Source organism: Panthera onca, chromosome A2 (assembly GCF_046562875.1).
Source record: "Panthera onca isolate mPanOnc1 chromosome A2, mPanOnc1 haplotype 2, whole genome shotgun sequence".
NCBI classification, from domain to species: domain Eukaryota; kingdom Metazoa; phylum Chordata; class Mammalia; order Carnivora; family Felidae; genus Panthera; species Panthera onca.
This window is the reverse complement of record NC_138340.1, coordinates 36138995-36395178: the sequence shown is the minus strand read 5'-3', so window position 1 is coordinate 36395178 and position 256184 is coordinate 36138995. Positions and strand designations below refer to the sequence as shown.

The following is a 256184-nucleotide window of genomic DNA, read 5'->3' as shown; positions in this document are numbered from 1 at the left end:
GAAACCTAAAAGAAGACCTAGTCATCTGTGCTTTTTCAGATATATCTGTCTCTTCTGTTAAGAATAAGAAATATTTCATGGATACTAATGTTTTCTCACCAGTGCCACATTCTCCGTGGCCACAGAGAAAGCTTCCTCGTGTACATTCCTCCAAACAAAATTCAGGCACTCAAAGTGGGAAACGAGACCCAGAGTGAAATTCATTCGCTTAATCCACGTACATACATATTGATCGTCTATCATTGTGTTTTATTTCAGGAAGCCAAAGGGGATTATACCAGGTAATGTTTCCTTTTCTGATATTACTGTGCAAAATAACCCTAGCTGAACCGTAGCTGAATGCTGTTGCTTTAAATAACAATGGATGCAAACTCAAAAGAAAGTCGATCTCAGAGCGGGAGACTGAGATCTCTTCCCTCTTCAAATAGGGACCTATTCTTTCTGTGAATGAATCCAGCAATGAAGCTTTCTTACCATTTTTCAAGCCAGAGTGACAGTGAATTGTAAACAGAAGCCCTCCAAAGTTCTAGTTTCTGTTATCTGTTAGCAAGATGAAGAAATCCGCAAAAAGCTTTGGTAGGCTGTGCTTTATTAAACTTATAATAATCCTGTGTTGGACAAAAAAAAAAAAAAAATCCTGTGTTGGAAGAGTTATAACACATGCACAAAAAGATAAACTCTATCAGCTGCTTAGTTAAGGGATTAATAGGGGCTTTCTTTTTGCAGCTGCCCTGAAGGGGCCTCACCCTTCATACACTTGACCTAACAGTTGTATTGTCGCCACGGGGACACTTACTGGTTCTAACTGCCTAGCTGGCCACCTCATCAGAGTATTTGTATTTGAATTCATGCTCTACCTGCTCCTTTCTGTCCTTTTCACGCAGTAGCTGTAGTTGGAGAAGCAGAAACGGTTAAAGGCGAAAGCAGGGCCTCCAATTAGGAACAGACCACAGGCCAATGACCCATCGAAAGCCTCACCTCTTCCACGTTAATGTTCCACTCCTGGTAAACTTTACCCGTAGATTATTTACAGATCACCTAGTACTCGTTCCCAGCCAAGGCTTTGAATAGTATGCTCCTTAAGGGACTGCTTACGGAACAATGCCTTCCAAGCTTGAAAACCTCCAGTCACAGAGTACTCCTTCACCTCAGAACCTCCAAGTCTGCCTGTTCAGTTTGGGAAAATGACTGAGGAGTCCACTTAACAGGCCATGATCTGTTCACCACATTCGTTAACTTTGTTTTGCACCATGTTACTTTTTTCAATTTGTGTTCAAGTTAGGAAAAACGCTTTGAAAAAAAACAGGAAGACCTATAAATGCTAATTTTGTTTTTAATTAAAAGGAAATGTTGGGATACGAGGAGGATAAATTAGTTTCTAGATCCTTGACATGATGCTGCTGGGTTCTCCGCGCTTGGCTTTCTTGGAGAAGCCCTATTCCCTAGGAGGATCAGACATGTGAGGAATGTCAGTCATCATGTTAGGGGGTGAGTCTGAAGTTGATTGATAAATGAGGGCTTTAGGGCCAGAAGCTCACTCTGCAGTCTGTGAACTGCTAACCCTTCCTTCCCCATTTTCTGCCTGCCTGGCATGTGATGGACACTCTCTGAGCCTCATTTCCTCATCAGGAAGATGCTACCTGCCCCCTAGATTAGCAGCTGTAGATTGGGAGATCAAATGTATGTAAACATTGCCCGGGGCAGTTTCTGGCATGGAGTAAGCTCTCTGTACACTTTGGCTATTATTATCAATTATTCTAGTGTCATCATTGCCTTCCTCATTATCATCATCCTGTCCTGTCTCTTGGCAACCTGGGAAGAGACTTTTGGGACCAAGGTGGTTTTGAACAAGCTGAATCGCGTATTAAGGGGAAGAACAGAAGAGACAGGCTGATGTCACAAACTTCCTTAGGGAAGATCTCTTGCCTAGGACTGAAAGTCCTTTGGTAGTAAGTCTAGACCTTTTAGCCCTAAGACTTCAAGGTTGATGAGTTAGTTGCTCCAAGCCCGAACCAATCCTCCTTTTTAACTTTGCTCTGTGCCTGCTGGTTTCCTGAGTGATTACTAGGCTGATGAACTGGAGGACACTGTTCTGAACTTGTCTGACCCACACTGAGGAGTAGAAGGAATGGGAGACCGGCCACCAAGGAACTAGCAACATGACCCTAAGTGAGCCGCTTGTCCTTTCGGGGCCTCGGCTTCCTCATCTGTAAATTGGGATTAATGAAAGTAGTGACTTGGCAGGATGGTTTTTGAGGAGATGAATGGTGTGAAACAACTTTGGAAGTACAGATTGTTTTGCAAGCAAGCATTAGTGATTGCTGACCAGGGTAAAGGAAAGAATGAGGTACTGTGAACTGTTGACATTGGGTTTATAATGAGGCAGAATTGTGATTCCTTGCTACCACCCACCCCCTCCCTGTGATGTGATTGTTCCTCCTCTGAGTGGAGAGAATATATTTTTCCTCCAAAGTTTTGTTATAAAACTAATTTAAGACAATCAGGCAAAATTAAGTACCTCAAGGCAATGTTGTATATTGGTTAAAGCAAAGACATAGAATCAGACAGACTTAGATGCCAACGTCTGCTACTTACTCCCTGTGTAACTTTGAGCAGGTTATTTAAAGTGCCCAGGCCTCAACTTCCTTATCTGCAAAATGGAACTTATATTAATAGTATACACCCTGTAGCATTGCTATGAGAATGAAATGAATATTTGCAAAATGCTTCGAATAGTTCCTTCCGTCCCCCCTGTTGCTTCAAATATGAATTTTTTGGTATATAAATTATGCTGTGGTGAACATCTTGGCGTAGTTGGGAGGTGGTTATCTGTGATTATTTTCTTACAGGATATTTCTCAGGTCGAAACAGGCAGAGGGATGTTCCTTAAAAAGGCAGAGTACGACGTGCTAAAATGGAGTTTTCACATTCTTGATCACTAAATTAAAATTATACAGGGGCGCCTGGGTGGCGCAGTCGGTTAAGCGTCCGACTTCAGCCAGGTCACGATCTCGCGGTCCGTGAGTTCGAGCCCCGCGTCAGGCTCTGTGCTGACAGCTCGGAGCCTGGAGCCTGTTTCCGATTCTGTGTCTCCCTCTCTCTCTGCCCCTCCCCCGTTCATGCTCTGTCTCTCTCTGTCCCAAAAATAAATAAAAAAACGTTGAAAAAAAAAAATTTAAAAAAAAAAATAAATTAAATAAAATTATACAAAGTTTATAGCTTTGTCCAGTAACATCGACTGAATGCCTAAAATGCGTCAGCCCCAGTCTAGGCACTGAGGACACAATGACACATAGGTGCGGGCATCTCATTCCAGGGAACTTGGCCTTCTGTCAAGGGCTACCTCGAGGGCCATTCTGAATCCCGCGTTTCTGTTGGTTTACATGTGGGTGGCTGTAGCTCTTGGCTTTTAGAACTAAACTGAGTTTACTCACTGAGGTTTGAACCTCCAAAAATGTCACTGAGTAAGTTCCAAGACCAGAGCGATGTGGCTTTCTCAATTTAAAAAGTGATTGAACACCTACTTCTTTTTTTAACTTTATTTATGTATTTTGAGACAGACAGAGAGAGAGGGAGGGAGAGGGAGAGAGAGAGAGAGAGAGAGAAAGAATCCCAAGCAGGCTCCACACTGTCAGCACAGAGCCCCACATGGGCCTGGATCCCGTGAACCGTGAGATCATGACCTGAGAGAAACCGAGAGTCAGACACTTAGCCAACTGAGCCACCCACGTGCCTGGAAACTCCTATTTAATGCTGCTCTGGCCCACCCACTCCTTGTGAATTATCTCCGGCTGTCTCAAATTCAGCATTTCCGAAGCTGAACCCACCAGGATCCCAGCCCCCCAAAGCAGCGCCTCTTCCCTGTCTCCCTATGTGTGACATCACCTTTCTCTCTTGAATCATCGCTGAGGATTTCCCCTTCTCCCTCCCACCTATTTCCTCCGGTCTGTCAGTCAACTCCTTTCTCTTCCTCTATCAGAGTGCTTGCTTTCTCAGCCCTCATTCCCCTCCGCTCAACCCGACTGGAGAGCTCTGTGTGTATAGTTTGAGTGCTTTCGATGACATTATTTTCAAAGTCCACGCGTGATTTTATTCAGTCCCCACCACAAATGTTATTGCCATTTAACAAATTAATAGATGGAAAATCAGGCCCAAGGGAACAATGTCCCAGAGCCAGTGATCTCCTGGGTCTTTTCTGATTCCATCACCCACAACCACCCACAACAGACCCTAGTTATCTTCCCCAGACATTAATGGGATCATCATTTTCACCTTCTAAGAATCTCTCGGGTTCCCATTGCAGAGACCCTCCAACACCCTAACCTGGCCTCGAGGCTCTACTTAGTCTATATGATGTACTTAAATTTCCTATACTCTGCTGTTCATATCTGTTCATGCCTCTCTTCTCCTTCCTCCACATACTCTGTACTATCGCCCCTGCGTGGCTTTGCTCAAACTCTTCTTCTGGAATGCCTTTAAAAAACAAAAATCCTCCCCTTCTTATTTAGCTTCCTGCCATGCTTCCTTAAGAGTATTTTAAGTGAACATTATCATAACCAGTAGGAAACCTTGCTCCCTGAAAGTTAATTAAAATAGTAGAGGGGAGGGTGGACTTTCATTCTCTTTAAATAGGTGACAGTCTGAATTCCCAAGTCAGCCTTTAAGCTGCAAAGATAACAAGCTGCTTGGGTAACAGAACACAGACAAACGCAGAGAATTCCTGAAAGCTGACAAGGCTCAAGGCTTTATCACTGAGCCAGCCACAAATGAGTTTATAAAAGCAAAGCCTTTTTTTCCCCCCTTTTTTCTTAAGATCCTGAAAGGTGGAAGTTACCGAATAACCATGTGATTAGGGCACTTCTGCTTGTAAGAAAAAGTGAGTGACTACAATTTGCAATTCAGTGCTGGGTCAGAATGAGAGTACATTGTCACCCAGCTTCAAATGGGAAGGAATAATTCACAACTTACAGCTGTGCTCAAAAAAAAAAAAAAAAAAAAAAAAAAAAAAAATGCAGCTATTTCCCATGGGAAAGGAGCTTTTGTGGAGTCCCTAAGAGTAGTTAATGAGGGAGGGGAGAAAAAATCAAAGACTTTAAAGTACTTTCCGGCCTCGGTCCTATATCTCTAGAGCACTTAAAAGCTCTAAAATTTTCTTCCGTTTCCAGAACCTGTAACATCAGTTACAATAATAAAAATAGCAGCTCCCGTGGGCTTGGTGCTGTGCCCAATGCTTACATCAATGGGGAGGCAGTCGTGAAAACAGGAGCTCTGGAATTTAACTGCTTGGGTTCAAATCCAGGCCCAGACCCTTGCTGTAGAACTGTGGCTAGCTAACCTCTCTGGAATCCGGTTTCTGGGTTCAGGGTCTCTGTAAATGTTACATGGCATTGTTATTGTTCCTAATATACATCACATCAACCCTGTGATGATAGGCAGCTGTTAGTATCCCCATTTTACAGATGGGAAAGCTGAGACTTGGAGCAAGCAAGTGGCTTACTGTCTAGGTCTCATAGCTAGAGAGTGACAGAATTAGGACTCCAGGGCTCCTGCTCTTTACCGCCGTCAGGAGTCTCCCGTTTTGGATTCCAACACAAACTGTAAGAATCATTACCTTTCTTGCTGGCAGAATGAAGAAGACTGACTGGACAGAAATTGAACATTTCTGTCTTGTTTTGGGCAAGGGCTGTCCTGAATCAGCAAAAGGCTTTTGTGAAGAAAAACTGTCAAGAAGCAGCTTTTCTCTCTCCCTGTGAAATGACTGTCTTTTCAAGTTTGACCTAAAGATATAGACAAGTCCTTCTGAATATCAGTTCAGTGCTTTAATGCTTCATTTTTAATGATTTGTAAATACATCTAAGTGTTTGGTGGTTTTACATGTTTTACAAACATTAATTCATTAATCATCTTCACCCTGTGAACTTGGTATAATATTATCCCCATACTACAAACGAGATTAAGAAATTCTGTGCAGCATTATATTTATATTACCATATTATGGTTTCATGTTTCCCAATGACTTGGCCAGATGTTAAGAGTTATGATGACTAAACAAACAAGGTAACAACACGTAGGGAATCATGGACAAATGATTGGGAAATACCTGGTCAAGAGTTAAACAAAATTCAAGTTCTTTTTGGTAAGTTTCCAATCTGCTCATGTCTATAGCGAATCTCCTAGAAGAAAACATGTAAACAGTGTTTCCTACACTTGTTTGTCCCTGACGTATGAGCCTCTTGTTCAATGTTCTCTGGACCTCACCTTGTTAAGTGTGGGTTCATTTATTTGCTGAAAACTCAGTATTAAAATGCCTTTAAAAGATAAGCAATTTGGGGAAGTCTGTTCTTTGTACTTCCTGCCAGATTCATTACTACCCTAGATTTTAATTCCATTAACTCTTAGGCAGGATAAACATTCAGCAAGTTCTGAACTTGCTTTTTCCGAAGAGCTCTGAATTTGGAAAAAATCAGCCATCCCACACAATGGGCACTTTTTCATCTCTTCTAAGCACAGGATGTTAGAGCTGCCCAATACCAGGCATTTGAACGCTCATCTTATAGCTGATGAACTAAGGAGTGACATATCCATGACAATTCAGGTAGACAAGACCAGACCTGCAGTCCCAACTGTCTCAGATTTACCGTTTTCACTTCCATCTATATAAGCAGACCTATGTGCATCCCTGCTGTCCCTGCTGGAAGGCAGTGAGGGACGGCAGGCAGTGGACTCTACCCTGGTAAGTGGTGTTATCAGCGCAGTAGCCCCGAGTCTAATATTAGTCACTCGAGGAGACAGTTTAAGAGTGAGAAGGCAGGAAGTGAGCTCTCGATCATCGGGCCCTTGGATGCCTTGCCTTTTTCTCATCGTTCCACTCCATTCATTTGTGTAGATTAAATACCTAACATATATGAGGAGTTGGACCAACCAAGGGCTGTGATGGAAGCAGACTGTATTTCCTGTCTCCTTTGTAGGAGACGCTGGGGAAAGGCATGAACTCTGGAGTCAGAGAGGCCGGTGTGAGTGTGAGGCAAGCCCTCCCAATCTGCAGGTGGCATGACCTCCTGAATCTAAGGTGCTTTTTCTTTAAGAGGTTTGTTTTGTGGAGTAAATGAGATAATGTAGCTTTCAGGGTGCCTGGTACAGAATGGAGATGTTGTAGTACTTGGGAGCTGGCTTCCACTTTCCCCTGAGTCCCATCAATTATAGTGAGGTGTAGGTGGTTTTTGTGGCCTTTTTTTTTTTTAAAAAAAAACCATCTTAGCAGTTATTAAGTGCACAGTTTAGTGGTGCACATTGTTGTGCAGCCATCCCCACCATCTGCCTCCAGAATTTTTCTTCCTGCAAAACTAAAACTCTGTACCCATTAAATAGTAACACATGTGCCCCCCTCCACCAGCCCTGGGCACCCACCATTCCACTTTCTGCCTCTGTGAATTTGCCTGTTCTGGGCACCTCATGCAGTATTTGTCTTCTAGTGACTGGCTTATTTTACTTACCATCATGTCCTTATGGATCTCATCTATGTTGTACCGTGAGCCCGAATTTCTTCTATTTTAAGGCTGAATAATATCCCATTGGGTGTATAGACCACATTTTATCTGCTCATCCATGGATGGACACTCAGTTTACTTCCAATTTTTTATTCTTATGAATAATTCTGGATGGACACACGTATGCAAATACCTTTTTGAGACCCCGATTCCAATTATTCTGGGAAGAGAGATGCATTTTTTTAAGAAGAGTCCCTGGCTTCTAGGTACTTGATTATATTCCACCATTCATTGGGGTAGGATGAGATGAGCTAAGAATAGGAATTTAGGACAGAGCTCAGATTCTTATTGTAAATCATCAGGTCTTACTTAGCAAAATTTATGCTTAAGGAGTCTAGCATTTATATTAAAAATATTGTTGTAGATGAACGTCTATTGACATGGAAAGATCATTACAATATACAAAGTGGAAAATAAAACAGAAGTATATATATTATCCCTTTAAAAAAACACAAAAAATGTGTGCCAGGATATTCAAACACGCAATACATGCTTGAAAACCAGTGTGTAAGTTACAGTATAGTGCAGTATCCTCTGAATTTTTTTTTGTTCATACAGCACATTCATTCCCAATGTAAGTATATGTTTTATTTATTTATCTATTTGTAACAGTTACATGCATGTGGAACCATACCAACATCCTATTCAGAATAAAATATTTACAAAAGAAAAATGTGTGGCAAGGCATGAGCCAGCTTAACGAGTTCAAAGAAATAGATACAAATAAATACCATTAGAAGTCTTACTATTTTCTTTTTGTACAGCCACATACCTCTCCACCATAGAGACTACAAGAGAGTGTATTCTTTTTTTATTATTATTAAAAACATTTTTTAAGTTTATTTATTTATTTTGAGAGGGAAGGATAGGTGGGGGAGGGGCAGAGAGAGAGAGAGGGAGGGAGAGAGAGAGAGGATCCCAAGCAGGCTCCGCAATGTCAACACAGAGCCCGATGGCAGGGCTCGAACCTACAAGCCACGAGATCATGACCTGAGCTAAAGCCAAGAGTCAGATGTTTAACTGGCTGAGCCACCCAGGCGCCCTGAGAGTGGATTCTGAAGTTAGGCAGAGCTGAGTTCTAGATTCCACCTCTCACTGGTGGACAGTCTTAACTAAGGTACTGAACATCTCTAAAACTCAGTTTCCTTATCTGTAAAGGGATAATTACGGTTCTTTAAAAAAAAAATTTATTAAGGTATGATTGACATGTAACATTAGTTTCAGGTGCAGCAATCTACATGATGATTAGACATTGTATATAGTGTGCAGGGATCACCACAATAAATCTCCTTAACACCCATCGCCAGATGTAGTTGTGACTTTTTTTTTTTTTTCTGGTTATGAGGACATTTAAGATCTCTCTTAGCAACGTTCAAATATGCAGTACAGTATGACCGTGTTTTTTTGCACGCTGCCTGGATAAAGGTAGGGGCAGAAAAAAATTAAGCTATTGTTATGTTTGTCATGACTTAACAATTGTCTCAGGACGGTGGGAGGAAAAATGTTGCTAATTTTCCTTCTTTGCATGTCAGTGTGTTTTCATCGATCAGCCTCCAACACTTTTGGAGCCTCAACAGCTTTTGTCAGAGTTGTTTTAGACGCCATTTTGTATTTTAAAAACGTCGAAGTTCCACACAGTCACGTCCACCTCTCGGGCACCGCGTCCTCTTTCAGAATGAATGTAAGATCGGTGGCTTACCGATCTTTGCCTAACGCAAACTTCCCAAACCAAGGCTTCAGCTTCTCCCTGCCACCCAGAGCCGGGAGCCCATGACTCTCTGCAGCAGCGTGTGGGAGGCCCTGTCCAAAACCCGCTGGCACCCAGAGGCTCTGTCAACAAGCTCATTCAGTTTGGGCACAGGCGTCCGAGGCTGGGCAGGCGGAAAGGAAGCAATTAAGACAATGGAAACCTACCGGGGGGGAAAAAGCTGTTGGCAGGGTGGACTTCATGGGTGTGTGACCTGTGCAGTCACATGGGGCCCCTGGCTCAGCGGGGCCCCAAGCTTGGTTGATGCTCTTCTGTCCCCATTTTGAAATTGGTAATGATTTTTTTAACAAGGGGCTCCACGTTTTCATTTGTCACAGGGTCTTGCAAACTGTGTGGCTGGTGCCAGTGGTGAGGCCTGGATGTTGAATAGATTATTGAAAGAAGGTGCCTCTTCTGGTGTCTAAACACGTCCTCCAATGAGAAAGGTGGAACCACACAGAATTCTACAAATCGGCTTTTTTTTTTTTTTTTTTTTTTTTTTTGCGTATGTGTGGAAGGTCTTAGCCCTTTTTTTTCTTTTTTTAATGTTTTTTAATGTTTGTTTATTTTTTGAGAGAGAGACAGAGACAGATGGCGAGTGGGGGGAGGAGCAGAGAGAGAGGGAGACACAGAATCCAAAGCCAGATCCAGGCTGTGAGCTGTCAACACAGAGCCGGACGCGGGGCTTGACTTCACCAACCACGAGATCTTGACCTGAGCCGAAGTGGGACGCTTAACTGACTGAGCCACCCAGGCGCCCCTTGCCTTGCCCATTCTGATTCCATTTTGCATGATCTCCCAGGTCTGAAGCACGAGGTGTAACATAACCTCTACCTCATGGGGCTCCTGTGAAAATGAACAGACGTAATGCACGAAAAGGGGTTTAGAGCAGTGCTTGGTGCCTGGAATACTCATTTCTAAAAGCTTCCTGAATACTCATGCCCTTAATCTTTGTATCAATTGCAAGAGCTGGCTATGATTATTATCCGCATTTTACAGCTGAGGCCCAGAGAAGTTGAGTTAACTTGCCCAAGTCACACAGCTGGTAAGATGTGGAGCTGAGATTAGAACTGAGGCCATCGGATGGCAGAGCTCATGCCCTCACTTCACCGTCATGCACATTGCTTTTACCATCATCTATCTACTAGGTCCCAGGCACTCTTACGTTCTTTGTATCATTTTGTCCTCAAATGGTAGCTACTGAGATGCTCATTCTGCAGATTTGCAGGCTGAGGCTGGCAACCAAGGTCCCATATCTTGCACACCTGGAATTTGGATCTGAAACCTCTTTCTCTGAATTTCCACTCTGCCTTTCCTCTGGATAACTCCTCAAAAGTGAATCGAAAGGATGTTTGATGAGATGTTTGATGTTTGATGAGATGCATTTAGGCCGCGGGGCAACTCCTAGAGCCAGAGGCGAGACGACTTTGCATGGCCTGTTTCTGGCAGCAATGTCCCGTCCTCTACGCTGGCGTAGGCCCTGGGGTCTTGCTGGGTCCCCTTCCCAGTTCCACCCTGAGGAGCTAGGTGTGCTCCTGGACGTCTCACCTCTTTATTTCTCAGTTTTTCCATCTGTAAATGGGGGTGGTAATCCTATTTGTAGAAGAGGATTCTTGAGTGGATTATGGTTATATGCTGAGTTGAGTGCCTAGCGTGTTTTAAGTATATTTCAGACTGTAAAAGCTGTTTTGCTGTAGCTTTTAGAAAAGAAAGGTATTGCCATTGTTTGAATAGAAGCAAATATTTTTGTCTGTTTTGACAGTTCTTAGCAGTTCACAGAACTCATTCTCAGACTATTATCTCGTTTGGACTTTTAAAAAAGTTTTTCTAAATGCCTGTACAGTCTTGTTCGGACTTTAAAATGACCCTGTGAGGGGCACCTGGGTGGCTCAGTCAGTTAAGCGTCCGACTTTGGCTCAGGTCATGATCTCATGGTTCGTGAGTTCAAGCCCTGCATACAGCTCAGTGCCTGGAGCCTGCTTCCGATTCTGTGTCTCCCTCTCTCTCTGCACCTCCCCCCACCCCACCACTCACATTCTATCTCCCTCCCTCTCTCTCAAAAAATAAATAAGCATTAAAATTTTTTTCTTAAATGACCCTGTGAGGAAAGGGCTTTCATGTCTGTTTTACAGAAAACTAAGCCCTGATTCACCAGCTACGGGCAGAATCAGGCTAGGAATCCAGGCATTTGTATTTCACAGCTTCAGTATTTTGCATTTCAGAACAGTTTGCTTTGGACAGTTTTAAGACTTGATGCAAGTAAACGAAAATAAAAGACCCGAAGTTCCACCTTTATATAACTTAGACGGCTGCTAACACCACAGTGAGGATCAACCCCGTGCCAGGAGGGATCCAGGCCTTTGCACCATCTCTGCTACTTGGTACTAATATGAAACCCAGTCTTGCCTGGGCCTTTCAGATAGCAGCTAAGACATCTGCGTATTTGGGGTTCAGTAGGAATAGAAAGTAGCATGACAGGTGCTTCTCTCCCCGAAGGGCAAGCCATTCAGAGTCGGCCTGAACTAAGGGATGGCATTTTGAGGAATGACTTCTACATCCCCTCACTGATACACATTTCAGTGCCTTTGCATTTGGCTCAAGAAGCACTGAGTAAAAACACAACACATACTCAGTCTTATTATCTATTCAAATGGCTGATGTGGTTAAGTCCACTTTTGGCGTGATCAGGAAGGACACACTGAGTCACACATCTAGGACGAAGGGATAAATTTGTGGGGCTTCAAGCTCACCGTAAATAATTTTCACTTGCCTCGTAGGCAGTTTCCCAGGAGAGGAACAGATTTGTCTTCACCGTCTTTACAGAAAACATGATTTGTATTGATTATTTTTCTTCCACATGTCCTTTTTTCTAACTCAAGATTTGTATGAGAGATCGTTTTGAAAACTTACAGCAAAATATACTGACATAAAATTTACCATTCTTAACCACTTTTAAGTGTGTAATTCAGAAGTGTACAATATATTCTCATTGTTACGCAACCGATCTCCAGAACTCTTCATCTTAGCAAAACTGAAAGCCTATGGCCATTAAATACCCTGCCCCATCACCCCAACCCCAGCTCCTGACAACCACCATTCTACCTTCTGTCCCTATGAATTTGTGAAATATTTTTATTTTGCTATGTTTACAGATTTTCACCTTAACCTGCTTCTCTGCCTGAGTCCTTCTTACGAATTTTCTTTCTTCTGAAAGAGTAGAAGTTTCAAAGTAGACATGATTAGAATCCTCAGTGAGCTGGCTAATGTTTAGAAAAATCTCTCATCACATTTTCATTATTATCAGAAATTCTTTTGACTTAAAAAAATAGTTTGATAGTTGATCACTATCAAGCATGCAGATGGACGGAGTTAATTTGCCCTGTGTTACAAGTTAGGCCATGGACAAAAATCTAATGGCGAAAGAATTCAAGCTGAAAGGATACTGTGTTTCTCACCAAGCAGATTCCTTGCATCTTGGGTACAGCACTGAGATAAGGAAGGTCCGATACAAATTCTGTGGACTGGTCATGATGTGGGAAGAGCAAGATTCAAAGCTGAACTTGAACCAGTTATAGTGGACACTGCTGAACCAATCCTAAAACTACTTACAACTTGGGACTTGGCAAGGTGCTTCCATAGTTTTCTCCCCGTGTTGTTTATTACCAACCCTTAAGGGTTGGCAGTTTTAGCAAATAAAAATAGAGGATGCCTGCTTAAATTTGAATTTTAGATCATGAATATTATTTTTATTCCATTATAGTTAACATACAGTGTTATATTAGTTTCAGGTGTACCTTATAGAATAATTTTTTTTTAGTAGAAGTGTGTCCTAAGTATTTAATCTGGCAACTCTAACCTAGACCACCCACTGGGGATTCTTCTTGGTGGTAATAATCCACCCCTAGCCTGGTCTGAGCACGGGGGAATAAAGAGTTCAGTAAGCTCTCTGGTCACCGTCAGAAACGAAAGAACACAAGAACACGTTTACTGAACGTAGGCAGGTGCTGTCACAGCATTCTGCTGACAGACAGGACACCGTCCCTATTTTTATAATAAGGAAGCCAAGGCTTACAAAGTTAGTTTATCTGAGACCACAGAAGGCCTACAGAGCACAGAGACCTGGGACTGAATTCAGTTCTCAGACCAAACCTTATTATTGCACATCACAGGTGGAGACCCAGGGGCTTGGTTGGTTGGTCTGTTGATGTTTCTAAGCAGAAGCTTTGCAGTCGCCTGCATCCAAGTCCTGGCTGCCTCTGTGCAAGTTCTGGCGGTGGGAGCAGCCAGGTGATTTTTTTTGAAGATTTTTTATTTATTTTCAGAAGGCAGGGGGGGGGGGGGTTGGGCGTGGGGAGAGAATCTCAAGCAGGCTCTGAGCTCTCAGCATGGAGCCTCATGTTGGGCTCAAACTCCCAAACTGTGAGATCACAACCTGAGCCAAACCCAGTGAGCCAGGCACCCCACTAGGTGACTTTTCTAAACCTCAATTCCCTTATCTATGATTTGGAAATAGTGCCTATGTCTAGGTTTGCTAAGAGGCTTCAGTGAGTTCCTCTAAGTAAAATGCCAAGCCCTTGTCTGCCACACTGAACCACCCAGGACAGTACCCTTTAAAGCCAGTTTCTTTTATTGTCCTGCTAAGGAGCTGAGAGGTCCGAGGGAGCTGGAGATCAGAGGCGGCCTGGAAATGCTTGTTCACACCTGAACCCCAGTGAAAGGGCTTCATTTGCTCAATGACGAAGGGGGGGGGGGCACCCCTTTTCCCGGAAGCAGTGGGGACTCGGGAGCTTCAGCGGGAGGCCTGGAAGATGACTTCTGTAAGGCTCTCAGTGATTTGGCTGGAGGTGTGATCCAGAAACATTTAGAGGGAGTGGGGGTGGGGGGAAATTCCAAGAATGGAAAGACCCTGTGACCTGGGAGGGGAGCGGTCGAGGTCTGGACCAGCCTGCCTGGCTTTTCCGGCCCCTCCCCGCTTCCACTACAGCTTTCCAGTCCCCTCCTGCGCCTCCTCCCCTCCTTCCCCGTCCGCGTCCCGGACCTGGAGTCCCCGGGGCCAGCTCCCCCGCTGCGGGCGCTCGAGACGTAGCGCCACCTCCCTGCGGGGCCCTTGGTTAAGTCTTCAGACCTCCGTGCGCCGGTTTCCCGTCTGGGATCTCAGCGTTTGGACCCAAGGAGCTGAGCTCGCCCCGCCGGCCGGCTGCGGTTTGGTCTGGAGGGGTGGAAGGCAAGGAGGGCGTTTCGTCGTAGCTACTGGGAAATCACCTCGGTCTGTAAGCAGTTTTTCTGTCCTAATTATTTGCAGTGGTGACATTAGACAATTGAGGGAGTTGCAGCCTAGCTTTCTGCCCTTGCAGACAATTGACTATGAATGAACGCGTCTAGGTGTTTCCTACTTTCTCCATCCCGTCCCAGGACTTGGACTCCTGTAACAGAGATAACTGGTCAGGAGCAGAGAGCTTACTATGAAATTTTGAGGCAGTAGCAAAAAAAAAAAAAAATGGGGCATCAGGAATACTTTGTGGGGTTGAAGGAGCCTTTGTTGAGGTGGAGAGCTGCTTTTCTGAAGTGAGGTTCAGGTGAGTTTGGATGTAAAATTCTGCTGAAGATGACTGGGGTCTGATTCTGTAGCTTTTTAAGAAAAAGAAAAATTTTTAATGAAATTTGCTATCTTTGCTGTTAGGGGACAACTGTGGACTGAGGGTTGTTTTGGTTTGGTTCAAGAAACACGAATATGTGTTTTGTTATCTGTGTTCAGATCTCTCGTGCAGTTTAATTCAGCCTTTGGCTGATCCAGATTAATCTAACTTTAAAAAGCCACCTGTCCTCCCCCAAGAAACTGTCATAGAACCAGTCAGTGGCCACCATGTTTATAAATTGCAAAGCCCTAAGTTAAGCTGATGAGTCTTTCCTTCCTCAACTACCCTTTCCCCATTTTCTGACCCTTCTCTTTAGAATCTGGAGGAGTTAGGCAAAGAGGGTAAAGCACAGGTTTGGAGTCACATCTGCTACTTTCTTACTGTGCCAGTTTATTTTATCTTTTTATTTTTTTTAATGTTTTTATTTTTATTTTTGAGACAGAGAGAGACAGAGCATGAATGGGGGAGAGGCAGAGAGAGAGGGAGACACAGAATCAGAAGCAGGCTCCAGGCTCTGAGCCATCAGCCCAGAGCCCAACTCAGGGCTCGAACTCACAGACCGTGAGATCATGACCTGAGCTGAAGTCGGACGCTTAACTGACTGAGCCACCCAGGCGCCCCCTTACTGTGCCAGTTGAAATTAATCTGTCTAAAATCTCAGTTTTCACATCTGTGAAATGGGGGAGCTGGTGATAACAGCATAATACACTTGTAGGGAAAGGCTTTCACCCAGACTCTGCCATCTAATAATGCTCAGTCAGTGCGAAACTGTTATTCGAAACATTTCTTTTGGGGACTAAATGACACGCTCACCTGGCATCAGTGCTGGGTCAGCCACCCAGAGTCTCCAAACTAAGGTCCTAGACTGTCCTCATACTCCTGAACCTTCTTTTCTGTTTTAAATGGTTGATTACTGTCTCTTTTTTGAAAATCTCTTTGTGTTTTATGATGTGTGTATTCTATTATTCTATTGCTAGGTTCCCCTTGAGCCCTTCTGATTCAGCAGGTCTGGGGCAGGACTCAAAAATTTGCATTTCTAACAAGTTCTGAGATAATACTGATTCTGCTGGTCTGGGGACTGTGATGTGATAACTTCTGTGTTTCTTATGCTTGCGATTTTAATGTCCCCTTACTAGGAACTGGCAGAAAGAAATTTGCCATTAGAACTCCCTCGTTATTAAGTCAAGGAGCTAATAAACCAGACTCTTCATAGAAGACCAAGTTCAGAGATAACTGAAAGAAATGCGATTTTTTTTTTTTTTTTTTTTTTTTTTTTTTTTTAATTAAAACAGGGTGGTTTGAAGGCGTTCTGGCCGGTGAAAAACCACTCGAAGTAAACTGATAACATACCTTAAATTGCTGATCACCGTGTGTTAATCAGTCCAGTAGACTGCTCAAGGAAGTTCCTGTTTATACACAGTAACCGATACCTTTTAATAATGACATGGCTAAACAAGCTATCATCCTTAAATCCTGGATCCAGCAAGTAGTTGAGTCGGCACATACTCCACCATGTGACCGCCATTGTGTGCACTTTTTCTACCTAGTATGATCATGACCATGTCCTGGTCGGTCAGTGAAGTGCCTGGGTTTCAAGCAAGCGTAGATAAGGAAGTAGCTTATCATCAGGGTCTCTACAGGGCAATGCCAGGAGACTAGCAAATGTTTTTAATTAGCACAATTCCTAATGACTGCAAATCTTTAGTTTGCATGGAACATAGCATTAGAACTCCCACCTGTGACAGCTTGCCCAAGTCCCTGGATGTCCCTTTTCACACCCTTTTACTTACTTTCTTTTTTCCCCCTTATTTAATTTCTGATGATATTTAGACTACATGGTAGACTTAATCTTGAGTGTTTGAACAGGCATTAGCTACAGTGTTTTTACGTTTACATGTACATTTTTTAGCAACATATTGTATCGACCCAGGAGTGTTTTTTTAATTATTTATTTTATTAAATGTTTTAAAGTAATCTCTATGCCCAATGAGGGGCTTAAGCTCACAGCCCTGAGATCAGGAGTCTCACGCTCTACCAACTGAGCCAGTCAGGTGCCCTGCATATACATTTTTATGAAATACGGGTTTTGAGTTATATATGGAGAAAAAGACTCCAGCCCTAAGTTACTTTTTAAATAGCTTAGTTTATTTTTTTGTGTAGTAAAGTTGCTACAGTCATTTCCATTGGGTCCTTGTATTTAACATGTGCTCTCTAGGCACTTTTGCTTTGGGTTTCAGCTAAGGAAGAGCTTTAGCATCAAAAAAAAAAAAAAAAAAAAAAAAAAAAAAAAAGGAAGGTTGGGGCTGGGGCTTGTTTTTTCGAAGTGTCCTAGAAACCTAGGGATGCCCCTACACCAAGCACAGACAGCCGCCATCTTCAAGGGAACTCAGTGATTGGCCTGCTCTGGAAAGCAGTAGCACAGTTTGCTAACTGCCTGCACTTCAGCCTCAGAATGGCAGGTGGCTGGTTTTCTCTGTGAGCATGTGCCCAATTAGCCACAAACAGGTGCACACATTTGCTGGGGGTGGCTGTTGCCACACAAGTGCTCCCACGGACACAAAGGGTGGCCTCAGTTTTGCCAGCCACGTGGCTTTCTCAAAAATGAGTGAGGTTGGCACATTCCTACAGGGTTTTTGAGGTCAGCGAAGAAAAACAAGAGCCCAAGACAGGGGGCTTGAGAATGCCAAAGGGAATCATCGCCTGAAAAAATAGTCACATTGGCGAAATGGTGGGTCATGAGCTGCTTCCTCCTAGAGAGCTGTCAGAATTGGAATCTGGAATACCTAAATGGAGGGGTTCTACCTAGGTCATCAGATGAAGCACACTCATGTTTTTCAATGTGACATCTACATTCCTGCCAACATGATGAAGAAAAGCAATTTCTGGTTTAGTTACTGAGAAGTAACAAGTCCTATAGATTTATGAGTATTCTCTCTGGCCAGGACCTTGAGAAACCAGTCCCTGTTGGCAATTCTGGTCAAGTGCATCTTTAAAATAACATTTCCATTGCCATTAAGGTCAAGAATGCCCCGTCAGGGTGAGTTCATTCAGTGCTGGAGAAAGGCAGAGACATCTCCATCCAGGGCTGCTCACCTCCCAGCTGCTCTCAGACCCTCCCTCTGGATTCTCAGGTTGATCCTGATTCATATAAACTGAACCTCCTTGCCCTGCCCTGCGCTGCCTGCCTGCCTGCTTGCCAGCCGGCTGGGAGGGGCCTTCAAGCTCAGTGGATCCACGTGGCCTCAGGCTCCCAGGCAAATTCCTCGGCTGAGGCTGAGTTCTTCCGAGGGTGAACAAAGAAGCTCTCAGCTATTGTCAGTCCACTCAAACGTGAAATCTTTCTTGGTCCTAAACTCTGAAAATGATCAAGATTAACCTTAGAATAATGTGCCCTGGTTTCTAACACCCTGGTTGGGTTCCCTTTTTGGTTAGTAAGTTACAGCCTCTTGCTTTTGTTGGCCACTGGCGCTCTTGGCCTCTACACGGCACTGAGCTTGCTCTTCAGTTCCTCGCTTCCACCCGCTCGCCACGTCTGATTTAGTTTTTGATGTGAATTATATCACACAGAAGAATGCATAAAACAAGTAGGTTTGGTTTAAAGAGCAAATTCGAAAATGCACAGCCACATGGCCACACCTAGGGAGGAACATTGCCAGGATCCTCTAACCCCTCTCTCCCCACCACCCCCCCTTGTGTACTGTGCCCCTTCCCCTTCAGCAGAATCCTCTTTCCCTAGAGGTACGTATTTTCTTGTTTGGCTTTATACTTTTACCACCTACATAAGAATCCCTAGTTTCACGTGGCTTATTTTACAACATGGGATTGTGAATTATTTTGGGTCTGGCTTCTTTTTTTACTGTTTGTGAGTTTCATCATGTTTGGTGAAGCTATATATGTTTGCTGTATGGTATTCCATTGTATGAATACACTACAATTCTATCATTTCTACTGTTAGGAGATATTCAGGTTGTTTGTTTGTCTTCTTGTGAACTGTGCTGCTATGAAGCTTATTCTTTGGCATGAGTTTCTCTAGGGATATACCTAAGAAAGGATCTCTGGGTATAGGGCATGCAAATTTCCAAAATGATCGGACCAGTTAACATTCCCACTAGCAAAGGATGCGAGTTTCTATTGCCCTACATCTTTGTGTAAACTAGGCATTGTCGTTGTTGTAAGTTTGGCAGTCTGGTGCTTAGTGATGATTCACTGAGGGTTTAGTTTGTGTTTCCCTGAGTACTTATGAAGCTGAATACTTGATTCTGGCTGCTGGCCGTTTGGATTTCTACTTCTGTGCACTGTTTGCTGAAAGGTTTAACCCATTCTTCTGGGAGGCTGCCTGCCTCAGCCATCTTTGGGTCCTTCTGGTACTCTCTTTTAATGCTTATAGCTGATGTCCACAGCTCAATCATCTCAGTATTGGTGGTGGCTTATTAGAAATGGACTATTAAATGGGTTCTTACAAGAAAACGATGTTATGTATTCACAAGGAAACAATGTTTTACAACAGTACAAATGACTAAATTTGAAGGGACAATAGGAACCTTTTTTAATACAATTAAAAAAAAAAAAAAGCTTTGTTTTTTCCTGAGAATATAATCATTTGGGATGGTCCAGATTCCACATTTGTCAAAATCATTTATGTATCTCTTTTATTTTTGTACTACTGACAATTTGCACTGTTAATACATTTTCTAAAACTGGAAACCAAATTGAATTGCTGAGAAGGCATCTCCCTGTTCATTCTGTACTAATCGTGTATGTCACAAATTGCAAAGCAACAGTGATGGTCTCCAGTATATTTTATATGACCTGCACAGCATTTTAGCTCTTATTTTCATTTTTTGGTGGAGGCAGTACTTTAAAATTCAGATATCTTACATAAAACTCTGAGATTTTTGCCTTAATTTTCGGAAAAAAGAATGTAACCGTCAGGCAATAGTGGATCCACATTCCCACATGGCAAAAATCACCTGGATCTAAGCGATGGCTCTCGATCAGCAGTAGAGTCTGATGGTTTTCCCCCCATATGCAATCTCCTTTTTCCTCCACGGTACTAGAGTTTTTAACTAGACATGTGGCTGCCCCAAGTGAAGATTAGCTGTTGCAGTGTCTTTTCAATTAGGGATAGCTGTATGATTGTTCCAGCCAATAGTCTTAGGAAAGGTGGGCAGATTTCATGTTCGGCCCCTAAAGTAATAGGTTTGTAGAGTTATGTTGTTCCTCTACCTGATGGCTGAACTGTGGACATGGTAATGGGCTATCTTGGACCCTGTGAAGGATAGCAATACCCCAGGAGTGGTGAAGCAACAGTAGACGAGTTTGGGCCCCTGAACACTGCATGCCCTTCTAGGACTGACTTTTACATAAAGGGAAATTAATTAAAACGTTGATCTCTGTCATACACAGTCAAGTCTCCACGCTAAGTAATATATCAAATGGGCAATGTTTTCTTCTTTTCTTCATAGTCACCACCATCCCCCATTGTGTTTCTGTTTCTCATGCTAAGTTTGACCTGCCTTTTTTCAGCTAGCTTAAACAGTTGGATTTCTTTTTTTTTTTTAATTTTTCTTTTTTTTTTCATTTTTAAGTATATTTATTTTGAGAGTGAGAGAGACAAGTGTGAGTAGGGGAGGGGCAGAGAGAGGGAGAGAGAGAATTCCAAGCAGGCTCTTCACTGTCAGCACAGAGTCAAATGTGGGACTCCAACTCAGGAAACCCTGAGATCATGACCTGCGCTGAAACAAGGAGTCATACACTTAACCAACAGAGCCACGCAGGCCCTCCTGACAGTCGAATTTCTAATGCCTCTCTCACTTGACTCCTGATAGGCATTTGTATCTAAGATGTACTTGTATTCTGATATTTATAGTCTGAGAGTGACACAGGAGAGTAATTCTTTAAGTCTAAAAGATACAATTTAGAAGTTTTAGGGTTGAGGGGCACCTGGGTTGGTTGGTTAAGCCTCCAACTCTTCATTTTGGCTCAGCTCATGATCTTGCAGTTCAGGGCTTTGGCCCCCTCGTCAGGCTCTGTGCTGACAGTGTGGAGCCTGCTTGGGATTCTCTCTCTCTCTCTCTCTCTGCCCCACCTAAGTTGAGCTTTCTCTCCAAATAAGGTTAAAAAGAATAAATAAGCTTAAGAAGAAGAAGTTTAAGGGTTGAATTATCAGGAGTTTTATAATAATTCAAGTCAGGGTTTCTCATACTCAACATTGCTAACATTTGGGACAGGGTAATTCTTTGTTGTTAGGGCTCTATCCTGTGTAATAGATGTTCGGTAGCATCCTGGCCTCTACTCAGCAGATGCCAGTAAGGCCTCCTTTCAACTGTGACTATAAAAAATGTCTTAAGGGGTGCCTGGCTGGCCCAGTTGGTGGAACAGGAGACTGTTGGTCTCAGGGTTTAAGTTCGAGCCCTGTGTTGGGTGTGAAGATTACTTAAGATTAAAAAATACGGGGAGGCACCTGGGTGGTTAGGTCAATTAAGCCTCCGATTTTTGATTTTGGCTCTGGTCATAATCTGACGGTGGTGAGATTGAGTCCCGCATCAGGCTCCACACCAGGCATGGAACCCACTTAACATTCTCTCTCCCTCTCTCCCCCTCTCCCCCTCTCCCTCCCCATCTCCCTCTCCCTCTCTCCCTTTCCGCCTCCCCTCTCCCTCTCCCTCTCCCTCTCCCTCCCCCTCCCTCTCCCCCTCCCTCTGCCCTGCTCACAGGTGCACAAGCCCGCTCATTTGTGCACTCTCTCTCTCTCTCAAAAAAAAAAAAAAAAAACTTTAAAAACAATGTCGTAAGACATTCCTGAATGTCCCCCAAGGGGCAAAATTGCATAAGTTAAGAACCACTAATCTAAAGTGAATTTCTTTCTTTTTCTTTCTTTCTTTTCTACATTAATATACCTTATTATTTTAGAGCAGTTTAAGGTTTCAGAAACTTGGGGCAGGAAGTCCAGGGAGTTCCCATATACCCCCTCTTTCTTGCCCCTCCTGACCTCCCAGCCGTTTCCCTTATTATTAACATCTTACTTGAGTGTGGTTTGCTTGTTACAACTGAATCAATATTATTACATTATTGTTAACCAACGTCCATAGTCCAATTGGGATTCAGTCTGTATATTGTACAGGTTTACAAATGTTAACAAATGCATAATGTCATGTGTGTCATTACAATATTCAGAATAGTTTCACTGCCCGCACATCCCTGTGCTCCACCTGTTCAGGTATATACCTTTTAAACTCTCCTTGAAATGATCCCTAAGCTGCCTCCCTATTAATGCACATTTTAGTTGCTTCCTGGTGATTGATTAGTACCCTAGCCGTCTTAGTGAATGAATACTCATTGTTATTTAGGATACTGGCCTCTGGTTAATCTTTGGTTGTATGTTGATTACTCAGCCCCCATGTCCAGATGAATAACGTCTTATCACATCTGATAACCAGGGCGATTCTGATTGTCTATAGTAGTCCCCACTTACCTGCGGTTTCACTTTCCACGGTGTCAATTCCCCGAGGTCTGGAAGTAGATGATCCTCTTCCTGACGAATCATCAGAAGGTCAATAGTAGCCTAACACTAGGTCATAATGCCTGTCATTCACCTCCCTGCATCTCCGCATGTAGGCATTTTGTCATCTCACGTCCCATATGAAGAATGGTGAGTATAGCACAGTAAGATACGTTTAGAGAGAGACCACATTCACATAACTGTTACAATGGTACATTGTTACCCTTGTTCTAGTTTATAATTATTTTTAACCTTTTACTATGACTGATTTACAAATTAAACTTTATCATGGGTATGTGTGTATAGGAAAAAACGTGTTATGTGTAGGGTTTGGGACTATCTGCAGTCTCAGACACCCATTTGGGTTCTGGGAACGTGTCCCCCGTGGATAAGAGGAACCATTGTATAGTTAAAATTACTCTTGAAAATTCCTTGAAAAGATGACATATTAAAGACCAGAGTTTATCTTCAATAAATTCAACACAGGTAGTATTTTTCCCATGTTGAATCACATAGCTGTTTCTTTAGGTAGGCTCTAAACATGTAAGTTGCTTGTGTTTAGCAGACACGTATTAAATGCTTAATACATGTTTACAAAATGCTAGAAAAACCTCGGTGTTGTGAGATGCTGGTACTTTGAGGACACAGGAACTAACACCTTCTTGAAGGGCATCAACTTCAAACCTCCGGTTCTGCATTTATTCTCAACCATGAGCTTATTGAAAAGAATGATGGATAAAATCTCTCCCTTCTGTCCCCTCTCTCCTCTCTCTTTTGTCTGACTACTCACATAAGTTAAAAGCAACTCCATCAAATGACGCTTGTTTCTACATGCTAGGTATGCAGTATATACTCTATACATATTTGCTGAAAGAATAAATGAGTCTATACTGAATAGCAGCCTTCACTCTGGTGAGTCTTAATTGCTACAAAATTAACTATAATCCAAAGAAGTAAATGAACGCTAGGCTGAGTTCTTGGAACATAGCATATAGTTCACATAGACCCAGAAGGTAACAAAACACATGTAATTGGTGGTGATGATTAATAACAAAAAGTTATTTGTCCTTAGCTTCTCATTTTAGAATATGTACATGTATTTGCTCTTCATAAAAAACTCACAAGCCAACTTCTTTGAAAAGGAAATTGAATTTGAAGGACAGAGCATAAAAGAAATTATTAAGAAAAATAAATATTATTACTGGGAGTTAACAGATGACCTTTAATATGAATAAATCGGATTGTGGTCTATTTTGGTTTTCAGGAAGCCCAAACCTGTTTTCCGAGATTGTCAATGTCGTTAAGCCGTACTGCTTAGATTTCAAATGAATAGAGAGATTTATCCTTACGTAAGAACAACCGAGTGACTTCTTGCTTCCTGTAGTCATTTGTAAAGCCGGATCTTTCACCTCTAAGATGAACCTTAAGGCCACAACCTTCGTTTTGAATGTAATGTTGACAGGTGCAAATCATGGTGTCTCCAAGCGAGGGGATTCTCCACTCTATCTGTTCTTAGTGAAAGAGAGTAAGTGTATGTATAGGTTGCTCAGTGGCATGGTCAGGAAATGAGATGGTAAAACCAAAACACAACATTTCTGTGGACATTGACGGAGAGCCATGTACACCAAGCCTGATGTGGTGACAGGATGAGCAATTTCTAATACGGCACATACACTGTGCCTCAAACAGACCCTGGCCGCAGCCCGTGCTCGGTTTCCTGGGTTAATCTGTGACACTTGATCTGCAAGTGTTGAATGAATGCTTCTGGAGGAGATTCACTTGAAGTTCAGTGTTCCATCATCCAGCCGAGACATTCATCTCTTTGAATGTGAATCACTGAGGCGAACCCCCAGGAAGCTGGTGTGAAAATGCATAAATGATGGATCTTGAAAATAATTGGTTCCGTGTTTTCCTTTGTAACCAGGGGGTGAGGGTGAAGGGGAGCTATGCCTTGCCCAAGATGAGAATGTGCTCTCTGGAATGCCACTCCGAGGGTCTGTCAGGGAATCAGGTTATGGTCTTGTCATTTTTTGTGAATGTTTATTTATTTTTGAGAGAACAGGAGTGGGGGGAGGGACAGAGGATCCAGAAGCGGACTCTGAGCTGTCAGCACAGAGCCCGATGTGGGGCTCACACTCATGAATCACGAGACTGTGACCCGAGCCGAAGTGGGATGCTCAGCCTTCTGAGCCACCCAGGCACCGCCTGATCTTGTGTTTTAAAGCCAAGCAGACTGGGTTTGCCTCTGGCTTCTCTACATAGTGGCTGTGAGACACTGAGTGAGGGGCTTACTTCTGGAAGCCTCTCCCTCTTACCTGTAAAGCATGGGTAATAACAGTACCTACCACCTGGAAGGAGTCATGGTGAGACTTAGGTCAGGTATATAATGCCTAAAAAGTGTCTTGCGTGGTGCTTGACTCTCCACAAACGATAGGTTCTGGGAAAGAGATGAAGCAGTGGACAGTTGAAGAGCTACCAATGGGCTGATTGATGGATGCCAGTTTGGTCAGGATTTTTAATAGCTGTTCATGTACTTATCCCAGGCTCTGATAGACCCCAGAGAGTCATGTCTGTTTTTTCATAGACTACACTTAAATACTTGGGGCAGTTTTTGAGAGGACCAGCTGTGACTGCATCGTATTACCTGTTCTTCCTTCTGTTAAGTTCCATGAAGACCACACCCCTCTTTTTTTTATTTATTTATTTTTAAGTAAGCTGTATACACCCAACATGGGGCTCGAACTCACAACCCCGAGATCAAGAGTTGCATGTTCTCTCGACTGAGCCAGCTGGGCGCCCCCCAAAATTGTCTCTTTTGACAACTAGAATGTTGCCATGTTACAGTGAGATAATAGCTGACCTTAACGAAGTACATTTTTAATTCACTTGATGCAATTTGAACGATATCTGGGGTTTCATTAGACACACGTTTTCAAGTCCTCTTCTTTCAAGTGTTTTTCACAAATGGCCAACTTGATCCATTTTATTTCAGAGCATGGTAAGGAAACAACAGACAAGTAATAGTAAAGTCTATACAAACCTTTTTATTGAATTGATACCTTTTATGAGAAAATGATGATACTATATGAGTGGTTTTATGATAATCAATATTCCAGCATGGTGAATATTATGTGCCACTGAAGATCACTATGAGAGTGCTATAGGCACACAGAGAAGGTGTGTAATAAAATTTGAAGAATGCTGTGTGAAAATGGAATATGGAATATCCACAGTTATAATAATAATTAGGTGGGTCCTGAGTTCAGTCTCATAATAATTAGGTAACAGAATAGCTATACATAGAAATATACAATAAAAATAGCTGCAGGTTTATCAGGAGGGTAAGGAAAATGGGATTATGGCACCTGAATACCGTTATTTTAATTTTTGTGTGTGTCTTTTTAAAAACTTCAAAATGTCACATGGTTCGGCGGGTTGTCCTTTGGGGGAATTGAATCCGTAGCCTTATATGTGCTGACCGCATTTTGCTAGAACCCGGTGTAGTGTCGTTACTTATCAGATTTCATCTGGTGACTAGCTTGGATGATAGTTTAGGTAACAGTGACTGACATTACTGCATTACTCTTCTTTTCAGTGATGAAAATGCCCGGAAAGACTTAAAGACATTGCCAGCCTTTCCAACCAAAACCCTTCAGGAACATCCATCCCTGGCTTACTGGTAAGCCAAAGCAGGACAACAGGTGACCCCGTTGTCATAGCCTCCATTGAGAACTGCGTGCTTTTCAGGAAACTAAAAGAGATATGAGTGCAGAAAGTATCAAATCACATGTGTTAGGGTGACCATAAGTAGACCTGATCCTTTCCATGAAAGGGTCTTGTCAGAACTTACTGGCGATCGTTGTATCACGATTGTAGCCATTAGTGAAGAGTGGCTGCATGCTTTCTCATTTGCACACACAAAAAGTCTGTATAGAATATGCTTTTAAGGGAACATAATGCTCAGTACGTGTGCAGTCACTGTGTGATGTGGCCTTAATCTAGCAGCGTGTAATATACGTGTTATAAAATACAAATTTCCCTGGATAGAGGTTTTCTCACTACCCAGAAATTACCTGAGTGAACAGAGGTTTCTCCCATGGCCAAAAATTGTTGTGTATTTTGAGTAATTCCGTTTGTTGAGATTATTTTAATTCCATTAAATGCATTAATTCATTAAATTCATTAATTATTTTAATGAAGCCATAGTACCCATTTTCCGTTCAACATTTTTCCTGGTAGGATATGTTTTTCCCCCTTGAGTTAGTTACAGCCCCTTTAAATATAGTTTCCTTGATTTAGGGCTTTGAATCTTGAAAATAGTTTTACTTTCCATAAAAAAAATGGATTACAAAATAAATATTCAACATGAAGAGTGGTTTTTTTTAAGTTCATTTATTTTGAGTGGAGACGTGGGGGACCAGCAGAGAAAGAGAGAGAGAGAATCCCAAGCAGGCTCCACACTGACAGCACAGAGCCCAACACAGGACTCAAACTCATGAACCATGAAATCATGACCTGAGCCAAAATCAAGAGTCAGACGCTTAAGTGACTGAGCCACCCAGGCTCCCCCATGAATAGCTTTAATAATGGAAGTTGGACTGCAGTTCCCAAATAAAGAGTGAAAGTGTGTACTGAGGCTACATTCCTTCCTCAGTCTGGAATCTTCCAAACAAATCATGTTAAGTGATAGTTTCTTAAGAAAAGAAAAGAAAAAAAAAAAAAGGCCTTTTACCACTGATTACTGGTTGTGTAGAGATAAAAACATTTATCTTTCTAGGTTATATTTGAGATATGATAGGTATCTGAAAGAAAAGAACAGTAGCTCAGTGACAGCAAAGGTGACAGACTTCAGGGGTGCCTGGGTGGCTCAGTCGGTTAAGCGTCCGACTTCGGGTCAGGTCATGATCTTGTGGTTCATGAGTTCAAGCCCCTCATCTGAGTCTGTGCTGAGAGATCAGAGCCTGGAGCCTGCTTCCGGTTTTGTGTCTCCCTCTCTCTCTGCCCTGCCCCACTTATGGTCTGTCTCTCTCAAAAATATATAAAATAAACATTTAAAAAAAATTGTTTTCTGAAGGTGACAGACTGCAGCCTAGTTCTGCCTTTCTCGCCAACAAGTTGTTTTTTTTTTTAACTTTTTTTTTTTATTAAGTAATCTCTGCCTCCAATGTGAGGCTCAAACCCATGACCCCAAGATCAAGAGTCTCATGTTCTACTGACTAAGCCAGCCAGGTGCCCTTCCAGTCAACAAGTTTTATGCTGGGACAATAATGAAGGGTTTTCTCTGAAAACATTGTGTCCCCAGGTAGTGAGTGACAAGAGAGTGTTTTGGATTGTACAAGACTCAGAACAGTTTTAATCCTTTCTAAATCTTCATGGATAATTTTTAAAAAATGTATTTAATACTTGCTGATCTCTTTTTTTAAGCCTTTTAATTTCCCTAGCAAGGCTCACTACTTAGCATTTAGTGACATTATTTTGTATTTGTTTTGTCCCATTCAATTATGGCAAAAAATACTAGTTTTTCATTTGATAAATTGAAATCCTGTTCTTTTCCAATAGATTAAGTTTTAAAACATATTAATATATTATATAGCATATAAAATTTAAATCAGAAATCATGATGAGGTAGTCCTGTCTGAGGTTCAGAAATCCATGTTCTACAAAAACAAAAGTCATCCAGCTTCTGTATCCCAAACAGGTTACTGAAGGCATTTTTCTTGTTTCTCAATAAGCCACCTGAGAATCTTGAAAATGAGTCTGTACCTCATATAATCATACATTGCCATATTTCTCATTTGCTTGTTTCACAGTGAGGACAGGGTGATTGAGCATTATTTGAAAATCAAAGGTCTGACCCGGGGTCAAGCTGTGGTTCAGTAAGTATCTGTCTTTCCTTTTGCTTAGATATAATTTTAATATCTCCTATTTGAAGAAATCATCTGAAATGATTTCTGTTGTATATTTTGTTTGTATATAGTCCCCATCTGGTTAGAAATACCTTCATATGAATTATAAAGTGCCTTGGGTCATTCCATAGTTGATGTCATCAATTCAGAGGCCTACCAGTGTCAGGCAGGTAGCAAAAATGAGACATGTAGGCCAGGTGTAGGGTAATAGGGAATGGTGGGGATTGAGGTGATCTGGAGAGCTATTACCCTGGGTAGAGGCAAGGTGATTCAGCTCCGGAAATCAGGCCTAATGTCAGACCTGATACTGTCTAAGAAGTACTGGAAATTCTGATTTTTAAATCCCAATTTAAACATTGCAAAGCAATTTTAAGAAAATTTTATTACAATCTGAGCCAAAGAAAACCTATCTGGAGGCCATGTGTGGTTGCCCGGCTTGTGACTCTATTTTGGGTGGAGCATACAGTGTTGGTGTTGGCTTGTCTATATCTTCGTGCTACCAATAACGGACCATAGTGATATATTTCTGCATTTTATTCTATTTTTTTTTTTAGTCTTTATTTTTAAGTAATCTCTATACCTAATGTGGGGCTTGAACTCACAACCCAGAGATCAAGAGTCACATGCTCTACCGACTAAGCCAGCCAGGTGCCCCTATTTCTGCATTTTAGACTTATAGAGTAACCATTCATTTATTAACAATAGTTCACAAGCTACGTTAAAGTTTTAAAATTATAAAAAACTAAATTTATAAATTTAAATTTTAAAAATTATAAAAATGAATATAGCATTATTGCTCTAGTAATTGTAGAATAACTTTTATGGCCATAGACGTTCTTGTAAAAACCTGCGGGAATGTCGCTCCGAGCACGTAAGAACCAAAATAAGAACTTGGAGATTGCTATTCCTCTGGCCAGTGTGTAGATTTCCCTCACACCTCCACCACTGGCACTAATCTCCTTTTCATCACAAAACACCCTGTGATCTCCAAGGCAGAAATCAAAAATTAGCAGTCCTGAAATTGAACCCTTGACATTTGAACTCATTGTTCCTGTTTTCTGGGAGGGACAAAAGAGGTGTAAAAATTTTCCCTGAAGGATTTTAGGTTAGGCCAATGAGCATGTTATGAAGTGCCGTTGCTTAAATGCAGAGTCCTTTTACTTCCCCTGATCATTATCGTTGTGGCTCCAAATACTAGACTAACTTGGTGGTTAAAGCTCTAGATGGTGGAATCCAACTCTCTGTTAGGATCTTGGCTGTGCAGTGTACTTGTTGAATATTGTTGGCACATTTACCATTAACCTCTCTCTCTTTTCTTTAATGTTTGTTTATTTTTGAGAGAGAGAGAGAGAGAGCACAAGCAGGGGAGAGGCAGAGGGGGTCAGAGGATCCTAAGCTGGCTTTCTGCTGACAGCAGAGGGCCCAAGGCAGGGCTTGAACTCACAAACCGTGAAATAATGACCTGAGCTGAAATCGAATGCTTACCGACCGAGCCACCCAGGAGCCCCCATTTACCTAACCTCTTACATTCATTTACATATAGGTCATTTACTTTTTAAAAAGTATCGAAGTATTGATTACAAAATCCAGAGCAATTGATATTCAAAATGGCATTAAAAAGTCCACTTGAGGGGCGCCTGGGTGGCTCATTCGGTTAAGTGGCTGACTTCAGCCATGATCATGATCATGATCTCATGGTTGGTGAGTTGGTGCCCCGTGTTGGGCTCTGTGCTGAGCTCTGTGCTGACAGCTCACAGCCTGGAGCCTGTCAGATTCTGTGTCTCCCTCTGTTTCTGTCCCTCCCCCACTTGTACTTTGTCTCTCTAGCTCTCAAAAATAAAGAAACATTTTTTAAAAAGTTAAAAAAAAAAAAAAAGTCCACTTGTACTAAACAGGAACCTCAAGTCTTTGTGAACAGAGAGGAAGTCTTACACAATATAATTCACTCCATAAAACCTTAGAAGTACACAATAAATATTTGTTGAATTAAAACTAGTAAATAGTAGCATCATTAATTTTTATTTTGGGGAACACATTTTTTAAATACAACAAAATTGTATATACAGTATATAATAAAATTCACCCTTTTTAGGTACATATTTCTTATTAGAGTTTAGACCTAAGAGTAAAGCATATATTCCTGAGAGTTTAGTAGTCAGTAAATGGGATCAGTTTATTTTTTTAACTGTTTATGTACTTATGCATGTATGGACGTATGTATGTAATCTCTATGCCCAACACGGGGCTCTAGCTCACAACCCCAAGATCAACCCCATGTGCTCTACCGACTAAGCCAGCCAGGTGCCCCAGAATTGTTTTATTTTTTACTTACTACAAGCATGACCGAGAAGCTGATTCTCATTGCTTTGCATCATTAAGTGCTTAGTTTAAAAAATACTTGCAATTTGGGGTTACAATACAGTACAGTATGTTCTAAGCCATAGAAATCTTAATATGCAGAAATTAACATTTCCTGTAGCTTTTGGAAATTGAAGTTTTGTTAGCAACTTCCTAACATTTGGGTAAGGTAAAATATATTACTCCCTAGAATGGCTTATTCTATTTCTACCGTAGTCAAAGACATTAGTCATGGTTGTAATGAGGAAAGTACATACAAATTGTGCTTCTGTACATCATTTTTCCCGAAAGGATCCTCTAATTTATGAAGAGATTATAATATATACTATTCATTTTTCATAGGTATATGAAAATAGTAGAAGCTCTACCAACCTATGGAGTCCATTATTATGCAGTAAAGGTAAATACTTTTACATGACAAAGCTTTCATAATACCCATGTGACTTTGGGAATTAGTGAATAGCACCAACTTCTAAAATCACATAAATTAATATGCATATTTGTGCAAATTATCTCTGTAAATTTCAGCATAAAAAACAAAATTACTTATTTAAAAAATAATAAAATAAAATACGATTGATTTTTTTTTTTTTTTTTTACAAAAACCTGATTATGCCTTGTCATTGATAGCCAATTATAAAGCACGCTCTTTTTGCAAAATACTTGCTGTGTTCAGATGTTTTCCACAAATCCCTATTAATCCTAACATACTCAGATTATTCTCTTTTGGCACATCTATTCCTTTTATCTATTTTAACTGCTATTTCTCTTCCCCAGTTGTTCACCTGCCTAATGCTACCAGATATTCTCTTTGTTTTTAATTAAAATTTTTTTATGTTTATGTGTTTTTGAGACAGAGAGAGACAGAGCATGATTGGGGGGAGGGGCAGAGAGAGAGACACACACACAGAATTTGAAGCAGGTTAAAGACTCTGAGCTGTCAGCACAGAGCCTGATGTGGGGCTCAAACCCTTGATCTGTGAGTTCATGACCTTAGCCAAAGTCGGACACTTAACTGACTGAGCCACCCAAGCGCCCCTCTCTTTTTAAAAAAAAAATTTTTTAATATTTATTTATTTTTGAGAGAGAGATAGAGTGCGAGCTGGGGAGGGGCAGAGAGAGAGAGAGGGAGACACAGAATCCAAAGCAGGCTCCAGACTCAGCTGTCAGCACAGAGCCCAATGGAGGGCTCAGACTCACAAACCGCTAGATCATGACCTGAGCTGAAGTCAGATGGTTAACCAACTGAACCCCCTAGGCACCCCCCAGATATTCTCTTGATAGCCCCTTTATCTGGGAATCATAAACTTTCTTTTTTTTTAAAGATTTTATTTTTAAGTAATCTTTAACCCCAACGTGGGGCTCGAACTCACAACCCCAAGATCGATAGTTACATGCTTCACCAACTGAGCCAGCTGGGTGTCCCAAGAATCATAAACTCTACATTGTCATTTCAATACTTCATAAAGTTCTCAAATTTTTGCAGGATTTGCAATACCAATTTTCAATTGGTATAGTTTGTATTTGTGTATTGTTTTCAGGTGTTTTCAAGCAGGGAGAGACTAAGAAATATTTTGAGATGGTAAGGGATAAAGCAGTGTTAAGGAGGGAATCTTGTTTGAAGGGAATAATTTTATCGTTGATCAATCATGAGTGACTTTTCCAGTTACAACAGTGTTTGCAGTTCAAAATAGTAGGGGATTGAACAATAAATACTTGCATAATGAGGGCACCTTGTACTAAAAATAAGTACCATTTCAACTTTAATTTCTACAGATTATTGTTTTGTTTTTTTTTAAGTTTATTCATTTTGAGAGAGAGAGAGAGAGAGTGTGTGTGTGTGTGTGTGTGTGTGTGTGTGTGTGTGAGCAGGAGAGGGGCAGAGAGAGAATCCCAAACAGACTCCTCACTGTCAGTGAGTAGCCCAATGTGGGGCTCGAACTCATAGACCATGAGATCATGACCTGAGCCGAAATCAGGTTGGACATTCAACCGACTGAGCCACCCAAGTGCCTCTAATTTCTTCTGATTCTTAATTTGTTTGTATACAGGTATATGTTTAAGCCTAAATTTTTCTTTCCTTGTGTCAATGCGTCCTTTACTTTGGCAAGACCTAAAAGATTTTGGAAAAAAAAAAAGATTATGAAAAAAAAAATTCCTCCCCTCCCCATATGTACCTCAAAGTGATTATTCAAACATCCTGCCATTGAATCATACAGTTCTCCAAAAGAACTTTTCAGTATTCCCATGCTCACTGTTAACTAGATTATAAACATCAGGTTTGGGACCTCTTTTCTCATCTTTATAATTCTTTGGAAACTTCCCTGACCTTTATAGTTGGTTTCTAATCAAGAGAGCAGAGAGCTTTTTTTTTTTTTCTTTCTCTTTTTTCTTTCTTTTCTTTTTTAAATGGATAACTGGCTTTATACTCTGGATTAGTTTTTACATTTTATTTCTTCTCTCCAGATGTTCAGTCAAGACAGTAATGTTTCATCCTTTTTGGTGGTATTGATAGTATTAATCTGTTTTAACTTAAAGATCTTATTTGAAGGCATTTTAAAAACAAGTTAGGTGTGTAAGTAATGTTTTGTTTACCAAGCCAGCTTTATTTTGACTAGTTGATACTTGGTAAATTATGAAATTGGTAGATCTTCAGCTCTAGAAGATTGAACAATTAAGGGCTCGGTTCTCATCCTTTTCCATTTTCCAGGATAAACAAGGACTTCCTTGGTGGCTTGGAATCAGCTACAAAGGAATCGGCCAGTATGATCTGCAAGATAAAGTGAAACCTCGGAAAGTAAGTATGAATCATTTTAGACACTTAGGAGAACCTGAGCTGCTCTGGATTTGGCAACGTTGCTTTAAGGGGCACCGAACAGTCTCAGACAAAGAACTTTGGTTAGTGAAGCTGTGGGTTCAGAGGAGGCTCAGGTTAAGGGAAAAATACTTTTTATAACTAATTTATGTACCTTTATACAGTGATTCTGATCTGATCATTTACTCTAAGGAAATAAAGTTATGTACTAAGATTTAAGGATGTTGATCACAGTTTCATTTATAAAGGCATACAACTAGATTACTCTCTTTTTAATGTGTATTATTTATTTTCAGAGAGAGCGTGAGCAGGGGAGAGGGGCAGAGAATCCCAAGCAGGCTCAGCACGTAGCCCCATGCAGGGCTCGATCCCCCAACTCTGAGATCCTGACCCAAGCTGAAATCAAGAGTCAGACGCTTAACCTACTGAGCCACTCAGGCACCCCTAGATTTCTATTTTAAGGCCATTTGAACATGATGATGGCATTTTGTTTCCTAAATTTTATATATCGATCTGTTATGTAGATACGATATATTTATTTATACACATAATTATATGTAATGTTAGTATAAGTTTATATGTAAATTATATAGGTATGTACATACACATACATACATATGCTTGTTTGCACTGGATGGATAAACAGATGGATGAATTGTGAAGAGAGAAGCCAGATTCTTTGGTGCTGGTTCCCTCTCCGTAATACAGTTACAACTAATCTTTTTACTACCGCTGCTATTTTCACTTATCTTTGTTTCACAGTTTTCTACGCTAAACCTGCCTGCTATTTGTAAAGAAAATTATGTCACATGCTGTATATGGAAGGGAACTCTATCAGGTTTGGGTTTTCCAGAGCTAATAAATTGCATTATTTTCGTTTTGGACTTTGGCTGTGTAGCTCTCCTGATCCGAGCACAGACGTACCATACTTTTTTGCCCACGTGAGAATGGATGAGTCCATATAGATCGCCACCCGCCTGCCCTGGCCCCCTGTGTATTATAATGACATAAAGGCTTACTCATACAGCTCTGGCTGCTTTTGCTGCCCTCGCTATGCTCTCCTGCCATCACTGGGAGTCACTGCAGTGGAACAATGGTCTATAATAGCAGACCATGTGTTATCACACTCCGACATCGCAGCCTTAAATAACTCCTACCATTTCCATCTGTCTCATGCTTTAATGTCTATTAGAAAAACAGCCATATTGTTCCTAAAGCGACCCTTGTAATCATACCACGGTGTTCTTCATTCTCTGTGCGTTTTCAGCTTCTATCAATGTGCACCATCTTTCTTTAAGAAAATAAGAAAGCTCCTCTTTTCTCCCCACTTTATGGTTGTGAATCTCACACAAACAACACAAAAGGGTGGCCAAGGGGAGCAGACTATTGGGCATTGAGGCTCTTTATCAGAAATCATCGCTAAAAATAATAACACATCACCTCACAGCCGATATCCATCTGTGTGAGGGACAGTAAGAGAGCATGTATGCAGTCATATAATTACAATTGTGTCTCTGTGAGCCCTGTGACCAAGATCAATTGAAGTAAGATATACTCAGTTTCCAGAAGGGATATGAATAATGTTGTTCCTAGTTGAAAATTTGCCTTGAAGACCAAATCTGTAATAAATAATGTTAGAAATGACAGGCATACACTTTTGTTCAAAATCATTTCTATTTATAGTTATTTATTTTAACTGTTTACCAAAAGCTATACATATCCATTGTGAAAACAAATGAAAAAAAGCAAACCACAGAAACATGTGAATTAGGGTAGTCCCCATTCCTTTCCCATGATAACCGCTGTCAAGAGAAGGATACTGGCTCAGTGAGACTTTTCAGCGTATATCCTAAGCTTTCCAGAAAGAGAAAGCTTTCTATGCACACTATTTCATACTATGTCTTACTTCTTCAGGTCGCTTTATAAACACATCTCTTTTCATTCTTTTTAAAGCTGCCTAGCATCCATTATGTGAAATACAGTATTCATTTAACTGATTCTCTTTTGATGGACATTATGGTTGGTAACTGTGGGAGTCCATGGCTGGTGGGGGGGGTTGGGGGGGGACAGAGAGGGAGAATAATGAATCCCAGCCAAGGCATGTACCTAACCCTTAGTTGATCTATTTAATAAAACCAAATTATTGCTTATCATGTTTCCTTAAGGTAGACCTCAACCTATATTAACATTTTTTGTTTTGGTAATTTATTTCTCCTCTGAATTTTGCTTTAAGAAATAACATGTAGGAGTCTCACTGGTTTTGCTGAATCCTGCGTGTAATATATTAACTTAAATTGACTCACAAGTCATTTCTTAGCTAATGTTTCTTCATGAAATTAAGAAGCCCACGGAATGTAAATGCATTGACTAAAAACAACCAGGCTTTCTCCCAAAATAATGGTGAATCAGAGTCTGCACAGTAAATACTGCAGCTAATTTCCTCTCAGTTGCTCATGACTCACATCCCTTTCTTTACATTCACAGTTTCATAGAAATCGGTAAATATTGTTTGACACTGATCACAATCAGGCTTGCTTGTTCATTCCAGAGTTTAGACAAGGATCAGAAGACATTTGCTTTTTTCAATTTGCAGGGCTTTCCTATTTCATTTTCAAGACATGCCATTCAATTCAAAAAGGACCATTAACAGGGCATCTTGTGCTGTCACTGCCTCATCCTCTCTTTTCTGGTCATTTTTGCAGGTGTCCACTCCATACCACTGTTTACTTTCTCCTCCTTCTGTTAAAATCCAATGATGGATTTTTGCTTCCATATGTTTATTTTTCCATGTCCAAGCAACTTATGGTTTAATTGGAGGGAGGATGTTCCATATGTCACTGCCCTGGCCCAGTTGGTACAAATGAAAGAATCCATGATTTCAAGGGTCATGAGCATTGATTTATAAGAAGAAGGATCATGCTTCAGCTGTTTGCATGACCTGTACATGCAGCAAGTTACCTGTAGCCGAGCAGGAATGAAGGTCAGATGGGCAGATTCTGAAACAGAGGCTGGAATGGGGGACCCTGGAGATCCTTAGCCTCTTGAGCCCTTTGTTATGCATGCCCGCTGGCTTGTAATTATGTAGCTTAATGGGGCGCCTGGGTGGCTCAGTCGGTTAAGCTACCAATTTCAACTCAGGTCATGATCTCGCAGTTCATGGGTTCCAGCGCCCCATCGGGCTCTGTGCTGACAGCTGAGATCCTGGAGCCTGCTTCCGATTCTGTGTCTCCCTCTCTCTCTGCCCCTTTCCTGCTCATGCTCTGTCTCTGTCTCTCAAAAATGAATAAATGTTAAAAAAAATTATAATTATGTAGCTTAAGCACAGGCCAGGAGGGAGAATGTTTGCCAATAATAAGAGACTACTAACTGATGCCGAAGGCTATTTTGAAAAAAGGTTGGTCCAAGACCCACAAGCTGAAGCTTTCTGTCCTTTGCACATAACGTGTATTAGTGATAGCCTATGAATATTAAGGACAATGTTTGTTGTATCTCCCAGTGGTATTCTTCTTGTATTTTGCCTGTAAGCCTTTCTCTAGTCAAAGGGCAGCGTTGTTTTCAGTCTGTGTAGTATAAAGATGCAGATCAAGAAGTTGGGAAGCAACCCAAAGCCTGTCTTTGATGTTCCATTCGCTGCATAACCTTGGCCATGTTGTTTAATCTCTCTTTAAACTCAGTTTCTTCATCTGCAAGATGGTAATGCCACCAACTGCATAGGGTGTTTGTAAGAATTACAAGAGATTATGTTCAGCACTGTGCCTGATACACATTCATCACTCCATAACTGGTTGTTGTTCATTGGTAGTGACAGAGAAAGACAATTTTTAAAGGTATGAGATCCTGCAACCCATATAACTCTATATGTTAACTAACTAGAATTTAAATAAAAACTTGAAAAAAAAAAGGTATGAGAAATATTCTTGGATCACTGTTGGTTAGAGAAGGACCCAGCATTGCTACAAACTCATAGTCCTAGTGTTCCATCTAAGAGTCCACACGCAGATGTTCTATTTTCAGAGATTCTTAAGCACTCTGCGTGAATTTATTAACCACAGTGCCCTAGGGCGTGATGCAAATTAAGAGAAATTTAAGATTCTGAGTTACAAACCACAAAAATTCAGAGTATTAAAAATTCAGTTCATAAGCAGTTTTTTTTTTCTTTTTAATCCTCCCTTTATGCATGAAATGTGTCATTGCAAACTCTTATGGAATGTGAAAATGTACCAGAACTCAACTTAATTTCAGATCGTAGGACCTTTGAACTTAAAAATTGTGAAGATTTACAATAAAAAAAAAAAAAATGCAGACTGTGTTCCTACTAGGTTTTTATTGTTCGCTCAGTATTTCACGGAGAAATATAATTTCTTCACAAAGAAGTAGAGTGGCTCAGTGGCTAAGTGAAGCCTTGATATATGTCATGACTGATTTGTACCCCTCCAGCAAGTTCTTTGACCTGAAAAAACCACAACCTGTCAGAGATGGGAGAAATAAAAAAGGCATGCCAGGCAAGGTGTCATAGGCAGACCTTAGTGGGGTAAAATGCCTTTCACGATTTGTATCTTTGTGCATTATAACTGCTAACAAAGTCTTCTGATGTGCATCATTACCCCAGGGCATTTTGGGGTGGGGAAAAGGTTCCTAGCCTTCAGTTAACTGATTTCTTTTTTCAACTATTGGAATTCCCAAATGCCTAGAGCCAGATGTATTAAGTAACAAGCACAAAAGTCTTCCTGTTTCCTGGTCATAAAACTACAGGGTTCATTTCATTTAAACCCAGTGACTTGCTTACTTTTCTTAGCACAGCCATCTCAATCATTTCTCCCCGCTCCTCGTTTTTCCACTATTGCCACGTGGCCAGGGAGCTCGATCTGGAAGCTCCTTCCGACGCTGCTTAAATTTTAGATGAGGTTAACTGCGGGAGAAAAAGGAAAATGTGCTGCCCGGTCATACTTTATACTTCAATACCAAATAAAGTATGGTGTGGAAAAAAAAGAATGCAATTACAGAATGTCAACTGGAGACCGGTCCGTCCTGTTTGTAAAGTGTATAATTACCTCCGGCCACACCAATAATCAATCTGATTGTTAAAACCTTCTGCAGAGTCACCGGGAGGAGAACTCAAAGCCTACAGCATGGGTTTCAAATAAGAACCAGTTGGCTGGTTCTGGAGCTGTGTCTCAGCCTTTCTGGGTCTTTGTTTTCTCAACTATCAAATTCTAATAAGTCTGTCTGCTCCCTCCACTTCAAAGATCATTGGAAGGACCCAGTGGGTTAGTGAGTTCCTTAACCAAGTAGATAATTTTTCCCTCACACCACATTCTGGTTTATAGAAGGGTTACTGAATACCACAGGTGTTTTTCTTCCCCTCCTGTAAGCTCATCACAGTTAGGATTTTAAGCGGTTCTTCTGACAAGGAACTCTCAGAGAATTGGTTCAGCATTGGGCAGTCTCCATTTCCATTTTACAACCGGAAGCAGGTGGAAAGAATTCAAGGCAAGCAGTCTGATTAGTCATAAAGTCTAATTGCAAGGGAGGCTGGGAAGGGTAGTCTTTAGGTGGGTGGCCATGGGCAAAGCCATAAGTCAAGGTGTTCTTTTACTAAAAGGAAGGAGGAAAAAAAGATCCTGAGAGTGATAAGTAGTTTCTGTCACACTGTGTTTGTTTTCTCTGAAGTCTTTTAGGGGGATGGTTTGTGAGAAACTAATCAGTGAGTAAAGAAATAAAACATGGTGATAGATTTTGAATGGTGGAAACAAATGAGATGGAGGGTCGGTAGCGGGATGGGTGGGGGACACTTAGTGGGGTCAGGGATGGCCTCTAAGGAAGGTGACATTTCAGCTAGGTCCTGAAGGGGTGAAGGAGTCAGGCTATGAAGAATGGGATGGCGTGTTCTGGTCAGAGAACAGTGTGTGCTGATGGGAAGGAGGTAGGGACACTATAAAACTGAGAGCTTCAAGGCTTAGAGATTTCTCTGTAAAAACAGAAGATGATGTGTGAAGAAGAGGAAGTGGCTGGTGGACCAGCAAAACCATTAGATTTCATTACTTAATCTATTAGTTTGTATTTCTAGGCATTTACCAAGTGGCTGAGTTGTTGGTGCATGTAGAGAAATGAAACATAGCTCTTTAATAGAATTGACTCGTCCAAATGCCGAGAAAACAAATTAGTACCTAAAGCATAGAGAAAAACAAAGTTCTCTGAAAGGGGATAAACAGGAAAGGCTTCTTGGCTTTGTACTTGTGACTAAACATTGGTTTGGTTTTAATTTCATCCTTAGGGAACAAATTTCATCCTTAGGGAACAAATTTCTAATGAGAGAGTGCAGTGTACCCAGTTTTACATTTTAACAACAACAACAACAAAAAGAAATAAGCCCATGCTGTTTAGAAGGACCTTGAGCTAGTACTTTATATTCTTTATTCCTTTTAAGGAAAAAGCCAAGTCCCTGTCATTAAGGACACGATGGTCCATCTGGAAAAAGAAGTATATTCAAAGTTGGGGATTTTACTGAAGTATTTAATACAGTTTACAACTGTATGCCAGGTGTGAACCTCCAAAAGGTGCCCGTGAACAGCAGGTCAGCCCTGGTTGTATCATACACGTGCCGTGAGCACTCTATTGCATGTATTAACAGGAAGTCATTAGGTCAGTCCTGGGAGGTTAGAGATTCAGCTGCAAAGGAAATCTGGGGAGATGACATCCTCTTGGATGGTCAGAGTTTTATATTATGCATTTCCTGATGCCCAGAACTTCTTCATCTGAACTTTTCTAAAATACTCAGAATGTTGTACTCTTTGCATTTAAGATGTGATGTTTTATGTATGGAAAGTTATGATATCACATCTTAAAAGGTAATTTTTGTTGCCTGAGTGTGTCCCATTTGGGTGTGTTGCATAATTTTTGTTCAGCACATGTGACACGGTTAGCATGGCCTCTTCTAGTCTGATCCGTTGTTTCCAGTCCTTCTGGTGGGTAACACTTCCATTTAGAAAATCTGAACAACCATTTGTCTCTAAAGGGATTACCCAACGGAGAAAAACAGAACCCCGATGTTCATTATCTTGGAGGAACATTTCATCTTCTTGAACACACTCTACCTGCCAAATCATAGGTATATCACCAAAAATTCTCCTCTGAGTCAGGCTTTCTCAGTTTTTGCACTGTTAACATTTTGGGCCAGATCATTTTGTCCTGAGCATAGTACGATATTCAGCAGAATCCCTGGCTTCTATCACAAGATGCTCGTAGCACCTACCCCTGCCGTGCGATAACCATAAACGTCTCCAGATATCACCAAGTGGTCTTTGTGTTGTGGATGAGAGTAGGGAGTGATGTAAACCGTTGTTGGCTTGAGAACCACTAGTCCAATAAAATGTGAGGTCCCTAGAGTCCTTTCCTGCAAATGGCTGTCGTAATTGCTGGGTTCCCCCCACCCCACCCCACCCCATGAGGTAGATCTGAGAATTACTCCATATTTTTATAAACTCCATCAAGTCGTCTTCCCAGATGAGAGAGTCATGATGATGTGCTCTGATTGGGCACTGTGGTTTTTGAAGCTGGTTGTGCCATATCTGCTCCCATTTAGCTTTGTGACCTTGGCCAATTTATGTAAACCTCTCTGAGCATCAGTTTTCTGTCTTGAAAAATGGGGCTAAAAGTAGTAACTCCCCATAGGGTTGTTGGGCAGACTCACTCTGGGTCACAAAAGCACTTGATGGATGGAAGGTTGGCCGGATAAAAGGTGGTCATTTGGCTTTCTTCTTTCTTTTTTTTTTCCATTTGATTTATTTTAGAGAGAGAAAGGATGGGGGAGAGAGGAAGGGGGGGAGGGGGAGAGAATCTTAAGCAGGCTCCATACTTAGCGCAGAGCTGGACACGGAGCTCGATTCCACAATCCTGGGATCACGACCTGAGCTGAAACCAAGAGTCAGACACTCAACCAACTGAACCACCCAGGTGTCCCAGTGGTCAGTTTGCCTTTCTAAAAGCCCATGATCCTGCAAAATTCTGTTTTTTGTGGGACTCCAGAAGGCAAAACATATCCACTAGCTTGATCGTGGGTACTAAGAGTATATTCATCAAGTATAACTTTTTTAAAATGAAAAAAGAATATATCACTAATACAGTGATTTGGTTTTGCTTCACGTTACAGCAAGGGATCGCCCGATGTGAGTCATTGTTTGACATACAGTCATACACTACAGCTGTGACTATCCCAAATTTAGTCATTTCCAGGTGAACCTGCAGTTAAATGATTAACCTATATTATAAGTGCTATTAAAAAAAACTTCTGATCATGTCTTTCCTATTCTTTCTTGGTGGTATACCTTTGGGTGACATCTAATTTTGATTTGGTAAGATTCAGAAAGGTAGTTTGTTCCTTTCTGTCCAAAGCTTTCCCGGAGTCTTTTATTACCCCGGGAGCTCCCCGTCGCCTGTGGCAGGTGCATACTCCTCAGCATTTTTGCACTTGCCAAGGCACGTTCCTTTTCTGGGTACCCCAGACAGGAGGGAGCTTGCTGCCGTGCGTCTTTCTGTGGGCGTGCCCCTGACCCGCCCCTCCCTCCTCCTCTGTGACCTCCGTGGTACAGGAGCAGTGAACAGATTTCCTACCTAGAGGGTGTATCAGGAAACCACCGATGAAATCAACAGAAATAACAGCAGTTTTGACAGAGGTTGAAACTCGCAGAATTGGAACCTGAGTGACACAAATGTGTCAACAGAAAAACTGGATTGTTTCTCATCAGTGGAAAGACAGATGGGGATCCACACGGCTGTTTCTGCGTCTGTTTCTGCTATTAAATGGCTGTCCTCCACCTTCACAAAGACATGATAAAATTAGGGAATCGGGCTGAGAGTCCTTCATAGCAGTTATAACTAGCTTTGTCACTCTGAATGTTTACTCTAAACCAGGCCCTGGGCTAAGTGCTTCATGAACATCTACTCACCCAATCCTTCCAACAGCCCCCTGAAGCAGGCGTTGCTCCCATTTTACAGATGAGAAAACGGACACAGTAAAGTTAAGCAATTTACCACCATCCCCCCTCCAAATAAGTGATGGAACCGGAATGCAACCCGTCCATACACTCTACCGTCCTCACCCTAGTGGCCATCACGAATTAAGTCTGCGTCATTCCAGCTCACCTATGCTGTTACAGGCACATATATGGAATCACATTTTCCGTGAACTTTTTAAGATTTCAGGTGGGGAAACGGCTTTGCCTTTTAGACTTGAAAATTCAGTCTCGGTCCCATAACTTCTTTTGCAAACCCAGTTGCCATTTAATTATTTCAAATTCTTTAAATAAACTGAAGCCCTTCACCTTTTATGTACGGTTTTTGCTTGCAGGCGGCACGTTTGCTCTCAGTGCAGGGACATGCTGAGTGAAGGCAAAAGCACTAGTGTTTCACATTTGTAAGTGATAAGAGGGGGAGGTGGTGGCTTTCAGAGATCATGTTTCAAGTCCAGCCCTGGTTTTTTTATGTGTGTGGGAATGGACGCAAAGAAAAACACAGCTGAGCTGCATTGTGGCTCTTCCTGTAGAACCTGTTCATGCCCAGGGTGAGTAAACCCTGGTAGAAATGTCTCCCTCAGACAGCCTCCAGTGAAATCCAGTGCCTGGATTTAAAGCAACTTACTTCCCAGCAAGTAGCATCTGGATACGCGCTACACCCCCTTTAAAAACGTGTGTCTCTCTTCTGGGAAGATCTGCCAGGGAAAACTTTGCTCTGTATCTCGCTGATCAGAGGAAGGAGTAGAAGTGGGGAGGTGTCACTGGGTAGGCTTGCTGATGTCAGCCGTGGGAGGCTCTGTTTGTGAAATTGAGTTACACCTAGGTGTCTTATGAAACTCCGTTCACAACTCACCGGAGCTGCTGTCTGGGAGAGGGGAGGTAGAGCCTTGGGGCTTTCCCTCAGATTTCTGTCCCATTTTTGGAATCTCTGGATTAAAAGAAATGAAAACGTCTTGCCTATGGACATTTTAGGAAAGTGGTATGTAGCCTTAAACTTTCACTAATAACTCTCCCAGCCTCAGTGATTGTAGTTACGCTGTCTGTATGTCGGGCAAGAAAGGGCTGTGTTTTTAGTGCGTGCTGATTTATGTTACTGTGTTTGGGATTGGGGGTTCCAATTTGCATGCTTTTGTATCCTAGTTACCTGTGCATAGGGACTTGAGGTTCACACATTCATGAAAAGTCTTGGCTCAAATGGTGGTGCTGAGGGTGTGTTACAGAGAACTTACTATTATTTAGAAAATTGAAATGCTCCTCTGAGATTCTTTGAACATAATTTCAAACTCCAGCCAAAGTGTAATAATCATCAATGGTGGGACAAACGCAACGATGAAGTCCGAGTGGAGACGAAAAGCTGAGGCTCGGGCTAGTACAAGAGGGTTGGGAATGATCCCAGAAAATACAGCCGGGCGTTCAATCTTGTTTGAGACATTATTGGGTTTTCAATCATTTGCACATTGCTAGTTAATTCTGTTTCTCCCAACCAATTGGCAAATGATACGGAGCGCAGCATTAGCATGTCAGCAGTGGGAATATACAAGTGGGTTCTATTTACAAAAACTGGAGGCTCCAGTTCAGAAACCAAGAGGGCAATCCCGCATTTACCCCCACCCGACCTTTGTTCCAGTTCCTGGAGCTAAGTTTCCGTCACATTTAGGGGAACTCTTGCAGGCAGGAAACTGGTATCACAGAGAATCACCCCTGCTTGGGGTTCCGTTTTACTTTCACTTTGCCTCCTTTTGAAATTTAATCTGTGGTTCTACTAAAACACCCCTTTGAATATCTTTCCATTTAAATATGAAGTCAGCGTCTTTGATCAGAAGGCATGTGCTTACTGGAATGTGTGAGGATTTCCTTACTAATTCTCTTTATTTAGTTGAGTCAGGGGGAAAAAATAGTATGCATGTTCCCTATACTTGCCTGGTTTTATAGTTCAAGGAAGATTTATTAGTGAGCTGCAGATTAGTCAGAGAAAGGAATAAAATGGTTTCAGGTTATTGATTTGTAAAAAGACTGTGTCACATATTCGTGCTTTGTCTTAGTGTACCTTCTTGATTATTTGGTGATTAAGATGGGTTTTAGGGGCGCCTGGGTGGCTCATTCAGTTAAGCATCCGACTTCAGCTCAGGTCATCATCTCACAGTTTGTGGGTTCCAGCCCCGCATCGGGCTCTCTGACAGCTCAGAGCCTGGAGCCTGCTTGGGATTCTGGGTCTCCCACTCTATCTGCCCCTCCCCGACTCACACTCTGTCTCTTTCTCTCTCTCTCTCAAAAATAAATAAACATTAAAAATTTTTTAAAAAAACAGATGGTCCTAGCTTTGGTAAAAATTAGTGTTCATTAAAGCTCTATGTTTTTGTTTTGTTTTTTTCTTAATTGCTTAGTTATTCCAATGGAAACAGCTCGAGAACTTGTATTTCCGTGAGAAAAAATTTGCCGTTGAAGTTCACGATCCACGGAGGTGAGGATGACAGCCTTTTCTTTGTTTGGTCCCAGTGACTATCTGAATAACACTACTGGGAACATTCATGTGCAGTTTTTTGTGTGTGGACGTATGTTTTCATTTCTCCTGGATATACTGGGAGGGGAATTGCTGGGTCAAATGGTAATTCTTCCTTTAACCTTTTAAGAAACTGCCACACTGTTTTCCAAAGCAGCTACACCATTTTGCATTCCCACCAGCAATATGTATGGTTCCATTTTCTCCACATCTTCCCTGACACTTGTTATTTTTAGTTGTGTTTTGGTTGCTTTTTTAATAGCCATCCTGGTGATATATAGCGATAGCCCTTCTGGTTTGGATTTGCATTTCCCTCAATTCAAAATGGTGGCCGAGCATCTTTTCATGTACGTCTTGGCCACTGGTGTGTCTTCTCTAGAGAAATCCCTTGTTCGTATCCCTTGCTCACTTTTTAACTGGGTCTTCCTGGGCACTTTAAAACAACGGTTGCCAGGTTATCAACATGGATAGAAGTCAGGATTGGAGGTGCTCCAAGCTCCTCAGAGGAATTCATTTTCAGTCCTCAGTGTTTGCCTTTCAGACATGTTGGTGGATGCTCAGAGGTTAGAGGGATGGGGGCAAACAGCTGTGACAAAAAGATGACCCCAAGAGACAAGTCAGATTCCTGCACAGAACACTGTACCCTTGTCCCTTCTTCCCCGCAGCATCTGCCTGCCCTCCCCCACCTTCCTTCTCCTTTCACTCTCTCCTCCTCTCACCCTTTCTCCTCTTTTTATCTGGTGCATAAGCCCTAAGCTGGACCAGTTTCAGACTTGCATATCTTCAGACAACATTATCATGTTCATCCTCTGATAATGTCATAGCTGGACAAGTCAACCTAGATCTGAGCTGTTCTTTTACCTTAAGGAAGGCGCTGACCCTCCCCTCTTGGCGGTTTTGTCTTTGAAGTATTACCACATTTATTCCCAGACTCTTCTGATGGCCACACATCCTGTGGTTTTTAACCAAACATTTCTGGTACAGCCTCTAATTTGCCTAGTTCTTATCTGCTTTTGAGTATGCGTGTACGCATTTTTGAACATGCTAGTTTTCTAAAAAAAAAGAGACTATCCAGGTGCAACTGGTTTTGTCATAAAAGGAGAAAATCAGAAGCGTGGCCCTTGTTGGCATCAGTAGAGCAGCAGAAAAACAATTAGGTAGATGCTTCGTGATAACATGACTCACTAGTTACATTTTGTGTTGTGCTGGGCCAGAGGTGAATAATTCGAATGCTTTCCTTCATCTTTCAGGATTTCTGGGTCAAGAAGAACCTTTGGGCAAAGTGGCCTCTTTGTGCAAACGTGGTATGCAAACCCTTCTCTCATCAAGTCCATCTGGGTAATGGCAATTAGTCAGCATCAGTTTTATTTGGACCGGAAGCAAAGCAAAGTAAGTAACAAGAGTGCTTCTTATGGGAGCCGACTTCCCTCCCTCGTTTGCTTTCTGTTCGGAAGATAAGCTTTCTCAGAAAAGATGCGAGCACGTGGGTTTTTGGTCTTTGAGTTTTAATAAACTTTTTGACCACCTGTTTTAATTTTTCTTACGTTTAAAAGACGGGCGGGGCGCTGGGTGGCTCAGTCGGTTAAGCATCCAACCTCAGCTCAGGTCATGATCTCGCAACTTGTGAGTTCGAGCCCCGCGTCGGGCTCTGTGCTGACAGCTAGGAGCCTGGAGCCTGCTTTGGATTCTGTGTCTCCTTCTCTCTCTGTCCCTCCCCTGCTTGTACTCTGTCTCTCTCTGTCTATCAAAAAAAAAAAAAAAAAAAAAATTAAAAGACGGGCAATATATACCTGATTTAAAAGTTCTAAGACTCGCCAACTTTTTGGCATGTGGGCACGTGTCCACAGGTGACGTGTTCAGGTTAATGGTTGAACTATACTGTGAGAGGGATTCATGCATAATTATTTGAACATTTGAGCTGTAAGCTTAAGTCTCCTATGTTTTTCTTCTGAAGTGTCACGTTGGATATAAAAATTCTGAGTTGTCCTTCGTGACATACTTATCCCATAGCAACTTAATCATTGTATCAGTTTGAAATAGGTTCAGTTGAGTGAATTCTGTTTCAACGTTGTATACCTCTTAGGCAAAAATTCCTTCAGCCAGGAGTTTGGATGATATCGCGATGGATTTGACAGAGACAGGAACACCAAGGGTCTCCAAAATGGTGACACTGGAGGCAAAAAGTCAGTTCATCATGGCGAGTAATGGCAGCTTAATATCTTCAGGTAATGTTTTGGGAAAGTATGAACAATCTTTATTTCGCTATTTTGTAGGGGTCAGCAGCCACTGTTAAATGCATTTTAAACCCATTATTTGGGGAATAAATAAGCATAGCAAAACCTGCAGCATTGCAGCATAAACCAATTTTTTTTAAGTATAAGGAAAGTTAAATTATAAAAAGCTTGTATAAATAACACTAGATACAACGATACTGAGTGCTCAGGGTAACTTGAAAGGACATTTTCTCCCCATACATTCTATCAGCTTCTTCTGCCAATAATTAGTTTCTGTTCAGACACTCAGCTAATTCTCTACTTAATATATAGCCAAACGTGACTACAAGCTTCAAACTTGACCCCAGCCCTAGCCCCACCCCCCCAGTGTGATTGCTGCTGGAAGCCCTTCCTCTGTAGAAATTCTGGAATCTCTTATCACCAAGTATATGTAACTTAACTCAAATGAATTTTCCCATCTAAATCCTATTGTCAGCTCTTAATCTGAAGCACACAACATTCCTTTGCCTTGCTTGCTTGCTTTCTAAAAGGACATTCTAAACAATTATCTCCAGGAACATCTTACCTTCTCTCCTGCTCAGAAAACTGAAATTCTTCCTTGGGTGTGTCTGAAACATTAAGTATTTTATCATCGCTTCTAAAATGACTGAGCCAAAATACAGAAGGTATATATAATACCAGGCTCTGTTGGATGCCCAGAAGCCTGAGAAAATGTTCTCCAGTTTCCTTTTATTATGTTCAGAAACAAGGAGAAAAGAAATAAATTATGATTTAATAGCAGGTTTCACTTAGAAATCCTTTGTCCTTTAAAAAGGAAGGAAACATGCCTCGGATAAACCTTCCCTGCCCTCCCTCCCAATCCCTCCAGGTTCTCAAGACTCAGAAGTTAGTGAGGAGCAGAAGAGGGAGAAAATCCTCGAGCTCAGGAAGAAGGAGAAGCTCTTGCAAGAAAAACTCCTGAAGAAAGTCGAGGAGCTTAAGAAGATCTGTTTGCGGGAGGCTGTGAGTGTCTTCTCTCGTCTGGGGGACGCTTCACTTTGTGTTTGCAACCCCGGCCTGTGTCAGTTATCCCCCTCTCGATTCGGTCCTGTTTTACAGGAGCTCACGGGCAAAATGCCAAAGGAATATCCGCTAAACGTCGGTGAGAAACCGCCTCAGGTCAGAAGGCGTGTGGGCGCCGCGTTCAAACTGGATGACAACCTGCTGCCCAGCGAGGAGGTATGAGCATCAGCGCGAGCATTTCTACTCGCCACAGGACAGAAGAGCTGTCAGCTGAATGTGGTTGACCTGTCCCTTTGGTGCTTGAGTCACCGCTGTACATTTTTATCTCGCGCTCGCCACTTGAACGTGACACGGTAGACCACACGATTCTTTCTTTTGTGCACCGTCTCCGTATCTTTGAGTTGTTTTTCGCTTTTTTACTCCTCCGCACACAGGGAGCTTGAAACAAACCCCAACTGTGGGTAAACTGAGGAACGTTGTTATGAGAATTAAGAACTCTAGCGTTAGACTCTTCTGAGCAAAACAGAGAAACCTTTGACAAATAAGTTTGCCCATTCTGAAGTCTCATTTCCCAGACCTCAGTTTCTTCATCCATAAAGTGGGAGTAATCTTTGTTCTTCCCACTGAGGGATGCAAGGAGTTTCAATGAGATAATACGTGTGCAGCATTCGGGTATAATAAAGTTCCAGTATACAGTGTTTTCTCTCATCTGAGTCATCGGACAGTAGGACCCTACTCCTGCTTCTTGCCCAAATTTAGCCATCTTGGCTTTAGAAATGATAGCAGTTTCCATCATGAATAGAGTGAGCTTTGCAACTTATAGAGTATACCCAGTCCTGAGCTAAGTAATGCACATATATTATTCTCATGTAACCTTTGCCGTGTTTTTATAAGGTAGATGTTATCTGCATTTGAAATGGAGATACATAGAAAAAATAAAAAGGAAAGAAAGAAAGAAATGGAGATACAAAATGAGAAAAACCTGTAACATTAAAAAATTTCAGCAGTGTTTCCAGGGTCATGCAACCAGGAACCATTAGAAAGAGAAATCAAACTCAAAAGGATCTGTCTCTAAAGCTATGTGTGTTAACATAACTGTCTACGTCTGTGAATCTTGGGTGAAGAATCTCTCCTTGAAAAATACCATCATCACCCAACCAACTAACTGATTTCAGGGGCATTCCCTTCTTTAAAAGAAAAAAAGTCGGATTAGTGATAAGTTGAGGTAGATAGATGAGGAAGGTTTGTCTTCCAGGAAAGTGTTTGAAGTTACATAGGCAGTAAACTTAGGAAGGTTTTATTCTCAGAGCACCTGATTTGAAAATGTACAAGAAACGGTATCATTGTATAAATGCAGGACCCTGCTCTACAAGAACTGGAGAGCAATTTCCTAATACAGCAAAAGCTGGTTGAAGCTGCGAAGAAACTTGCCAACGAGCCAGACCTTTGTAAAACCGTGAAGAAAAAACGAAAGCAGGATTACACGGATGCTGTGAAAAAGCTTCAGGACATTGAAAACGCGATAAATGAATACCGGATCAGATGTGGAAAGAAACCCAGCCAGAAAGCAACAGTGATTTTACCAGGTTCGTAAGAAGTGAGGTTCCTTGAGTCACATAGTCGATATATCCTTGATGGTATCTAGCATTTCCAAATTAGTTCATTTGGTAAGAGATAAAAGAAAGAACACGATTAAAAGTAAGTTTCTTAGGGTAAAAATGGTTTGGGAATTCAGTGTTACAAGTATGTGAACTTGGTTTGCGGTGACCTTCTCACTGTTGTAACACTACACTATTGCGTTGCTTAAATTTTCAGGATGAAACAGCATTCATGGCCATGTTCGTTCATGATATAACAGATTCACCTTTAACTGGCCCGATGTCATTGCAAGAAATACACTCAACATCACGGAGTAGTAAGAGAGCTGGGCCTACCCAGTAGTTTCTGAAAGGTTTTTAATGCAGGGACCATACATTTTCTTAATACCTATGTAACATTTGTGAATAGAGCTTTTACAGTTCCTGCCATGTGTGGAGGCTATTTAAAGATAGGGACAAATGTGATATACCATGAAGTGCAGAAAGCGGGGTATAAAATTGTAACCACAATATGATCCTGACATTATATAAATATGCACTTACAAGAACTGGTTGGGAAATATTTCAAAATACTAGTAGCTGTGGAATTTCAAATAACTTAATTTTTTTAAGTAAATTTCTGTATCTTCAAAATTCTCAACATTATATACCTAAGACTTTCATATTCAGGGAAAAAGTACACTGAAAATCTCATTTAGGTAGATTCCAAGTCCAGTTGGCCTTACTTTATCAGCATGGTTTTCAGCCTTGATCACTGGTTGAAATATGCTTATATTTCTTTGATCCCAAGACTATTTTTTCCACATTTAAACATCTGTGAAATTTGAATAATTTTTATACTAGATGGTGTATTACCATTGTAATTGGCAATACTTTTTCTTTTTTAACGGAGACATCAATAGTTATATATCTTAGATTTGATGAAATATGGTAACTAGGCTTATAGAATATATTTAGGTTTAGGGCCGTATGATTTATGAAGCAGAGATATGGCTTTTGTGAATGCACAGACATCAACGCACAAATGTTAGTCAGCTACAGCTGGAGAATTTAGGATGGCTTTGACTCTGAATGAGAAGTCCAGTTGGCCTTGGAGGTGGTTACATTCTGGACCTACAGAGATAGGTGATTAGCAGTGTGCTTAACTTTCATAACCATTTGTTGTGGCCCATTCATCTCCAAACTGTGCAAGATTCAAGTGATCTCCTTTATAATGAGTGACATTTGGACAGCAGATTATTGGGTAGATTTTTTTTTTTTTTAATGTGCCTGACAGCTGACTGTACTGGCACCTTGCCTTCAAGCTCTACTACTGTGTGTCCAATTAAGAGATAGTCCGCCTAGCTCTGATGGGGATTAACATCATTTGAGATCAGATGGGAGAGATTTCCTTCGTAATGGCATAAAAGTGAATACGAAGGTGCTGTATTTGCCTGTAATCACGCCAGTACTCATGCCAGTACATGCCTGTGTATGGAATGTTTTGCCAAGGCAGATCAACACATCTGAGAAGATTTTTATTTCTAACCACATTTTTTAACATTTGATGGGCAGCGGTAACACTCAGGAGCATAATGGGCATTTCCCGCCACCAGAATGCTGTGTCTAGGTAATAAAAGCACGAAGTGTAGCTAACATTTATTGAGCATTTACCCTGTGCAAGGAGCCAGGCTAAGGGCTGTACATCCGTTACTTCACTTACTGCTCACCTCGGCACTGCGGACCACATACTAGTCATATTCCTGTTCCAGTTGACCCCAAGGATGCTCAGAGAGATTAAGTCATTTGCCCAAGGTCTCACAGCCAGTAAGTGACAAAACCAAGAATTAAACCCAGGTCTGTCTAATCCATTGTTTTCAACCAGCAGCAATTTTGCACCCCGGGGAACCCTTGGCAATGTCTGCAGGCATTTTTGATTGACACAACCGAGTGTGGAGGTGCTGCTGAGAGAGAGTGGTGGAGGCTGAAGATCCTTCATTGCGAAGGACAGCTCCCGTCAGTGAAGAATTGTCCAGTCCAAAATGACCGTAGTGCCACATAGACACCCGGGTCTAACCGAGAAGGTCATGCTCCACAAAGTGTTCACCTATTAAGAAAAGTCCCTTTTCTTCAGGGAGGATTCAAAAAATAATTTACACTAATGGATTTTCACATGAAGGTTCAAGTGTATGTTACATAACATGTAGTATTTATGACACGAATGGCATGATTTTTGTTTCCAGTTCGTTGGTTACAAGCCCTCAATGTATAGGGTACAGTTTTCGTCTCGTGTAGAAGCTAGATTGGAAACTTGCTGCATACGAAAACTCCCTTGAAGTCGGTGCCGTCTTAAGAAATAGTCCATATCTGTCCATATTTGTATGGACTATTTGTATATGACACATAGTCATATTTGTATGACATCTAAGATGTTTATATTTTTGGCAGGAAATTATTCCATTTTTATGATTGTTAATTATCCTCAATGCACTGTAATTAGTTACGCTTACTAAATAAAAATAAGATGCACTCTGTTGAGAATTGCTTTATTAAACTCACTGTAGGTATATATATAAAGGCCCAGTTATTCTAAAGGCACTTATTTTTATTCACAGAAGACATAATCCCATCAGAGAGCAGCTCCTTGTCTGACACTACCACCTATGATGATTGTAAGTATGTTATTTTGATTTAATATGTTATATATTTTGAACTACTAAGCCAATTGCTTTAATTTGGTAAAGCCTACATGTTATTCTTTTGGGAAAAGTAGAATCAACTAACTTATGCAGAATGGTTGGGGAACAGAGACGATGATTAACTTCTATCCAGGTTAATTCAGCATTAAATAAAATACAGTACCATACAAATTGCATGACTATTACTCGCGTGATAGTCAGTTTCTCAGTAAGCGTTTGTGAGGCTCTGTAGGATTTTTTTAATAGGATTTTTATTTTATTTTAATTTTTTTAATGTTTATTTATTTTTGAGAGAGACAGAGAGACAGAGAGACAGAGAGACAGTACGAGCAAGGGGAGAGTCCGAAGCAGGCTCCAGGCTCTGAGCTGTCAGCACAGAGCCCGATGCGGGGCTCAAACCCACGAACCATGAGATCATGACCTGAGCCGAAGTCAGACGCTTAACCAACTGAGCCACCCATTTTATTTTACTTTTATTTTATTTTTATTTTACTTTACTTTTTATTTTATTTTACTTTTAACTAAGCGCCATGCCCAATGTGGGGCTTGAACTTACGATCCTGAGGTCGAGAGTTGCATGCGCTACCTACTGGGCCAGCCAGCCTCCGCTCTATAGGATTTTTTTTTTTTTGATTTTTTTTTTTAACGTTTATTTATTTTTGAGACAGAGAGACAGAGCATGAACGGGGGAGGGTCAGAGAGAGGGAGACACAGAATCTGAAACAGGCTCCAGGCTCTGAGCTGTCAGCACAGAGCCCGACGCGGGGCTCAAACTCACAGGCCGCGAGATCATGACCTGAGCCGAAGTCGGCCGCTTAACCGACTGAGCCACCCAGGCGGCCCTCTATAGGATTTTTTTAAACATTTTATCTTGAAGTGATTACAGGTTCACAGGGATTTGCGTAAATAATACAGTCTTTCACTCACCTTTTCCCAATGGTGACATCTTATATATTTGGAGTCTAATCTCAAACCAAGAAATATAGTGTAAACTTTGATTATCACTGTATTCTGGATAGCTAGGAGTTGATTTTATTTTCCTTAGGAAGACATACACATTTTGGAAATTGGATTACATGTCATTGTGTTGGTTTCATAGAGGAAGGCCATTAGTGTTGTGATGGCCTGTGTTCCACACATTTCCTGATGGAATGGATTTCGTATCAAGTGATAGAGTATTTCTTTGTAATCCTTTGTGCTTAAGCAGAGGAGTGGCTACCTGAATGACATGATTTAAAGAATTTTGGGAAACTGCTACCCAAAGCAGTTATCCCCCCCAGCCCCGCCCCACCCCACCCCAAGTGTTACGGTGCATGAAACTCCAGCATTCCCAAATTCTTTCCTTGAGCTGAAATTGGGTCATGCTTGCCATTCCTCTTTGAAAACACACACGTCAGTGGGGGTGCATAACAAGGCTCTCATGACTCAGCATCGATCAGTTATATTACTTTCAATGACAGGATGAGCCTCTCTGGTCAGCCAAAGAGGCCGAAGAACTTGAAAGGTGAATAAAGTGATCCACTCCAGCTTCATAGGATAGCTTCCCTTTGGCCTTTTACATACTAGCGTTTTTCGTTGTTTGTGGTGGAAGGAGTGTCTTTTTTTTTTTTTTTAACGATTATTTATTTTTGATAGAGACAGAGCACAAGTGGGGGAGGGGCAGAGAGACAGAGACACAGAATCCGAAGCAGTCTCCAGGGTCTGAGCTGTCAGCACAGAGCCCGGTGCGGGGCTCAATCTCAGGAACTGTGAGATTGTGACCTGAGCCGAAGTTGGACACTTCACTGACTGAGCCCCAGGAGCTCTTTAATATAACTCTCGAAAAGCTCTAGTATCACCCATTCCACCTGAGTAGTTTCTTTGCTCAGAGTGGCACCTACTGAATTGGCAAAAGTTGGATCAGGCCCCACACGAGTACAGTTGACCCTTGAACAATGTGGGGGTTGGGGTGGCCACATCCCCCATAGTTGAAAATCTAAGTATAACTTTTGACTCCCCCTCAAACTTAACTACTAACAGCCTACTGTTGGCAGAAGCCTTACCATTAACTTAAACAGTCAATTAACACATATCTGTTACATGTATTAAATACTGTATTCTTACAGTTACGTAAGCTAGAGAAAGGAAAATGTTATGAAGAGAATCCTAAGGAAGAGAAAGTACATTTGCAGTGCTGTACTATATTTTTTTTTAATTTTTTTTAATGTTTATTTATTTTTGAGACAGAGAGAGACAGAGCATGAACGGGGGAGGGTCAGAGAGAGGGAGACACAGAATCTGAAACAGGCTCCAGGCTCTGAGCTGTCAGCACAGAGCCTGATGCGGGGCTCGAACTCACGGACCGCGAGATCGTGACCCGAGCCGAAGTCGGCTGCTTAACCGACTGAGCCACCCAGGCGCCCCAGTGCTGTACTATATTTAAGAAAAAAAATTTGTGCTTATGTGGACTCATGCAGTTCAGACCTGTGTTGTTCAAGGGTCAGCAGTATTCAGTAATTTCTTTTTTCTAGTGTATAAAGTATAAAAATAAATTTCCTGAAAGTAATATACTTCCAAAACCATCTGTGGAAAAACTGTATGTTCACCAGGTCTTCTGATTTGTTTTTTGGTTTTTTGTTTTTGTTTTTGTTTTTTGAGTGCTGGCAAGGTTTTATTATCTATTTACCTACTTATTTATCCATTCGTTAATTTACTTACTATAGCTGATGCCTTCACTCTTGCTGGTCAGCGACCAAGTTCAGTACCTCATTCTCCAAGAATTCTTCCCCCCAAGTCTCTCGGTATCGAGCGAATCCATTTCAGAAAGTCGTCTGTCAATGAACAGTTTGTGGATACCAGGCAGTCCAGGTGAGAAGTCACATCATCAGTATCCTCACAGCCATGAGATCTTACCTTCAAAATCGTTCAGCCTTTTTGACATTACCCTATTTGTCCTTTCAAAAGGGATTCTCTTTTAAAACCAAAGCCTAGAAACTAACCCCGTCATTTGTTGTCGACAGCAAGTGCAAGTGTTTCTAAGAGATCTTTTCAAAGCATTTGGCAGTTTCCTATATTTTAAAGTCTGTTTGATTTATGTTGGGTTCTAGGGGACCTTATTTATAGTGTGGGTTTGGATATAATGTCCAAAGTTTAGTTTCATAACCCATGGTCTCAGGAAACCGTCATTAAATATCACTCCATCAGTGCAAGTGACAGAAATGACTTCTAATCTTTCAAATAGAAATGAGACTTCAACTCATTTTAATCTGTAAAATAGATGATATGACTTTTTTCTCAAATGTCTCAGGTAAATATTATCAGGCAGTAACACCAGCCCGTAAAAAGATGACAGGCCAGTGATTCTCAGAATTTGACTGCGTGGATCAATACTATTAAAAAAAGAAAAAATAAATAGAGCCCAAGATAGGATTACCAAATGTTTACTCTGGCTAATCAGAATGTTCAAATGAACAATACTATGATTTCATGGGGGAACAAATGACATTAAATAAAAAATACAGCCATTGTCATAAAAATAAGATGATGAAGTTAACATTTTGGACACTTACGGTACGTTGGACACTGTTCAAAGTGTTTTAATATCATTACCTTTTACAGAGAAGCACACCAGGGACCAGAAAGCTTGAATGACCTGTTGGGTTCATCAACTAGTAAATGTGGGAGTCAACATTTGAACCTCAGCAGCGTCACTCCAAAGCCTGTGATGTGATTTTTAGCTAGCACATGACACTGCATCTCAGCAAAGGTAGAAGTTTGTCTTAAAATATAGGAAGATTGTTTAGATTAAATAATTCTTCCCTATGAAAATAAAGCTAGCACTTTGTTGTATTTCTCATTTCTCAAAGACCAGTGACAGCTTTTATCACCTCTCAGCCCCAGTTGTTAGCATTTAAAACTGTTGCCTTAAATAATAGAAATCCAAGTGTTTAGAGCTGTGCTGGCCAGTTGAATTAAAAGTAAATAAAATTAAAAATTCACTTCCTCAGTCATGCTAGCCATATGTCAAGTGCTAATAGGCACATGTGGGCTAATGGTAGAATATTGGACAGCACAGATACAACACATTTCCGTCATTGGATAGCACTGGACAAGTGTATTTATTATATTAGGGAAAACAAAGCTATTGCAGCAAAAGGAAAAAAATTATAAACAGAAATCTTATCTTAAAAATTATTATACCTACTTCCTTAATAGCTTAAGATAGGTTTGCTCTTTGATCCAGCAATTTGACTTAGAGGAATTTTTCCTGTTGAATTAGTTAACTACAGGATGCTCATCACAGCACTGTTTACATTAGCGACAAACTGAAAATAACCCAAATGTTTAACTAGTAGATTGTTTAAATATGTTACAAGTCCTTACAGTGGAAGGCTAAACTGTCATTAAAATAACATTGTAGATGAATATTAACCAACAAAGAACATTACATAGAGGTGTTTTGGTTTCTTTTTTTTTAATGTTTATTATTTTTGAGAGAGAGACAGAGTGCCAGCAGGGAGGTGCAGAGAGAGAGAGAGGGGGGAGGCAAAGAATCCAAAGCAGGCTCCAGGCTCTGAGCTGTCAGCACAGAGCCTGATGCGGGGCTCAAACTCGCGAACTGCAAGATCATGACCTGAGCTGAAGTCGGACGCTTAACCGACTGAGCCACTCAGGTGCCCCATAGATAGAGTTCTTTTTAAATGTGGGTTTTGAAAGAGAATATACAGTAAGATCTTATTTTTTTATTGTTAAAAACTGTAAATGCTTGTAAGTAAATATGCTTAGTAAAAATATCTGAAAATATTCAGTGTTGACTGGCTATATCTGAGGTTCAAGATTATAGACATTTAAATTTTTCTTGTTTTTAATCTGTATTTTCAAAATTTTCTGCAATGAACTTGTGCTTTGGTACTAGTAAAAATGTATTCAAAGTCGTGTTTAATTAAAAAACTGACTTCAAGTTGTGCTCTCACCATGTTGGGAAGTGGACAAAGTGATTTAAGTATGTTGCCTTTTCATCCACGGGCCTGAAAACAACAACCCACTGGCCAAATTCATCCTGCCACCTGGTTTGTGTGGCCTGTGCGCTAAGAATGGTTTTTGTACTTTTAAATAGTTGGAGGGGAAATCAAATGTGAAGATTATATGAAATTTGACTTTTAGTATCCACAGCCAAGCTTTACCAGTACACAGCCACTCCCATTCACTTACATCTTGTCTACACTGCTTTTGTACTTCAGGGACAGAGTAAAGCAGTCAAGACAGAGCCATCTGGCTGGCAAAGCCAAAAAAATTGACTATTACACTCTTTACAGAAAAAGGCTTTGCTGCCCCTGCTCTGGTTGGTTGGTTGGTTGGTTGGTTGGTTGGTTGGTTGGTTTGTTTTGAGAGAGAGAGGAGAGAGCATGAGCCGGGGAGGGGCAGAGGGAGGGAGAGAGAGGGAATCTTAAGCAGACTCTGTGCTCAGCACAGAGCCGGACGCAGGACTTGATCCCATGACTATGAGCCGAAATCAAGAGTCTGATACTTAACTGACTGAGCCACCCAGGCATCCCTCTAGTTGCTTCCAGTCTCTTTTATTCAGTATACTCTTTTAAAAAGTTTTTAAAATTATTTTCCTTCCTATTTATGACTCAGGTCACTCATGTTTCCCCTCAAACTCACCTAGGACATAACAGGCTACTAAGACACCCTTCCCAGTTTCCTCCTATGCTCCCTTCCTTCAGCTTCCAGTAAGTTTCAAAGCACCTTATGATGTTTGCCAGAGATGTGGGGAGGCTCATCATTTCCGCAATTCTTCTCTTTACCATCACAGGGAAATGCTGTCGACACACAGCAGCCCTTACAGAACCCTGGAGAGGCGGCCCCAGGGAGGACGCAGCATGCCCACCACACCGGTTCTCACCCGCAACGCCTACAGCAGCAGCCACTTGGAGTAAGAGCTCTTCCTTCCAGTTACTTGGACTCTGCTGATTTTTGTTTCAAAGTTTTGCTTTACTTTCTTGTGTTTTTTAATCATTTTAAGGGACTTGAGGCAGCAGGACTATTTTACGGGTCTACATTTTCAATGTACTTTTTCTTTTAAGTTTATTTATATATTTTGAGATGGAGAAAGAGAGAGAGAACAAGCGGACGAGGGGCAGAGAGAGAGGGAGACAGAGGATCCAAGGCAGGCTCTGTGCTGACAGCAGAGAGCCCGACACCGGACTCGAACTCATGAACCGTGAGATCGTGACCTTAGCCGAAGTTGGATGCTTAACTCGCTGAGCCACCAGTCCCTACTGCGTGTACTTTCAAGTACAAAGGAAATGTACTTGAAAATATCCTTTGTTCGAATAGATATTATATTTTTGTAGGTATTATATTTTAATTGTAAATATCAGATACCATTTAACCCCCTCATTTTCCAGAGGCGGAAGCAAGGTTGAGAGAGGTTAAATGTCTTACCCAAGCTGGCACAGCTGGGAAATGGCAGAGCCATGACTCAGCCCAGACTCTCCCTCATGCCGTGCTGCCTTCACCTTAGTCTGTCTCCTGCTATCCTGTTGGAAGAGAGGAACCTCCCAAGACCCATTGGGTTTTGTTTTTTGTTTTTTTTTTTTAGGCTTTGATACAAGTTGCACATCATCAATTTATCTTCCCTACAATTTATCTTCCCCATCAATTTATCAATCCCTGTGGATTGCACAATTTATAGAACCTGGTTCTTTTCGCATTTGGACCATGACAGTGAACTTGCATGGGAACCAATGGATTGTGTGAACAAATGGATTCTCTTGTGCAGTCTGCTTTGGAAACCTTAAAAGTTTTCGTTTGTTTGTTTTGAGAAGGGGGGCAGAGGGAGAGGGAGAAGGAGAGAGAGAATCTTAAGCAGGTTCCACCCCCAGGGCAGACCCTGACACAGGGCTCGGTCTCACAACTGTGAGATCATGACCTGAGCTGAAATCAAGAGTTGGACACTCAGCTGACTGAGTCACCCAGGCGCCCGTGGAAACCTTAAAAGTTTTATAGTAATTCAAGGGGTGATTAAATCCTTCAACCATGTCTTTGTGTTTTTAATTTCCATCCTCCTTTCCTTGATTCTCTGTTACAAGTTTGCCTTTCTCCTCTTGCAGACCCGAATCTTCTTCCCAGCACTGCCGCCAGCGGAGTGGAAGCCTTGAGTCTCAGTCCCACCTGCTGTCTGAGATGGACAACGATAAGCCATTTTTCTCCCTCTCCAAATCCCAAAGAAGCAGTAGTACGGAAATCCTGGATGACGGGTCTTCCTACACCAGCCAATCAAGCACAGAGTATTACTGCATGACGCCTGTTGTTGGCCCCTATTACACTACTCAGACTCTGGACACTCGTGCCAGGGGCCGGAGAAGGTCTAAGAAACAGAATGTTTCGACTTCAAATTCAGGAAGCATGCCCAACCTAGCACAAAAGGATAGTTTGAGGAATGGTGTCTACACAAAGAGTCAGGAACAACCTTCTTCTAGTTACTATATTGCCGGGTACACACCATATGCAGAGTGTGACCTTTATTACAGCGGCGGCTATGTCTATGAGAATGACACTGAGGGACAGTACAGTGTCAATCCTTCCTACCGGTCCTCGGTCCACTATGGATACGAGCGCCAAAGGGACTATAGCAGGTCCTTTCATGAAGACGAGGTCGACCGGGTACCCCATAACCCATATGCAACTCTCCGGCTGCCCAGGAAGGCTGCAGCTAAGTCAGAGCACATCACCAAAAACATCCACAAGGCCTTAGTTGCCGAGCACCTGCGTGGCTGGTACCAGCGGGCCTCTGGACAGAAGGATCAGGGGCACAGCCCCCAGACTAGCTTTGACTCGGACAGGGGATCGCAGAGATGCCTGGGGTTTGCTGGGCTGCAAGTACCCTGCTCTCCCAGCAGTCGAACATCTTCCTACTCTTCAGGTAAGAATATGGCGGAGGCGCTTGATACCCAGATTGAATTTACCTCATGCCTGCCACCCACCCGCCCCCTAAACCACTCCCCTCAGGGATCATGGGACCAGTACCCAAGGTCATGAGCTGGGTAGCCATTCTGTGGCACCACAGTAAGAATTGCCAACTTAAAAACAGTTCGTCTCTCTAGCTTTCCAAAGAACACAGCCCACAGGAGTCTGATGGAGCAAGTTGTAGATTCAAATGCAGCAGATATTTATTGAGCACTTACTCTATGCCTCTCGGTGTTGGGGGCTTTCAAATATTGTATCTTTTCTAGGTCTTACCTTGATAGCCACATCTCATAAAAGTGTTCTGGTCACGGATATTTGATATATTCAAAAGCAGAGTAAACCCTTCGGGTAAGCAGAAAACATTAGGATTATTATACACCCTTCCCTGTTCACCAGCAGGAACTTGATCATCTAAAGGCAGTTTGGTTTGAATGTTCAGGTAGCTACGTGAGGCTCTTAATAATTATGAGGGGAGCCAGCATTTAGTAAACACTGTTCCTGGCACTGTGCTAAGTACTTTGTATGCCTTGACTCAATTCAGTAATCCTTTAGACTTTACTTTATGGCTGCTTTAAGGGATTCTCCAAGATAATTTTGATTAGAGATATTCCCTTCAGGCATTGACTTTGGCCCCTCCATCCACTAAAACCCGTGAAGAACTTCCTGCTTACCCCCATGCCCCCCAGCTGTTCGAGCTGCCCTCAGTAGAGAAGTGGGGAGAAAGAGGAGTATCTGCCTATGGTTTCGTTTATTCAGCAAACAAGCAGGCATATCGCAGATGCTGAGGAGACAACGTTGACACGGTTTCCAGCCTTGAGCACCCAGTCTAGTTAGCAGCCAGAGGAACATATACAAAGAAAACACTTTTAAAGCTCTACAGCCCTGGACTATGTGAAAACCTGAGGTCATGCATTCTTGCCCCTGCTTTCAAGCATGACCCCTTAGTAAGACAGCACAGGGATTCCCAACTCATTGAGTAATAAATCTGTGAAAACTGTGTCTTTAAAAGTTTCATAAGCTTGTTGACCAGAGGCATTTCCATGGAGATTTCTATTTGGGTTTAATGTCTCTTCTGTTTGCGTAGGACTTTGGACTTCCGTTAGGGCTTTCCCACTTATTACCATATCTAACATACAAAAAGTGTCCTGTCATGTATTCCTTGTTATTTATGGCTCACGTCTATACAGTGCCTTTCTTCACCCTACAGTTCAGGGCGTTGCATGAGGTTCTTTCAGAAACCAAACCCAGGGACAGTGTTAGAAAGAAAGAACCAAACAAAGAGGGCTGAGATGCATATAGAAGCCCACTGGGGCACAGGGCTGGGGTAATGCCTATTTAAATAGGCCAGAGAGAAGCAGGTGCACCTCCCAAACCAGAGCGTTACTAGTGCTTGGCTCAGTGTCTCAGGCGAAGGTAAGAACGGAGTTAATGTTTCCTGATTCAGACCCAGTAGGAGGTTACCTGGTAGCAGCAGGATTTGGCCCCACAGACCAAAAAGCATTACACTGTAGTAAGGAATCAGAGGGATAAAATTAGACCTCCTAGAATTCCCTTTTGGAATTTTCTTCATTCCTGTCTACATTTAATAGCTACAAAAATGTATTACAACAGACATGCACACATGCATCATGGAGAGTTTCCTATTATTTGCCAAATTAGGGGTTTTGTAATTCCTTCCAGCCAGCTGAAGACTCTCTTGATGACTCAGTTTTAGTAGAAATGACAGCCATCGTCTGTTGGCAACTTAACCCTGGGCCACACAGCATGCCCAGTGTTTTATGTGCACTATCCCATTTAATGTATGCAACACTTCTGTACAGTGAGTGCTGTTGTTGTTTATTATGAGTATCCTAATCTTGCCATGGAGGCAGTTCTAGCTTAGCGAGTTCAAATGACCCTGCCTGAGCCCCAAAGCTGGTAAGTGCTGGAATGGGAATTCTACCACAGCTCTGATACCTTCACCACCAAGCCCGCCAACCCCTGACTCAGAGTTATGAAACATTCGTGGAAGCTCAAAGTGAGAGAATTACATCTTTGAGTCAAAATCTCATGGCATCCAGGGCCACAGATGAGTTTTGAAATGCATCTGTCCTACACTGGTCACAGGGGTTTTGTGGGTGTGAGAAAGAAGAGGCGGAGGGTGGCTGCCAGGAACAGAAATGGAGGGGAGCCGGAAGGATCCATGAGCAGTATGGGTCTTGGACCACCAGCCTGCCATTGTGGGCACCTTGTGCATCCTCAGCATGAGGCAGGACTGGTTTTAGAGGGGGAACAACACCAGTGCGACACATTCACTAGGCTTTGTTCCTGTATTGTGCCCTTATCTTGCTCCAGTTCAGTCCCTCAGTAGAGCTAATTCTCTTCTTCCTGTAATGCCTCCTGTTCTAATTACCCTCCCCACCCCTTCCCACACACACACACACACACACACACACACACACACTTTTTTTTTTTTTTTTTTTTTTTTTTTTTTAGGCAAAAAGTATGCATTGATTCTGCTAGTGGCTGATGTTGCCTTGGGCCGAGGAACAGTCTTATCCACAGGTCAATTTATGGAGTGCTTTTCCACCAAAGGCCTCCAAGAAACTCAAACTCGTTGCCTTATCTTTATAAATAAAGCCTTATATATATCTAGCCACCATAGCCCAAGTGGAAAGACTCTCTTCATATATGAGAATTTTTTTTCTATCTGCCTTTTAGGTTATTTTTTATAGCATGCCTTTCAATTAGCTTTATTCTCGTTCATAATGATATCAATAGTTACCATTTTGGGGTGCTTACTCTGTACCAGGCAAAGTGTTAAATATTCTCATATATGACCTTATTTAATCATGATACCATCCCTATACAGGATGTATTTGTATTATCATCCCCACTTTACAGGTGAAGAAACTAAGGCTTAATGAGAATAAACTATTTGTCCAAGGTCACATGGCCAGTAAGTGACTATACTTGAATAGAAAAGAACTCTGTTGATTGTAACCATTGTCTCTTAATCTCTACACACAGATAATTATAATGTACGTCTAAATGGCCTAAATAATCTTCATTTTGAATATTCTCACTAATTTTGTCTCTTTTCATTTTTATTTCCAGTATCTTCTACAAATGCTTCTGGGAACTGGAGGACCCAGATAGCTGTAGGGCTATCTGAATACGAGACCCCGGCACATTCTTCCTACACCAGCTGCTATGGCAACATCTATAATCCTTTGCCCTCTCCAGGCAGGTGAGAAAGCAATGCTTCGAAATTCTACTAGCCTATCCCTGGTCAAAAGAATTCAGGAATTCTATGTTATTTTATGAATGCTCAAGGATCATAAGACCATAGCCTATAGGCCCAAACCAGCTGCCACCTGTTTTTGTAAATTAAGTTTTATTAGAAAATGGCCATGTTCATTCATGTACATATTGTCTATGTCTGTTTTGTTTTTTTTTTAATGATTATTTTTGGAAGAGAAAGAGACAGCATGAGCAGGGGAGGGGCAAAGAGAGAGGGAGACACAGAATCTGAAACAGGCTCCAAGCTCTGAGCCATCAGCACAGAGCCCAGTGCAGGGCTCAAACTCATGAACTGTGAGATCATGATGTGAGCCGAAGTCAAATGCAGAACCAACTAAGCCACCCAGGAGCCCCATATCTCTGGTTGTTTTTGTGTATCAGGCTTTTAAAGAAAAGGTTTGTTCACTCCTAATCTAGATCATTCAAATTTGACTCTATTCCTAGACATGTATACACTAAAATCTGTGTCTGAAGGTTTTTTTTTAAATCGAAGTGCTTAAAACCATAGTATAGATAATATCCATTTAAGACTCTTCTGAAACCTTGTAGGAAAGATATCTCTACCCCAGAAAAGGTTGCTCACACCAAAATTCCTCACAGACAGTTGGTAGGCTTGATTTCAAACATTTGCTGCCTTTTTGTGTCTGACCCTGTGTTCATTAAGAAGCTACAGACACAGCCAGCTGTTCTATTTATAATCATGATTCTTTGTAAACATTTGGAGGAAATGTACAAGAACAATTTGTTAAAATGCAGTTTTAAAAAAGATTGCAAACTCTGCATTACACGTTTTCCACTTCTTTGTATATGCAGGGTGAGTTAAGTTTGAAGAGGTCACATCTCCCTGTCACTTTTCACAGAATATAATTCAAACCCATGGTGCCAAGAAATGAGCATTTTCTGTTTGTTTTTATTTAAATTTGCTTGAGGCCAAATTGCTTCAGGCATAGGAAGACTTACACAGATAATAACTTATAAGAGTGTCTATCCTGTTGATTTTAAGAGTTTAGTTTCTTGCTTTCCTTTTTTTTAATTTCAATTTTTATTTAAATTCTAGTTAGTTAATATATATGGTAAAATTGGCTTCAGGTGTCCAATTTAGTGATTCATCACTTCCCTACAACACCCAGTGCTCATCACAACAAACACCCTCCTTAATATCCATCACCTCTCTAGTCCATCCCCTACCCACCTTTCCTCCAGTAACCCTCAGTTTGTTCTCTATAGTTAAGAGTCTCTTATGGTTTGCTTCCCTCTCTCTCTTTTTTTCCCCCTTCCCCCTATGTTCATCTGTTTTGTTTCTTAAATTCCACAAATGAGTGAAATCATAATTTAATAAATTACTCAGTGTTATAAGCGAATTAGAGCTATTCAACCCCCAAAGCCTTTTTTTTCTTCTCCATGCTCAATGAGAGTTTTTCTTGGCTGGAACTGTTAGGCCAATTGTCTCAACTCAACAAAGGGTGTGCTCAAAATAGAATGTTAGTGAAAATATACCTCAGAGGACTTCATATATCTTGGGGTTTTGTAAATAATGCAAATGAGTTAGGAGCAAGAACTAAAATGGCTTTGGCCCAAAATTGGAGCTGAAGGTTTTCGATTCAGTTCTCATCGTTTTGTATAGTTCATTTGCAAATTGTTTTCCTATTTGTATACTTTTACTTTCCTTTTTTGTTGACTGAGTTAGACACAACAGAAAACAGTCAGCACGTAAGACAGTTCTAAAATCCTTGACACCACTTTCACTGGACTCGGGAAGGTACTAAACATTTTTAGAGAAAATGTGTTTTTGCCAAATGTGCCTTTCTATTTCAGCCAGCCCAAGATGGCTTGACACGGGAGTCTGACGTCAGAGGGGCGGCAACGTACAGGAAATGAGAAACTATTTAAAGATCCCTATTGTGTGCGCGCACATGCACATTATATGAGCTCACTGTGGAAACTTAGGAAAATGATAAAGGGATAAATAAGTAGGAAATAATTTACTTATAATTCCACCATCTAGAGGTAGTCTCTGTTAGCATCTTGACACATTCCCCCATTTTTCTGTATCCGTTTTTAACGTGGTTGTAATGATAAACTTATGTACGATTGTACATCTTTCATTGTCTATGAATCCCAGTTTTTTACTTAATATCACAACATACACATGTGCTCATATTTTTTAAAACTCTTTAAGCCTTGTTTCATGGGAGCAACATGATATTCCCCTCATAAATATGCCATACTTTATTTCCTGTATTTTGAATTTTTAGATTTTTTTTTTCATTATGATTCATTGTAATGCTGCTGTTAACATCTTTCTACAAAATATTTGTCTCAATCCCAGATTATTGCCATAGGATACATTCCAATAAGTAGAATTAATGGGTTAACTTGAAAAATGTATTTTTTGAAGCCCTTGCTTTCCAGAAAGATTTGCCAGTTTACCCACCCAGCAACAGAGGTACAGGTGTGCTTATTTCCATCTGTTTGCCTATTGAGGATTTTTTTTAATGTTTTTCTTTCTTACTTTTGAGAGAGAGGGAGAGAGAGTGAGCGCATGCTCTGCGCAAGCAGGGGAGGGTCAGAGAGTGAGGGAGACAGAGGATCTGAAGTAGGCTCCATGCTGACAGGAGAGCTTGATGCATGGCTTCAACTCATGAACCGTGAGATCATGACCTGAGCCAAAGTCAGATGCTTAACCCACTGAGCCACCCAGGTGCCCTAAGGATTTTTTTATTACACCCCAGAATGATCAATTTAACTAGACCTGTTACCAAAGCAAGTATAATAACAGCCATCCACCAAATTTTAGGAATTTGCTGTAAAATTGTGTTTTTGATGGAAACATAATTTTTTTAAATAAGAGGGAAATTTGGTTTCAAGATAAAGATAAAAATAAAAAACTTTAGATCTGCCCTTAAGTTAAAGATTTGAGTATTTTTTTTAAATAAATGAAGTATGTATTATTTAGAGATCCTTTCTCCCAGAGTGTCTGGCTCTTGATATTACAGAAAGCTATAAATTTTTACCAATAAGAGTTTGTTTCCAGGTCTGATTTGGTATAATTGGCAGTGGCATAAACTTTCCAGCATCACAAATGTTGAAGTCTCTTATCCTACCTAGTATATAATACAGTCCAATTCTTGTCTCTATGCTACAAACTGTGTTTTCAAATAACTGTTTTTCTTTCACTTCCGGTTTTCCATTGCCCATTCTCTTCCTTATCTAACTCTACCTAAACTAGGCAAAACCGAGGGCTTCTGTCCCGGAGAATGGTTGTGTCTCCAGAAATGAGATCAGTTTTAAATTCTCTTTTGCTAAGTGTAGCCAGCAGTAGTAAGTACAGCCCCTCAGATCTGTGTGTTGCTTCTTGCTTAGCAGGTGTTTTGCTCACTGACCAATGTGTGAAGCTGTGGAAATCTGACTTTGTGTTTATATTAGATGAAAACACTAAATACCTGCTTTCACGGAGCATTTCTTTCCAAAGCTCTTCTTCCAATGACTTTTTAATCCTTTTTACTAAAGAAATTTAAAATAAAAAGAAACCTACTAACTATCTAACCTATTCTAAACTACTACTGTAGGAATGAAGTTTTGCTGATTGGAATGGTTTGTATAATAGGATGCCTTCATTTGGATCTACCCTCCAAACATGCCTGTGATTTTTATATGTGATGCTGTTTCCAATTTACTCTTGACCAATACACCCTACGGGTGTAAAATGTGTCCCTAGGTGCCCCTGCCTCTAAATATATTCCTTTGTCCCTGAGGAAAGGATCTAGTATAGTCTCTTAATTTGAAGAATACTTAAAATGTGGCTGTCAGGAATACTTTTTAAAAAGTTAAAAATATGACTCTCCCACAAAGAGAAAATGGGCGTGTGTCAAAGATTTACTTAACCCATTAATGAGAGAACTAACAGAATGGTAAAGTTGTTTCTGAGACAATTCAAAAGACTGAATTCAATACACTGAAAGATAAAATGCTGGAATAAGATTATGAAATTAGATTTAAAAAAAAAACAAAACAGTTAATGGCTCACAGGGCGATAAAATTTTAACCATAATCTTTTTATACTAGACAGAAGTTATTTGTATTTCTCCCAGACAAAAACCCTAAAAATTAACATGTAACTTACCACAATCTGGGTCCTTATCAATGGTAAATGAAAGTGAGACAAAGGAATATCTCCCTTGAGAATTAAGTACACCTTGCATGGGCCTTTTCAACAATGCTCCAGTAGGACAATGAGACAGCACACAGTCATGCTTTGCCTATTTCCAAGTGTTGGATATTTTCTTGACGGTGCTTTCTACTAATTCTTTAAGTAATCTTTGTACTCTGGGAATCAAAATGACCACAAGTAACAACTTTTCTGGTTTCCTTTAATAGACAGTACACAGAGATCAGTCAACTGGACAGTACAGATGGAAACCGGTTGGAAGAAAGCCTGAAGAGTAGAGAGCAGAGGCTCTTTTGGCACGAAGATTCAAAGCCTGGAACATTAGTCTGAACTGTACTTGGACCTCTTGACCAAGCACCGCGTTCTCACACTAGTGTGCCTTGCAAAATGTGTTCGTCTTCCCAGAAAGCTATTTGGCTTTAGAAAGCTAAAGGCATCAAAGGTTGAAGAGAGGACTCTTGCTGCCCTGGAAGTGAATCACACTCTAAGGCCACGGAAAAGCCCCTGAACCACATGCCTTTCCAGCTCCGGGCACTAACCTAACAGCAAGGTGGAACCATTGCCAAGGACAGACTCAGCCTTTATCAGTAGCAAGCACTTGTTAAGGGAATAAAAGTTGTTGAAGGCAAACCGTAAAACTGTGAAAAGTGTGTTCAGGGTCTCCAATAGGAAGGAAGGTTGGGAAATTTCAGAGCACAGTTCAGCATGATGAGAAGAAGAACAACGAGGAGCTCCTCAGTCATTGCTCACCATCAGAAAGTTTGGAGTTGTGAGCCGGCGAAGAATGACATGCCATTTCTACATGGACGTCAACAATTGAGACAGTATTGGAAAATTACTTGAAGAGAAGCTGGATTTTCATGAAGTTCTGAATGAGTGTAAATGTTTTTAGGATATTATAAAGAGTGATGGTTTTCATAAGCACCATAAAATGGGTTCCGGAAAGACTTACTGCTGGAGCATCCTGTAATATAACTTTATGGTAGCAGATTGGGGAAAACACAGCAGCCCACTGAATAATTGACAAACTCTGCTTGGAGAATTTTCTAAGGTCCAATATTATTGGGCTCCTTTTTTCTTTCTACACCAGTGGCCTGATGGGTTATTATTCAGGCTGGTAACTCTCCAATTTGATTGTCATTTGAAATGGCAGACCTGACATGGAGAGTTTTCATAATCAAGAGTTTGAAAAACTATTTTAAGGTAATACACAAAGAACCCAAAACAAAACAAAAGCCACATCATTTTAGATGAATTGCGTGCCTTAAAATGGTGAACATTAGGAAAGTAAGCATATTGTCCAGATCCCACAGAGGGTTCTAAGTCACCAAGTGACAAAAACAAGATTAGTCATTAAAAAGGAAAAAACAAAAGCAAAACAAAACAAAAAACAACAAAAAAAACACAAAAAACTCCAAGCTGCAGATTTAATTATGAGGCTAAAACTACCTCATACTTCACTTGGAAGAACTAATTAGCTATGGTTTATGGTAGGATTTTAAAAAAAAAAAAATTCCATATTCTAGATTGATCTTTTTTGTCATCTTCACTCTGCTTCAATATTCCATAAAAGGTGCTCCCTACCCCCCCTTTTATACAGGTTTCATGTTCCTATTGTGAAGAGAGAAGTTTCTGAACAACTTTTTTGGAACATTTTCTATCTATATTCCAAAGCATGTAATATATACATAAAGATGATTTGTTAAGCTGGTCCTTAGTCATTTGTATCATTAAAAATGAAGTTTGGGGAACAAATTTGGAGCAAAACAGAAGACATGCAGAAAAATAATAACTTATTCCTTTTTGCATATTTGTATAGCCTTCTAGAAACAGAAATACTTTTGCATATTCTTTTACTGTTCTGACTTTTTAAGACCTATTATTTTTTTACATAGGTCAATAAACTGAAGGTGTGCTACTGAAAATGTTTACGTATTCTTCCATTATATTCAGGGTTCATCCAAAGCAGTTTGAAGTGTTCTACTTCATGTAATCCTCTTGGACAAGATTGCAGATTTTTAGTTGTAGTATTACCTACCATATTTTACTGACGCCAAGGTGCCCATCTTTTCACATTTACATCCTTGAAATCAGGATGCATCTTTTGACTGATGGCATGCTCTAAAGGAATTGGCAGTGTTTTTTTCTTTCTTAGCGCTACATAAAATGATGCTGTGTCTCACAATAAAGTTGTCTTAGAACTGATGAAATACGGTAGTTTATTGCCTCGCTGAGGATGACAGATGTGAATTTTTAGGCTTCCCGGTCTTGTGAATGTTGTTTGTTTGTAACAAGCCCTTCATCCTAGTTTTGCAGAGTCGCAAACTGGTCTTTTAAATTCAGGAAAATGTTTCATCTGGCATGTATTTGTCCTGCACAATGGGGAGAAGGGAATGGGAAATGAAATGTAGGAAGACCTTAATACTTCCGTGCAAGTATCTTAAATGGAAATAGCCTTCTTCTGTTCAAGAAATGGAATGCTCAGAACTGCAAGTGGGCCTGGAAAGAACGCGTGGAACTTGGCCCCCAAATATTTAAAGAAGGTAAAGAAATAGAAGCACCGGGGGCTTGCTGTATGACTTTTTTTACCCGCTATCTTTTTAGGAAAACCTCTCTCAACTGCATTTTCGGTATATTTATTAATGACCAAAACATGACAGAGGCAAATTGTTCAACATCACACATCGATCTGTTTCATATTACGGTGTATCATATAGTCATGATAAAAATTTGAAGTTCAAACACAAAGCAAGTATATAACATGAGAACATAATCGCCCCTGGGAGCCTAACATTTCAGATGTAAGAACTGATTTTTTTTTTCAGACTGGTTAATTTTTATTAGTTCAGGTTTTCTTCTATGTATATAGTAATTTTTTTAATACAGCATCATATTACAAGTACAGTTTACAACTTGTTTCTTCACTGAACATACCTTGGGCTTCTCTGTATCAGTATATATTTCGATCTACCTCATAAAAATGTATATTTTACAAGGTGGATTTTTTAAATTGCCTCACCTTCCTTGCTGTTTATATTTTTTTTCTATATTTCAGAAAATTCTTCACAATCTTTCTTGTACTCATAAAAGCTTAATGTTATAAGCAATAAAGATTCCAGAATTGTCTCAAACTATTAAGTTTGGCCTGTTCTTAGGAACAAAGGTTCAGACTAAAGAGTTCCTTCAAATGTTAGTCCTTAAGAGCATTCAGAAGTGGAATATTGACTATTGTCAGGACTGTAGAAAAATTTGGATTATTTTCTAGAGTAGTTATTTTCAAAGGACCAGTTGTGAAAGTCAAGTTTTTAAAATTTTGAACTATTGTGGGCCTATAGTCTTGTGAAGAAAAATAAAAATGAATTACTAAGGAAAAAAGTTAACTGAAAAAATGAATTCCTAGAGATGTGGAAAAAAATAGACACAAAAATACACATTCCTCCTGCTCATTATTACATTCATCAGACAAAACGATTCTGTCAAGTTGCAGGGCACCTGGGTGGCTCAGTTAAGCATCTGACTCTTGATTTCAGCTCAGGTCATGATATCATGGTTGGTTAAGATCTGAGCTGTTCGCTCAGAGCCTGCTTGGGATTCTCTCCCTCTCCTCCCCTGCTCACTCTCTCTCTCTCTCTGTCAAAATAAATAAACATTAAAAAAAAAAAAACTACTCTGTCAAGTTGCGATCACAGTTTCTAAACGCAGACTCGTAACTTTCTGTACTTACCTTGATCTACATTCCAGGAACAGAGCTTCTTAACTACCCTTTTAAAAAAGTACCTTAGAGAGAGACAGTGAGAGTGGAAGGGGGCGCGGGGAGAGAGAAAATCCCAAGCAAACTCCATGTGCAGCGTGGAGCTGGATGCAGGACTCAAGCCTACAACCCTGGAATCATGACCTGAGCCAAAATCAAGGGCTGGATGCTCAACCGATCGAGCCACCCAGGCGCCCCACTACCTACTTTTTTAATTGAAGTATAGTTAATCTACAGTGTGTTGTTAGTTTCAGGTGTACAGTATGTTAACTCAGCAATTATATATGGTGACTCAACATTCACCGTGGTAGGTGTATCTAGACTGCCCTTTGAGCACCATTAACCTGGAGTTCTGTCACGGGAGGTGCCCTATCCATTCACAGTCATAAGGAAAGTCATTCGTTGCCCCCTGTTACCTCACAGGGCATGGGGATGCAGTTTATTTTCAGTGAGAAAAAAGATTTAACATATACACAGAGCCCAGAAAAGGATACAGAACTCGACTCCTCTTTCGGCTCAAAGTGTGTCAAGCCCCTTGTCTCCTGTGTTTCTCATGTTTCCTATTCTAGTCCAGTCCCCTCCTCTGGATCCTTATGGGACTTTTCTGCCTCCTCTCCACCCCCATTTTTGCGCCAACCCTGGAACAGCAGAAAGAAAAGCATGTCCTGCTGCAAAAAGGAGTTGACATTCATAGAATTCTAGTTCAATGTGTGCCAGGCTGGTGTGCTAAAATGCTTCGCATGTGTACCTACTGCTTTAATCCCCACAACAGCCCAGTGACTTGCTATTATCTCCATGGCACTGAATTTGAAAATTGGGAAGGTCAAGTAATTTGTCAAAAGTCATGCAGCTCTTAAGAGAAAAGCAAGAGATAGATCTTGACTTGGCAAACACTAAATCCTAACTACTGCAGCCTTGTTCCATGAACAATTTCTATACAGTCAGGGGAACAAACAAGATTTTTTTAAAATATGTTAATGAAAATGGAGTGAACACATGCTAAGCTCAGCTGTTACTGGTTGTTTTGTTTTGTTTTGTTTTGTTGGTTTTTTTTCCATTACCAGTGGCAAAAAGGCAGAGGCAAGTCTCGGTCTGAACACAGATGAAGATAACCCTTCTCTGGGTTACTACCCAGGCTTGCAGCCTACTGGACTGCATTATTTATTGCTGTGTGAGCTCATCAGTGGACCAAGTACATTTGTTAAATTCTTTTCAAGTCAATAAAATGTCTCACACCAGTGAATATACTTGTTATAATCACAGGTAACCATAATGAACTAAATATTGATCAGTAGCACTGAAAATATCTATTGATCTTTCCCCATTTCTGATGGTTCAGGACAGTATGATAATATGACGTTTATATGCTCTTCTAACATAACCCCAAGAACTCCTTTCTGAATAGACCTCTATCAGCTGTATGTGCTTGTGAGTTTTTACTCTTGATTCTCCTTGGAAAGAGCGAATCAGGGATTAGTCTCCTCTTAGAATCTGAGCCCAGTCCCAAAAAATCCTTCTAATACTTCCAACCTCTTCTACTTTTGATGATTCATGAATCTATCTCCCTGCAAAAGAAAATAGGAAATATGCAACAAGATTTATTTTGGTAATACTTAGCTGATTCTTTTAACATTTATTTATCTTCTATCTATCTATCTATCTATATGTCTATCTCTTTGAGAGAGAGAAAGCACAAGCAGGAAAGGGGTAGAGGGAGAAAGAGAGAGAGGGAGAGGGAGACGGAGAGAATCTTAAGCAGGCTCCAAGCCCAGCACAGAGCCCAACATGGGGCTCCATACCATGACCATGAGATCATTACTTGAACCAAAATCAGGGGTTGGACAGTTAACCAACTGAGCCACCCAGGCACTCCAATACTTAGCTGATTCTTAAGGTTAGCACACACACAAACACGTTTTCTCCCTTTTGTTTTGCTTTTGAATAGTAGCCGTCTTGACGATAAGAGTGTATTGGGACCAGGGAAATGGGGGTGGAAGCTGACCTAACTGCTGAGTTTTAGATAATGATCTCTCCTTAAATGCTTGTTACACTTACGAAGTCCCAAAGGTTTAAAAGTTCTGTGATTTTCAACTGGGGCTGTACCACCTGCTGCGGGGCATTTGGAAATGTGTTGCTACACTTTGGATCCCCCAATGATTTGGAAATACTACTGGCATTTAGGGACTATGGACATTAAACAGCTATAAGATATGGGATGGTCCCACACAACAAACAGTGGTTCTATCCAAACCGCCCAAAGTGACCCCATTGAGAAACCCTGGGCATCTCACCTGAGAAAAGGTGTTAAATCCACTTTATGGGTGCTGCCTTCCAGTGTTCCAGCAGAGATGTCTCATTTTGAAGAGTCCAAAGGGAAAAGTATAGGAGATGATTGTTTCTTGATGGTGGGGGAGAGATGGTATGTGATTTGAAAAACCATACATGCAGCAAATATTAGAACATCAACTATATGTCAGTCATTGTCATAGGTGGTGAGGATAGAATGTTTTCCTGAAGCCAACAGTCCAATCAAGGAGGGAGAAACAGAAGTGACCAATGTGAGTAACTTGTCTTATGAAAGCCAAGTGTGGTGAGAAAAGAAAGGACGTAGAAAATACCAAAGGTTGCTGGGACACAGTGGGGCGTTTGGGGCAGTGATGCTTCAGCCCAGACATGGGGGTTGGTAAGAGAAGGTCCAGTTAAACACGAAGGGAAAGAAGCTCTTCCAGGCTTAAGAGAATGTCAGCATGGCATTTGCCAAAGTCCTAAAGCTAAAACCAGCTTAGTTTCAGAAACTAAAAGAATAGGAGGATGTATTCCAGGATTGAAGAAACAGGAAAGTAGAAAGAACGCTGCCATTTTTGAGCTCTTGCTATAGTCCCAACAACCGGGCTAAAAGTGCTGTCATTTGATTTAATCCTTCCTACAACTCTGTGACAAAGGTGGTCTTATCCCAGAAAAGAATGTAAAGAAAGTGGCTCAGAAAGGTTACCTCTGACCTCAGTTACATGGCCACGCAGTAAGTTGTAAAACCAAAATTCAAACCTGTTTGTCTGAGTCCAGACCTCATGTTCTTTATTAACCATGCCATTATAAAAAGTAATTGCTTATCAAGCACCTCTCTCAAATGGAAACCAAAGAAAATGAAAAGACGAAGGAACAAACAAAAGAGCTGCCCTAGAAGGAAGAAGGAGCAAAGGTCAAGGGGAGGGGTGGACATCTGATCAGCAAGAAGAAAATGGCCAAAAAGACAGTCCAGGGCAGGCTGCAGGGTGTGGGTTTTCAAGATAAGTGCTTCAGACACTTCTGATTGGAATGTAGCTTCAAGATGTTGCTAATGAATGGCCAACGGGGGGGAAAATTCTCTTCGCAAAAAGATGGAGGAAAAGAGCCAATGCATTTGAGGAATGTACTCAAAAGGTTGTGAACAGTGAATTAAACTAGCCAGTGCAGCCTATCACCCCTGCTCCCTTGCAAAACGAATGCTTAACTTTCCCTAGAAAACCATGTTTTACGTTGTCCTCTCCTCATTTCGAAAGAGATTGGCTCCATAAGGAGATTAAAGACTGGGAAGTCAGAGTGAGAAAGATCTCATCAGGCAAATTTCCCAGAGACTGGGAAGGGCATTCTCCACAGCACTTCAATTATCAGAAGATACTGGGTGTCAGGGTAGACATCACCATCTTCATAAAGCAGTGGTTAAGTGCATGGGCTTTGAAGTCAGGCAGACCTGGAGACAGGCGGCGGGCTTGAAATCAATCCCAGCCTCAGCACTTACTGGTCGTATGATCTAGAATAAGTTTTCTAACCTCCCTGGCCTCAGTTTCCCCGCTAGTACCCATCACACAAGGATATTTGTGGGCTGAACAAGATATTGCATGTAAACGGAGAGGTATAACATCTAGTCTCTGGCAGGTGCTTTGTGAGATACATTATTTCCTGGAAGAAAAAGGTGATGTTTAATTTTACATGAGATCTAGAAAGTTGGGGTTTCTGAGGATTGGTACTGCCTTCGTTTAGCCACTGAAATGACAACACTCTTGAAAATATTCATCATTGTGGAGAGCCAATTACATCTCAGGCACTGTCAGGGACCTACTAGAAGACTGGAATATTTTTTTCCTGTTGAATCCTTACAGCAAATTTGCAAATGTTAATCCCAAACAAAAGCTCAGGGAGGTTAAGTGCTTTACCCAAGTTGCATATGTAGAAGGTTCCCAGGCCTGGACTGCAATTCACAAATGCATAGAACAGAACCTTTGCAAAGAATGAATGTGCGTCACTCTGGAAGCTGCCATGGATGGAGGAGGCACCAAGGCTTATTTAACCCACGGAGTCAAGCAGGTGTTTTCCAGACCTGTTACTCAGGTGTTTTCCAGACCTGGGGGCCAGAGCTCTCCTGCAAGGCCTGAACTAGGGCAAGAGGCACTTGCAAGAGCCTGAGAGTGAGAGCCTCCTTAAAGTGGGTACCCTAGAGGCCTCTCTTATTTCACTCTGGGCTTGGCTCTGGCTGCTGGCTTCAAGATGACACCTGCCTTTTTCTGTGCAGAAGAATGCAGAGGAGTGGCCAGATTCAACAAAGGAAAATCAAGGTGCTAGGTTAAGTACGAAAAACAGCTGTAACTGCCAAATTTTTGTCATTAACTTGAAAAAAAAAAAAAAAAGGAGATACATTTAGGGCATCCTGGAAAAAAAATCTCTAAGCAACACCAAACGAAATCATGAAATTCAGAGTATGTACCATAGATACACAGGCCACCGCCCACTGGCAGGTAGGACAATAACAGACACCTGAGAAGTTCTTGAAGCTGGTTCTCCAGAAAGGTAAATATCACACTCTCTGGGTCCATGAAGAGGTTTGCCCTGCTCAATCCGGAGTTTTTCTTCAGACCAGGCACCTTCTAGAGCACACCTAATTTGGTCTGAAAACATGCACAAAATGTATGGAAGTTCTTCTGAAGAGCCTGGCTGAGAAACACCTTTCCTAAAAAGTGCTTTTCTCTGGCCTGCAAGTCCGGCTTTTATAAAATTGGTCAACGAGGACACCTAGAGGCCTTCTTGGGTTATCACAGGCAGGAGGTTTCTGATGGACCGCTATGTGATAATGAATTCAAATCCTATGTGTACAAATTTCAGTAGCCCTACAAGGAAGAAAAAAAAAATCAATTTTGAAAGTCCAAAGCCTTGATTTGTTAGCTCTGTCTTCTTGGGGAAATTGTTTAAATTTTTTAAAATTTCACTTTTCTGTAAAAGAGATAATAGTAATTTTAACAATCTCATAGTATTGTAAGAGTTCAATAAAAGTATGCACTTAAGGAGGTTAGCACAGTGCTGGGGACATAATAAGCTCTTATAAGTGCTTCTTGTCATTACTGTTTCTAATGTGACACTACAAGGAAGTGTAATATAAGAGAGGTGTTATTAATAATATTTAATGTTATTATTAAATTTAAATGTTAATACAATTAAAATACTAAATAGTAACATTTAATAGGCACTGAGTGCCAGGACCAGGATCAGTGTGATGCGATGAGCTTCCTTCTCAGGTGAAAAATATAAAGGGGCTTAAAAAGTCAAGCTGAGAGGGGCGCCTGGGTGACTCAGTCGGTTAAGCGTCCAACTTTGGCTCAGGTCACGATCTCACGGTCTGTGAGTTCGAGCCCCGTGTCAGGCTCTGTGCTGACAGCTCAGAGCCTGGAGCCTGTTTCAGATTCTGTGTCTCCCTCTCTCTATGCTCCTCCCCTGTTCACGCTCTGTCTCTTTCTGTCTCAAAAATAAATAAACGTTTAAAAAAAAAAAAAAGTTAAGCTGAGAGGCACCTGGATGCCTCAGTCAGTTAAGCATCCAACTTCATCTGACAGTGTGGAGCCTTCTTGGGATTCTCTCTCTCTCTCTCTCTCTCTCTCTCCCTCTCCCTCTCAGTGAATAAATAAACTTTAAAAAAAGAAAAAAGAAAACCCAGCTGACAAGGTAAACAATATTTTAAAGCAGTCTTTTTTAAAATAAAAACTTAGGCAAAGAAAATCGTGACGAACAAAATATTAAAATTTTAAATAAAGGCAGGTTCAGGATTCCTGGTTATACCTTTTTCCTCAGCCTCCATCATTGCTCTGCACTACACTGAACTGGGCTAGAACTTAATCCTGACAAGCAGAAGAGGCAAGTGTTATATATACCCATTTTACAGATGAGAAAATAGAAACCCAGAGGGACTGCTCAGGTACATTGCCCAGAGCCACATAATCAGGTACAGGACCAGAAATATCCCCCAGATTTGAATGATTCTAAAGCTCGTGTCTTGCCTTTTCTATGTTGTTCATACTTTCCATTCAAGAAGTGATGCCGGGCTCAAGGCTCTCCACCCCACGGTGTAATTTCACTTGTGCTGTGTTTAGAGTTGCCAGATTGAACAAATAAAAGGGTGTCCAGTTAAATCTGAAGTTGAGCTAAATCGCAAATAATTTTTAGTATGTGTATGTTCCATTTCGTTTCCTTTATTTTATCTGGCAGCTCTCCTCCCCCACCAATCACCAAAGAGACCAGACATTTTAATAAATAGAGCTCACAACTTCAAAATGGAAGAGATCTGCTGGGTTAATCCTGCCATTTCTGTACCGAGCCCAGATCAAGAATGGCTTTTGTAGAGTTACAAGCCCTCTTCCCCCAATAAAATAGAAAACTGGCTTAGTGTTTTAGGCTTAAAGGCAAAGGTACAATTGGAGCCTCATCTGGCCTTACAAAGCCCTTCTTTTGGTCTTTACTGAGATGTTCTGCGATGAGAAATTACAAGCCTGAGTTGAAATAAAAGAAAGAAACTGCTTTAGGCATTCTTTGTTGCATGTCCTACAAATGTTATTTATTATTTTGAGATCTCTGGCTCCAGGCAACATAAGTTATTTCCTTGGCAGAATAATATTCTGAACCCTAATGATTTGCTTCCATTCACAGCGCAATGAAGATGATTGAGAATGGATGAAATTCGTTCTTAAAAAAAAAAAGGCAATGATGTTACCCACCTGGAGCTGAACCATTAGCAAATTTCAGCCCCTTAGAGCTCAATAAATTGAATACATTGTCAGAAATTATTTCTTCTAATAATGCAACTGCATGCAGATGAAGGAGAAAAATATTTCAAGGCTAACCTGATCTTTAAGCACTATTTGAATTATTAGGTTTTTAATTATGTAAGAGTGAATCATTAAAACCTGTCAATGGATTTTTAGGCAATGGCATGACTTGAACATTTTAGTTTCTAATTCACACCCTACCTATTCAGTGAAAATTTCTTAGATCCCTCCCAGATTGATACCAGGTGTGTGTGTGTGTGTGTGTGTGTGTGTGTGTGTGTGCCATTAGTCTGTGAGCTCTTAGAGAACAGGGACCATGTCTTATTTAAATATGTGTTCCATTTAGAATCCGAAACCAATTCTTTGTCTAGCAAGTGCTTGTGGAATTGCATGGTAGTTTTTCTAGGGCTGCATAAATAAAGAACCACAAACTGTGATTTAAATAACAGAAATGTGTTGCCTCAGCTTTCTGGAGTCCAGATAGGGTGATGGCAGAGCTGGTTCCTGCGGAGACTGGGAGGGGGAGTCTGTTTCATGCCTCTCACCTGGTTTCTGGAAGTTTGCTATCAATCTTCAGCATTTTGTGGCTTGTAGACACATCACCGTGTCTTCTACCCCCATCTTCATATGGCGTTCTCCCTGTCTGCATGTCCCCGTGTCCAAATTGACCCTTTACTTCAAATTTTTTAATGTTTTTTATTTATTCTTGAGAGAGACAGAGTGTGAGCAGGGGAGGGGCAGAGAGAGAGGGAGGCACAGAATCTGAAGCAGGCTCCAGGCTCCGAGCTGTCAGCACAGAGCCTGATGTGGGATGCAAACCCTTGAACCACTAAATCATAACCTGAGCCGATATCGGACTGAACTGCCTAGGTGCCCCCAAATTGCCGTTTTTTATAAGGACACTAGTCATATCAGTACAGGGCCCGTCTAAACTCGACTTCACATCTCTAAAGAAAGACTCAATTTCCAAGTAAGGCTACCTTCTCAGGTACTGAGTATTACAACTCCACATATCTTTTTGGGGAGAGGCAAATTCAACCCATAACAAATATCAAATGAAGAAGAAAAATCACCTGACTCTGCGGGACATGTTTTCCAGGTTCAGATAAGACAAAATTATAGACTAACAAGCTCTAGCTGTTTTAACATTTTAACAGTCTCAGCAGATTCTTGAGAGGATTTGGGGAGGTAAATTCTTTTTCAAAATTGCCCTGAATAATGATATTGAAGTAAAGATAACTCAACCAAGTCAGGATATGGACAGCTGAGAACAGATTATTGATCAGCACTGACCTACTGAATCAGAATCTGCATTTGCATGAGATCCTTAACTGATGCTTAGGCACATTGAAGACTGAGGAGGAATGAACCACCTAAATCAGAACACCTGAATGTGAACCCAATGGTTGTTTGTTCTAAATTGTCAGCTGATGCTCCTATGCATCGTGAGACACGAGAACAAGTGAGCTATGGCTGGCCCCTCCCCTGCGTGTTCCCTTCATCTGGGAATCACCTTCCTCCTTTTTCAGTGTGCCTGCCTGTCTCTTGGAAGGGGGTATTTGGCCAGTTGTCAGGCCATGGGGTAGCCATAGCACACAGTTTCTCTGGGCTAGATCACCGTGAGACAGACCGTGACTGTCCGGACCTGCTTGTGGAACTTCAGGTAGGGTTGGCTGATCCGAACTCTATGCACCCCTGGGACCTTCCTTAACGTGCAGGTTCTGATTGTCGCGAGCTCTGAGGCCCAGAGTCTGGCAACTTGCGTTTGTAACACATTCCCAGGGCATGCCTTTGTTTCTTGTCCCCGGCCCACACTTTAAGTAGCGAGATGGTGCCATCTTAAACTGTCCCCTCCACACCAGCTTTTATCTGTTATATATACATGTATACCTTGCTTTCTTATATGACACTGGTGTCCTTTTTCTGAACTTGAGTGGAAAAGGTTGTGGAATTTATTGGAAAATTACTAAAACTCCAGTTAACGGAACTGGTCTCCACCTTGATAATGATTCATAAATACTAATGTAGTACCAATATATTAAATCTTAGAGGGTGCAACTGCCCAGGTGACTGTGATTCTTCCTCTGGGATCTACCCTCCCTCCTTATCACGAGGGATCCCAGCTCCTCTGCTAAACCTTAATTAGAGATGGGGGCTCCACAGACAGGCAGTGTGAGTTCAAAGCCCAGCTCTGACACCTGCTACCTCTGTGACCTTGAAAAAGTCACTGGGCTTGTCTAAGAATCTGTTTTTGTTCCCTCTCTTCCAAAGGCTGGTGTGCAGATTAAAGATGATACTTATAAATTGTATAGCACAGTGACAGGCTCGGAGTAAACATTCATTGTGTGCTGCTGGTGGTGGTGTTTTTGCTATTTCATGACCTGACTCCCTAAGCTAGGGCATTCACACCCTCTCTTGGGAGTTTGAATCTAGGAAGTGAAAACGTCAGAGACCAGATGGTGTCAAAATTTGATAGTTGACATTTGAATTTTTCTACTAAAATTGCTGTCAGAGGAGCAGCCGTGTGAACATTACCTGGAAGCTTGTTACACGATACACAATCTCAGGCCCCAGCCTAGACCTACTGAATAAGGATGCATTTTTAATAAGGTGCACATTACAGCTTGAGACACACTTAGAGGAAAGCCTGCTATCCTCTCGGAAGGCATTTCTGTGACCTTTGCATGTTCATGCCTGCATGTACAAATCCACACCTTTATAAAATACTCTCAACTAATGCCTTACCTTTTTTAAGCCTGAGCTAGCTCTAAAAAGTAGTAAAGGCTATACAAGTTAGTAAACAAGCTCTAGTTCATTTCTGCTACCTGAAACCCCCACATCTCAATGGCACTGCCCACTATATTCAAGAAACCTTGCAGGATATTAGGGCTTTTCCACCATATCCTGTCATGAAGATGAATGAACCTAGAAGTGGAAGAGACATTAGGTTCCAAAGTCAGCCCATAAGGCGAAACTTGTGTCTGGTCAAAATATGCCAGAAAATGTATTGGAGATGTGCCACATTAAAAAGTGATACACCCCCTTGCAGCAAGTCCCAAGGGGGCTGATTTTGAAAACACTGATATTTCTTCACTTGAGCCACAGATGAAGAGAAATAGTAGCTTCTCTTGCATGATGGCATTGGATGAAAAGTACTTACTTTTAAACTTTGGACTCACAATCTCAACAGGAAGATCACACTATGGAAACGGAAAAAAGAGATGTGTGTCTCCCAGCTTCTATCCGTTCTGGAGCATAAGCCCATTGAGGGAAATGGCAATCAGTCACTTGCGTAATTTAAAATTGTTTTCCCTTTTTTCTCTCTTCCCCGCTCTGTCTCTGTCTCTCCTGGGCATGTAGAGTTGACTTTTCACAAATTAAATGGGGGCACATTATGACTCTATGTTGGATCACGTATTTTTTGCATACATAGCACACTCTCAAATTCTAGCATTTTGGGCAGCCACTAAAAAGTATTAAAGGCTATACAAGTTAGTAAACAAGCCAGCAGTATTTAGTCCATAACCACTGCTGGAGCACAGTGGTGCTCATACCCCAAAGCATCCACAGTTAGCACACCCTTGGCTTGCTTTCCAACATGATGTCCACTACTCCTGTCCTTTCTCCCCATTGTATTGCACATTGGCCATGTCATTGTAACAGGTGTCACTGTCTGACAGGTTTCACTGTGTGTGTTAAACTATGTGTGCCCTCAGTCCGAGCAAACTTGAATTCTATATATTGATCAAGATTTGGTGACACACTTGTGAAATGTTTAGGTTTCTCACCACTTAAATGTATGGATATGCGCCTTCTCACGCTGTCTTTACAAGATATTGCTGTCTCTCTTCAACTCCTCTGCTTAAAAATTGTCCTCCTGCCGTGTTGTGAATAAACCTTGGAAGTGTTTTGCTAAGTAAAATAAGCCAGACACAAAAAGACAAATACTGTATGATTCCACTAGGAAATGTCTAGAATAGGCAACTGCATAGAGACAGGAAGTAGATGACAAGTCGCCAGGGGCCAGGGGAAGAAGAGAATCAGGACTTCTTGCTTAAAGGTTACCGAGATTCTATTTGGCTTGAATAGTTTTGGAAATATATGCTGGTGAATGCAATTAATGCCCCTGAATTGTATATGCTTAGCACAAGTTTTATATAATACATCTTTTACAACAGTAAAAAATGTGGGGAAAAAATGGTTCTGTCCACATTATGAGGTCTGCATACTTAAGGTTCTATATTCTAGCTACCCTCACTGCTTACTAAATCCAAGGACCACCATCTCCCATATTCAAAACTCTCTTCATTCTCTCCAATGCCAAATACACTATGTGTTCATTCTTATTTCCTTAGTTTTTCACATGCTTTTCATTTCTTTATTAAGTGAATTATTTATAAATTATTAATTTATCAAATTATTACCTGTAATGTGCCAGGTGATAGGAATACCAGAGTCTCAGACATGGACTCCATCCCCTGGAAGTTTGCAGTCAAATCAGGGAGTCAGTCAAGTTCATAGGTGATTGTAATAGTATGCAAAATGATATGATCAGGGGCCCATAAGGAATTGGGTGTGGGCAACCAACACAATTGGGTGCAGAGTGGAGTCAAGGAAGGCTTCCTGGAGGAAGTCTTCTGACTCCCAGAGTCTTGTGACTCTGTATTTGTGTGTGTGTGTGTGTGTGTGTGTGGTGTGTGTGTGTCGAAGATTACTATCATCTTGTTAACTTTTTTAAAGGCAGCATATCCTTTTTGTAATATTCAGCATCCGGCAACACTGGGAGTAGCCATTCTAGAACAGAGTCAACAGCAAACTGTTTGTGGTATTATAGTTACAAGGCACCAGCCAATAATGGATTCTTGTCCAGGTACTGTATCTACAGAATCAGCCTAACTATAATGGCTCCTTTGTCTTGCTGTAGTCCAAGCACGACAGACTAAACAATCATGATTTTCTAAAACTCTGAAGGAAAGAATACCTTAAGATTAGGGAATAGCATGCACATCTTGCTTGGTCTAAGATTTTTTCCCCTTCTATTTTGAGGTCTCTGCCAGAGGGAGGGTTCTAGAAATTAAAAAATAAATTAAACTTGGGGATTAAGGAAAGTCCAATGCGTATCTGAGCCATCCCTAAGATTACATGTAAATAAATGGATAAAAAATGGGATTCCTGTTATTTGGCAGTCTTATGGCATAGTGGGAAGAACAAAGGCTTTGGGGTCACTAAGACCTAACAACAGTTAATGCTTTTGTCTTATAGTTAGGTTCCCATTCAATCCTCACAATATATACATGAGGTGGGTACTACCATTACTCCCATCCTATAGATAAATAAGCTGATGCTTTATTAGGTTACATACTCAACATCTTTTTCCTCATCTCTCCAATGGGAATGAAGAAGTTGGTTTGTTTTGATAGAAGTGGATAGGAAATGTATAGTACCTAACAGAGTAGGTGATCTATACACATTGGTTCCTCTCCCTGGGATTACTGCCACTGGACCACTTTAGAAATGAGCTCTCTCTCTGCAACCATGTCCTTTGGTTTCTTAAGAAACCAATAGCCCTTGGCTAGAACCCCATTTGGAAAAGGCTCTTGGAATTCACGTCTTTAATAAGTTTAAAATTCTGGTTCCAGCTAACATAAGCACTTCCATAATCAAATGGTAATGTATAGATTTGTTGAGTAAATAATGCTAGACTAACAGTGAAAGTCCAATCAAGCCTGCAAAAGCTATTGGCTTGTTAAATACTGTAGATCTGGCAAGGTCTCAACAGAGCAAGAAGGTTTGGGCTGGAGATCTACCAAGAATCTCAAGGGATAGAGACACCTTTAGCCTGGTGTCTTTGTTCGGTCAGTATCAAAAGTTACCATCCCATAAGACTAACAAGGTAATCGGATAAACCCTCCAAGAGAAAGAAACTGTGAGTTCAAAACTCACAGTGCCTAGATTCTGATCAACAATATATTTTTAACAAGTAGAAAAATAGCCTAACTCTAGCTCTCTGCTCTCAGTCATCCATTAGCCACATTAATAAAGCAAATGTTAGCCTTCTTTGGAGATAATCTATGAAAGGGGATACATACATTAATTTAGATCGATCTATGAATCAACACATCAATAATCTTTCCTTGACACAGGCTGTTCCTCAATCCAAAACAAAGCCAATCTGGGAGGATCAAATTTGTGTATACCCTAATGTTCTAGATTCATTCCCCATATAGAGGACAGAGGTAGGGCAGGTGGGCCACAGAACCTAAGTAGAGTCTCTATTTGGTTTTATAAATATGGTTTTAAGTAGCATATTTACTTCTACTTATGCTTGGCTTTAGTGAAGAGTTAAACGATGTTAAATCTTTTGGGTACATACTGCAATTTGTTTTAAGCAAATAGTTTCACAATGGTGCCAATAGCTGTTCTCACAATTGTAAATTCTAAAATCCCTTTATAGGGCTTGGTCTCTCTGGCTATAGGACATCTTCTCCTGGAATATTCTTTTACTCCTGTGTCATAGGAAAAGTTAAAATATGCAAATGTGGGAAGGAAAATAGCATGTGACTGAGTCTACTCTAAGACCTAGATATAGGGGATTTCTCATGCTTGGGTCTTTGTCCAAGCTCCCTCTGTGCATTTGGGGGGTTTGTGGTAGGGAGTATGCTCATAATTCTTTCCTCCAGGACAGAATTTGCCAACCTCCACAGTACTGACGTTTTGGTCTAGATGCTTCTGGAGCAGGGGCTGTTTTGTGCAATGTAGGACATTTAGCACTATCCCACTCCTCTATGCTCTAGAGGCCAGTAGCATGCCCTCCCCAGTTGTGGCAACTAAAAGGGTCTCTAAACATGATGAAATGTCCCTTGCGGAGACACAGTCCCCCTTCAGTAGAGACCCACTGCTCTAAGAGGAGGAGCTGTTAATTTGATTGGTGACAATGTTACTTCCTTTGGGGCCACATTTCACTGGCGAGTTGGCCACTATGTTAAACAGCCCTTAACCTGACCTCTCTGTTGCTTTCTGAAACTTCTCAAGTCACAGTGGCCAATAACATAATGGCTAAATGACACTGGGTTTGTGGACACTGGAATCAAATCCAACTTTAGCCCTTACTAGTTATTAACTTTATTCCTCCTTTTCTCTAAGCCTTCGCTTCTGATCTGTAAGGTGGGCATAATAGTATTTATCTGTGGCAGATGTCGTACATCCCATACTCAATATTTGTATCGCCCTTCTTCTATACTTAAACCCTCAATTTTGCCCAGGGAGCAAGGTGTCCAAGTTAGAATGATCAGATTTAGCAAATAAAAATATAGTATGTACAGTTACATTTTAATTTTAGATATTACAGGGTTTTTTGTGGTGGTGGTGGTGGTGGTAAAACTATGTCCCATTTACTAAAAATGTATTTGGTAGGGGAGCCTGGGTGGCTTAGTCGGTTGAGTGTCTGACTGGGGCTCGGGTCAGGATCTTGCGGTTCATGAGTTTCAACATCAGGTGGGGCTTTGCGCTGGCAGGGCAGAGCCTGCTTCAGACTCTCTCTGCTCCTCCCCTGCTCACACATGGTGTGTCTGTCTGTCTGTCTGTCTGTCTGTCTCTCTCTCTCTCTCTCTCTCTCCAAAGTGAATAAACATTTCAATTTTTTTAATATTTATTCATTTTGGGGAGAGAGAGAGAGCGTGCATGCGCAAGAGTCGATGAAGGGCAGAGACAGAGAGGGAGGCAAAGAATCTGAAGCAGGCTCCTAGCTGTCAGCACAGAGCCTGACATGGGGCTTGAACCCACAAACTGCGAGATCATGACCTGAGCTGAAACTGACTGAGCCACCCAGGCGCCCTCTAAAAAAATTGTTTTAATAGACATGGTATACTCAGGCCCCTCTTAGAGCTTGACCTGCCCTATTCATTCTTTCCTTCTCTTTGACGGTCCTCTTGATCTCTCCATCTCGCACCTTTATGCCCACGCTTTAGGTGGGTCCCGAGAAATAGATTCTGCAAGAGAAAATAAGAAGTAGGAGTCTCACTTCATCCTTGAACATGGCCAGGTCCAGCACTTTGCATTAGGGTGTGTTACTCTTAGCAAGCATTGAACAATCTTGCACTTGGCTTTTATTTTTGCATCAACATCTCTATATGCTCCATGGATGAGAGCACGGAAAGGGAGAAGAAGTAAATCGTCCCCCAAATCCCTAAGGGTACTTGCAAGAACAAAACCTAACTTCTGGATAAATGTGGGTTGGTTTTTTTCAGTTTTATTGAGATATAATTGAAATGTAGCATTTTTTAAGTTAAATGATTACCACAATAAGGTTAGTTATCACATCCATCACTTCACATAATTATAATTTTTTTTGATTGGGGGAAAACATTTAAGATCTAGTCTCAGTAATTTTCAGGTATAAAATATGGTATTGTTAACTAGAGTCACAATGCTATACATTAAATTCCTAGAATTTATTCATCTTATCACTTGTACCATTTGATCAACATCTCTCCATTTTCCCTTTCCCCAGCCCCTGGAAACCACGATTCTACTCTATGAGTTTGGCTTTGTTGTTTGTTTTTTATTTGATTGATTTTTTTTTTAAGTTTATTATTTCTGAGAGACAGAGAGGGGGGGAACATCAGAGAGAAAGGAGAGAGAGAGAGAGAGAGAGAGAGAGAGAGAGAGAATCCCAAGCTTGCTCCAAGCTATGAGGGCTGAGCCCGATACAGGGCTCAAACTCATGAACTGTGATATCATGGCCTGAGTCGAACCAAGAGTCAGATGTTTAACTGACTGAACCACCCATGAGCCCCTTTGTTTGTTTTAGGAATAAGTGAAATAAGAAATAAGTTTGTCTTTCTCTGGTTTACTTTGCAGTGTAATGTCCTCACGGTCCATCTACATTGTCACAAATGGCTGGATTTCCTTCTTTTTATGACTGAATAATATTGTATTTAGGCCATATTTTCTTTAACTGTTTATCCACAGATAGTCACTTAGGTTGTTTCCATGTTTGGCTATTGTGAATAATGCTGCAGATGGTGCAGATATCCCTTTGAGATCCTGATTTAAATTCTTTAAATTCTTTTAGCTATATACCCAGACATGGGATTGCTGGATCATATGGTAGTTTCTTTTTTTTTTTTTTTTTAAGATATTAAGTAATCTTTGTACCCAGCATGGGACTCTAACCCACAACTCCACAACTCAAACCCACAACTCTGAGATCAAGAATTGCATGCTCTACCAACTGAGCCAGAAGCTGCCCCCTATTTTTAATTTTTTGAGAAACTTCCATACTGTTCTCTGTAGTGGCTGTACCAATTTATATTCCCATCAACAGTGCACAGGGGTTCCTTTTTCCCAATTTTTGCCAGTATTTGTTTATCTCTTGTCTTTTTTGTAATAGCCATACTAACAGGTGGTTTTGATAGGCATTTCCCTGATAACTAGTGATGTTGAGAGTCTTTTCATGTACCTGTTGGCCATTTGTAGGTCTTCTTTGGAAAAATGCCCATTCAGGTCTCGTGCCCATTTTTTCATTGGATTATTTGTGGGTTTTCTTTGTCTTGAGTTGTATGTGTTCCTTATATATTTTGGATATCAACCTTTTATGGTTGCAAATATTTTCTCATGTTTTGTAGTTAGCCTCTTTATTTTGTTTGTTACTTCTTGTGTTGTGTAGAAGCTTTTTGTTTGATGTCGTCCAACTTGTTTTTACATTTGTTACTTGGACTTTTGGTGTCATATCCAAAAATTGTTACCAAGACTATGTCAAGGAGCTTGTGTTTTCTTCTAGGAACTTTACAGTTTCAGGTCTTATATTTAACTCTTCAATCTTTTTTAATTTTTTTGAATGGTGTAAGATAGGAGTCCACTTTAATTCTTTTGCATGGGACTATCTAGTTTCCCCACATTATTTCTTGAGGAGACTGTCTTTCTCCCATTGAATATTAGCCCCTTGTCAAGTATTAGTTGACCGTATGCAGATGGGGTTTTTTCATGAGCTCTCAATTCTGTTCCATTGGTCTATGTGTTTATTTTTATGCCAGTAATATACTAATTTATTTTTACATCAGTAACAACCATTTTGATTACTGTTTTGTATAGCTCAAAATCAGAAAGTATGTTTACTCCAGCTTTGTTCTTTTTCAAGATTGCTTTGCCTATTCAAGGATTTTTGTAGTTCCATCTGAATTTTGGGATTGTCTTTTTCTATACCTGTAAAAAATGCCATTGGGATTTTGATAGGGATTGTATTAAACCTATTGATGACTTTGGATAGTATAAATATTTTAACAATATTCTTCTGATCCACAAACATGAGCTGTCTTTCCATTTATTTGTGTCTTCTTCAGTTTCTTTTGTTAGTATGTTACAGTTTTCAGTGAAGAGATTTTTCACATCCTTGGTTAAGTTTATTCCTAAGAATTTTATAGTTTTGACGCTATGATAAATGAGATTGTTTTCTTTATTTTTTTTAGATATTTCATTGTTTCTGTATAGAATCACAACTGATATCTGTATGTTAATTTTGTGTCATGTAACTGTTTTTGTGGAATGCTTAGGATTTTCTATATATAAAATCAGATCATCTGCACATGGAGATAATTTTACTTCTTTTTCAATTTTGATGCGCCCACGCTCTCTCCCTCCCTCTCTTAAGAATAAATAAATACGATAAAGATTTGTCAATATCATTTACCTTTACAAAAAAACAACGCTTAGTTTTATTGATTTTTTTTTCCCTATTGTCATTCTAGTCTTTATTTCATTTATTTCTGCTCTAATCTTTATTATTACCATCCTTTTGCTAACTTTGGGCTTAGTGTGTTCTTTTTCTAATTCAGTGAGATGTAAAGTTAGGTTATTTGAGATCACTTTTTGTCTTAATATGGGCATTTACTGTTACCAGTATCCCTCTTAGAACTGCTTTCGCTGCATCCCATAAGTTTAAATATACTGTGTTTTCTTTTTCTTTCTCTCTCTCTCTCTCTCTCTCTCTCTCTCCATCTCTCTCTTTCTTTCTCTTTCTCCTTTCTTTCTTTCTTTCTTTCTTTCTTTCTTTCTTTCTTTCTTTCTTGTAAGCTCTACACCCAACGTGGGGCTTGAACTCACGACCCTGAGTTCAGGAGTCACATTTTTAATTGTCTCAAGATACTTTCTGATTTCCCTTTTGATTTCTCCTTTGACCCATTGGTGGTTCTGGAGCGTGTTGTGTACTTTACATGTGTTTGTGAAGTTTTCGGTTTTCCCCTGTGTTACTGATTTCTGATTTCACACCATTGTTGTCAGAAAAAACAGTTGACATGATTTCAGTTTTCTTAAATTTGTTAAGACTTGTTTTGTGGGCCAACCTATGATCTGTCCTGTAGAAAGTTCCATGTGTGATTGAGAAAAATGTGTATTCTGGTGCTGTTGAATGTTCCATATATGTCTCTTAGGTCCATTTGGTCTATAGTGTAATTGAGGTTTGCAATTTCCTTATTAATTTACTGTTTGGATGATCTTTCCAATTTTGAAAGTGGGGCATTGAAGTCCTCTGCTATTATTATATTGCTGTCTACTTCTTCCTTCAGTTCTGTTAATATTTGCTTTAAATATTTAGGTGCTCCAATGCTGGGTGCATATATGTTTACAATTGTTATATCCTCCTGATGAGTCAATACCTTTATCACTATATTGTGACCGATTTGTCTCTTATAGTTCATTTTGACTTCTGGAAGACTGTAGTTGGGGGATGGGCTAGAGCCAAGTATAGGGCTCTTCCAGGACCTCCAGTAACACAGGTAGGAATGTCTCCAGCGGGGTCCCTGTGCCAGCAGACCTGCTCATGGACTATGGCTGAGACAGGCTGGGATCTCAGTTTCATGGCCCTTTCAGAATCTACCAAAGTTTGGCAGACTTATCTCCAGGACCTCCCAGAGTGCAGCTGAGATGGGACAGAGCCAATTCTGGGTCCATTTCAGAGTCCATAACTGGGACTAAGATTTGTATACCTATTACCTGACATATAGAGGGGCATTACTTCTTCTGGGCCTCTTGGTATACAGTGCTGGTGACAGGACAATAGTCACATGGGGCTGTGGCTAAGTTCTTGAGATTATGGAGCTGTTTCTGGGTTTGCAGCCAATACCAGGTCTGGGAACCAGATGTGAACCTGCTCTACTCAGTCCTGGACTGCATGGTGTGTGTATGGGATAGGGGTTGCTCACAATCTCCTACCTGGATTTCAAAGTATCTTTCATCCATGGATGAAAGTGCCAAAAGATTATTGTTGAAGAGGGGGATACAAGTGAGGGACACCCTATTCAGCCATCTGACCCAATAAATGGTTTTAATTAGGGGCTGAATATAGATATCATCTCAGACACCACACTGATAATGGCTGTCTGGTTGGGGCTCTGGAAAGGTTTCTGAGGTTGTTTTTGGGCTTAGAGGGAGTGCCATGATCAGTTAGCAATGTCTGCCATGGACGTGACATAGGGGAGTGGCAATACAAGTGCCACGTATTTGTCATCCCGATCTGTAACATAAGCCTCAGCCAGTGGCAGTAGTTGTAATTTTCTGCTGGGTCATGCCCTCACATGGCCTTGGCAGGCTATTCAGATGTCTTGGTAGCAGTTGAGTAGTTTTGTTGTTTACTAAACTAACTTAGCACTAATTAAATTTGTATTTTAAATAACTAATTAATGAGCATTTTGTACACATGTATTTGGAGCTCTCATGAGGTGTTTAAGTTTTTTAAATATATTTTGATGCCAAAAAAGATGGGAAATCTATTAAGACCAATGCAAGAAATACATTTCTTTTAGATCAAAATGTACTCCTGATTACCTTAGTTCTATTTTTTCATGAAACTGAGAACATTCTATCTCTTCATTCTTAAAACATTCATTTTGGGAAAAAAAGGGAAAATCTTGGTAATAGAAAATACACATACCATGACATATAAAAAGACTCACAATTATTTTTTTAAACACTACAGCAGAATGATTTCTCTGCTGAAATGAATGCCTCCATTAACATTAAACATTCAAAAACCATGTGCCGGTAGCCTTGCCTCTTTCCCAGAGCCTTGCCCTTTTATGCCTTCAATTTCTGGGTGGTTGTTAGCGTAAAGACACCATCTGACCCTCTATAATCCCCAGATTGCATTTCAGTGGATTGCAGTTGGGCAGAGGCAGAGAAATATTTTTTTTCAATTTTAGAAGCCTCCATCATACCTACAAGTATTTTCTGAAGTGATGCTCGTTTGTGTTACATGGAAACATTGGCTGAGCCAAGTCAAGGACTGTCTGGCAACCAAAGACAGTGAGCAATGGCTAAATTGATCACTTGGTGTTGTTTATCAGGGGAAAAACTGAAGCCAATTGTGTGAAATTTGTTTTAAAGCGTTTAGCATGTGACACTTTCGTTAACTTAAAAATAGAACCCACAAAGCATGTGAAGTATGTAAGGAATGACATTGGTCATAGGATTAGGGAGCCAACCTCACTGTGACTAAAAACAATGGTGGTGGTCGGGAGACCACAAATCAGTGCCCAGTTGTAATTCTCCTAATAGGTGGGTGGCTGTTTCTCCTTTGTGGATGGGTTAAATTTATCTGAGCTAGTGGAAGAAAACATGTGTTTTCAAATAGGGAATTCTGTAGACAGTAAGAACTGTACTGCTAAAAAGATTTCATGGCCCAATGAAAATGGTTTACTGAGGAATGGAATATGAACCAGTGAAGCCAAAGAGCTCTGAAATTATCCTGGGTATCGGCTGTGCCTTAAAAACTGGGAAAACAGCACCTGACTCGCTTCTGGTCATCTGTGGCACTCTCGCACCTCTAATTCCACGCTTTGGTCTCAAATCATAACCGCTCACCAAGGAGAATTGATTGGGACTTTGAGTCACAGCTTGAGCTATACTACAGTATAGTTGGCTCTTTTGAACTACAATTGGTTCAAGTGTTTTCAAAGTTGTCACACAACCTCCAACAGCCTTGCTATGCAAGCTGACACTCTGGTTTCTCTCCAGGCTGCATACAATTGCAAGGTGATGCTATCTGTGCCCTGAGAGAGTGGGAGGCAAAATTCCCTTGTGTAAGCTCTGTTCCACACCAGAGACTCTGAAAGAAAGGTCTGGTCCAAACGTCAAGCCAGAGAGGGGGACATATGAGTTGTGGCTTTCTTTGTGTTCCTATTGACCTCATAAATTTAGGAAATTGTTATTGGTAAGCACTTGTGATACTTTTGATAAACATTATATGTATCTTCCTTTCCTCCCCAACCACGTAAGTGGCTCATAGTTTCACTTCTTAGTTCACTCAGACAAAATCCTTGATAACTTTGTGTGTGCACTGAACAATGGAAATACATAAAGAACGCTGATAGCCCTTGTTCTTACAAAGCTTTCTGATGCATGAGACTTTGGCATATCTTACGTTAAAAAGAATGCAAAGGAAAAAAAAGGAATGCAACAAACAACCAAGTAAACCTTTATTCTTTTTGCTTTTTTAAATTGAATTATAATTCGCGTACAATATTGGTTTCATGTGTATAACATACTCATTCCATATTTTATACCTTATGAAATTATCACCTTCAGAGGTCTAGTTACCCTCTGTTGCTATACAAAATTATTTCATTCACAAAGTAAATTTTATATCATCTTACTAATAGTTATCTTTTTGATGTTAGAATGTCCTCTCCCTTTTACACAGCAAAGAAAGAGAAAAAAATAGGTTAATGGAAAACATTAGTTTGGTTAACTAACTACTGGCATATCCTGCCCAGCAGCTTCCCAGCCCCTTACTGGTAATCCCTCTGGTCAGACTGCAGTAGCAGATGTTAGCATTCATGAGAGGTAACAGCGTATCTCAAATATAAAGATGAGCACACACACACACACAAAACACTGAACAGATGAGAAAACTAACAGGAGAGGAAGACGAAATCATGAAATGGAGGAATTAATGCATGGAGAAATAGTTAATAACAGAGAACCTTGCGTCCTTGAAAGAGTACAGTGCAACACGTGTTCTGATAGGGGTAGCACAGGTAGCTGAGGATGCAAAGAGGAAGCATCCTACACAGACAGAGGAACAGATTCAGGTTCTTTGAAGAGAGGATAATGAAGCTGGTTTGTTGGGTTTTTTTTGTTTTTTTTTTAGATTGAGGGAAACTCAGAAAATAGGTCACAGAATGTATTGCAGGTCAAATATGTAAATGAGGAAGAGTAAGACAGAGAACTTGATAGGAAATTCGAAGAGGTTAGGATTCCTGATTTTGAAATAATCTGCATTAATCATAATTGACATGCGTATAGTTCTTCACAATTTTCTACATGCCTTTCATCTGCAACCTGTTACTTGTACACATTTGATAACATTTAACAGATGGAAAAAAAACTTCACTTAAGGAGAAAAAGCAAGGGACACCCAGATTGTGCAGTCGATTAAGCATCTGATTCTTGATTTTGGCTCAAACCATGATCTCACAGTTCATGGGTTCAAGCCCTGCATCAGGCTTTGCATTGGCAGTGTGGATCCTCCTTGGGATTCTCTCTTTCTCCCTCCCTCTCTGCCCCTCCTCTGCTCACATACTTGGTCTCTCTCTCTCTCTCTCTCTCTCTCTCTCTCTCTCTCTCTCTCTCTCTCTCAAACTAAGTAAATAAACTTTAAAAAAAAAAAAAAGGGTAAATGATTTGCCCGTGGGAAAGAGCTTATAAGAGATAAGCTGCAGCCTTTAGATACCCAACTAATTGTTTTTTCTACTTTACAGCTGTCTCCACCTTGTGTTAGCTGGCATAATAGAAAGTGTCATGTATAAGGCTGGCTATGGAAATAGAATGAGATGGAGAAAGCAACCGCTGGTGTGCTCTAAAGAAAACAGGATTTTATCATTGAACCTGGAGTTTTCATCTGAATTCTGGAACGCCTACTAGAATGTTTTCAAATGCAACGGAAGGGACTCAAAATTTTAAAAGTTAGCACATTCTTGCCACTTTGAAGTTGACTTGGGAGGAAGCACAGGTGTGAGAGAAAAACATTAATGTCCAAAGTTGTTTACACGGGTATTTTACTTGGGTCTTGCACTGCTGCTTTCTTTATTAACTAGTATTAATATGTGCAGTAACATGCTATGACTTTGCTCAGCGAAGAATCATTGATGTGGTTATAAATCTAGCACCACATGTAGGGGATGTCTATTGTATTTTTGCCAATCCAGCCACTATTTCTTCTTCTCCAGATAGCAGCACACCAGTAATTCTTGGGGCAACATCCTTTTCCTCACTGGATGTGACTTTTTGTGGAGTGCCCGGTCAAGGTGCCCCACCCTCCCCATGGCGTCTAAGCTAAGATAATCACATGCCCATTCTCTGGAATTTTCATCTTAAGCTGAGAAATCAGAAGACTGAAATGGTAGGGATTCTTGTCTGCATAAAGGCACATGAAAGGCACTGCTGCTTCGTTCCTGCTGACTAGATCCCTGCAGCCCTGTCTGATCTCCCCCCGAAATGCGTTCAGAAACCTTTCACTTCTTACCACTGATACGATGGCCTCTCTGGCTCACACTGCCATCTTCTCCCTTATGGGTTTCTGCAGCAGCTTTTTCAGTATCTCCCTGCTTCCACTTTTGCCCCCATAAAAATCTATTCTCCTTGTGTATTCAGAAGGATCTTCTAAAGACACAAATCATCTTATTCCCTTGCACTTCTCTTGCAGTGGCTCCCATTTGCATTTAGAATAAAATGTGAACCCTTTACCATCTAGATGTTACCTGACCCCTGCCTACTTCCCCAGACCCACTCCTATCACTCTTGCCCTTACTCATTAATCTCCAACCTCACTGAGAAAAGAGAGGGGAGGGGAGGGGAGGGGTCCTCTTAGGAGACTATATATTATTGCGGCAATCAAGCAACCCTCAATCAATGAAAATTCGTTACCATTCATTCAACATACCAGTTCTGAGCTAGGCAGTGGGGATAGCAAAGCAGATGAAACAGACATAGTCCCTGATTTTACATCGCTTGTATTCTAATGGAGAATAGTCAAATTGAAAATATTTAACAGAAGCCACCATAGGTTAATTGTTGCTCTCAAAGAGACATTGCAGAGATGCTTGGATGAATGGCAGAACCGTTTAAATAAGTATACATCCAACCGAAAAGACTGTAGATAAGAAAATTCTCATTTGGACTTGTAAACGTTAGCATGTTCATTCAAAAAATCATGTTTTATAGCTATTTATAGTCACATTTCATACACAAGTATACATAACGGTGTTTTTATATTTGTAGGAAGAAATCATTCGTGGAAAAATACTTTGAAAGTAGAGTATACATTCCAAGTATTAATGGTAACATTTGAAAGACAAACTTAATTTCTCTTAGAGGACAATAGACCCATTAAAAAAAAGAAACTGAGAAAAACACTTTAAGAACACACAGTGAGTGTAGGGGCAAATATGATTAATTACATGATCAAACTGTTGGGTTCTCCCCAATAAAGAAAGCCACAGGTTTTTGCAAAGTGGGATTTACAGAATCTCACTTACATGGCCAAAAAGATAGGAAACATTTTTTTAAATGTTTATCTCTTTTTGAAACTGAGCATGAACAGGGGAGGGATAGAAAGAGAGGGAGAGAGAGAATCCAAAGCAGGCTCCATGTTGTCAGCGAAAAGCCTGACGCAGGACTCAGACCCACAAACTGTGACATCATGACCTGAGACAAAGCGGGACACTCAACTGACTGAACCACCCATGGACCCTGAGATACAAAACAATATTAACAGAAAAAGTTACAGCATTTCAAACACACACACACACACACACGATATGTTAAGAGTAGTTTTCTATTTCAATCTTTTATTTCTGTTGATCTGTAGTTCCATTTTTTTCTCTAATACATGTGTATGATTTATATAATTAAAATCAATTTAATTTTAAGCGAGAAAAAAAATTAATTTTCTCCAATGACCATATTCTTTAGCCCTTTCTTTGGAGAGTCATGTAAGAGGAGGCTTGTTTGTACCTTAGTAAGATTTGGTAAAATTGTGGAGACACTGAACGTGGTTTCAGGTTATGCTTCTAAAGTTTCTTGAAGCTCTGGCCTTTTCTCCAATGTCCTGGATGCTTCTTGAGTAACAGAATTGTGATCTCTAAATTTCTCCTTGCATTTCAATCAACCCCAGTGCCCTTTGTCTCGTATCCTCAGGCGTTTGATGCCACCAATGTTGCGGTTCTTTTCTCCACGTGTAAATGGCCTGGCTTCACCTTTTGTTTAAAGTTTTATTTATTCATATATTGAGGTGAAATGAGCATTGAGTGAAATGCTTAGATCTTAGATGTACAAATAGGTGAGCTGTGACAAATGTATTCCCCAGTGTCGGCAACAATGCAGTCAAGATAAAGCTGTCACCCCAGAAACTCCCCTAGTGCCAACTTGCTGGTCAATCCCCACCCTCCAAAAGCAAATGCTCTTTTGATTTCTGTCTCCAAAGGTTTGCTTTACTAGTTTTTGATCTTTTTAAAATATAATCTTATCGCATGTATTCTTTGGTATCTGGCTTCTTTTGCTCACCTGATGTTCTTTTTTTATTTATTTATTTATTTATTTTGAGAGAGAGAGAATGCTCACGCATGCACTTGAGCTAGGGAGGGACAGAAACAGAGAGAGAGAGAGAGAGAGAGAGAGAGAGAGAGAGAATCCCAAGCAGGCTCACGCTGTCAGCACCGAGCCTGACTTGGGGTTTCATCCCAAAAACCGTTAAGATCGTGACCTGAGCCAAAACCAAGAGCCAGATGCCTAACCAACTGAGCCACCAGCTGCCCCACTGATGTTCTTGAAATTCGGTCCTGTTGCTATGTCAATCAGCAGTGGATTTTTATTGTTTTGTGGTCTTCCTTTGTATCTATGTTTACACCACAATTTGTTTATCCATTCTTCTGGTAGACTTAATACCCTCAACTTTTTAAACAAGTGACTTTTTATTTTGTAAAATGCAGAAAAAAAGAAATAGGATCTTTTTTTTCTTCCTGTATTGGATATGTTTATGTGAGATTCCAAACGATCTTCATTTCTTTCCACTTGTATTTAAATTTCAGGTAGTTAAGATACAGTGTAATATTAGTTTCATGTGTACACTATAGTGATTCCACACTTCCATAGAGTACCCCGTGCTCATCACCACACTCTTTAATCTTCGTCACCTATTTCACCCAATCCCTCAACCACTTCTCCTCTGCTAACCATCAGTTTGTTCCCTATCGTCAAGAGTCTGTTTCTTGGTTTGCCTCCGTCTCTGTCTCTCTCTCTCTCTCTCTCTCTCTCTCTCTCTTTTTTAACCTTTGCTCATTTGTCTTGTCTTTTAAATTCCACACGTGAGTGAAATCGTATGGTGTTTGTGTTTCTCTAACTTATTTCACTTAGCATACTACGCTTTAGCTCTATCCACATGGTTGCATATGGCAAGTTTTCTTTTTTATGGCTTACAATTCTAATCATGGAATAATATTCCATTGTAGGTATATGCCACATCTTCTTTATCCGTTCATCAGGCACTGGAAACTAGGGCTGAGTCTATAATTGGGCTGTTGTAGTTAATGCTGCTATAAACATCGGGGTGCATGTATCTGTTTGAGTTAGTATTTTTGTATCCTTTGGGTAAATACCTAGAAATTCAATTGCTGGATCATAGGGTAGTTGGATTTGGAACTTTTTGAGGAAGCTTCATATTGTTTTTGCCAGTGGCTGCACCGGTTTGCATTCCCACCAGCAGTCCAAGAAGCTTGCCCTTTCTCTTCTTACTCACCAACATTTGTTGTTTCCTGTGTTGTTGCATTTAGCCATTCTGAAAGGTGTAGGGTGGTATCTTCCTGTAGTTTTATTTACATTTCCCTGATGATGAGTGATGTTGAGCATCCTTTCATGTGTCTGTTGGCCATCTAGATGTCTTCTTTGGAAAAATATCTATTCATGTTGCCTGCCCATTTTTTACTTGGATTATTCATTTTTGGGTGTTGAATTGTATAGGTTCTTTATATATTTTGGATACTAAACCTTTATCAGATATCTCACTTGCAAATATTTTCTTACTTAATAAACAATAGTGGGCACATCTTTATCATCAAGTTACTTGCTTTACATATTTTTCACTCAACGTTTTTTCAGATAATTTTTAAATTGTGGTAATAAGCACATAACCTAAAATTTATGACCTTAATCATTTTTTATCACCTTATTCATTTTAAAGTGTGCATTCAGTAGTGTTAAGTATTTTAACATATTTGTGTGGCCATCTCCAGAGTTTTTCATCTTACAAAACTGGAACTCAGTATCCACCAAATAGCTCCCCACTTCCTGCTCTCCCCAGTCGCTGGCAACGACCATTTTACCTGCTGACTCTATGAATATGACCACTGAAGATGCCTCCTATAAGTGCAATCATACAGTATTTGGGTTTTTTTGTGACTGGCTTTTTTTCACTCAGCATAATGTTTTCAAGTTTTATCTATGTTGCGGGACATGACTTTCCTTCTTTTTGGCTGAATAATATTCCATTAGATGTATATACCACATTTTGCTCATCTACTTACCTGTTGATAGACATTTGGGCTGGCTCAATAGCCCCCTTTGGGCTATTGTGAATATGCCTGCCATAAACACTGATGTGCAAATAACACTTTGAGATCCTGTTTTCAGTTCTGCGTATACATCCAAAAGTGGGGTTGCTGGATAATATGGTAATTCCATTTCTCATGTGTTGAGAAACTGCCATTCTGTGTTCCATAGAGGCTGCGCCATTTTCCATGCCCATCAACATTGCTTCAAGTATTTTTTGAACAAGTCACACATCATAGTTGGCATTGAGGTCCCAGGTTACCTTTCCTTTTCACTCCTCTCTCTCTCTGCCCAAGGACAGCCACTCCCCTGAATTTGGTGCTTCTCTTGCCTGTGTATCTTTTGATATTACTCTATTGACTTTTTGCACCCATTAGTATGACTAAGATGTCTACTGTCACTCTGAGTCTTTGTTATTCTGTAGATAATGACTTTTCTCTCTCGTGGCTTCTTTGGAGTTCTCTAGTTTTACTAGTTGTCTAAGTATGGCCAGATGCAGATGTTTTAAAATTGCAGATGGTTTTAAATGCTTCAAAACCCATTTTGCTCAGTATTCAGAAAACACTTTTATGCAGAGGATGTAAGTCTTTCTTCAATTCTGGAAAATTAGCGATAATTTTCTTTCAGATGCTGCTGCTTCATCATTCTCTCCACTGTTTTATTCTGGAATTTCTGTTGAACAAATGTGGGAGCCTTAGAATCATCCTCTGTACCTTAGCTCTTCTGTAATCCTACCATACTCTGAACATGTCAGTTCTATGTTCCCATTCAAAAATGCACTCTGTGTCCAGGTCGGCTTTATCCTACTCATTGTATGGTTTATTCCCATAACCATATTATTTATTTCCAAGATTTTTATTTTTTATATTTTATTGTTTGATAATTTATAATTATTTTGAAAAAAGTTCTATTTTCTTTCTCTAAACATATTAAATAGGATTATTTTAAAAGTTTGTCAAAATCTATAAATTAACTTAATCTGTAGTGAACAAATTTTCAAAATACTGATTTTGCTGAGGTTCCCCCCCTATAATTTGACTCCCTGACCCATGTACTTATTGTCTTCCCCTTAAAAAATATTGCCTCCATTCTTTTTTTACACTTTATTTTTTTTATGTAAGTATAATTAATCTAGAATGTTCTATCAGTTCCATGTATAACCCACTCTTAAGTTTTCACTTAAACATAGTAAAACAGGGGGCATGCTAGCCCTTCCATGATCAGGCCTGTATAGAATAGTCTACATTTTATTTTTTTAATTTAATTTTTTTTAATTTACATACAAATTAGTTAGCATATAGTACAACAATAATTTCAGGAGTAGATTCCTTAGTGCCCCTTACCCATTTAGCCCATCCCCCCTCCCACAACCCCTCCAGTAACTCAGTTTGTTCTCCATATTTATGAGTCTCTTCTGTTTTGTCCCCCCCCCTGTTTTTATATTATTTTTGTTTCCCTTCCCTATGTTCACCCATTTTGTCTCTTAAAGTCCTCATATGAGTGAAGTCATATGATTTTTATCTTTCTCTGACTAATTTCACTTAGCATAATACCCTCCAGTTCCATCCACGTAGCTGCAAATAGCAAGATTTCATTCTTTTTGATTGCTGAATAATACTCCATTGTATATATATATACCACATCTTCTTTATCCATTCATCCATCGATGGACATTTGGGCTCTTTCCATACTTTGGCTATTGTTGATAGTGCTGCTATAAACATGGGGGTGCATGTGTCCCTTCGAAACAGCACACCTGTATCCCTTATATAAATGCCTAGTAGTGCAATTGCTGGGTCGTGAGGTAGTTGTATTTTTAGTTTTTTGAGGAACCTCCATACTGTTTTCCAGAGTGGCTGCACCAGCTTGCATTCTCACAGAATAGTCTACATTGTAATGATAAAAATTGACCCCTATCAGGATATCATTAAAATAGGGTTTACTGTTTTTCTAATCATAAAAATACATGTATCCTTGCAAAATATTCAAATAATTTGGGCATGTTTATTTTATTTAAGTTTATTCATTTATTTAGGGAGAGAGGGGGGAGCCAAAGCAGGGGAGGAACAGAGAGAGACGGAGAGAAAATCCCAAGCAGGGTCCGTGCTGTCGGCACAAAACCGGGCACAGTTGAACACAGGGCTCGATCTCATAAACTGTGAGATCATGACCTGAGCCAACATCAAGAGTCAGATGTTTAACCATCTGAGCCTCCCAGGTGCCCCTAATTTGGAAATGTTTAAAGAAGAAAATAAGGATCCCCATTTCATATTGGTATAGATTCTGCCAGGCTTTTTTCTATGTTTATATATAAAATATATGTGGATTATATTTACATGCTTTTTAAATTTAAAAAATTATTCCACTTAATATTAGGCATTTTCACGCGATAAACTGTAGACAAGATTCCATAGTAAAACAGCTTTATATCAATTTTTAAAACAGGTGTTGTGGTATTAAGTGGTAGGAATAGGATATAGTTTAATTAGTTCCCCATTGCTGGGCATTTAGGTTGTTTCCAGGTCACTGTAATAAATTTTGTGAACACATTTTTAAATATCGAAAGTTGTAAGGATCTTTCAAAATAAAATATGCTACCTAAATGTATTGCACTATTCTTAATTTTTGTTTATTTGGGAAAGTACACGTAACATAAAATTTACCAGATTAGCCATTTTAAGTATATCGTTCAGTGGCATTACGTACAGTCACAATGTGGCACAATCACCCTTGCTTGGTGAATGTACGTGAATGCGTGAATGTACTTAAATCTGCATTGTGAGTCTGCAGCTTGATTGGAGAAATCTTTTTACGGCAAAATGTGTTGTAGACATCTATCAAGAAATCTTAAGCCTGGGGCCCGTGGGTGGCTTAGCGGGTCAAGTGACTGACTCTTGGTTTTGGCTCAGGTCATGATCTCAGAGTCACGAGACTGAGTCCTACGCAGGCTGTGGTGGGCATACAGCCTGCTTAAGATTCTGTCTCTCTCCCTCTACTGCTTGCACTCTCTCTCACTCTAAAAAACAAAACAACCCAAAAGAAACCTTGAGCTTGCTCTCAGTTTTTAATTTTTTTTTTTTTTTTTAGTAACTCTGCCTTTGAGAATGTGGACTTTAATCAAAGGAGTTGGGGAATGTCATGTTGGTGAAGCATCCAAAAAGAAAATCTTGACATTGCCTGTTGCATTTACACATGCCATAGAAAAGTATGAATGGGTTGTTTTAAAAGACACTGATGATTGAAGGGTTAAAGTATTTTGTTCTGCATGTCTGATCAGACCTGCATTTATTTTTTCCCTGTTTTAGCAGGATACTCATGGCCCAAATTAGAAGACTAAGGCAGTTGTTCTGAAACTGACTTAAAGATTATCTGGGGTTATTCCCTGTGTTTAAAATGTAAACGCAGCCATTTATTTGTTATTCTGGAAATGTGGAAAAGGCTGGATCAAAAAATGAAACATGGGCACCTTGGGGGCTCAGACAGTTAAGCTTCCGACTCTTGATTTCGGCTCATGTCATGATCTCACAGTTCCTGGGATTGAGCCCAGAGTCAGCACAGAGTCGGCTTGGGATTCTCTCTCTCCCTCTGTCTCTGCCCCTCTCCTGCTCAAGTGCCTGTGTGCTCTAGCATGTGTGCACTCTATTTCTGTCTCAAAAATAGATATTTTTAAAAAAATGAAAATAAAAAGCATTGGTAATGCCTCTCCTTGGAGTTGGAACATTTTAAAGAATTTTTTTCCGGCCTGTTTTCCTATGGAAACACGTATATCCTGTTTTCTTTCTTTTATGTGACCTGGTTAGATCAACATGTCACAAAATGAATTCTGAGGAACATTACTCTTATAATACGTCCTGTGCTAAAAAGTTTTTTGTGGGCATCAGTTCAGAAAAGACAAATACCTTCTCAGTCGAGAGATTCACAATTCCCATTAGGGAACAACTTTGGGGCTAAGTAATCTCTCTAGCTTTCTTTAACCCAGCCTTCTCCAGACCAATTTGATCCAGGAATCCTTACAAAGTCAACATTCTGAATGAGTGTTTGGGTTGATGATGATAGCACTGCTGTTGATGGTTATATGACTTGGAACCGACCAGTGGTCACCATTTTTAAGTTGCACCAACTAGCAGAACAATTGCTGTCTGTGCTGTGTGACTGCCGTCTACCATGAGATGTCACTTCTGCGGGACTGAATAAGGAAGTAACAGAGTACCAGAGGACACTGCTTAAGAGCCCCGAGTTGAGAGGCAGTCTTTAGCTCAAGTGCCTATGCCTCGGTTTCAATATTCGTAAAATGAGATTCACAAAAGTATCCATCTTGCAGTATTAGTAGGAATCATGTCCTCACACCCTTCAGAGATAGAATTAAGTCATCACTGAAATTAAACCGAAATCCGATGAATTTAATTTCACAATTTTGAGATGGCTTCTGAAAACAATTAAGATAAAATAGTAAATACCCTCCTGTAACTCGAGCAACTCTGGGGCCTGGTAAAAATCAAGACAGGTTGGGTATTTAGGCTGTAGAGAAACAAGGGCCTCCCAAATCTGAGTCCATCCTGAGGCAATGCAACCGTGAGTCAGGCCAATTTGAGGAGAGAGCTAGCCATTTATTTCGCACTCGCAAAATCTTCGGGCAATTTGCAGCCAGCGAGCAGAATGTTGGCGATCCGGATGAAATTGCACAAGAGAATAGCATGCCACAAACAGGACAGAACTGATTTATTTAGTAACACTTGGAAACCATTTATAGAAGTCAGGTTCCTTAACACCTAGGGCCTGGGGCTGTGGGAGGATGAGCCTTATCCACGGTGTTCCCCATCCCCAATGAATGTGGGATGGAAAAATAAATGGATCAGAGCAAGTGCTTCCTCTTACCATCAGGACTTTTCATAAATGTATCCAGCTTTACATCTTTCTTTTTTTTTTTAATTATTTAATATTTTCATTTATTTTTGAGAGAGGGATAGAGAGCAAGAGAGCAAGCACAAACAGGGGAAGGACAGAGAGAGAGAGGGAGACACAGAATCCGAAGCAGGCTCCAGGCTCTGAGCTGTCAGCACAGAGCCATGCGGGGCTCGAACCCACAAACAGTGAGATCCACTGTCAGACACTTAACTAAGCCATCCCGACACCCCTACATCTTTCTTTTACATGTATTCTATATACTGTTTGGAAAGAATAAAACTGAAAGCCATTTATTTCTCAGTCTTGAACAATAGTTCTTAGGGATTGGGCACTTTCTAGGCAGAAAAAAAATCCATACAATTTATTTGTGAAAATGTAATCATAACTAATGTTAAGTGTTTACCACGGATTGTGTCTTTCAGGTTTTTCAAAAATCCTAAAGTAGGTACATTATATTATCCCACTTTTACAGATGAAATAACTGAAGCACAGTGGCCCCTGGGTGGCTCAGTTGGTTAAGCATCCAACTTCCGCTCAGGTCATGATCTCATGGCTCGTGAGTTCGAGCCCCACATCGGGCTCCGTGCTGACAGCTCGGAGCCTGGAGCCTGCTTCGGATTCTGTGTCTCCCTCTCTCTCTGCCCCTCCCCCACTTGTGGGCACGCTCTCTCGCTCTCTCTCTCTCTCTACAATAAATAAAAAACATTAAAAAAGAGAGAGAGAGAGAGAGAGAGAGAAAACTGAAGCATAGAGCCGACATGACTAGTGTAAGTGAGGAAAAAAATATTTTCTTCCTACTTTCAAGGTTCTCCAGCTACAACCTTGTAAACTGACAAAAGACAGATTAACAAAAGAAAAGCATACAAATGTACTGAATGTAAGTTTTACATGACGAGCCTACAAACGGAAATGAAGACCCCAAGAAACATTAAACCTGAGTGATTTTATGTTAAGTTTAATGAAAAGTAGAAAATGATGGAAAAACAGCACCCGACAAAAGGATATGAGCTCAAGGTAGTAAACTGGGGGAAATCTAGCAAGTCTTGTCAGTTTGGATTCCTCTTGGAGTCCTTCTGTCTTCTGAGATAAGGGTGCTCCTTCCCTTTGGGTAAAGGGAGATCACCTCTCATGGGAGGGACTTCTGACCTGTTGGGGGCAGGGAGGAGGTCAGAGAGTCCCTCCTATCCCTGCCTTTTCGCAAGCACCTTCAGGTTAAACTATTCCATATTCCCAGGTGCTGTGTTTTGGGGTAGTGCGTTGTGAACTTCATTGAATGCAGTTCCTTAAGCTCTCTGAGCCTGATCTGTAAAATGGGTGGCTTGCAATAGCACCGTGATTCCCAGGCTTATTGACACATCACATTCACCTGGAGAGCTTTCAAAAAAATACAGATTCCTGAACCCAAACCAGAGAAGTCTGAATCAGTAGCTTCTCTGCGGGCCACAGGGCGTCAGTGCAGTTAATAACCTCTGCCAGAGATTCTGATCTCCGATGCCCTACCTGACGATAAAACTGAGTTGTGGCACAGCTGGCTGCTCGCTTTTGGTATGGTGGTTGGATTCTGATGTGAGCAGCTGCTGAGGTGGCAGCCGCGCCACATCATTAAGAGAAAGCACGGCTAAATCATCTGTGTGTCAAATGAGGCTAATTACGCCAGCGAACCCCTCTCAGTCAGCATGTGAGTAAAATGCACCCTGGAAGCAGCTGGGAAAGACGTACTCACTTCCTAAACTCATTCAGCAAGACTGAAGGTAGCTGAAACAGTACCCTTTACAGCAGTTCCTAAATCTGCTTTTGATCATCAAAAACGTTTGGTCACCAGAACGGAATTTCCATCTGAGAGCTTATAAGGCACAATTTCAGATCGTTTTCCTTGGGAGAGCTTTATATTTACATGCAGATGGTGTTTTTCTATTTTCCTTATACACAATCCCATCTAAAAGCCCTTTGCTTTCTGTAAAAGCAACAAGATGTTTTAAAGCCCTTTTGTTTATTGCCATTAATATAATGGTTTCTGTCACTGAAGTGGTTTATAAAATGGATTAAACTTATAATTGCCTTTGTTTTTCTTTAAATGTTTCTGTGGTGATCCATGAAAGATGAGACTAGTAATATTTAACACTTGTTGAGGGCTTGCTCTGTACCATGGACAATCCTACTTAATTTACATATCCGTATTTAATCTCATTTGTTTCTCTCAATAATTGCATATGGTAACTATTTTCAGATCCTTTTCTTAATGTTTATTTATTTATTTTGAGAGAGACAGAGAGTGACAGCACACAAGCGAGCAGAAGGGAAGGGCAGAGAGGGAGAGAGGAGAGAGAGAATCCCAAGCAGGCTCTGTGCCATCAGCTCAGAGCCCCACGCTGGGCTTGATCTCATGGACCACGAGATCATGATCTGAGCCAAAACCAAGAGTTGGAACTCAACCAACTGAGCCACCCAGATGCCCCTCAGATCCTTTTTATATGATGAGGCAATTGGGCTAAGTAAGTTGTCCAAGAGCACATCGTTACTAAAGAGTTCAGCTGGAATGTGAATCCAGCCGGCTGTTGCCAGATCTTCCTCTTTCATATTTAGACCAGTATTCCCCAAAGTATGCATTTTAGAAAGTTATTTGCACAGGATATTAATAAATGATTCTTGGGGTGGTAGCATGAATTAGGTTGGGAAATACTGGGTTAAACAAGTTGGTTTATTTTGTGCGTGATTTCTCCAAGGCTTCAAAAACCCGGGTGCTGTACAAATCTGTAAAAGGCAAAAGCAGAATTTCACGTTTCCCAAACTTCCTTGAGCACAAAACTCTTCTGGGTCAAGTGTCTTTAGACCACTGTCAAACTAAGTCTATGAAACAATGGTTTGCAAATCAGTTATGTGGAAGCTGGTCTACTTCGCTGCCCACTTAAGCTAAATGTATTGGTCCCTTTTATAGGGATCATGGGAAGACCTGCAGGCAAGAGGCCAACAGTGTGTTGCCACTATGTGCCTGTGTTCTTGACTTTACAAGTGATCATTCCAGTAAATTGGTAATACCTTTCTTGGGAATAATATAGCCACGTCTATGAAAAGCTTCTCAACCTTGGGGGTTTCAAAATAAATCCCTGGGATGGGAAGAAAACATTAGAACATCCATTTAAAACTTCTCATGTTTGCCTTTTTTGCATATGTTTTGTTAAATAGTTGTATATGTGTGTGTATATGTGTATATATGTATATGTCTGTGTATGTATATTATATACATGAAACATGCCAAAAATCAAGATTTAGAAATATGATAAATATATATATTTATATTTAAGAATATTTAAGCAGGGGCACCTGGGTGGCTCAGTCGGTTGAGTGTCCGACTGCAGCTCAGGTCATAATCTCGCGGTCCGTGGGTTCGAGCCCCGCGTCGGGCTCTGGGCTGACAGCTCAGAGCCTGGAGCCTGTTTCGGATTCTGTGCCTCCCTCTCTCTCTGACCCTCCCCCGTTCGTGCTCTGTCTCTCTCTGTCTCAAAAATAAATAAACGTTAAAAAAATTTTTTTTTTTTAAAAAGAGGTTAGAGTGGGAGAGAGCCAAAGCATAAGAGACTCTTAAAAACTGGAACAAAATGAGGGTTGATGGGGGTGGGAGGGAAGGGAGGGTGGGTGATGGGTATTGAGGAGGGCACCTTTTGGGATGAGCACTGGGTGTTGTATGGAAACCATTTGACAATAAACTTCATATATTGAAAAAAAAATTAAAAAATTAAAAAAAATTTTTTAAAGAACAATCATATATATTATAAATCTAATATCTATAAATGATATATTAGAATAGTAATATATATAGCTGGCAAATAATGGAATATATATATGTACTGGAGATAATTTGACAAATTATTGAGCAGATCACTTAGTCATACGAAAAGCCTTTCATTTCTTCGTATTCTTGGACCCAGCCATTTCATTTCTTAGAATGGATTCACTTTATCCTAAAGAAATAAACTTACATGTGTGTAATGATTTAACTATATGAGATGTTTACTAAAGAACTCCTGTGCTGTGAGCACTGAAAACAATTCAAACAGTGGTGCCTGGGTGGCTCGATCGGTTAAGTGCCCAATGTAAGCTCAGGTCGTGATCTCATGATTCATGGGTTCCAGCCCTGCGCCAGGCTCTGTGCTGATAGCTCAGAGCCTGGAGCCTGTTTCAGATTCTGTTTGTGTGTCTCTCTCTGCTCCTCCCCTGCTTGTGCTCGCTCTCTCTCAAAAATAAATAAATAAACTTGAAAAAGAAAAGAAAACAGCCCAAATATTCGACAGGTGGGGATAGGTTACATAAAGTATGGTATATCCATATAAAAAGTCTTAACAGACTGCTATTCAAAATTATGGTGGCATGTAGGTGGTTCAGTCAGTTGAGCATCTGAGTCTTGATTTTGTCTCCGGTCATGATCCCAGGGTCGTGGGATTGAGCCTCCTATTGGGCATGGAGCCTGCTTAAGATTCTCTCCCTCTGGCCCTCTCTCCCACTCCCATGCACTAAATACATAAATAGATAAATAAAGTAGTAATAGTAGTAGAAAAAATCCTATGGAAGAAATCCTGATTTTGTAGGTTAAAAAAAAAAAAAAGATGACAAATGATTATTTAGTTCATATGCCTGGAAGAAAGGAGTGGGATGATGAACCAAATGTTAATAGTGGTAGCTCTTAGTGATGCCCTAAGGGGAAATTTTTATTTTCTTTATACTTCCCTGTGTCATCTTAACTTTTGTACAATAAATGCACAAATAAGCAACAAATAAGCATTAAATGCTTGACTAAGGATTCCATTCATAAAGTCCCAAAGTTGGCAATTATAGAAGGGTATACAGTAGCAAAGTCTTTCCTAGCCCTGTCTCCCAGACAAGGAGCTCCTCTCTCCAAAAGTATGGAGGGTAATGGTTTCTTGTGTATCTTTCCAAGGATCTGTTATGGTGATAAATTTTTTTTACCCTTTATCATACAAATAACAGTATACAAAAGTTCTGTACTTTGCTATATTAAGTAAGTCTGTGCACCTGTCGCTTCACCCACATCTACAGTCTATGTGTAGGATACAACTCCCAAGAGTGGAATTGCCGAGTCAAAAAAACGTGCATTTGTCCTTTGGGTAACTATTGCCATATTGCCCTCTGAGATTTAAAAACAAAAAATCGTTTCATCGTTTCTTCCAGTACTGGAATGGTTTGGGTGTTGTTTTTGTTTTTTGTTTGTTTTGCTTTGTCTTTCATTTGTGATCCACTTTAATTTATCCCGGCTTGATGGATACTTAGTAAGAAAAACAAATCATGTAAAATATTAAACTCCTCACTTAGAGGTGGAAATTCAAGTGCTGGTTGCCCCCATCTGTTTGATCACAGGATCTAGATGCAAACAAGGACAGCTTGCGAAGGTTCAGCTTACGCAGGGAACGAGGAACACAGCCAGACCTCTTCTCTGTGTGCAGGGTTGCATCCAGAGTCACACTGTAGCGAAGAGGGAAACCCTGAGAGCTCCCGTTCCACCTTCAAGTGAACTTTTCACTTCAACAGAACTCAGGTCGCTGGTTGGATCTTCCTTCCAAAATACTGTAAGTTGCTTTCATCCTCTAAATACAAAGAAGCGGTGTCCCCCTGTGGGGTTGGGGTATGTGTTTATGGGCTGGCGTGCGTTTGGCTATGACCGTGTAAGAGCACACGGGAAGAGCGCTAATTTGGTTCCTGTAGAGGTTGTCTAGACCGGTTACTCACTGGCAAACCCAAGCAGCTGCACTGAAATGTCAGATGGATTTGCACAGCTGACTCAAGTTGCCAAAATGAGAGCGGCAGAGTAGTTCCATAAACTGACCCTATCCAGTCAAGCCCTGCTTAATATAGATACGGCATAAGCTTAGCTCCAGTCACCCCTAGCTGCTCAGCACACGCTGCTGGGATTCTCGGGGGGGGAAAAAAATCTCTCAAAGCAGCGTTAACCTGGATTGCTTGTTCACTGGGGGAACTCCTTGAGAGTCGATGATTTTGAGAGTCTTTGGTTATTTCTCCTTCTCTAGTAACACAGAGAAATATCGAGAAAAACAATCATGTCAGAACACAGCAGGAATTCAGATCAAGAGGAACTGTTTGATGAGGAGATTGATGAAGATGAAATCTTGGCCAACTTGTCCCCTGAAGAGCTAAAGAAACTGCAGTCGGAAATGGAAGTCATGGCCCCTGACCCCAGGCTTCCTGTGGGAATGATTCAGAAGGATCAGACCGACAAGCCACCCACGGGAAACTTTGACCATAAATCTCTTATGGATTATATGTATTGGCAAAAGGCATCGAGACGCATGCTGGAAGACGAACGTGTCCCTGTCACCTTTGTGCCATCCCAGGTAACCAGGGATTTGTGTACAACAGAGAAACGGCTGCCTGGGCCTGAGCGACAGGTGTCCATGTTGCAACTGTCATTTCTCAAGACTCCATGTTTTTCTCTTGTTGTGTTGCCTCTTCTAGGTTAAATCCATAATGTTTAATCATATGCCAGATTGAAACTTCCTGAAACACTTACATGGTAGAATTGGGAAGAAAAAGTGGTAATTGCTTGTCAATGTCTCTTTTTTTTTAAAAAATTACTATGGGGTTCACCGTGTAGGAAAGCCTGTATTCTGCAGACATGATACTTAATGAATTAACTCATAACCCAGAAGCATTTGTCCTTGACTCTTTTTTTTTTTTTTTTTTTTTTTTTTTTTTTTTGGCTCACAAGCTGTTTTAAGAAGCTGGTGAAAACTCTGTACCCCTTCTTCTGCATATGCATTCATATGCAGTATTTCACGTACAACGGCCAAGGTCTTAAACCCCTCTGAAGACCCACCACACAACTTACAGTTAACCAAGTTAAATAACTAAAAATTCAATATTAACACAGCTTATTGGCTATCAGTAATAAGTTTAGAGACTGATAGCTATGACAGAGTTGTTTTAAGGATGGTTCTTTCTTAAATATGTTCTTTATATGAAAACTAGAATTTATGGTTGAATCTATGAGACGATTGTATATTAGCATACTTTTTTAAATATTCCACTTACAAATGACATAGAAAGAAGAAGACAGAGATCCCCGCAGGTGAAGTCTCTTTTTGTTATGCCTGCTTATATAGATATCTTGTCTCATTGCTCTTATGCAGGCTGTAATTAAGGAAAGTTATAAACTATCTTCATGGTTAGGAGAGTTTAAACATGTACTAAACTTAAGAAAATAAATTGCTTGCTTGATCAGATTCCAGTTTCAGGTATAATCTCCAGATATTTTACAACTGTACTAGAAGACAATTCTATGTGAATGTGAATTTCAGAAAAAGAAAAATAATTGAGTACTTTGAACACTTTGTTCCCTTGGTATAATTTAAACAGCTTGATGATTGGCTCCCCCTCCTGGGAAAGATGAGAAATGCAGTGGTGAAGGCTTTAAGTGGTTTTAGGATAACTGTTGTCAGTTGTGACTTCCAACCAACAATGTTAGAAGTGATAAGAAAGTTACTGCTTGAAAATGCTACATGAGCTTTTGAAATGACACCAACGAGTTACACATGTGGTATAGGAAAGCACCCTGATTGTTAGGCAAGAATCTAATAAACATTATTGATTAAAGGCTGCCATTTTCTTTTCTACATTAAGCAATTGTTGCTAAATATCTAAATAATCCAGCCCTCTTTTGTAGCTGGCTCTGCCTCTAGATACATTGTTTCAAAAGAAACTGACTAGCAAGCCTGTCCTTGGAGTAGCCAGGGCAGTTACAGAGCTGAGGAGACCAAAAAAGAAAGAAAACAAAAAACCAAAAACCCAAGTCTAGGTCTTTGATATATTTCAAAATACCAAGGTGCTCTCATTTTCCCCACAATATGTTACATTTTCAGGATAAGTATGTGATGTACACATTATATTAGGTTAGCAAGAATTTAAGGAATGCAAATTTTGTTGAAGGCAATAGGTAAATTATCCTGTAACCCGGGACTATGAGTACAAAAATGCCTATTCAGCTATATATAAAACCAAGAGTTCAATGTATTGATAGATAAGCCTGTGAGGTTTTCACAGCAAATCATTTTTGGGTCACTTCCAGAATTGAATACCATTTTAAAAAACAATACAGAATCTGAAAACAAAATTAGGTTTCAGTTTAATATATGGGATGAGATAAACACAACCGAAAAAAATGTGTGTTTGTATGTGTAGTATGGCTATAAAAATTCATCTTTATTTAGGTTATATTTGCTTACAAAATGAGTATGCATACTTTGTTTTAAAAAGGAAACCACTCAAACACTTGAGAATTATAGAATGTAAAAAGTAAAAATCCCCCAAATGCTTCCCTTCCCCAGTTATCTTTTTAAAAATTTTTTTAAATGTTTATTTATTTTTGAGAGAGACAGAGACAGAGTGTGAGTTGGGGAGGGGCAGAGAGAAAGGGAGACAGAGTCCGGAGCAGGCTCCAGGCTCTGAGCTGTCAGCACAGAGCTTGACGCAGGGCTTGAACTCACAAACCACGAGATCATGACCTGAGCCAAAGTTGGACGCTTAACCAACTGAGACACCCATGTGTCCCTTCCCCAGTTATCTTTTTCTTTTTCTTTTTCTTTTTCTTTTTCTTTTTCTTTTTCTTTTTCTTTTTCTTTTTCTTCTTCTTCTTCTTTATCTTTTTCTTTTTTTTTAAGATTTTATTGTTTGGGGTACCTGGGTGGCTCAGCTGGTTAGGTGTCCGACATTAGCTCAGGTCATGATCTCACGGGTCATGGGTTCGAGCCCCACATCAGGCTCTGTGCAGACAGCTCAGAGCCTGGAGCCTGCTTCAGATTCTGTGTCTCCCTCTCTCTCTGCCCCTCCCCTGCTAGTCCTCTTTCTTTTTCAAAAATAAAATAAAAACATTAAAAAAATATTTTATTGTTTAAGTAATCTCTACATCCAATGTGGGGCTTGAACTCACAACTCTGAGGTCAGGAGTCCTGTACACACACCCCCCGCCCCCTTGATGAACCAGCCAGGTGCTCTTCCCTTCCCAGTTAGCTCTCTTTCTAAAAGATAACTACTAATTTGGTAAACATTACAAGAGACTTTTTTTTCCCAATATTTTATAAACTTGATATGTTGTATATGTGTTTATATACGTATACACATACAAACGGAATGCTATACATACAGTTCCTTTGTTTTTTTTTTCCCCACTTCATAATAAACCTTTTTCTTATTTCTAGTAGCTACTGCTCTGCTTCATATCTCTCCACTGCCCTGTGTTCTAACCCTCCTAAAACTCTCTTTTAGGTGGACATTCAAGAGCAGCATGAAGAAGGAGGCACAGGTAATAGACACGTGTCCCACTATTTAAAAGAAAAGCTCAACAATGAAATCACAGCCAATAAAAGAGAATCGAAAGGCAGCGACGATGTCCAAGAACCAGATGAGGAAGATGGTGAAGAAGATGAAGGAGATGAAGATGATGAAGATGATGAAGATGATGAGGATGATGACGATGATGACGATGAGGATGATGATGATGAGGATGAAGATGGCAGGGAAGATAAAAAGCCGCAAAGAGGAGAGGAAGGTGAGGGAAAGGAGCAAATCAGAAACGGTGAGAGCAGCTCCCCCCAAGTAGCTAAGAAAGCATTCGAAGAACAGAAAGACAGGCCAGAGGTCCAAGAAAAGAGCGAGAAGAAAGTATCAAAATTAGATCCTAAGAAGTTAGCTCTAGACACCAGTTTTTTAAAGGTAAGTGCAAGGCCTTCAGGAAACCAGACGGACCTGGATGGGAGCTTGAGGAGAGTTAGACAGAATGATCCCGATATGAAGGAGCTCAATTTGAACAACATTGAAAACATCCCCAAGGAAATGTTACTGGACTTTGTCAACGCAATGAAGAAAAACAAACATGTCAAAACCTTCAGTTTAGCAAATGTGGGCGCCGATGAGAACACCGCGTTTGCCTTGGCTAACATGTTGCGGGAAAATAGGAGCATCACCACTCTCAACATCGAGTCCAACTTCATCACAGGTAAAGGAATTGTGGCCATCATGAGGTGTCTCCAGTTCAACGAGACGCTCACTGAACTTCGGTTTCACAATCAAAGGCACATGCTGGGCCACCATGCCGAAATGGAAATATCCAGACTGTTGAAGGCCAACACCACCCTCCTGAAGATGGGCTACCATTTTGAGCTCCCGGGCCCCAGAATGGTGGTAACCAACCTGCTCACCAGGAATCAGGATAAACAAAGGCAGAAGAGACAAGAGGAACAAAAACAACAGCAACTGAAAGAGCAGAGGAAGTTGATAGCCATGCTGGAGAACGGGTTGGGGCTACCGCCTGGAATGTGGGAGAAGTTGGGAGGACCCATGCCGGATGCCAGGATGCAGGAGTTCCTCCAACCTCCTCCTCAGCCTCCCAACCCCCAGGCAGTCCCCTTCAGTCGGCAGAACGAAATGATGAAGAAGCCATCACAACCTCCGAAGTACAGGACGGACCCTGACTCCTTCCGGGTGGTGAAGCTGAAGAGAATCCAGCGCAAATCTCGGATGCCAGAGGCCAGAGAACCCCCCGAGAAAACCAACCTCAAAGACGTCATCAGAACACTGAAGCCAGTGCCGAGAAATAGGCCGCCCCCGTTGGTGGAAATCACTCCCAGAGATCAGCTCTTGAATGACATTCGTCACAGCAATGTCGCCTACCTTAAACCCGTAAGTAGAGGGAAAGAGAAATGGGGAGCAAGCACCAGCCAGTGTATCCCACCTCTATTCCCTGCTCGTTTTTGTTTTTGTTTTTAATGTTTGTTTATTTTTGAGAGAGAGACAGAGTGTGAGTAGGGGAGGGGAGGGGCAGGGAGAGAGGGAGACGCAGAATCCAAAGCAGGCTCCAGGCTCTGAGCTGCCAGCACATAGTCCAATGTGGGGCTCGAACTCATGAAACATGAGATCATGACCTGAGCCAAAGTCAAACACTTAACCGACTGAGCCACCCAGGCGCCCCTCCCTGCTTGTTTTAATGTGAGGACATTCTCATGAGTGTGACTAACTGGAAGAAGCCCATCAACATTACCAGTGGACCTAAATTACTAGCTGTCCTCTTGGGCATACATACATCTGTACACCTTAGTAATAATAATACTAACAGCTAACATTTATTAGGTACTTACTATGGGCCAGATTGATGATATGAATTATCTTATAGGGCTAGCAACCCTATAGGTGTTATTAGTCTCCACATGTTATTAAAAAGAAACTGAGGCTTAGAGAAGTTAAATACCAAGTATAGGAGATACAGGTAGAAAGTGGTAGAATTGACGCGGATACCCAGTTCCAAGTTGAGGATGAAGCTTTTATTTGCCCCAGCCATAAAGTGGACCTTCAGAGATCTTGAGGAACCTGTTGCAGGAATAAGTAAGAATGAAGCCTAAATCAGGCCCCTTATTTGTAAATAACTGAGGGCTTCCACAATGTTTAAAGATAGTTGGTACTTTTTTTTTTTTTAATTTTTTTTTTTTAACGTTTATTTATTTTTGAGACAGAGAGAGACAGAGCATGAATGGGGGAGGGTCAGAGAGAGAGGGAGACACAGAATCGGAAGCAGGCTCCAGGCTCTGAGCCATCAGCCCAGAGCCCGACGCGGGGCTCGAACTCACGGACCGCGAGATCGTGACCTGAGCTGAAGTCGGACGCTTAACCGACTGAGCCACCCAGGCGCCCCAATTGGTACTTTTTTAGTAGATGAAGAGAGACTACGTACAATTGCATTTATATATTCTTCACTTTTTAGACAGCCAGACAAATGGCAAACTTCAAGTTAGTGTCTCCATGAATTAATGGAGTTTTAACTACTATTTCAGTTTTAATATTTACAATGATTCACTATTGTTGCTGCTGATACATGAAAGTATTTTATTCCTTGCAGGTTAAGTTGAGGCAATAATTTTTTTTGGTCATTACTATGATAGCATTTATGGAATCTGAGAGGTGTGTGTCCCAAGGTCACGGGTAGCTGATAATTAACTGTATTATTTTAAAATTTTTCTTTTTTTTTAATTTTTGTTTATTTTTGAAGGAAAGAGGCAGAGTGTGGGTGGGGGAGGGGCAGAGGGAGAGGAAGACACAGAATCAGAAATGTGCTCCAGGCTCTGAGCTGTCAGCGCAGAGCCCAACATGGGGCTCGAACTCACAAACCGTGAGATCATGACGTGAACTTAAGTCAGTCGCTTCACCGACTGAGCCACCCAGGTGCCCCAGTTTTAAATCCTAGTGTGTAATTCAGCCAGAATAGTCTGTACATGATTTCATCATAGGGAGCCTCAATTTTTTCAAGATGTGTTCTACATATGTATGTTCCTTTTTTCCCATCTGCTAGTAATGCAGAATTGACAACATTCCATTCCTCCAAATCAAAGATGACTTTCCTCTGTGTGGTAGGATTCTGGTTCTTCCTAGGGCAGAAGCCAGGGTGAGAACATTAGAGGTCCCATGAGGTCAGGCAAGAGTTCTTTGCCTGCCCTTGGGTACCACATCAAGACTTGCTGCACCTGCTCCTCTCCCCGGCAGCCAGACCTCCATAGGGGGTGGATTGGGCTGTTGTTTTGAGAGAAACTAGCTCTGTTACTGTGCAACCAATCATTGGTAAAGCATCTGGGAGCTGCCTGGGAGGCTGTACCATCAGAAAATAACAGTCTAAAAAGAGTGAAGGGAAGTCTTTTTACAATCTACATTAGAGGTGGCCTGTGGATTCAGAGTAGAAGAAATAAACAAGTTCCGATGATCATCTGACCCAATTCCCTGCCTTCCCAGGGAGTGTTGTAGTGAGCGAGTCTGCTTTTCCTAGAGTCTGTTTCATTCTACCCGTTCACTTATTCATTAATGCTACACATATTTACATAGTACTTTTTACATGTCAGGCACCATCCGAGGGGTCAGGAATACTGTGGTGAATAAGACAGGTGCAGTCTTGGCCTCATGGATCTTAGGGTCTTGGTTTTGTAATTTCCATAGTCAGGACACTCTGCCTTTTGGTCAGCTGAAACCAATCCAACTCTGAGTTCAGCTTCCAGAACAGAGGGCAATAAAATAAATTCCCAAGGATACTTATAAAAGCGCAACACCCTGCTAAGTACTACACTTTCCCCTTTTGATCGATTCTAGGAAGTTACCAGTTTTAAGCTGTGTTTTGTTTTTACGGTCCACTGAGAAGGAAACATGCTTCAAAGTAAACTCTGACATGATTTTTGAATGATGCCCTTGCACATTGGCCTCTGCTTGGAAATGTCTTTTATCTGCTCCAACAGATTGGCAATTCCGCCTGCTTTCCGCTGCCTGGTTTGGCCAGCAATAGGTATCTCTTTGCATATATTTAAGATACAGAATGTCACGCAACTTCATCCACATAGTCCTGGAAAATGCTCTGCAAAAATGTGAAAATGCATCATTCCACTGACAAACCTTCACTCCACTAATGTCCCTTTGCTCCCCGCTGATCAAATTTTGTGCTTTGCTACATGCATGATAAATCTCTGCTTTCATGATGAATCATAGTGTGATCTTAAAAGCTATTCTTGTTATTTTGAAATCATTTTAGGCTTGCGGAAGTTCAAAAATAGTGCAAAGAACTGGTACATACCCATCACATTTTGTCAACTTTGACATTCTTCAAAAGCTACTCTATTTATTAAGTTTCATTTAGGTAATCTACACCCAATGTTGGGCTTGGGCCCATGACCTCGAGATCAAGAGTTGCTTGCTATCCCCCTGAGCCAGCCAAGCATGCCCAAACAGTTTTTTGTTTAAAGTAGGCTCCCCACCCAGTGTGGGGCTTGAACTTGCGACCCAGAGATCAAGAGTCGCATGCTCTACTAACCCAGCCAGCCCGTGTAGTTAATGGAAGTGCTAATAGGGTTCAAGGCCATGGTGTGTTCGTGCTTGTATGTGCAACCAGCTATTGTAAAACATCATGGCATGCAAGACGCTTTCTGGTCTGGGGACTGTGGAAATGTCACTGAAAACGCCCCTGGTGATGGTATCACAAAATCTGAGCAGAAAGGGATCTTTTTAGCCAGCCAAAGGAGACATCACAGCATTCATTTTGGAGAGCTTAAACTAAAGGTTTTTAGGTTTTTCTCCCCACGCTTGTGTTGGTAGATAGAGATGCCCTCCAAACCCCTGGGTTTTCAAATAGGAGGTTAAGATGAAAGAATAATTTTGAAATGTGATTTTTTTCCCCCGTGTTCCTCACTGGAATCTTGAGTGTCCAAAAGCATATGTACAAATTATTTAGTATTATTATTTAGGAAACTTGAAAGGGAAAAACAAGACTAGCTCTTTTCCTCTCGTGGACTTGGAAATCCTCTTTTTGCATTTGCCAGAGGAGATCTCATCAAGTAGTCGGTTTGTATTTTTTAATCGTATTTTTTCATTTCAATGCCTATTCTGTCCCCATGCTTGCTTCTGGCCTCGGAACTTTGAAATGAAGTTGCTAGCAAAGAATAAAAGAAAACCTGTACACTTGCTCGGCTTAAATGCTACCTCCTCCAAGAAGCCGCCCATTTAATTCAGCTTAAGAGGAATGTATGTATTCTGTGGGCCAGGGATGGAGAACTGACAGATTGTCAGCCAAGGCTCCAGGCCTATATTGTTTGGCTTGAGTATTGTTGTACAAAATTTAAAATACCACGTAATAACATCGAGACATCTGGCACCCCTGGAAGCCTCAGATCTGGCCACAGTGGGCTCGCATTTGCATGTACTAATCAGGTGGATCTGGGATTGGCTTCTCCCTTGAGATAGATGATGGACTCTTGAGTCTTTCTGTCTCCACCATTCCCTACCGCCTAATACCTGGCCTGTTCCACTCATTTGCATGACTTAGTTGGCTCCAGTAGAGTTTTTTAGGTTCTTCTCTTCTTATTTTTAGCTGTGCTTTTAAACTCTCTGTCTTGTCTAGCAAAGTGAATTTATTAGATAATCACTAATTCCTTTCCCTATAAGTTAATAACTAGTCAGTGTGATACCAGCCCAAAACAAAGATGTTAGGCTTATACAGGCTTATCCTTCCCTGGCAAATGTATGATTTTTTTTTTTTTTCAACTTGAAAATTTTGTGGACCACTCACTGCCTACCATCCCAGATGGGTCTTTGTACTTCTCCCTGAAATAAAATTCCATCTGCGACAACAATTTAATTCACCGAGGCTAAATGCATTTATATCTTACACAAGCTTCAGTGCCAATCAGAAAAGGCGTTTTAGGGGCGCCTGGGTGGCTCAGTCGGTTAAGCGTCTGACTTCAGCTCAGGTCACGATCTCACGGTCCCGTGAGTTCGAGCCCCGCGTCGGGCTCTGGGCTGATGGCTCAGAGCCTGGAGCCTGCTTCCGATTCTGTGTCTCCCTCTCTCTGACCCTCCCCGTTCATGCTCTGTCTCTCTCTGTCTCAAAAATAAATAAACTTTAAAAAAAAAAAAAGCGTTTTAACATTAACTCAGTTTCACTTTGGGCTCACCTATGTATTTCTGGATTGCTTCCACTCAATTGCCTAAAAACACAGCTAAATTTCTCCTTCAGAAAGACTTCAGTTTAATAATATCCTAAGCAGCCTTTGTTAGCCAAAAGTCTCAATGACGCATTGGCAGTTGTGATTATAAGATGCAACATTATAGACTCTTGAGTCTTTATCTTTATTTCTAGCCATTTCTTCTTTGCCTCATTAACAAGATCTTCTTTCTCTTTAGGATTTCTGGATTCTCTCCTTTCACAATTTTCTCCTTCCTATTTTTATCTTTTCCCTTTGTTTCAATTGTCACATAATCTGGGACACTCCCTGGATCTCTCTTTCCCCTTAGATCACTGGGGTTTTCTTGACTACTTCGTTCAATTTGTCCCCAAGCCAAGCTCTTGAGTTTAGATCTACTTGTGTTTCTGGTTCCCAGTGTTCCATGCTCTCTTCCTTCTCTCACGAGTTCAGGTCTAAAGCCCCAGCATTATCTTCAACAACTTTTTTCCTGCCTTATTGTTTTTGCTCCTTTAGAGGATATCTCTCTATAGGAAAAAGCTATGTCACATCTCAAACTCCCCTAGAAAGAGCCTATGCTTACAGAATTACTTAGTCTAAGAGCTGCCATTTCCTAATAACCAGTGTAGAAAAGAATCTATGGTATACAACGTTTCTGAAGTCTGTGATAGTGATTGTTAAAATTTAGCATGCATCAGAATCACCTAGAAGGCTAAATATGGATTGCTGAGCCCACCTCTGGAATTCCCCATTCCATAGGTTTTAGATGGTGCCTGAGAATTTGCATTTCTGTCAACTTCCTTGGCGATGCCGATGCTACTTTTTTGGACGCCACACTTTGTGGTCACAACTCCGTGACCTCCACGACAAACCACATCTTTTAACACAGTTCCCCTAAAGGAACTTCCTTCCTTGCCTCTATACCCTCTACTCAAATGACCTTTAATTCTACTTCTATCTGTTGAAATCTATCCCAACAGGCTTGACTCAAATACGACTTCTTTACAACAAAAGAAACCAAACAAGTTACCAGTAGTGAATACTTTCCCTTTCTATTTCCATTCTCCTTAATCTGCACCTCTCTTACTGAATCTCCCACATTCTGCTTCAGGTTCAGCCCTCCTAAGGGTACAGTATAGGTCTCCTAGGGGACTGTGAATTCCTCAAACTAGCCTTTCCTCTTCTCTGTCCTGGATACCCACTGAGGTGTTGACTGAGAGCAGGAATTCACATCCATATGCCAAGTTAAATAACCCCTACTGAGATGGATCTTCTCTTCCCGGCCCAGTCTCTGTGAGTGTATGTATGTGTGTGCCTTATGTAATGCTCTCCACACATACTTTTCTTAAACTAGTTTTAACCAACAAGTAAAGGGGGGAACAGGACCCCTAACAGTATTACACGCTGATTCTCATGTGTTTGTAAGTTTTAGGTATTTATAACAGCAAGGCTAGCTATCTTTTCCTTTACAGTTTCTGTCTTTTGTGTTCTGCTTAGAAATGGCTTCTTTTGGAGATTACTAAGATACTTGCCCATCTTTTATTCCTGCATTTGTAGTTGATTTTTTTAAAATTTTCTAATGTTTATTTTTGAGGGAGAGAGAGAGAGCACGTGCGCGTGTGAGATGGGGGGGGGGGGGGGAGTGGCAAAGACAGAGGGAGACACACATTCTGAAGTGGGCTCCAGGCTCTGAGCTGTCAGCACAGAGCTGACACAGGGCTTGAACCCATAGACGGCAAGATCATGCCCTGAGTCAAAGTCAGACGCTTAACCGACTGAGCCACCCAGGTGCCCATGTAGTTTTTGGTTTTAAAAAAAGATTCCATATTACAGATGAGTTAAAGGGTTAAATTTTAGAAGTAAATAGAGAGCAAAAAGCCTCCTTTGTTATTTCTTTTCCAAAGAGCTGACCAATGACAGCTAACCAATGACTCATTCTTTTTCACAGTGAATTGCCAACGTGGTCATATTTTAAACATATCAATATGTATCTGGGTTTACTCTGTTGGGCCAGTGCCACATTCTGCTTTTTAAAATATTTTTATTAATTTGGAACCCTCCCATGCATAACATTATATAACATTATGTAAATAATAACATTATGTAAAATGATTTTTTTCCATTCAACAATACAAAGAACACACTGTTCTAGTTATTTGTTGCAACTTTGTAGTCACTTTAAATACTGGGCAGTGCATTTTCTGCTCACTGGTGTTTACTGTCGGTGTCTCCATGGTTGAGCCCTACCAAAGTGCTGTCACAACTGTCGCATCCTGAAAGTCTGACACCAGGAGGGAGAGGGCCAAAGCACATGGAGAACCCCTTGGTTTGAAGGCTGGGCAGGCAGAAGCAACCCATCAGAAGTCTCCCCAGGAGGCAGGATGTTGGGAAATTTCCAGCCAAAGGTCATGGGCAGAGAACTGCCTGTAGGAGGGGCCATAGCAGATGGCCAAGATGGCTCATCACGCTGGCAGGTGGACATGGGGAATAGGAGGAGGAACATTCTTAGTCATTATTGTACAAACTCTGAGTGTCCTCTGGAAGGTACATGCATGCGAGGTAAGTCACCCTCCTAAGATGTAACACCACTTGAAACTGTTTAACAACTTGCCTTGTATTTAAGTTGTTCCTATGAAGCAAAACTAAAATAGCAGTCAGACTTTTGCTACTCTTTTGTAATTTTTTTTTTTTTTTTGCCTTAGGGCTTCTCCCAGTGATGTTTTATTTTTAAAATTTAATTGAGCTTCAAATTAGAAATGCATTTCAAGAAGGAAAGACCAGTTTTTATTATTTTTTATTAAATTTTTTAAAATGTTATTTATTTTTGAGAGAGAGACAGAGACAGAGTGCCAGTGGCGTAGGGGCAGAGAGAGAGGGAGACACAGAATCTGAAGCAGGCTCCAGGCTCCAGGCTGTAAGCTGTCAGCACAGAGCCCGATGCAGGGCTTGAACCTGTGAACCGCAAGATCATGACCTGAGCCAAAGCCGGATGCCTAACTGACTGAGCCATCCAGGCGCCCCAGAAAGACCAGTTTTTAAAAGAATATATATTTTATACTTTTGTGGTGGTATTTTTTTGTGGTTAAGGCTTGGGTACTGATATCAGGCAGATCTCGATTCAAATCCTGCTCTGTCACTTACTAGCTGCGAGGCAAATTGTTTCTCCTCTCTGAGCCTGTTCCCTCCTTACAAGGCTATTGTATGAAAGCCTTGCTTTTGAAGTGTTGATCTTGACTACTAGCTTGTATTATATCCCTTCATCTAATAGCCTTGTCTGTTAGACACATACTGTTACTGTCATTTTACAGTGGAGAAAACGGATGTTTAGCACCACACAGCTAGGAGTCCCAGTATCAGGATTTGAACCAGGCGGATTCCAACATCTGCCCTTTTGTTTTTATAATATGCTTCACCATGTGCTTCAAGCCCTTAGATCAGTCCCTGGTATCAGTAAATGCCCACTGAATGGTGATTGTGGTTGTTACTGTTGTTTTATGATAATCTGAGTGGCCCTCTGGCCCCAATTTCTCATCCATTCTGTAACTTTTCAGACACATAGTAAGTTTTTGTCATTTTTGCTGTAAAACTCTTGAATTTCCAAGATTAATTTTTTTTCTCTTTTCTTCAACTACTTCAATCCACAGGTGCAACTGCCAAAAGAGCTGGCATAAGTGGCAACAGAATCATCTAGAAGAGCAAGGATTTGAGATAATGACTCTTGTATCAGAGTTCGGAGACTCTTTGAGCAGCATACTTCTGGAGCCAGGTGGTGGAAGCCAGGTGGAAGCTCTGATAGGAGCATTTTGTAAATGCAGAGGCAAAATAGGGGCTGAAAAGGGAGGAGGAGATAAGAAAATTACTATTCTGGGACACCATTCTCTATGTCCAATCAGTTTGCGTGACTGAGATAAAAATGAAGTCACGCTTCCAGCAACAGAAGTTTCAAAGAGATTTTTGTTTTCGTAAACGTTTGTTTTGCTTTCTTCTGGAAAATAACAATAAATACTATAGAAGTGTTAAGTATTTCTCCCTCCATCTCCTGCTGTAATTCATTGCATGGTATCTTAAAGGGCACAAATCATGTTTCACTCTCTGGATATGTGAAGGGTGAATTGGGCTCCAGGACCTGCTGATGCTTTGAAATGGAAGAATGGTGAATGAGCTCTTCTCTGGAGAATCATGTGAGGATTTTCAGTCCCCAGCCCTGTTTAGCTTGCTCTCTTGGTCATTCCCCTGGTGGATCGTACTTCAGAAAGGGGTGTGTGTGTTTGTGTGTGTGTGTGTGTGTGTGTGTGTGTTTATCTGTGAGGAGCAGAGCAGTTAAGGCATAGGACATGGAGAAAATAGTGTTTCCAGGAAAAGTAATGGGAAAAACAAACCGTGTATGTATACACACACATAAATATACATACATACTCATACACGCGTATACTTCCCTGTTTCCATATGTAGAGGGAGAAAGGCAGAGAACATGTTAGTTTTGTTTTGTTAAAAGTTTTGTATAAATAATGATTGATAAATTTTTAGTTTTAGCTAATATATATAAAACATATACATATATACACACACATATATGTGTTTAGTCTATGCATCTAATTTGATCTTGTTGCTCTCCTCAAAAATCTTCTAAAGGAAATTTGCTACAGGGTTAGCTGTTAATTTCTTACTGTATTAGTCAAGGCCCTCCACTGTCTGTTTCCGATTTAGTCATATTTGCCACAGATTCTTTATGCTCCTCTTGATAAGACATCCTCATGCACAGCCTATGCCTTTGCTCTTGTTAGCCCTTCTGTAGAACACCTTCAAAACACTTCCCTCCTGCTCTCCATTACAAAAGCCCTACCCATCTTTAAAGACCAGATCAGGTCATAATCCTCCATAAAAATCTTCCAGACAACTCCAAACCCAGTGTTCTTTCCTCTTTCCAAGTTTCTAGAGCCCTTAATTATCCATTCTAGTCACTAGATGCATAGAATCTGACTTCAAAACATTTTTTAATGTTTTTTTTATTTTTTGAAGGTGGGGGGGAGGGGCATAGAGAGACGGAGACACAGAACCCGAAGCATGCTCCAGGCTCTGAGCTGTCAGCACAGATCCCCATGCAGGGCTCAAACCCACCAACCATGAGATCGTTACCTGAGCTGAAGTCAGACCCTCAAACAACTGAGCCACCCAGGCACCCTTAGACTCTTTTATATAGAAGTGGCGTGAACATTAGAAATTAGAAAACCACACATTGATGCCTTTTCTCTCTTCTTTACCCAAGTGAATAGTTAGTTGTGCCTGCCTTCTTTCTCCTTTTATATAATCATAGGTGGTACATAACAAGCAAAACAGGCTAGGAGAGAATAGCCCTAATTGGGAAAGTTAAAAAATAACATTATTTAGAAGGACAGGCCATGGGAAAGAAATATGGTGTTTACATTTTTTAAAGATAGTTTAGTGTGTGCAAAAGTATCCACATTTGAATAGCTGTAGTTTCAATCAGGTTTTACAATAGCCAGTGGCTGAGAGGTTTTTTCCTCCAATGTTACATCGAGAGGCTAAATGCTGTTGGGCAAAGTGCTCTAAACATGTTTAAAAGCTTACTGTTAGTAGTTGAAGCTCTTGAAAGCCCGGTGCCTTTGTTTGTATAGCCACAGTATTAATAAAGTCAGGAATTTCAACGAGTGCTAATAGTCCTAAAAGAGGTATTTATTCTTAGATGTGCCAAGGGAAAAGAGGATTCAAATTCATAGCTTACTGTTTCAGTGCACAGATTTTGTCAAGAGACAGGTAAAGCAGCTTACTTACACTTTTTCCATCAACCGACTCCTACCCTAAAAATTAGGTGAAGATTTTAACTTCTTCAGTGTCCTCTGGAAGGTATTCACGTAGATAAGTCACCCTCCTAAGATGTAACATCACTTGAAACTTGGTTTTTTCAATTTCTAAAATTTTATTTTTAAATAATCTCTCCACCCATTGTCAGGCTCGAACTCACAACCTTGAGATCAAGAGTGGCATGGTCTACCAACACAGCCAGCCAGGTACCCCTTAACTTGTTTTTATTTTATTTTTTTTTTAACGTTCTATTTATTTTTGAGACAGAGAGAGACAGAGCATGAAAGGGGGAGGGTCAGAGAGAGAGGGAGACACAGAATCCAAAGCAGGCTCCAGGCTTCGAGCTGTCAGCACAGAGCCCGACCCGGGGCTCGAACTCACAGACTGTGAGATCATGACCTGAGCCAAAGTCGGACGCTTAACCGACCCAGCCACCCAGGCACCCCTTTAATTTGTTTTTAAAATGCAATAATATATAGCACTTACATGCTACATGTGTATATCGTTATTATTCTAGAATTGACCACCAACCGTTAGTAATTATAATGAGTATAGTTTTTATTTAAGTTGTCACTTTTTCCAAATAGATTGCATTCTTTCTACAGAATTCATGTAGAAAGTGGAAGGGGCTAAAGTGTGTCAGGTTTAGAACAGGATCCCATTGGAACTCAATGTTATTCAGCTGGAAATTAATAAAATGTTAAAGTTTTATTAAACAGTACCATAGTCCCCACCTAATCCAGTGGGGATATGTCCTAAGACCCCCCCTTGGATGCCTGAAACCACAGATAGTACAGAACCCCCTATATATACTGTTTTTCTCCTGTACATACTAGGAGAATGTTTAGCTTCTAAACCAGGCACAGAGATTAACTACAAAAATCATAAACTAGAACAATGATGCTGTAATAAAAGTTACGTGAATGCAGTCTGTCTATCAAAATTAACTTATTGTACATACTCACCCCTCCTCTGTGATGACGTGGGATGAGAAATGTTCTACGCGATGAGATGAAGTGAGGGAATGTTGTAGGCGCTCTGATGTGTAGTGTTTAGCTACTGTGGACCTCCTGACGATGTGTCACAAGGAGGATCATCTGCTTCTGGACTGAGGCTGACAGCAGGTAACTGACGTGTGGTGGGGGGACCTAGTGTATTTGAAACACGAGCAGAGCGGGTGGTGCAGTATAGCACATCCTCGTTGTTTAAAGGGTTGTCACCGAGTCTCCCAGATATTTAGCACAGATGTGCATTAATAAACAACGTCTCTCACACACAGAAAATCTTTGATAAATTTTATTCTCCATATTTGGGTAAGGGTACAAACTCTAGACCGTGGCTGTGAAGTCACGGTGGTAACGCTGTGCTAGAGATGATGGCTGCAGGTTGGCTGAGGAATAAAAACGCAAGAAAGATGGGAATGGCATATGCAGTTGCTTCTTATCTTAGGATGTACAGAGAGTCTCTCCGGTAAGTACCACTCCAGTTGTCTTCATAATTCAGTGTTAGGGAAACCCAAGTGTTTTCTACTCATCTATGAAATCACCCAATTGGCAAGCAAAACATTTTTGTATAACCTATTTCTAAATACATGAGAAATAAAAGGAAGAAAGTAAAAGGATATATAAACTCATGCTGTCGTAATTCTAATGCCTATCTGTAAAAACATGTGGTCGTAACAATTGCTATCTAAAATTTTCATGATTTGCAGAAGCCGCTGATCACTCCCACGTTCATGTCTTTTTGCTTGGTCATCTAAAGATGCTTTTCAGATTTCAAAAGATTAGCCATTATTGTTCTCTTTGTGCCCCTAAGGAATTAATAAAATGCACATTGATTTCCTTCCTTCTCAATGTTCCAGTTAAAAGCTAAACAGTGAAAAAAATACAAGAAACATTATCTTGGACACCTTCTTGCCATAACAACAAGAAATATGCAATATAAACAGAACTCAAGTTTTATTTTTTTGTTGTTGCTTTTTTTAACAAGACTGTCAAGAATAATACAGGTTCCGTAGCTCTAACCTCCTTAAAGAAGATGACATTTAATTTGCAACAAATACCTGCTAGTGAAAAGGCATTACTAGCATTTTAAAAATTTGTAAAAACTTGACAAAATATCTCCTAAACAGCAATCTTTCTATTTGTAAACAAAATAAAAACAACTGGTTTATCCAGTTTTCACTGCACGTCAAACGGGTGGTAAAGTGATACAGATCATCTATGATTTTAAAAGAAGAATAATAAAAGCTAAACTAAATTAGACTCCACATATTACAGTCCCAGGGAATATTTTTGGAGGAGAATGATGCGGGTGGGGGCGGGGAGGAGGGTGGTGCTTAAAACAGGCTAACACATGACATCTATTTTAACAGTCTTTTTTCATTTACTCATATTGCCTTGATACTTTACAATTATTTTTTTTCCTACAAGTTAACAGTACTGTTGCTGTACAATCCATAATTCTTTTTATTTCTCTAAAGAAGTAAGTGTGATCCATTTCCTATCAGTTGCATAAACACACTTGAAACTTCAGGCATAATAGGAGGGTAGATTCTTTCAGTTTCTGAGGGCTTCCCTCTGTCACATCAGAGATGTTAACAGCTTGGCCTATACATGCATGCTGCCAGAGATACTTGGGTGGTACAGGCACCTCCTATTTCAAGAACACAAATGGAAACTAGGTCTGCATAAGGACAAACCACACCTGGATGTCCGTGGCAGCCCTTATATTTATTCCTTCACTTTGCTGATATAGTCAGCGAATTTGGAGACATTTTCTTCCTGCTGTTCTAGGGCATCTAGGACAATGCCCATTGGTGTCCTCTTCAGGCCTATTCCCTCCATTTTATTCTCCAGTTTGTTCTTGAGGTTCCGAAGTCTCAATGACGCGTGGATGAACATCACTACAGAAAAGAGAAACATGGTTAGCACGGAAGCAACGGCTCTTTGCCCATTGCAGCCTTAGGCTCCCCATCTTCACACTTTGGGTCAACTGCCACGGTTAGCTGTAGTCCAGTCTGGTTCTCCAATTTACCCAAGTCCTCACATGGATCCTTGGACTTGATATAAAGCTGTTTAAGTCATATATTAAGTGTTCTTTGTGTGTGAAGGAAAACACAGCAGGCAGGACTGTCATCTGCCAACCACACCTTCTCTTTTTCACGTCCATATTGTTACCTTTTTAGCTGCCACTTAAATGGCTTGAAATTCAAAGTGAATCAGTGTGATTCCAACTTACATAAAAACCTTACACAAAGTTTTCGAGAAAGGAATTCATGCTCAATTCAGGGATTATCAGGGATGATCAGGTGAAGTCCTCCTTGGAGGCACCTCCTGAGGCATTTTTCCAAAGTGATGGATATAGATGTATAGATAAAAACTAAAGGTTTTACACATGTCAGGTACCCTAAAGTTTCCCGAATTTGCTTGATCATTTAGAATTACTCATGTTGTTTATTGAGAAACATTCCCTGGTCCCTCTCCTGGACCTCCTGAACCAGAACCTTAGAGGGATGGGCCTGGGATCTGTATTTTAAATAGGCATCCCACGTGATCTACCAGGAGCGATTTTTCAAACTGCTGTGTACATATAAATTGCCTGCAGAGCTGTTACATAGGCAAATCCTAGGTCTCCACCACCCAAAATTCAGACCAGTAAGACTGAGGTAGGTTTCCACAATGTAAAATGCTAATATTCACTCTGGATGAATCTCATATAGGTGATCTTGGACCATCATTTTAAGAAACACTGGTGTGCATTTTATCTGGAGGCTCCCAATCTAGACTGGCCATTGGAAACATTTGACTAGCTTCTTAAAAATACAGGTTTTGGGGAGGAGCACTGTCAACTCACAGACTCAAGATCTCTAAGGGATATGGCTGGGAAATTTGTGCTTTTTACAAGTGTCCTACATGATTCTCAAAATCATCAAGGTCTGGGAGTCACTAATCTTGTCTAACTTCCTTATTTTATAGATGAGTGAACTACAGCCCATATAGGATACCTGGTCCAAAGCACACGGCTGGTTTCCAGCATGTCTAGGAAGAAAAATCTGGACCCTTGATCTCTACCTATGATACATTTCATTACACTGGCCTGTCTCAGGCCCTGATGTAGAAAGGCACTGAAGTTAACAAGCTGTGTGTCAAAGCAGAATCTTTGAAATACTGAGCCTCTAGTATATAGGGTAAATGTGAGGAATATTTTTAAAAGTCTTGACTTTGCTGATTGAAATATTTTTTCCAATAAGGTGTGGGATCCATCTATAAATATTCTGGGCTTAATCTCACATATCCCCAAACAAGCAACTGATTTTATTTAATGGAAAAAATACACATGTGAAATGCTATTAATAAGTTAAGAGACTGTTCTTGTCACTTAATATAATTGAATTTTAAGTAGATTTCTGCTGATGAGACTGGAACTATATCTGTTTTCTATTTCAGGTTTCGAGTGTTTGGGATCTCAGCAAACAATGTATGTAAAATTTAGAAAATATCTAGTTCTCTTCACCAGAACTGGAGTACTTGGTAACTATATTCTGGGCCAATTATTCTTACAGACTTAGGAAAGTTGGACACTAAACACGATATACTGAGTAACTAGAGAGTAACTAGTTTACTTCCCAATGAAATACATTCATTCTTGCATCAGTATGAATGCATCAGTATGAATGCATCAGTATGAATGGCACTTAAAGATTGAGAACAGACTTGAATATCAGACCAATCTGGAGGCCAGTGGAGGCTGTACAACTTTCTTGTTGTGCCACTTGGGATTTGTACTTCTTTTGTTTATTGTTGTAGCCCCAGAAGAGTGTCTGGCACAGAGCAGGCACCCAGTAGACATAAATCTATGGACTTACTGCACCATTAGCCTTGATCTGCTGTTTCAGAAACTTGGGGTAATTTTGCAGACATGTCAACATGTGGAAGAAACAGGGTAGGATATTCCCAATGAACAATTGCTCCTACATTTTTTTGTTTAAGGCACAAGAAGACTGAGGTTCACTTACGCAACAAAGGAAAAGTGATGCCAAACACAAAGACCATGACTCCCCCGAACATGGATATGAGGAAGTAGCTGGCCAACATGACCACCATGACAAATGCTGTGGGGTACTGCTTCTTCATCCGGCGGAGGATGTCTTTGTTGTGTGCTGCCCACACAAACCCCGTGAACACCAGCACCACTACAATGCCTCCAAGGATCATGTTGAAGGGGCTCAGGAACCTGGAATGCGAAAAAATGAGGGAGCCTGGGTCAGCAGTAGTGGGAGCAGGAAGGGAAGATCAGAAAGGTAAGGAAGAGCAAATCAGGTGTTGAGTACTTACTCGGCATTCTATCTAAACTGGCTCATTTAATCCTCATAACCCGATGAGGCAGATGCTATTAATTTATTTCTCAAATGAAGAAAGTGAGGCACAGAGGTGAGAAAACGGTGGAGCCAAGATTCACACTTGGGTAGTTTGACTCCCACCAAAGCGGTCAGTCCGTCTCATTAGAGGTCCACAATTTTCAAAGACTCCCCCCCCCCCCTCCTCCGCCCCCCCCCCCCCCCCGCCGGCCCCAAATCCATACATGGCTTTTATTGCATCTGTAAAATATCACAGATAAGTCTGAGGACACTGTATGTCCCTGCAGCGTGATGTTGACATTTTCTGAAATGTCAACAGTCCTATGGCCGAGAGTGGTCCTCATTCTTATAGTAATGGTAGCGAAGAGCTAAAAGGCCTTTTAAAATTTAAAAGAGACCGCCTCTTTTTTTTTTTTTTTTAATGTTTATTTATTTTTGAGACAGAGAGAGACAGAGCATGAACGGGGGAGGGGCAGAGAGAGAGGGAGACACAGAATCGGAAGCACGCTCCACGCTCTGAGCCATCAGCCCAGAGCCCAACGCGGGGCTCGAACTCACGGACCGCGAGATCGCGACCTGAGCTGAAGTCGGAGGCTTAACCGACTGAACCACCCAGGCGCCCCGAGACCGCCTCTTTTGAAGGGGCTGTTTCACTTTCATTATCTCCTGGGCTCTGGTGCACATCCAGTACAGTGCTCACATATTTTCTGAGCTCTGCAGGCTTATTCAAATCCTCATAGGAGTTGCCACAACAGATGCAAGTCATGTGACGGCCTCCGTGGGCCAGATCCAGCCTACTGTCACATATGTGTTTGCATTGGATGGTGTTTACAGAACTTTTATTTGAATCGCGCTGTTTAGAAAGTCCATAAAACTTGTGATTTCTAACTTCTCCTATAAACAAGAAAATTTAACAACAGTAGGCCCACTTTTCCACATGTCAGCCACTGGCTGGAGCACCTTCTCTTTCAGATAGAACAAATGCTCTCCAATTAGCTCTTGTCCTCCCACCATCTCCTGCATCTCTGACACAGAGGCCCCCATTGAGCTGCCATTGATCGTTGTTTTTCTAACAGCTGCCCTGCATTCTCTCTTACATAACCTGCCTGGCCCATGGAGGCATTTGAGTATATGACTCTTGGCAGAGAGAATCCATTATAATTCTTTAAAAGGGCTGAGAGTATCATTAGGGGATGGGTTATCAATGGAGATTTCCAAGCACAGAGCCTCTGGCTTCATTGTTACAGGAGTCAAAGGTTACATTACTGTTGATAATAAAGAAGAAAACTTAGATCCAGTATTTCATAAGAGAATGACTGGGTGTTACAGCCCCCACTCTTAACCAAACCCACAGTGAATACAGAACACTGAATGTGACATTTGTGATCAGCAAGTCCCATGAGCTACTAACTTCTTACCCTCACAATAGGCTTGATGCATATTTTACTTGGGAAGGACAATGAGGGTCAGTGTGTTTTCATCATGCTCTGAATATCAACATGACAGATTTGGAGATGAGGGACAGAAGCAAACGGGGCAATGGAAAGTGAAGCCAAGAGCTTACTTTCACTGAAATAAAACAGACGAAGGATTCATACTCAGAGCAGGATTCATATTCAGGACAACTAAGATTCTTCTCTTTTTTTTTAATCCCTTTAAATTGTAGCTCTGATTCTACCTTCTGAAACATAAAAGCTATCTGAAATAGTTTCAGATAAAAGTATCACATGCCTTAATGGGTGAAATTGGGGGTATAATCAATGTGAAAGTGCTTTGGAAAAGTTAAGAAGGTCTATTAAAATGCATGCTATTAAACAATGGTAAGAGTAGTATAGGAGTACATAATTTAAAGTTAAATCCCATAATAGTAAGTTGCTTATTTCATTCAAAACTCTTGCAAATACTTATCCTCCTACAGGCCATAAATCTCTTCCTCAGAATAGAGTCTACAGAAATAAACAAAAATGCCAAGATTGAGTTGTAACAATATTCACATGAGTGGCATATGATTAAAAAGTTTTAGAAATAATGTGTATGGCCAACAATTGCCTAGAGGTGGTATATACAGCTATTTTAAATACTTAATAATAAAAGAAGACACTAATAATATATTGAGTGGGCAAAAGCAACTGTAATTCTGTTAGGTGGAGATAGATATATACATGTGATAGATATATATACATATATAGATATATACATGCGATATATATACATATATATGTGTGTATATATATATATGTATATATATGTATGTATGTATATACATATAGTATAGCTCAGAAGTAGAAAGCTTCACAATTAGTATATTATTTTGTAATTAGAAATAAAATGAACATGCAACAAAGGAAAATATAAAAATATAAAAGCAACTGCTCCCTGATCCCAACCCAGGCTTGGCACAGGCTTGCTACAACAGCCTATCTTTACTTCCGTCATCTCTCCAATAACATGAATGCAATTTCAATTCATACTTCATAGCGAAGCTGTTCCTTCTCCGACCCAAACCTTGGTTCCCTACTCATTCTGAAGATCTTCTTCTGGCCAGGGTTCACCACCCCACTCCTCCAGGCTTTTCCAGTACCCAGAACATGAACTATTCTGTCTGTCTTTCACCACTTCTTTATCATCTGGGGGCCACAAGTCACTCTGTACTTTTCTCTCTTTTAAAATTTTATCTGGGTTATGCCCTATCCACTGATTTAAGCCCAGAATCTGGGAAAGACAATTATAGGCCTGGAGAAAGGAAGAATTAGGACAAAAATAAAATCTTTTTCAGCAGGCAGTGAGGAAATGGAGTGGAGAGGCCCAGGAACTGTCACCGATTAATAAATCTCATTCCTAGCTCTCAAAAGATTCCAGAAGAAATTATCCTGAAAGACTACATTGGTTATACAGGGGTAGTAGCATCATGGGTAGCTTACCCCCATTTGTTTATAAGTTTCACCCAAATATTTTTCAGCTGTAAAGAAAAGCAAAGATCTACATTAACTCAAAAAACTACAGTGGAGGGTTCAAGTTAAAGGAAACACTTTGCATAAAGTGCAAATAAAAGATGGATGGTTGGATGGTTGGTAGCAAAGTAGCAAAGGTATCCTACTCAGTTCTTTACAGAACACCTATTAAAATGATTCATGAGGTGAAGCATAAAATCAAGAGTATGCCAAGCTTTGTCTATTTTTCTCTGTTGAAGTAAAATAGGCATCTATGCTGAATGTCTAAATAAAACCCAGGACAAAGAACAACAAAAAATCCAGGCCTGACTCAAGCAATTCCAAATCTGCTTGTCACCTGTTCCTGTTCTTCATAGTCAAGGGAAAAGAACAGAGCACAGAGCCCTATAGAACTGGTTTTAGCTTACAACACGCCCAGCCACACAGTCTATAATTAGAAAGTAACCAAGTTTCCAAGCTGGAAAAAAAATGAACAAAGTTACTCGGAGCAGAAACGATTTCCCCCCTTCTTCTGAAGTGCCATTCCATTCTAACAAAGAGTAAAATTTGTACCGCTCCAATGCCTTGGCGCCTCCCTGCACTTGGAGGAAAATAAAACACCTACACCACCCTCTAGAGTTTAATTTCATTTTCCAATGAGTGCAGGAACTGGGGAGCCAGTTCTTGTCTGAGATGAGCAAAGCTTTTAGTCAACAGCGGGGCTCTTAGTCACAGCGACCCACAAGAAAGCCCAAGAACCTTTAGGAAAAAAAACTTCCATAAATATGCTACCCCAGCTTTCATGGGCACAACTGCCACTGGGCTCTGATGGTGGAGTTTCACTTACAGGTAATCCCTGAAGGAGGAAGGGAGGGAGGAAGGAAGGCAGAGCGGTAGAAGGGAGGGAGAAGGACAGAGAGGAGTGGAGAGGACAAAGGGAGAGGACAAATGTAACTTTCTGTCCTTGGTGGAAATGGGACCTAGTTTAACAAGTCAAAAGCATTCAGTATGTTTTCCTCTTGTGGGATAAAAATATATACCTATATGCATACACATCCTATTCCATAAGTAAGTCAGTAAATAAATAAATAAATGTAATGGTTAAAAATTCTAGTGGAAACATCCACGGTTGTAAAGAGGTTTACAATCCCATCACAGAATCCTGTAGCAGCGCGTTCAAAAATAAATCAGTTCAGTCCCGTTGCACAGATGAATAAACCAAGGCCCAGAGAAGCGAAGAAACCTATTTCTAGGGGTCTAGGGGAGAGAAAAGGGTGCCAGCTGATGTAAGTGTGACAGCAATTCATACTATAACCCGTTGTGCATTGTTGAGCAGCTTCAGGAACCTCCCCCACGCCTTCTCAGTATTCTTCCAGTTGGGGTCAGCAATGAAGCATCGTTCTGGGAAATCCCGTGGCATTCTCACTTCTCTCTGAAAGAAGGTTGCTGTAAGCAGATGTGGACACATGTCCTCAATGTACCAACATGAATCAGGTAGCTATAGCTATGGTTTTAGCACAAGTCCCTGAAGGGGGAAGAAAAATCTTGGCTGGTCACAGAACTTCAGAGCTAGGACACATCTTGAAAAATGCATCTCATTCTACATATAAACAAGCTAACGAACGGACAGGTTAGTAAGTACGTCCTCAAACCCATCAACTATAGAGTTGGCGATAAAAGTTCACCAAAACAGAGGTTCTCAGATCGAGTCAAGGGCACACCTGGTGACTCCTGTCACACTACAATGCCAACAAGAGTCAAAAAGGCAGTGAAACACTTTCCGGGCAGGGGAAGAAGCTTCGCATCGAGTTCCAATTTTCTAACCCAAAAAGCTATTTTTGTAGTTTGGTTCCTGAGGAAGCCTGACTCACCAAGAAAGGGAGGGAACAATTTACTCACAGTGGCTCTCTCTAAATTGGTCATGTTTTGCTGTGGTCCTGAAACAGCCAGAAGAGTCACTGCAAATATGAATCCACCCATCCATTCTCTTGCTTCTCCTTGCTCTTAGAATAAAAACACAATTCGTTACACATTCTCCAAGGCCCCACAGGGTCTGGCTCCTGCCTGCCTGTACCTCCAGGGCTGCTACACACAGTTGTGTAGTTTGAACCCAGCACACAGAGGTGGAGGCCCAGCTGAGGTAAGCGGGGGGGGGGGGGGGGGGGGGGGGGGGCGCCAGTCCAGGCCACAGTTCACTCACTACACAATCTAGCTTAGACTGCATCTGCCAGGAGTAAGGGGTGTTTTTAATAATGAGTATGAGGGGACCAAGGGCTGGTAGCCCGGCTGTGCTCTCCTCGTACACGGCCTCCTGATTCCACACCCCGTCCTCTGGGGTTTCTCGAACTCGCCCTGGGTCTGGCCCCCACAGGCCTGCACACAAGCCATTCTTTGCCTGAGTCACTCCTACTGCCTTCAACTCCCAGCCTAATCCATCTTGCTGACCACATGATAGCACCATAGGCCTCACTTTCATTGCCCTGATCACAGAGGTGGTTTTACATTTACCTGACTGCGTGTTGGATGAATGTCTGTCTCGCACTAGAGATGAAGCTCTCTAAGGGCCGGGACTGTAACGTTGTCTCCCTGGCACCTGGTACAGGGCCTGGCATACAGTAGGTATTCAATACGTGTTTGTTGAAAGAAAGAAGAAAGGTAAGTAAGGATCTAGCGTACTTTCATGTTATTTAAAAGAAGCCCAGGAACTTTCCATGGCCACGAGTGAAGCGATGGGAGATTTGTCTTGGATGAATCACTCTTACTCTCATTGTACACTAAGTATTACTGGAGAAATAGTCCCTGTCTTTGTACCTTCACAGAGTTGTGATGAAACAAACAGAGGAAAAAGAAAAACAGGAAACTTTATGTGAATGCCCGTGCAGATGGGAGTTCTAATGATCATGACATGTTCGGATGGGGTGACAGGGCCCTTTGGCTGGCCAGCAGGAGGAACTTGGTAAGTCTTGCCATGAGTACGGCTGGGGGCCAGGAGGGAGAGTGGGGTGGCGCAGAGGAAGACTTGTACTCCTGCACACCTGTCTATGTAGGCCCCTCTTGCTCTGTGACTCCTCTGATAACCCCGAGGGTCTCCCATGGTTGCTTTAGCTTCCCTACCTGGCTTCCATCTTGGCAGGAAATATTTCTGACTATAATGTATAAATGGAAAGGTACGAATCAGTTTCGAGTCAACACGATCAGTGTCGCCTAGGCCTAATAATCACCAGGCAAAGGAGCCTTCAGGGCACTGAAAGTGGGATGGGAGCCTGTCTCTTTTGTCACAGAAAGGGCATAGTAACCTAACGTTGAGATTTTCTTAACCAATTGAAGTAGGAAGACCCATAGTATTTATTGCATTCTTGCTGTGGATGTATAGCTATTGCATCCTGGGTACTTGGCAACATGAAACTAAACATTCACATCCAAATGATCCATCGTCTTTGCAGCAGTTGGCATGTCAAAAGTATTCACAATAAGGGGCGCCTGGGTGGCGCAGTCGGTTAAGCGTCCGACTTCAGCCAGGTCACGATCTCGCGGTCCGTGAGTTTGAGCCCCGCGTCGGGCTCTGGGCTGATGGCTCGGAGCCTGGAGCCTGTTTCCGATTCTGTGTCTCCCTCTCTCTCTGCCCCTCCCCCGTTCATGCTCTGTCTCTCTCTGTCCCAAAAATAAATAAAAAACGTTGAAAAAAAAAATTAAAAAAAAAAAGTATTCACAATAAGACATATCTTATGAACCCCCATGTTTTCTTTTGTGTTTATGAAGCTAATGGCTTATTTTATTTTTAATAAATAATAAATTGGGCCTGGTTTAGAAGCCATACATCTCATACTTCCCTCAGTGATGCAGCTTCAAATAACAGCGTACAAGGCTCTGATTAGATGGCCACTAATCCCTTTTAAACGTTGCATCACGGCAAATTTCTAACATATACAACGGTAAAGAGAATAGTATAATGGGCTCTCGTGTATACTAATCATTGCTTTCAGCAATTAGGAACCTATGGTTACCCTCACAACAAATAATGCTTTTAAGCTGCAGTAGAAAGATATTTGTTTACAAACTGTTCTTTCTGAATCCTTTTAGTAAAGTAAATTAAATCGCCTTCACATGGCATGTTCTTACAGCGCTGGCTGAGGAGGCTGGGGTTGGGCAAATGCAAATGAGCCTGGTGACACATAATCTTCCATCTTACAAGTAGGCTCCTGTCCACCTCCCACCAACACCCAATTTCTGCCTTCCCTTCTGTTTCTCTGAGGGACGAGCCACACTCACGGCACACTGAAGCAGATAAGTAGAAGCAGGAACCAAAGCCTCAGTTTCCTACTCCGGATGGACTTTCTGCCATCTCGGTGTCCCCATTAGTGAAGGCTCCATCTAAGAGCAGGGTGAGAAATCCTATTTATGGTAAACACTTGCAGAACAGAGAGGCAGCCTGCAGCTTTTGTCCAAGATCACAGGCTTGAAAGTGTTCTCTGAAGTAAGAGAACAAGCCCAATGCAACAGACAAAGGAGGATCTTACGGGTATGTACTCTGAAGCTGAGTGATAAAGGAGAGAATTCATTTGCCCAAAAGAAAAACAATAAGAAATTCCCAATAGTGCTGCACAAATTTGGTATTAAGTGGATAGGTCAAGTTCATCTTTTAGAACTCAATTTCTTATACAGAGGTCTTGGCCCCTACTAAGTAGATTGAGAGCTTTTGCCTTCTACAAAAGGGGCCAGGAATCCCAAATATGCTCATTTGCACACTTATCCAGAATCACTGTAAATCCTAAAGTAGAAAAGGAGACAGAAACAACCAACCCCGACTGATGGTGGTGGGAGTGTTTTTTTTAAAAAGTGTGTGGGGAGAAGCCAAGAACAAGGTTGCATAAATGGTGTCCAAGCATTTAATGAAAGACAACCCTTATTAGATGAAGAATTTTGAGATTAAAATTTTATTGGGTGTTGACAGACCTCGTAAAGTTCTGTACTCATAAGAAGCACATCACCCGTCAGGGAAAGACATGCCAACATTGCATGTGCATACCTCAAGTGTAGATAAAGAGGTATGGGAGAGCAGGAGAAGATGAATTCTAGGAGGATTAGGAAGGCAGGGTGGAGTTGTATTCCTGCTCATATCCTCAGGGCCTAGACACTGTATGACACGGAGTAGGTGCTCAGTAAATACTCGTTGAACTGAGTAAAAGACATGTCAGCTGCAGGTGAGGAAGAGAAAATTATAATTACCCTTTCCTCTGTCTACATACTCAATGCCTTTCCCATTTTTAATACCTGAGTTTTGAAATTTGGCATCATAATGTACAGGAGAAATGAGATAAGTCGGGTTGAAAAGAATCTGTTTGGGGCACCTCGGTGGCTCAGGAGGTTAAGCTTCTGACTTCAGCTCAGGTCATGATCTCGTAGTTTGTGAGTTCGAGCCCCGGGTCGGGCTCTGTGCTGACAGCCTGGAGCCTGCTTAGGATTCTGTGTCTCCCTATCTCTCTCTGTCCCTCTCCCACTCGTGCTCTCTCAAAAATAAACATTAAGAAAAAAAAAAAGGAAAGAATATGTTTGTGTAGGTATTTCTGCACACTTGCTATGCTTGTATAAATATTAATTATTATGTGTGTAGTTTCATCTTGCAGCCTCTAGATACTACGCATGATGAAGGTAGGGATCACAGATTCTTATTCTGCACTGTATCTCCTAGCGCAGTGCCTGAGAAGTCAGTAAATGCTTCATACTCTGTGGAGTGAATGGATAAAACAACAAAAATAAGAGTAATATTGTAGCATTGGTGTTGAAGCTGATTAATCTCAAAAACCTTTCCACTAGGTTTTGGCATAAAAGCACTGCAATTGATTTCATCTACAAATGTTTTAATACATTCCAACTCAGACCATCCCAGGGCTCTCTTACCCTGATCTTCCTTTACCATCTAGAAACTTGGGGTTTTCATCCTTGCAGCATTGAAAGGTATAATCCATCTGACCATTTTTTAATACCAAAGGCTGTAGCCAGAAGGCTTAGAATGTATTATAGGACCACACTCATTCCGAAGAGATTAAAGCAATGCTCTTTTCAAACAGAAGTACCAGCCTTCCAGAAATCCCTTGCCATTTCAAACAACGGGTAGCATAAAGTGGCAGCTGCAGGTTTCACCCTCTGGTAACACCTCCACAGGCCACATGGTGGAGAGGTGCTTCAAGAAAATACAGGCTCATTTGTTCAGCGGCTACACGGTGCTGTCTTAAAGGGGAGGCCTGAACATACACAAATGAAAATAAATGAGCCTGTTGGCTACAGATGCACTGGAGTCATTTATATGTTTGAATATTCTGTGTGTGGTTGGCGCTTCTGATGCCATGCCAGGAAATAAGAGTCCCGATGGCAGGGGGGAATTTGTGAGAATAAGACAGGCCAATAATTACAAATGTATGAGAGTCAGCTGTTCAGATGAATTAGGTTAAATAGGAGATGCAGAATATTTGCAGGATGATTTAACAAAAAAAGTACTTCATATCAATAAAAGAAGCTACTATTTAATAGCAGTTTTTGGTTCTAAGTAGCCACACGAACTCCAGCCTTTACATTGGTGAAATTGGGAGTTCGATGGGATCATTACTTCTCAACTTCCACTTGGGGATGTATATCAGAAACTTCTTGGGGAGTTAAGATCCTGGACCATTCCAAAAATGATATATGTAGAATTTCTGAAGTTAACACCTGCACATATGGGTACACTTATTTAAATTTTCTCAATGTTTCTTTTGAACCAGACCAGACCAGTGCTTCTTAAATTTTAATGTGCCTATGAATCATCTGGGAGTCTTGTCGAAAAGCTGGCTCTGATTCAGTAGGTCCCAGCAGCTGGGAAGAGGCCTGAAATTCTGCATTTCCAAACTCCCAGAGTGAGAGATGCTGCTGTTCCATGGCCCGGAACAGATTTAGATTTCTCCAGCTCCACTCTTTTGGCATTCTATTAAGCACAAAGCAATTTCCATCCACAATCAGACTGTATCCCATACTGAGCATTTAAACTTCAAGTGTAGTTAGGTGTTGCCTTTGCGTTTCACTTTGAAAATAGAGGCAGAGACTTGTATTGCTGTGTGTGAGGTAAGAAGAGTATCTAGGGGTTCCTGGCTGGCTCTGTCAGTGGAGCACTTGACTCTTGATCTTGGGATTGTGAGTTTGAGCCCCATCTTGAGCATAGAGATTACTTAAAAAAAAGAATACTTAGTGCCAAGATGTATCGTGTCAAGGATGGAGACGGTAAGTTAGGTCCTCTTCAATCTTGATTTTAAAAATGCAAAGCCACTTTCAGCAAAACACACATTTCCCAGCTTGTTATTTATGCTATTCCTTTTAACCTCTTCTGAAGTGATGCCTGAATCTCAAAAGGAAACTGAAGTCTTCAAGGAAAGCAACCCAAGTGTTTACAAGAAGCACAAGTTGCAATTATGTCAAAACCACTGAAGTGTATTCATCCTCTAATACTTCTAAGAGAATACACAAGTTGTTAGAATTTCAAGTATACCTGTAACCTAGAATTTAATATAATAACAGCAGCTAATGTTGAATTGTTATCACTTGCTAGGTCTTAATGTACTTTATATTAACTAAAGTCATACAATTCCTATTTTATAGGAATTCCAGAGCAAGTGAACTTTTGAGCAGAAAACTAAAAAAGCAACTGCCAGAATTCTGTCAAAAAATAAAAAGTCTGAGTCGGTGGAATCAGTACAGTCTTCCAGGCAGATTAATAAAAGAATGATAGCATAACAAATTTAATAAATCAAGGATAATCATCAAAGCCGTGTAAGTTTCAAATCTGCTCCATTCTTAAGTTTGAAAAGTCAGAAGCTGGGAGCTAAAACCAAACTGTTTTGCTAAGTAACTGCCAAGAACTCTGTTTTTGTAACTTGTTATAAACCAACTTATTTAGTGAAGGTGATCACTAAATTATCATGATTTTCCTGGCCACAGAAACTTGAGCAGGTGTAGTTCAAGGCCAAGGTTACCACCCCTGTGATTTCAACCAGGGGTGATTTTGACCCCCAGGGGACACCTGGAGTGTCTGGAGGCATTTGTGACTGTCACAGCTGAGAGCCTGGTTGCTAGTGTCATTCAGAAGGTAGACAGCAGGGATGTTGCTAACTGTCCTACAATACACAGGACAGCTCTCTACAACACAGAATTATATGATCCAAATTGTCACAGTGCTGATGTTGAGAAAACTTGCGGGAGAGTATTTCACCGAAATTCGACAAGGGCAATAGGAATTAGTGAAGAGCTTGACTTCTGATCTTTTCTAAATTGAATGTTTTACACGACAGTAATCCTGACCAACGGGTAGCAAGTGCTGTCAGCAACGACCCAGTTGGAATCACTTTAGGAGCATCTCCTTGCTATGTACTAACGTGTTGCTGTGTGCTTCAAAATAATTTGTTCCATTAGGTAGGTTAAAAGCTGCCCCCGTGATTACGTTGAGGCCTTCTGTTCATTTATTTACATTTGCATTCACCAACTAAGCATCTGCTATATAGTAGGCCTCAGGAATACAGCGAATAAAAATAATGATAACCACAATAAGAAAAAGAAGAAATAATCACACACTAAACCCACGGTCTCTGACCTCAAGGAATTTATAGTCCAGAGTAGAGACAAGGAAACAGACAACTTAAAAGCCTGTGAGGTAACTACCAGGAAAGATAAAGGCACAGGTGTGTGGCCCAATTAACATAAGAGAGTGAGGGGAAAAGGGAAAATATTTCCTCAAAGAGATGGTACCAACCCTGCATCTTGAAGGAGAAGCAGGAGTAGGTAAGTTGGCAGCTGGAGCTTGGGTGGATACAGCTGCTGGGGTAAAGATGCTGTCTACGTGTTTCAGTAATCTCCATGATCATACCAAATGATGAAAAAAATAATAAGTAACACTTGTGGAACAAAAACTAAGAGCCGGACACTATTCTAAGAACCTTGTTTGTATTAACTCAGGTAATCTTCATAGAAGCTCTATGAGGGCAGGTATTATAATTAGTCTCATTTATAGAGGAGGAGGCTGAGGACCAGGCGTAGTTCAAGTCCACGCTTACAGAGCTAATGACTGGCAGCTGGGATTTAAAATTCACTTAATCTGGCTCTGTTGCTTGCACTCTTAACCGCTACTTTCTACTATTTGAAGAGCCAGGAGATAGGACGCCTTCAACAAGGGCTGTTAGCTAAGAAACTTACTCAAAACTAATGTGCTAGTTTAGTGCTAGAGTAGATCTACTGAGAGGAAGTCACATGCCTGGTAAACCATGCTTTTAGAATGAAGACCGACCTTATTCTTTTTTTTTTTTTTTCATATGGAACACTTAACAAATTTGCACGTTGTCCTTGCACAGGAGCTATGCTAATCTATATATCATTCCCATTTTAGTATATATGTTGCTGAACTGAGCATGAAGACCAAACTTCTACCCATGGATTATGAGGCCCTGCCTGATCAGCCCTCATGTACAGATTTATCTCTATCCTAATCCCTCTTACTGTCCATTTTTACCAAGGTAGCCCTTTGTGTCTTCTTTGGAGCTAGATGATAGGTGTTTGGTTTTCCTTCTTCCTTTCTGCAATCCGCAAGAACAGGCTCTCTCCATCCTCACCCAAGCCAGTTTTCAACACAGGAGCATTCACAGTTGAGGCTGGAGCCTTCTAACAATGCCCTGAGGCCCCTCCTTACTCTTAGGGGACAGAACACCCTTTGAACACGGTTCTTTATCCAGTAAACACCCAGGTGACATTTTCACACACACTGTACCAAGATGTCATAGGAAACTATCAGACGCCTGTAGAGGATCCAGATAAACAGCTTCTAATACTGCTCTGACCCACCCATCTACTGACATCATCAAGAGAGGAGAGTTCTCTTTAGAATGAGAAATGTTCCAAAATCAACTAAGCTCTCTGACCCTGAAGATACTTGGTTTCTTCCAGGTTTAAGAGATTATAATTCTAAACCTCATGACTCATAAGAAGATGGCATAGTAGTTAAGAGCACAAGACTGGGTCTGTGACTTTAAGCAAGTCATTTATACTCTTTGAGCCTCAGCAACAATAATAACAACGATAATAATATCATGTCATCTCACCTCATTGGGTTGTACAAAATAATACAGGTAAATTACTGAACAAAGTACCTGGTACACGGAGACCTCGATAAATGGTTGCTTTTGTTGTTATTAGATTATAAAGAAAGAAAAAAGTCATTTGTGGAAAAATTACCGAATGTGTGTTTGTGGACACAGAAAACAGTCAAGGATCATATACCAAATTTTTACTGCAGTATGGAGGAAATCTCCTATTTTACACGCATGTAATTTTCAAAACAATTTACTTCTGGCCTGCATCTTTTGTATGGCTTTAAAAATAAGGTCAATAAAAAATAAAGATGGCTCTTTTTCACTTTTATCTTCAAAAATGTCACTGCCAACCAACATATCCTATTTGAAAAGGAGAATGGGAAGGCCAACACTCCAAACTGCCTGAATTAGTAGGCTAAGGCACCATAATGAGGGAGCTATATTTAGCCAGGGGGCTGGACCCTGACCTTCACAGTGAAAAATGGATTCCATCAAAGCCTGTGTCTGGTCTGGGCAGTACACCTCTCTGAAAAGCAACAGTTTTCTTTGAACATTTGATGAGTCTGGGTCAAACTTTGCCCGATTAACAAAGTTTGGGGGCTACCTCAAAAAAGCCTCACCTCTAGATCACCAGACAAAATGTCTGGATTGCTTCTTTCCCAAGAGGGAGCAAAGAAAAAGAAAGCAAACCAACGGATACAATCCTATGTACTATTTGGTTTTTGTTTTAAAGACATTTTTTAGCATTCTGGCAAAGGAGCCTCAAGCATAAGGTTAGGGGAAGGTTCTGGAGGCAGCTGCCTCAGGCCTCTTGGCAGCCACCCTCCCTCAAAGAGGGCTGAGAACCTGTGCCCTCCACACACTAAGCCATTCTCAGAGTTGGTGATTCCTCAAGCAACACAGAATGAGGGCCTGTGTCACTGTCTACCAAATCCCACCAATGAGCGTTCTCTTCCGCATGGGGGCAACTACTCTGAACCACATCTGGAAATTGCGAACTCTCTCTCTCCTCTGTGCTGGGTACTTGGTCCTACGGCTGGCTTCTCAACAACTGCCACCTGTCCATCGGCTAGAATTCATGTCTGATTGATCTTGTTGTGTTCCGAGCCTGGCACAGAGAAGTGACTCAATAAGCCAAAGACCAGCAAAGCAACTCAAGAAACCACCCTCTTTGGCCTTTCCCACCCCCTCCAAGTTTGGCTCTCTCCTCTTTCTCCCAGGCCAGCTTGCACTTCCCCTCTGTAATGGCAAGCGCGTTCCTTTATAAAGTCTGAGGCTGCCTCTTTCTTTAAAGGGGCGTAGAATCAGTCAGATCTAGAATATCACCATCCTCCAAAAGTAAGAGAAGCATTTCTTAAGGGGTAAACTACAAGAAAATGTGGTTTCTAGTAAAGCAGGTGCGTCTGCTGGAAGCGGTGGAATCCTATGTAACACAGAACACTTTCAGATCAGGCACTGAAAAGGCCTTGAATACACCGACACCAGGAAGTGAAAGCAGCAAGAGTGACCACACCTGACAGCTCCTGGATGAAAAAGCAAGAGAACCCCATTCCTGGGGTCAGCGCAGCCGTCACCCCACACCGGGAGATGCGTCACCAGGGAACACCCACCCTCTTGCTCCCAAGCTCAGATTCCTTGTACAGTGTGGCGGGCACTACGCAGAGAGATCGACAAAACACGTCCCTTCTTTGGTACCCTTTTTACACTAACACCCCAGAATGCAGAATCCGGATCCACACCCCGTCGCCCAAGTCTCCCAGGGCGGCGCCCATTCCCTCCAGCCCCAGGATAGGGTTTCACCACCTCCCTCTTTCTTATTTTTACAAGACAGGGGCACTGCGAACATCTCCTTCAGCAAGTGCCTAATCAGGGTACAGAGAGGAAAAAAAAAAAAGTCATTTTTCTTGTCCGAAGCTGGCAAAATGTCCTCACCCCTAGGAATCCCCCCACTTATGGGCCCGAGGCGCGGGATGGAAAAGGGGACCACAAGACGGCTGCGGCCTCGCCCTGACAAGTTTCCACTGGCTTGACCGCTTGCGCTTGCCAGGGCGGAGGCTGGGTGTGGAGAGCTTTTCCACATCCAGGGATCTTGTGCACCGGAGCCCCACAGTACCGCCCTCGATCGGTGCCCCGGAGGGGGACCCCACTTACCCCACAACGGAAATCATCATGGCAGCCACCACCAGGTAGTTGGTCTGATAATAGAGCAGGTTGCTCACCACGCGGTTGTTCCATTTGGAAATGTCCCTGAAGTCCGGCCGGGCAAAGCGGTCAGAGCCAGGGAAGAAATCGTCCCAGGCACGGAGCGGAGCGAAATTCACGTCCATGTCTGGTCTCTCAGCTTCTTGTTCTTCCCCCTCTGGAATCTGGCGGCGGCGGCAGCGGCAACCGATCAGCTGAGCTGGGTTGGAGTTGACAGCCTCTCTGGCTCAGTCGGCTCTGAGGTTGGTGAGCAGCGGAACGAAAGAAATTGGGAGCGGGCGGGCGTTTTTCCTCTTCTTTACTTCTTGATTGGCTCTAAGAGGTTGGTGGTTAAAGGAAAAGTGGGGTCTCGCGGCAGAGCCAGGGGCAGAGTGCAAAATAGAGATGAAATGATAGAAAGAAACCAGCGGAAGTCCCCAGGCTGAAGCGAGATGGCAATGACTTCCCTACCAGTCTGAATACACACAGCCTCCTTTAAAATATCCCTTTTGAGTCTTTAACCTAAGAATGTTCTAGACTTTAAGGAAATTTTTTTGCAGCTGTTCAGATGCCAGTCTAAGAGAAATGGAATGGAAGGCAACTATAGTGTTACTGAAGATGAGCTGTTTTTGAAAACTAACTAGTTACTAACCTCTGCACATCTGAATGCAATTCTCATGCTTTCTGTTTCACCATGAGTCACTGAGTGAAATCAGATTGGCAAAATGGGAAAGAAGGACGTGTAGAATGGAAAGGCTGGCTTGTTTTTTCACTTCTCTCTCTCTCTCCTGCAACTCTGTCTTTTCTGGACAAAATTATTGAACTTCTGTGCTATTCTGATACTGCAGTCACTCGAGTCACATCAGCCTTGAGCTGGGAGGTCATTCACATTTGAAAGCAAACAATGGTCTGCAGTGACCAATAGTGTACAGTAATCGCTTACAATTAGATATTACTGCTATTGTTATTAATAATAGCACAGTCCATGATTCATATGTATGGTATTAATAGTGCTTTAACCTGATTTATTCTCAGTGCTTTATTATGAACATCCTCTGATTTTTCTCTATCTTGCAGTTTTATTGGTGTGGCTGTATCTGAGTAGGCTTGATAGGGCACTAAAAGTTTGAAAACTTCAGTAGGATGCCAACACATAAATTTTAAGTCCTTTCAAGGCACTATAAAAACACTGTGGGGGATTTTTAAAAAGGTAAGAAGAATTCAGCCTTGCCCTGCCTTCAGGGATCTTGCAATGCAGTGGAAACTAACTTAAATATATTACAGTAAGAGGAGTGCACCGTAGAGATGTGCCAGACCTTGGTGATCAGTTACAGGAAGTAGGAGGGTGTGGAGGAATTCCCTGGGGCTTAAGAATTTCAAGAGGCAGCACTGTGGGCTAGCTGAAAAAATGATCTTGGTCGTGACCAGCATACCAGCCCCATTAGGACCCTGCACCTGTTGGAGAGATCAGTGAGCATTTGGAGCTGTGACCAAGACCCTTCCAACTGCTCAGGACTGCATGACCATAAGCTGTCACATGTCTTTTAGTAATAGTATGATTCCTCATTGATCATAGGCAATTGATATGCAGTAAACGTTTGTTCAGCATATATTTATTTGTTTAGGGGCACCTGGCTGACTCAGTTGGTGGAGTGTGTGACTCTTAATCTCAGGGTCTTTAGTTCAACCCCCTCCCCCCCGCCCTCGACATTGGGCATGGAGCTTACTTTATTTATTTTTTTTTTAATTTTTTAAGGTTTATTTATTTTTGAGAGAGAGAGAAAGAGACACAGTGCGAGTGGGGGAGGGGCAGAGAACGAGGGAGGCACAGAATCCGAAGCAGGCTCCAGGCTCTAAGCTGTCAGCACAGAGCCCGACAGACGACGCGGGGCTCAAACTCACGAACCGTGAGACCATGACCTGAGCCGAAGTCGGACTCTTAACCGACTGAGCCACCCTGGCGCCCCAAGCATGGAGCTTACTTTAAAAAAAGAATGAATTTGTTTGTTTAAACCTCCAAAGAGGTTTAAAAATAAACAACAACAAAAAAAGCTGGATATGACTGTATTTACCATGATTTCCTTCTCCCTCTCTCATAAAATATTAATCATGCTTCTCTCTCTGGCTTCATATGATTTTTTTTTCCACTACACATTTCTACCTTTGTCAAAATCATTTCAAATAAAAATGGACAGATGTGGAATCCTTAATTTATGTCAGGTACTATTTGAAATGCTATTAGTAGCAGCTTTTTGCCACTTTTCATTCAGGGGGTCAAATTCAATGTAAAGGTTTTCCTGGGGCTCTTATGTCCACACTTATGCTTCTAGACAGGGCCACCTGAATATTTATCTGTCTGTATACAAACCACAGTGGATAGTCTAATAGTTTATGATATATTCCATTCCAATGAAAAAAATCTGTTGCATGTCTGTTACTTTCATTGCTGGCTGTCTCTAATTGGTCAGTCTGAGCCAGTGGGAGTGCCTGGTGTCATGTACCAAAACACCACCACAGGAGTCTAGGTGTTAGATCCAAGGCACACAGATGCCGGGCTAGATGCCTCTGCAGACCTCTTCTCCATCCAGCAGCACCCTGTTCCTGGACCTCAGCTTCCTCCCTGTGAAATAGGTAGGTTTGGACTAGGTGATTTCCAAGGCACCTGTTGGTTTCTATTATCTGAGGGGGCTGTGGTGCTTGCTGCCACTAATCAAAAGATCTCCTGAAAGTAGCATTGCCGGGGTCCAGCCCACATGAGCCTGTTTTGAAAAGCACCGGTTTAATCTCAGTGGTTTCTACCTGTAGAGTAGTCTGGAGGGGGAAAAAAAGAGCTTTCTGGGTTGATGTTGAGACACCTGACCTGGGAAAGTGGCTGGTATCTCCTGCTACTGACTGTGGACTGTGAACTCTGTCCTCTCCCATTTACTGCCTGGCACTAATTTCCAGCTCAATGAATGCTATTAAACTCAACCTGATTGGGGAATAATAAAGGACAAAGAGGAGACAGTATCATGATTTATTAACAGCAGCTACATTTACTGAGTACCCATTAGGCTATATGTATTCCACGTCAGTAGTTCTCAAACTTTATTTTGAATAGAATCATTCAGGGCCTTGCAGAAGGTTGGGGGTGGGTGTGAGAACTTGCATTTGTAACAAATTCCCAAGTGATGCTAATATGGCTGATCAGAGATTATATTTTGAGAACCATTGTGTTTTATTCAATTCTCAGTCTTACAAAGTAAATATTTTACAAATAAAGACCCAGAAGTGCCGAAGGTCTCATAGTTCATAAGTGAAGAGTTAAGGATTTATTATTTTTTTAATGTTTATTTATTTTTGACAGAGAAATAGAGTACAAGCAGGGAAGAGGCAGAGAGAGGGGGGACACAATCCAAAGCAGGATCCAGGCTCTGAGCTGTCAGCACAGAGCCCAAGGCAGGGTTGGACCTTAGAACCCTGAGATTATGACTTGAGCTCAATTGACTGAGCCACCCAGGCACCCTGAGAGTTAAGGATTTAAACTGTATTCCTGAGTCTATATCTCATTTTTCCAACCTCCCGCTCCAAGAAAGGATACATATATGTATGTATATATACATACATATATGTATATTTTAATATAATCTTTTTGTATTCATTCAAACACACATGTGCGTGCACACACACGCGTGCGCGCGCGCGCACACACACACACACACACACACACACACACACACACACAAATGTATCTATCCATCTATCAGTGTATGTCCGACTGTGGAAGAAAATAGCCCCAAATTTTATTACCGTTTATCTTCAGGTGATGAGATTATGGGTGTTCTAAAGTATTCATTAATTTTGTGGTTTTTTTCCTTTGTACTTTTCTTTTGTCTAAATATATATTTTTCCCCCCAAAAAAGTTTTTTTTCAATTCAGTTCCATTGCCCCTTAACTTCTTATCTGACAGAATGATGTGACATTAAAAGATTACCACTGATATTCACAAAGGAAGAAAATAATCTCTCCATCCCAGCACTATAAACCGATTTAGATACGTTTTATTCTTACAGTGAGTACCCTTATGCAAAAATGTTTCCTGAAAAGTAAAAAGTGAAAATTACTCCGATGCTTTGCGTCAGGGAAAAGGTCAGGCGTATGAAGATGGCTCTTTCAAAGAGTTTTTTCATAGAATATACCATTTTATATAATTGTTTATTAACATAAATTGTACAAACATATAATGTATTATATGTATATTTTTACTCAGCATAACATTACACACTGGGTAAGATTTATGTAATTAAGTGTAGTTTATCAAGATTATAATTACAAGAAAAGGCTTTAAAACCCATCGTAGCCTCCGCGCAGTCAGCCCCACCCCTTCCTCTGGCCCCGCCCCAGTGCCCCTTTCCGCCCCATTGCCCCTTTCCGCCCCATTTCTTTCGACCGCGTTGACCCCGCCCCTTCGCGTCGTCCCGCCCCTCCGCCCCGCCCGCCGTGAGGGCACCTGGGAAGAGGCGGAGAACAATATGGCGGATGGCGAGGAGCCGTAAGTACTCGGGCTCAGCAGGCGTGCCGGGCCGGGCTGGGTTGTGAGAGAGCGCGGCGGTGGGCGGTCACCGCCGCCACCCGGGGTCCCCCAGCCCCCCGCCCCGTCCCCTCGCCCCCCCATCCCCTCGCGGCGCCCAATGTGTAGCGTGATGCTGACCCTTCTTTTATTCTCTCTTTCTTTTAGGGAGAAGAAAAGAAGGAGAATAGAGGAGCTGCTGGCTGAGAAGTTAGTGCTGCCGGGAGGCCGGGGCCCTCTCCGGGGACCCCCGCCTCCCCCGACCCCAGGCCTAGGGGACCAGCCGCAGCGGGCCCGGGGGGCTGGGAGGGGGGCACCCGGAGCGCAGGCCGCGCGGCCTCATCCCCTGACCCCCATCCCGCAGCCCCAGGGGCCTGGCGGGCCGCTCCTCGTCTCAGTCTCGGGCGGGCGCCGGGCCCGGGGTCTACCGCAGCAGGTCCTGCACCGGCCCGCCGGGGTGGTACTTGACCAAAAGTCTTGCGGAAGGACCCTTGAGCCCCAACCCCTCCTCCACCCCAATTGTCAAAGCCGTGACCTTGTGAAAAGGGAATCTTTCTTAAACACGTGAAACGGACCGTAGGCCTGTTTGGCCTTTCGTAAATACTGAGACAGTAGTATTAATTGCAAACTTTTTATGAGAACTTTATGCATAAGGTATTGCAGTAAGCACTTCAATCATTTTTGCAGAATAATTGGTTCTAAAAGGAGAGCGTTGATTCCAAAGAGCTTATTTTCCCCGGATAAGTTTTTATCAGATACTTAATTCTGTGCTGATGAGACAGATTTAAACAAAATGTTTTCCACCCTGGCCCACACCACTTAATGTTTCATCTCCCTACACGGGAGGGGAGGAACGTACTCTTGCAGTGGGTGTGGTGAGTTAGTAATTTCTGTGCCAGTTCCCGGTAGCAGTGCTTCAGAGTCTCTACGAATCTCCTTCGGAGAGTTTAATTGCAGTTGCAATTGGACTGGAATATCCAGCTTAATTTCACATTCCTTCCCGTCTTTCATTTCCTTTCCACTTTTGTTTAAAATGACAGTTAAGAATTGAATGCTTACTATATGCCATGCATTTTACTAAGTCCTATATGTGGATTATCTCTTTATCCTCGTTCTGACCTTAAGATGTAGCTACCACCTACACATGAGGTTTATGGCTGTTAGGTAATCTGCTGAAGGTCACAATGTTGTGGAACCAGACCCAGCTGAAATGTGACATCAAAACCTGTGGGTTTTATTGTTAGGCAGTATTTATTTGTCCCTTCGTAAAAATTGGGTATTACTAATACATTTGAAGGTAGCAACTGTGGGTTTATAGGAAATTTGAAAATTAAAAATAATCAGAACCAAACATGCATCTTGCATAGAATAGGAAATACATTTTGTATTTTGTTAGAGGAGTCCCTCTCTACTCAGTTGTATGTTCTAAAAAGTTTTTTAGATAGTAATGCATATCTGTAGTGTAGTTGTAACCCCAAACTTTTTTTGTGTTGAGTGGAAACAACACCTCATAGTTAAGAGATTCTTTCTTGAAAATTGGGACCTCTTTCAGAGAAAAATGTGTAACAGTTCCTCTCATCAGAAATAATCATTAAATCACATCTTTCAAACTTGGAAATGACACATGAATTATATTAGATTTGGAGCATCACACATCTGAAAGTGGAGTTTTTTTGTTTTTTGTTTTTCATTTTCCTGGTATAATTGTGTTGATGGAACAGACTTGAGGGGTTTGCAGTAATCTTTTATAAATTCCAAATGTACAAAAGCCCATTTCTCACCAATTGACCAAAATCCCAAATTTGATCTTGGTTTGCTTTAGGATCCCAGAAGCACGTAGAATGATGTATTTCGTCAAACGTGCTGTTCCTAATTTGAAATAAACTATATAATAGCCAAGGGAAAATTTAAAAGCATAAGCCTAATCATACTGATACTTCCCTTTTTATTTGAGCAGGTCTGGTGTGGTTACTTTTTCATTTGGGGAAACCATAATAGTTGTAGGTGTGGCTTTTTCCTACTGATCTTTGCAGCTGAATTTACTGTGTTCTGTGCAGAATGGCTGTTGATGGTGGGTGTGGGGACACTGGAGACTGGGAAGGTCGCTGGAACCATGTAAAGAAGTTCCTCGAGCGATCTGGACCCTTCACACACCCTGATTTCGAACCGAGCACTGAAGTGAGAAACGTTTATTTTTAAGTAACTCCTCTAATAGTTTTATGTTTCAAAAATAATAAAATGCTTTCTTTCTAATTTGCTCTTTAATAAAAAAATACTAATACAATTGTGTAAGTTATCTTGAAATACTAAATTGAATATTTGCAACTGATTTTATTTGAATGACAAATATTTAGTAGTTTTCACATTTCTCATGTAATGTGTTGAAAATTCTCAAGAATAAAATAACTTTATAATCTGAATTAAGATTCTAAGTTATACTTCACTTAAAATTACAGTTTAAAATGACTTCTGAGACACATTCCCCATTTTAGCCCTACTCTGAGGAATTAAATTTGATAGAGATATACATGTACTTGCTTAAATTTTGAAATTTAGTTGAAATGCGCATCTTAGAATTGAGTATAATTGCATGTTAAAAATTATGACTGCTCTATAATAGAGGAATAGAATTTTGGACTGGGATTGTTTAATTTAAGGCAAGTGTTCAATTAGATACAACTTATTTTTTAATACAAAGTAGAGAATATCTTCTTTATAGTTAGTTTTTATGTCCTTTGTGTTTATAAAGAGATGTTGTTGAAATAGAAATATTATGCTATTCCTAAAATTAAGGTACAGACTCTTGGGTTTCAGTATAAATTTTCTCTCCTTTCATCTTAGACAGAATTGCAAGTATTTTGAATTTCTTTGGATAATCTACCTTTTATTTTTTTGCCTGATAATTTAAGATACTGGTGTTAAATGATTGTTTTAAATTGTATTTCTGCTGATGTACAATTTTCTAAGAGTTTTATCCATTTTTTTCTTTCTGTTTTCTCGTTTTATAAATACCATTATTGTTGTTCTTACCTTTTTAAGACCTTTAAACACCTTGTGCAGTGCTTGATCCTCTGTTAAAGTTTTTACAAACTTTTCTCTTCTTAGGAAGTCAGTTAAATAACTAAATTTGCTGTTTTCCATCCCCTTTCAGAGTTAAAAAAAAAAAAAAGATGAGTCTTAATTAACTAGGTATAGTAGTTTTTCTTGTTGGACATGAACTTTTAATTTCATAAAATGAAAATGAATTTAAAAACACTAAAATTGAAACCCGCTGAAATCATTGGGATTATAGAATTTCTGGTTCTACCTTGTTCATAAATTTAAAATAATTCATTGAATACAAAGTCTGCTCTTTATCTTCAGTTGCTTTTTTCACGGAAACATTAGAAACTTTTATGGCGATTGCTTTATTGATGGTACTTACAGTTATTATCAACCAGATTTTAATAATGCCTTTTCATTCTTTACAGTCTCTCCAGTTTTTGTTAGATACATGTAAAGTTCTAGTCATTGGAGCTGGCGGCTTAGGATGTGAGCTCCTGAAAAATCTGGTAATTTATACATATATGTATGTATATATGTATGTATATATATATATATAATGTATTTTTTTCCTCCTTGTGATAATTAGTCCTTTTTCTTTTCCTGTTCTATTACTAGAAAATTTCTTTATTATGATTGTTAATCTTTTCTCCTGAGACTTTGTTAGATAAATTTAGCAGGTCAGATTAGAGATAGTAATTAAAATGATGATATAACTGTGGAACTTTTTACAGTCTAAAGTTTTCAACTGTAAAGTCATTGATAGAAATTCTTCTGTTTTCTTCTCTGGTCTTTATTAAACAAATCTTTGTGCTTCTCTTGCATAGCAGTCATTAATTTCAGTGAAGTAAATAACAAAACTGGTAATTCCTATTTTAACATGTAATTTCAAAGAATTATTTCTTCTGTTCCTCAAAATAACCCAATTAGGTGGATAGGATATTGTCCCATTTTACATATAGGGAGAACTGAGGTTCAGAGATGTTAAATGAATTGCCCAAGTTTTTCTGAAGAATAGTGATGTGCTTGGAACCTAATCCAGATCATTAAATCTTAGTCAAGTGTGCTTTTCACTGAGCCATTAGGTCATTACAGGACTTAATCAAACAGTAATTTGTGATGGCCATAAAATAGTAAACTCATGAAATTTCAGAGAGCTAAGCCTTTTTTTTTTTTTTTTTGTCAATTTGTTTTCACAGTATCATCTTAAAAGAGGGTACTCTGTAGTGAAGCTATTTCTGTATACTGGTTTGAAATCCATAATATGTGACTTGAGAGTTTCGTTGTCTTTTAATAACCACAAAGTAGCTTTTTATAAGGCCTTATTGGCTTATTTAACAAAAATGGTGAGGGGAAGAATTGATTTAAAGGTGTTGTGTGTTAGGTGTTCGTTGGTGTGTCGAAAATTGGAAGTGCTAGAACAAACTCTTAGACAGTGAGTAAAGTCACATTCACTGGCCAGATGAAGGACTTAAAAAGTTGGTCTTGGAGCTACAGTTTAAATGTAAACAGCCACATACATTTTGCTAAGAAAACACTAATGTCACTCCTAGTGGCACTGCAGAAACTTAATGCGCTTCATGGTACTTACTCCTGTGCTCAGTTCTGAAGGGATTGTGGGTCATCATGGTCTATGTCCCTAATGAATTTGAAATTTCATTGGAGGTACAAGTCGTACACAAAATAAATAGAATTATGTATGATATACTATGTGATGTGGTGCCAAAATGACAGTACTTTCTTAAACATAAAAACCCTATTGCAGTACCAAGGAGTTCTAGAAAGGAAGGATTTATGGAGGATGGGTAGTGGTTTTGGTAGGCATTGTATGCAAAAATCTCCTAATGCTTAACTTTTTCTCTAATGAAGTTATTACCTGCAAATGTGACATATGGTAATTTTAAATGTAAATTAATTGGAGATTAGATCAAGGAAGTCACCAAACAATTTTGATGCCTTGTAATTTATTGTTGTAATAACCTCTTAATAGAAGAAAACTAAAGCTTTTTGATTACCACTTGTTACTTTGCTTATTTCAGACATAAATACCTAAGAGGTATACATGGTTTTTTGAATTGACTATAAGCCTTCTAAAGACTCATTGTAAAAAAAAGGCTATGACATTAATATTAATGATTGATCAATAGTTATTTAACCTCTTCACCCTCATATGCCAGGCATCATTTTGGAAGCTAAAGATACAGCCTTGAATAGTACTGACGGGTGTTTGTATTTGTGGGGCCTATGTTTTAGCGGAAGGAAAAAGACAAAATACATAATATATCAGATGGTAATAAAAGCTGTGGGGAAAGGAGGAATGCAAGATTGATAGCTTGGTAGATAGCCTGGTGAGAATGGAAGTGGTTTACAAAAAGGTGTTATTTGAGCAAAGGGGTGAGCAAGAATTCTTTAGGCAGAGAGAACATTTGGTGCAAAATCTGTCAAGTGGGAGCATGACCGTTACTTTTTAGGACAGCCAGGAGGTCATTATAGCTAAATCAGAAGTGGAAAAGGGGGAGCATTTTCCCACAGGGTATCGGAGAGGTAGTGGGAGGTGGAGGAGCTCAGAGTGAATATTACAAAAGGCTTTACAGGCTACTGTAAGAACTTTGCCTCTTACTGTGCGTCAGGAAGTCATTGCATGGATTTAAGCAGATGAGTTGACTTAATCTGACTTTTAACCTGGTTCACTGTGTCTGATATACAGAGAAAAAAGCTCAAGGAAGAACAGAGCAGGAAGCTGAGAGGCTGGTTAGAAGGTTGTTGGAGTCACCTAGGCAAGAGATGACAATGACTTGGAACAAGATGGTAGCATTGGAAGTGGTAAGAGGTGGTCAGGATGATGAATATGTTTTGAGATTGGAGTCAACAGGGTTTGCTAGTGGATTAGTTTGGGGACATGAGTAAAGGAGAGTGAAGGATGACATGAAAAGATTTTTCTCATGAGCAACTGGGAGGATGGAGTTTGCATTCACTGAAATGGAAGACACTGGGAAAAGAATAGATTTAGTGGTGTTGGTGAGCAAGGATGAATGAGTTTGGTTTTGGAAACTGTTAAGTTTGACAGGTCTGTCAGATGATGCTTTATCTTCCAAAATTGCCTGGGATCACAAGCACTAACGAGAAGTAAGCACAAGGGCACTCCACCTTCTGGCCAGTAAAGTAGGGGGAAAGCTTCTGAGTGAGATGAACTGGAAACCAATTTTTAGTGTTCAAATTTCTCATGAGTGTAGCAACCAAGTGGAGAACGTATTTTAAAGAGGAGGAATTGGTTCATACCCTGTCACATATCTCAGGTGGGTATGATTAGAGAGACTGAAAATTGTCATTGGAGGTAGCGACATAGGAGTCACTGGTTACCTTGACAAGGGCAGTTTTCTGTGAAGTGGTGGTAGTGAAAGCTTGTTTAGTATAAGTGTGAGACAGGAATATGAGAAAGCAAGTATGGACAGCCCTGGAGGACATCTTGCTATCTAAGGAGGGGCCCAAAAGTAGGAGAATTATTGACACCTGATTTAATCTATTTCACTGACCAAGACCAGAAAAGCATGGTTAATTATTGAGACTTGGTTTTTTTCGTTCTGTTGCTTCTGCTGATAAATTTGAGCAGTGGTTGTACTGTTAGAATATGTGGCCTTATTGAAATGCAACCATTTGTTGCTTTTCTTTAGCTTTTTTGATGGCTTGTTCTTGACTCAATACTTCAAGGACACTCCTTTTACATGTGCTGTGTACGTATGTGTGTTGGTAATATGTAACTATGTAATAGTTATTTCTGAAGCACGACATACTTAATGTTATGTAAACTAAGATAAAGCTTGTAGGAATATTATTAACAATATTCTGAAAAAGAACAGCAAATTCAGTTAATTAGTAAGACTAGTAAAATTAAAATAGCTGGCAACAGCAGCAAAGCAACAAACTTTACAAATGTGTTTACGGGATTATAAAACCGCTGCAGAAATGTCGAGTTGTTCTCTTTTGGTTGCAGACTATTTAAAGTTGAGTAGTTACATATTTTTGACCTTTACAAGAACTCTGAGTTTTATGTACCTTGTAAGACTCTTTAACCACTGAATACAATTATGTAGAATTTATTATTGAGCATTTATAAATTTAGAACTACATGAAAACAAATCTTAAAATTTCAAATGTGAGGAAACTTCTGCTTAATTGGATTTTTTTTATTCCCACAGGCATTGTCTGGTTTTAGACAGATTCATGTTATAGACATGGACACAATAGATGTTTCCAATCTAAATAGGCAGTTTTTATTTAGGTAAGTTTTAAGATCTTAGTTTAAAATGCTGATAATCACTTGAACTTGAGTACATTACAGTTTAATCATCTTTAAAAACTATGAGAGGGTCACACTCATTTTATTTAAAAAATAACTACCACTCCCTTTTTAGGTAAAATTTTGCAAGAAAATTTGAGCATTCTGGTGAAACTAGTTTTGTAAACAAATACATGATTTTGTTGTGTTTTTTTAAGAGATTTCCAAATGGTTTATGTGATTCGGGAGGTGAAGACGTGGAGTGCAGCCTTTTTCCTCCTGTTGATTTCACGAGAGAATAGTAGCCAGAATATTAGGCCCTAATGACATACATTGGTGGGAATTTATAAGCCAAGAGTTGTATGGTGACTCTGGGGCAATGAAGTTGTGACAGAGTTGGAACTTTGTTAATAGAAAGAAAAAGAAAATGGACAGTTAAGGAGAGAAGACCCAGGAACAAAGGGATAATTACCTTCGACAAACATGAAATACAGAAAGCGTCTAGAAATGGATTGTTAGAAATGACTTTAAAAACTGGAAGTAGGCCATATATGCAGTCCTGAGGAAAGATTCATTAGTCAGTTTTACTATGTAGCATTTAGAGATTTGATTAGCTTAGATAGAAGTATCATTGATCAAAAAATTATACATATGGAGAGATAAGGACTTTTTATTTTTCTTTCTAGGGATTAGATTACTAGCAGAGAATACTCAAATAGTTGTAGATATGCCGTATAAGGTTAGGTTAGCAGAGAAGGTAAAATTAAATTTTTGGATAGGCCTAAAACCTCTCTCTTTGTGGAAGATATTAAAGAGATTGAGGGATGGGTTAAAGTCAAGTTAAGGAAGTGCTGTAATTGCGATGTGAACTCTACATTTAACATTTAGGCCTTATCTTTTTGTTTATTTAGCCCTTGAAATTATCCTTCTTCACAGAAAACTTTGTGGATCCTTCCTGTGTGACACATTCTTAGTACATGAATGCTCTAAGAAAGATCCCATTGAATTCACTGGTTAATGATGATAGGCCATGACCTTTAGTTTGTAGCTAAAATAATGATTGAAAATCATAATGATAGTTAACATTTGTTGAGTACTTAAGATGTAGTAAACACTTTCTAAAGTCTTTATATTACCTCCTTTAATCTCAGAGCAGCCCTCAGGGCAGGTCATTGTTTTCCAGAATAAGCAATTAGGCCAGGGTGTCCTGCAAAGTTGATACCTGTATAAAGCCTTTTTGTTCAGAGGGCAGTTTTTAGGTGGAGCGATCTGATCCCCTAATTCTGGAAAGGTAAATTAGCAGTTTCTACAGAAACTGTCTAGGAGTTTTTTTATTTGGGTTCTACTGTGGAAGTGCATATAATCCACAACATTAAAGAATCAAGTTTCCTTTATCCCTTTTATCTAAAGAGCTCTGTCCAGAGTAGTTGAATACAGTACTGAAATCAGGTTCCTTGATTTGTACAGTCTAGTTCTAGGACAAAGTCAGAATAAAACTCTTATTAGAAGTTTTGAATCAAGAAAAGTACACTGCTTTATTGGAGAGGAAAAAAATTGACCTGTTAAATTATTTTTCTTTAAAATTCCCATTTTAGGGGCACCTGGGTGGCTCAGTCAGCTAAGCGTCTGACTCTTGATTTGGGCTCAGGTCATGATGTTAGGGTTTTTGAGATTGAGCCCTCCATTGGGGTCAGCATGGAGTCTGCTTAGGACTTTTTCTCTCACTCTCTTTCTCTGTCCCTCCCCCACTTGTGTTCTCTCTCAAAAATAAATAAACATGAAAAATTTAGACTTCTAAAAAGTAAGTAATAAAAAGTAATTTTTATTAGGAACATTGATTTTTAAATTTTCGTTTATTTTTAAAGTATTCTGTGCTTATATATGAAGGAATACAAAGATATAAGAATATGGTCTCTTTCTTCCAAGTGTTCATAGTCTAATGGGTATGATAGATCTCTGTGTATAATGAAAAATATGTTGTGAAAAAGTAGTAACGAAGCTCTTACTATGTATGTGTGAGGGAGTGATTTATGTCTTTGAGGAGAATAAGGAAGTAGAAAGAAAATACCATTCGTACTGAGATTAGAAGAGAGAATTCTTTGTGTCCTTTTGTATCTATAGCTATGGTTCTTAACTAGGAGTTACCTTTTTAGGTCTTCTGTTTTTAGCTTCTTAAAAATGTTGGCAATATTTGCAATTTTAGATAATGGCTTTGGCATTGTCTCTTCTTCGAACACATGCATATGACTTCTTATGGGACATAAAATTTCCTATTTAATCAGCACACATGGGAAGAAGGGGATAAATGAAGGTTCTTGTATCCCCAGAATAAATCTCATGTATATTTCAGCCACCACCTCCATAGTAGCACCTTGAGGTTCTGGGGTTCAGGGCAGATTTGGAATGCTCTGAGTGTGGGATAATATTTTACATTAGGAAATGCCAGAGTGAAAAATGGCCAGGAAACATGCCATTGTTATGCTTTATATGGAAAAAACAAAAATAAAAAACAAACACTTTCTATTTTCATTTAAGAAATATTTGATTAGACTTGTCAGTGCTTGTGAATTTTACAATTTTACAGTTGTATTGTAAATACAATTTGGAACATCAGCAAGTGTTGCCATTTGGTGTTAGTGTTGAATGCCTAATCACTCATCAAAAGTACTTCGATAAAAGTATTCCTTCTAAATATCCTCTAAATAAACTCACCATGAATATTTTTTATGTCTGAAAGTAAATTATATAGATCATCTAGATTTATATGATGAATGATAATTTAAATATAATTTTTCCTGTAGGCCTAAAGATGTTGGAAGACCTAAGGCTGAAGTTGCTGCAGAATTTCTTAATGACAGAGTTCCTAATTGCAATGTAGTTCCGTATCCTTTTGACAAAAAAGTTAACTTTCAAAAGCATTTGTTTTTTATTATAAAAGAGATGTTTAACATAGAGAATACAGATAAGCAAAAAAAAAAAAAAAAAAAAAATCAGCAGTAAGTTTATTACTGAGGTATCTGCTGGTGACGTTTTGTTTTATATTGCTTCCAATCTTTTAAGGTTATATAAATATTTTTTGCCCTAATTTTTAAATTAAGCTTTCACAGCCAGCGCCATTGTTTATTTTGCATTACTGCCCTTGATTTCAGTTTGAATTACATATCTCTTTTGCTAGACTGTAAGTCCTTGTCTGGCTATAGTTAATGTTTATATCTCCCTAGAGTAGCAGGCTGAATAGACAGTTACTGTATTATTAACCAAATGGAAGGTGTGTCGGAGTAAATTCATTCTTAGAAGAAATATCTTTTAAAAAAGTAGTGTTCTGTAGGTTTGGGGACCGTTCAGTATTTTATAGAAATTCAGGAGGTGAGCTTTGCTATTTGAGAAATGCCACAGGATACAAAATGAACAAAAAAACCAAATCTGTTTCTCTATACTAGCAGTGAAAATGTAGAAAGTGAAATTTAAAATACAGTGAATACCATTTACAGCCACTCAAAAAAAGAAGAAATACTTAGGTATAAATCTAATAAAATAAGTATGTGACTTATATGCTGAATACTGCAAAATGCTGATGAAAGAAATCAGAAGTCTAAATGAAAGGAAAGGTGTTCCTTTTTCAAGACTTGGGTGATTTGACAGAGTAAGGATGTCATGTCACCCTACATATGTACACAAGTTTAATACAATTTCTTTTTTTTTTTTTTTTTTATTTTTTTTTATTTTTTTTAATTTTTGGGACAGAGAGAGACAGAGCATGAACGGGGGAGGGGCAGAGAGAGAGGGAGACACAGAATCGGAAAGAGGCTCCAGGCTCCGAGCTGTCAGCCCAGAGCCTGACGCGGGGCTCGAACTCACGGACCGTGAGATCGTGACCTGGCTGAAGTCGGACGCTTAACCGACTGCGCCACCCAGGCGCCCCAGTACAATTTCTATCAAAATCCTGTATTGTTGGATTTCGTTGTTGATACAGACGAGATTCTAAAATGTATATGCACAGGTGACGGGACACTTAAAACAATTTTGAGAAAGAATACAGTGTGAGGAATCACTGTATCATTTCAAGACTTAATACAGCTACAATAATCAAGACTTTGTGGTGTTAGCAGAGAGAGACACACATTAGTAGAACACAGAAACCAGTAATAGCCAGAGGCAAATACGGCCAATTGGTATTTGACAAAAGTGCAAAACTAGTTCAGTGGAGGAAAGGATAATCTTTTCAACAAATTGTGGAGACTTGATAACCGTATGCAAAAAAAATGAATCTCAACTCAAACCTCAAAATTGAAAAAAAATAACTCAAGATGCATCATAGGTTTAAGTATACAATGTAAACTAAAACTTTGATGGCCGTCCGTGTACGAGAAAATCTTTGTGATGTAGGACTTGGTGAAGAGGCCTTAGACCACATCAAAAAAGTGTGATCCATAAAGGAAAAAAAATTGAACTGTATCAAAATTAAAAACTTTGTTTTGTGAAGGGCTCTGTTAAGAAAATGATATGTAATTATGAGAATGGGATATAATTATGAAGTAGATATCTGACAAAGGACTTGTCCAGAATAAATAAAGAACTCTGAAAATTGAGCAGTAAGAAAACAATGCAATTAGGAAATGGACAAAAAATGTGAAGGGACATTTAACTAAAGAAGATAGTTCAAAAAGCACATGAGAGTATGTTCATTGTTGCTAGCTATAAGAGAAAGCCAAATTATGACCACAATGAAATATTACTACATACTTGACATAGCTAAAGGAGAAAATAATAAAAAATCAAATCCTGGCAAAGCTACAGAAAAATTGGGTCACAGATACATTGCTGGTGGGAAATGTAAAATGGTATAGCCATCTGGAAAATAGGCTGTTTCTTAAAAATGTGAATATATACTTTCCGTATAACTCAGTAATTTCATTCCTCGGCATTTACTCTAGAGAGACAAATACTTAGGTCTACATAAAAATTATTCTCGAATGTTCATAGCATCTTTATCTGCAGTCTCCAAAAACTGGAAACAATCCAAACATCTGTCACTAGGTGAATTGTTAATACTGGCATAACCATGCCGTGGAGTAATACTGAGCAATAAAAAGGAACTAAGGAAACATGCAACAAGTTAGGTGGATATCAAAGGCAGTATGCTGAGGGGCACCTGGAGGCTTGGTTGAGCATCAACTCCTGATTTCAGTTCAGCTCATGATCTCGCAGTTTGTGAGATCAAGCCCTGTGTCAGGCTCTGTGCTGACAGCAAAGAGCCTGCTTGGAATTCTCTCTCTCCCTCTCTCTGCCTCTCCCCTGCTCTCTCATGCGCACCTTCTCTCAAAAAAAAAAAAAAAAAAAAAAAAAGACATGGTGAATGAAACATGCCAATCTCAAAACATCATATATTGTATGTTTCCATTTAAATAACATTCTTCAAATGACAAAACTACAGAAATTCCTGATTGCCAGGGACTAGACACGGATTGGAGTGACTCTAAAGGGTTAGCAGGAGGTAGAGCGTTGCCTTGATGGAATAGTCACATGTCTTTATGGTGGCGGTTTCACAAATCTACACGTGTTTGAATGACAGCTGTACGTACTCATTTTTATCAATGTCATGTTTTTGGTTTGGATACTATGCTATAGTCTCTAAGAGGTAACCACTAGGGGAAACTGGATGAAAAACACGGGACCTCTTTGTACTAGCTTTGCAACATTCTGTGGATCTGTAGTATTTCAAAATAAAAAGTTTAAAAAGGCAAATACAGGCCCCTGTAGGGAAAAGGATGAAGAAGAATATGCATACTGTTAGATCTGTGAACTTTGAGTATTTTGTAGAAATCTAGGGCTTAGAATTTCTTAGTGTGGATCCTGGGTCCCCCTATTGCTGTTTCTCCAGTGTGTGCTCTGGTTCTCTTATGACCTCCCTGTGCTAGCTGCAGTTTATGCCTCCTGTTTGCCAAGCATTCAGAAGGAATAGAGGCCTGAATGGGTGAGGGCTAGAATTGAATTTGTTTTTTATAGCTTTTATAGTCCAGAATAAAAAATCTAGGACAAACATAATTTATATTGTCCCGTTTTTCTCCATTTTGCTTTTTAAAAATATATGATGGATTATTATAATTTAGAGAAGTATAATATATATTATTAAATAGAAAATTGCTCCATTAGAAAAATTAAAATATTTTGTACACGTGTGCTGTTAAAATGCTACCTACTATGATTGATTAACACCAACAGCCATTTTTGAATGGGGTTCTCTTTGCAGCATCCAGACAGGGAAGGACTGCTGATAGAATTTTGTAGGGTAAAAAAGAGAGAGACTTGGAAAACTGACTTAAATGAGAGAAGAACAAGGATTTGTTCCTCCCCCCCCGCCCGCCCCACTTACTCCCAAAATAACAAATCATATTAGTACCTGAAAAAGCTATTGGAAACCTGGTTTTTTAAAATTAGCTTCGCAGCAGTAATTCCTATTTTTAATGGAAAATGTTTGATATATAACTTCGTATAAGTTCAAGGTGTACAAGGTGTTCATTTGTCCTAAGTCTTGTAATCGTGTGCCTCAATGGGAACTGTAATGCGTGTTTCCTTCACTAAAATCCATATTGCCTCTTTGCTTAGGGCTAATGGTGTGTTTGGGGCTAAAACACACAGTCTGCTTTCCCAGGATGTATGGTTTGATATTAAAACTGAAGTCTAGTAGAGAGTATAACAGAGACATAAATATAATATGGGAGTTCAGAGATGAGAGAACTAAGTAGTTAAGGAGAGGAGTGTTTAGAAAAGAGGTGTTGTCATGAATTAGGATTGTGTTCATTTTGTCACATTCCCCGGAACATTGAAGACTTATGTCTTGTTAAATACATTTATAATTTGTTCCTTATGGCATTGTTAAATTCACTTTATAAATTAAAAACTTAACAGCTTAAGTTCCTTTACTTATATCCAGACATTTCAACAAGATTCAAGATTTTAATGACACTTTCTATCGACGTAAGTTGTCCACTTGAAATTAAATTCTCACTAAATTCTTCCTGTATTTTATTGCTATCTATTTGAAGGTTGCTAGCTATTTGAGGGCTGTTTCTTCATTTGTTTTCATCTCTTGGTGTTTGCTTTTCAGTAAGGTTGACTGAACAGAGAATGCCACTGTTGTAATTCTTAGTTGATATCATTAGCTGCATTTTTATTTGTTGTCTTGAGTAAAGATTACTCAAGAATTAGGAGCTGTGTGTGTTTGTGTTGTAATAAAAGGCGGGGCTTTATTGTTTCTTAGAAAGTGTGAATTATTTTGTGCAATGGCATTTTTAAAAGCTAAACTTGCTTTTTCTTCCATAGAATTTCATATAATTGTATGTGGACTGGACTCTATCATAGCCAGAAGATGGATAAATGGCATGCTGGTAAAAACTTTAGTGTTGTTATGATTCTTGGAAGTTCTTGCTGCTGCTTCTAACATACCAAAAATTAGAATACCATATCATATTTTTGAAAAATCATTTTAATTTTCACTCAAGTAGTTGTGCTTCATTATTTATTGCCAGTCATTAATTTTCAGGTGAGAATATAAATTGCTAATATCATAATCCCTTGATTTGATACTCTAGTGCTCAGTAATGTGATTGATTTGTGAAATTACTTGACAGCATGTTATCTTTTTTTTTAATTGTTATTCCCCTCTCCTACCTTCAAATAATTTTCCTAGATATCTCTTCTAAATTATGAAGATGGCGTATTAGATCCAAGCTCCATTGTCCCTTTGATAGATGGGGGGACAGAAGGTTTTAAAGGAAATGCCAGGGTGATTCTGCCTGGAATGACTGCTTGTATTGAATGCACACTAGAACTGTATCCTCCACAGGTAATCAAAAAAGCACCTGCATTTGCGTTTGTGTTACAGTCTCTTGGGGGGTAGAGTTAGGATTAATTATTAAATCTAGTTCAGTATTTAAGATTTTTAATTACGGGTGACCATATTTTAAAAATCATGCTAAGAAGAAATATAAGAAATTACGGTCTATTTCTAGAAACATAGGAACCAAATATCACAGTTTGATACTATTCTCTTTTCATAATTCCTTTGTATTCATTTTTTCTTTTGGAGAGTAGGGATCAAGGGCCAATTCTAAAGTTATATGTTGGGATAGAGCTATACTGTGTTTTCTTTGGTTTTTGCCTGTGATTGTTCCGGGGAAATAAAGATACCAGGGATGAGAATGATCCTTCCAAAGATGGGCCTCTTTAAGCTACATACCCACTTTAAGGAACAGTTAGAATTTTGACTTAAAAGTAAAAATGATTTTAGGGGCACCTGGCTGACAGTCAGCAGAGCCTGTGACTCTTGATCTCAGGGCCGTGAGTTCCAGCCCCATGTTGGGTGTAGAGCCTACTTAAAATAAAGGTTAAAAAACAAAAAGAAATAATTTTATTAGTGTTTACTTGGGATTGATTTAACTCTGTGAATTTGCTTTTGTTTTGGTTTGTTTTATACCGTCATATTTAAATATGCAAACATAATGAAGTGCTCATATTTGAGAAATTATTTGGCACTTTTCTTCTCATGATCTAACAAAGCTTAAATTTTGTACATGTAGGGCAAACCTATTGTTACAGGAAGATGAATCTAAGGCAGGTGACTCAGATGCTCTTTTAGTTTTAGAATTATTAGTGGTATAAAATGTTTTGTTTTTATAAGAGGAAAGCTAAGATGAATTAAAACCTACTATCTACTTTTAGGGAGCAGTCCTAATTAGAAGTTACATTTTAAAATAATTCATTGTTTAAAATCCACTAAAAAAGGTAAACTGTGCTTTCAGGTTAATTTTCCCATGTGCACCATTGCATCTATGCCCAGGCTACCAGAACACTGTATTGAGTATGTAAGGATATTACAGTGGCCTAAGGAGCAGCCTTTTGGAGGTAATAAACTGAATTTCATAATCCGGAATTATGTAAGATATATGTTTATATTATCCGTTTGTGTAATTACATTAAAAACAAGTTGATTTAAGTTTACATGTTTCTGTCTTCCTCTCCTGCTTATTTTTTCTTTTTCTTTTCTTTCTTTTTTTTTCCCCCACTAACAGAAGGAGTTCCATTAGATGGAGATGATCCTGATCATATTCAGTGGATTTTCCAAAAATCCCTCGAGAGAGCATCACAATATAATATTAGGGGTGTTACCTATAGACTCACTCAAGGCAAGTCAGTGAATTGTCATGAATTATAACCTGGGGATGATCCCATTTTCAAGGGTTGGGATGCTCTGAAAGAAATAACGGATAAACGATTTCAGATAGTACCAGCCATTTGCGGCTCAAAGTACCATGGAAATAATAGTTTCCAGGTGTCCCAAATTTGGTTGGAAGGAACAGAGTTTGACAGAATCCATACTACTTATTAGCTAGAGGAATTTAATAAAATCTTACTGGAATTGGAAGAGGCCCTGAATCATCCAATTTGAACCATTCATTTTATCTTTCACTGAAGAGGAATGTGTCACGTCCTGGGACCATCTATTTCACATTTGGATAAGACTGTCAAGACAATTATTTTGTGTATTGAGCAGAAATCTCCATCTTTAGTTTGGTCTGAGCATTGCCCCAGCATACACCATAGATAAATCAGTTCCCTTTTGAGTAATAGCCTTTAACATATTGACAACAGTTATCATATTGCCTGCAAATCACTGTCATCAGCCTTTCTAGTTCCTTCAAAGCTTTGACATGTTGCCTGATGTTAAGTTCCCATCATGTTGTTTTTTCTAACCATGTTCCAGTTGTCCATATTTCTCTTAACTATCTAGGGTAGAATGCAGCATTCTAGGTTTGGTCTTAAAATAAACTTGTGATAATTGGTGCAGTCTTAGAGGAGAGCAGGGTTTTTTGTTATTTCTTTGCTTGTTATTTATGTTGATGGTATACTTCTGGTTCTTTAAGGTTACTGTCTACTAAAATCTGAAAGTTTTCCTACATGCAGTTGCTAAGCCCCATCTTCCTACTATAGGTTCGGCAGTTTTTTGGGGTAGTTTTGTCTTTTAATACACAAGTGTAGGTCTTTACAAGTTTATTCTTTAAAAAATTTTCTTAATGTTTATTTATTTTTGAAAGAGAGAGAGAGCATGAGCAGGGGAAGAGCAGATAGGGAGAGAGAGACACAGAATCTGAGGTAGGCTCCAGGCTCTGAGCTGTCAGCACAGAGCCTGACATGGGGCTCAAGCTCACGAACCGTGAGATAATGACCTGAGCTGAAGTCAGGTGCTTAATCTACTGAGCCACCCAGGCACCCCTTTACAAGTTTATTCTTAAACCTGCTGTTACCTCTCTATATGTGCTTTTATGCCTGCCAGATTGTCTCTTTTTTTCCAGCATCTTTTCATCTGTTGTTTTGATAATCATTCTCTATCTCTTTTCCAAATAGTTAAAAATTTTTACAAGACTTAAGACATCCAGGTGGCTAAAAGACACATGAAAAAATGCTCAACATTACCCATCATCAGGGAAATACAAATCAAAACCACAATGAGATACCACCTCACACCTGTCAGAATGGGTCAGATTAACATCTCAGACAACAGATGTTGGCAAGGATGCAGAGAAAGAGGATCTCTTTTGCATTGCTGGTTGGAATGCAAACTGGTGCAGCCACTCTGGAAAACAGTATGGAGTTTCCTGAAAAAGTTAAAAATAGAACTACCCTACGACCCAGCAATGCATTGCGCTACTAGGTATTTATCCAAGGGATACACGTGTGCTGTTTCAAAGGAGCACATGGACCCCAATGTTTATAGCAGCACTGTTGACAATAGCCAAGTATGGAAAGAGCCCAAATGTCCATCAACAGATGAATGGATAAAGCAGATGTGGTATATATTATACGATGGAGTATTACTCGGCAATCAGAAAGAATGAAATCTTGCCATTTGCAGCAATGTGGATGGAAGTAGAGGGTATTATGCTAAGTGAAATTAGAGAAAGACAAATATATGACTTCACTCGTAAGAGGACTTTAAGATACGAAACAGATGAACATAAGGGAAGGGAAGCAAAAATAACAGGGAAGGGGGACAAAACATAAGACATTCTTAAATGCACAGAACAAACTGAGGGTTGCAGGAGGGGTTGTGGGTGGGGGGATGTGTTAAATGGGTACGGGACATTAAGGAAGACACTTGTTGGAATGAGCACTGGGTGTTATACGTAGGGGATGAATCACTGGAATCTACTAAAATCATTGTGCTATATGCTAACTGACTTGGATGTAAATTTAAAAAAAAAATTGTTTTTAACAAGGCTCAAGTAGCTGAGAACAGACATTTGAATCATACTTCTGGTTAGGCCCTTTTAGGTTTATCTCATTCTTTTGATCAGGCTTTCTTGAGTACTTGTTATTTCTTTGTCTTATTGACAAGGATGTCATGAAAGACCTTTCCAACTGCTCTGCCGAATCCTGGATATACTATCTTCCATGTTTCCCTGGGTTACCTAGTTACTTATCACAGTAACTGAGTCCAACATGACTTAACTCAGTGAACAATCTTAATGCTCAGTCTAGTGATCACTGCTTCCTAATGTAGGTACTCACAGTTCATCCTTCCAGAATTTTGTTCCAAGTTCATCACTTAGTTCACTAGAAAAAAGGCTTTGCCATCTTTTTGAAAATCTGTTTCTCTTCTGTGATTATTTCCTTGTATTTACTGAGGTCCTGGTAATGTCATTTAAAAATTCTATTACATGCTCCTTAGTGCTTCCTGTACTCCCCCTACTCTAACCATTCCAACCTGCTTTGTGTTCTTTTTAAAAAAAATTTTTTAACATTTATTTTTGAGAAACAGAGACAAAGTGCATGTGGTGGGAGGGGCAGAGAGAGAGGAAGACACAGAATCTGAAGCTGCCTCCTGGCTCTCAGCTATCAGTACAGAGCCTGACATGGGGCTCGAACCCACGAACCATGAGATCTTCACCTGAGCCCCCCAGGCGTCCCTGCTTTGTGTTCTTGAACACACCCAACTCATTCCCACCCTGGAGCTTTAATACTCCTAATTCTTTTTTTTTTTTTTTTTTTTTTTTTTTTTAATACTCCTGATTCTTATACCAGGAATGTTCTTCTTTGGATCTCCTTAGGGTTGGCTGCTTATCCCTCAGGTACCAACTTAACCGGTTTACTCCATCATTCAACTGATAATGACCTCGGAGCCATTCACTATCAATGTTCATATAATTTCTCAGAAATAATGGTAGTCTTATTTTCCTATGCAAAGAATATTTCATACTTAACACTTTGATACATCCTTGCCCTGGAGCCTTTGCCCTTACTATTTATGAAAATGCTCTTTCCACAGGTCATTGCATAGCTAGATCTTTCTTATGCTTTAGGTTTCAGCTCAAATTAATGACCTTCCTGAGGAGGTCATCCCTGATCATCTACTTTAATGGACCTCTTCCACCATTGTCAACTCTACCATATACCTTGTTTTACTTTCTTCATAAAGCTCTTCAGTATATGAAAGCAGAAGGAAACTCTGTAAAAGCAAATACATGTTTTCACTGCTACTCACGTAGAATGGTGTCTGGCATATAGTGCACATTTGGCAACAGTTTGAATTAAATGACTTAATTTTGTCCTGATCAGGAACTGTAAACTCATTTCAATATGCAGCCTCTTTCATCCTTCCATATTTAGCAAGGCTTGGTGTGTGCTTTTGAGCCTGATGATTGAGAGCCTTGACAAAGTACAGAATCAAAATTGGAAGTAAAGGGGGTGGGGACAAGAAGTGAGGAGTGGGCGATGAGAAGTCTTTATCATTTTGGCTCTTATTGGGCGATGTGTCTTACATTCCTCACTGTGACTACCTGTTCTTCCTTTCAGTACATCCTGCTGTATGTGGTTCACTGGAGAGCTTCTAGTTTAACCATCATGAAGTTAGTTCCTCCCTACTTCCCCTTCTCTGAAATTATATGTATTCATACAGTCAGAGTTAGCTTTTTAAAAATTAATTTTAAATTTATTTCTTTTTAAAAGTTTATTTATTCTGAATGAGAGAAAAAGAGCACAGGAGAGGCAGAGAGGGAGAGAGAGAGAACCCCAAGCAGGCTCTGCGGTCACAGCACAGAGCCTGCTGTGGGGCTTGAACTCATGAACCATGAGATCATGACCTGAATCGAAACTAAGAGTCAGTCGCTTAACTAGCTGAGCCACCCAGGCACCCTAAGTTTAGCTGTTTATTTATTTTGAGAGTGACGGGGAGAACGTGTGAGTCAGGGAGGGGCAGAGAGAGAGGAGACATCAGATCCCAAGCAGGCTTTACACTGTCAGCACAGAACCTGATGTGGGGCTCAGTCTCACAAACCGTGAGATCATGACCTGCGCTGAAACCAAGAGTTGGTCACTTAACTGATTGAGCCACCCAGGTGCCCCCAGAATTAACTTTTTAAAACAGGTTTCCAAACTTTTTCACTGTCTTTGCTCCATGTCTTCTTAGATTGTTTGGCCTTTTTCTCAGTTTTTTGAAATCTGCCTGCACCTAAAGTCTGGGAACACATTTTTAAATTCTCCCTCAACTCCCAAGATAATATGGCTACTTTTTTCTGAAGTTTTTGTGTTCCAAAATGAACAATTCAGATATAGTTAGGGAATATTTATTTTGTACTTAAAAAAATGGTAGAGGGTGGGGCTTTGTTCATTCCTAATCTGTGAATACTGATATGTAAAACATGAGACAGAAATAGAGTACAGTTAAATATTTTGCATAGTCCATATTATAGAGGGAAATGAGACGATGAGGGTCAGTTTCTCTGTTTGTTGTAAGTTTCAGGGAATCAATAAAACTATTGTATGAGGAAAAATTAGTTAACTCTTGTTCTTTATACTTTATTCACACTTCACTGAGGATAGTATAGTAAACTGTAGCAGTTAAGATTATGCACTGGGGAGCAGATACAGGTTCATATGCCACTCCTATCACTTTATTAGATGTATAGTTGTGGATATTTGTCTCAACTTCATTTTCCTTACCTTTGAAATCAGAGTGATAAGACTAATAACAAGGATGTTATGAAAATTCTGTCGTATCTTAATCTTCATACTGTACCTGAAATACAATAAACACTCTAATTGTGAGCTGTATTATATTGTGTCTTTTTTATTTGAAGCTTATTAGTAAAGAGTTTTCTTTGATACTGTAACTGGTTTAAGATTCTGAACATACAACAAAGTGATGGGAATGTGAAAGAAGATCATTTCATTGTTAAACTTAAGTCTATTTTCTGACTTGAACGCCTGAAAAATCAAGTTGTGGAAAATGATATTTAATAATCAGATTGTCTAAGACACTTTTTAGAAGAAATGACCGTCTTTTAATCAATATATTTTTCAGGAGTTGTAAAACGAATCATTCCTGCAGTAGCTTCTACAAATGCAGTCATTGCAGGTAGGGGAAAATGGCCATACTTAATTTTGTTTTCTTTCCTTTAGTTTTGATTCATTAAATTGACATTATTGCAGCTACTTGATTTCAGAAAACTAGTATTTTAGAAATTTGGTATCTTCTTAGGTGGGGAGGGTGTAACAAAACTGCAAAAAAGAACAAGCTATTGGATCTGTATATATTTTGTTTTAAATTATGTCATAAAGTGCTCTGTTGTAAGGGGATATTATATACCTTTCCTTTTTTTTTTAATTTTATTATTTTTTTTAATGTTAATTTATTTTTGAGAGAGACAGAGACAGAATGCGAGTGGGTTAGAGGCAGAGAGAGAGGGACACACAGAATCCAAAGCAGGCTCCGGGCTCTGAGCTGTCAGCACAGAGCCCGACACGGGGCTCGAATTCACGAGCTTTGAGATCATGACCTGAGCCGAAGTTGGACGCTCAACCGACTGAGCCACCCAGGCCCCCTGTATACCTTTCCCTTTAATCAGTGTAACAGATTGCTCATTAATCTAAAGAAGAGGAAGGAAAACATGCAATGCTACTCTCTTACTTGGATTATATAAAACAAATATACAATTTGTTACTTTCTCAGTGTTTTAAAGAGTGTGTGTATGTATATATCTATATTTATCTGTTTTTTAATCAATAGCCTTAAATGTTTATCTGTTCTGATTTATAACTGACTTTTTAAAAAACTTATAATTTTAAATGTCTAATTTTCATTGAGTTGAGGCACCTTTATTTTCTCCCCTCTTCAGCTGTGTGTGCCACTGAGGTTTTTAAAATAGCCACAAGGTAATGGATTTCATTTTTTAATATCTATGTAAATCTGTATTTTGACTTGGCTCCATTGTATAAAGATGAACATTTTTTCATTACAGTGCATATATTCCTCTTAATAATTACTTGGTATTCAATGATGTAGATGGACTGTACACATATACATTTGAAGCAGAGAGAAAGGTAAGTACTATTACACTAATGAAAACTTGTTTGATCATGCATAGTTTGATTTTTACGTATTAATTACTGGTTAGAAATATGAGTGAAATTGCCCACATCCTATGTATTCTTTAACTTCCAGAAACCTACTTACTATATATCTTTTGCAGTGTAGCCCAAAATAAATACTGTGTAGCAAAATAATTTAGGAAAACAGGTCTATTATGAAAAACAGATTTTAAAGCATGAAAATTTATTTGTAGGAAATATTATAAAACAAGTTGATTTTCATTTCATATTTATAGACTATTGTGTGTATGCCACTATTATATATTGTGTTTTATGTGTTTAGGAGAACTGCCCAGCATGTAGCCAGCTTCCTCAAAATATTCAGTTTTCTCCATCTGCTAAATTGCAGGAGGTTTTGGATTATTTAACCAATAGTGCATCTCTGTAAGTGTTCTGGATTTTTGTTTTATTATAGAAATAATTTTTCTGATTTTAAAACTTTAAAAACTAGAATTGTTTTTTAAGAAGTGATCTTTGATTTTTTAATTTTATTTTGTTTTCCCTATCATAATTTAGGCAGATGAAATCTCCAGCCATCACAGCTACATTAGAGGGAAGAAATAGAACACTTTACTTACAGGTAATCAGTGTTTGGTTTTTTTGTTTTGTTTTGTTTTTTTGTTTTTCACAAAACTATATTACAAGTCTTTTTTCTCATTATATTACAAGTTCAATTTCATTTAATGTGCTTTACATTAAAATAATTTTGTTTTCTAGTCAGTAACTTCTATTGAAGAACGAACAAGGCCAAATCTCTCCAAGACATTGAAAGGTATTTTAAAGTTTAAAAAAAGAAAATGTTTATTTATTTTGAGAGAGAATGCATGAGCAGGGGAGGGACAGAGAGAGAGGGAGAGAGAAAATCTGAAGCAGGCTCCGTGCTGTCAGCACAGAGCCCGATGGGCTCAAACTTACAACTATGAGATGACCTGAAACTAAATCAAGAGTCTGTTGCTTAACCAACTGAACCACCCAAGTGTCCTGAAAGCTATTTTGAATGAATATATTTACTAATCATTTTCTTCTTTTTTTCTCTTGGTAAAAGTAATGAATCCTTATTCTAGGTAATGCCTTTAAATGATGATTTCATTATAATTATATCTTTAGAAATGATAATAGAATTGTTCTTTCAGTAGAATATTAAAAAAACTCGAAGAAATCAAAGATAGTATCACCTTGATTAAAGAGAATTGGATTTTGATGTTTATCTAGACCTTAAATGTGTACTTTGTATGTGTGTGTGTGTTTTGCTTCTGTTGAGATTTTTTTGCTTGGGTTAATTATACTTTTTCTGTTATAGAATTGGGACTCGTTGATGGGCAAGAACTGGCAGTTGCTGATGTCACCACACCACAGACTGTACTATTCAAACTTCATTTTACTTAAGGAAAATAAATCTGCACATAATAGAAAACTGATGGAAATATTATATATTACATGTATGCTAAGAAATTTAATGTCATTTTTAGCGTTAGTGTTGCTAGAATTTGACTTTTTTATATAAAGAACCACTCTTTTTTTAAATTTTTAACTTACCTTGAAGACAGAATTTTGGGGTTGGTATTTGTAAGCATTTTCATTAATAATATGGCAAACGATATCTGGAGAGAGAGATAATGAGCAAATGTATTTCTTTAGAGGAGGAGGCAAACACTCTGATGCGTGACTTCTGTTATTATGGTCACAGAACGCATTCCTCATTTTTCATTTGAGCACCCCCATATAGAAAAGATACCCCTTTAAAGAAAATTAGAAAATAAAGTTTTAAATAACATTAAACATTACAACCTGACATCTAGAGCATATTGAACATAGCCTACTTCTTGCTTGATTTAATATTCATTTAATTGTGGTTGTCCAAATGAATATTAATTATTGCAAAGGTTACCGTGTCCATAATAATTTGTAAATGGTGTTATAGCTGAATACCTGTGCATGGAAATGGGAACTATTTTCATGTTTACTTGTAGTGCCATAGAGGCCAATATGCACAATATTAAAGCCAAGACATGGATGTTTAAAAGAATCTAATGTTCAAACAGTTATCACTGATGCTTTCACACTATTTATTAATAAAATCATATATTGTCTACTTTTCTCACTGAAAATTTTTAAGGTATATTAAGGATAGTAAGTTCCATAGTGATGTACATTGCAATAATTTTTAAATGTGTAGCAGGATTACTAATACAAAACTTTTATGGTACCACAAGAAATAGCTACTGATTTAATTTGCTCTCACATAATAATGTAATGAAATGGAATCTTTTTATATTGTCCTTAAAATGCCCTTTTCTTCCCTAAAAAATTAAGCCTTTAGACAAAATTAAGTGTAAGTATTGAAAAATTAGTTTTAGTGTCTCAATGTGGGAACATGCACTATGTGTTTTTCACTTAGATGGCAGTGTTCTATTCAAAAGCTTTATGATTACATGTCACTAGGTTAAATTTTTATTTATTCTTTTTAGCTCCATACCAACGTTTGTTTCATTATAAAATCATATAATGAGATACATAGTTATAGGTACTTAAAAAGTTACAGATTCAGGGGTACTTGGGTGGCTCAGTCAGTTAAAGCATCTAATTGCGGCTCAGGTCATGATCTCAAGGTTCCTGAGTTTGAGCCCCACATCGGGCTCTGTGCTGGCAGAAATAAACATTTTTTTAAAAATTTAGAAAGTTACAGATAAAGTTTGAATTTCGGAATATGAAGGGACTAACATTTAGCACCTCCTTTACACGGGTGCTCTAATAATTCTCAGAGTAGCCTTGTGTGAGAAGGTGTTAATATCTACATCAGAGAGCTCAATCCTTTTAGAAAGTTTACATCATTTATCCCAAATTGTACAATTCGAAATCTTGGAACAGCGATTCCAACACCAGTCTGCCCCCAACCTCCTTCTCAGTCTACTTGTTTAAGCTGTTTTAAGTTAGTTACCTGAATTATTTAGTACTACTTGTGTAGATCACTAAATATTACGAGTTTTAACATGTAAATTTTTACTGGTTAGATGAAACTATTGGAAAATCATAAATAACTTTTCAAGGGCAAAGTTTAATTTTGTTTTAAATTAAAAAAAATGGCTTTAGGACATAGTTGCTTGCAGTGGGATAAAATAAAGGCGGGAAACCTAAATAACCACATTAGGGAGATAGAAGAGGTTTAATAGATTTGTGGCAAATTGGAGTGAAAATTACTTTTGTAAAGTGGCAAGTACCTCAGCTGACTGTTCACTCTTGGTATCCATATTTTTCAAAGTCATCTGGAAATCGGAATTTTTGTATGGAATCTGGCTTCAAATGTTGACAGAATTTTGCGTTTAACATTATGGAGTCTAAATCCCTTAGCCACTGACCGGATTAGGTAGGCCACCAGTTTCATTTTTTCTCATAACGAAATGTTTGAAGAGTGAATGCAGAAAAAGTTGTATTTTAAATAGTATGCACAACACACGTTAATCGAGTAATAGTTTTAGTGCTTTTCAGGTTTGTTTTGAACGGGGCGAAGTGCGTACTTGTGAAGGGGAAGTTGTGCCTCAGAAATTCAGACTTGTAACACCTTCAGATGATAGCTTTTTACTTAGGTCATCAGGTGGGCTGGACCAGGCCTTTTATACAAAATCCAGTATTTTCAGGCAAACCCAAACCCAGGGTTTCTCAGGTCCAGTTTAACACAGGACTGATTAAATATCTGAGACAAAGCGCTAATAGAAAAGCGAGAGCCAAAGTTTTGTTTGCAGGGTTTTTTTTGTTTTTTTTTTTTTTAACGGTTTATTCATTCTTGAGAGACAGCGCAAGCAGGGGAGGGACAGAGAGAGAGAGGGAGATACAGAATCCAAAGCGGGCTCCAGGATCTGAAATGTCAGCACAGCTCCCCGGGGCAGGTCTGGAACCCACTAGCCTAGAGATCATGACCTGAACAGAAGTTGGTTGCTCAACCTACTGAGCCACTCAGGAGCCCCTGTTTGCAACCCTTACTGGCAAGACGCTTTTAGTACCTGAGCTATTTTCTAGGAGTGAAGCCACGTGAAAAGTAGCATTTCCTCCCGGAAGAAGCTACCTCTGCTGGCAGCCACAGAGCTGCTGGTGGCTTAGGATTTGCGCCTTACGCTCGTAAGCACTATCAACAGAAATAGTTCCGCGTTCTCCGTAACTAAAGGGAAGCTTCGGGTACCGGATGTGACGTCTAAGTTCCTCTTTTTCTTCCGTCTATTGACGGAACTCTGGGCTCCCGGATTTGGTGGTTGTGTACGTGGAAGGAGCCCGCGCATGCGCGGCTTGGGCCTTTTCGTCTCAGCTGTGCGCGAAGGGCCGAGGGTAACATCCCGGGCTCGGGGGGGGGGGATTGTCAGAGTCATGGCCCGCCGCTGACCGGGCCCGCCGTTTGGGGAAGGGGGCGAGGCCGTTCCGCAGCACCCCTCCCCGGGCCTCAGGCTGGTCGGCCTGGCCCTCCGCCTTCCCGCTTGGTGCTGCCGCCGCCACTGCCGGCTGAGGAGGGGAGATGAGTTGGTTCAACGCCTCCCAGCTTTCCAGCTTCGCGAAGCAGGCCCTGTCCCAGGCCCAGAAGTCTATCGACAGGGTCCTGGATATCCAGGAAGAGGAGCCGAGCGCCTGGGCCGAGACCATTCCGTATGGAGAGCCGGGTAAGGGAGAGAGGGGCGGGGGGTCCCGGGGGGCCTGGGCTCGCGGAGGCATCTCTCCTGTGGCAGGCGAACGGACGAAGAGGTGTAGGCAGCGCTTCTTCCCCGCTGACGGCGTTCTGAGCGAGTTCTCTCTCCCTAGCCCGTCCACGAATGCTCGTTTGCCTCCAAGTGGGTCTTTGTTGTTTTCAGGAGGGAGATCCCAGCCCCGGTTCTTCCGTGCCTGGGGCCCCGGGTGCGGGTCCTGCCGACCTCGGAGGCGCGGGTGGCGATTTGTTGGGCTTGTTCTCCGCCCTCGTTCGACGTAGCTAGCTGCAAGCACGAGCAGTCCAGAAAACTGGGATTGCTCCGCGCTCCGGGCACTGGGGAGCCGCGACGTGTAGGAAATCAGCAGGGACGGGAGGCACCGTGCCCAACGCTTAACGAGCGCTCCGTGCTCGGCAGCGCGGAATGTGCTTTTTTATGGCTTTCTCATCTCTCAGACAGCTCCTCGAGTTAGGTTCCTTGTTGTCGCCGTTTTACAGAAGGGGAAATCGAGGCCGAGTAACTTCCTCTGGGCCATCCCGCAGGTGAGGGGTGGAATATGTTGGAGATACGTCCCGTGGAACCCGGCCCAAGAGTTTGGGGTTGCATCACGTTGTGTTTTCAGAGAGCTGCGTCTCTCTCTGGCGGTTTCCTGGAGCCCGATCTTTTCAGGGATCTTTACTTGCTTTGGCTCTAAGCCTAAGGAAACAGTTGAGCATTTTAGTGCGAGGTGTAAAAATTTGTCTATTTGGGAGCTCTGAATCTGTGTGCAAAAAAGAAGGAAGTTATTCTTGACTACTTCTGTCTGGTTTCTTGTTTTAAATTTTACATCTTTGAAAAGGACCTAAGTTTGAGGTACTTCATTTTAAGATATTTTTGGCCCAGGCCTGTGTGTCAGGATCTTAGTACTTTTTACAAGATGCTGTGGTGACCTTGTGGGAGTAGCTGAGCTTCCTTTTTCTTAGATACCCCACATTTTGAATTACTAAACCTAGAGGAGACAGCATATAAATTTTAAACATAAGGATGCTCGTTTTTTGAAGTTTGGGGCTTGAGTCATGTATATAATTTTTTTAAGAGAGTTTATCCAGAATAGACAGATTAATGAAATATTTACTTACTGAGTATTTATTGATTGCCTATGTTCTACATTGCCTCCCTCGAAGGTGACCAGCCTTTAGAATGGAGCAGTTGAGGGAGTTATCACATAACCTTGGGATTTGTGTAAAACATTCTTCAGTTTCAAGAGGGACATTTGACTTCTGTCATTCATTAAGGAGACCTGCTAAATTCAGCTAATTAGCGGACTTAATCTTGCTTGTTCATTTGTTCTTCTGGTTTTCTCCTTTTCTCATTGTTTTTATATACTGAACCAATAGATAACACAACTGTGCCCCCAAACCGAAGTGTTCTACATACTTCTCAAGTCATATTATAGAATAGACTTTAATAGAGGGCTAGGTAGTTTTTAGGAGCTTTTAGGTGCTTGTTCTCGCCCCACCAACTTGTTTGTTTGTTTGCTTGCTTGCTTGCTTTTGTTAAAGTAGCCTTCACTCTGGGCATGAAGCCCAACACTGCGCTTGAACTCAGGACCCTGAAATCAAGACCTGAGCTGAGATGAACAGTCAGAGGCTTAACTGACTGAGCTAACCAGGTGCTCCCGTCCCTATCTACGTAATTGTGCAGAATTTGTGATGATTCTGCTCAGCCACTTTTGAGTTTAGAAAAGGAAATTTTTTTTTAAAGAAATGCTTTAATATTTTAGCAAATAGTCCATTTTTTTTTTTTTTTCATCATTGGGTTTTTTAGTATCATGTGTTTCTGTGACTGAATTACCTTTTTTACCCAGAAGATAGTTATTTTCTCTTTGGTGTTTTGAAAAAGGCCTAGTGTAAACTACCATCGGTATAAAAACATAATAATTCTTAAAAAATGCCCATCTTTGAAATTCATAGCACTTTTTTAAAATTTTATATTTTATTTTGTTAAAAAATTTTTTTTAATGTTTATTTATTATTGAGAGACAGAGACAGAGCTTGAGCATGGGAGGGGCAGAGAGAGGAGGAGACACAGAATGCGAAGGAGACTCCAGGTTCTGAGCTGTCAGCACAGAGCCCAACGTGGGGCTAGAACTCACATACTGCTGTCATGACCCAAGCCGAAGTCAGATGCTCAACTGAATGAGCCACCCAGGTGCCCCTAGATTTTATTTTTAAGTAATCTCTACCCAACATGGAGCTTGAACCCACAACCTTGAGGCCAAGAGGTACATGCTCCAGTGACTGAGCCAGCCAGGCACCCGTGAATTTCATATGACCTTCTAATTGCTGACATAATTTGTAATTTAGGAAGGGAACAAAACTTTCTCATAGAGTGGGTTTGGATAATGACTCTTGGAGAATGAACTTGTCATTAAGTGCATGAAAATGAATGTGTCCTTTAGAAGTTACTGTTCCCATCAGTTTACTTTGATCTTTGGAAAAGGACATTTGTTTCCAGTATGTTGGGTTCAGTTTTTGAGTGTTACCCTCTTTCCGGCTCGTAACTATGTTTTATTACTGATATTATGACGAGAATAATTACTAAGAAACTGAACAGAAGGTCAGGTTAGTTTGCTATGACTGCACACGATCTGTAAGTGAGGGTACTGCCTCTTGTTGTGAGATGCATCACAACATGTTGTGAGATGTGTATCTTAGACTGAGCGTGTTATGTAACATATACCATTACTTTCTTAATTTGTTGTGGGAGGGAGTAACATATTTGCTTCTGGTAGGCCAGGCCCATTTTGATCTCTTACCTTTGTTCCTGGTTCCTAGTTTGGACAGATCCGTACCAGTTTTCTTCTTTAAGGCCTAAAGTTCAACAGTGAACTAATTAATCATATAATAAGCAGGTAGCCTAATAGGTGCAAGTTATAGGTCGTATTCTATAGGTTTCCTGTTTTTAAACTGTGTATTGACTTATGACGATTGTAATATTAACATAAAACGAATATATTTTTTCTTTTGTAACATATATATGTATGTATGTGTGTGTGTGTGTATATATATATATATATATATATATATTTTTTTTTTTTTTTTTTTTTTTTTTTTTGTCAAAGGAATAAGTCCCCCTGTCAGTGGAGGATGGGATACTTCAACCTGGGGGTTAAAATCAAACAGTGAACCTCAGAGTCAGCCTGTAGCCTCTCCTAAAGCAATAACAAAGCCAGTTCGGAGAACTGTGGTAGATGAATCTGAAAATTTCTTTAGTGCCTTTCTCTCTTCAACGGATGTCCAGACCATTCAGAAGAGTCCAGTGGTATCAAAACCACCAGCTAAATCACAACGACCAGAAGAAGAAGTAAAAAGCACTTTACAGGAATCCTTGCCCACTGGACAGTCAAGAACCTCGGAAACAACTGAGTCAAAAGTGAAAGACTCTACTCCGTGTGTGTCAGGGGAAACTCTGGCAGTAGATACTCTGTCGCCAAAAACTGAGGGCAAGCATGAAGAAACTGTTAATAAAGAATCTGATATGAAGGGATCAACTGTACGTTTGAAGGTATCCGAAAATGTAATTAATGTGAAAACAACTAGGGAAAACATACCTAATATGTCAACTGCAGAAACAAAGGACGTGGCTTTGGAACCTAAGGAACAAAAACATGAAGACAGACAGAGTAACACACCTTCTCCTCCAGTTAGTACCTTCTCGTCTGGTACTTCTACCACCAGTGACATTGAAGTCTTAGATCATGAAAGTGTAATAAGTGAGAGCTCAGCAAGTTCGAGACAAGAGACTACAGATTCAAAATCAAGTCTTCACTTGATGCAGACATCTTTTCAGCTTCTCTCAGCATCTGCTTGTCCTGAATATAATCGTTTAGATGATTTCCAGAAACTCACTGAGAGTTGCTGTTCATCTGATGCTTTTGAAAGAATAGACTCGTTTAGTGTGCAGTCATTAGATAGTCGTAGTGTAAGTGAAATCAATTCAGATGATGAACTGTCAGGCAAGGGATATGCTTTAGTACCTATTATAGTTAATCCTTCAACTCCAAAGACTAAAGTAATTGAATCTGTTGAAGGAAAATCTGAAGAAGAAGTAAATGAAACATTAATTGTACCCACTGAAGAAACGGAAATGGAAGAAAGTGGACGAAGTGCAACACCTGTTAATTGTGAACAGCCTGATATCTTGGTTTCTTCTACACCAGTAAGTGAAGGACATACTGTCTCAGACAAAGTGGCCGAGCCGCACGAAACTGCTGAAAGTAAGCCAGAAGCACATTCTGAGAAGGAAGATGTTTGCAAGGTAAATCTAGAAACTGCAAGGGGATTTTTGGATATGCTTTTCAGAAATGAAATCATTGTTTATTTATTTATATTTTCATTGTTTATTTTTAACATTCCATATTGCATAGTGATTTGTGCTGATTAAAAAAGACAAGCATTTTGGCCTTTAGGTGTGGCATTAAGGATTTTAAAATTGAATTATTGATATTAAATTACTTGAAATTCCTCTGAGACATCTGTGATAACATAAGTTGATATTTCAGCATAACTAAGAATGAAAAGGTTATCTCGCGTCGTTACTTTTGAGTCCTTTCACCTTACAGTTCTTGTATGCTGTGCTCATTTGTCATTTTGCAAAGGATTGGCTTATGGTAACATACGTCTTCAAAGCCTTTGCAGGTAAAGGTGCTGAAACGAATATAAACACTATATGGGTTTTTTATGTCAAAATTTGTTTTGCATGTTCACATTATTTGTAGCAAATCTTAAATGAAAAATTTAGTCTTTAATTATTGATGTGTTTCTGTTGTTACTAATTACTTGTTTGTTTTCTCTTTTATGTTATTTTGATGTTTCCCTGCTAGCTCTCTTAACATGAATAAGAATGGGAAATGTCCAAGAACAAAGGCATTGCTTAGGAATGACAAATTGCTTCTATCTAATACATATAAAAGGAAAGTGGTGTAAATTCTTTAACATTAAGTCACGGTTTTGATTTTTCCTATGATTTTTAGATATAGAAATTGAGTTGGATTTGGCATCTTTAATAGACTCCTCTGAGATATAGGATGTCTTGAAGAAATGTCCTGTAAGTGCCATGTATTGAATTATTTAATGTAAAAAAAAAAAAAAAGTTCCAGATTCTGTTACCTAGGTTTAATATTATTCACATACACAAAAATGCCATGCTATAGCTATAATAAATAGCACTTTGAATTGCTGAAATCAGCACTGTTTCGTATCAATAAGATATTTTTGAGCTACTTTCAGAAGGTAAGTGATATCTAAATTAATCTAAACCTCAATCAGGTAAGACTTTTTTTTTTTTTTTTAAGTGCAAACAGCATCATTCCTCCCCTCATACACAAGTTTTTCACTGCTTCAGCAAGGCCTAAGGAGTAAGATACTGTTATCCTTCCTTTTTGTTTAGCTTTATACTGATACATCCTGGAGATTTTAAAGTTACATGCATATGAATTTTTTTTAAATGTTTTTATTTTTTGAATGCAATGTATCATACTAAAAATAGTTACATGCTACATATTTGGATTAAAGAATAATATGGAAAAAGGGACACTTGCGTATCTACTACCCAGCGAAGATACAGGATATTACTAAAGGCTTTGAAGCCCCTGTGATCTTTTTAAAAATTTTCTTTGTCATTCCGCTTTTGTTGGACATGCAAACCTTTTTTTAGATTTTACTATAACAAACTGCTGTAAATATCCTTGTATAGTGATGCAGGAGTTTTCTTCTCTAAAGTATATCTAAAATAATTTTCTGCGTTCAATGGTGTGTAGATTTTCAACTAGATATTAAAGTGGTTTACTAATTTATACTCCCACCAACTATGTGGTTGTACTGATTTATACTCTTCTACCAGCTATGTATGAGTTCTTGTTTTGAATCCACTATGTTCTCATTGTTGCTAAGTCTTTTTATGAGGTAATGCTGTTTTAGTTACTATATTGATTAGATTACCTTTACAATTCATCACCTGCATGTAAAAATGGTCTTTTCAGTTAAATGTTTGACTTTGTGTATTCTTCTTATTCAGAGAGTCGAATTTCTGAATGAGAAACTGGATAAAAGGGAGGCTCAGTTATTATCTCTTAGTAAAGAAAAAGCACTTCTAGAAGAAGCCTATGATAATCTGAAAGAGTAAGTATTTTACAAATGTCAATAATTGTATGTTTTGTAGAGGCCCAAATGGTTATTATTTAAGAATTTTTTTAAAACTAAAATGTCTAAAATCTAACTTGTTTACAATAATTGAAAATGGAATAGCGTTTCAGTTATAAATGTAGAGATTTTTTCCTCAAATTATCTGTACCATATTACCTTTGGCATTTGAAGAGAGGTGTTTTGCAAAAACAAAACAAAACAAAAAACCTTTTTCCTTTTAGTTATTAGATATTTAAAACATATATTTAAAGAAAACTATGATATCAAAAAAAAACCCCGACAATATTTGTTTCCTTTAAGGAGGTGATTCATAAAATGTAACACAGATTCAAAATTTAAATATTTTACTGTTATTTTTATACACCAAATAGGGGTGACATTTTCGATTTCTAATTGGTTGTCATCGAGGTGTTTTAAAATAAATTAAGCCTGTAATTTTTCTTTTAAATGTTAACAGGCATAAAACTAACCAATTTTAGTAAGTTATGTGTTGAAGACAATGTTATTTTCCTTTTGCAAGCTGAACTCCTCTTGTTACCCTAGGAACATGTAAACAAGTACCTCTCTCTATTATTTTTAATTTAGTGAAATGTTTAGAGTGAAAGAAGAAAGCAGCAGCATTTCTTCCTTGAAAGATGAATTTACTCAAAGAATTGCAGAAGCAGAAAAGAAAGTTCAGCTAGCCTGTAAAGAGAGAGATGCTGCTAAAAAGGTAATGGAAATTAAAAATAATATTACTTAAGTTCTATACAGACATAGATTTTGAGGAATGTATTCATAATATTTTGGTATGGAAAAAAAGTAAGATTAAAGGATACCATACAGTAGGGGCGCCTGGGTGGCTCAGTTGGTTGAACTTCTGACTCTTGATTTCAGCTCAGGTCATGAACTCAGGGTCATCAGATGGAGCCCCACGTGGGGCCCTGTGCTGGGCGTGGAGCCTGCTTAAGATTCTCTCCCTCTGCCCCTCTCCCCCACTTGTGTGCTCTCTCAAACAACTCTTTCTCTCTTTCTCAAAAATAAAAAGGATACCATATAGTATATTAACACTTAAATTATAAACTTTTATTTAATACCTTTAGACTTAGATTTTTGAAACTTTAAAAAAAAACTAAGCATATATTTATATAATTTATCTATAAGTCCTTGTAAGATACATAGCAAGGATCATTAGAGTAGTTTCATAAATGAAAATTTTGTCAAAATAAATAACAATTAAATCTAAATGGCACTTGGGGCACCTGGGTGGCTTAAGCCTCTGACTCTTGGTTTCTGTTCAGGTCATGATTGCATGGTTTGTGAGTTCCAGCCCCACGTGAGGCTCTGTGCTGAGCTTGGGATTCTCTCCCCCTCTCTCTCCCTCCACCTCTCCCACTCATACTAAATAAATAAAAAAATAAACTTTAAAAAGATCTAAATGACACTGTATACATTTTTTTGAAGTATTATTACCTTCATTTGTTACTTTCCAGCCACTTCAAACATATTATATATACCTTTTCAAGTCAGAGTGATTTTAAAATAAAAAATTGTAGGGTCACTTGAGCGGCTCAGTTGGTTAAACGCCTGACTCCTGATTTTGGCTCAGGTCATGATCTCACAGGATTGTGAGTTCAAGCCCCTCATCATGCTCCACACTGATGGTGTGAGGCCTGCTTGAGATTCTCTTTCTCCCTATCTCTCTCCTCCTCCCCTGCCTGCTCTCTCTCTCAAAATAAACAAACATTTAAGTAAAATAAAATATTGTCATCGTTAGCAAGTCTTGTGAGACATAACATTGATTTATTCTAATATAGGATTTCTTAGCACGTTTCACATTTTGGGCTGCATAATTTTATGTTGTATGGGATTGTACTCTGCATTGTGAGATGTTTACCACTATCTGGGCCCCTACCTACAAGACACCACTGTCAGCGTTATCTCCCTATCTCCCACTCTGCACCCACTACCCCATTCCTCGAGTTGTGATAATTAAAAATGTTGGCAGACATTGCCAAATGTCCCCTTGGGAGCAAGATCACTCCTGGTTGGGAACCATTGTTCTAATTCTTATAATTTGTAGCAATTGGGTATTTCAGAAATTGGTAACCAACTAAGGTTAGTAATTCTATCTAAACTATTATTAATAACGTCTCTCAGCATTTGCCCTTCTCAGTTAGGTTGGTCTTCTTGACCAGTGTTAATGTTAATCTTTATTTTTTGGTATACTGTTAAAGAGGAGAAATAAGTCATATACTTCCTTTGCTTGTTTGCTTTAATTAGCTAGCTCATTTCAGACACTAACAATAACCTCAGACTACCTAACCAGTTTACCTTTTCTTGTCCCTACTATATTCCGTCTGGACAAGTTTATTTTCTGTAATGTAATTTGAATTATAGATCTAAAATAGACCCAAATTATTAACTATAGGTGGAAAAAGCTTGGACCCTAAGTTTTTTTACATGTACTAGTACATATGAAGTTGGGATCCACAGGAAATTCAAAGCAAATTGGATTAACCTTAAGAGTTTGCTTTTCTAGTGATGGAAGATAGATAATGTCAACACCTATATAGTACAAGGCAGAATGAAGTAAATTACAGATCAAGACGAATAAGCAGTTTGGAATGGTATCATAGAGGATGAATTCTGACCAGGGGAATTGAGGAAAGTTTCATGGAAGGCAGGATGGTCTTATTGGGCCTTGATGGATGAATCAAGTTTTGACAGTTGGAAGATGCAGAGTAATGTTGTGGATGGCTCAGTGTATGGGCTTTGGGTACTCATAAACCTGGTTTTCAAGTTAAACTCCCATCACTTAGTAGGTCTCTGACCTTCAAAGTTTATTCAGTCTTTAATTGTGTAGTTAAAGTACCTCCTTCCTAGGATTGTTGTGAAAATAAAATTATAATGGATACAAAGCATAGTTTAAATACCTGATGTTAGTTGTTTTTAGCTGTTCTTTCAGATTATTGCTTAAAACCAAATTTTAAATCCTGAGCACTTTTCACATCACCATACTTCTCCATTGTGGTTTTAAAGGATAACTGTCTTGACATATTTCTGCTGAATCTCTGCTTTAAAGTAGACTGAACCTTATATAATCATGCTTTTATTCATTTCACAATGCACTAGCAAGTGCAGCAAGTTTTAGATGAGGAATGGGAATAAAATGAAAAATGGAGACATGTATTGTTTGAAATGTTCCAAATAAAATACTTGATCTGAAGAAAATGTGTATACTTGTATTACCATATTAAAACCTCTTTATTTCTGAATTCAGGTTTTTTATGTTGTTTCAAAGCTGTTTACTTAATTAACTGAGGTAGTAAACACAGGTTAACAATACAACTTAAGCATCTTTATTGAGAATTTGATTATTGACTTTGAATATGGAAAAAATTGAAAAATATGCCCAGAATGAAAGTAATTCGTTATGGTATTCACATTCCTTTTTTTTTTTTTTTAATTAGGAAATCAAAAGTATAAAAGAAGAACTTGCTACTAGATTAAATAGTAGTGAAACTTCAGAACTTTTGAAAGAGAAAGATGAGCAGATCCGAGGGTTAATGGAAGAAGGTATGTAAAATATTTAGTTGATTATGAAAAATATTGTCAACACAGGAAAAATGCTTGCCACATGATTAGCTACTGCTTCCCAGTAAAAAATATTGGAAGCAAGAAGGCTTTGTGCTTAAACCTCAGAAATGGTAGGTGATAATTTATGGAAAACTGGGGAGTAATACGTATAGAGGCAGAGACATTTGCATGTAGCCTTTTATACTACATACACGTACTTGCTAAAATAACTTGCTGAAAAATAAATGTTTGTGCTTCCATAAAAAAGTTTTTAACAGATTTTACAGCCTGTCATTTAAACCAAGATATTTGAGGTTATTATTTTGGAGTTTATATAGTATCTCAATCTCTAGCTTGGGTACTCTCTGGTATCATCATATTATTTGGGCATTTGATAGTGAATTTTTCATTATATTCTTATTTTAATTTTTCAGTTATTAAGTACTCTATGAAAAAACTTATTAGCAGGGTTATAGAAATAAATATTTTTCATTAGATAAGTTATTACAAATTGACACTGGACTAATTTCTTTATGTAATTTCATAGGAAAGAGGTAGTTTTTGAAAAGGGGATTAAATGAATTTTTTTTCCTCTTTAATTTATATATTTGTATTTTATTTTTGAGAGAGAGAGAGAGAGAGAGAGAGAGACAGTGCAAGTGGGGGAGGGGCAGAGAGAGAGAGCGCGTGCGCAAGCAAAACCCAAGTAGGCTCCATGCTGCCAGCACAGAGTCCCATGCATGACTCCATCCCACGAAGCTGCAAGATCATGACCTGAGCCTAAACCAAGAGTTGTAGACTCAACCTACAGAGCCACCCAGGCACCCCTCTTCTCCTCTTAATTAAAATTTTCCTAGTTGTAAAATTAGACTTGCTACTTGCAGAAATTTTTTAAGTTTTGGTAGGTGTAGGAAGAAAAAATACATCCTAATCGACTTTTACAAGAAACTGTTAATTTCTTCTAGTCCTTTTTTAGTGCATTTTTAATACATTGTTAAGCATAATTAAGGTCACATACTTTATTTGTAATTTTCCTTCTTTTACAATTCCCCTGCTACTAAATAATTTTGCTAGCATTATTAATGACCGTATTAAAGTCCCTTCTAGGGGCACCTGGGTGGTTCAGTTGGTTAAGCATCCAACTCTTCACTTTGGCTCAGGTCATGATCTCATAGTTTGTGAATTCGAGCCTTGTGTCGGGTTCCACACTGATAGTGCAAACCCTGCTTGGGATTCTTTCTCTCCTCTCTCTGCCCCTTTTTCTCCCTCAAATAAACTTAAAAAAAAAAAAAAAAAAAAAAGTTTAAAGTCCATTATATGGCTATATATACCACTATTTATTTTACTGTTTTCCTCATATTGTGTATTTATTTCTAAAATGTTAATATTGTAAATGGTGGGATGAACATTTCTGTACTTAAATCATTGAACTTAAGAGGGTTTCCAGAGGGCTTGTAAACAACATGGAACAATCACTTCATTTCAAAAAATTAGTTTTATCCAGTTTTTATTTTTCATTTATTCAACTAATATTTAACAGTGTGTCAGATACTATATTTAGTATAGTAATACATTTGACATGCTCCCTATCCTTTAGGAGCTTACAGTTCAGTGAAAAGGAACTAAAAGTACTCAGATAATTGTAAAACACAGTCTAAGCACTACAATAGAAAATGGAGAATTGATAAATCACATAATCATTATGTCAAATCATCTTGAGGTCATGAACTGCCTTTATTACAGCACTAGAGATTGAGGGAAAGGCTGTGTGCATGGTTTCATAATTTTAAAAAATTATCTTAAGTATTTATATCAAGGGGCATTTGGGTGGCTCAGTTGGTTGAGTGTCTGACTCTTGATTTCAGCTCAGGTCGTGATCTTAGGTTTGTGGGATTGAGTCCTGCGTTGGGCTCTATGTTGATCATGGAACCTGCTTAAGATTCTCTTTCTTCCACACCCTCCCCTGTTTGTTTTCTCTCTCTCTCTAAAAAAATAAAAAAATAAAAATATTTCTATCAGATGTCACTGTTTGGGTTTTATTAATTTAGTGAGGGGGTGGGTTGATGTTTTCTTTTGCTTAATGAAATTCTTTATACTGAAAATAGAATGATTTCATATGGGATCATTTATTCACTGCTTCTGTATCTTCCAGAAGTATTTTTAAATTCACAGCTAAAAAGCTGAAAGACTCAAAGCTGAAAGCACACTACAGTAAATAACAGATTACATTATTACTTCACTTCGTCATTTATTAACATTTGGGCACACCTGATTCATAGCTTTCTGCACACACATATACTTCCCTTTTGCCAAAGCATCTGAATGTAGGCGACAGATATGAGTCCACTCATAAATTCTTTTTTTCCTCAGTTTTATTGAGGTATAATTGGCTAATAAAAATTGTATATATTTAAGGTGCACAATGTGATTTTTTTTGGATAACATATATATTGTGAAATGTTTACCACAGTCAAGCTAATTAACATATCAATCACCTCATGTACTTAACTTTTTTTTTTTTTTTACATTTTTTACATTATGTCTGAAGAACTTACCTCTGTAACTGAAACTTGGTCCCCTTTATCTCCATATTTCCCCTGGTAACTAGCATTGTGCTCTGTACTTCTATAAATTCAACTGTTTTATATTCCACATCAGAGTGAGATCATGTATGTAGTATCTGAATCTGACTTATTTCAGCCTCCAGGTTCATCCATGTTCTTACAAATGGCAGGAAATCTTACAAATGATTTCCTTTTTCAAGGCTAAATAATATATAGCATGCTACTTCTTTCTTTTTTAAAAATTTTTAAATTTTTTTAATGTTTATTTATTTTTGAGAGAGAGACAGAGTACAGTGGGGGAGGAGCAGAGAGAGAGGGAGACACAGAATCTAAAGCAGGCTCCAGGCTCCAGGCTCCAGGCTCCGAGCTGTCAGCATAGAACCCGATGTGGGGCTCGAGTCTACAAACCATGAGATCATGACCAGAGCTGAAGTTGGATGCTTAACCAACTGAGCCATCCAGACACCCCTTCTTTTTTAGAATTTGTAATGAATTGGGAAAATATTCACAATTTTAGATAGCAAAAATAAATTACACATTTGTATATATAATATTTTTTATTGAAGTATAATTGCATACAATGTTATATTCAAGGGGTACAAGCTGCATAGTGATTCAAAAATTCTGTATATTATTCAGTGCTCACCATGAATACAGTCACCATACAATATTATTACTATATTATTGACTATATATACTGTATTGTAATTTTTATCCCTGTGACTTATTTTATAACTGGAAATTTGCACCTTTTAATCCTCTTCACCTATTTCACCCCTCACACTCTCCCCATGTCACCTTTGGCAACCACCATTTTCTTTCTGTATTTAAGAGTGTGTTTTTATTTTCTTGTTTGTTTTGTGTTTTAGATTCCACATATTAGTGAAATCATATGGTATATCCCTTTCTTTTTCTGATTTATTTCACTTAGCATAATACCTTCTAGGTCCATCTATGTTGTCAAAAACGGCAAAATCTCATTCTTTATTATGGCTGAGTAGTATTCCATTGTATGTATGTGTGTATATAAACACACACCGTATTTGCTTTGTCCATTTATCATTGTATGCTTAGATTGTTTCCGTATCTTGGCTGTTGTAAATAATGCTGCAATATACATAGAGCATTATATTTCTTGGAATTAGTGTTTTCTTTTTCTTTGGATAGATACCTTGTAGGGGGATTGCTGGAACACATCGTATTTCTGCTTTTAAATTTTTGGAGAAGCTCCATGTTACTGGAGTTTTTAATACTTAAAATTTCTTGTCTTTTCGATAATAGCCATTCTGACGTGTGCGGTAATATCTCATGGTGGTTTTCATTTGCATTTCCCTGATGATTAGTAATGATGATTAGTGATGGTTAGTGACCTTTTTACGTTTTGGTCGGCCCTCTATATGTCTTCTTTGGAAAAATGTTTATTCATGTCCTTTTTCCATTTTTTTAATCAGATTGCTTTTGGGGGAAGGGTTGAATTGTATGAGTTCTTTATATATTTTGGACATTCACCTCTTATTGGCTATGTCATTAAAATATGTCTTCAATTCAGTAGACTGTCTTCTTGTTTTGTTGATGGTTTCCTTTGCTGTACAAAAGGTTTTTATTTTGTTGTAGTCCCAATAGTTTATTTTTGCTTTTGTTTTTCTTGCCTGAGGAGACATATTCATAAATATATTCTAAGGCTGATGTTCAGGGGATTACTGCCTGTGTTTTCTTTCTTAAAAAAATTTTTTTTTTAATGTTTGTTTATTTTTGAGAGAGAGAGAGTAGGGAGAGTGTGTGTGTGTGTGTGTGTGTGTGTGTGCGCGCGTGCGCGCGTGCGGGGGAGGGGCAGAGAGCGCAGGAGACACAGAATCCGAAGCAGGCTCCAGTCTCTGAGCTGTCAGCACAGAACCCAATGTGGGACTCGAACCCACGAACCATGAGATCATGACTTGAGCTGAACTCGGATGTTTAACCGAAGTCGGATGCTTAACCAACTGAGCCACCCAGGGGCCCTGCTGCCTATGTTTTCTTTTAAGAGTTTTATAATTTCACATCTCACATTTCGGTCTTTAATCCATTTTGAATTTATTTTTGTGTATGGTGTAAGAAAGTGGTCCGGTTTCATTCTTGTTCATGTAGCTGTCCAGTTTTCCCAACACCACTTAACGAAAAGAATATCTTTTCCCCGTTATGTATTCTTGACTCCTTTGTCCTCAGTTATTTGACCGTATAAGTATGGGTTTATTTCTGGGCTCTCTATCCTGTTTTATTGATCTATGTGTCTGTTTTTGTGCCAGTATCCTACTATTTTGATTACTGTAGCTGTAATCTAGGATTATGATACTTTCAAGCTTTGTTTTTCTTTCTCAAGATTGCTTTGGCTATTTGGGGTCTTTGTGTTTGCATACAAATTTTAGGCTTACTGCTTCTAGTTGTGTGAAAAATGCTCTTGGTATTTGGATAGGGATTGCATTGAATCTGTAGATTGCTTTGGGTAGTATGGACATTTTAACAATATTAATTCTTCCAGTTCATGAGCATGGTATATCTCTCCATTTGTGTTGTTTTCAATTTTTTTCATTAGTATCAGAGTATAGGTCTTTGATTTTCTTGGTTAAATTTATTCCTAAGTATTTTATTTTATTTTATTGGTGCACTTGTAAATGGGATTATTTCTTAATTGTACTTCCTACTACTTTATTATTAGCATATGGAAATGCAACAGATTTCTGTATATTTTGTATCCTGCAATTTTACTGAATTCACTTATTCTAATAGTTCTTTGGATGGAGTCTTCAGCTTTTCTAGCTATGGTATTATATCATCTCTAAATAGTGACAATTTTACTTCTTCCTTACTACTTTGGGTGCCTTTTACTTATTTTTCTTGTCCATTTGCTGTAGTTGGTCTTCACTACAATATTATATTAAAGAGGTTAGAGTGCACATCTTTGTCTTCTTCCTGGTCTTAGATGAAAAGCTTGCAGTCTTTTACCATCAAATATGATGTTAAGCTAAGAATTTTTTCTGTGTTGCCTTTATTATGTTATGTTCCCTTCTAGCCCACTTTGAAATTTTTATCATGCCCAGATACAGTATTTTATATAAAAATGCTTTTTCTGCTTCTATTGAGTTGACTTATGGTTTTTATCCTTTTATTAATGTGATATTTCATGTTGATTGATTCGCAAATATTGAACCACGTTTGTGTCCTTGGAATAAATCTCACTTGATCGTGGTGAATGATCCTTTTAATGTATTGTTGAATTCAGTTTGCTAATATTTTGTTGAGTATTTTTACACCTGTGTTTATCAGGGGTATTGGCCTCTCGTTGTCTTTCTTTTTTTAAGGGTCTTTGGTTTTGGTGTCAGGGCAATACTAGTCTTATAGGATAAATTGGAAAAAGTTTTTTTCTATTTGTGGACCAGTTTGAGAAGAATAGGTATTAACTCTTCTTTAAATGGTAGAATTCACCTGTGAAGCCATCTGATCCTGGGCTTTTGTTTGAGATGAGGAGTCTTGATTACTGATTCAATTTTGTTACTAGTAATCGATCTGTTCAGATTTTCTTGTTCTTTCTGATTTAGTTCTGGGAGATTGTTTCTAGGAATTTATCCATTTTTTTTCTAGGTTGTCCAGTTCACATATATAATCATCATAGTATTCTCTTAAAATTCTTTGCATTTCTGTGCACACCACATTTTCTTTATCCATTTATCCATTGATGGACACTTAGGTTATTTGCATAACTTGACTTTTGTGAATAATGCTGCAGTACACATGGAAATGCACATGTCTCTGAGGTACTGATTTTATTTCCTTTGGATGTATACCTAGAAGTGGGACTGTTGGATCATATAGTAGTTCTATCTTTAATTTTTGGGGAATCTCCATGCTGTTTTCCATAATGGCTGTACCAGTTTACACTTCTGCCAATAGTATATACCAAGGTTCCCTTTTCACTACATCCTTGCCAATTCTTATCTTTTGTCTTGTTGATAATAGGTATCCTCACAGTTGTGAGGTGATATCTCATATAGTTTTGATATGCATTTTTCTGATGATTAGTGATATTGAGCACCTTTTTGTATACTTACTGGCCGTTCTTTGTCTTCTTTTGAGAAAGTCTATTCACATCTTTTTTTTTAAAAAGAAATTTCTTTTTAATGTTTATTCATTTGTGAGAGACAGAGAGTGAGTGGGGGAGGGGCAGAGAGAGAGAAGGAGATACAGAATCCAAAGCATGCTCCAGGCTCTGAGCTGTCAGCACAGACCCCCAGTGGGGCTCGAACTCACCAACCGTGAGATCATGACCTGAGCTGAAGCTAGACACTTAGCCGACTGAGCCACCCAGGAGCCCCTCACATCTTTTACCCATTTCTTAATTGGCTTGTTTTTTTGCTGTTGAGTTATTGGAGTTCTTTGTTTATTTTGGATATTAATCCCTTATCAAATACATGGCTTGCAAATATTTTCCTCCATTCTGCAGATTATCTCTTCAGTCTGTTGATTTGTTTCCTTTGCTATGCAGTAGTTTTTAGTTTGATGTAATCCCAGTTGTCTATTTTTGCTTTTGTAGTCTATGCTTTTGGAATCCATACCCAAAAAATCATTGCCAATACCAATGTCAGAAGTTTTTTTTTCTCTAGTAATTTTACACTTTCAGGTATATTAAGTGTTTATTTTGAGTTGACTTTTGTATTTGGTGTGTGGTCCTATTTCATTCTGCCTATGATTATTCAGTTTTCCTGGTATAATTTATTGATGAGACTTCCCTTTCCCCATAGTGTGTTCTTGGTCTCTTTTTTGAAGATCACTTGGCTCTAAATGTATTTCTGAATTCTGTGTGGATTTTCTAGGCTGTTTTGCTCTGCTGGTCTATGTTTTTGTTTTTTTTTTTAACGTTTATTTATTTTTGAGACAGAGAGAGAGCATGAACAGGGGAGGGGCAGAGAGAGAGAGGGAGACACAGAATCCAAAACGGGCTCCAGGCTCTGAGCTGTCAGCACAGAGCCCGATGCGGGGCTCGAACTCACGGACCGTGAGATCATGACCTGAGCCGAAGTCGGATGCTGAACCGACCGAGCCACCCAGGCGCCCCTGGTCTACTGTTTTTATGCTAGTACCATACTGTTTTGATAACTCTAGCTTTGTATCATGTCTTAAAATGAGGAAATATGATACTTTCAGCTTTGTTCTTGCTCAGGATTCCTTTGGCTATTTGAGGTCTTCTGTGGTTCCATATGAATTTTAGGATTTTTAAAAAACTTGTGAAATGTGCCATTGGACTTTTGTTAGATATTGCATTGAATATGTAGTCCGCTCCTAAATTCATGAGTCTCCATTTCCCAGTAGCAAGTACATTTTGCTTCACAAGCACAACATCATAACCATACCTAAAAAAATCAGTATTTATTCAGAAGTATACTCCAACATATATTTTATCATCCCATTGTCTCTAAAAAGGACTTTTATACCTGATATTTGTCCTGCCCCAAGATCCAGTCAAAGTTTGTGTATTGCATTTGGCCATTATGTCTTTTTGGTCTTTCATCAGTCTAGCGATAGGTCTCTCTTCATGACTTTAAAGACTTCGTAGAATCCAGGCCAGTTTTCCTATAGTATGCCCCATGTTCAGGAATTTGTCCTTCTCATGATTAGATTCAGATAAAATTTCTGGTAAGAAAGATCACTGGTGACTAACTAAATGGTTAAGATGGTAATAGCCAGATTTCTCCATTGTATTATAAGTAGATTTTTCCATTTGTAATTCGTAAGCAATACATGGGAATGAATTTTAAAAAATTTATTTATTTAAATTCAAGTTAGTTAACATACATTGTAGTATTGGTTTCAGGAGTAGAACCCAGTGATTCATTACTTACATATAACACCCAGTGCTCATCCCAACAAGTGCTGTCCTTAATGCCCATCACCCATTTAGCCCTTCCCCCCATTTACCTCCCTGCTAGCAACCCTCAGTTTGTTCTCTGTTATGTAAGAGTCTCTTATGGTTTGCCTGTGGGAATGATTTCTTAAGGCTAAGAATATTCTGTTACCTATCACCCTTCCATCTAGTAATTTTAGCATTTATTGATGGTTCTTGTCCAAATCAGTTTAATGTTCATGGTTATAATATTGTGATTTTAAAAATACTCTATCATTTTATGTCACTGGTTAGATCCAACACACTATCCAGATTCTTAAGGAATCATTATTTGAAATTTTTTTTTTTTTGCCATCGCTAGGAGAAAAACTTTCAAAACAGCAGCTGCATAATTCTAACATTATTAAGAAATTAAGAGCTAAAGACAAAGAAAATGAAAATATTATTGCAAAACTGAACAAAAAAGTTAAAGAGCTAGAAGAAGAGTTGCAACATTTAAAACAGGTGAATATTAACTATTATCTAAATATATATATTGTTATTACTTCCTATATGAACAATTAGCCATGGTTTATAAAACATTTAGAATAATTTATTGGGATATATCATGGGAAGAATTTGTCAAGCAATTTAATAGATGATAGTTAAGATTTTTCTTCATTACTGTAACACTCAAGATTCCTGGAATACAATTATTTACCATGGTGTTATTAATTGAAAAATACTTTTGTCTGTTTTATAGGTCCTTGATGGCAAAGAAGAGGTTGAGAAACAACATAGAGAAAACATTAAAAAACTAAATTCTGTGGTAGAACGCCAAGAGAAGGATCTTGGCCGACTTCAGGTAGACATGGATGAACTTGAAGAAAAGAACCGAAGTATTCAAGCTGCTCTGGATAGTGCATACAAGTAAGAAAATGAACAAATATACAACTCGTTTAAAACCAATTATCAGAATAGGATGTTGAAGAAATACTTCTTCTGTTATTTGATCACTAACAATATTTATAAACTTGGCTATATATGGACTTGTAATTGGTCAGAGCAAGTTCAACAGAGAGTCCTTACTGTGGTCAGTGTTTATTATGGGGTGAACTCTCCCTTCTTGTGTAGTTCCTAGGGAAATCTATATGCAAACTTCCTTAACTTGGTCATGTAATTATTTTAAATAAAAATTATCAATCCAATTTTTTAAGAGAACTTACTGATCTCCACAAAGCCAATGCTGCAAAAGATAGCGAGGCACAGGAAGCTGCTCTGAGTCGTGAAATGAAAGCCAAAGAAGAACTTTCTGCAGCACTAGAGAAGGCCCAAGAAGAAGCCCGTCAGCAGCAAGAAACGTTAGCGATTCAAGTAAGCAAGAGATAATAATTAAATTAGTCTTTAAAAACTTTGTGCTTTTACAAATTAAAGAATACATTAGCTGGTTTGAGTCAAATTTTATGTAGGGGTGCAGGTGTTATATTTTGTTTCTAATCTTGTTGGACATTTTTTCTAAGAGTACTGTATTGTGCCAGTCTTGTGTGTTGTTTTTTTTTAATTTTTTTTTTAACATTTATTTATTTTTGAGACAGAGAGCATGAACAGGGGAGGGTCAGAGAAAGAGGGAGACACAGAATCTGAAACAGGCTCCAGGCTCTGAGCTGTCAGCACAGAGCCAGACGTGGGGCTTGAACCCACGGACTGTGAGATCATGACCTGAGCCGAAGTCGGACACTTAACCGACTGAGCCACCCAAGCGCCCCCCCTTTTTTTTTTTTTTTTTAATTTTTTTTTTTTTTAACATTGTGTGTTTTTTTAAACCATTGTTAAAGTGATACCTCTGTTATTCTAGTACTGCTTATTTTTGGTGAATTTCAGACTTACTACAGAATATTGTGAAAGGCAAAGACTGTGTTACTGCACCTATGCAGATAAATACTAGACATTGTGTATAATTTTAGGAGAATCCATATAACTCCTGAGCTTATTCATAACAACTGGGGGAGTCCATACAGTTCAGATAAGGGAGGAAAACCAAAATTTGTCAGGCTTTGTCTTACAAAATCATCAGTTGATGGATACTTGGGTTATTTTCACTTTTGGTTATTACAAATAATACTACTATAAACATTCATGTACATATTTTTGTGTAAACATTTATTTCAAATTCTCTTAGACATAGGGCACCTGGGTGGCTTATTCGGTTAAGCGTCCGACTTCGGCTCAGGTCATGATCTTGCAGTTCATGGGTTTAAGGCCCGTGTCGGGCTCTGTGCTGACAGCTCAGAGCCTGAAGCCTGCTTTGGATTCTCTGTCTCCCTCTGTCTCTGATGGCTTCATTCCCTGTGCTCTCTTTCTCAAAAATAAATAAACATTAAAAAAAATTATTAAAAAAAATTCTCTTTGACATATATCCTTAGGTTAGTTTGGTAATCCTATATATAACTTTGTGAAGAGCTGCCAGACTTTCCACAACACCTACACCATTTTACATTCTCATCAGCAATATGTGAGGGTTTTAGTTTCTATCTTTTGCCAGTGTTTGTTACCTTCTTTTTTTTTTTTTTTTAAATAATTTTTTTTTAACGTTTATTTTTGAGACAGAGAGAGACAGCATGAACGGGGGAGGGTCAGAGAGAGAAGGAGACACAGAATCTGAAACAGGCTCCAGGCTCTGAGCTGTCAGCACAGAGCCCGACGCGGGGCTCGAACTCACGGACCGCGAGATGATGACCTGAGCCATCCAGGCGCCCCTTTTTTTTTTTTAATAGCCCTTTTAGTGGGTATGAAATGGTATCTGATTGTGGTGTATTTGTTTATATTTCCTTAATGACTAATGATGTTGAGCATCTTTTTATGTGCTTACTGGCCATATATATATTTTTGCATCTTTGGAGAAATTTATTCAAACACTCATATCCTTTGCTCATTTTTAAATTGTTGAGTTGTGAGAGTTGTTTATGTGTTCTGCATATTAGGTCTTTATCAAAGGTAGGATTTGCAAATATTTTTTCCCATTTTTTAGGTTGTCTTTCATTTTCTCAATAGTGTCCTTTGATGTATAGGTTTTTTTAATTTTGGTGAAGTCCATCTTCTTTATTTTTTCTTTTGTTGCCTGTGCTTCGGGCATCGTATTTAAGACACCATTGCTTAGTCCAAGGTCATGCAGGTGTTCCCCTGTTTCCTTCTAAGAATTTTATAGTTTTAGCTCTTGCATTTAGGTTTTTTGCACACATGGATGTCCAGCTGTCACAGGATCATTTATTGAAAAGACCATTCTTTCCTCATTGACCGCAGTGCAATTTTGATTTAATTTTACATAAATATGTAGAACATTTACATGATTCCAAAGTGAGAACTATATAACTGTATATTGAGACATTTGCTTCCAACTTAGCTCCTCCCCGTTCCCTTTCTTTGCCTATAAGTAGCCATTTTACTAGTGTTTGGTTTGTTTTTTCAGTGTTTCTGTTTGTAAATGAAAGAAAATATACAGGTCTATAAATTTACCTATATACCTCTGCATATACACTAGCATAATAACAAAAAGTAGGGGAATGGGAGACAGAGAGCATATGGTGGTACTATTTATAAAATTATCACCTTTTATAAGTAACGTCAGTTTTGTGTATTAACTTCTTCTTACCTTTCTATGTATTTTTAAGTATTTGATACCATATATATTAGTTTTTTCATTTAAGATTTAATTATAAATTTTTACATATTCTTCACATTCATCATAATTTTTTTAAGTTTATTTATTTAGAGAGAGAGAGAGTATGCCCACACACGTATGTGGGAAAGAGGCAGAGAGGGAGAGAGAATGTATGCTGTCAGCTCAGAGCCTGACACAAGCTCAGTCTCATGGAACTGTGAGATCATGACCTGGGCCAGAATCAAGAGTCGGATGCTTAACTGACTGAACCACCCTGGCGCCCACATTCATCATAATTTTTAATGGGAATATTATATTCATGTATCAAACTTTGCAAAAATAGATTACTGATGGATATGTGGAATATTTCCTGTTTTGTCTATTTTTGCTAGTCTAGCTAACAGCAAAGGGGGGGGGTATCTATTATATTTATATCTGCTTTTGTTGAGTCAATTCTCAAGACTAGGATGACCAAGGGAAAAAGGTGAAAAATTTTATGATCCTTTAAACATGTTTTCATAATGTTTTACAGAAACACTGTAGCAGTTTACATCTGCAGTTGTGTATTAGGAATAGCAGCTTGCTTTTATAGCTATCACATTCTGCTTTACATTGCGAATATTTACAGATGCATTGTCTCTCCTTCTGTATTGTACAGTGGCTGTGCCTTGTACCTGTTTATATACTGTTTTTTTGTTGTTTTTTTTTGGGGGGGCCTAACAGTGGTTTTCTAAGTATATATTGGGTACACATACAGTTTAGAATTGCTTGATGAATGGGATGTGTGCTAATCATGTGAAAAAGCTCATTGGATAGTAGAAGTATTCTACATAAACAGCAAGTGTGCACAACACAGTATGCAGGTAGGAAGTTGTGGGTAATGTTTTGTTACCGTCTGTGCTAGTGTGTACGGGTTCTCATACAGGTGGGAGACCTCAGGCTGGCACTGCAACGTGCAGAGCAAGCGGCTGCCAGAAGAGAGGATTATTTACGCCATGAGATCAGTGAACTCCAGCAGGTACTGTCACAGTTTTCCTAAACACAAATCCAAGATGTGTTTTCCTAGAAATAAAAAATGGCTCGGTGGGGATACTGTTCATGGAATTGAGATGATTACTACTATACTTAGCATTTGCTGTATTGTTTTGTGCCTTATACGAATAAAATCAGAGGGGGCACCTTAAAAAAAATAAACATGAAAAGCCCTAGGTTTTTTTATGGAAAATAATTTGTGATAGATTTATTTCTCAGTATTGTCTTTTCATTTGTTATAACTAGTTTATTATTATCAGTCTTTGATTACTGTTAGGTAGATAGGAGACCACTCTGTTAATTTTCAATAAGCGAACATGAATGGGAAAAGGGAGAGAAAATGCAACTCAGATTGATCTTTCTGTTTTTATAAATACTTAGAAATATTTGGGTGATGAGACAATTGCTGGGAGGTTTGGATGATAGTCTCTTTTACCTTCAGGTAATCAAAAGCTATCTTTATGTTTGAAAACCTTATAAAGAAGCACTTATTTACATACTGTTATGCTTCGTAACTCTAATTTAAAGATTGAATAATTGGAAAATAATGTAAATAATTTTTTCTTGGGAAAACAATATTTTCCAGAAATCTCTCATAAAGTTTGTTTGCTAGTGTTTTTAGAGCTTTTATTGCTGTTAGTGGTAATGACTTAAGAATTTCACCATTCAGAGACTTCAGGAAGCAGAGAATCGAAACCAAGAGCTGAGTCAAAGTGTTTCATCAACAACAAGACCATTGCTTCGACAGATAGAAAATTTGCAAGCAACTCTAGGGTCCCAGACATCATCGTGGGAGAAGTTAGAGAAGAATCTTTCTGATAGGCTTGGTAACTGATTTCTTTAGTTCTTAAGCTCAGTGTAGAAGCTTGTTTATAGAATTAGAATAATGGCATAAAATTGAAATTCTTGATCTGATAGTTATATCTTATGTCTAAGTTGTAGATTTTTACCTCTTCTCTTTTTTTACATTTATTTTCTAATATCCTAATTGATCCTTTCAAACCACTTGTTTTCCCTTACACAGTGTGTCAGATACTGTCCCAAATACTAGCATGCCATCCTTTCATTTTTACAGACTGCTGCACTCATTTTTTTCCTTGTCTCTTGCTAAATCTGACCCCTTTCTAGCTTGTCTACAATAATGTAGGATGTAGAAATCAGGATTCTAGTTGTTGGTAGAATTCCAGGAGCAGAGATAGACCTAAGGAGGATCCCGATCAAACTCTACTAGACAGATGATGCGGAGTCTTTAGAGTCTTTTTTATAGAAATGCCCCAGGTTGCCCTTCTGTGATGTTATTAAGAAAATTATTCTAAGATGTTTATGCAAGCATAGACTAGTACAAATGCATATATATGTACATGTATATACATATACATATATTAGATATCCCAGAAGCTGGCAAGTTCATGAAAAATTCATGTGTCCATTCTGTGCCTAAATATAAATGTCATGTGAGACACTGTGGTCTAGTGATAAAAGCAGGCCTGAATGGGTGTCCTTGTAAGCCATGAGGGGTAAACTAGATTAGTGGTTTTCAAACAGTATTTGCTAGATCCCTTAGATGTCTTAGGACTAGCTGTCATGGTGAGAGGGAAGCTCTATAAATGAGAGGTGCTCGATGTATCTCTCTAGGCTGCTGTAATGGGAGTAGTTCCTCCTTTGTCTTTTTTTTTTTTTTTTTTTTTTTTTTTGAGTTCCATGTGAGATGATGTCTGGAAAAAGATTCATCTGCTTGAACAGTCAGTGAACTTAATAAACCCTTACATGTTGTGTAATTTGTAGGTATAAGTTTTGGGGTCCATCAATTGTTATTGAGACCCATTTGTTATGAAAATAAGACATCTGAAAATGACACCTCATGAAAAGAATAATTATTTTGCAATAAATGAAAAGTAGAAGCTGTTATTTTTGTGGTTTTTAAACTGGAGTCTACATACACTCGAGGGTATGTGGTATTGTGCTGGAATGTAGGCAAAGCCAAGGGACAGGTATAGTAAATAGTATTTTTTTTTTTAAGTGTTTATTTATTTTTGAGACAGAGAGAGACAGAACATGAACGGGGGAGGAGCAGAGAGAGAGAGGGAGACACAGAATCCGAAGCAGGCTCCAGGCTCTGAGCTGTCAGCACAGAGCCCGATGTGGGGCTCGAACTCACGGACCATCAGATCGTGACCTGAGCCAAAGTCGGTCGCTTAACCGACTGAGCCACCCAGACGCCCCGTAAATAGTATTTTTAATAGGAGCACAGAGGGCCACCTTGGTGGCTCAACTGGTTGAGCATCCAACTCTTGATTTTAGCTCAGGTCATGATCCCAGGGTTGTGGGATCGAGCCCCATGACCGGCTCTGCACTGAGCTTGGAGCTTGCTTAAGGTTCTCTCTCTCTCTCCCTCAGCCCATCTACCCCTCTCACTCTCTCTCTCTCAAATTAAAAAAAAAAAAAAAGAAAATAGCACAGATACAGTATGTAACAATATAAAGTGAAAAATAGAGATGGTGTTAAGTGTATTTTGGTGGGGGGGAGAAGTAGAATTTTTGGTTAAATCTTAAGAGTTATATGCACTAATCTTTTTTTAATTGAAAGTTTTTATCTAGATAATTGTAGATTCACTTGCAGTTATAAGAAATAATACAGTTGGTACTTTGCATGCTTTATCCAACATCCCCAAATGTTAACACTGCAAAATTAAAGTATAATATCACAACCATTACGTTGACTTGATACAATCTACTGATTTTAATCAGATTTTCCCAGTTTTAATGGTACTCATTTGTGTGTGTCTGTATTAAGTACTGCACAATTTTGTCATTTGTGTGGGTTCATGTCCCCATCCCTGCACTCAAGATGTTGAACACTTCTGGCACCACAAAGACCCTTTACGTTGCCCTTTTAAAACCTCACTTTGCCATCCTCGTGGCCTTTCTCACCTGTCTCAAATCTTGGCAATCACTAATCTGTCCTCTGTCTAAAATTATGGAATTTCAAAATGTTACAGCAATAGAATTACATACTGTGTGACAATTTGGGATTGGCTTTTTTTTTTTTTTCTCTTGCAGCATAATTCCCGGGAAGTTTGTTTAAGTTACTGTGTGTATCAGTGATTTAGTCTTTTCATTGCTCATTGTGTTTCCATGGTATGTGCATAGCGCATTTTCTTTAACCATTTACCTAATGAAGGATATCTGGGCTCATTCTAGATTTTTTCACACAAATAAAGCTCTGGTGAACATTCTTGTCCAGGTTTTAGAGTGAACATGTTTTCATTTCTCTGGTGAATGCTTAAGTGTTCACTTACTGGGTTGTGTGGGTAGTTGTACGTTTAGTTTTTTAAAAAAATGCCAAACTGTTTTTCCAAAGTGGCTGTAGATGTGACAGGAATCTAGTCGCTCCATATCCTTGCCAGCAAGGATGTTGTCTTTTCCCTGTTTTTTCTTAATAGTGGTTCATACAGGTGTGTAGTGATATCTGACTGTGATTTTCATTTTCATTTCCCTGATGACTAATGTTGAATATTATTTCATGTGCTTATTTTTCATTTCTATAGCCTCTTGAGTGAAATAACTTTTAATGTCTTGCCCATTTTCAAACTGGATTGTATTTATTTTCGCTACTGAGTTTTGAGACTTTTTTTATATATTCTAGACACTAGACTTAGATGATGTGTTTTGCATTTTTCCCTCCGACTCTGCAGCTTGTCTTTTTATCCTATTCGCAAAAGCAAAAGTTTAAAATTTTGAAGGTGTCCAATTTATCTGTTTTTCTTCAATGGCTCTGCTTTTGGTGTCTAACAAATATTCCTTGCCTGTCCCTAGATGCTGAAGATTTCTCCTGTGGTTTTTTTTTTTATTGTTTTACAGTTTTGTTTTACATTTAAGTTTATGATCCATTTTGAGTTAATTTTCATTTATGGTAGAAGTTTAGTTTGAGGTTCCTTTTTTTTTCCTTTTTGCCTGTGGATATCCAGTTGCTCCAGCACCATTTGTTGATACTTTAAAATATGTGACTCCACATACAAATTAAAAGATTTTGGGAAAAAGTAATAAAGCAGAAGCTGAAATTTGTTCTTTTGTCTGTTGGAGGCAGTCCTGCTTTTGGCAATAAACTGATTTCAATATGGCTCCTTGAATCATTAACAGTTTGAAGTCAGAATCTACTTGATATTTTGGCCTCTTGGATATATGTGATTTTTCTTTTTTACCCTACAATCAGGTGAATCCCAGACCTTGTTGGCAGCAGCAGTTGAAAGAGAACGTGCAGCTACAGAAGAACTCCTTGCCAACAAAATTCAAATGTCCTCCATGGAGTCACAGAATTCTCTCTTAAGGCAGGAAAATAGTAGATTTCAGGCCCAGCTAGAATCAGAGAAAAATAAGCTAAGAAAACTGGAGGATGAAAATAGTAGGTGAGCATGTTTCTTGAGTGTCATTCTTGGTATTTTGTGCCATATTAAAGCATGTAAAAAAAGAATGTTAAAGTGTTTCAAGTCAGAATCATTAGTAATAGAATATTATAGCCAGGTGGTTTGGGTATTCACTGAACTTTACATAGATAGGTTCATGAAATTGTGTGCCATGTTCTGTATGTATTTGCATTTTCCAGGGGAAGGATTCATTAATCGGGTTTTTTAAAGGAATCTGTAAGTACAAAATAGTTTGGAGACCACTCATTGGAGTTATTTTTATAGTTTGATATTTTACAAGGGTCTTAGCAGTATTCCAGTCTTTCTAAATAAATTCTGGCTTCTTTGGAACCATAAGCTGTAAAAGCCATCTCTCTGAATTTTTATTAAGACTGTGATTAGTGTGGTTTTACTCTCTTTTTTCCTTAGAGATTTTAATTAGAAAAAAGTGGTGAAGTAAAAATGATTTATGAAATAAAATACCTGAACTTATATAAACATTTTCAAAGAACTCCCTAACAAGCTTTTGCAGAATCTGAACCTGTTATAGACTGGTGGTATTCACAATTCTTTTTTTTTTAAATTAAATCCTAGCATAGAGCAGCAATACACTAAAATGCACAAAAGTAGTAGCTTAGCTTCTGAATGTAAAACCCACATCATCTGGAAAATATGGTTGGGAAATCAAGCTGGAAATAGAAATTACTATTAAAGAGTTAATAAAGTAGTGAGTTTTCAGTAGTCTGTACTATCATCTCCTTTTTTTTGTTTGCTTCTCTCTGGCTTACTAGGTACCAGGTTGAATTAGAAAACCTAAAAGATGAATATGTAAGAACACTTGAAGAAACAAGGAAAGAAAAGGTATTTAACATTGTTTGCTCAAAAAAAAAAAAAAAAAACAAAAAAAAACAATGTTTGCTCACCTCTAGGGCTTCCACCCGAGAATGGTTGGGGATGGTAATGAACTAATGAGATGCCATGATGAAATGGGTGATAAGACTACTTTTGGAACTTGGTCTTTAGTAGTAAAACAAATGGGAATATATGTTTTATGTTCTTGACTTTAAAGTTGGCTAATGATGATTTAGCTTCACAGAAATTACCTAACTATATTTTTCTCCATCAGACACTACTGAATAGTCAGTTAGAAATGGAGAAAATGAAAGTTGAACAAGAAAGGAAGAAAGCAGTTTTCACCCAAGAAGCAGTAAAAGAAAAGGTATTGAATTTTGGTTTTTGTTTTGTTTTTGGTGTAACCAGTTAGTGCTGTTGTTATTAAACGTTGTTAGATAATTTTAGTTATCCTTCATAAATACCATTTCTAATGTCTAACATCAATAGAGTGATAAATTCTAACATTCAGTAGCCTGTCAGGGTAGATCCAAAGTAACTTGAGTTTATCCAAAGAGATCTGTTATTTCTAGGATTTGAATCACAGAACCTCTTGCCCATTTTTAAGTGAATTTTGTGTTCTCTCACTGAAACTAATATACCTCGTTTGGCCCCTAGACACTGTGGGAATAAAACTAGTTTATTCTCTTTATTTCTGGTTAATGAAAGTAATTTTTTAAAATGAGTTTCCTGTATAGGATTAGACTATACTTGATAGATAGCATGATATGTTAAAACTACCTACATGTATATGGAGATTACCTTTTGAATTTATTTGGAATTCTATTTATTTATTTATTTATTTCAAATTTTTTTTTTTAATGTTTGTTTTTGAGAGAGAGAGAGAGAGAGAGAGAGACAGAATATGAGTGGGGGAGGAGCAGAGAGAGAGAGAGAGAGGGGAAGAGAGAGAGGGAATCTGAAGAAGGCTCCAGGCTCTGAGATGTCAGCACAGAGCCCGACATGAGGCTCAAACTCTCAAACCGTGAGATCATGACCCGAGCCAAAGTCGGACGCTTAACCAACTGAGCCACCCAGGCGCCCCAAATTTATTTGGAATTTTAAAAAATAAATAATAAAAATAAAATGGGGAGGAACTGGGTGACTCATTCATTTGAGCGACTGACTCCTGATTTCGGCTTGGGTCATGGTCTTAACCCCAATCGTGAGTTTGAGCCTTGCATTGGGCTCTGTGCTGACAACATAGAGCCTGCTTGAGATTCTTACTCTCCCTCTTTCACTGCCCCTTCCCTGCTTGCACTCTCCCTCTATTTCTCTGTCAAAATAAATAAATAAACATTAAAATAAAATGGATAAGCCAGAAAATTTGTGGTTTGTAACACTCATTAGCAACCTGATTCTAAAGAATTAGGTTTAATTGGTGGTTATGTTATACACATAATGTATAATCATATGAAGAAACTAGTTCATATACTTGCTAGAACAAAAACATTCTCATTCCATTAAAAGTAAATTATATTGTAATATAAATGGTTCCTTAGATGATTTGACCAAGTCTGTCTAGTTTTTAAGTTACTAAGTATTTGTGCCTTTACTAAAGACTTCAGATATCCTATCTGTAACATTTTTTGAGGAACTACGAATGAGTCTTTGTTGTCATTTATCCTAAAAAAGTTTACTGGTTTTTTTTACCATTTTAGTCTTTAATGTGATCTGAATTTTTTTTTTTTTTTTTACTCCCTAAGGAACGGAAGCCATTTTCTGTTTCTAGCACTCCCACAATGTCACGATCAAGTTCAATAAGTGGAGTTGATATGGCAGGGCTACAGACATCTTTTCTGTCTCAGGTGGTATTTTATTTCTTACATGTGCCTAGTTGTTAAACTGAACGATGATGGGATTCCTGGGTGGCTCAGTTGGTTGGGCGTCCAATTCTTAGTTTTGACTCAGGTCGTGATCTCAGAGTTTGTGGGTTTGAGCCCCACGTGAGCTCCACACTGACACTGTGGAGGCTCTTTGGGACTCTGTCTCTCTGGCTCTCCCCCAGCTTTCTCTGTCTCTGTCTCTCTGTCTCTCTCCCTTCCCCTCTCCCCCTCCCCCTCTCAAAAGAAATAATACAATTTAAAAAAATAAACTGAATGATGGTAAAGGAAATTCAGGTAGCATTTTGGCTATCAACTATGACCTTGCCATTCCATAGGCAACTCATGTGAATATTCTTGAAGAAGTGCTAATTGGACTGAGGAACTGTAGATGATTTTCTGCCTTTGAAAAAGTTACAGACATTTTAAAGCAAGAATTAACAACCATTTTGTTTTGGAACTCAGTCTGTAGTAACTAAATAACTGTATATGGTTTGTTTAATATAGGATGAACCTCATGATCATTCATTTGGACCAATGTCTGTATCAGCAAATGGAAACAATCTTTATGATGCTGTAAGAATGGGAGCAGGATCCAGCATTATTGAAAATCTACAGTCTCAGCTAAAGCTAAGGGAAGGAGAAATTACTCATTTACAGGTATTGGAAAAAATTAAATGTGCTACTGGAGTCACTGAAATTTTGGGGCCCAATAAATAGCACCCTTCATTTCCACCTCAAGTCTAAGCAAATTGAGAAATAAAGTGAAATGGTTGCATATGAAGTTTAAAACGTATCACATATATTTATGATACAGACTGGAGAAATTAGCCAAGGATAAGAGCCAAAGGAGCCTGCTAATGGACTGCCAGAATTAGGAATGCTGACCTGCTCCACATAGCACAGGCAGTGCTGGACCGTAGTGGGCCTCCCCCTGTGCTGTAGCTTGCTGTAGCTAAGACTTGGAAGCATCTAGGAGAGCAGAGAGCTCCCTGCAGGCACCTTTTTCCAAACATTAAAAAGAGGGGAAGTTGCTTATCTGAACATCGCCATTTTATTCTTCCCAAATTTACCATTTAGTTTAATCGCTCCCCCTTGTGAGGAAGGAGTTGAGAATATGAGCGTGATGAGAACTATAACACCTGCACATGAAAGGAAACCTCATGGGTAGGGAAGGAGCACCCTCCCATCTTACCTTGCTTTTTAAAAATTTAATATGGTGAGAGATGTGTCTGATTTCAGTGTTAAACTTAATACACTCAGAAGTAAATCTTTCCTCTTTTATTTTAATTATATACTTTAGGTATATTGAAACGTAGTTGAAAATATTACTCCATTAAAGAAGAAGTGTTTGAATTGGGGGGAAAAAATCAGAATAATTTTAATACATGTTATATTTGGGTAGCCCAGTGTGTTATGCTTGAGGGCCCATATTAAGTTCTTTGGTAGTGATGATAGATTCTGCCAATATGACCTGCAAAGCTGGGCCTACATTAAAGTATGTTTTTATTTCTCTGAGTTTCTGTAGTAATTTAGAATAACTGAAATACATGCTGCTTTTCTAGAGAAAAATAAAGTATAGGGCTGCATATTTCAAACAGTGAATTTTCTTTAGTTCTTTTTCTTTCATAGTAAGCCCTGTAAATGGTTACCTCTGAGGAAAGCAGAAAGCCTTATTTTTGCCACCATTTCCTTAAGAAAGAGTTATTTCATGGTTATTTGTTGACATGTCTATTTTTTCAAAAATAATATTGAATTTGTTTATATTAGTGGGACTATTAGACAAGATATGTATTTATTTAAATTTGTTTCTGGTGATGTTTCTCAGCTGGAAATTGGCAATCTAGAAAAAACCCGCTCAATAATGGCTGAAGAGCTCGTTAAATTAACTAATCAAAATGATGAACTTGAAGAGAAAGTGAAGGAGATACCCAAACTTCGAACTCAGCTAAGAGTAAGTATTCTTCACTTAGGGATAAGTCTAAGATATTTTTATCCAGTTGTACTAAATCTCACATTTTTAGCTTACATAAAATGCATATGTATAAGTTAATGATTTGTTTAAACACTGGTATTAATATTTCAGTAAAGTTTAAAGAATCTTACAGCTTGTCACATTACACAAAGTATTTTTCATAATCGTGTAGCCCTAATATAGGAAAATAACTAGATTTTATTTGACCATGGCTCATTTATAATACAGCTCTTTTATAAGATCTTACTAGTATTTTGTTCATTGATGTTATATGTATCATTGCTATTTGCATATTTGGCATAAGGAGTCACAGTTAAGCCATATATGAGAATATATTTTCTTTCAGCTTTTTTTATGGGGTAAATGCCAGGTAATAATTAAACTGCAATGAACCAGAAAGACTAAAATCACATGTGTGTTAATGGGAGAAAAGACAGATTAAGCTTTATATAGGGAGAATTATAGAATGGTGGAGATATATGGCAAAATTGATAGCCATTTGGCTTAGGTTTTTTTCTTTCCTTTTTTTAATTCCTTTACTTGCTGTTTATTCCAATGGGTTGGAGTATCAGTTTAATTTTTATAAGAGATGACTATATACCTTTATTTAGATTGTAATGTGTTTACTGGTCAACTGGTGACTCGTTTATAATAAAAATATAATATTAAAGATGTTTTATAAAGTTATTTTAAAAATTGTGAACACATTTTTTGTAGGATTTGGATCAGAGATACAACACTATTCTGCAGATGTATGGAGAGAAAGCAGAAGAGGCAGAAGAACTTCGATTAGATCTTGAAGATGTAAAAAATATGTATAAGACTCAAATAGATGAACTTTTAAGACAAAGACTCAGTTAACTTCTAAAAATTACATTCCCATCAAACTGAATGTAAACATTTAATATCTAAAATGTAGACTTCCAATAAATTCTTTTATAGAATTAGAAAGTGGAATTTACTGTAGAGTTCAAAAACTGAAAAAAATTTGTTTTATAGTATATAGTAATAATTGCAATTAAATTATTTTGTGCAATATTTGAACTTTATTTTTGAAACTATTCTTTAAAGATTTATTTTTTAAAGCACCCTTTTTTTTTCTTTCTTTTTTTTTTTTTTGTCTTGAAAGCACAGAGATTAACTACTTTTCCTCATATCAATATGGTTAGGGAAAGAGAATGGTGTTCATATGGTGTTCATATGTGGTATTGTAAATATATAATTGTGTCTCTAATTTATATGTGTTTGTATATATTAAGGACATTTAAAGAGTGGTATTAACATACTGAAACTTTGAAATCTTCCACAATTCAATATGTCTAATTATTACTTGCTGAAAATGAACATTTAGTCTTCAGGTAAAAAAAAAAAAATTAAACCTGCAATTACTAAATTTTGAGCTAATTTTTTTTTTTTTAAGTAGAAGTCACGCTGACACTGTCTGAAGTTTAAAGGGTGAATGATTTAAACTTAAAAATTTTTGTGGCCCGTGAAATTATTTCACCCAATTCTATAATTAAGTCTGTGCAAAGTTTACCTCTCTGGTAAAAGCTATACCTATTCAGTTAGTTATATAAGCATGATTGGATAGTGGAAAAATTTTACTTACAATGATTTTTTGATGGTATCAGTGACATTTAAGTGATTTTGAAGAAGTATTGTTTTACTACCCTATAAAATGAATCAAAAGTGATAAAATAATAACATAATTTTCTCTTAAAAATTAATTGTTCACATTTTGTAAAGCCTTATTTTTTGGCACATTAAAAATCAATGTTTGATATTACAGAATATTCATAACAAAATAGAGAAGTTATAGGAGTTAATTTAAATTTGGCATTTTGCAGTTCTGTGTAATTTATCATTTTACTTTTCCTCAAAACTTAAACACAAAAATAGTGTGGAAAAAGCTTTAAAAACAGCTTTGCTTTCTTTCGAATGTTATTTTGTTTAAAAGTTAACTAGGCTGTGTTTTAGATTTGTGATATATTTTGATACATTTTATTACTCAAAGTCATTTAGCTGCCTTTAGGTGGGAATAAAAACTCGCATTTAAAATTTAGTTTAATTTTAAACACTAGAACTTGGGAGTATAGCTACAAGCAAGCCATGTTGAAGAATTTGGAATGCTTTTCAGGGCAATTCAAGTGACCTCATTTTTATTCTTTTTGTATTCCAGACAGTGTTTCTGTCATGGATCTCTGATTTGTAGCACTAATAAATACTCTTTCAGTGTGAACCAAACTCATAAAATTAATTTTCTATATATTAGTGGTAAGAAGCAGTGTAATAGCTTTTTGTCAGCTTGGATTTTTTTTTTTTTTTTTTTTTTTTTTTTTTTTTATTCAGGGGCTGACAAGGAATGACAAGACTGATAGCAATAAAAAAATGTACAGAATTAGAAAATATAGGAAACTTAAGTTGCAAAATTCTGTCAAGCATTTGAAACTAGAAGTTTAGAAATTGCAAAACTATTCTTTTAAAATATCTATTAGTGAGAAAATAAAGTCTTCAGTTGTGGAGAAAAGATTGAAATAAAACCTATACCTTTCAATTTCAAAATAGTAAACATTCTCTTTTCTTCTTATTAATAACATTAATAAAATCAATTCAACTTAAAATTTTAAAAGTGTTTTCAATTTATTTAACTCATAAATGATAAGCATTTATTTAAAGCCTTGGCTGTATATTACCCTATGTTCTTTATCCAAAAATTAATAACAAATAGTCATACGTATTTTATTATACACTTAGATCTCTCAGTACATTTTTATAAGTTTGAGAAGGTGTAGGGAATGAGTTTCTTGAAAAATTCCACTAAGTGGCAGAACACCTATAGAATTTTGGTTGCTGTATTTTGCTGTGTGTCATTAAAACTTCTCCATCCATATTCTAGTAAGGTAATGTTTATAATAGTTTGCAATCAGATGTTTCTAATCTTGAAAGAAAATAGATATTACAAATGATAATTTCAACAATATAAAAAAAGAGTAGAAGAGGTGTGAACCTTGTTGATATGTAGACAGCTGAATACAGACTAGGTGTTTTTCCAACTCCTGGGAAGCTAAATTGAGACTACCATTTCTTTCTTTTTCATTTCCTCTTTTTTGAGAAGTTCCAGGTGTATACTCCTTAGCATATGGGAATGTACCGAATGTATCTGTATTATGATTTGAGGTATTCTGAATATGAGTAACTTCTGACCTGGGGAAACATGAGTTTTTGGAGTTAATTAAGTGAATTTTCTTTTCGCATGATCCCTCAATTGGCATTTGATTTCTTAATTGAAAATTTATGCAGATGTGTATTAAAAGTATATGATTTGTAGTATTTAGAAAATATCCACAAGAAAAAAAAGAAAGTGACTATAGATATCTTTATCTTGTTTTACTATTTGTCTAGTATATATACATTTTTTTCTAGTGTATTATAATTTTTTTATTTTCCTTTAAAAATCTAATCACCCGTATTTCATTCAGTTTTACACTGTAACTTTAATTTCATATTTTGTAAAGGGCTAAAAGTATGATTTAAACTACAGATTGACATAATATTTTAATTCTAAATGAAAGGTAATGTAAATAAGCATGGATCTGATTTTAATAAAGATTTTAAAATATTAATAATGTATTTCATTGTTAACATAATTTAGACTGGCCAATGACTAATGGTATTGTTTTATGAAGATAATATAACTTGTATAACTTTGGAGTTCATTTTTTTTTTTAAGTTTATTTTTATCTCTTTTGAGACAGAGAGAGTGAGCGGGGGAGGGGCAGAGAGAGAGAGGGAGGCAGAATCCCAAGCAGGTTCAGGGCTGTCAGTGTGGAGCTGACTTGGGGCTTGAACTCCTGAACCTTGAGGTCATAACCTGGCCAAAACCAAGAGTCAGACACTTAACTGACTGAGTCACCTAAGTACCCCTAAAATACATATTTTAAAATGAGGATAAGCCCAACTTTTCTGTAACTTACATTGTGAAGACTGTTAATAGTATTAAGGATAGTTTTTCTAACGAAGATATGTTTTTGGAAAACAATTCTGAGAATTTCCTTTTGCCACTAAATTACTGTAAGGGTGATTAGTCTTTTAAAAATCACACTGTCGGGATATTCTTCTAAAAGTCTTACAACAGTTAAGTATTGAAATAATAGTAGATAAAATATTGTCCTGTCTTCCTGAGTTACCTACCCTGAGTTCATACTGTTTGTACTATTGAACTTTGCAACTTTGATCCTTAGAAATACAAGCTTTTGCCCTAACATCTATCCGTTCTACCTTTAGCAAATCAAGATCTTTTAATAAGACAGAAGGGAAATTAGTGGTTTTTTCTTCTTAATACTAAATACTTCTCAAAACAAATAAAAAGCCCCAAATTCTTCAGTGGTCCACGATTGCGACACAGAGAATTTGCTATTGGTGCTATCCAGAATTTATTCCCCATTCTGCCCTGCTTCTAACTAAGCTAAATTTAAATTTAGAAACTTCAAATAATACTAAGCAAGGGGTATTAAGAGGTGTTGCTGTTTGCTTAATATTGAGCTCTCTTGTTGCTTTTACATGTAGTGACAAACAGAGGTGTTCTTTCAGTTTTATACAACACCATGCCCATTTGTCTCCTGAAATTTCAATCTTCATTTTAAAAAATACATACTGTTTACAAATCTGTGGTCATGTTGATTATAGCAAACACCGTGCTTACTTACTTTGTTACTGTGGAAAGAATTAACTGAAATGTGCTCATAATCCCTTATCCACTGTTTTGAAGTCTAGAAAACTCCGAAAACTAATTGGTATTTTTATAAGTTTATTACCAGATCTGCTTTGGTGGTAAAGCCTGACCTTTACTGACATGGGGCTATTTAGAGGCTTTATCTCATTCGATGTGAGTAATCATATATTTTCTGCAGAACTGTGTGGGATTATGGGGTGTTAACCCAGGGCACACTGAAGGTGTTAAGTAGTAAACTGTGCAACAACCTATTCTTTACAAAAAAAATTCAGGAACACATATGGTTCCAAGGATTTTGGAAGAGGGATTGTATACCTACCTGCACTCTTACCTTCAGATCAGCCTTTAAAGTCCACACCATTATTTCCATTTATCTTTATTTTATTTTTTTAAATTTACATTCAAATTAGCATATAGTGCAACAATGATTTCAGGAGTAGATTCCTTGATGCCCCTTATCCATTTAGCCCATCCCCCCCCCCCACAATCCCTCCAGTAACCATCAGTTTGTTCTCCATATTTATGAGTCTACTTCTGTTTTGTCCCCCTCCCTGTTTTTATATTATTTTTGTTTCCCTTCGCTTATGTTCATCTGTTTTGTCTCTTAAAGTCCTCATATGAGTGAAGTCATATGATATTTGTCTTTCTCTGACTAATTTCACTTAGCATAATATCCTCCAGTCCCATCCACGGAGTTGCAAATGGTCCATTTTTAAAATGAAGAATGGTCTACTTGCTTAGGGTCATATGGCAAGTAAGTGGCAATGATGGGGTTCTCATTTGTGCTGTTCGGCTCCAGGGCATGCTCTGAACCATTAAGTGCAGTGTCTTGCTCCTTTTCTGTAAACCCATAAGCATATAGATCACTTTAGCATAAGACCAACGTTTGTCAAAACTTATTCACTTAAAACTTCAACCTTTGAATTACAGTTTAAAGCAGCTGGATGTATCAGAGAGCCAATCAGCTATATGCTGATAGTTCAGCATTTTGCTGACACTATGAGCCAGCCAAGTGTCACTATGTGTGTAGCAAGCTTAAAACATATAATAAAATTGCAATGCACTATAAAAATTATATAAAATTTCAAACCTGTACAAATGAGAGAACAGATTATGAATCCCCATACACTCGCTAACATACTCTTTAACAGGGTTCAACAGTTCATGGCCCATTTTGTTTCATTTATAGTCCATGTGTGCTTCATCTCAATCCACACTTTAAAAAAATTTTTTTAATGTTTATTTTTGAGAGCGACAGAGACAGTGAGCAGGGGAGGGACAGAGAGAGAGGGAGACACAGAATCTGAAGCAGGCTCCACGCTTTCAACTGTCAGCACAGACCCACACGGGGCACGAACTCCCAAACCGCGAGATCATGACCTGAGCTGAAGTCGGACGCTTAATCAACTGAGCCACCCAGGTGCCCCTCAATCCACACTATTTTGAAGCAAATTTCAGACATATGATTTGATTATCATATTTAAGTATGGAAAGTTTCTGTAAAAAGTACCTCATCATTTGATTACGTGCATCATGCATGACTCATAGGAAAGATGGGATAAATATGTTTGATTTGTTTACTTCATTTACCAGTTTTCACATGAAGAGTTGGTTCCCTTCTGCCATCAGAGATGAACAGTGAGGTTTTGGCTGATGTATTTGGTTGATTGGTTGGAACTTTTTGAGTATAATATTTATAGATGCTTTAATCCATTACAGTTACCTTTATTGATGATTTAAATTCTTCTGTCTTTGGCCAGAGGGAGCCTTTTTAAATTGGTTCCTGAGTCTTTTTGATATGGCCCTTACAAACTTTAATTACTTTCCTGCCCCCTCATGTAAGATCTTTCAGCTTCTTGTACATTTCCTGCCCCACATCTAAGATGATCCATTTTTCTTTCTTTGGAACCCATGTTCCTTTTAATGAGAAGAGGTTTGCAGAGATCACATTCTGGGTACAACAGGTGCTTCTTGCTACAGAGTTGGTTGTTTATAGGCCTTTTCAATGGATGATGGAGGAGAGATTTGTTTTTAGTAATAAAGTATGTTAACTTATATTATCACCTCCAAATTCGTAACTACAGGATTTTTATATAACCTTATCAGGCTTACATCTATACCACATGTCAAAAAATTCACCTTCCAAGATACTGTCTTAATTATTTCTATTTGGTTTATCCTAACCAATATTCCCACCAACAATTGGGTTCATGAAAACAGTTTATGATTTTAAAATTCTTTTAATCCTGAGGGTACATCTACTGGGATGTACTATGTTTCAAAGTCACTTGGGATAGTTCCTTCCTTGTGGACTACAGCACAACTGGACAGTGTTTAAATGCACTTAGTTTCATTTTATTTGTAATTTTGAAGGATTACTTTTAAAAAATTTAATTTTGTTTCATAATGTAAAATATTCACATGATTCTAAAGCCACTTCTATATAATGTACATCTAGGGAAGTTATTTTCTTTGTCCCTATACCCATATTCCCTCTTCCCCCCATAATCATTTTAAATGTTATGCTATTTGTAAAATAACATATATATCCTCTTTCCTGGATAAATAATAGTATATTACCATCTTTTCCCCACTCAATACACCCTGCAGTGTATAAAGATATTTCTCGTTTCTTTTTTTTAATTTTTTACACCTGCATAGTACCTTGTGTGGATATACCACAATGTAGTCATTCCAATATTAATGGACATTTGAGTTTATTTTAATGTCCACTTAAAGAAAGTTCAAAATTAAATTTTAAGATTGGGGGCGCTCCTGGGTGGCTCAGTCAGTTGAGCGACCGACTTCGGCTCAGGTCACGATTTCACGGTTTGTGAGTTTGAGCCCCACTTTGGGCTCTGCGCTGACGGCTCAGAGCCTGGAGCCTGCTTCCGATTCTGTGTCTCCCTCTCTCTCTACCCCTCCCCACCTCATGCTCTGTCTCTCTCTGTCTCAGAAATAAATAAACATTTTTTGAAAAATTTAAGATTGGTATTTTGGGTAGAAATTCTATGTTACAAATAGCTGCTGCAGAATCACTCTCCCGTTCTTAAAGCTCTATCCTATCTTGTTTCCTCTGAGCCTGAATGACCACAACTTAATATTTAGCCATTTAAAATAGTACCATGTGTATGTGACACCAATTTAATTGACTTGTATGTCCTTGCAATGAGATTAACTTATTTTTAGAAACTTTTCTCAGGTATTATGTTTAAAAACTATATAATAAATATAAATATATGTCACATGGCTTAGTGAGAAAAATTTATTTTAAATGATTACAACTCATTTTGAATACCTAACAGGAAAGCTCCATTTTCTGTACATGACAAAAATGGGATGGTGACAAGTAAGCTTAGAAGCACTTTTAAAAATTACTGCCTTTATTGGTATGGGGTGGGCAAAGTATGAAATTAGAGAGCAGTAGTTCCCTTAAAGGCAGTCTTTAACATGAAGAGTAAATGACTTGATACTGTGAAGTGCTTTAGGATTATGCCTGGCACATGTCAAGTTACTCTGTGTTTTAGCGGTGTTGTTATTTGGGGGGAAAATCCAGACAACATTCCTAATTTAGCAGATAACTAGTAATACTTCTCATAACAGCATCTTCAAAAAGTATTTAAAAAGCATGTAAACCTTTGGAAATAAACTGTCGTGTTTCTTTAAGGTCATAGGAATAGTGGTGACTCTGTGAGCGTAAGTTTATTTTGATGGCATCAACCTTTAGTTAATCAGTTCAAGTTGAGTCCGTAATGCTCCTATGCTATACGAGATAGCATTCTAGAACCCAAGGTGTCCAAAGTGAAGACAGTGTGGGGGATGGACATTCAAATAATTATGATAAAATAACCCATATAATTATAAAGGAATTCAAATAATTATAAAATAATCCAAGGATCAAACTTCAACTCCGCAGAAGAGCATTTGAACTTGGCGAGTTGCCCCCAAGTACGGAGAGAAGCAAGTATCCCGGAATCCCCGCCGCCAGAAGGTGCCGCCAACTCCGTTCGCGCTCACGTTGCAAAGTGAAGGCGGCAACTTCTCTAATGAACCAGACGGTAACCACCCGCGTCAGGAAGACGCAACCAGAATGAAGACCGGGAGAGTCAGGTGTGCCGTGTCCTCCGAGCGCCTTATCGCCTCCCCCCGAGGGGGCGTGTGCAGCTTCGAGACCCCGCTTCGCTCTCCGGCTCAGCTCGCGGGGCCGGCTCAGAGGCTCTCCCTCTCCGCCCGGTAGCGAGGGGCAGCGCAGACCGAGCCCCCGCCCCGCTGCCGTGCGTCCCGCGGGCGCGCGCCCGGCCCCGGCTCCTGCCCCTGCCCCACTGCGGGGCTCGGGCCCGCCTCCCGGCGCAGGCCGTCTCGCTGTCCCGGCGGCTCCCTGGCGCCCCCTGGCCCGGCTCCGGCGCCCGAGGTTTCCGGTGAGCCGCAGTAGCCGGTTATGACGACTCCGTGCCCCCGAACGGCGGCCGTCTCCTCCTCCTCCGCAGCCCCGGCTCCCCCGGCTCCAGGTGGGACTCGCTCGGCGATCCGCGGAGCCCTCACCCGCCGCCCTCCCGCGGCCGCCGTGCTGCGCGCGCCTCTCCCGCCGGGGCGCCCGGCGCGCCTTGCCCGCGGGCTGCAGCCTCTCCGCGGACTCCGCCGGCGCCTTCGCCGCCTGCGGGCCGGAGAGGCGGGTGCTCGGCCCCTTCACGGTGCCTGCAGCGGCGCGCGGGGCTCCCGGGAGCCCGCTGGCCACGGGGAAGGATGCCCTTCTTCCCCGCCCGCGCCCCGTGGGTCGGGGTCCCAGACCGGGGCGAAGCCGCTTCCCCGGGCCCCTCCCCGGCACGCCGGGGGCCGGGTGGAGCGGGGGTGCGGTGCTGGGTGGCGGGCGACGTGCGGGGATCCCCGCGTCCGGGAGGTGGCGGCGTGGGTGCGGAGCGCGGAGTGGGTCCGGAGCGCGGCGGGGTGGCTGCGGAAGCGCGCCCGCCGCCGACCCCGCCGCCGCACCGCTTCCAGTTCTCGCGCACAGCTGGTGGACCTCCCCTGGGCATCTCAGGCAGCCGCCGAGCCCTCTCCGACCCCCTTGCCTATACCCACCGTGGGACCTGTGGCCCCAGTGGGGGCCGAGCCATTTAGGAGTCCTTGTGAGCCTCAGATGCTTTCAACTTTTCGTGTGTCCACTGCCTTCTTTAGACTGCCCAAGCTCTGTCACAAGGCACTGCCCACTGTGTCACCCACTGTGGTCCCTGTCAGCCTCGGGCTTTAGCCTCTCATCGTCTTTCATGCTCTTACTTTTTTTTTTTTTTTTTTGCCCCTCCTCCACCTTTTAGGCCTGAGGAAATCCGGTCCAGGAATACAGAAGAGGAGGGAGCCAGTTGCATTGCGCTGAAGGCAAGTAGCGCAGCGCTGAAGCTTTCATCTGCTGGAGAAGTGCAGACACCCTGCCCTGGGGGACCTTGCAAGACGACCGCGTTCGGACAGGCTTTCTGCCAGGCCCCGGGGTTGTGCTTTCATACTCCAGCAGCCACCCCCTTCTAGCGTATGCAAGTGGGTACGTGCCCTTTGCAAAAGCCTGCTTTCTGGTCTGAGACTTCAGATTTTTCCCATGACTTAAGTTACTCCTTCTGCATGGATCAGTGGGTTTAGTTTTGTCTAGAGCTCAGTCAAGGACAGTGGACCTGAACACTGGAAGGTCAGGACTTAGTCATAGCAATGACTTCATCACTGGAAGGGATGAGCCAAAAAATAGGCCATCCTGCCTTTTGAAAGGTAAGGCCCGGAGTAGTAAATAGTAAGGTTCAAGTAGCAGTATGATTCAGTGCGCAGAATGAATAGGGTCAGAACCAGGAACATTGTTTGCCTCTAGGAAATGGTTAATCTACAAAGTGTCCCTTTGGCCTGTACCAGTTGGTGACTGTATAAAGCAGGCTGTGTCCTTCTGCTTACCATTAGAATCTGGTTAAAGTTAGAGTGTTGAAGATGGTGTCTTTGACTTTGCTTTTAGCAGCATGGTGTTCATTAGGGAAAAGAAAACTCACTGAGTCAGGCTCTTTGCTTACAGAGTGTCTCACTAAATGCTTGGCCTTCCACTGAGACGTTATCTCACTACGTTGTTTTCTCTCTTAATATTTCCTTGAATCCAAAATATCACCTATATGATAAGGTCTACGTTAGCATTCTTTTAAGGTAATATGTTTCATTTCTGACAGATTTCAGATACCTAAAGCATGACAAAAGCTTCTGTGTGGTTCTGAGAATTCAAGAGGTCAATATTTCCCTGATAAGTACACTGTTAGTATTAATATGTATTTTTAAATTTTGTAAAATTGCTATCAATTCACTGTTGTATAAAAGTCATAACTAACAATATTAATTCAGGTCACTTTATAACAGGTAACAGTATATTCTTCAGAGCCACGAAAGAACCCACCATATTTACTACTCCAGAGGGGAAAAGGATTCCTTTTCACTGTCCACACTCTTTGTTATGAAGCCTTGGCCTTGGAACTTGAAGCTGGATTGAACATTGAAGTTTGTTCCTAAAGGCCCCGTCCTTGTGACCCAGGGTCAGTGAAGGCTGATTCTGAAAGCTGGGTTTTCCAACATGCCCTGATGACTGTGGATCTTGCTGGGGAGTAGTTACGTGTAATATAGCCCTATCATTCAGTGGGAAGAGCCCTTTTTTTTTTTTTTTCACAGAGCAAAATATACTGCTAAAGTGAACAAGAAATGGTATCATTATGGTCTGGATACATAGGAGAATTCTAGTCCTTGAGATTTAATCCTTGTGGGGTGAGATAGACATGTAGTAAGGTCCCATGATGGTTATCGTCTGTTTTCATCTTGCTGATGCAAGATGGGGACAGAGTAATGGCACAGTCTCTGAGACAGACTGCCTGAATTTCCCTCCTGGAGTTTTCTAAGTTGTAGTTACTATTATCATAGATCATTATGACACCCACTAGAATGTAAGCTTCACGAGGGTAAGGGGTTTTAGACCACATCTTCATTGCTACATCCTTGGTACTTTGAACAGTACCTGACACATAGTATGAACCCATATACAATTGTGATTATTAGGTGTGGTTTTTGTTTTTTTTTTAATTTCAGAGACAGAGAGTGCAAGAGGGATAGAGGGGCAGAGGAAGAGAGAGAAAATCTAAGCAGGCTCCATTCTCAGTGTGGAGCTCGATGCGGGGCTCAATCCCACCATTTTGGGATTATGACCTGAGCTGAAACCAAGAGTCAGAACACTCAACTGTGTGAGCCACTCAGGCATCCCATGATTATTAGTTTTTATTCAGCAGATACACATATCCTCAGAGCTTTTGCATTTTCTTTTCTTCTCTCTCCCTGGCATGATTTCCTTGCTCAAAATTCAGGTCTAAGCTCAAATATTATTTAGCGACCTGTTCCTTCCCCCCACCATACCACATGGCTTTAAACATTTATTTCATAAACACCTATATAGCATTTAATGTGCCAGGTACATCTAAACATTTTACCAATATTTAAGTCACAACAGCCCTATGAGGAAGGTTTATTATTATTTCCATTTTACAGTTGGAAAAGCTGAAGCACAGAGAGATTAAATAGCTCAAGATCATACAGCCAGGAAACTGTAGCTGGATTCAAACCCAATTGGTCTAGTCTCAAAGTTCATATTCTTAACCACCATGCCGTGTTATCTATCATATTACCTACTTTCTAGCATCAGTAATATGTGAGTGGGGTCACATCGAATCCTTCATCCCGTTTTCACAAATAAAGTTTTATTAGAACACAACCACCCCTATTCTTTAGGATGGGCTGTGGGTTCTTTCATAGCAAAGGTACTGTGGCGTAGTACCTCAGAGATTGTAGGACCTCCCAAGCCAAAAATATTCACTATCTGGCTCTCTACTGAAAAGTCTGAAAAAGGTTATAAGCTCCAACAGAGCAGGAGCCTTTCTTGTTTTGTTCAAGCCTGTGTACGGGGTAGCCCCTAACACAGTGCCTGGCACAGAACAGGTGCATAATAAATGTCAAATAGAGGGAATGTTACTCAGTAGAGTTCGGTGTCTTTATATTTAGCTCTTGATCTCTTTGACCTTTAAAGGATAGGCCTTAACAAAAACCTTTCCAATTGGATCTCTAGGTTTGGAGGTTGCTATGTTAATGCTGCTTATTCTTGGAGTATTGCTTCATGGTGTTTCACTGAGTGGCCAAGAGGAGGCTTCTCCCAAGGCTGATGGCATTCCAGGCGAACCTCTGTTTAACTACGCCAGCATTCGCTTGCCCCAGGAACACATTCCCTTCTTTTTGCACAATAATAGGCACATTGCCACGGTCTGTAAGAAAGACTCCCATTGTCCTTATAAGGTAGGTATTCGTCTTGTTTTTTCTCCTCTTAGTTCTTTTTAAAAGGATTTTAGTCCTGTTTTATAACCTGAACTTGATGGCTGCATTCTGTAAGGTAGTAGTAAGACTGTTTGCATTTCATCTAGTGCTGCTAAGTGACTAAACTTTGCTTTTTAAAATGATACCCCATTCATGAGAGTGAGATTTAAAGTCGAAATCACTAATAAAATTTAAAAGCTAAATCACTAATGAAATAAATAGGCGGCCGATACTATTGGTATTCTCTGTAAACAAAGTAAATTAGATTTCGGACAAAAGGTCTAGGTAAAAGCAACCGAAGAACTTCACACCTCTTCTTTCTTAAACTGCTCTTGAGAAGGTCTCTTAGCATTTAATTTCGGTAATAACACCTCCGCCTCTGTCTCCACCTAATTATGACTGTTACTATGGCCTTCCTTCTGTTTTAAGGTTGTTGGAAAGGCCTCAAATTGGAGCCCATTAAGATGTCTCACGAGGTGAGGTCAGGTCGCAGAGATCAAAGCTGGGCCTTGTGAAACGCTTCCTTTCCCATGGAGCCCACACAGGAAGCACATGGACAGGCAGACCTGGGAATGAGACCAGTCTTGCTTCTGGGCCTTGCAGACAAGCGGACTAAGCTTTCTGGCCACAGGAGCTGCTGGGTCCCCCCAGGACTGCAGAACTGTCCCGTCTTGTGGCGTCTTGTGGCGTCTCTCCTTATCTTGATTGATGAGTAAAGTTGCTGATCCATCTAATTTGTGGTTCTTTTGATCATAGAAATTTCATTTTGTGACTCTTTGGGGACTGCTTTTAGAATCGCTTTGAGCACTGAGAAAGGCAGTTTCATTAGGCTACTTGAGGAAGTTCCAATGCAAGTGGTCTTTGGGAATGTAGGTAAAGCCTACACTTGGGTTGGGTCACAGACGGACATGGTGTTGGGGGAGTGGTGATTAAATACCATTGTTGTTAAGAACTTTGAGACTGCCATTCTTAGGATTTATTCTAATGATTTTTATTACATGAATATGTATTATAAGATGTAAGAGTGAAAGTTCTGTAAAGATTTGTTTTCTTCACAGAAAAAACTAGAGTCGTCTCTCAATGTCCGAAAAAGGGAGACTAGTCTAAAAGTACACGTTTGTTTTTTTAGAAACACTTAGAGAATCTAAAGTTCTGCTGGGGTTATGAGAAATCCTGCAAACCAGAGTTCAGGTTTGGCTACCCTCTTTGTACCTACGTCGACATGGGATGGTAAGCTTCTAGATGGAATCCTCCTCTCCTTTAAATTCTTTTCTTTTTTTAATGTCTATTTATTTTTGACAGAGAGAGGGCATGTGTGGCGGTGCACAGAGAGAGAGGGAGACAGAGGATCCCAAGCACACTCCACACCGTCAGCACAGAGCCCGATGTGGGGCTCAAACTCACAAACTGTGAGATGATGTCCTGAGCCAAAGTTGGACACTTAACCGACTGAGCCACCCAGGCACCCCCTCCTCCCCTTTAAATTATCCTTCTCTGCATTGTATGCTGATGCCCCACTTCCCAGACAAACTCTTTTGGTTTTAGATAGTAATTCTTTTAGATATTAATTTGCTTACACAGTGATGAATTCAAGTTGACTTGCCTCCCCTCCTTCTTGCCACCCTGTGCAGGAATATGTCTTTTTACCTCTACCAAGAGGGAAAAACAATATAGATCACTAGAAAATATTTTACCCCAACAAACACTAAAAAAAAAAAAGATAAATTGATGGCTCCCTCTTTTTTAAAAAAAAAATTTTTTTTAAACGTTTTTATTTATTTTTGAGACAGGGAGAGACAGAGCATGAACAGGGGAGGGTCAGAGAGAGGGAGACACAGAATCTGAAACAGGCTCCAGGCTCTGAGCTGTCAGCACAGAGCCCGACGCGGGGCTCGAACTCACGGACCGTGAGATCATGACCTGAGCCGAAGTCGGCCGTTTAACCGACTGAGCAACCCAGGCGCCCCTGATGGCTCCCTCTTGAGTGTGGAGGAGAGTGTGAAGTATATACAGTAGGTAAAGCCTACACTTTGGTTGGGGCACAGATGGACATGGTGTTGGGGGAGTGGTGATTAAAGACCATTGTTGTTAAGAACTTTGAGGCTGCCATTCTTAGGATTTATTCTAATGATTTTTATTACATGAATATGTATTATAAGATGTAAGAGTGAAAGTTCTTTAAAGATTTGTTTTCTTCACGGGAAAGGCTAGAGTCATCTCTCAACATCTGAGAAAGGGAGACCAAGCTAAAAGTACACGTTTTATGTTTTAGAGACACTTAGAGAATCTCAAGTGCTGCTGGGGCACCAGTGCATACCAGCTAAAGAAAATACAGTAATTAGCAGCTCGTTTTCTTGAGTTCCAGATGACCCTAACTTAATAAATTTCTGTTGTGTATTTTTAGTAAAAGAAAGTAAGTCTGTAAGTAACTTATTTTGGTATCTTGATGTCTCAAAGGAGTTTCAGGAAGATTATGATAGTTTAAAAAAATTAATGGCAAACTTTTAGCAATTTTATCTTTAGAAAGGAAACTCAAGGCTCAGAAAAGTGAAAAAGAGAAAAATAATGGCATCTTTGTGATTGCGAATAGGACAGATACCCTTGAATCAGCCCAGGACATATTCTGGAAACAAGCTGACTTTGGATATGCCGGAGAGCGACTGGAAGAACTTCACGTGCTCTGCCAGCCTGAGGAAACGGTGCGTGTTTATTTTCAAATACTCATTAGTGTTTGGGTTTTCATGTAAAAGCAAGGCTCCATGAGAGGAATCCTTACTCACTTATTTATTGGCTTCAACTTGAAAAAATTTTTTTATGTTTATTTATTTTTTGAGAGAGAGAGAGTGAGTGGGGCAGGGGCAGAGAGAGAAGGAGACACAGAATCTGAAGCAGGCTTCAGGCTCTGAGCTGTCAGCACAGAGCCCAACAAGGGGCTCGATCCCAGGAACCATGAGATCATGACCTGAGCCTAAGTCGGACGCTTAACCGACTGAGCCACCCAGGCGCCCTGGCTTCAACTTTTATTTAACTTCTAAAACAAGTTGTTCTGTGTCATTTGGAAGCCATGTCCTCATTTTCACACATATCTCAGAAGGTCATATTTTGAGACAGTTAAAATATAACTAGGTTTAGAATTTTCCCCCAACATAGGCTAAAGAAGATAAATTGCTTCTTTCCAGATTCCCTCGCAAGTCGTTTGGGACGGATGATACACCCCCACCATACTGCTCTGTGTTTGTTTAGGACTTGATGGTTTGCGAAAGGCTTTTCTCCTTGTCAGCTAGCTTGACTTTCGCAAGCCTTAGAGCAGATAGACAGGGCAGGGATTACTGATGCCATTTGACCAGAGAGAAAAACAAAGTCCTCAGAGAGGTTAAGCAGCTTCTCCAGGACCACGCTTGTAGACTTGTACGTCTAGAACTCAGATACAGATCTCTTTCTGTGTGCTTTCAACCGTACACTGCCCTCAGTGGGTCAGCCATGCACAATGCTAACAGCCAGTTCTGGGTGGTCAGGAGAAGAGCAGTCTCCACAGGGCAGGGTTCAAAACCTGATTCTTAGAGCACCCAACCTTGCCATTTTTCAGTTTCTTTTCCTTTCAAGCCATGCCTGTGTCATAGCTTATGGTGGGGATGAAATGGAATTCTACTTGTAAAAATGCTCAGTGTGGGACTGGGTTTCCAGCAAAGGGCTCAGGGTTAGTTTTTAAAGGTTCATGGCTTGTAAGCACTTACTATTATTCTAAATTTATTTATTTATTTTGGGAAAGAGAGAGAGAGAAGGAACACAAACAAGGGAGGGGCAGAGAGAAGGAGAGACAGAATCCCAAGCAGGCTCTGCACCATCAGCGTAGAGCCCAGTGCAGGGCTGGCACTCACGAAGTGCAAGGTCATGACCTGAGCTGAGATGGAGAGTTAGACGCTTACCCTACTGAGCCACCTGGGCACCCCTGTAAGGACTGATTATTATTTTTTTATTTTTTTCTTATTTTTATTTTATTTTATTATTTTTTTAATTTACATCCAAGTTAGCATATAGTGCAACAATGATTTCAGGGCTAGATTCCTTCATACCCCTTACCCCTTTGGCCCATCCCCCCTCCCACAACCCCTCCAGTAACCTTCTGTTTGTTCTCCATATTTAAGAGTCTCTTATGTTTTGTTCCCCTCCCTGTTTTTGTATTATTTTTATTTCCCTTCCCTTATGTTCATCTGTTTTGTCTCTTAAAGTCCTCATATGAGTGAAATCATACGATTTTTGTCTTTCTCTGACTGACTAATTTCACTTAGCATAATATCCTCCAGTTCCATCCACGTAGGTGCAAATGGCAAGATTTCATTCTTTTTGATTGCCGAGTAATACTCCATTGTATATATCTACCACATCTTCTTCATCCATTCATCCATCGATGGCCATTTGGGCTCTTTTCATACTTTGGCTATTGTTGATAGTGTAAGCACTTATTATTAAGGTCTCCTATCTGCCAGGGTTCTTGAACCCTGGCCATGTCTCTGACCTCTCAGGGGTCTCTGTTATCTCCAGGCAATCTAGAAAATTTTTAAAAAATTCTTAATTCACTTTCATTAAGAAGTGGAATATGTGCTCTGTGGCGCTTTTGGAGATACCACGTAATAGAACTTGAAGCAATTGTAAGGAGGTGGATGAACCCCGAAGGAGGAATTTGTGGCTTTAACCTGCACTGCTGCTGACACCCTTACAAGACATTGTTTTGTGTATGCCACATAGTTTGTCTGGAGCCCAGATGTTCTTGTGGCGGGCACAAAGGGAGAGCCATTCCACACCTCACACACCTCCTCCAAGGCAGTTTGTAGAATGCTTTCCTGGACAAGATCTACAGTGACACATTTTGTGCAATCAGAATATGATCTCTTACCAACTATGGATTCCAAAACACCATGTGGGTTAAGGTTAAGGCCTTGTGTTCATTGGGAATTACGGGAAAACAATAAGATGGCATTTAAATCCATAAATAAAATCCAGAGCAGATAACAGTTTTTGAAACTGTCCCTATTTCAGCACAAACCAGATTGGTTAAAAAAAAAACAAAAAAAAAACAGGCTCTGGTAGTTGACTCTTTTGCTCTTTTATTACAGTGATTTAAAAAACATTGCCCTTTTACTGCTGTTGAAAGAGAGACTCTGAGAAGTTTTGTAGTTTGTAGAAAGCACCTCTTATTAAAATTGGCAACTGCCCTTCCAGCCTTCACTTTAATGTCTCTTAATGTGTGCATTCTTCTTTGTTGCATTTGGCTTGGCTTTGAAAAATGCTTTTTCTCATAGCTGTGAGATACTGATGGCTCTAAGAGCTTTTTTTTTTTTTTTTTTTTAGAGCACAGCAAAACCACACATAAAGCTCTTGGCCTTAAAATTTGAGATGATATAAATAGAACATTTGGGAGTTTTCCCAGTAACCTAAAAGTGTGCACACTGGCAAAACTATGCTTGACCAGAGTCTGCTGGGGAGGAGAAAAATGCATCAACAGAAGCAGGCTTTCAGAAGCTGTTCTCATCACGTGGTGTGGTTTCAGCCCGAACATGTACATCCTGTCAATCTGTCTAGTGAGGCTGAGTGTGTCCTCGAAATGTTAATACCTGGAGTTATTTTTTTCTTTCTTCTCCACCTTGTTTCAGAATGACTCAAGTCTGGTATGTTCCCGTTATCTTCAGTACTGCAGAGCAACCAATCTCTATCTTGATTTAAGAAACATCAAGAGAGACCATGACAGGTATTTCAATGGTTGATGTTAAAATCGAACAGAAATTTGGAAATATTTCCAGGTCCAGGGATATGGCTTGGACTTGCTTCATAGTAATATGGCGATGAGGTCGGGGAATGGGTGGAGGATGGAAGCCCAGTCAAGCCACAAGCTGATCATTGTGAAGCTGGATTATGGGTCCATCAGGTTTCTTTACCATTCTGCTACTTTTGTTTATGTTCGAAGCATTCTGTTTTAAAGAGTTAAATTCTAACGAGGAACGGATTTTGTAAACCACATTAGTTACATCCTGTGTGCTTGAACAGTGATAAAATTTTTCAAACTCCGCTTAATTTTTTGTCATCCACCAGATTTAAGGAAGATTTTTTCCAGAGTGGCGAAATTGGAGGACACTGTACGCTTGACATTCATACATTGATGTCTCAAGGTCAGCGCAAAAGCCCTCTGCAGTCCTGGTAAGATTTAAAATATATATATACGTATATATATATATTTCTAAAATATTTGCTTTTATTTCTGGCACTTGCAGACCTTGGAAGGGACTTTTAAATGGAAAATGTTACTTTATTTGTAGAGAATTTGGCATGAGCCTCCAGGGAGTGATGGCTACAGAGTGAATCTGTCAGTTGTATTTGAATTAAATATATGTTTATAAAATATTAGGAAGTATGATACACGATTTACTGACTGCCAATGAAAGAAAAAAAATCTGTTCAAAAATGAAATTTTATTAACTCTTCATAATTGTGCATGTGTTTGGAGAACACATTTTTTATCTTTAAAAATTTTTTTTCTTTTTACATTTATTCATTTTTGAGAGATAGAGACAGAGTGTGAGTGGGGGAGAGCCAGAGAGAGAGGGACACACACACAAAATCCAAAGCAGGTTCCAGGCTCCGAGCTATCAGCACAGAGCTCGACGCGGGGCTCGAACCCATGAAATATGGCATCATGACCTAAGCCGAAGTCAGACACTCACCACCTTACCTTCCAGGGGCCCCAGGGGAACACATTTTTTAAAGAATTAAGTATTTAATGAAGTACGTAACAAGCATATAGAGGAGGGTACAGTTTGGATGATGAAGAAGTGAACTTAGCTGTATAACTCTTACCCTGGTGAAACATAGACCATCACCAGCACCCAAGACTCCTCTTCAAAGGGAAACCCTGCCCCGACTTTCAACACTTCTGATCAGCTTTTTGAACTTTATATAAACTGGAGAAAATATTTTGATTTAAAACATATTTCTGAAGTTTATTTATCTACTTTGAGAGACAAAGAAAGAAAGAGAGAGCGCGGCAGTATGAGCAGGGGAGGGGCAGAGAGAGGAGAGAGAGAATCCCAAGGAGGCTCTGCACTGTCAGTGCAGAGCTCATTGTGGGGCTTGAACCCAGGAACCAAGAGATCATGACCTGAGCCGAAATCAAGAGTCAGATGCTCAACCGACTGAGCCACCCAGGTGCTCCTAAAACATTTTTACTAATTCTTTGGTCTAATTGACTATATCTAGAAATTAACAAATTAGGGTACTTTAAAAAAACTTTTTTTTAAAACTTTTTATTTGGAAATAATTGTAGACTTCCAGAAGTTTAGACAGCGCAAGGAGTTCCCATTCTACCCCTATCCCAGCTTCCTCTAATGATGACATCTAACATAACCACAATGATCAAAACCAGGAAATTGACATTGTTGCAATAATATTAAGTAAACATAGTTGAATTTCACCGGTGCTTGCATGCACTCTTTTTTATTTTTTATTTTTGGATGCATAATTCTGTGAAATTTATATCATACGTCTGTGTGCATGCAACCACTAACACAATCAGGACACAGAACTGTTCTGTCATCTCAAAGAAACTCCCGTGCTACCCCTTTAGTCTAGCTGAGCACTCAGTTCCAGCGTATATGTTACATTTTCCACGTGCCACCTAGCAATTGTCCAGCAACAGCTGGCTGTCCTACAATTCAACTCAATTCTGACACCATCTACCCAGAGACAACATCAGATCCCACATAGGTTAAGAGCTCAGTCCCACAAGACTGTCCCCCCGCCCCATTTTAGACCCCAGTTACAAGCCCAGGGGATCACCTGTGCTTCTGACTGATCCATCGGCTGTAGATTGGGTTAGATTTTGCTAGAGTGGCTCAAGTAACCTAGAGAAATATTTTGCTTAGTAGACTACCAGTTTATTCTAGAAGGATGTAGCTCAGGAACACCCAGATGGAAGAGTTGCATAGAGCAAGGTGTGGGGAAGGGGCCCAGAGCTTCTGTGCCTTCTCCAGGCACCCCACGTGTTCCCCAACCCAGAAACCTTCCAAGTCCTCTCCTGTTAGGTTTTCGTGGAGGCTTCATTACCTCCATGACAGTTGATTCAAACTCCAGCCCTTCTTTATTCCACTAAGGTGTGGGGGTGGGACTGAAAGGTCCAACCCTCTAATAATGGTGATTCTGATTGGGTGATGTGGTGATTCGTCTGGCAGCCAGCCCCCAACCTTAGGGAGGTCGAAAAGTGCCTCATTAGTGTAACAAAAGACACTTTCCTGGCTTTGAAATTCCAAGGGCTTTCTCCCTTGGCCAGAAATGGGGATGAAGACCGAATATGTATATATCTTATTATAAATCACAATATCACAAGTCACATAGGATAGTCTTATTTAGTGTTAATTTTTGAGGCCAAACATTCATGCTCAGCAAATCCTTCAGGATAATAATCCGCCATACATTTATAGGGCATTTTACAATCCGCAATGCAGTATCTTCTTTAACTGAGGTTAAAAATCAAGGGCGCCTGGGTGGCGTAGTCGGTTAAGCGTCCGACTTCAGCCAGGTCACGATCTCGCGGTCCGTGAGTTCGAGCCCCGCGTCGGGCTCTGGGCTGATGGCTCGGAGCCTGGAGCCTGTTTCGGATTCTGTGTCTCCCTCTCTCTCTGCCCCTCCCCCGTTCATGCTCTGTCTCTCTCTGTCCCAAAAATAAATAAAAAAACGTTGAAAAAAAAAAAAATCAAAATTCACCTGAGTAACTTTGAAGATCCTAGTTGGCTTTATTCGGCAATTCATGAATTGGGCAGCATCCCATCTAGCAAACAGAGAAGAGCTCCAAGAAGCTGTACAAAATGCTTCTGCTTTTATAGGCAGAAGGGGGCAGGGACAAGAAAAGAGCAGATCCCTTCATCTTCCTGTCGGGGTGGTGGACTCTGTGTAGTAGATGGCCTTGTTGGTGCTGACCAGAAAATTACGGACTGGCTGCTTAAGACTCCATTCCTAGAGAAGTTGGAAAGTGTAATTAGGTTAGGCATTAAGCTTCAGTTTGGTGATGTGGGCTTAGCACAAGTGACTCCATTTTGGGCCTCTTTTTTCTTTTCAACACTTAATGTGAGTTTTGCAGTAGGAGTTCCTCTGCTGCAGTGAGCTGTTTGATTACCTAGTATGTTTTGATATCTGATTTCACATGGTGGTAGTTCCCTCTGGTGTATTTATATTAGTAATTTATTGCCATGTAACAAATTACTCCCAAATATGCACTAGGGTATATTTTCATTCATTATCTATTTGATAACAAACTACTCCAAGATTTTACAGTTTAAGACAACAAAGTTTATTATCTCATGAAGTTTCTGATGGTCAGGATTTGGAGGCAGCTTAGCTGGCTGGTTCTGGCTCAGGATCTCTCACAAGGTTGCAGTTCAGCTGTTGACAAAGGCTTAGCCATCCCTAGGCTCAAGTTGGCTTGGAGACTCTGCTTCTAGGCTCCCTCATGTTGTGGTAAGTTACACTTTCTCTGTGTCTGGTGCCATGTTTTTGCCACATGGACCTCTCTCTTAGTGCTACTCACAGCATGGTAGCCGGCTCTGAGAGACGGAGAGAGAGAGAGACTAAGCACGTGCCCTAGGATAGAGGCTTCAGTCTTTGTGTACTCTAATCTCAGAAGTCATATACCATCATTTCTGCCATATTCTGTTCATTGGAAGTAAATCACCAAGTCAGGCCCACACTTAAGGGGAGGGAGTTAATCTCTACCTCTTGAAGGGAGAAGTATCAGAGAACTTGTGGACCTATTTTTGAAATCACCACAATAATTCGGCATTGTGTGTATTTTAACAGGATTTGTTTGATATTTGTTTTACATCAGTTGTCTCAAAGATGAAGAGTTACAATCTTTAGGTTAATTATCTTTTGGAACATGCCCGTGATTATCTTCTTTTGTAGGGAAGAAAACTGTGCCATATGGTCTCCAAAGACATTTTCTGAGAAAAAGGCTTTACTTTCTAACGGGAGGCTTAGCTGTCTGCTGTGTTTCTGAGGCACTCAATAATTTTTGGAATGCCATCTGTCTTAGAATCCTAAAGTCTACCACAAGATCACAAGAAGGCTTTTTGAATCTTCCCACTTTACTGGTAGATTATTTAGCCAATGCATTGTGTAGATTTCTTTTTTGTCTGGAAAATTCCTGCTTCATCTTGTACATGAAGCTGTCATCTTTCTTCCTTGTCTCAATCTTAAAGTCATTATCAAGTTATATAAATGTTAGTAAGTTTGAGAAGTTCCACTTGTCTTCATAAGAGCATATTCTAGAAGTAAAGTCCCCCTAATGAGCACATCCTGAGTTACAGTATTATAGTAGGAAGTTCAGGAGGATCCGTTTGAAACTATCTCCCAACTCTTAATTCCAGGTTTGCTGAGCTACAAAGCTATACTCAGCTCTCCTTCAGACCCATAGAAGCTGCTGAATGTGACGTTGTTATTGAAAAACCAACCTACTTCATGAAACTGGATGCAGGTGAGATGTTAAACTTGCCTGTTATTTATTTATCAGTGAATAAGGCATTGCTCCTTCTTTGATATGTGTATGTAGTAATTTCCTGTGACTTTCTGGGAGGCTGTGTGACATTAAATAGTGGGTTTGCTTTTTGACGTGGGTTCCTTCTCTGAAGAAGGGAGCTAGTTTGAACTTCCCATTATATGATACTTTCGGTATTTTAGTGGAGACCTGGACATTCGTATCAGATGACTCTATCAGAATCAAAAGATGAGAGAAAAAGGGTCTATGGACACTTCTGTAGCTAAATTTACCCCATCTGGTTTCTGCAGTAACTTGATTTGTGTTGTGCTTCCTTAGAAAAAATTTAAAAGGAAAAGCCATGTATATATCATGGGTAGGAGAGGAATGCCCTTGCTCTTCTGGCAGACTTTCTAAAATCCTTTCCATGACTGAAGGGAAATGAAAATTCCTCTGAAGTTAGCAGTGCAGTGTATTATTAGGGGCAAAAAGTTAGTTACATTATTTTCCCATTTGTACCTATAGCTTCTGACTCTCAACTTTCAAGGACAGCTTTAACTTTGTGAACCAGTTGTCCCAGAGAGGAGAAACGTGGATCGTGCTATATTATGTGTCTTATTATGAGAGAAAAAGATCATGGAGTGCCTGGGTGGCTCAGTCAGTTAAGTGTCCGACTCTTCTGCTCAGGTCATGATTTCACAGTTCTTGAGTTCAAGCCCCACATCGGGCTCTGTGTTGACGGCATGGACCCTGCTTGGGATTCTGTCTCTCCCTCTCTCTCTGCTCCTCACCACTTGCTCTCTCTTTCTCAAAATAAATAAAAAACAGATTTTAAAAGACATAAAGGTTATTCTGCCATGCCATATCAAAATGCATGAGGGGCCGGGCTTCCAGTGAAATATAGAGAGCTCTCTGTCACAAATATTTCAGAATTACTATAATGTGTTGATCATATTTTTAATGCTTCTGTTTTCTGAAGCTGTAATTCTTATATAACAAAGCATTAGGTTCAGAAATCAGACCCGTTGTGGATTTTGGAATGAGAGCAAGTAAGAATGCTGTGTTCGAGGTCCTGACTCTTGTTTTAAATATGCAAATTGAAAAGGGGCAAAGAAAACTCTGTGATCTGCCTGAAAAGAGGTGGATATGTATGAGCTGTTAAATGGATGCCCCTACTCAGGCGGTAAAATGGGTAAAGTAGGAATAATAGGCTAGCGTAGCCCCGGGCTGTTTCTTTTCCTATGTTTGTAACTCTTTTTCTTCTGACTACACCCTCATCCTGTTTCCCTTTTCACATTGACTCTTACCATCAGAGAATGAGCATTTTACAGAACACGACTCATTCGGGGGCACATTTCTTGAGAATGGGACCCATGTTTTCTCCTTCCTTGGCCACACTGGTCTGTGCTGCGTCCCTCAGTACCTGTTACAAACTTGCCGGATGATCCATGGGGGAGCTAATGTGTGCTGTGCGCTCATCTGGAAATAAGGATGTGTTGTCATAGAACCTTCTTTTTCTTAGTAATTTGAAAATGTGCTCTTTGCCAAATTGTTCTGAATACATAAAGGAGTCTTTCCAAATACTCATCTAAGATTGCAGTCTAGGGGAGCCTGGGTAGTTCACTTGGTTGGGTGTCTGACTTTGTCATGATCTCACAGTTTGTGGGTTCAAGCCCCGCATCGGGCTCTGTGCTGACAGCTCAGAGCCTGGAGCCTGCTTCAGATTCTGTGTCTCCCTCTCTCTCTGCCCCTCCCCAGCTCACACTCCGTTTCTCTCTCAAAAAAAATAAATAAACATTAAAAAAATTAAAAAAAATAATTAGTTACCAGTCTAAAAATAATTTTTTTCTCTTTGTTTTATTGAGATGTAATTGACATAGAGCACTGTATAACTTTAAGATGTACAGCATAATGACCTGACTTCTATAAACAGAGTATTTTTTACTCTTATTTTCTGGCACACAACATTATTCACCGTGGGAATGAAGTCAGAATATTTTATGATTTCTGCTTTTCAGAGTCACTGTTTTTCTTTTCAAATGCATGTTTAAAATTTTTTTTTTAATGTTTGCTTATTTTTGAGAGAGAGACAGAATGCCAGCAGGGGAGGGGCAGAGAGAGAGGGAGACACAAGAATCCAAAGCAGGCTCCAGGCTCTGAGCTGGCAGCACAGAGTCCGACGTGGGGCTCAAACCCACGAACCGTGAGATCATGATCTGAGCCAAAGGCGGACACTTAACCCACTGAACCACCCAGGCGCCCCAAAGTGCATGTTTTGAATGTCAGTTCTTGGAATTTCGTCCCCTTTAGATTTGCACGTTGCCAGTTTGGATACTGGGTCCTGCATACCTAAGTCGAAAGAGTGCATGTTTGGTTTCTTTTTAATGACCGACTTACAAATTTAGAAATAGCTGCACACACACTCCCTTCGCCCCTGTTTGACCCGGCAGCATCCAGGTTGTCTTCATTACAGTTTCGCTCTGTGCCAGGCACAGGGCCGGATACTTTTAGGTACATTTTCTTTGCATTCCTCCTAACAAAGCTGGCACCTAAGTATAAGGATTTCCTATTTCTCCTAGAGAAGCTAAAGCGTGGGGACTTTATCACCTCTTGTGAAAACCTTGCTCCTGAATGGCTGAGCTGGGATTCAACATGGTTCTTCAGACTCCAAAGTTCATGCTGTTTCTATTAGAACATGAGACACTCAGCCCTTTCAAATGGTAGTTGGTTAATATTTTCCCAAGAAGCAATGCTATAAATAGCGATTAAAAAGGAATGAAAAATACTAAAATGTTAAAAGTGCCATCATTGTCCATACTTCTATGGTAAATACATATTGCTTGATTGATTTAAAAAAATAAATGATCATAAAAAATAAAATTACTCTTTTTGGACTTACAGTTCTACTGCATTTTGAGCTAAATAGACTTCTCTTATTTTTTTCTTGAAATTTACTGTTCATTGGTTACTTAGTGTATATAGGGGAAAATGCATTCCTGATTTCTAAATGGACAATTTTAAAGTGATTTTTTGAACCCAATCATCAGTTAATTGAGGACTTCCCAAGTACAGATCCTTTCGTGTTTGGAAAAACTCTTATGTTTTTCTCCCAATTATTTTCAGCTAAAAGTCTATCACACTGTAAATAGGTGGGGTGAATAAAAATTGTTTAATCCTTTGCTCTTTGGGGTTAATTAACATCGATTTCTTTTTTTCCAATACCAGGTGTTAACATGTATCACCACTTCTGTGATTTTATCAATCTTTATATTACTCAGCACGTTAATAATTCATTCAGTACAGATGTGTACATCGTGATGTGGGACACCGTAAGTAAGAACATGTTCTTGGCTTCAGCTTTTTTTCAAAAAAAATTTTTTTTAACGTTTATTTATTATTGAGAGACAGAGAGAGCCAGAGCATGAGCGTGGGAGGGACAGAGAGAGAGAAAGACACAGAATCTGAAGCAGGCTCTAGGCTCCAAGCTGTCAGCACAGAGCCCGACGCAGGGCCCGAACTCACAAATTACGAGATCGTGACATGAGCCGAAGTCGGAAGCTTAACCGACTGAGCCACCCAGGTGCCCCCTTTGCTTCAGCTTTGCCTGGCTCAGTAAATGTGTGAAATGTGATGTGGTGAAATGGAGTTTTCTAACCCACACACATTTAAATATACACACATGTACACACCGATGCAGATGGGTGTGAATGTGTCTGTGCATATGCATTTACATGTATGCATACATATGGGTATGTATGCATTTGCGCATATATATCTTTGTTCTTTGAATTTTGGAATGAAGCCGTGGAAGATTTCTTTCCCCCTCTGGGCAGGTGAAGCCCCAGAGACTTGTGCTCAGTGTTTCTTTGAGAGAGACATGTGAAGACTGTCCTTTGCTTAACCTCTGTGACCTCCCACCTGACTCCCATGGGGAGATCTGGCCTCTGTTTCACTGTGTGCCCTCCTGTAATTACCACCTACCTTTGCTTAACTGTAGCTTCCCTTTCCTACTTGACTGATGCCAGATTGTGCTGTATCAGGTCACTACCCAGGGCAAGTCTTAGGTATATTAGCACGGTCTTTTTTTCCCTTCTCCTTCTTCCCTTATCTAGCCCCCCGCCTACCAAGGTAACCCCAGAGTTGCCCCAGTACACTCAGCTGGGAAATGGGATGATTCTGGTATCTCCCTCAGTATCATGGATGAACCATACAGTATGCGAAGAGTCACAGTGCCTGGCTCTGTGTGTTGTGTGCTCTGTGTGTTGACTATGACCATGGCAATGATAGGGAGGACAAGTGGTTTATGGTGCACATGAGAGGCTGCCACTAAGAGGTCATTAAAGTTCACCTAGACATTCCAACTCACAAGATGCTCATAGACCCCCTCTTGGCACAAGTCTGTTGAGAACATTCTTGCAGGCAGGGCAACTTCAGGCATTTCTTCCAGGGAGAGTCCTTCCAGAAGCCTGAACAGCATAGCTCAGGTGCAAGGGGTGGAGATCTTCCTAGGGCAGGTACAGACACTTCATGTCCCACAGAGGCCACTATCTCCTGCACCAGCTGTGTTGGTAGAGCCCCCAGGATCCCCAGAAGAGACAGCCAGCTCCAAGAGTCATCGTGCCCTTTCCCAGTCCAGACACATTGTACCCGTCAAGCCTCTTTTTAAATCGCAAACAGGGGCACCTGGGTGGCTCAGTCATTTGAGCTTCTGACTCTTGATTTTGGCTCAAGTCGTGATCTCACAGGTTCGCGGGATCAAGCCCTGTGTTGGGCTCCACGCTGGGCTTATAGCCTGCATAGGATTCTCTCTTTCCCTCTCCCTCTACCACTCCCCAGCTCATGTGTGCTCACACGCATGCTCTCTCTCTCTCTCTCTGAAAAAAAAAAAAAATTAAAAAAAAATTTTTAGAAAAATCACAAGCAGTGTTACTTAGAAACACAGTTGGCCCCTGCCATCTTCATTTCCAGAGAGAAGAGCCAGACAGTTAAATGAAGGTTAGATTCTCGTGCAGGATTTGGGGAAGTGTTTTGTTTTCACAGATACGAGGCTCATAGTGGAGCTGCATAGAAAGGTTTCCTTTATCACTGCTCCATAGACTTGTAGTTTGATTTGAAGTCTGGGGAGAATTGGTTGATAATTATTCACATGTGAATAATGCAGTCTTTTGATTTTCTTCTTTGCAAGTACTTTTTTTTCTTTTTTGCAATACTTTGCAACTCAATTATTCCCTCTTGAGTGTCAGTTTTGCTACCATGACAGTTTCATTTCTTGAAACTGTTTTTGTGAGCAAAGGACGCAACAGTTCCTTTCTCTTTTCTGTCAGTGCTTCTAGGCCACCGTCACCAGCTCTCAGAAGCCCTGATGATTAACTCAGGGTTGTTGTGCCTTTAAAAAAAATTTTTTTTTAACATTTATTTATTTTTGAGAGAGAGAGAGAGAGAGAAAGTGAGAGCAAGTGAGTGGGGAGAGGCCGAGAGAGAGGGAGACACAGACTCCAAAGCAGGCTCCAGGTTTCAAGATGTCCACATAGAGCCTGACATGGAGCTCGAACCCACGAACCATGAGATCATGACTTGAGCCGAAGTCTGACCTTAATTGAGCCACCCAGGCGCCCCTTGTTGTGCCTTTTTTAAAAAAAAAAATTACACTCTATGTTATATCATTGAATGCTTAGAACCCTCCAGGGAGTAGGATTTTTATGAACTTGGTTTACAGATGAGGAAGCTGAAGCTGTGAGCAGCAGGCGGGTGTTCTAAGAGAGCACAGTCAGCGAGGGGTGGAGTCAGGGTTCCAGGCCAGGCAGTCGGACCCCATCCTGTGCACTGAAACCACAGTGCCCTGTCTCCTCCCTATAGTCCCCTGCACATCCTATTAAGTTGACGGAAAGTTTTCTAGACACTTTCCAGAAGCTTCCTTATATCTTGTTGCATGCTTTTCCATGTTTTCCTCAAGTGGACTGAGTTAAACTGAGCACCTTCTATAGCCCTCCCCTTCTCTGCACCTTCTGGAGAGTGTAAATAGGATGCACGGCCACCATGAAGTCCCAGGTTACTCACTTAACTGGTAACTGGGCACGTGATGTCAGGGCAGGCTGACCACGAGTGGCAGGGAGGGGCAGGATGCATCTAGCTGAGCAGGGTCACCACCCTCCTATTACCTCCCTCTTTTGGGGTTAAGCATCCGGCTTTGGCTCAGGTCGTGATCTCATGGTTCATGAGTTCAAGCCCCACACTGCAGCAGTTAGTGGCTTTGGATACTCTGTGCTCCTCTCTCTCTGCCCCCTCCCTGCTTGCATATTCTCTCTCTCCTAAAATAAATAAACATTAAAAAATAAAATGAATTAAGTCATGGGAATGTAAAAAAGAAAGAAAGAAAGAAAGAAAAAGAAAGAAAGAAAGAAAAGAAAGAAAGAAAAAGAAAAAGGTCTCTTCCCCTTCTTCTTCTCCAAGTTCATTTCCCTCAACAGTAACAAACTGCAGTTAACATGTGGGAGTCCCTTATAAGACTTGACTTTAGCAAATATGAAGATATCCTCATACAAAATCTATGTAAGGATCTGTATAAGGATATAATAAAATTTATGTAGGGGTGTGTTTGTTTATATCCTTAGAGAAAATATACTCTCTCATATCCTAGCTTAGTATTATATCAGGGGCATCTTTCCCAGTGGGTACATTTAGGGTTATTATTATTTTTTTGTGTGTATGGTTACATGATATTTGGTAGATGCTAGGGATATCCAACACATGCCTCAGTGCATGTATCATGTCCTGCCACCCCCCAATCATATTTCATGTGTTGCCATTTTTTTTTTTTTTGCTACTTACTGAAACGCATTGAACATCCTTCCCACATACATGGGCCTTTATACACTCATCCCAGCTTTTCTGTAGGATGTATTCCTGTAAGTAGACTTTCTAAGTCATAGGTTATGTGCATGTTTAAATTGGAGACATACACAGGAGGAAATTTTATGGCATCTTCAAGAATATCCAAATGTTCTTCAACCTGAGACTAGAAAGAAGTCCTTCCCCTGTGGCAGATAATTTGAAGTTGAGGGATGTGGAAAAGAACCTTTTGGAGGTGGTCGTTACTGAATAATACATGATTTCCCTGAAAAGTCAGGATTGCTGTATTTTATTATTAAATTTTCCTTTCAAAGGTATCTTATTTTATCTGAAGTATTTTATCTCAAGAAACTGTCTCGAATCACTCTTTTAATTGCCCTTTATTTATTATTGAGCCAGAATAGGGACATTTCATTTTTGATGGTGTTGAGAAGGGCCTTTATTAGAATGGCATTGGAGAAACATCGAAGGGGAAAATTTTTTTTTATCACTACATCTAACAGTTCTCAATAACTTTGAAATAACTCTAATATGTGCAACATAAAAATTTCAAAATCTGAAAAAAGAATTGCTATAATGATAAAAAGACATGAGCATAATGTATAACCAACTGTAGACCTTGCATCTAATCCTACAATACATAGTTCTTATTTCTTTTGGCTGAATTTTTCAATCTAAGTTATACCATTTTTAAAGAAACTGATCTCCTTCCTTTAGCTGAGGGAGCATGTAATTAATTTCTACTTTGCAAAAATGGAATGCATTTGGTAAATGTACTAGAAAGACCTATTTCCCTCTGAGAGGCAATTGTGTGCAGAGGTTAAAAGCTTGGAATCTGGAAGCAAACCGACTGGATTTAATCTCAACCCTGCAAACATACCAGCACTGCCATTTATGCAAACTACTTAAATTTGTTTCTCTGTTTCCTCATCTGTAAAATGGGGATAATGGTATCCCCTAGCTTATTAAGTTTGTGGGGTGTTAATAATTTTAAGTGCTTAAAAGCATGCCTGAGATGTAGGAAATATGCAAGATGCTATTATAATTATTATTACTCTTAATGTTAATGGGGAATTGTCACATGTTACTCTTTGCTCAATGAGGAGATCATTTCTTAGAAAAACGCTCATCAGGGTGGGGTGCCTGGGTGGCTCATTCAGTTAAGTGTCTGACTTCAGCTCAGGTCACAATCTTGCACTTTGTGTGTTCGAGCCCCGTGTCAGGCTCTGTGCTGTCAGCTTGGAGCCTGGAGCCTGCTTCAGAATCTGTGTGTCTCTCTTTACCCCTTCCCCTCTATCTGTCTCTCTCTCTCAAAAATAAACATTAAAAAAAAAAAAAAAAAAAAAAAAAAAAAAGCATTCATCATAGTTTAATGTTAGGACTTCCAAAGCATTTTCTTGCTTTGAAATTTCTTCAGAAGTGTATTCCATTTACCCTGATTGTTTTTGCTTACTGAGCTACCCTAGTGTGTACAAATGGTGTCGTATGTCTGTGATTTGGATAGAAGACTCACAGGGAAAAAACCCCACACCAACTACCATTCAGAGATGTGAGTATAAGAACAGATAGGGTAGAAAAACCAAATGTTTTCAGCAGACTAAGACTATAATTGTGGTGATTACTTCTTTTTTAAATAAAAATTTTTAATGCTTATTTTATTTTTGAGAGTGAAAGAGAGCACATGCGGGAGAGGGGCAGAGAGAAAGGGAGACACAGAATCCTAAGCAGGCTCCAGGCTCTGAGCTGTCAGCACAGAGCCCGGTGCGGGGCTCGAACTCACAGAATTGTGAGATCATGACCTGAGCTGAAGTCGGACCCTTAACTGACTGAGCTACCCAGGTGCCCCTTGTGGTGATTATTTTTGATGACATTCCATCAAATTAGGTATTTGCTCAGGCCCAAGATGAAAATCCGTGTTTCTTCTATGGATTTTTTGAGCTGGTTTAGCATCATTAGTTCTTAAGACTAACAAGCTTATTCGAGTATTTTGTTGCATTTTTAAAAAGCCATATTGCATCCTTCCATGGCCCTAACCTATTTTGTTTTCACTTTCAGAGCTCCTATGGATATGGTGACCTATTCTCTGACACATGGAGAGCATTTACGGATTATGATGTTATACATTTGAAAACTTATGATTCCAAAAGGGTACTGGAAACTTTCCTGAAATGTCTCTAAATAACAGTCATTACAGATGACTCACTCATCGAATAAATATTTAATACGAGTTTCTATTAGCTATTACCATTGATTTTTGACTTCGTAGTTGCTTTTTTTTTTTTATGACTAGAATAATTGTTTTTAACTAGGTAGCATTAAAAAACTTTTCCCTTTAACTTTTCCAAAATTATGATTTTCACTTGAGTGAAATAGTTTGCTGTTCAAAATATTTTAATGCAAAAAAGAGATTAATTAAAATTTGTTTTCTGTAATTTTAAGTACTATTTTGGTGTGGAGTGTGCAGATTGTGTTCTCTTACCTTGTACAATACCTTCATTCTTAGGTGTGTTTTAAAGAAGCTATTTTTTCCCTACTCCCCCGGATGCGATACGGGCTGTTCTATAATACCCCTTTGGTAAGCATGTCAACGGGTGTTAATATTCATATTTATACACTTATTCTGGATAGATTTTAAGATAAACGTTTATTTGTAACTTGAGAACATCCTAAATAGTACGGCAGAATGGCTCATTGTAACATGAATTATTGTTTTCATGTTAGATATCTGGCTGTCAGAACACGGGATTATTCAGGGCATTTTCCCAGCATGTGCTGCACAGACTGAACATCACACAGGAGGGCCCCAAGGTAAGGAGTACATTATAGGTTCTGACTTGGGCCTGACTTCACCCAAAATAAAAACCAATGGCACCTTTGCAGAAAAAGAAACCAGCGGAAGACAGTGTTTTCTGGGGTTAATAATTTCTTGCCTGGAGTGAGTGATCCAAAATCAAACGTCACCAGCCTATGACAGATAAATAAGGGACAGTGGAAGAATGTACTTTTTTCTCCATTCTCTTTCTCCTGTCTTTCTCCGTATCTCCTTGCTCTTCCCCCAGTCCCCACCTAACCCACAAACCCCTGCTAAAAATTCCACCCAGCCAATCAAACAGAAGTGTAGTAAACAAGTTTTGTCTTCTGTGGCTAAAATGGATGCAGTGTTATTTCCTGAGGGAAGTCTGAAGGAATCAGGCTAAACAAGTACTCGTTCCCTAAATATATCCTGATTGAGTTTCATCGCTTTGTGAAAATCACATTTTAGGTTCTAGTATTCATTCATCTGTGCAGGCATATACAGCATTATTTTGCCTTTTCCTTTTGATGACAGGATGGAAGAATCCGAGTCACCATTCTTGCACGGAGTACAGAGTACCGGAAAATTCTAAACCAAAACGAGGTTAGTTTTTGGTATGCATTTTTAATACCATCATGTTGAATTTAACTTCCTGTAACTCATGTGCTTAATTTTTTTCACATTGCACTACATGCTTTGATTGGAAATTATTAGCTTTTAACAAAGTTTGATGGCTATGCCCAGTTCATCTACTAGACTCCTACTGGGGGTCAGCAAACCACCAGTTGCCCAAACTAGCTTCGCCTTACTGTAAACGTTCACCTGCCACAACTCAGAGTGGAAACAGAGGCAGAAACTATCTCTTGTGTCCTGCCTTTACTGCCATAGATTGCCAGACATTCTGCCTCTGTACAAACTAGCGGCAAAAATGCAAGAGTATCTTTTGAGAGATGATTGATGGAGCGTGGCAATACTGTGGCATCCAGAGGCAGACTAAGTTAGAAGAGTCTCCATTCTTTTCATGACTGTGTGTCCTGGAAATTATTCACCTTTAGGTTTTGTACTTTATTTTGACAGCATCAGCTCTTAAATTATATTTAACTGAGATAAGATCACCATGCAAGGCCCTTGCCTATAACACCCTGGTTGGCAGGTGTTCTCACAATAGTATGACTGAGTCCACAAAAATGTCTTGAGCACCTGCTATGTGTTGGGCTGTATACTAGGCCCTGGAGCTACCGTAGAGGACAAGACAAGTGAGATCCCTGCCCTCACAGAACTTATGCTCTCTGGGTGAGACAGACAAGAAATAAGTAAACAAGTCCCTAAGTAAGGTGATTTCAGGTAGTAGTAAGTGCCACAAAGGAAGTAAAACAAGGTGATGGGGTAGAGGGGCCAGAGATGCAGGAGGAAGGGGAAGCAGTCAGGTGAGATACCTGAAGAGGTGCTGTTGGGCAGAGACCTGATCGCTAAGAAGCCAGCCAAGGAGAGAGCCTCCCAGGCAGAAGCAGATGGCCTGTGATGTCCAGGCTTTAGGTGCTCCAGGAATGGAGAGATCACCAGGCGGCTGTAGCACAGCAGGAAAGGTGGGGGCGACCCTAGAAGAGGTCAGAGAAGTTGGGCAGGGGGTAGGGAGGTCCCATATCCTCTCAGCCTCATAGACCTAGCTGAGAAAACGAGCAGGTTCTATTCTGGTGTGGGAGAAACCACCGTGAAGTTTTGGGCAGGGTGAGGTAGGCAGAATACCAGGCCTCCTCCAGAAGATGCCCCCATCCGAATCCCTAGAACCTGTGACAAGATTAGGTTACGTGGCAGAGGGATGCTGAGTTTGTAGGTGAAATTAAGGTCGCTTGTCAGCTGGCCTGAAAGTGGGGAGATTACCCTGAATTATCCAGCAGGGCCTGATGGAATCACAAATGGGCTTTAAGCATTCTCCACCAGAGAACCATTGCCTCTGCCTGAAAGCTCTCTGCTTAGCTGGATTCTTCTGACTAAGCACATTTTAGTTCTGCACGTCCTTGAAAGTGGAAGAAGGAGACAGAATCCAGAAGGGAGTCATGAGGACAGAAGCAGGGCCAGAGGGATGCCACATCCCTGGCCTTGAATATGGAGGAAGAGGCCCCGAGCCAAGGAATGCAATGGCTCCTAGAAGGTGGAAACGAATTCTCTCCTAGAGCCTCCAGAAGGAGCACAGCCCTGCAGACAGCCATCTGTCTCACTGTTGGACTGCTGTCCTGCACAACATTGAGTGGGTCAGTTGTGTTGCCGTGAGCTATAGAGTCTGTGGTAATTTGTTGTAGCAGCTAATAGAAAACGAATACACAGGCAGAGACACGAACTGGCTTATTCATTTATTTGTAAACCACTTTGGCTGCAAAAGTAGGAACAGGGGGTATCATTCATGCTGTCACTGTGACCCTGGGAAGAGTTTGGACGAAGGTGATGATAGCAGAGATGACAAAATAAATGGATTTAAGATCTGTCTCAGAGGTCGAGTCTGGGATACTTCCTGGCTGAATATGTAGGTGCTTGTTCAGTTAGGCCAGGCACTGAGGATCAAGGGTGAACTCCCGGGCTTTTAGCTTGATCAGGTCAGTGGAACTGAGGTGGGAAAAGCTCAGTAGGAGGGGGATGGGGGCAGGTTTGGATGGGTAAAATGTTTTACACAAATTAGTTTGGATGCCTAACAGGCTGATCAAAATTATGCAATTAGTGTCTTGAGATCCATATGGATTATGAATATACGCTGTAATGAGACATTGATTGTAAGTTGTGGGTGGAAGAAATGAGCAGTGTGTGTGTGTGTGTGTGTGTTTTAAAGACCCGGAAATGCAAATCTATCTGATACCATGTTGGGGTTGATGGATAGAACCCTTATGGACAGGCAGACCAGTAGTATATATTGGTAGAGGTAACACATATTGAGAGCTAATTATATGCCAAGAATATTACTCTATGTTCCCCATTGCTTCCCGCAAACTTGTGAGGTACATATTTTGTTATTATCCTCTGTTTTAGAAAAGAACACTGAGGCTTAAGCGATAAAAAAAAAACATGCTTGAGGTCACGCAGCTGGTGAGCAGAATAATGGAGGCGGGGGTGAGCTGAGGTGGTCAGAGTCTGAGCCTACTTCTGAACCAGAGACTGCCACTGCTCTAACACAAATAGATGTGACAGGAGGCCGTGTCGGGAAGGCTGGCGAAGGAACATCATCCATCCAGTGGAAAGGGGTGGTGCTGGGTGCTGCCGGTCAGCCGCCGACATGTTCACATCCGGTCACACAGATCGCCCGCACCATGTTGCCCAGAGGTGAGATCTGGAAGTTCAGATCTGAACTCTAAGCCAACGAGCACCCACTGGCTGCTTTTGTCTCAGTAATTGGCATCACTTGAGAAGGTAGCTACCAAGCAGAGAAGAAAGCACGTTCGACTCTACCTTGATTCGTGAATACATAATAAAACCCCCCATGCTCTCATTGGATGGTGGTTCCTGCAGTCCTGCCCAACCTCAAGGTCGAGAGAGCTCTGGCCACCTCCATGGTGTGACTAGAAATTGTGAACAAGAGCCTGTTTGCCAGGGGACCCTCTGAAACAAGTGATGTGTTTTATGTGGACACATCTTATTACGGGACCCGGGCTCATGCCCTGGGATTAATTCCCTCCTGAAAAACGGATTCTAATCTATCCTCCCTCCTTCAGCTCCTTGACATAAGCAGCATATTTATGGGAGTTCAGGAGCTGTCTAGAGAGAGAAACTTCCATTCTATGTGTGTGTGTGCGTGCTTAACGGGGGTGGGGACTGGATGTAAATCCCTGTCTGTTGCTTTTAATACATGGGAGAGTACAGGGTACTGGCTGAGAACACAGGTTTGGGGGTCAGATGACCTAGATTTAGTTTTGGCTGTGCCATTTGCTAGCTGGGAGATTCTGGGAAAGGTCCTTAACATCTTTCAGCCTCTGTTGTATCATTTAAAAATAGGCATACGGGAGCACCTGGCTGGCTTGGTCGGTAGACCCTTAATCTCAGGGTTCTAAGTTTGGGCCCCATGCTGGATGTAGAAATTAATTAAAAATAAAATCTTTGGGGCGCCAGGGTGACTCGGTTAAGCATCCAGCTTTTGATTTTGGCTCATGTCATGATCTCAAGGTTCGTGAGATCAAGCCCCACATCAGGCTCTGTGCCAAGTGGAACCTGCTTGGCATTCTTTCTCTTTATCTGTCTCTCCCTCTCTCCCACTTGAGCTCACATGCTCGCTCGCTCTCTCTCTTTCAAATAAATAAACATTAAAAAAATAAAATCTTTAATAAAAATAGGCATAAAAATATTTACTCAGTATGAGACTGTATGAGGATTAAGTGACATTCACCAAAGTACCGAGCAATGCCAGCACAATTGAAGGGATACTTTGGTTACCATTGCTGTCATAGGTCGGTTCAAGATGGCTTAATTGTGAGGGACAGAGAACCATGGCTGTGTTTCTGGTAATAGGTTAATCGTGCTTTGTTACTTTGTTTGCTAAGAGAATAATTGTTTTTTCTGTGTAGAAGTATTGAAAACATTTTTCTGCCAAGAAATTAGCGTTTTCAGAAGATAAGGTCCAAAACACAAGTGGTTTGTCTGAAGTGAGATAATGGGTAGGGAGAAAACTCTTAACATAAAACCTGGAACAAGGTAGGTGCCCAGCAAATACACATTGAGAAATTGAAGGAATAACTAGCAAGTAGTAACCATGGCCGTTAACGCCTACTGGCTTCTGTGCCACTTTGCTCTCATGAATTTTTTTTTTTTAACGTTTTGTATTTATTTTTGAGAAAGAGAGAGAGAGAGAGAGACAGAGTGCGAGCAGGGGAGGGGCAGAGAGAGAGGGAGACACAGAATCCAAAGCAGACTCCAGGCTCTGAGCTGTCAGCACACAGCCTGATGAGGGCTCAAACTCACAAACTGTGAGATCAGGACCTGAACCAAAGTCGGACACTTAACCTACTGAGACACCCAGGTGCCCCCCTCTCATGAATTTTCCGCTCTCAGCCCAATGACAACCCAGCACAGCAGGATTTTAGGGTGGTAGAACAATGTGACCAAGGGGTGAAATCTGCATTTGAATTCAGTTAAGGGTTAAAACACTAAAGCTGAATGATATGTAATACCTGAAAAGTATTTTGTATGAAAAACAGAAATTTTAAGACTCAGAGGAAAATAAAACAGAAGAAAAAGAAAAAAAGAAATTCTAAATGTTTCTGTTTTTTCCCTAGCTGGTAAATGCACTGAAGACAGTATCTACACTTGAGGTTCGGATTGTCGATTACAAGTATAAGTAAGTGATACCTCACCCTTGAGCAGACACTGTCATCTTTGGCTTGGATGCATTAACAGGGGTCGAAGGATTTTTTCAAATGGTAGCTTTTGGCGCTGATAGATCAGGGAGGGACAGGCAGAAGCATCAGTGAGTGTAGCCAGCAGGGAAGGACCCCAGGGCAGGAGAGGGCCCCTGGTGGTGATAGGGGTTGCACCAGGGCACAGGGGCAGTCACTTTTCAGCTCTGTGGGGTCCAATATTTCAACCCCATCTCATTTTTCAAGAGAAGTGAGGAACCGAGATTTTCATTTGAAATTTCTGTGTTTTTATTTATTATTATTATTATTATTATTATTATTATTATTATTATTTTAAATGTTTATTTTTGAGAGAGAGAGAGAGGGACAGAGTGTGAGTGAGGGTGGGGCAGAGAGAGAGAGAGGGAGACAGAGAAGCCAAAGCAGGCTCCAGGCTCCAAGCTGTCAGCACAGAGCCTGATGCGGTTCTTGAACCCACAAACTATGAGATCATGACCTTAGCTGAAGTCGGATGCTTAGCCTACTGAGCCACTCAGGCGCCCCTGACATTTCTGGATTTTTAAAAGTTGGCAACTAATTCTGAATTTAAAAAATATTACTGGCCTCATGTGTCCTTCTAGTTGCCACATTTCAACTCTTGACCTAAAATTAGTTATATGGGAATAATTTGAGTGTCGTAGAATAATATGAGTTTTCTAAAAAATATTAAAAAGTATTTATACTTCTTTTAAAATTCCAACAGAAGTAAAAGGCTTAGAAAGACACAATATGCCTCGCATTTACTGTCTAGGTAATCCCTGTTGATAGAAAAAACAATGATGCTGTAAAATAGATGTTCCTGGTTGGAAAAGTCAAGCAGTATTGAAAAAAGCGCAAAAGGAAAGGTGAAAACTCTCCTCCATTTGCCCCACTCACAGTCACTGTCTTGTTTTCCAAATTAAACACTATAAAGAGTTTCTATGTTAAAAAAAAAAAAAAGCATACGTATACCAGCATATGAATGTCTATAATAGGTTAGAAGCCAGTAAGAGGCGCATCTGTCTGGCTCAGTCGGTAGAGCATGTGACTCTTGACTTCCAGGTCGTTGAGCTCAAGCTCCATGTTGGGTGTGGAGGAGACTACTTTAAAAAAAAAAACAAACTTACCAGTGAGCATGGGATTTCCGCACCTTATTCACCATGCATGCGTTCACTGATACAATGAATCTTTATGGTGTGTCTGCCATGAGCTGGGCACAGCCTTTGAAATAGGAATCCAGATATGGAGGATGGCATGGCTCTTGTCTTCAGCACCGTAGACGATGAATACAAATACACAGCAATCTTAAGAACAGCTACGATTTGTTGAGACTTACTGTTATGCTTCGCTTGCTTTATCTCAGTTCTCCCTCTGGTCTTACGAAGTTGGCAAAACTATTACTGTTTTACAAATTACACTGTGCAGTGGTGACTACCATCATTGCCACAGGAAGGAAGAAGAGGGCCGGACGTCAGGCTGCAGGAACTGGGGAGGCTCCGTTGTTGACTGGCTTTTAAGAAACCGTGCCCCGTGCAGGTTTCCCAGCTGAAGGAGGAACGGCAGTAAATTCAGACATTGCCAATCTGAGGGAAGCGTTACTAACATAATAGATGGAGCTTTGCCTCCTTATCCTCAGACATTTTCCACACCGGCTGACTCCAGGGTCATTCCTACCTGGGCAAATACGCACCCTTCCTGTGGCATCAGTTGGCATTCCTTGAGAAACTGAGGCACGTGTACCTCGTGTGAAGCACACGCATGGTGCCCTTGGCTTCTTTCTCTGTGTGGAATGTGGGGTTTTCATTTACTTCGAGAGGAAGCTCTTTAAAGAGGAGAAGCTGGAAAAATAAAAATAAAAATAAAATAATAAAGAGGAGAAGCTGGGATTTCACATTCTCTTCTTAAATCCAAAATAATCTTGGTAATTTTTTCTTCCTTTCTTTTTTTTTTTTTTTTTACTTTGGGTAAGAGGGAATGGGAGGTCTAATTCCATTATGTATATTCAGAATGTTATACTTACTGTAGCCTCACTTCAGTGGACTTTATTGGCACTGACTTTCAGTTCAGAGTTTGCATATCTTTTAGGGTCTGGAATTCCAAGGACACTTTAACGATCTTGATGTGCATAAAATTTGAGGATTAGTCTGTTGCAAAGGCAGGACAATGCCCTCGTGGTATCTGAGATAATTTTAGGTATACCCAGATGGCATTGAATGAACTCCAGTCTCACAAGGAGAATTTATTTTACAAAAAAACGTCCTTTTGTTATCTTAAGGAACTAGTTTTCAGCTTGATGCTAGTATAACATAACATCTCTGTAGTGCCTGCTAATTTCCTTTTTTCTTAAAGAAAGAGCAGGCCTTCGGCTCACAGCTCTTCCTTCAATAGTACCTACCTAGATTTGAAACTTTTTCATTTGATTGTATCCGTCTTTACAGTTTTGTTTGTCATGCACTACTGGTTTTTCATTTAAGACAGCTCTCAAAGTTTCCTTCTAAAATAAATGCACTTAGGGGCTCCTGCCTGGCTCGGTAGAGACAGCTGACAGCTCTTGATCTCAGGGTTGTGAGTTTGAGCCCCACGTTGTATAGAGATTACTTAAAAATAAAATCTTTAAAAAAAAAATACATTTAAGTTTTTTTTTTTTAAGTGAGCTTACTTAGAAAACAATGTTAAATTACTAAATAATTAACTTATTAATTATTGGAGTAGGCTTGGACTTGGCAAAAAGCCATAGTGGCATGTGATTTAAATTGGGAAAGGCACTTGTATGAATACTGTTACCATGAGTCAGGAGCTAACTCAACCCAACAGTCTCTCTCTTCTCCCCTCTGTCTTCTTTTGTTCTATGTGTTCACAGGGAACTTGGGTTTTTAGATCAGCTGAGGATCAGTCATAACACGGACATATTTATCGGAATGCATGGAGCTGGTCTTACCCATTTACTCTTCCTTCCAGACTGGGCTGCTGTCTTTGAACTGTAAGTGTTTGGAGACAACTTGTACACTGAGGCCACAAATAATGCTTTTTGTGCATGGCTGAGACTGCCATTCAGAGCTTCAAAAGGTGGAATACTTTTTTAAAAAAATTTTTTATGTTTATTTATTTTTGAGAGCAAGAGAGACAGAACGTGGGTTGGGGAGGGGCAGAGAGAGAGGGAGACCCAAAATCCGAAGCAGGCTCCAGGCTCCGAACTGTCAGCACTGTGCCTAACACAAGGCTTGCACCCACGGATCTCGAGATCATGACCTGGGCTGAAGTCGGACACTCAAAGACTGAGCTACCCAGATGCCCCCAAAAGGCAGAATACTTAATCATTACCAGAAAGTCACATCATACAGGCATCTAGAGAGAAAACAGACCTAAAACTAAATATGTGAAGTCTGTAGCTGCCATTACAGTTAGCAAGCAAACAATCTTTCTCTCTCCATCTCAGTATGATGTGGGAAATGGGAGTCTGTGACTTCCTTCCTGAAAGCTCGTTGCTGTGTCCTTCTCAGACTGGGACCATCTCTCTACACTCTTTGCCATCATGCTGATAAAAAGGAACCTGTATACTGCATACCTGTGTTCATGGCACCCTTATTCACGGCAGCCAAGATGTGGAAGCCACCGAAACGTCCATCAGCGGATGAATGCATAAACAAAATGTGGAAATGTGGGTATATCTGTATATCTCCAGTAGAGCATTACTCAGCCTTTAAAAAGAAGGAAATCCTGTCACGTGTTACAACACGGATGATCCTTGAGGACATTATGTTCAGCTAAATAAACCACTCCCTGAAGGACACATATGGTGTGATTTCACTTATGTGAGGTACCCAGAGTAGTGACATTCACAGAGACAGAGTAGAATGGTGGTTGCCTGGAGCCCACAGGGGAGAGAAAAATGAAGAGTTCGTATTGAATGGAGTCACGTTTCAGATTTGCAAGATGGGGAATTTCTGGAGAATGGTTGCATCGTGTGAGTGAGTGCACTTAGCACTACTGAGCTGTGTGCTTAAAGATGGTTATGATGGTAAATTCCATGTTAAGTGTTTTCTACCACAGTTAAAAAGAGAGCGAGTTCAAGCACCTGTTTGTCTCATGAAGAGCACAGCTCCAAAGCACAGGCCTACCATGTTGCCTGCTGCTCACTGATTCTATACTCAGGGAAAGCGAGGCCTCAAGAGGACAGTGATTTTCCTGGGGTGCTCCTCTAACTGGGTGGGCGATGATAGAGACATGGCGTTCTCCCCCTTAGTGATTCTGCCGTAGACACCACGCCCCATCTTTAGTTCTGGGCATGCCAACAGTGGCTACTGTTCCCCCATTTCGCTCTTTGTGTCTGTATACCTAGATGTTATGGTTTCACTTTAAAAACCACTTCATTCAGTATTTGAATGAGAGACCATCTAGGAAAAAAAATTGTGAACTTCCAACAGTTTGCAAAAATATTTGAAATACAGATACATTAGAGAAATAGCCAGATAATTATGGATTCTATCTCAATGCTTCATTTCTCCCAAAGAGAGGGAGAGAAAGAAGAAAGGAAGAGGTGGTTGATAGTGCTCAGGCAGGCCTTGTTGCTCAGCTGACTAGGTTTCCATTTCTGCTTCCCTAGCTATGTGCCCTTGGATGTGTTACTCCCCTAAGTCCACTTCCATGTGTGTAGACTGGATATTAGGAGATAATACCAAGTCCACAGTCAGTCGGCCCTCTTGATAGACTTTAGTTCCCTGCATTCCTTGATCCTCTTTGGATATTTTAAAGTTAAGGAGCACCTGGGTAGCTCAGTCGGTTGAACGTCCGACTTCGGCTCAGGTCATGATTTCAGTTTGTGAGTTCGAGACCTGCGTCGGGCTCTGTGCTGACAGCTTGGAGCCTGGAGCCTGCTTCGGATTCTGTGTCTCCTTCTCTCTCTGCCCCTCCCCAACTTGTGCTCTGTCTCTCTATGTCTCTCAAAAATAAATGTATAAAAAATTTAAAAATAAAATAAAGTTAAAGTAGTTCACTTATGAAGATATTTAAAAAATAATCTCCATCAATCTTGTGTACTGTTTACACGACCTTTTGCAGGAACATATTTGGGAGGTGTGTTATTCCCCAGACAGGTGTTGATTTGGCAAAACCCCTGGACACAAGTCTCACGTGTGGGTGCCCTTGTGCCCTTAGGTACAACTGTGGAGATGAGCGCTGCTACTTAGACCTGGCCAGGCTCAGAGGGATCCATTACATCACTTGGCGAAGGCAGAATAAAGTCTTTCCTCAGGATAAGGTAAAGTTCAGTGACAAAACTCACCTCTTTTTTTTCACTTTAATTGGTTTAAAGTGTCTGATTAATATGAAAAACTGTCCTTAAACTTCAGTCCAGAGATAAACTGTCCTCCGAAAATAGTGAGTTGTATTTTATATTTGCAAGTTGGGAGAAGGGAAATTAATCACTCCCTATCTTTATGTTGAGAAGACAACTTTGTGAAATTTGAGCCTCGAAAGATCTTTTAAATTATATACAGGAGAGATCAGCAAACTATAGACTGCTGGGGCCAAATCTATTCCACCCCCTGTTTTTATAAATAAAGTTTTATTGGGACAGTCTCGCTTCTGTTTCCATGTCATCTTTGGCTGCTTGTGCATTTCACTGGTGGAGTTGAGTAATTGTAACAGATACTGTTTGGCCCACAGAGCTGGAAAGATGTGTTACCCGGCTCTGTACTGAAAAAAAATTGCCAGTTTCTGATGCAGAGCATAAATTAAAATGGTTGCCTTGGCCAAAGTAAAATAATTATGTTCCTATTCCGAAAACCATGTCATTAGTGACTTACAGCTCTGTGATTGTTTGTTTTTGCAGGGCCACCACCCGACTCTGGGGGAACATCCAAAGTTTACCAACTACTCTTTCGATGTAGAAGAATTCATGTACCTTGTCCTTCAGGCGGCAGACCACGTATTACAACACCCGAAATGGCCGTTTAAGAAAAAACGTGATGAGCTATAAATGTGCCAAGTCTGTTTATAAAAGTCTGTTTGTTTAAACATTCCACCACCCAGGCTCTCACAGTTAAATAAGTAAAACAACTAGTTATCTCCTGACCCCAAATTACCTTTTCTGGACCAAAACATGCCTTCAGGATATTACTTACATGTTTTAGAGTCTTTAACTGTTTCCCATGATTTTCGTGTCATAGCTATTTATCAAGATACTATTTTTGCACTGAAAACTTTACTTTTTATAGTTTAAAAATAAGGCATGGGCTCGCTGATGTATTTGAGTTTCTTAGGTATACCAAAGTTGTCAACCTTTTTGGCTTTAGAATTTGTAAATGTTTTTGCAGATGACAATGGGATTATAATTCTAGTGGCTTCCAATGTGTTTCTGATATATTTAAGTAAATTCACAGCAGCTTTTTTTATTTGCCAAAATCTGTTCACAACACTTTGTGGTAGGAAAGGAAAACAACATACTACACACACACACACACACACACACACACACACACACACACCGTTGTGATTCTCAGCACCAGGCTATAGGTAGCCTACTCCATGTCAGAGATCAAACAATGTTCTACCCAGGTCTGTTTTACTCTCTCAGAGTCCAAAGTATCTCCCACAGAATTCTCTGCTCTATCTTTTTAATAAACTCGAGGCTACATGCACCAAGAACCTCAATAAACCATGCCGTTGCATCAATTAATATTCCCATATTTCATATGCAAATCATGTTTTCCCCAAATGCACCAACTACATATGATAAAAATAAATTAGACCATCCGTTAGGACTGCTTTGGATACCTTCTAGCTGGTGGCCACTAATTCCTTCTTAGCCCTGGAGAGCAGTTAGGTTGAATTTCTGTATCACATGGTGGTTTCGGTGCAGGTATTCATGACTGCACACGCCTGTGTGATGCTTCTGTCTCCTTTTGCACGGGAGTGTTTCCCTTTGAGCTTGCAGACTCCAGATTAGCTACATGAAGAGACTGTTTCCCTATCAAAAACAAAAACCAAAAAAAAAAAAAAAAAAGTAAAGACACATATGAATTCTCCATTTCAAAATGAAAAAGCAGCCCATGAGAAAGTGCTGTTGATTAAAAAGAATATCTGAAATGCAGTCCCACTCTCTGGGATTAATTTCTTACTGTTTATGAACTTTCAATCCAGGGGTCAGAAACCATGGATTTAATTTACTGTGAAATGTAAAGTTTACATTTTATTAACACTTGAGAAATCTAATTTAGAGATGAATGACTTCTATTTTTTAAAGTAGATGATTAACAGGGCTGAAGATTTTTTTAAAAAAACATTTTAGCATTGTAAAAAAAAAAAAAAGAGTAGGCAACAGAGTAGTAACTTGAGAAACCCAAAATATTTTTTTATATGGACCTTTACAGAACAAGTTTGCTGATCCCTGCTTTAAAGGTTTATGAACAGTCTTCCAGAGTTTAGGGATATTTATTAAAATCTCTGTAAAGAAAGTAGTGAAGGACTATAGTAATACTTTTGATTTCGATGTGAAAATTGTGTAAAAAGAATCACAACACATGAATATTTAAGTG

General features: G+C 39.8%; 6 protein-coding genes and 1 non-coding gene across 25 annotated transcripts in view; 5 read left to right on the top strand and 2 right to left on the bottom strand.

Moving 5' to 3' along the window:
* Positions 1-69858, top strand: part of FRMD4B (FERM domain containing 4B) — a 321761-nt gene extending 251903 nt beyond the window's left edge. For 10 of the 13 annotated variants that reach the window (XM_078442821.2, XM_078442822.2, XM_078442825.2 and 7 more), the window contains 17 exons: positions 259-281; positions 26027-26110; positions 28242-28307; positions 31038-31095; positions 33406-33492; positions 44906-44982; positions 46272-46410; positions 47105-47246; positions 48124-48257; positions 48354-48473; positions 49615-49843; positions 52450-52506; positions 55236-55380; positions 58328-58447; positions 59628-60439; positions 63580-63712; positions 66995-68136. In XM_078442821.2, the coding sequence (XP_078298947.1) occupies positions 259-281; positions 26027-26110; positions 28242-28307; positions 31038-31095; positions 33406-33492; positions 44906-44982; positions 46272-46410; positions 47105-47246; positions 48124-48257; positions 48354-48473; positions 49615-49843; positions 52450-52506; positions 55236-55380; positions 58328-58447; positions 59628-60439; positions 63580-63712; positions 66995-67283 (2715 nt within the window). In that variant the 3' untranslated portion in view covers positions 67284-68136. The other 3 variants (XM_078442828.2, XM_060633728.3, XM_060633732.3) reach the window with 3 other exon arrangements.
* Positions 69859-109615: 39757 nt separating this feature from the next.
* LMOD3 (leiomodin 3) lies at positions 109616-123777 on the top strand. Its single transcript, XM_060631557.3, has 4 exons — positions 109616-109830; positions 110290-110613; positions 113540-114952; positions 123399-123777. The coding sequence occupies exons 2-4, from the start codon at positions 110320-110322 to the stop codon at positions 123423-123425; spliced, it is 1734 nt and encodes a 577-aa protein (XP_060487540.3). The 5' UTR covers positions 109616-109830; positions 110290-110319; the 3' UTR covers positions 123426-123777.
* A 3080-nt stretch (positions 123778-126857) lies between these two features.
* On the bottom strand, positions 126858-146403 carry ARL6IP5 (ARF like GTPase 6 interacting protein 5). The gene is made up of 3 exons (XM_060631556.3): positions 146121-146403; positions 130595-130812; positions 126858-128482 (listed from the first exon to the last, which is right to left on the bottom strand). Exons 1-3 carry the CDS (start codon positions 146294-146296, stop codon positions 128310-128312), a joined length of 567 nt encoding a protein of 188 aa, XP_060487539.1. The 5' UTR covers positions 146297-146403; the 3' UTR covers positions 126858-128309.
* On the bottom strand, positions 143190-143293 carry LOC132679965 (U6 spliceosomal RNA). Its single transcript, XR_009610446.1, has one exon. It is a non-coding gene; the product is annotated as a U6 spliceosomal RNA (small nuclear RNA).
* Positions 146404-148738: 2335 nt separating the features above from the next.
* Positions 148739-175540, top strand: UBA3 (ubiquitin like modifier activating enzyme 3). Of its 5 annotated transcripts, none has more exons than XM_060631553.3 (18): positions 148739-148781; positions 150868-150909; positions 152757-152877; positions 154170-154250; positions 157938-158020; positions 160819-160899; positions 164952-164995; positions 165341-165405; positions 165708-165863; positions 166819-166921; positions 167089-167202; positions 172377-172430; positions 173191-173227; positions 173314-173395; positions 173727-173827; positions 173960-174023; positions 174161-174215; positions 174744-175540. In XM_060631553.3, the coding sequence occupies exons 3-18, from the start codon at positions 152758-152760 to the stop codon at positions 174827-174829; spliced, it is 1326 nt and encodes a 441-aa protein (XP_060487536.1). In that variant the 5' UTR covers positions 148739-148781; positions 150868-150909; position 152757; the 3' UTR covers positions 174830-175540. The 5 variants fall into 5 exon arrangements, with proteins under 5 accessions (XP_060487536.1, XP_060487537.1, XP_060487533.1 ...); XM_060631550.3 differs by lacking the exon at positions 148739-148781 and adding an exon at positions 150592-150681; XM_060631554.3 differs by lacking the exons at positions 148739-148781; positions 154170-154250 and adding an exon at positions 150591-150681.
* Positions 175541-177295: 1755 nt separating this feature from the next.
* TMF1 (TATA element modulatory factor 1) lies at positions 177296-213672 on the top strand. The gene is made up of 17 exons (XM_060631548.3): positions 177296-178086; positions 181214-182409; positions 184168-184271; positions 184881-185007; positions 187748-187853; positions 196651-196793; positions 197032-197198; positions 197486-197642; positions 200852-200944; positions 201629-201785; positions 205171-205363; positions 206152-206221; positions 206487-206579; positions 207958-208059; positions 208582-208734; positions 209903-210028; positions 210767-213672. Exons 1-17 carry the CDS (start codon positions 177945-177947, stop codon positions 210908-210910), a joined length of 3273 nt encoding a protein of 1090 aa, XP_060487531.3. The 5' UTR covers positions 177296-177944; the 3' UTR covers positions 210911-213672.
* Positions 213673-218649: 4977 nt separating this feature from the next.
* On the top strand, positions 218650-255657 carry EOGT (EGF domain specific O-linked N-acetylglucosamine transferase). 3 transcript variants are annotated; one of them, XR_009609796.3, is made up of 18 exons: positions 218650-219289; positions 220091-220311; positions 222898-223121; positions 224269-224369; positions 225730-225838; positions 228791-228885; positions 229227-229331; positions 233549-233655; positions 236881-236984; positions 242560-242652; positions 243008-243079; positions 243226-243312; positions 243833-243901; positions 248551-248612; positions 251510-251629; positions 252150-252307; positions 253804-253906; positions 254480-254583. XR_009609796.3 is itself a non-coding variant. In XM_078442839.2 (17 exons), exons 3-17 carry the CDS (start codon positions 222912-222914, stop codon positions 254624-254626), a joined length of 1584 nt encoding a protein of 527 aa, XP_078298965.1. In that variant the 5' UTR covers positions 218661-219289; positions 220091-220307; positions 222898-222911; the 3' UTR covers positions 254627-255657. The 3 variants fall into 3 exon arrangements, 2 of the variants coding, with proteins under 2 accessions (XP_078298965.1, XP_060487532.1); XM_078442839.2 differs by lacking the exon at positions 252150-252307 and having other exon boundaries at positions 218661-219289; positions 220091-220307; positions 254480-255657; XM_060631549.3 differs by lacking the exon at positions 252150-252307 and having other exon boundaries at positions 218663-219289; positions 254480-255657.
* The last annotated feature ends 527 nt before the right edge of the window (positions 255658-256184 follow it).

Coding starts and splice junctions, on each gene's coding strand:
- LMOD3 (XM_060631557.3), top strand. CDS start 110,320: ATGTCAGAACACAGCAGGAATTCAGATCAAGAGGAACTGTTTGATGAG. Junction 110,614..113,539: donor TCACCTTTGTGCCATCCCAG/GTAACCAGGGAT, acceptor ACTCTCTTTTAG/GTGGACATTCAAGAGCAGCA. Junction 114,953..123,398: donor ATGTCGCCTACCTTAAACCC/GTAAGTAGAGGG, acceptor TTCAATCCACAG/GTGCAACTGCCAAAAGAGCT.
- ARL6IP5 (XM_060631556.3), bottom strand. CDS start 146,296: ATGGACGTGAATTTCGCTCCGCTCCGTGCCTGGGACGATTTCTTCCCT. Junction 130,813..146,120: donor ATGATGATTTCCGTTGTGGG/GTAAGTGGGGTC, acceptor TTCGCATTCCAG/GTTCCTGAGCCCCTTCAACA. Junction 128,483..130,594: donor CATCACTTTTCCTTTGTTGC/GTAAGTGAACCT, acceptor TCTTTTCTGTAG/TGATGTTCATCCACGCGTCA.
- UBA3 (XM_060631550.3), top strand. CDS start 150,662: ATGGCGGATGGCGAGGAGCC. Junction 165,864..166,818: donor TAGAACTGTATCCTCCACAG/GTAATCAAAAAA, acceptor CTGTGCTTTCAG/GTTAATTTTCCCATGTGCAC. Junction 173,396..173,726: donor CATTTGAAGCAGAGAGAAAG/GTAAGTACTATT, acceptor TTATGTGTTTAG/GAGAACTGCCCAGCATGTAG.
- TMF1 (XM_060631548.3), top strand. CDS start 177,945: ATGAGTTGGTTCAACGCCTCCCAGCTTTCCAGCTTCGCGAAGCAGGCC. Junction 205,364..206,151: donor CTGGAGGATGAAAATAGTAG/GTGAGCATGTTT, acceptor CTGGCTTACTAG/GTACCAGGTTGAATTAGAAA. Junction 206,580..207,957: donor AAGAAGCAGTAAAAGAAAAG/GTATTGAATTTT, acceptor TTACTCCCTAAG/GAACGGAAGCCATTTTCTGT.
- EOGT (XM_060631549.3), top strand. Junction 228,886..229,226: donor ATCAAGAGAGACCATGACAG/GTATTTCAATGG, acceptor GTCATCCACCAG/ATTTAAGGAAGATTTTTTCC. Junction 229,332..233,548: donor AAAAGCCCTCTGCAGTCCTG/GTAAGATTTAAA, acceptor TCTTAATTCCAG/GTTTGCTGAGCTACAAAGCT.